The 288,358-nt window shown below is 43.3% G+C and overlaps 2 protein-coding genes and 1 long non-coding RNA gene across 5 annotated transcripts; 2 read left to right on the top strand and 1 right to left on the bottom strand.

Annotated features, from left to right (window-relative positions):
- The first annotated feature begins 54,363 nt into the window (after positions 1-54,363).
- SHC3 (SHC adaptor protein 3) lies at positions 54,364-234,169 on the top strand. 3 transcript variants are annotated; one of them, XM_043927465.1, is made up of 13 exons: positions 54,364-54,653; positions 55,749-56,557; positions 106,649-106,719; positions 154,056-154,119; positions 156,542-156,661; positions 160,173-160,226; positions 167,006-167,057; positions 180,287-180,413; positions 197,589-197,739; positions 198,721-198,820; positions 201,342-201,500; positions 204,727-205,022; positions 233,740-234,169. In XM_043927465.1, the coding sequence occupies exons 2-13, from the start codon at positions 56,102-56,104 to the stop codon at positions 233,866-233,868; spliced, it is 1,779 nt and encodes a 592-aa protein (XP_043783400.1). In that variant the 5' UTR covers positions 54,364-54,653; positions 55,749-56,101; the 3' UTR covers positions 233,869-234,169. The 3 variants fall into 3 exon arrangements, with proteins under 3 accessions (XP_043783400.1, XP_043783401.1, XP_043783399.1); XM_043927466.1 differs by lacking the exon at positions 54,364-54,653 and having other exon boundaries at positions 54,770-56,557; positions 198,721-198,808; XM_043927464.1 differs by lacking the exon at positions 54,364-54,653 and having other exon boundaries at positions 54,773-56,557.
- Positions 108,722-141,673, top strand: LOC122710015. The gene is made up of 3 exons (XR_006345804.1): positions 108,722-110,510; positions 110,857-110,936; positions 141,394-141,673. It is a non-coding gene; the product is annotated as an uncharacterized LOC122710015 (long non-coding RNA).
- An 8,978-nt stretch (positions 234,170-243,147) lies between the features above and the next one.
- On the bottom strand, positions 243,148-256,025 carry S1PR3 (sphingosine-1-phosphate receptor 3). The gene is made up of 2 exons (XM_043927468.1): positions 255,800-256,025; positions 243,148-246,826 (listed from the first exon to the last, which is right to left on the bottom strand). Exon 2 carries the CDS (start codon positions 246,681-246,683, stop codon positions 245,547-245,549), a length of 1,137 nt encoding a protein of 378 aa, XP_043783403.1. The 5' UTR covers positions 246,684-246,826; positions 255,800-256,025; the 3' UTR covers positions 243,148-245,546.
- Between the last annotated feature and the right edge of the window lie 32,333 nt (positions 256,026-288,358).

Genomic DNA, 288,358 nt, shown 5'->3' with positions numbered 1-288,358 from the left:
TGATGCAGGAGGCATGGGTTTGATACCTGATCTGGAAAGATCCCACATGCCACAGAGCAACTAAGCCCGTGAGCCACAACTACTGAACCTGTGCTCTAGAGCCTGGAAGTCACAACTACTGAGCTCGTGTGCTACAGCTGCTGAGGCCCGCACGCCCTAGAGCCCGTGCTCTGCAACAAGAGAAGCCTCCACAATAAGAAGCCCAAATACTGCGACTAGAGGCAGCCTCCAATCGGCGCAACTAGAGAAACTCCTGCACAACAGTGCAGACCCAGCACAGCCATAAATAAATAAAATTGTATACAAAAAAGAAAGGTAGGCGACTGAATTAATTGGACTCATACCCTGAGAGAAGTTCCGGGTCAGTCCAGCAGGGCAGGATACATCAAGAGGAAAAGATATATTCCATCCATTAACCGAGCCAGGATCATTAGCAGGTCTAGAGAAGGCAGACAGATCAGTAGATTTTGGAGAGAAGCAGAGGATAATGGCAGGCAAAGAGGACTCAGGGTCAATTTTCACGACCAAGGGTGTGATGAGAGTCACAGCTGGGGGTGGGCTGAGCTGAGCGGGCACCTGCTAGGTTTCAATGGCTACAGGCCCCTCCTTCATGCTCAGGGTCTTAGAATTTGAAAAACATCCAAGTAGATGAAGTAAATGGTAACAGAAGACAATGTCTTGTTCTGAGCCTTGAGAGAAGGGCTGGGAGGGAGCATTTCAGGAAGGTGATGATGTGGGAAGGCTTGGAAAGATGGGACAGAACAGGGTGCCTGGGGGCCTACAGAGGACACACCTGTTGTCTCCTCTGGTGGTGGGTGGTTTGGTGTAGAGGACGGCCTAGGGGTTTGGGGAGTGACCTTGACTTGTCTGTCTCGTGCTGTGTGGACAGAAGCAGAGGGTGGGGGCAGGGCTGGGGAGTCAGCCCACACTTTGTGTGCATGTCCCCTTGAGACACTTAGCATGGTGGAGACTGCCTTTCTCATTTAACACCACAGGAGCAGTTGGGGTAGGTCACCACACATGATCGCCCAGCTAGCCAGCAATAGGAGGAGGGCTCCTCTGGACCTGCGCCACTGTCCATCCTCTGGACAGTAGTGACCCAGGGAATAGAAAAGTAATACCCCTAAACCTCGGCGCTACTGTGTTCTATTCTGTAGAGGAAGCGCTTTGGTCTTCTGTTTTGAGCACATAGGTTCAGGATGCATAGAAGTGCAGGCTGGGTGGTTTGGGGAGTCTCAGGCTGGTGGGTTAAAAGTGAGAAAGATGGGGTGGCAGCTGGAGCTGGATCCCTAATGGTGTAAGGTGAAGGCTATGTGTGAGGGGGAGATGGGAAGCAGTAGGAATGCATGCATATGTTTTGTAAGTAATTGTAACATCAGAGAATATTTAAATTGTGTTTTCTCTACTGTTATAGAAGATAGTTTACTCTTTAAGATATTTTAGAAAGATTTGAATCATCAAAGATAAGGGATGAAATAGATGAAGCCATTATTCATTCTCCCATCATGTGGCCTTTTTTTAGTAAATGAAAAAAAAAAAGGTCCGTTTTCTCTACTGAAAATATTTTGAATCAAAAATGCACTTATAGCAAGAAGTTCCTAGGAACTTACTAAGAATGTCCAGTTAGTGTGAGAATATGGACTCTGCGCACCAAGGAGTCTATCCTAGAGAGGGCTGGAAGAGTGAAACACCCACTGTCAGTTTTTGGGAAGGCAGGTTCCCCTTTGCTATTGTGGAATCAATCTGCTTCTATTATATAGTTTGTGTAGCACTGGCCCAGCCCTGGGCAATCATGGTCCCTGCCCTCCAGCCACACTGATTGGCTCTGGGTCTGGCCATCACTCACACCAGATCAATTATCATCTTCTCTGGGAGTTTAGCTGGGAAAACTCCTCACTCATTCTGGAGGGAGATGACTGAAAGGAATCCCATGAGTCAGGAGACAAAGAAGGGAGCATCTTGCTTCTGCATGGACAGGGTTTGCCTAAAAATGAGACCAAGACAGGTAGGCTGTGAAGGGAAGCGGGGGAGAGATGATACCGTTTGAGCACCTGAATCCAGACTTGTCTGATACTAGAAACATCTTGCTTTGGATTTCCCAGCCACAGAAACTAACACATTCCTCTTTTTTTTTTTTTTTTTAAGTTTATTTGAATTGTGTTTCTCACTTATAACCGAGTGAGTCCTGTGAATCCCTTTAATGTAAAATACAGCCAATTTGCCAGAGTGTGCTGGGCTTCTCAGCTGGGATGCTCTTAAACTGATTCAATTAGCAGACTAAACACACAATAAACCTATCTGAAAGGCTAAATGCTACTCTTAATAGCAGTTTAGCTGGCTAGCTAGAGTCATAATAGCTCTGATCCTAGCCAGCAGCAAAAAGGTCACTGCCTCAATAAGGGTGTTAGTGGCTGAATTTTGTCCCCCCAAATTCATATATTGAAGTCCTAACCCCCCATGTGATGATGGTATTTGGAGAGAGTGCCTTTGGGAGGTAATTAGGTTGTGACTGTAGAGCCCCTGTGAAGGGATTAGAGCCCTTATAAGAAGAGACCAGGGCTTCCCTTGTGGCTCAGTTGGTAAAGAATCTGCCTGCAATGCAGGAGACCTGGGTTCGATTCCTGGGTTGGGAAGATCCCCTGGAGGAGGAAATGGCAACCCACTCCAGTATTCTTGCCTGGAGTATCCCATGGACAGAGGAGCCTGGCGGGCTACAGTCCATGGGGTTGCAAGAGTCAGACATGACTTAGTGACCACACCGCCACCACCAAGAAGAGACCAGAAAGCTTTCTGTCTTCCCCTCATTCTGCCATGTGAGGACACAGTGAGGAAGAGCGCCTTCACCAGAACTGACCACGCGGTTGCCCTGATCTTGGATTTCCAGTCACCAGAAGTGTGGGGAATAAGCATCTGTTGTGTAAGCCCCCATCTGTGCTATTTCGTTATAGCAGCCTAAGCTGCTGAAATAGGGCTTTGTGGAGTCCCAGGAGTGTGTACTGGCTTCTTAAACTCACAATGTGCAAACTCCTCCCCTGGGAAGTCCAGCCACCACACTTTAGAGGGGCAGCTTTGCTCAGATGCAGTTCTACTGTTTATTTACTTGTGGCTGCACTGGGTCTTAGTTGCAGCTTGCAGGACCCTCATTGCCACATATGGGATCCTTTATTGTGGCCCAAGGGCTTCTCCCTAGTTGTGGAGCTTGGGCTCAGCTGTCTTGTGGCATGTGACATCTTAGTTCCCCAATCAGGGATTGAACCTGTGTCCGCTGCATTGGAAGGTGGATTCTTAACCACTGGACCACCAGTGAAGTTCCCAGTGAGCCCTTACTTCTTAAGCTTTTCCAGCTGACCAGCCCTTTCACTCAGTCACCCTCGTGTTTTGGTTCTGTTAAGTAGTTAGAATAGGAAAAGGGAGTCCAGAATGGCGGTGGCTAAAAGACAGGGAAGGGAAAACCCCATGAAAATAGAACAAAGGAAGCTCCGAGGACCCCAGAGCGAGAACCTCAGGTAAAACAAATAGCCCTCCTGGCTGGCCCAATTTACATAGGGCAGGCTCAGGATGAGGATAAAAAAACATATAAAAAGAGGAGCCAAAATTGAGCGGGGGGCTTCTCTTCTCTTCATGTCTTTTGGGTAGGCCGGCCCTCACACCTCGAGGATGTATTTTCCTTTGCTTGCCAAATAAAACTGAGCTGTAACACGGAGCTGTAACACTGGTCCATCTATCTCTTCAAGTTTTTGTTGCAATAAGACAGAACCAAGGAAATTACCAACTCCCCCTACAGTTCTTTCAGGAGAGAGAGAGGAAAGCAGGAGTCAGCATTGTAGAGTCATAATCAGAACACTGTGGAGGGAGGGAGGGAGGGATAGTGTAGTGGGCATCAGTGACTTCCTCCAGATGATGGCCCTGATCAGAGAGGTGTGGAACAGCTTGTGTGGGAGACTTCTTCCCTTCAGCCCTGCCCCCTGGGAGCTCTGTCTTTCCACCTGCAGAAGCTGACCAATAGCACCTTGTTAATAGTATTCACTTTGGCCCCAAAATATATGGGAACAGTCAACGTCCAGAGTTTTCTTCGACTTTCCTTGTATGTCTTCATGGAGACCTCTCCTCATTAGTGATAAATAAACTGCATTTGCTTGGTATACAGCAGAGGTTGGCAAATTTTTTCTGTGAAGGGCTAGATGGTAATAAATATTTTAGTCCTCTTGGACCATTCAGACTGACTCTACCCTGACATGCAAAAGCAGTAGACAGTGTATCAACAAATGGGCATGGTTTTGTTCCAATAAAACTTTATTTATAGACAATAACATTTGGATTTCATTTAATTTTTATGTGTCATTAAATGGCATTTTTCTTTTGATTTCCCCCCACCGCCAACCACTTAAAAATGTGAAAATTATCCTGCCACGGTCAGGAGGAGCCTAAGGAGATATGATGACTAAATGTAGCTTGGATGGGATCCTGGAACAGAAAAAGAACATTAGGGAAAAACTGAGGAAACCTGAGTGAAGTGTGGGCTTTAGTTAATAAAAAAAAATCAAAATAGGCTCATTAATTGTGACACATGTACCATGCTAATATGAGATGGTAATAATAGAGGAAAGTGGGTGTGGGGTATATGGAAGCTCAGTACTGTCTTTGCAAATTTTTTTGTAAATTAAAAAGTGTTCATAAAAAGTAAAGTTCACTAAACAACAACAGCATTTTTAGCTTATGAGTGTACAAAAGCAGATGGTGATCCAGATTTGGCCTAAGAGCTATAGTTTGCCAATTCTTGGTATAAATAAAATGGGTTTCTATATCTGGCAATATGGTAGACCAGAAACTTTTCCTGACTCAGTAATAACAGCTGAAAGTAATGATTAATAATAAAAAGAAATCCTTGAATCTATCAATGATCATGAAACAAAGAGTGATAGTTAATTTCATGTCAACATGGCTAGGTTATGGTGCACAGACAACAACCATTTGTGAAGGTGCTGGATGCTGCTGTGAAGGGATTCTGTAGATAAGATTAATGTTGACAGTTGGTTGACTATAAGTAAAGGAGATTACCTTTGATAACATGGGTGGATCTCATCCAATCAGTTGAAGACCTCAAGAGTAAATTCCAAGATTTTCTGTAGAATTCTGCCTCAAGACTGTAGTGTCAGCTTTTGCTTGAGTTTCTGACTTGCCCTATGGATTTTAGATTTACCAGCCCCTACAACTGCATCAGTTCAGTTCAGTTCAGTCACTCAGTCATGTCTGACTCTTTGTGACCCATGAACCGCAGCATGCCAGCCCTCCCTGTCCATCACCAACTCCCAGAGTTCACCCAAACTCATGTCCATTGAGCCGGTGATGCCATCCAACCATCTCATCCTCTGTTGTCCCCTTATCCTCCCACCTTTAATCTTTCCCAACATCAGGGTCTTTTCAAATGAGTCAGCTCTTCGCATCAGGTGTCAAAAGTATTAGAGTTTCATCTTCAATATGAGTCCTACCAATGAACACCCAGGAGGGATCTCCTTTAGGATGGACTGGTTGGATCTCCTTGCAGTCCAAGGGACTCTCAAGAGTCTTCTCCAACACCACAGTTCAAAAGCATCAATTCTTCAGCGCTCAGCTTTCTTTATAGTCCAACTCTCACATCCATACATGACCACTGGAAAAACCAGAGCCTTGACCATATGGACCTTTGTTGGCAAAGTAATGTCTCTGCTTTTTAGTATGCTGTCTAGGTTGGTCATAACTTTCCTTCCAAGGAGCAAGCGTCCTTTAATTTCATGACTGCAATTACCATCTGCAGTGATTTTTGAGCCCAGAAAAATAAAGTCAGCCACTGTTTCCACTGTTTCCCCATCTATTTGCCATGAAGTGATTGGACCAGATGCCATGATCTTAGTTTTCTGAATGTTGAGCTTTAAGCCAACTTTTTCACTCTCCTCTTTCACCTTCATCAAGAGGCTCTTTAGTTCTTCACTTTCTGCCATAAGGGTGGTGTCATCTGCATATCTGAGGTTATTGATATTTCTCCCGGCAATCTTGATTCCAGCTTGTGCTTCCTCCAGCCCAGCATTTCTTGTGATGTACTCTGCATATAAGTGAAATAAGCAGGGTGACAATATACAGCCTTGACGTACTCCTTTTCCTATTTTCCTATTTGGAACCAGTCTGTTGTTCCATGTCCAGTTCTAACTGTTGCTTCCTGACCTGCATGTAGGTTTCTCAAGTATTCCCATCTCTTTCAGAATTGTCCACAGTTTCTTGTGATCCAGACAGTCAAAGGCTTTGGCATAGTCAACAAAGCAGAAATAGATGTTTTTCTGGAACTCTCTTGCTTTTTCGATGATCCAGCAGATGTGGGCAATTTGGTCTCTGGTTCCTCTGCCTTTTCTAAAACCAGCTTGAACATCTGCAAGTTCATGGTTCATGTATTGCTGAAGCCTGTGTCTCCAAGCCTGGCTTGGAGAATTTTGAGCATTACTTTACTAGCGTGTGAGATGAGTGCAATTGTGTGGTAGTTTGAGCATTCTTCGGCATTGCCTTTCTTTGGGACTGGAGTGAAAACTGACCTTTTCCAGTCCTGTGGCCACTGCTGAGTTTTCCAAATTTGCTGGTATAGCCATTTCCTAAAAAAAAAATCTCTTTCTCTCTCTGGATATACTATATATCTATATGTGTAATGTATATATCTTGGCTCTGCTGCTTCTTTTTTTTTTTCTGGAGAGCTCTGACACACAAAGTAAAAAATAGTAAGAAGAAAGCTGAGTGAAGGCAAGGCTAAACAGGTAATCTGGTTACTGAATCCAGCGTTCATTTTGAGGGTGTCTGCTGCCAGGTGTAGGCTCTAAGAGGAGAACTTCCTGCTTTGAGCTAGGACCCCAAAAGTGTATTCTGTCTATGCAGGAGTGTAGTACAAACAACGGAGAATACAAAGATAATTGTATGGAGAATACAAAGATAATTGCTGGCATTCACTTAGATGAGGAGAAAACGCCCTGAGCATTTTAACTACAAGCCACTGTTCTTGGGGTGATTCTAAATGCCTGTATGTTTTTTTTCTCATGGTTTCAAATTGACTGTGCTCCCAGGCAACACATGGGAATATACTCACATCTTGCAGGAACCTAAACATTATCCTAAACATTAAACGTTCTCACATTAGTTTAGCAAAAAAGGGAGTAGTTCACAGTTACAGGTCACTTACAGAAGGCAATAATGTAGCTTGAGTGAGAACCAGCAGCAACATTCCATAGAAATAGGTTCCTGAAGTCATCACGTATTGGAATTTTTAGACATAGGTTATAGAGTAACTATAATTAACATGTTTAAATAAAGTAAAATTAAGTTTGAAAATAGAATAATGAACAAGAAACTGTAAAGTATGATGAAAGGGTTATAAAAGAGAAATAATAGAACTTACAAAAATGAAAAAACCATATAATTATTGAAATTAAGTACTCGCTGGATGAGTATAGTAGCATTGGGAAAAATTGAAAGAAGAGTCAGTGATTTGGAAGATAGAAATCATGGAATTATTCATGATGTGTGAGATAGCAAAGAGATAAATAATATGAAAGAGATTTTCTAATTAGAGGCCTTAGGCTGTAGAACTGTCATTCTTAAACTTGAGCAATCATCAGAATCCCCTGGAGGACTTGTTAAAATACAGATTGCTGGGCCGACCCCCAGAGTTTCTGACATAGTAGGTCTGGGATGTGGCTAAGAATTTGCTTCCCTAACAAGTTCTCAATGAGGCTGATGCTGGTGGGGACTCAACTTTGAGAACCATTGCCATCAGTGTGGTTCAAAGCTTGCCTTTGCTGGTTTGAAAGCCCACTTGCACTTCTTGACTGTGTAACCTTGGAAATTTTTCATCACTTCTCTGTGCCTCAGTCCCTCCATCACAGGGCTGTTGTGGGGAACATGTGAATTAATGCTCACAGAACACTCAGTGCTATGGTGGGAAGGGTGAGGATTCTGAAAGTGTTAGTTATTACAATGTCTTGTACACAGGACCCCTGATGGATTCTTTCCTGAGCACCCCAGATCACAGAATTTATGAGCCCTCTGAAAGTCGTATTGAAGCTGTGCAACTCATACTGGGACTTGAACGCATAGCCTTTTAGTTGAGATCACACACCTGATCTCGGGACTTAATAAAGCTCAGGTTCTCAATGTCTTGTCACAGAAAGAATTCAGTGAGAGAGAAAGTGAGAGGTAAGAAATGGATTTATTCAGAGAGAAACTTATTCCACAGACAGAATGTGGGCCATCTTAGAAGGCAAGGGACCCTGAACTAGGGGATGGTTAGTTTTCTTGGGCTGGTTAATTTCACAGGCTAATAAGTGGGAGGATTATCCTAACTATTTTGAGGAAGGGGTGGAGATTTTTAGGAATTCGGCCACTGCCCGCTTTTTGACCTTTTGTGATTGGCCTCAAAACTGTCATGGCACCTCTGGACGTGTCATTTAGTTGCTAATGTATTACAATGAGAGTGTAATGAGGCTCAGGGTCTACTGGAAGTTAACTGCTCTCTTGGACCCTAGTTGGTTCTGTCTTGTCACAACAAAAATCTGATGCGAAGAACCAGTGTTACAGCCCTCGGATGGACAAGTGTTACAGCTCCATGTTACAGCTCGGTCTTATTTAGAAAGTAAAGGAAAATACATCCTCGAGGCATGAGGGCATGCCGACCCAAAAGACACGAGGAGAAGAGAGGCCCCCAGCCCAATTTTGGCTCCTTTTTTATATGTTTGTTTTCTTCCCCCGGGCCTGCCCTGTGTAAATTGGGCTAGGCAGGAGTGTTGTTTGTTCTACCTGAGGTCCTCATTCTGGTCCTCGGACCTTCATTTGGTCTATTTTCACAGGCTTTTCCCTTCCTTGTCTTTTAGCCACCGCCATTCTGAACTCCTTTTTCCTATTTTAACTACCTAACAGTTCCAACCAGTTTTTGTCATATCCTAAGGCTATATTGGGCTTTCCAGGTGGCACTAGTGGTAAAGAACCTGCCTGCCAATGCAGGAGACTTAAGAGATGCAGGTTCGATTCCTGGGTTGGGAAGATCCTCTGGAGCATGGCATGGCAATCCACACTAGTATTCTTGCCTGGAAAAATCCCATGGACAGAGGAGCCTGGTGGCTTATGGTCCATAGGGTCGCAGAACGTTGGCTATGACTGAGGCAACTTAGCACACACGCACGGCTATATCATTCTTATAAAGGTTGTACCCTACCCCCTTCCCTCCTGTTTCAGTATTAGGGATGTTCCAATGCTACCAATTCTCTGAAATATAAGGAAGCTTGTTGTGTTAAAGTGCTCAAAGTTGATTTAGATAAAGGCTTGCCTTGAGTGTGAGAATTTGATGATATAATATTTAAAAAGAAATTTACCAAAAAAAAAAAAATTTACCTATTTCTACATGAAAGATTGACTATGCTGAATTCACTTATGATGATGTGATTCCAAATAGTATGTTTAAATAAATAGCTGAAGCTCATTTGTAATGTCAACAAAAGTTAATCAGTCAATCTAAGAAAGAAATTAAAAATTTTATTTGAACATAATTGAGGACTACAACCAAGGAATAGACCCTCAGAAAGTTCTAAGAACTGTTCCATCCTTAGAAGTCAAAGCACAATTATATAGATTTTTTGAGACAGGCTCCAGGTTGTACTCTAGGCTGTACATTAAATAACCTATTTGGCAGTTTACATAATCCAGATCTGTAAGTACGAAGTGGTGGGTCCTTACGACCCCTTACAAGGTCAAGAAGGACTGTTATCTACAAAAAGGTATCTTGTTGATGCTAGGAGAAGGTTAATCTTTAGGGCTAAGCTGTTGGGGGAGGTTTGGTTGATGCATAATGCAGATACTCAATGTACAGTAGAAGGCAGAGAAAACCGTTTCATATATAAATTTTTCTCAGTGTGTATGCCCAGAAGTGGGATTGCTGGGTCATATGGCAGTTCTATTTCCAGTCTTTTAAGAAATCTCCACACTGTTTTCCATAGCGGCTGTACTAGTTTGCATTCCCACCAACAGTGTAAGAGGGTTCCCTTTTCTCCACACCCTCTCCAGCATTTATTGCTTGTAGACTTTTGGATAGCAGCCATCCTGACTGGCGTGTAATGGTACCTCATTGTGGTTTTGATTTGCATTTCTCTGATAATGAGTGATGTTGAGCATCTTTTCATGTGTTTGTTAGCCATCTGTATGTCTTCTTTGGAGAAATGTCTGTTTAGTTCTTTGGCCCATTTTTTGATTGGGTCATTTATTTTTCTGGAATTGAGCTGCAGGAGTTGCTTGTATAATTTTGAGATTAATCCTTTGTCTGTTTCTTCATTTGCTATTATTTTCTCCCAATCTGAGGGCTGTCTTTTCACCTTACTTATAGTTTCCTTTGTAGTGCAAAAGCTTTTAAGTTTCATTAGGTCCCATTTGTTTAGTTTTGCTTTTATTTCCAATATTCTGGGAGGTGGGTCATAGAGGATCTTGCTGTGATTTATGTCGGAGAGTGTTTTGCCTATGTTCTCCTCTAGGAGTTTTATAGTTTCTGGTCTTACATTTAGATCTTTGATCCATTTTGAGTTTATTTTTGTGTATGGTGTTAGAAAGTGTTCTAGTTTCATTCTTTTGCAAGTGGTTGACCAGTTTTCCCAGCACCACTTGTTAAAGAGGTTGTCTTTTTTCCATTGTATATCCTTGCCTCCTTTGTCAAAGATAAGGTGTCCATAGGTCCGTGGATTTATCTCTGGGCTTTCTATTCTGTTCCATTGATCTATATTTCTGTCTTTGTGCCAGTACCACACTGTCTTGATGACTGTGGCTTTGTAGTAGAGTCTGAAGTCAGGCAGGTTGATTCCTCCAGTTCCATTCTTCTTTCTCAAGATTACTTTGGCTATTCGAGGTTTTTTGTATTTCCATACAAATTGTGAAATTCTTTGGTCTAGTTCTGTGAAAAATACCGTTGGTAGCTTGATAGGGATTGCACTGAATCTATAGATTGCTTTGAGCAGAATAGCCATTTTGACAATATTGATTCTTCCAATCCATGAACACGGTATGTTTCTCCATCTGTTTGTGTCCTCTTTGATTTCTTTCATCAGTGTTTTATAGTTTTCTATGTATAGGTCTTTTGTTTCTTTAGGTAGATATACTCCTAAGTAAGAGACACGTGCACCCCAATGTTCATCGCAGCACTGTTTATAATAGCCAGGACATGGAAGCAACCTAGATGCCCATCAGCAGATGAATGGATAAGGAAGCTGTGGTACATATACACCATGGAATATTACTTAGCCGTTAAAAAGAATTCATTTGAACCAGTCCTAATGAGATGGATGAAGCTGGAGCCCATTATACAGAGTGAAGTAAGCCAGAAAGATAAAGAACATTACAGCATACTAACACATATATATGGAATTTAGAAAGGTGATAATGATAACCCTATATGCAAAACAGAAAAAGAGACACAGAAGTACAGAACAGACTTTTGAACTCTGTGGGAGAATGTGAGGGTGGGATATTTCAAAAGAACAGCATGTATACTATCTATGGTGAAACAGATCACCAGCCCAGGTGGGATGCATGAGACAAGTGCTCTGGCCTGGTGCACTGGGAAGACCCAGAGGAATCGGGTGGAGAGGGAGGTGGGAGGGGGGATCGGGATTGGGAACACATGTAAATCCATGGCTGATTCATATCAATGTATGACAAACCCACTGGAAAAAAAATAATAATAATAAAAAAAAAATAAATTTTTCTTATCTTGCCATGAAATATGAATTTTATTTCACAGTAACCAGTAGATTGAATATTTGAAAGTAAGTATTCACATGCTAAAATTCTTGGAGATCTCATTCCGTCAAAGCAGATTATCCTGGATCCACTCATACTGGCTGGTGGGAGCAAACGTACACATATTTTCCCAACTCAGCAATGTCATTTTGGTAGCCTGACCTCTGCCACGGTGTGAGTCTGAGTGTATACCATGGTGTTAGTTAGTTTTAGTCGCTCAGTCATGTCTGACTCTTTGTGACCCCATGGACTGTAGCCCGCCAGGCTCCTCTGTCCATGGGATTCTCCAGACAAGAATACTAGAGTGGGTAGCCATTCCCTTCTTCAGGGATCTTCCTGACCCTGGGATCAAACCCTGGTCTCCTGCATTGCAGGCAGATTCTTTACCATCTGAACCTCCAGGGAAGCCCACCATAGATATACCATAGAATATGGCAAATACTAGGAACCAGGGCTCTTCCTTCACGTGTATCCCAAGAACGTTTACCAGAACACCATTGGTTTAACATACGGAATATTGCCCATGCTTCCTTGCTTAGGAATACTTTCTACAAAGATACACTAAACTTCAGGGGTGTCCATCCTTATTTGAGTTCTGGTTTGTGTATACTGCTGAAATCTGCATCATTAACTTTTTAAAATTTGGGTTTTATTATAATCAGGTATGCATACACATATCTCTAAGAATCAAATAGTTCTTGTATGGACATGTGGACAAAGTCCATTTGAGTGGACAAAGCCATTGCAATCATTTGAGTTTTTTATCTCTCTGTAGGCATTCAGCCTTTTCAGCCATATCCCTATTACTGAAAACTGAATAAGCCAATTGGAATAAGTCATTCATAAGAGTCTGAGGACCAGCAGTCACCTTTTGAATTTTGCGTCTGATATCTGGAGCAGACTGGGCTATGAAATGCATAGCCAAAAGGGCCTGTCCCTTATGGGAGGAGGGATCCACATTTTGTATACTTTTTAAAAGTTTCCATTAATTTCCTTTGAGAAACTGCAGGATTTTCATCTGGCCCCTGTTGAACTTCTTTTACTTTCTCATAATTAACAGGCTTTACTGAAAGGTTTTTCATGCCTTCTATCAAACAGCTGGTCATATGTTCCCAGAATTTATCTGGTAATTCCACTGTGGATCAGCCTCAGGGATGGTGTCATTCCCCATGTGAAAGACTGCGTGTCCCTGTTGGGCTCTAGTTGCCATTTGGTCAGTGTGGGCTCTGGCTGCCAGCATTATACACTTTCCTCTGGAGTATAGCAGTGGGAGAGCTTCCTCGGTGGCTCAGTGGTAAAGAATCCACCTGTAATGCAAAAGACGTGGGTTCCATACCTGGATTGGGAAGATCGCCTGGAGGAAGAAGATGGCAACCTACTCCAGTACTCTTTCCTGGAGAATCCCATGGACAGAGGAGCCTGGCTCGCTGCAGTCCATGGGGTCTCACAGAGTCAGACATGACTGAAGTGATTTAGCATGCATGCAGGCATGCACAGCAGTGAGATAGTAAATATCCCCAGGTGAGATCAAAAGATCTCCTTAACCTGGTAAACTCCTTAGTAAAAAGTTCAGAGTCCTCAGAAAAACTTCCCAATTTCTCCTCTGCCGTACTTAGATCAAATATCAAAGAAGTCGTGTGGACTCCTACTGTTCCCTGATTTCTACCAGGAATTTCCCTCAGAGGCAGAAGTCTAGGGGCAGGTGGCTGCTAACTCATGCCGCTATGGGGGCTAGCTGGACTGAGATTGGGTCCCTTGGATAACTCAGAGTACAGAGAAGGAGTTCCAGAACATGATGGTGGCCTTTCCTCACCCTTGGGTACACTTTCCCCTGGGATTTTAACTTCAACTGGAGCAGCAGCTCTCTTCGATATGGGAGCCTCTGTTGGTTCAGTGGTTCCTCCAGGAGGATTGTTGTTGCTATTCAGTTGCTCAGTGGTGTCCAACTCTTTGAGACCCCATGGGCTGCAGCACACCAGGCTTCCTTCACCATCTCCCGGAGCTTGCTCAAACTCATGTCCGTAGAGTCGGTGAAGCCGTCCAACCATCTCATCCTCTGCCGCCCCCTTCTCCTCCTGCCCTCAATCTTTCCCAGCAGGAGTGTGGGGAATATTGCTCCCTCTGGGATGGCAGCTACTGCAGGGGCAGCAGGTTCTTCCTGCGGGAGATCTGTCTTCATGTGGCCCCGAAAATGTCCTCTGAGCCCTTCCTTAAATTAACCTTCTGGGTTACACATATTACATTTCCCAAATACAAGGTCATAAAAACTTGAACATATGGTATTTCACTCCGTTTTGATTCCCTTCTACAGTATAAAACCAACTGTAATATAGTATTATAATTTAGAGACCCACTCAGTGGCCACTTTCTTGGCTCTCTAACTAATATTGTGGCCGAACATGGTTACATAGCCTGATAAGCTTTTTCTTTTTCATATCTTGTTTATTTTTTTCTAGTTCTGGGGTATGTGTACCAGAGGGGTGTTGACTGGGATTGATTTGGTTGGAATCACCTTAGAGCCAAACTTGGGGAGATGTCTCTGATTTCCGAGCTATCCAAAAGTTTTGTTCTTGTGCAATTTGATCAAGATTTGTATTTATAATTTTAGATGATATGCATTTCCAAAGTAGTCTCCCAACTAGATGTTAGTGCCTGAGAAATTGTTGCAAAAGAATAGTTCAGAAGGTGTCCCTAGTGGTGCTGATGCCAACAATGGCCTGGAATGGATCTGGCAGCAAGTGGGAAATGAAAGGGTTAACATTTGCAAGGACTGGAGGGAAGACTGGCATCAAGGCCTGGTGACTGCTAAGTTGCTTCAGTTGTGGCTCTATGGGCTGTAGCCCACCAGGCTCTTCTGTCCATGGGATTCTCCAGCAAGAATACTGGAGTGGGTTGCTATTTCCTTCTCCTGGGGATCTTCCCAACCCAGGGCCTGATAGTTCTTCAACTGGGCACTCATAGTAATTAAGGAAAAGTACTTTAAGTCTTGTAAGCTGGTTCCCTGCCAAATAAACTGAGAGCAAAGAATGAATTGTTGTACCTTGGTGATCATACAGGTCTTCTGGAGTTAAAAGAAAAGGAACAGAAACAGATGTAGAGCTTAGAAGGAAAATCTCAGAGTGAAAGAGGAGTATAGATTGCTAAATCCTGGAATGTCGTATAATGGGTGGCTTTATTTCAGTCTTGCTACTGCATTTGAGGGAGCATTGACATTCCACTGCCTTTTTATGTAGCCAGGACTTGAACTTGATCAAAGCAACCCAGACAGTGAAATTCCTTCCTTTTTATTACCATTTCCCTTGTTTTCTGCACCAGCAATAAGATCCCTTCTGTATTTCCATACCACTTTTCTACAGCAACCCATACTGATTGTCTCCAGTTTTCTATCCTTGAACATCCATATCATCATTCCCCTGGCCTGTTCCTAGGAATCCAATCAGAGCCCCAAAGTGTTTGGAGTTGATTGGCTGGGCTGAAATGGGCTCTCAGTTGGTGGAGCATCCTCCCCAGGACTCCTGGCCTGTGGCATCACATGACCCTACTAACCCGACCCTAGACCTTCTTACCTTATCACTGTCCTGTCCATCACCAGCTGTTGTGTTGATCCAGGGCTCCAAGGAATTCTGGCACTGTAGTTCTTTATGTCTCAGTGCAGAGAAGAATTCAGTGAGAGCAAAGTGGTGGATAAAACGTGACTTACTATAATAGAATGTTTGTGAAGTTTACAAGCAGGCGGGCGAGAAATGCCACACCCTGAGAACTTAGCGGGCTACAGTTTTATAATCAAAGGAAAAGTAGGAGAGAAGAACTTCTTTGTCTTTTTTCAATAGATGTAATATTTTCATCATCAGTTCCTACCCCAGGTAGGGAAGGGAAGCTTATTTGTCCCTTACTGTATGGTCAGACCAGAACTGTCATAGCATTTGGAAAAAATATTTTTAGGTCTCAGTACAATAAGGGTTTATAATTTTGAAAGTCACCTTCCCATAAGTGATTGTTTTTTGTGTGCACAGAGCCTGTTTTGGGGGTATTTAACTTGATGACACCACTGGGCAGATTGAAGGTCTTATTTTCCACAATTGTTTTATTGTTTTGGGAGCATGGTGCAAAGAATATGTCTTAGGGTCCAAAGAATTTGTTTCGGGGGTTATTAACTGACTGAACTCACTGGGCAGGATGTGGGTCTCATGCCACCATTGTTTTATTGTTTTGGGGCATGTCTCCTGCTTCTTTTGTGTGGTTTTGTTGCTAAGCAAGCCTCCTTGATTTTGTGGTTAAGCAAAGCTGCTTTCTCAAGTAATCATTAACTTACAGGGATCTCCCATATTTTTCAATTTATAATCCCCTAGTGGGATAACTGTTTAATCATCTATTTTGTCCCTTCATTGTGTCCCTATCACTATTGATCTCAGAGAGTCAGCTCTGAGAGGTGGAGTAAAGCAAGATCTTAGTTCCCTGCCCAAGAATTGAACCTGGGCAGTCTGGATGAAAACCAGGAACTCTGACCATCAGACTAGCAAGGGCTAGAGTCTGGAAGCAAATTTTTCTTTGACTCTTGCCCCCACTGAAAAATGCATTTCTCAGGAGGTAAAAACTTTAAAAACAGGCACTTGTTTATTATGAGAGACACAGCGCAACAAGTGGGAGAGCATACAGAGAAACAAATAGAAAAAAGGCAGAGATGCACACCCAGAGGGGAAGTGTGTGGACATCCCCCTGGTGAGGAGGAGCACAGTAAAGAGGTGCTTCACTCATTTGTATAGGACAATTTTTTCGGGTCTTTGTCTTCCTTTTGGTCAACTGTTTGGTTTCTTTTTCCACACCTGACCTGCCCTAGAACCCTCCCCAACATGCGTGCACAAATTTTTTCCAAGATAGATTCCAGCCTGGAGTTCTATGGGATCACATATTAGCATCACATATTATGGGATGGTGACCTCCAAGGAGCCTTTCTGCATATGTGAAATATCTCGTTTGCCCCAAGGAGGAGGAACATATGACCTCCTGATCTTTGCTCAAACAAGGTTTAGCCCCTCTCTGTTCCTGCCATAACTGTTATCTTAAGGATCCCACAGGAAACAAATCCTGGCTATTTGCCCTGTTTCTGTTGTTGCTTCCATTTTGAAGTAGGAACAGGAGGCTGGTTGTAAATATCTAACCTGGAGCCCACCTACCTCCTGTCTCAGGAAATGCAAACAGGAGGCTAGTTGTAAATGCCTAGCCTGGAGCCCATCTATCTCCTGCCTCAGAATAAGTAGTGCCTACTGAAGGGACTTCTCTGTCCTGCAAGTTAAAATTTAACTTTCTGAAGGGGCAGCGATTTTATACTGGGAAGCAAGTTTGTCCAATGGCACGTCTTCACCTTTATTTCAGGAAAAGAAAGGAAATTTCAACAAAATAAATCTCATGTATAAGGTTTAAAGAAAAAGGAAATTCTAGATTGTGTCTTGGATAGTATTCATACTTCAAATAATTTCCTATACCATCTACTACACATATCAGAAGGATTAATGATGGCTGAATATCATTTATCACAAAGCATTTAATTACATTTTGTAACTTAAAATGTTTATGTATTAAGGCAAAGACGTGTGAAACACGTTTTAGGATTTTTCACTGGAAAGAGCTGTAAAAGTCTTCCCAGGTTTAATGCATGGCTTTGCAAAGAATCGAGCAAGGTAGTAAGATTAATGTCAGTCTGTTCAGGCTGCCTTAACAAAGGACACAGACTGGGACCCGAAGCAGGAGAAATTTAGCCTTTCACAGTCCAGGAGATTGGAAGTCTGAGATCAGGGTGTCAGCTGGGTTGGTTTCTCTTGAGGCCTCTCGCCTAGGCTTTCAGACGGCCACCTTCTCCCTGTGTCCTCATGTAGTTTTCCCTCCGTGTGCACGTCTGTGTCAGATGTCTTCTCATAAGGACACCAATCAGATACTAGGATTAGGGGCCACCCCATGACCTTATTTGACCTTAATAACCTCTGTAAAAATGCTATCTCCAAATATAGTCACATTCTGAGATACTTGGGTGAAGACTCTAACATATGAGATTTTATGGACATAGCTTAGCCCACGAGATCCCTTCTCCAGTCACACTGGATGGATTGGTGGTGATCATGCAGCAGCCATTATGTTTGCACAGGAGTTTCTGAGTTTAGACTGCATTCAACCTTGCATGGCCCGAGGTTCACTCCAGCATCGCCTTCTCACTGTGGGCGCTCAGGCTCCAAGCATAAAAACTGTTGATGACTAAGTTCATATTTTTATAACTTTAGAGCTGGAACACACTGTCACCATCATGTTTCTCATCTCACAAATGAGAACTCCAGGTCCAGAAAGGTAAATGGCTTTCCTCCTCCAGTCCACTCAGCGCCTCCCAACCCCCTCTCCAGCCCACATAGGCCTTCCCTCAAGTGTCACCACAGGAAGTGTCAAACCTCCAGACCAAGCCAACGGACTCCCTACATCCCCAGGTCTAAGGTTCATGTGATAATGGAAAACATGCTTTTGGTGTGGAGGTGAAGTTTCCTGGAACACAGGGATGAGTCACATCTGACTGGATGTACGTGCAAAAAGTGAAGCAGATGGTACACACAGGTATTTCCAATTTAAAAGGCTGTCTGGGTCATCCCCTCCTCTCCGCCCTGAAACCTCTTCCAACCTATCTTTAAATCATCCACAGAGAGGAAAAGAAAATTCATATCACTGACAAAAATGAGTATTTACACATAACCTGCCCATCCATCCACCCACCCATCCACTCATCCGTCCATTTATCCCTTCCTTCATTCTGATGTTTAAGAAGGCACTGGCTGAGCCCCTGCAGATCCAGCAGTAGGCAAGAATGAGGTCCGTTTCCTCATGCAACTTACACTGGGAGCCGTTGTTGAGATGGCTGGGACTGCATTACAGATGGCAAAAAGGGAATGATTTTCAGAAGAGGTGACAAGTAGAATACAGAGAAGCTACGAGAAGAACAAGTGATTTCAGAGAGGCAGCAGTGAGTGGAGGAATGAAGCAAGATCTTCGTTCCCCACCTAGGAACTGAAGCTACATAGCCTGGATGAAAACTAAGAATCCTAGTCACCAGACCAGCAAGGAATAGAGGCTAGAAGCTATTTTTCCCTGGCTCTTGCCCCCAGTGAAAAATGCGTTTCTCATGGAGACAAGAACTGTAAAAGCAGATACAAAGTTTATTACTGGATTCACAGCACGAGAGCAAATGGGGAGCACACGAGAGATAGTTTAGTTAAGACAGAAGCATGGCCGAGATGCACACCAGGAGGGAAGGGGTGTGGGCGTCTCCTCTAGTGAGGAGGCGCACGATAAAGAGGTGGTTAAGTCATTTATATAGGGCAGCTCTTTTGGGTTTTTGTCTTCCCTTTCGTCAATTGTCTGGTTTCTTTTTCCACACTTGACCTGCCCTAGGACTCTCCCCCGGGGGTGTGCAACTTTTTCCAAGATGGATTCCAGCACAGGGGCATAGGGGATGGCCTTGGCATCACATATTATGGGGTGATGCCCACTACGTTTTACCCCCAAGGAATGCTTTTGCACATGTGAAATGTCTGCCTTGCCCCAAGGATGGAAAATACACGACATCTTGATCTTTTACTCAAACTGCGTTTAGCCCTTCTGTTTCTCCCATGACTGTTATCTTAAAGTGTCCTCAGGAGCCAAAGCCTGGTTATTTACCCCATTTCTACTGTTACTTCTTTTTCAAAGTGCAAATAGGAGGTTGTAAACATCTAACCTGGAGCCCACCTATCTTTTGTCTCAGGAAATGCAAACAGGAGGCAAGCTGTAAATGCCTAGCCCAGAACCCATCTATCTCCTGACTCACAAGGACCTTCCAGGTGGAGGGAATGATAAGCTTACTATGGTCTGCTTTATAATTTCAAAGGACTCATTCTGGCTGCCATTTTTGGAAAGTGAAGAAGTGAAAGCAGAGAGGAGCAGTGGAGACAAAGGGATGTAGACAACCATCAGGACCCATGCTGGGATGGACGTGGAAGGTGACGGAAAGTCAGGGAGCAAGGATGCACTGGTTTTCTGCTTGCTAGTGGGTGTGATTAGTGAGATGAATGGAATGAGCTAACCTGAAGAGATGCCACTCGGGAGTGGGCAGTGAGCATCCATGATTGTTGACATCTTATTTTCGTGGGAATCTAGGTAAAATGGGAGGCGCAACCTGGCTGCTGACTGGACGGATATTCAGGTGTGTGAGTCCAGGTGTGGCATCCTGCCAGGGTGACATAGAGTGCAGAACTGCCATGGAAACAGCTGTCCAGAGGCCTGGGCCTGATGTCCTTTTGGAGCAGAGTATCCGATGGTGACAGCACCTCAAAGCAATTCTTCCTGGGAAGGGTCTTGGCTTTGCTTTGCATCCCTGGGTTTCCACCCAAGCTTGGTCCTAAAGCCCAGATACCACCATCTGCTCAAGTGATTCAGAATCACTGTGTGTACTTGGTAACCAGAGAGGCTAATTGTATTAGTTTTTTTGTGGTTGCTATAATAAATTACCTCAAGCCAGGTGGCTTAAAACAATTAAAATTTATCCTCTCATAATTCTGGAGACCAGAAGTCCGAAATCAAGGTGTCAGCAGGACCACACTCCATCAGAAGGCCCTAGGGGGAGCCCTGTACTTTGCCCCTCCCAGCTTCTGCAGGCTGCTGAGACTCTTTGACTTGTGGACACATCTCTCTGGCCTTAGCTTTCCTCTTCCCATGGCTTCTTCTTCTGTCTATGTGTCTCTCCTTTGCATGTCTCTTATAAGGACTCTTGACATTGGATTTGGAGGGCACTGGATAATCCAGGATAATCTCCTCACTTCAGGATCCTTAACTTTATACATTTTCCAAGACTCCTTTTCCAAACAAAGTCGCATTCTCAGGTTCCAGGAGTGTGACATAGACATGTCTTTTGGGGGACCACAATTCAGCTCACAGGAGTTGAACTTTGGCTCTGTTAAGTGTGAGATGCATATGGCATGTGTGAGTGAAGATGACCTAGTGAGCCAGTGGAAGTGTATGCCTGGACCAAAGAGGGAAAGATCATCATCACAGGAATGGGATTTAAAGAAATGGAGCTGGATGGGTTCACACAGAGGGAGAGTATGGATGGAGATGGGGCTTGGGGTGAAGCCTTGAGCAGCAACTGCCCATTGGGCATGATTCTCATGTTGCACTGCTGCATAACAAATCATTATAAAACTCAGTGACTTAAAACAACAGTTTATTATTATTATCTTTCTTGATTCTGAGGTTCAGGAATTTGGACAGGGCACAGAAGGTATGTTTCGTCCCCATTCCACCAGCTGGGAGCCTCAATTGGGATGACTCAAGTGCTGGGGCTTGGGGACTTCCCTGGCGGTCCAGTGGTTAAGAATCTATCTTCCAATGCAGGGGACTTAGGTTCCATCCCTGGTCGGGGAAGTAAGATCCCACATACTTCGGGGCAACTAAGGCCACACCCTATAACTATGAGAAAGCGTGCAGCAACGAAATATCCCACCTGCCACAACTAAGAGCAGATGCAGCTAAATAAATAAATAAAAGTACTGGGGCTTGACTGGGCCTCTTTCTTTTCTCTCTGTATCCACACAATGTCTCTACATGGTTAGCTCAAGCTTCCCTACAATATGGTGGCTTCCAGGTGGTCAGACCAATGGATGGAGACACAGAACACTAGAGATCAAGGCAGAAGCTTCAAGTCCAGTTGCAGAACTGGCATGGTACCATTTTCATCATACTTGATAGGTTAAAGCCAGCCCACTGTTGAGAGGAGAGGGGGGACCAAGGAGTAAAGGAAGACTTGCAGCCATCTTTATTCTGCTTTAGGCAGATTAAGAGAGTCTGAGGAAAACCCATCCTGGCCTTGTATGTGTGTGTGTGTGTGTGTGTGTGTGTGTGTGTGTGTGTGCGCATGTGTGCGTGCACTCAATCACCCAGTCATGTCTGACTCTTTGTGACCCCATGGACTGTAGTCTGCCAGGCTCCTCTGTCCATAGTATTTCCCAGGCAAGAATACTGGAGTGGGTTGCCATTTCCCAGGGGCAACCCCCTCCAGGGGATCTTTCCAACCCAGGGATCAAAGCCATATATCCAGTGTCTCCTGCATTGGCAGGCAGATTCTTTACCACTACACCACCTGGGAAGTCTTACCTCACAGCAAAATTTGGGAAGAGCCTCTACAGCTCCCTAGTAATAATCTTCCTAGGATCTGGCTCATCTGAGACTGGGTGGACTATCTGTACCATCCTGAGGGTTGTGTTGGGGCAGAACTTTCTTCTCCTGAAACTCCACCCTCTCCTTAAATATGTCTACATCTGTTCAGAGGCAGGAATCCCAGAAATCCCATTTCAGGGTATGCATGGTGTGTGTGTGTGGGGGGGGAGGTTGGTGTCTGTGCGGTATGTGTGTGTGATGCACACAGCTTTGTGACTCACTTTATGAAGTTGTTTCTAGATTTAGGCTGGGGTCCTAGGTTGTTTTTTAGGGAGGGCAGGTGAGCAGTGTGAATGTGGACTGGTTGGGTGACACTCAGTGAATGCTTGTTGTCTTTATGTTCTCTGCATATTGATGGAAATGGCCTCATGCGTCATGACCCTCTTTCTAGTCCAGGTCAGCACTCCAGAGCTTTCGGCCTTTCAAGAGCTGACATATTCATTTGGAGGTGGTCACACTGAGGGTGACTTCTGGGTTCAGGAACCTCCCTCAGAGCAAAGAGTTAAAGTCAAGGAGCCTGATTTCACATGTTGGCCTCACTCACTAGGTGCTCCACAGCTAGACTTTGAAATGGGGGTAACAACTTGAAAACATTTTCCTTTCACATGTGAAAGGGCCATTGAATTACAAGGGAAGCACATGAGGAGTCCATTCCCACTCATTTATAAAAGCGATGCTGTGTCCTGAGGCTATGCCTCAAGTGGAACAGAAGGGACAGCAGAGCTGGGAAGGGAGCTTGGCTGATGACACAGTTGACAGTTCCTCCAGGCATGCATTCACCAGCAGTAAAACTGGAGGTGTGTCCAGAAGGAACGGAGACTCACAGCAGACTGGGATGGTTGGTCACTGGAAGGGCAGATGCGCTGACAAAGTTGCTTCTCTTTTCCAAACCCTCTTTACCTATCAAATGTTGAGGGTGTTTATATGGGTTCTGCCATGGACTGAGGGTCTGTGTCCCCCAAATTAATATGTTGAAGGCCTAACCCTTAATGAGATGATGTCTGGAGGTGGGGCCTTTGGAAGGTAATTAGGTTTAGATGAAATCATGAGAGTGGGACCCTGTATGGGACTGTTGTTATTCAGTCACTAAGTTATGTCAACTCTTTGTGACCCCATGGACTGCAGCATGCTAGGCTTCCCTGTCCTTTACCATCTCCTGGAGTCTGCTCAAATTTATGTCCATTGAGTCAGTGATGCTGTCTAACCATCTCATCCTGTCACCCTCTTTCCTTCTGCCCTCAGTCTTTCCCAGCATCAGGGTCTTTTCCAATGAGATGACTCTTCACATCAGGTAGCCACAGTATTAGAGCTTCAACACCATTCCTTCCAATGAATATTCAGGATTGATTTCCTATAGGATTGACTGGTTTGATCTCCTTGCTGTCCAAGGGACTCTCAAGAGTCTTCTCCAACACCACAGTTTGAAAGCATCAGTTCTTCAGTGTTCAGTCTTCTTTATGGTCCAACTCTCACATCCATACATGACTACTGGAAAAACCATACCTTTGACTAGATGGACCTTTGTTGGCAGAGTGACATCTCTGCTTTTTAGTATGCTGTCTAGGTTTGTCATAGCTTTTCTTCCAAGGAGCAAGCATCTTTTAGTTTCATGACTGCAGTCACCGTCTGCAGTGATTTTGGAGCCCATTCATGCCCTTATAAGAAGAAGCACCACAGACCTTGCTCCCCTTTTCTATACCATGTGGGAACAGTGAGAAGATGACTGTCTGTGAGCCCAGGAGGGTTTTCCCAGATCCCCACCCATGCTGGCCTCCAGAACTCATCTTCCTCTATCATTGAGCAAGTGGCGGAGAGTAGAGGCTGAGATTCAGCATGATTGTTGCCATGTACTGAGGGCCAGGCAGCCAGGACTCCTTTCTATCTCTCCCTTTCACTCTGGGCCGGGAGCCACATCAGGTTTTCAGTCCCTGTTTTGGCCAAGGACAACCACCTCATTGCCATAAGAAACGTCCTTCTTCATGCAAAGCTCAGGAGCTAAAGAAAATGGAATCAGGAAACTTGGGCCACTTTAAGGAATTATCACTTACAACAATAAAACTTATCCCCAACAAAGAAAACATTTAATAAAAATTGGCTTGATGGAAGATGCTGGATTTCAATCAGGATTCTGATGAAATGTTACAATCTGTTTGCCAAAATATGATTTTCAAAGACATTGAAAGGGAAACTTCAAAAAATATTTTGATTGGCTTCATTTGGGGCTTTCTAAATATTTAATGTCTAAAACCTTTCAGATTATTGATTCAAAATGATGTTTATTTCCAACAACTTATGTTTAGTTTTTGCCATTTATAAACATTCAACAAAATTAGCCTCATGTGGTATTTAATATTGTTGGTAATTGCCATGAGTGTTTTTTCCTTAGAATTCTAGCATTAAGTCATAAGAAGATGATGAAAAGGAAGGCTAATGTAATTCAAAGGGCGTAAAACCTCAGAGTTGATCCTAGGAAGTTTCTATACTTCTTCCTCCCATGGGGAAGCCCTCTAACAGTTTCTACTGAATTCATTGTGAAGCTGTGGAGGGGAATGACCCTAAATTCAATCTCAGTATTCCATCCAGCCTGGCCGCTCAGGCTAACAGCATCTCAAAGTGCAGATAACATGCTGATGCTCACGGGTCCCCCTTAGCAACAGGATTACCATGGAAACACATTGTAACTCACTGAGAGGAAGCAAGCAAGAGTAGGAGGGGTTGAGGAATTTCTCATTGAAATAATTACAGTGGGCCTCAGTGTGTTTAAGAAATGAATGCACCATGACTTTTCAAAAAGAATTTCCTTTTCATAGCATGTTTGTGACAAGTCTTGTTTCCATAGAGTTTAGCTCAAATGCTTACTATGTTAAATCTAATAATACTGTATTTATGAAAAACATGTTTGGAGAGCTCTTGGTGGTAGATTATCTCTTTTAGGATACGGAGTGTCATGTGCATTTAGAAGTTTGACCAGACATGAACTTACTGTGAAGGGGACTGGTTATCTAAGTAAGAGGCAGAAAAGATGTATGTGAAATCTATTTTTTACAGAATTAAGGATTTGATAGGATTTTATATTAATTGAATATGTGCTGTTTATGCTTTTTATTCAATATTTTTTATAATGAATTATCACTTTTTTGAGTTGGATTATATCAGCACTGTAACTAGCGCTGAGCCTTCTGAATATCTGATCATTTGGGATGTTCTTGGTTTGCTATGAAAGATTTTGTTTCTGTTTAGAAAACATTACATACTTCTCTGAATCAGAACTAAAAGAAGAAGAAAATGTCATTTAATAAATTATTCCTAAAGATTCTTTGTAGTGAAGACCTGATTTTTATTTTTAAAAGTAGCCTTTTATTCTGGTGAAAAATGTATATGTGTTCTTGGTAAAACTTTTAGAAATTATATAATAGCACAAAGACAAATATGAAGATTCCCCAGAAATCTGCTGAGAGACACTCATCCTCAAGGTTAAGCACTCTTCCTTGAATTCTTTATTTTCAGGTGCATGCATTTTTTATTTTAGTAATTGTGGTCAGGACAGTATTTAGGAGAACTGCATTTAACATGCAAAGCATTCATGGGAAGTTCTTCAGCTAAGAAGAAAAACTAAATCACAAAGCATGCAGATTGTTTGACATACAGAGAGGTTAATTCTTCCCTCAAGAAAGATGGTACTCCATGGAGAAATTAATTAAAGTGCTCACTATGGAAACTCCATTTTAAAATTGATTCTGGCTGTGATGTTAACTTCTGAAGGTGATTTTCCAAGGATCCTGCCTGTGGGGAGGTGGTTGCAGGTTGGAACTGCTTAGTTGGCTGGGGCAGGTTTTCCACTCTGCTAACCCCTGTGAGCACTGAATTAGGTGCCCTGATACATCTCTATCATTGTCTATTGAGTTGTAATTTTCATCTATTTTGATGTAACAATGTCCCAAGTTTTTGAAGACCCAGGACCTTAGAACCAATACATTATATTAAGACAGTAATGAGGAAAACATCTAACAATGTAACTCTCTGAAATAATAACATTGTTTACATACTGTGAAGAAAATACAGTGAAATCTAAATCCTTCCACATCTAGGGATCCTGGGTGTGGGCTTTTTTTGTTGTTGTTGTATTAACTGTATTAACCACAGCAAGGCTTTAGTATAGCTGAGGACCATGAGAGGTGGGCATTCTGGAGGCCCCAGGGTGCCACGTCCACGGCTTCTAGGAGTTTCTATGAGCTGTCATCAGAATATAGAATACTGAGACCTCAATCTAGAAACTAAGGGCTGGGTTAGAGCCTGCAAAGCAGGTAATGATGGAATTTTCACTAGATTCATTTCTGGTTGGGTTCCTTTTTCTTTGAAGAGAATTTGGAAGCAGGTTGCATCACTATAGACATTTTATAGGAGACGAAAGTCACTCGAATATCACTACGTGCAGCAAGCAAAGTGCCTGAGGCAATTTATTCTTCCCCCGTGTTTGCCAGCAACAAGGCAAAGGAGCACTTTTTCCAGAAAACTTTTTATTGTGGTAAAATACACCTAGCACAAAGTTTGTCATTTTAACCATTTTTAAGTGTACAATGAAGTGGCAGTAAGTATATTCACAGTGTTCCCTACAGATCACCACCATCCATTTATAGAACATTTTTATCACCCAAACCTAACCTCCAACCCATTAATCATTAACTCTTTGTTCCCCACCCCCTAGGCCCTGGTGGCCACCATTCTACTCTCTGTCTCTGGGAATTCAACTACTCTCAGTACCTTATTTAAGTGAAATCATAGAATATTTGTCCTTTTTGTGACTGGTTTATTTTACTTAAAGGAGTGTCTTTAAGGTTCATCCATATTGTAGTATGTGAATTAGAATTTCTTTCCTTCTTAAGGTTGCATATTATTTCATTTTATAGATATACGGTATTTTGTTTATCCATTTATCCATTAATGCTCACATGGTTGCTTTTACCCTTTGGCTATAATGAGAAATATCAATAATCTCAGATATGCAGATGACACCATCCTTATGGCAGAAAGTGAAGAACTAAAGAGCCTCTTGATGAAAGTGAAGGAGGAGAGTGAAAAAATTGGCTTAAAGCTCAACATTCAGAAAACTAAGATTATGGCATCTGGTCCCATCATTTCATGGCAAATAGATGGGGAAACAGTGGAAACAGTGGCAGACTTTATTTTTCTGGGCTCCAAAATCACTGCAGATGGTGATTGCAGCCATGAAATTAAAAGACGCTTGCTCCTTGGAAGGAAAGTTATGACCAACCTAGACAGCATACTAAAAAGCAGAGACATTACTTTGTTAACAAAGGTCCATCATCTAGTCAAGGCTATGGTTTTTCCAGTGGTCATTATGGATGTGAGAGTTGGACTATAAAGAAAGCTGAGCGCTGAAGAATTGATGCTTTTGAACTGTGGTGTTGGAGAAGACTCTTGGGAGTCCCTTGGACTGCAAGGAGATCCAACCAGTCCATCGTAAGGGAGATCTGTCCTGGGTGTTCATTGGAAGGACTGATGTTGAAGCTGAAACTCCAATATTTTGGTCACCTGATGCAAAGAACTGCCTCATTTGAAAAGATCCTGATGTTGGGAAAGATTGAGGGCAGGAGGAGAAGGGGACGATAGAGGATGAGATGGTTGGATGGCATCATCGACTCAATGGACATGAGTTTGAGTGAACTCTGGGAGTTGGTGATGGACAGGGAGGGCTGGCGTGCTGCGGTTCATGGGGTCACAAAGAGTCAAACACGACTGAGCAACTGAAATGAACTGAACCGTCTGCAGTGTACCTAGGTGGAAACCTCCACCATCCCAGCTCCTGCCAAGATTTCCCCACTGCTGCCATTTGCTCCTATTAACCCCAAAGACCCAGGACTAATGCTTAGGGACTAACAGCAGTGGTGACTCAGTTCCTGAGTCTTTTGCCAGGACCTCAGTCAGTGTAGGCCATTTCATTTCTAATATCATAATCGTTCAAAGGAAAGAATCCCTTGGAATCTTTCCATAAAGCTATTTGTTGTCCATTTCAGATGCCACCCACTGGGTCTGTCACCACCTCCATGACTTTCTGCAAGTTCTGGGCTGCAAATCAACTGTTCTGCTTTAGAGAATGGAAATTGATCACTGTGGGAGTCATTATGGAACATCCAGGTCTTTGTTGGTCTGGGCTGAGAGGGGAAAGCTCTGACTAAAAGTGCTGTCCTGGGGTCAGCAGAATTATTATTTGACTTGATTTCAGAAATTATTCATCGTGCATAATAGACTTTGTCCCCTTTGACCAACATCTCCCCATTTTTCCTACCCCCAAGCCTCTGGAAACCATAAATCTACTCTCTATTCCTATGAGTTTAATTATATAGATCTCACAGTAATTGTCTTTTTGCTTTGACTTATTTCACTTAGCATAATGTCCTACTGGTTCACCTGTGTTGTCACAAATGGCATGGTTTTCTTCTTTATCCATTCATTTGTCAGTGGACACTAAGATTGTTTCAGTATCTTGGCTATTGTGATTATACTTCAGTGAATATGGGAGTAGAGATATTTCTTTGAGATCCTGATTTCATTTTCTTTGAGCATATACTGAGAAGAAGAATTTCTGGGCTATATGGTCGTCCAATTTTTAAAAATTCTTTTTAGAAAACATTATTTACTTATTTTTGGTTGCACTGGGTCTTCATTGCTGCACCTGGGCTTTCTCTTGTTGCAGCAAGCGGGGGCTATTCTTGGCTGTGCATAGGCTTCTCACTGCTGTGGCTTCTCTTGCTGCAAAGCGCTGGCTTTATGTATGTGGGCCCAGCAGTTGCCGTGCAAGGGCTTAGTTGCTCCATGGCCTGTGGAATCTTCCCAGACCAGAGATCGAACCCATGTTCCCTGCATTGGCAGGCAGATTCCTATCCACTGGCCCACCAGGGAAGTCCTATGGTAGTCCAATTTTCATATTCTGAGGAACCTCCATAGTATTTTTTATAGGGGCTGAACCAATTTACACTCCAACCAACAGTGGATAGCTGTTCCTTTTCTCCACATCCTCACCAACACTTGTTGTTATCTTTCTTTTTTCTGATAGCAGCCATCCTAAAAAGTCTGAGGTGATATCTCATCATGAATATGATTTGCATTTCCCTGATGGTTTGTGTTAGAAGTACAATGTTTTTCATGTATGTGTTGGTCATCCAGTCATATTCCTTAAGCCAATTGGGAGGATTTAACTTTTTCCTGAGATTGTTAATGAGATAGGATGGATTAAGGGTTAAAAGCATTAGGTTTGGAGTTGGACACGTATGCATTAGAATCAATCCAGTCACCCACTAGAGCTATGTGGCCTTAGGTACATTTTCAACCTTTTCTGAGTTTATTTCTTCATCTGTAAAATGGGGTGACAGTTCCTACAGCACTGCTCTGAGAATTCAAGGAGAACTTTGTAAACCTTTAGCTCAACCTGATAAGCTAGGAATACGTTTTTGAATGAATTTACTCGGAGCAAACAGCTATCAACTTTACCTGCCCCCAAAAGGAATCATTATTGAGTCATCCTACTGTGTTAGCCTTTGCCAACCTGGATTTCCAGCAATTGGATATTTAGGAAAATACTAAATGATGTCTTTACTTTATTGTCTTCCGTATCTACCACCTGAGGCACCTGGAGTAAGAGCTGCCTGCATGGTTTTTTCAAAAGGAGTTCTTTCCTCAGACAGTGCATTAAAGTTTTGTAGAGGAGGGTTGAGCTGGCAGACCCCAGAGGACGAGGAGCTAGAGGTGGTGGTTTTAGAAGAGCAACCTAGAGCTTGACCCTTAGTGGGGTTGGTGTCCAGGGAGGAGAGACCCCTACAGGAAGAGGTAGAAGTAGTAGTTTAGTGCTAAGTCATTCCCGTCCCTTGTGACCCCATAGACTGCAGCCCGCCAGGCTCCTCTGTCCATGGGATTCTCCAGCAAGAATACTGGAGGGGGTTGCCATTTCCTTCTCCAAGAGTGAGAGGAGGCATAAGCTTTGGGGTTTTGTGAGAGTGAGTAAGTGTGTGTGTGTGTGCTATGTGTGTGGTGTGTAGGAGTGAGAGTGTTGGAGAAGACTGTGAATGTGTCTGTGTGTGTGTAGACATCGACGGGCCCTCTGCCCCTTGGGGGCTCAGTGTGGACTGCTGATGGAAGGACCCCTGTAGACACTGGTGGTACTGCTCAGCGGCTTCAAGTGTCTGAGGAGGAGACAACAGCAATCTCCAAGGGGCTGCTCCAAGTCTGCCTGGAGCCAAGCCTGCAGCCACCCAGGGCCGCCAGAAACGGGAGCGAGGATGCAGATGAGGAGGACCAAAGGCCCACTTCACCGCATCACCAGTTACCTGGTACTCACAGGTGACAAGGAGGGCTTTTCCTACTGACTCAGGTAGCCAGGAGCTCAGTAAGAGGTTAACAGGAATAGAGAAATGTGTCATTTAAAAAATAGAAATGGAAATATAAAAAAACGAAGTGGTAAGAGTTCAAGAAATATTGCAGAGGTGTCAGGTGGCGCTAGTGGCAGAGAACCCACCTGCCAATGCAGCAGACGTAAGAGACGGGTTCGATCCTTGGGTCGGGAAGCTCCCCTGGAGGAGGGCATGGTAACCCACTCCAGTACTCCTGCCTAGAGAATCCCATGGATAGAGGAGCCTGACGGGCTACAATCCCTAGGGTTGTGAAGAGTCGGACTGAAGTGACTTAGACCACACACAGCCTCGGCCCAGCTCAGCATCTGCCTGAGAGTGGGAAAGATTCTGAATCAGGATCTGGGCAAAGCGCTTCAGGTGAGCACCTGGTCCTCAGCCAGACACGCAAGTGCTGCAGGAGTCCCATGTGGCTCTGGGTGCTGCCTCAGTCACAGGCCAACGCCAGAGAAATTCAGGGAATTGTTCAAGCCCATGAAGGTCATGAGATAACAGTGCTTTCGGGGAGGCTTCTGATCCTGGGTTGAAGTCTGTTTGGATTTGCACAACATTGCTGTGATGACAGAGTGATGTTGCAGCTGACAACATTCACAGAGGTTGCTGAGGATGGGGTCATCTGCCTTGCCAGGCTCCCTAGGGATTCATTTCTTGTTCTGGAAAATAAGAGGGTAGTTCATGGTTAAGAAATGAGAACAAGAACTTAACACTTTTGAGGGACCGCTCCCTTTGGTGGAAATAATCTGATTGGGAGCAACTCTGCACTTGTGAACAAGTAGAGATCTTACCTCTTGAGAGCAACATGGGGGTGGTCACATGGGGGCAAATTTGGTAGCCTGGTGGCCGTGGATCCCACTTCACAGAGTGGATTCAGGCTTGCCCCACCACTCTGGCCTTAAGGTCAGAGGATCTAGTTCTACTTAGTGACTTCTAGTGGGCGCTCAGCTCATGTCCCATGAAAGAACCCAGGAAATGGAAAGAGGGCTTTAGACTCTCCTGTGCTTTTTTATGAGTCTTCCCTGGTGGCTCAGACTGTAAAGAATCCACCTATAATGCAGGAGATCTGGGTTCAATCCCTGGGCCTGGAAGAACATAGCTTGCCCTGACTTTCTTCGTGAGAGAATGGGCACAAATTTGACAATCTTCAATTTAAATTTAAAACCAAGGGTATGAACACTAAAGAGAGAGAAAGAAAGAAAGGAAGGAGTTGAAATGAAATTTCTGGTACCACAAGGCATGGGAAGGCAGGGATATTCTTGCATATATTAAGGACTAGGGTATGAGGGTATAAAGAATACAGATATTTGTCCATTGTTATGTAATTTCTTTTGTGCCTGCTTAGTCGTGTCTGACTCTTTTGCAACCCCAGGCTCCTCTATCCATGGGATTCCTTGGGCAAGAATACTGGAGTGGGTTGCCATTCCCTTCTCCAAGAGGTCTTCCTGACCCAGGCATTGAACCCAGGTGTCAAGGATTGAACCCAGGTGTCTTGCATGGCAGGTGGATTTTTTACCATCTGAGCCAGCAGGGAAGCCACTTTCTCATTCATTGTTCTCACTTAGAAAAAATGACTTTTTGGGTATGAATTATGATTCCTATTTTGTGAATAGAGGACAAATAATATTTGGAATGGTGAAGAAACTGACAAACCCACCTGGGAAGGAGCAGATGGGCATCAGGATGGAGCGAAATGTTTAACAATCAGCTTTCTGGAACACAACAAACAAATCTTGATCAATGTTTGCTGATTTCTATGGTGTCAGTGCTCCACCACGGTAAATTTTAAGTTACTAAAGACTTCGCGTCAGGCTCACAAAATCAGGCCCTGGTGGTCAGATGGTAAAAAATCTGCCTGCAATGCAGGAGACCTGGGTTCGATCCCTGGGTTGGAAAGATCCCCTGGAAGTGGAAATGGCAACTCACGCCAGTATTCTTGCCTAGAAAATCCCAGGGACAGAGGAGCCTGGCAGGCTACAGTCCCTGGGGTCACAAAGAGTCCGACATGACTGAGTGACTAACTCTTTCTTTCTAACAAGCTCTTGTGAGCTGGTACCAGCTGGCTCTAGCACAGTACTGCTTGGTAAAGAAACTGAGTGCATGTGTTTTTTTTTTTAACTGATCCTGAGTACTTCCTTGCTGCCAGGGGATATTTAGGAATAATAATTTGCCTCTGCAGGAAGCAATAGGACAGGAAATTTTGCATTCAATATAATACTGCATGGATGAGTATGTCTTGAGGCTAGACACACTAGATCCTACTTCCTTCTGACATCCTAAAAAGGTCATTTCCTTGCGTTGTGTTTTTCCTGCCAATAATACTTCTACTAGCTTTTGTGGTAGACACTGGTAGTCTAACTATCTGTCTCAAATTTCTGTAAGTCCCCCTGCAGTCCTGGGAGTTGAAGGAAAATGGCTGGACCTCTTAGAGGAGCCTTTGGGCACTGAGCTGAGCTGCCGTCTGTCCCTGTTTGAGGTTTGTGGGCTGCGTGGGGAACATGTTACTAGGGAGACAGGGCCAACCTGAGGGGAGGCAGTGGGAGGCCTTTTGCAGAGCCTTGGAGCTGGAGTTGATTGCCCTTCCTGTGACTGGAAGGTCTTCTGCCCACAGTGTTGCAGTGGGGGCTGCCAGGCCACCTGATGGATGAGTGACTGCCATGATTTTGTCAACCCTGCTGCGCTGATGACATAAGACTTGCCCTGAATGCTCTGTCAGGGCACCAGTGTGGGAAATACAGTGTGGCATCTCTCAGGATTTGGCCTCCATCACTTATTTTAAAGCCATTTTCAACCCTGCTTCTGCCATTTTTATTTTACTTTTGGCTATATCACCTGGCTTGTGGGGATCTTAGTTCCTTGATCAGAGATGAAACCTGAGGCCCCTGCAGTGGAAGCCTGGAGTCTTTACAGCTGGATCGTCAGTGAAGTCCCCCATCTCTTCCATTTTAGGAAGAACATACAGGGGCTTCGTTGCTGTGCATCATTGACATTTCCAGTTAACCTACATGCAGAATTTGGCTTCCTGACTCATTACACATCAGCAGAGTTTCTTTAGAAAAAAGAAAGTGTTGTCTCAGGCTTTCTTTCTGACACCACAGAACAGGACTGAGCCCCAGAGTCAGCACTGCAGGAATGCAGTGGTCCTGAGTTTCCCCGCCCCCCTCAGTTCCCCATTCCATCATTGCTTCCGGCTTGCCTAATTTCTCTCCTTTTGTTTCTGCATCTTCCCAGGTAGCACTAGCGGTAAAGAACCAGTTTGCCAATTCAGGAGACTTAAGAGACATGGGTCTGATCCCTGGGCTGGGAAGATCCCCTAGAGAAGGGCATACACAGAGAAAAGTGCAGACAATACTTCTAATCTTGTAGGGCTTTGGAGTAAAAATTAATGAATTACTCCAAAGCAAATGTTTCTCATGGTTCCTGTCTTCTAGAAGCATTGTGTAAATGCTGGTGAAGCCTCCCAACCAAATTGCCAGTAGCTGTCAGCTTGTGTAGATGCACTGTTAAGGATCCAATCCCCACACACTCATCCTCATCTTTTGTCAAACTGATCCATCCCACATATGTCTCTCTCTCCTGCCTCTCTACCCTAGGGATCCCCGCCCAACCTTTCTGCAGTGTTTCAATTGATAAAATCCATTGTTCGTCTACATGATGATGCATTTTAAAAAACTGAAATGAAAACTTCCAGTTATAAAATAAATAAGTCGTGGGAATGCAATGTTCATCATGGTGATTATAGTTAACAAAACTATATTGTATATTTCAAAGCTGCTAAGACAGTAGATCTTCAAAGTTCTCATCCAAGAAAAAAGAATTGTGACTGTATGTGGTGACGGATGTTAACAAGACTTATTGTGATGATTATTTCGCAATGCAGACATATGTCAAATCACTACATTGTACACCTGAAACTAATGTGCTATATGTCAATCATATCTCAAAAATTAAAAAAACTCAAGTTATTTAAATTGATTTCATTTGAGAATTTGACAATTTTTGAAGCATCGTTGGAAAAACTTAGAGGCATGTCAAACTATGCAAATAAAATTGTCAGTGCAATTTGAAGAACAGTGTTACCCTGGACAAAACATAGACTAACTATATCAGAGCAATTGCTAATGCACAACTGTACTGTCATCTGAGGAATAGAAACATGAGGGGCCCATCCCTGGGACATGAAGAACCTCTCGTTGGGCTTTGGATTGAGTCTGGAAGACAATGTTTTAAGGACCAGTTGCCAGCGCAGTGGCACTGTTTTGATAAACTCACGTGGCAAGCTAGTATTCTAGGTCACCAAGAAGATTGTCGCTTGGAAGAGATAGTATTTCTAGGACAAAATTTGCTCTACTTGGCAGTATCCTGCAGCTTTGCCCAAGTAATCATCAATTATTAGAGGTATAAAACAAGTTTCAAGTGTGTCTCTGTTCTTGGCCTGGGACACAGGGAAGGGTCAGTTCATGCTGGCATATGAGCGGGGTGTGGAGACCACCAACTGCATGGGAGTAGGGAGGCATGCCTTTGCTCTTTATATGCTCACAAAAGTGGGCCTGAGGCAGGAGGTAGATGGGTTCCCCCCATCTGCCAGGGTAAAGCAATTGCAGATTCATTTCCTGTGGACCAAAACTGCAAAATATCAATAGCAGGACAATTGAGAGAGGAGGCTGGGCCCTGTCCAGAAAGAAGATAAGAGATCACATGTTCTCCTTCTTGAAGTCAGGAGACCTCCAGACTCCACCTGTGCACAAAGGTTCCATGGAGGTCAAAGGGGAGTGATGCTAACTGATGCTAAATACCCATAAGCCTTTGCAGTAGAATTCATCTAGGCTAAGAGATCCTGAGGAGGATCTCTTGGGAGATCACACACTTGGGAGGATCCTGAGGTATACTAAGTATGGACTCTGAACCAGACAGATCAAAATGATTGGCCAAAAGAAAGCCAGAAGAAATGTCCCATGAAAGTAATTCAAACTACCACAAGTCGCAACTCAGCAGTTCCCTTCCTGAGTTTGCTTGTGTATCTATCCACATGTACTGTACTTGTTTTTCCTCCTAATAAATGCTTGTTTCACTGCTTTTTATCTTTGTGGCAGTTCTTTTTCTGCAAAGCCAAAAGGCCAACGCCTTGTCACTGACCACTGGTCTACTGGCTAGGATTTCGTGCTCTCACTGCCGTGACCTGGCCTCAATCTGGCCAGAGAACGCTGGCCCTGCTTCAAACCACTGCAGGCTGAAGCTACCCGAGATCAGGCCCTAGAGAGGGGCCCAAAGACAAGCTGAGCATCCATATGGGAAAGCACAGAACTCAGGGCAGGTTCGAGGGTGTCACAGCAGGTTTTTGTGAACCTTCATTCTGAGCTCTTTATTTAGCTGGCTGGTTTCCTGACTCAGCCACTCTCCTTGGTTCAGATTTTTGAGAGAGCATCTGATTGGCGATAGGGCATTGGGTCGCCTGTGGATTGGTTCCCTCTGATCTAGTCATCTGTTGCCGGGTGGGGTGGTAGTGTGGGGAATGAGGAATGAACATCTTGCTGGTATGGCTCTGTCCTCCCAGAACTGCTCACTGCAGATACCTCAGCTGCTCTGGTTTCCCTTGAGATGAGGTCAAGCTCCTTCACCTGCTTTGCAAGGTCTTTCTAGACCTGTTCACTCCCCACTCACTGGCTTCATCACACACATTCTCCCTCCAGGGTTGGCTGCAAAATGTGTGAATCCAGATCACAGTGAAAATATGGGATCCCTTGTTAAGGAAGCAGGGAAAAATATGCTTTAAAGATATTTTGAAAGCCTTTATTTTCCTCATGCAAGTTCCTTCTTCACTTCTAATGGTGTTTTTTTCTTTTATATTTAATGATCTAAAGAAAAAGAATTAAGTTATCATGAAGTCTATTGTTCATCTTTATACTGTGCAATGTCAATTTTAAGTGCAAACAGTAGAGCATTTGACTTGCATGCAGTCACTGAAATGACACAGTTCATGTTTCCTGGCTGGTCCTGAGAGGCTTCCTCAAGTTGGCTGGCAGAGTCAGGCTCGGAGCCTTGCTCAAGAAGGGAAGGAGGGGGACAGGACCCCGGGCACATACCTCGCTCAGGGAGTGCTCCTAGCCGAGGACTGTTCACAAACACCTGGGGGCCCTGACTGTGACCTGGGGTACCCTGGCATTGGCTTGACCATGGTGCTGCTGGGTTCCCCCTTGCCAGTGTCAGAGCAGATGTGCTGTGCTCCAGGTTAGGGAAGATTCAGGGAAGCAGAGCCTCCCCCATTCTCATGGGACCATTCTGTGTGGGCTGACACCCTGTTGCCTGGATCAGGAATGGGCCGAGGCTCGCTTCAGCTAAGAGGTGACCTTCCACTGGCTATCTCCAGGTGTGCAGTGGTGCAGCCAGCCTGAAGCTGGGGGAGTTGGATGGGTCCAGGTCATCCCACCTTAGATGCTTCAGGCGTGCCCCCTTGACCCTGGGCCTCTGATGGGGAAGGAGGACAGCAGAGGTCACAGCATGGGGACAGGGAGACATGAGCCAGACCCTGGCAAACGGAAGTCAGAAGCAAGCAGCTGATAACTCATCCTGAGAGAAGGACGCAAAAATGAAGTGGGACCACGTGAGCCAGCCTCCCAGGACATGCTCCACCGTTCCACTAACTTTTACAAAATGCAAATCAAAGATAAAATCACAGTATTAAGAATTTTGAGATGGTGATGGTGGACCACAGCTTTGGTCTCTAGCAGAAGGTGAGCCCTGCCTCCTTCCTTTTAAAAAATTTTTATTGAAATATTAAGTACATATAGCTTATATCTTAAAGATAATTATTTTTTTATTTGGCTGCTCTGAGCCTTAGTTGCTGCACAAAGGATCTTCGCTCTTTGTTACAGCATGTGAAATCTTTTAATTGCAACATATGGGATCCAGTTCTCTGACCAGGGATCGAACCTGGGCCTCCTGCATTGTAATCATGGAGTCTTAGCCGCTGGACCACAAAGAAAGTCCCCCCACCTCCTTGTTGCTCCTTCTGTGGACAGGCCTCAGCTCAGCTCCCAGCTGTCATACATGCCTATGCTCTACTTGGAGAAAACCTCCTGCAGCCCCTTTGCTACCTTCTGGACTTTGCTAAAATGTCACTTTGTGTGGCAGTCTCTCCCTGCCCCACCCAGGCTGAAGCAGGGGCTCCTCAGACCTCTAGATCCCTGAGACATGGATGCTGTAATTGCTCGTTTCCCAAGCTGTGTTCAGGGTCTGTTTTTGGCTTCCTGATCACTGTGTGCCAGTAAGTCACAGGCACACATGGACACCCAATAGATACTAGGTAAATGAATAAATGAGTGAATGAATGAAGGAACTATCAGAGGATGAAATATGCCCTCTAGGTCTGCATCTCTTTTTTATTTGTTTAAAAAGTATTTTTTTTTACTGCAATGGGTCTTCGTTGCTTGTTTATGGACTTAGTAGTTGTGCTATGTGGGCTTAATTGCCTGGTGGCCTGTGGGATCTTACTTCCTGAACCAGGGATCGAACCCATGTCCCCTGCATTGGAAGGCGGAGTCTTAACCACTGGACTACCAGGGAAATCCCCTGCCCCTATGGCTGGAATGGCCTGAAAGTGGATATAGGAAAGTGAATCTGAAGAAATGGCTCACTGTCCTTGACATTCCAGGAATGTGGGGTCCATGCCCCTCTGATTGACCCATAAGCCATGGGAACAAATTATCAAAAGGTTTTCTTTTCTGCACGGGGTGATGAACTCCTTATGGTATTAGTGAATAAGGATATTGTACCTTATCTTTGGGAAACCACTGATATCTAAATACTTTAAATTATTAGGAAACATCAAGAGCTTGGACAGAGTGTATTTATGTCAAAACAGTAACAGAAAGTCCATGAAGTTGGATTCTGTGGTGTTGTTTTTGATGTTCTGTACATCCTTTAAATCTTTACTTATTAACTTTTTATTATGGAAAATTTCAAACCACAAAAACGCAGAAAGAATCATACAATGACCCCTTTGCCTTCTCAAGGCACATTCCTGCTTATCAGCATTTGGCCAGTCTTGTTTCCTGTATCCCTCAGCTTTTTTTTTTTTCCTGGAGCATTTTAAAGTAAATCTCAGATATATCTGCAAGACCGTCACTCTCTGCCCCTGCACCTGGAATACTGAGGGCCATTCTGGTGATGGCACTTTAGGGATGTCACAGAAGCACAGATGAAGCCATAAGGAGGAGGGGAGGCTGGGTTGCTAGCAGCAGCATTGAAAAGCCTCTGTTCAGTCTGAAAGAGACAAAGGCAGGAGAGAAGGGATCTTGCTCCAGGAAACAGTGAATGGCATGAAAAGGAACACCACCAGCTGCTGCCATGCCTGGGACTGGAAAAACTGCTTAAAACTTGGGGGGTGAGAGAGGACTGTGTAGCTGGCAGAGAGAAGTTCAACTTGCATGTCCTCCAGTGTGGAGTTCCCTGGCCCAACAACTCCTCTTCCTGTAGGAAAACAGCACGGCCATCCACATGGTGGGAAGAACATGATGGGTGAACTGGGCAGTGAGGGGAGCCACGTGGCCCACGGCAGAGGCTCTGGAAACAGACACATCCAGGAAGATAGCTCAGGGTCCTGGGTCTAGGGTTTCCAGATAAAATACAGGACACCAAGGTAAACTTGAGTCTCAGATAAACAACAAATGATTTAGGGGTGTAATTATGACTCAAATATTACATGGGATAAACTTATGCTAAAAAATAAAAAAATGACTTATACAAGGTTCAGATTTAAGCGGGTGTCCTAAATGTTTTTTCTTTAACTCCTGAATATGGTCCCTCTACTTTGCTGGTGTTTAGTTGCTAAGTCATGTCTGACTGTTTGGGACCCCATGAACTGTAGCCCACCAGGCTCCTCTATCTGTGGTATTTCCCAGGCAAGAAACTGGAAATGGGTGGCCATTTCCTTCTCCAGGGGATCTTCTGCTCCCAGGGATTGAACTGGTATCTCCTGCATAGGCAGGAAGATTCTTTACCACTGAGCCACCTGGGCCACTTTATACCTAACTCCTTTTTCTGTTCTTCTATAAAGGCTCCTTGTTTTAGTGGGCATATAGTTAAAAACAATTTTTTTTTAATTTTTAAAAGTTTATTTTTGGAGCAGGTTTAGGTTTATAGCAAAAAACTGAAAGAAAAGTACAGAGATTTCCCATATGCCCCTTGCCCTCACATACACATAGCCTCTCCTATTATCAATATGCCCCCTCACAGTTGTGCATTTGTAACAACTGAGGTCATAGTTTTTTTCTTTTAATATTTATTTGTTAAACACTGTGATAAAATACACATAACATAAAATTTACCCTTTTAATAATTTTTTAGTGTACATTTCGATAATGTTAGTTACATTCAAATTGTTGGACACTCACTCTCCAGAGTTTCTTTCATCTTATAAGGTCAAAACTTAATACCCATTAAACAAAAATGTCCCATTTCTCCCTCCCCTGGCCCTTGGCAACCTCTTTTCTGCTTCTATGAATCTGACTACTCTAGCTACTTCACATGAGCAAACAGTGCTTATCCTCTTGTGATTGGTTTATTTCACTTAGCAGAATGTCCTCAAGATTCATGCTGTTTTAGTACATGTTAGAATTTATTTCCTTTAATGGTGGGAAGGGAGAATTAGGGAGTTTTCGATGGATATGTACACACTGCTATATTTTAATTGGATAACTAACAAGGACCTACTATATAGCACATGGAACTTCACTTGCTGCTATGTGGCAGCCTGGATGGGAAAGTTGTTCACTACTCATTTCTCCACTCTCTCCAGGAAGACTGAATGGCATCACCATGTACAACTCAGGCATGGCCACGTGACATTCCCTGGCCAGTGAAATGTAAGCAGAGTTACGGTGTCACTTCCTGAGAGAAACTTGAAATGTGATCATCAGCAGTAGTGTTCTGTCTGCTCAGGACCGTGGGCACAAGAGGCTGCTCTGCTGGCTAAGTCCCCAAGAGAAGACAACAGGGAGCAAAGAACAGCTGACCCAGGGTTGATGTGTCGATAAAGTAATAAATGTGCCACAAGATGCTGGGTCTTTTGTTACCACAGTATAGTCGAATCTATCCTGACAGTACTGCACCAATCATGCAGATCTGTATAGTAACAGAGGCAAAATCTCCGAGTCTTCTGGAACTAAAAATATCATTTATTTTCTTGTTCTTGACCTGACTTTCTGATGGAACTGGCCTGAGATGCCTAAATACACAAACTCCTTTTATTAAGGTGTAACTATCACTCAGATGTCTAATTCAAAACATAGTGTTTTGAATTTTATGTGTTCTATGCTCCAGTCGGTTAACATTACTGTTATAGGAGGTGTGAATGCTTAGCATCAAATAATGGTTACTCTAAACTCTTATTTGGAAAATTTAAATTTGAAAAGCCATTTCCTCTTGACCACACCTCTAAGTAGGTAATTCAATAGAGAAATACAGGGAAAAGCTAACCTATAATCACAACTAAATAGTACTGAATGGCGGCTGGTAGACTCAGGGTAAGGAAATATTCACATATAGTATTATAAATTATTATACATTATTCACATGTTATTATTCATTTATAGTGGTATAGATTATATAACATTAAAGATTATTATCAGCCAGCCCTCCATTATTCTCTATCCTTGAAAGGGAGGTCTTAGGCCAGGCTAGAGGTGGTCACATTCCTTCTAAGTCCATGCTAACTCTTTAAACCTAGTATGCTTTGATGGTTTGATAAAAACTGCATATTTTACTGTATACATTGGTGAGTATCATTTCCGGTTTACATCAACAGTATCTCTAGATGGGACTCAGTATCGTCACCCTTGTGGTGGTGGTAGTTTAGCCATTCAGTTGTGTCAACTCTTGCAACCCATGGACTGTAGCCCACCAGGCTCCTCTGTCCATGGGATTTCCCAGGCAAGAATACTGGAGTGGGTTGCTAGTTCCTTCTCCAGAGGATCTTCCTGACCCAGGGGTTAAGGCTGGGTCTTCTGCATTGCAGGCAGATTCTTTACCAATTGAGCCAGCATTTAATGTTGAAAAGTGCCCTAAGAGAAGATCATCTACTTCAAAATGTAATGTCATAGGCATACAACTCTTCAGAGAAAATTCAAATATAGTACACCCCCATTTTAAAAGCTGAAAAATATTCCCTCACTTTCACTATAACTGAAGATCCTTTCTTTTGCTAGATATGTCTTTCTTCATCTCACCCCATCCTGCCCCAAGCATCTTTGCTGTTGGTGAGGTGCAGAGCAGTTGACTTCATGTAATATCATATATGAGAAATACAGGATCTGAAGGAAGGCTTAACCCATAATATCACTGGGAGAATCAGAAGGGAAATGGTTTTACACAAAATACTGTCTTAGTTTCCATTTTTTTAAAGAAGTATTTCCAAATATTTTTCTTAAACAAATTTTTTTTGCATACCATAAAATCCACCCATTCAAAAATTAATTTTTAGTAAATTATCTTTATGATTTAGTAATTTTTAGTAAATTTACAGGATTTTATAAGCATCACTTGGATAAGGAAATGGCAACCCACTCCAGTATTCATGCCTGGAGAATCCCGTGGACCAAGGAGCCTGGTAGGCTACAGTCCACGGGGTCGCAAAGAGTTGGACACAACTGAGCGAATTCACTTTCACTTTCACTACAAGCATCACTACAATGTAGTTCTAAAATGTTTCTAGCACCTTAGAAAGCTTCAAACTTCCTTGTGAGACTTCCCTGGTGAGCCAGTGGCTAAGACTCCAAGCTCCCAAAGTAGGGGGTCCAGATATGATCCCTGGTCAGGGAACTGGATCCCACATGCTGCAACTAACATTTTGCATGCTGCAACTAAAGATCTTGAATGCCACAATGAAGGTGTGAGATCCCACGTGCCACAACTAAGAACCATCACAGTCCAACAAATATATAAATGTTTTAAAAAATCATTAAAGAATGAATAAAAATATTCCTTGTGCCTGTTTGTAGTTAATTCCCAGTCCTTGCTGCTCTCTACCTCATCTTCCCCACAGCATCAACTGATCTGCTTTCTGTCTCAATAGATTTGCTTTGTCTGAATACTTCATATAAATAAGACCATGCCACCAGAGAAGACCCAAAATAGAATCGTACTGGTTCCTCCAACTAATAAAAATAAATAAATAAATAAATAAATAAAACTACATACTATAAAAAAAAAAAAAAAGAATCGTACTGGTGGTCTACTATATCTGGCTTCTTTCTCACAGCATAACAATTTTGGGTTCATCTATGCTGTAGTGTGTACCAATAGTTTGTTCCTTCAGAGTAGTGTTTCATTCACCAGTTGATGGACATCTCTGTTGTTTTCACTCTCTGGCTATGATGAACAATGATGTTATGGACGTTTATGTATAAGTCTTTTGTGGATGTATATTTTCCTTTCTCTTGGGTAGATTCTAAGGAGTAGAATTGCTGAGTGGATGAGTAAGACTATGTCTAAACTTTTAAGAATCTGTTTTCCAAAGTGGTGGCACCGTTTTGCATCCCCAATAGATTAGATTTTTATATGAGTGCACTTCATGTCCTCTTAGCAAATGGTGACACCTTGCCCTGAGGATAGATGAACCTTTGAGCCACCAGCAGGAGTGGCCCAAAGATCAGCCAAACTGTAGGTCACGTGACTGGCAGAACCACTTAGTATGAATTTCTATAAAACAAGCCATCAGTCTTGGCAGTTTCTCACCATGCAGCCTGACAACCATAAGAACCTTCCCCCAATGCATCAATTCACTTAGACATGTGGAAATACATTTTACAGCCAGTTCCTCCTGGCAAGACCACTAAGACACAAAACTGCCAAAATCAGAGGCTTAAGGGAGAACACTTTTTTTTCCTGGTTGGGTAACGGATCATAGTACTTGATCTACAAACCTTCGGTCTAAAGTTGTGTATGCACGTCATCTGCATGGTCCATCTGCTGCATAAGACGTGTCGGGAGAAATGGCAGCCCTCATCCATTCTTTTCCCAGCAGTAATGAGTTTCCATTATTTCTTGGAATCAATTGGTTCTTCAAAATTTATAAAACATTCACACCATAAATGCACTTCCCAGACCCCATTTCTCCCTGTACAAATACAGTGTATTTTGACTGGATTAACATTCAGTGTTTACATTATTTTAATCATGCAAATATTACTGAGAACTGAGCCATGTATTACATAGCAATTATTTTTCCTTTTCTGCACCAATTTCTCATATTCCTTGGAGTTGAAAGGTTGTCTTTTTAATTTGTTTCAGATTCTTTGTACTTATCATGAGCAGTACCCCAAGTCCCACCAGGAGTCTGAACTGTCTCTCTCTGTGCTCAGTTTTGCATTCATGAACCATGTTCTGTCACCTTCTGTCTGCTCTTGCAGGGCCATCTTGGAAGTCCCCTCATTATCACCCCAGAATTTCCCTTCCCCTCTGTCTGGGATTGGGTCCCATTTCCTGCAGCCTATGGCTTCTTCTTTTAAATATTTACCCTGAGGGGTGAGGGGAAGTATATCTCATAGTAGCTGCCTGAGGAAAAATGCAGATTTTTTTCGAGACTCTTTTTTTTTTTTTAATACATAGTGAAAACTTTTATATTTGGAATTAGCCAGCTGGACTCAGTTTAGATAACCCCAGTTTTGTTGGTAATGTCCGAAGCATCATAGTCAGGAGCCAGTCGTACATATGCCTTCTTCTCTCCGTTAAGCCTGATCAAGGTATTCACCTTAGCCATGTCAGAGGCATAGAGCTTCTTCACAGCCTATTTAATTTGGTGCGTTTTGGCCTTGACATCCACACTGAATAACAGTGTGTTGTTGTCTTGTATTTTCTTCATGGCTGACTCGGTGGTGAGGGGGAATTTCATGATGGCGTTACTGGTCAAGCTTGTTTCTCCTTGGAGTGCTCTTCTGAGGATATTTGGGCTGCCTCCTGAGCCACAGTGTTTTGGGCCACCAGAAAGCGGGTGACATCCAGATCTTTTTTTTTTTGTGGGTGTGGGTACCTTTCAACACTACTTTCTTGGCCTTCAAAGCCTTTGCTTTGGCTTTGGCTTTGGCTTCAGGAAGGGCAGGGGCTTTCTTCTTTGTCTTCAGTGCCATGTTCATGAAAAGGCTTTTTTGAGACTTTAAGTATCTAAAAGTGTCTTTGTTCTACCTTCACCTTTGTTGATTATTTGGCTGGGTATAAAAGTCTAATCAGACATAATTACCCCACACTATTTTGAGGGCATGGATCTAGGGAAGTCTACTTTCCAGTGTTTCTGATCCTGATTCTTTATATGTGACCTGCTTCTCTTTCTCTGTCTCTCTCTGTGTGTCTCCCACTGAGGCTTTTCAACATAGAAAGGTTTCATTGTACCCCAATCTTGGTCATATCTCAGTATTTGTGTTCAAAGAAATTTTGCTATTATTTTATTATTTCCTCCTCTCATTGTCCCTCCCTTCTATGTCTCCTTTCCTTTCTCCCTCCCTCCCCTCTATCTCCACCTCTTTCTTTTTTCTTCCTGCAACTCCTATAATTTGCTTGATGAATCTTCTGATATAGTGGTCTAATTTCTTATCTTTTCTTCTTTCCATCTTTTTGTACTTTTGTTCAGCTTTCTAGATGTCCTCAAAAATTTCTGTTGGGTTTTAATTATCAGAAAGGAATATCAGGGGCCCTTTGTAGTGGACATACTGTGGGAACATTTGCCAGCCCAGCCTCTTCCTGGCTGTGCTTACTCTTGTCTGCATGGGGTGTGTTGGGACAGATGCCTCCATCCCACCTTCTCCAAAGCAAAAACAACTTATCTTCAGCAGGGTGGGCAGGAAGCTATAGCCTGATGTGAATGGCTGGGGAAAGACCTTGGAAACTACCTCTAAACAGACTTTCAAGTAAGCCTGCTTACTTCAGCTCATACTCTTTACAGGCTAGTCTCCCGGTACCTGGTGTTGCTAACTCCTAAGGCTGTAGGTCAGTCAACAGGACCAGAGCTGCCAAAGCCAATGCCTGGCTCTAGCCTGTGACTGTGAACTATTACTTAAGCTCTCCCTGCCTCGGTTTCTCCATCTATAAAACAAAGACAATGACAGTGTATATGTAATTTGGGAATTTGCAAAAATGAAAGATCATTTAAAGTACTTAGAAAAGTATTTGGCACATCTTTTTCACTATTATTATTTTGGAGGTTCTTGGTTTAAATTTCTGGTTTCTTTGATAAGGAAGTTCTCAAGATTTCCAATGTGCAGCCAACATTGGGAACTCTGTTGCAGAGGAATTTCACATCGTGAAGTTCTCCAAGAGTTCTACCGAACTCCTTGAAGATGCTGTGTCAGGAATTTGCCAAGATTTTGTCTCATCAGGCTTCTCAAGGCTGACCACCTTGATGTCCTGAGATGTTGGCAGGTGGAGCCATTTCAGTCTCTTGGGCACTGTGGCTAGAACATATCCAGGGGGTTGGCTTTCAGTTTGGGATCACTGACCTGATGTGCACAGTTACTGTGTGGTCAATGGACATTGTTCATGTGGGAAGTAATTGGATAGCATACCTGGGAACCATCAACATCTACTAAATAGGAATGCCAGGTGGGGCCAGCCATCTTCATGGTGACACATCCACCAGGGAATCCTTGTCTGAGAACCATGACAACACAGACGGGCTGCTGGTGGCTGCAGTGGGAAAACATACAGAATTTTTATTCTCAGTCTCACTAAGTGCATCAAAGACAGTGAAGTCCTTTTTGGGTACCAGTGTCAGCATATTGATGCCTCAGCATTGTTGCTTCTGACTCCACACATGAAGAATAAATAATATGTATAATTAATACATATAGATATTGTGCTGACAAAGATTGTATAAGTAGGTTAGTATGTATGCATGCATGCTTAGTCACTCAGTTGTGTCCAACTCTTCGTGAACCCATGGATTGTAGCTTGCTAGGTACCCCTGTCCATGGGATTTTCCAGGCAAGAATATTGGAGTGGGTTTTCATTTCCTTCTCCAGGGGATCTTCCCGACCCAGGAATTGAACCTGTGACCTTTCCATTGGCAGGTGGATTCTTTATCACTGAGCTACCTGGGAAGCTCCTACGTTAGTATGTATAATTATGTGTAAATCATAAGACATAATACATCCATATGAAAGAGCAATAATGCATATAATTAATATACATAAACATGTATAAATATAGGCTATATAAGTATAGTAATATATATGGCTGTGTACTATATAAATCATAGCACATATTCATATGAAAGAGAAATAGTACTTTAATATTAATATATATCAATATTTTACCAATATAACTTATATATGTATATTAGTATACAAAATTATGTGTAAATAATAATGCATAATATATAATATGTAAACAATTATATAACAATGTAACTATATTATACATAATTATATATATAATAAAATATTTTTTGAAAAAGCTAAAAGTGATAAACATTTGACTATAGTGAGAACCCACACAGAGTCTAGAAGAAATAATCTAAATTAGAAATAGCCAAAACAATGCTGTGAGTCCAGAAAGATAAATGTGAGATTCAAAACAGGCCCCCTGCTTGATGGAAAGATGTAGGTGAGGGTCTGTATGAGTTCAACTCCACAGGTAGACTGGTTCCCCCCATCCCACTTCCCTATCCAAATCTGGGCAAATCTTGTCACTTTTGGTTTGGAGCCAACCAATCTCTGTGAAGGCAGAGTTATGGCACCCCCTCCACCAGTCAAGAGCCCAGACTCTTGAATAACCATTTTGAAAACTATTAAATAAGAAAAATCATTTGTTACTATGAAAACCACAAAAACAATGAAAACCCAAAACTGGTGAGGTTGCAGAAACACAGGTCTACTGATTGCTGTCAAAAGTGAAAACAAAGAATTTCAGGAAAGGTACTTGGCAATGGTAATCAAGAGGTATGAAAGTTTGCTTTTCCCTGTGATTTATACTGAGAGATCATCCAATGATACAAGGCAAGCTGGGTATGCAAAGTTTCTCATTATGTCAATGTTTATGGCATTGATAAATTAGAAACAACCAGTGTCCAAAAAAAAAGCCTAAAGGAATTATGTTTTCTCAATTCCATGAAACATGAAATGTATTTGTGGAGATTATATTATAAACTAAAACATCCCTGAAAATAGATTCTTTAGAGGAGAATGAGGAACATGAAATTGTTTCTACATAAAACTAAACATGAGTATGATCAAGGAATTGATGGGAATACAGAATTTACTAAATTTTTTCTAAATAAATTAATTCTTCAGTAAAAGCTATAATTTATTTTACAAAGGAATATAAGGAAAATTATGACACTGATGAAAGAAATTGAAGATGACACAGCAGATGGAAAGATACACAGTCTTTACAGATTGGCAGAATTTATATGGTTAAAATGACCACACTACCCAAGACAATCTAGACTCAGCGCAATCCCTATCAAAACACCAGTGGCATTTTTCACAGAACTAGAACAAATAATTCTAAAATTTGTATAGAAATATTAACACAAAAGGCCCCAAATAGCCAAACAATTTTGAGAAAGAAGAAAGCTGGAGGTATGAGGCTACCTGATTTCAAACTATATTGCAAATCTATAGTGGTCAAAATAATACGGTATGGCACAAAAACGGACACATAGATTAATGACACAGAATAGAGGGCCCAGAAATTAACGCACATATAGATGAACAATTAATACATATATATCTGTGTGTGTTTGTGTGTATGTGTGTGTGTGTGTGTATGTGTGTAGGACTATTACTCAGCCATGAAAACAAATAAAATTTTGCCATTTGCAACAACATGGATAGATCTGGAGGGTATTATGTTAAGTCACATAAGAAAGAGAGAAAGACAAATACTGTATGTTATCACTTATATGTGGAATCTAAAAAGTAAAACAAACCAGCAAATATAACAAAAATGAAACACTCACAGATATGCAGAACAAACTTTTGGTTCCAAGCTGGGAGAGGAAAGGGAGTGGTGGAGGAAGATAAGAACAAGAGGATTAAGAGAATCAAACTGCTATGTATAAAATATATAAGATACAAAGAGATGTTGTACAGCACAGGGAACATAAGCCAAGATTTTATAATAACTATACAGGGAGTATAATTCTAAAAATTGTGAATCACTTGTTTGTACACCTGAAACTTTTATAATATTATTAATCGGCTATACCTCAATTTAAAAAAAACTAAATTAAAAATTAAAAAAAAAAACAAAACACAAAACTGTTGGGCTTTCCTGGTGCTCTAGTGCTGAAGAATCCGCCTGCCAGTGCAGGGGACACAGGTTCAATCCCTGGTCTGGGAAGATTCCACATGCCACAGGGCAACTAAGCCCCATGCACTGCAACTCCTGAGCTTTGCACTCTAGAGCCTGTGCTTTGCAACAAGAGAAGCCACCGCAATGAGAAGTCCCCACACCTTAACGGAGAGTAGTGCTGGCTCAGTATGACTAGGGAAAGTCCTGGTGTGGCCATGAAGACCCAGAGTAGCTAAAAATGAGTAAATCTTAAAAAAAAAAAAATAGAAAAAATAAAAAGGATGTCCTTGATGCTGAACCATTGGGCACACCCAGTTTTCAGCATCCAAGTTTCTCGCACTCAAGGTGACTTGTTACAGAGGATTCTTATACCACAGACATTCCTACCTCTAGGCACCTTAGGGGTCCCTGTGGAGAAGACATCTGCCCACCTCAGTCTGGGAACCTTTCTCCATGGTCAGATCCAGGTTTGACTCACATTTCTTCTTATCTAAACATCCTGTATTTTCATTCTGTCTTCCCTAGTGCCCATCCCTTCCCACCTTGTTGTGGGAAATGAGTTTTCTTTCATTCCCCAGCCTGCCCCCAGGATGACTCCAACCTCTGGTTTTAGTGAAACTGAGTCACCCCTGACCCCTGCTTTGCCCTCCTGTGAGGCAGCTCCTATGTCTCAGGGGCACAATGAGGGACTTTCTGCTCCCTCCCACTTCCCTTGGATGTGCATCCCAAAGGATCCAAGCAGCCACCTCCCCAGTGCTTCTCCTGAATACCACTGCACTGCTTCCATAGCCACTTCCACCTCTGTGCTTCTCCCCACTGCCCATCTCCCACTCCTGCTGGCCTGCCTTCTCCTCTCCTCCCTGCTTCTACCTGCATCCTCGAATGAACCTTCTACCTAATGATATGCTACCTTCCAGCTCATATGTCAGCAGATGAGCCTTTAGAAAATCACACCTCTGCCCTCATATAGTCATGGTGGATTCATAACGCAGAACAGAGACACCTTTGCTTTTCCTCATTTGTCAGCAGCATCATCTCTTTTCCTCAGCAGGCGCTGTAAGTGCTCATCCTCACCTCAGTTTTCTTACTTAAATGGGCTACTTCAACTTTTTAAGTACAGTCTTGCTTTTTGTGTTACAGAGTTCAGGTATAACTCCACATTAGGCATCAAAGTCTTTTGGCTTCTTACCGTGAGCCCAGATAGATTTATCTGCAGACGCACTCATGGTGACCATTGTGGTCCACCTCCCCTTATTCCGCCTTGCCTGCTATGTTCCTGGGAGGCTGGCCCCTCACTCCCCACCACCAAGTTCCCTGGACCTCTGGCTTCTTGTGAGTTTGGCTAATGGAAGGCACTAACAGGAGGTCGGAGACTGGGAAGAGAGAAGCTGGGGTATTTATTCTGTTTCCTCCCCACCACTGGTTCTATTTCTCCATCAGTAACTTTATTCCTTCAAAACTACAGCTCCTCCCGGTGACCCTACCTCTAAAATTCACTCTGAAATTCCACTGGTTCTAGAAATTCAGTTGTCTTCCCATTCCTTCAGCCCTAAAGGTGAGAATGACTTTTGGCGCTTAGGAATCCCCGCTGTGTCATATTGACTGCAGAAAAATGTACAACCTAAATTTGCAAGTTAAGATTTATTTGGGAATCTTTTTGAGGACTATACTGGGCTTAGCAGGAGGTGCTAATGGTAAAGAACCCGCCTGCCAATGCAGGAAACATAAGACACACAAGTTTGATCTCTGGGTTGGGAAGATCTCCTGGAGAAGGGTATGGCAACCCACTCCAGTATTCTTGCCTGGAGAATCTCCACGGATAGAGGAGCCTGGTGGGCTACAGTCCATGGGGTCACAAAGTTGGACATGACTGAAGCAATTTAATATGCATGCACTGAGGACTATACTCAGGAGACAGCCTCTCAGGTTGCTCTGAACAAACTATTCTGAAGAAGTAAGGGAGGAGCCAGGATATATACAAGTTTCTTTTGCTGGGGGAAAAAAATATGTAGTTGAACATCATAAGATTACTGCTAATCACAAAAATCCAGACATCTCAACTTAATGATTTCAGTGCTTTTCTATGTATAAGAAGACGCAAGAATCAGTCCGTTGAAATTGTTCCTTGATATATGTGTCTTACAGGCTTCCCTGTAGCTCAGTTGGTAAAGAATCTGCCTGCAATGCAGGAGACCCTGGTTTGATTCCTAGGTCGGTAAGTTCCCCTACCCACTCCAGTATTCTTGAGCTTCCCGGGTGGCTCAGATGGTAAAGAATCCACCTGCAATACAAGAGACCTTGTTTGATCCCTGGGTGGAGAAGATCCCCTAGGGGAGGGTGTGGCAATCCATTCCAGTTCTTGCCTGGAGAATCTGCATGGACAGAGGAGCCTGGTGGGCTACAGCCCATGGGGTCACAAAGAGTGGGACATGACTGAGCAACTAAGCTTATATATATCTTACCTATTTAGGGCCAGTATCCAAAGCACAGAATATTTTCTTTTTTTTCTCCATCCCTTCAGGGTGCATTGTTGGGCAGGTACAGTGGCTAATGGCTTGATGCTAGTAGAACTGGTACATTCCTTTGTTTACAGTCACCATCCTTTGGAATTTCTTAACCTCTTCCCTGAAAACGGGTCTCCTCCTTGGAACCACCTATTTCCTACTCAACCCCAAATGATCTGCTCCCCAGTTCCTCTATCTCTCCCACTGTCCTTTCTAGGGTGATAGCTCCACCTATCCTCTTGACCCCCACCTCTTTCCTGGATCTCCATTTCTTCCATTCTGTTCTAATCTAAAGCCCTCACCTGTATTCTTTTTGTTGTTGTTGCACAAGATAGGATGTAGGATTTTAGTTCCCTGACCAGGGATCAAAACCCCAACCCCATGCATTGGGAGGCAGAGTTTTAACCACTGGACCGTTAGGGAAGTCCTGCCCTCACCTTTCTTCTAAACATACCCCCAACTCTTCTATCATCTGTTCTATACTCCCTGCTGTACCTCTAGCCATGGCCCTATATCCTCCCTTTCATGGCAATTAATCTTCTGGAAAGTATGACTGCTTTCATCCATTTCGTCATCTCTCATTCAGCTGGCATCACCCCGTGACCTCAGTGGCAGCCCCTCTGTTACACTGCAAAGGTGTTGTCTTGGGGAACCACCACCTTCACAGTTGATTCTCAGCAGGTCCTTACTCAAGCTCCCTGAAGCTGTGGTCATGAACATGGATTTGGAGTCAGACGGAACGGCCAGTTCCTAACCCTGTGTGTCCTGGGCACATCTCATAACCCCTCTGATCCTCTGTTTTTTTCTGTGCAGAATGGAGCCTCTGCTGTTTGGCTGGAGGCCGTTACTCCTGGGGCAGGTGAGGGAGTGAAGAGTGAAGGAGAAAGGAAGGCCCACCAGGCCCCAGGGGGACCCTCAGTGGGGAGCCCGCCAGGCTGGGGTATGTGTGGCTTCACAAAGCCCCACTTCTCACTCTGCCCATTCCTCTAGCCTCCTCCTGCCTCCCATGGAGTTTGGTCCTTAACAAGCATCTTGCACCCCCAAACTCCATCTCAGCTTTGCCTCCAGACAAGCCAGCCTGGCCCACTTTTTCTCACCCATCATTGTCATCCAGGTCATTTTATTGTCTCTTGTTCAGCCCACTGCTTTGGTCTTCCTTCAAGACTCCATCATTTTTCGTTTGTTCTGTCAACAACTCCGCAAGGCCACCCCCCCTCACTGTCAAGGTGCCCACATAAAATGTAGATCTGACTGTGTCACCTCTCTCAAGCCACTGCAAACCTGCTCAAGCATCTCAAGGAAGTTATTGGTTATTCCTAGATCCTCCGGGTCAGGCCATCTTAGTGGCCTGGCTTCCCAATACTATGCATCAGCCCAACCAATCTACATGGGATTCTGGAAATGATGAGCTCCCTCAAGACTTGAGCTGTTCCCTACCCAGCATTTTCCCTCGAGGTACCCTTTTTTCTCAGCCTATCTGGAAGATCCCAATAGTGCCTCAAATCTTTTCTTGGGGGGTCATCTCCCTGCTGAAGTCAACCCTGACATCCTTAGGCCACGCTCAGTATGGTACCCTATGGATAAGTTTTGTATATCACACATATTACAACATTCACATAGCATACTGCATTGTAATATTAATTTTCAATTTTCTGCCTCTTTAATTGGAATGAAATCTTCTATGGGCAAAGCCATGCTCCCCAGGGTCCTGCTTATGGCCCATTCTCAGGAGCACAGGTTCGGACAGCCTCTGGAAGCAGGAGAAGGCACAGAGAAGGCAATTCTTCTCTAGAAACCCCAGAGGAATGAGCCCTGCTCACATCTTCACTTTATCCGCTGTGAGCCATTTTGGACTTCTGATCTACAGCACTGGGAGATAAATTTGCATCGCTTTAAACCACTGATTTTGTGGTTACGGTAGCAGTAGAAAATCAATACACATTTAAATTAACAGATTTAAAAAGAAAAACAAATATTCTGGAAAGGCCCTAGGCTGCCTGGCTTTCTTGAGGCTGACTTAATAATGGTTTCATTTTTTTTTCTGTTTGTTGTTGTTGTTGTTGTTGTCTGTGTCACCAGACTATGAAAATTTCATCCATCATCCATCTTTATATTGTCACAGGCTGATAAATCTGATACTTGGGCTTCTGGGATAATGTTTAAAATAAGCAATAGCAACCCCCAGTGAGGGTCCACAGGGCTGCCCGGGGGCTTCTTGGCTGGGTTGCAGCTTCTATTTTGGTGCTGAGAAACCTTTGGGATCCTCTTTTTGCTTTTCTCCTAAGTCCCAAAATGCTGATACCATCTCCCTGATAAGAGGTTTTACTGTCCTATTGTATTCTTAAAATATTAATCTCTCTCTTAGATTATGTATCTTCTTTACGTGTGGTACATTTATATTGCTATTTACTTTTTAAAGTGGTCAATTTCCCTTTACTTGCCTCATCATAACAATAGGAACGAAAGTCTCCTGTTGGCTAAAGGGTTAACGGTGTAGCTTCGGGTTTTTTCCCCTCTCCTTGGGGACTCAGAACGTGCATGCCTGTTTTATATTCCTTTCACAAAAAGGATCAAGGGCGAGGAGCCTGGGTATTGAATGTGCATTCACTGTACATTCATAATAAATGCTGAACAGAATGGCACATTCATGATTGCTCTTGATGTAAATGAATGGTGAATGAAAGTTTTAGGGCACAGCTCACCTCCAAGAGGGCAGGCCTGTTCGCACTCATACCTGTCCAGTGGATCTTGAATTTTCTTGGAAAAACTGGTTTTTCCTCTCATCATAACAGCCGTCTCCTTCCTCCCTACATCTTTGTAATCAGGCTGGCTTTTTTTTTTTTTTTTTTCCCACACTGCCGTTGGATGAAAGATCCCGCCTTTGATTGAAATGGAATCTTCCACTATTGAGCAAGCTTTTGTTGAATGAGTCATCGGGGCGGCTGCTCATTGGCTGAGGCCGCTGGAACCAGGGGATTGCCTGGCGCCGGCTGCAAGGCCCGGCTTCATTCACAGAAACGCTGGCTCGCTCGCTAGCCCTTTCATTCACACAAACAGCATTTCATTCACATTTTGCTGTTTTTGTCTGCTTCTAATGAAGATCACGGTTTGGGAATGATAGGGAAGTTTTGCTTTAGATTTGGGGGGACTTGGATAACCATCACCACCATCTCTGGAGTGTGCATTTGCTGTTGCTATGCCAGCAAGGGGAAGAAAAAAAATGAGTGCCACGCGGCTGCTCGGCTAGGCCTGCGGCCCTGGGAGGGGAGCTGCCGCTCCTCCACGCTCCTGTGTCCCCGCAGCGGGCCTCACCTGGCCCACCTTGAGTGGCACTCGTCACACCCTGTTCCATAAAGCTTTTCAAGGCTGGGTGCCTCAAGTGTCACATGTCTAGCCGTGGGTGTGAGAAGACTAAGGCTAATCTGATAACGTGCTAGAGGTAAATTCATTTTTTGCATAGAAGTAGACGAGAAACTTGGACAGGGAGCGAAAGCGTTTCACTGTGAAGGGCGGCTTCTCTCAATAGACCGATGAAGACCTATGAAGACCGTCAAGAGCCCATGGTGACAGGGGTCAGTGGGTTTGCGTCTCCGCAGACCTTCTGGGGTGGGGTGGAGGGGCTCAATGCTCTGTTCCGCGGACAGCGAGGAGGCCTGTGCGTTTCACTTGCAGCCGGTGTCTGACTCCTGAAAACAAGGCATCCTTCGGCGGGCTTGATGTGTACAGACAGCTGCTGCATTTTTTCCCTTTCTTTCTGCAGGGTTGCAAGCAGCAACCAAAGGGATATTGAAATGTATTTGTAGCATTTCTTAGGCATTTCTCCAGAGCTTGAGCACATTCAGTTGGAATAAAGCTTCAAGCACAGCCCCCCTTTTGGAATGGATTTCTGGAGCTTGTTGCCATTCATCAAAGAAACACTCTTCTTTTTCAGAAGTAGGTTTTCAGCTTAACCCTGGCTGAGAAAGACTGCTGTAAATGATGAGAGAAGAGACCCTCAGTGGCTCTGGGCAGAAGTTCATACGCAGATTTTTTTTTTTTTTTTGGGAGGGGGAGGAACTGCATTGCCACAAAGACTCTTGTCATGGCTGCTCTGTTGACTTGAAAAAAAACCTTGGAGATTGATATTTTATGTTCACCTGGGAATGAATATTTTCTTTTTGGCTATTTAAGAATTCCTGCTGCTTTCCAAATCAAAATTCATGAGGATCCGCTGAAGATCTTATTCTTAAAAATCCTTCGTCACATTTTAACGCTGCACCGTCAGACACTTTTCCAGGCTCACAGATGGGCTGAACAGGGAAGAAAAAAACCCTAGCATAGAATAATGGGTTTCAGAAAGTTCATTTGAAGGAACAGGATTTACCTCTGGCATAGATGTTGAGGGGGGCAGGGGAAGGGGAGGTGAAAAACCAAAGGTTGGAAGGAAATGTCTGGGAAGGTAGAGAAAGGAAATTTGAGAATTGATTGGCTCTAGAGTGCTGTCAGTGGGTGTATGTGGTTTTTTTTTTTTCTTCTTCTTTTTTTTTTGCTACAGGAAGTGATTTGCAGTGCTCACCGAGCCTTTGTTGAGAAGGGTCTCCTCTCGGAGTGAGTCATGCTTTTGCTGTGAGCAGCCCCAAGCAGCTGGGCGCGCAGCAGAGGAAACTATGACTTTTGCAAAGCGAACGTACCGCCCTCAGCAGCCGAGTCCGGGGCCGGGGCTGCGCGGCCGCGGCCGTGCGGGGTGTTAGCGGTGGGAGGCCGGCGCCGCTGCTCGCGCCCCCCAGCCTGCTGTCCCGGCCGCTCCGTCCCGCCCCGGGGACCGCGGCTCGCCTGCTATGCGCGGCAGCCTGCGCCGGGGCCGGCACCTGCAGCGCCCGGGCGGATGCGGCGAGCCCACGGAGGGGCATGCTTCCACGCACCAAGTACAACCGCTTCAGGAATGACTCGGTGACATCGGTCGATGACCTTCTGCACAACCTGTCGGTGAGCGGCGGTGGCAAGGTCTCGGCGGCGCGCGCGGCCCCGGCGGCGGCCCCCTACCTGGTGTCCGGAGAAGCGCTGCGCAGGGCGCCCGACGATGGGCCGGGCAGCCTGGGCCATCTGCTCCACAAGGTGTCCCACCTGAAACTCTCCAGCTCGGGCCTCCGCGGCCTGTCGGCGGCCAGGGAGCGGGCGGGCGCGCGGCTCTCGGGCAGCTGCAGCGCGCCCAGCCTGGCCGCCCCGGACGGCAGCGCGCCCCCCGGCCCCCGCGCCCCGGCCATGCGCGCCGCCAGGAAGGGCCGACCCGGCGACGAGCCGCCGCCCCGCGCCCCGCACGCCAGCGACCAGGTGCTGGGGGCCGGAGTCACCTACGTCGTCAAGGTGGGTGCGGGCGCGGGCCACCGGGTGGGAAAGCCCGGGCGCAGAGGCGTCCGGCACAGTGGGTCGCCGTGGAGGCCAGGGGGTGCGCACTTTTTCGCAGCCAGCTCGTTTGGCAGCGGGGACCCAGCTCAGCAAACGTTCCCATTGCGCATCCAGTGGGAGAAGGTTTGAAATCGGTGACCTCACTGCCCTGGTTTCCCCTGGCTCCGCTCCTTTGGCATGCCTTTGCCACCGAGCTTTGCCCTGTGTCCGGCCAGTACCCCTCTTGGCATGGACCACTCTCCCTGGGAACTGTGCATCACGTCTGCCTGGGGTTCACACTTGGAAGAACTGGGCAGCCCCTGCGATGAGAAAGGCAGGTGGTGTCACTACTTCTCCTGTGTTTGCCCCCGGCGGCAGAGTAGGTGGTTTTATTTCTCCCTCAGCAAGGATTTCCAGCTCCTTGCAGTGCAGCCCAAGTACTGTCCTGTATACCAGATAGCAATTTCTTAGCCAGCAAGGTTTTCTTTGGTTTCTGCCTTTCCTTCCATACCTGCTTTGGTTTACAGCAGCAGAAGGAAATTTGGGACTGTTTTTCCCTGGGGACTCTGGCCTTCCCTTTAAATAGGCTAAAGGAAGCTGAGCCACAGGCTGGAAAGTAGATTTTTTTTTTTCCTCCAACACAGAGAATTATACAATCATGCCTGATGTAGTCCACAAAATTCTTCTCTTATGCAAGTATTCTATGATATTTAAAGAACAAATACTTAGCAGCCTTCCACTGGCCTGCCACATGCTTATCACATCCTTCTGGTCGTTGGGCAGCAGAGAATCACCACAGCGCTCTTCCAGCTGGGCAGACAGCCTTCAGACAGTGGAAAGGGGCCAAAATAACATTATTTCAGACTGGTCAGTCCAAGGCATGACTTTTCGTTTTAAGAGAAATGAGATGCACACTCTCTCTAAAGTGTTGTCAATTGCACTGAGAAATCTGCAGGCTCTTAGTGGATATTAATACTTACTGCCTACAGATCCAGTTTCAAAATTCTACAGACCACATCCCCTGGCAAAATATATCTTGATAATTTTGAACCAAATATTAAAGGAAACAGTTGACTTTGTGGATTATCTTTAAGTATCTCAAAAGTACCAACTGAGGAATGCGATCATCAGTATTAAAAATGGACCTGTTCTCCTTTTGGGTCTCCTTTTTAATTTAATCTTCATTCTTAGCTTCTGAGAGTGAATTAATCATATATTTTACAAAAGGGAGGAAGATCAACATAAAGTATGCACAGCTGGTTGAGTTTATTGTGAAAGAAAAAGGATATTCCTCTTGTATGCCTTCTTTAAGTTACATAACCAGGAGCCGAAAACAAAAGGGGAAAAGAAGAAACAAAACCAAACAACAAAACCCCTGACAACGTTGAGGTTAAGCAGTGATGCCAGAGTATATTACTTGTGGCATGTGTAATATAGTATAATTGCTATCTGAAGAAAAAAAAGAACCATGTTAGACAGACGTTGGCAAAGGTTTTTATACCTGTCATGTTGAACATAGAGGGTAGTTTCCAAATGGAGGGAGAATTTTCAAACTTATGTCTTTAAAGTTTTCTTTAAAAAAACAACTTGCTTTGCTTAAGGCTTTACTCTTGCTTTTTGAAGGATGAAGGCTGACATCCAGTTCTAAATATCAGTTGTGGCTAAAGAAATCTAGTCTACTGTGCTGGGCTATTAGGTTGTGACACCCTCTTCCCCCAACCCCGAAGCAAGAACAGCACTCAAATAAGTGAAAGGCTGGGTCTGCTTAGAGCCTTCTGGATTTGGGGTCATTTTGCTGTGCCAGAGGATTGTAGTGACCGGGGGGGATTATAGCATGACCTGTTAGTGCTCCTTGCTGTCTCCTGGTCCATCTTCAGTGGGGAATGGTGGCGTCACAGGAATATAAGCTCAGGCTTCCCTGGAGAAGTTTGAAATCACACAGCAAAGGAATCCAGACACTAAAGGACAATTTCTTCTGCGCACATTTGATTCACAGTATCACGTGGCCTTCTGTTGGTGCACATTTCTGAATTGCCCTTGTTGAGTTTAGAACCATGAGTTTATTTTCTTGAAAGATCACAAAACTTAAAAAAAAAAAAAAAAAGAAAGAAGAAAGAAACCTGGTATTATTGGCTGATTTGCAAATAGTTTTATTGGTGTCCTTACTTTGAAAGATCTCTGGTAGATAGAAAAAGGGCAGTCTTTATAACTGCTTGTACATCAACAGCAAAATCTAAAGGCTTAGAGTTTGGGAGAGAACTTGTTATTATTCTCTTCGATTTAAATGTATGTCTAAATTAAGGAAAACCCCAAATGTTTTCTAGTTTCCTGGAAGACTCATCTGCTGTATAATTATAGATTTCCTGTCTCACAGACATATCTACCTACAGACAATATTAGGATATTGCACACAGATTTATTCTTTAAAAATATTTCAATATAATCTACTTACATGAAAATGGACATTGTAAAATATAGAAGTCTGGTGTATCAATTAGGAAACACCAAATTGTTTGAATGGCAGGTTGTAATATTAATTAATGAAGGATTTGAAAATTTTAAAATAGTAATACCTGAGCCGCAGTAGAATTCCAAGCTCAGAGCATGTTTAATTTGTCCTTCGTGCCTTCGCTTGAATCTGATGTTAGTAACAGCATGAGATTATTCGAATGAGCAAGGGTCCAGGTTTGTGTTTGTTTACGTCAGGACACCCATTGGTGGCACCTTTGTACCTGCCTCAGTATGCCTGACACTGGGTTTTGTTTTGTGGTTTTTTCTTTTTTTTTTGGTGACACAAAAGGAACAGAACAAGAAAGTATGTCCTTGAGATAAAGGAAAATCATAACAACGAAGAGCAATGGATATTTTCATTATAATTCTATTTTAAAACTATTTACATTTGGGCTTGAAAGACCTAGAGACATACAGACAAGTACTGATGACACTGCTGCCCATTTTCAAATTCTATTGCCTAGAAATCCAAGCTGGTGGGGAGCCTGAGTGCCCATGGGGGCTGCTACTGATTTTTAGCAGGTCCCAAAGGCAATACTGGGATGCTCTACCCACAGATCTGCAGGGCGAACAGTTTAGGAAGGAAAGATAGCCAAGAACAGTTGGGGGTCAGTTCTTTAAAATAGCCACTAGCTGTTGTGGAAGAGTCATTTGAAGCAAGCTTATCTTGAGGTTCAGCCTTGACCGCCCCTGTTGGAAGGCAATACTGTGTGGGCTACCCCTGAGTTAGCTGTGGCCCTCAGTGGGAGGGTTCTCTAGAAGAAGAGTTCGCTTTACAGCACATGACACCACAGGCTCAAAACAGGATCAGGATAAGAAGTGACCACATTCAGGGCTGACCCGAGTGCCCACAGCAAGAATCAGGAGGTCCAGATGCTTGCTGATCACCAGGAACCCAGTGAGAATGTAGGTTGTACTTCATCGCTCAGTCGTGTCCGACTCTTTGCAACCCCATGGACTGTAGCCCACCAGACTGTTTTGTCCATGGGATTCTCCAGGCAAGAATACTGGAGTGGGTTGGGATGCCCTCCACCAAGGGATCTTCCCAACCCAAGGATCGAACCCAAGTCTCCTGTATTGCAAGCAGATTCTTTACCGACTGAGCCAATAGGAAAGCCACCAGAGAGAGTAAGTGATTCATCCTTAAATCCTGTGACAGCCGCCTCAGACAGCCAAGGTTTTGGTCTGCAAAGAGTGGTGCTATGTCTTTACTGACAATAGCTTCACATTATGAGCTGTTTATAGGAGATTTTAATAATCAGAGAACTACTGAGTTATTTCCTGAAGTGCTGGATTGTTTTTCTTTTGGGATGAAGCCTTGTTTTTACAAGAGCTCTTTAAAAATTATTTTGTTTCTCCCATTTGTGACTCTGATGATATTTAGGGTGTATGAATTATTCATTTTATTCATAAATGTTCTATTGCTTTTTATAGGTGGTCTTTATTAACTGCTCTTACTCTAAAATTTATTCTTAATTGGTATTTTTTTTCACTTGCCTCACTGTCTTTAAAAGTATTTTAAATTTATTCTTAGAAAAAATATCTAAAATCTTTTTTCTTTTCTTAGCACTGTATTCTTTTGATAACTATGAGCTAAGTAAGGTCATATTAAACAGTCACCAACAAAGTTATTTCATGTATAGTCATGATATATTATTGTGGTGGGATTGATTGAATTTTATTTTAATTCTAGATTAGTAAGTTGTTCCTTGATGTACAACACAATTTTAAAAGTTGATTATTTTCTTAAAATTGTTGAAGAATCTCATAAATGCATGGCTTATATGTAAACTGTCGAAATGATTTGAAAAACAGTTTAAGAAATTCTTGTGAGATTAGTAGACAAAATTATTTATTTGATCTGGAAAGCATGACACCTCTTTTTTTTTAATGTGACACAAGTATAGCAGATGTGTGAAAAGTGTGTATGTACACACATACCACATCACACATAAACACATACACACATATCCCACACCACACCACACACACACGTACACACACACAGAGTAGACAACTTGTAATGACTTTGGACAGGGTCATTAGAAAATAGTAAATGTTATATTTCCAGAAATGCCTGATTATTTCATTCATTACTTTTACATTCACATTTAAGAGAAAATAATTCTGAAAGACAAGCTTTTGATGAAACTTAAATCTTACAAAGAGTGGACTTCTTGCTCCTTTACGTTCCCACTTGGTTTTATCTTGGAATATATGTCATATTTTCATATTTGTCATATATGATAAATATCATTTGTGCAAAGTTGTGATAATGGGACACTTGGGCAACAGACATGTAAAACATGTAAGAGGCTGGCTGTCCAGCCAACTGGCTTGTTCTGAAGGGTGTGTGAAGCCTGCTGCCCCTTGCTTGGCTGGGGTATGTCCAAGCAGGAACATGGCCTGGATGTGGAGAATCTGCAGGGTGCCTGGACACCAGGACCCCAGATCCATTTGGCCACCTCAGAGTGCGGGGCTCAAGAGGTCAGCCTGTCATGGCTGGGGCAGGTCTTTGCTCCTGAACCTCATGCATCTGGAAGAAAGGGGCCTCCGGCTTGCACCGTGGTCTCGGAGTGTGCTTCCCTGGGTCACGTGCCTGCTGGGTGGCTGCGGCCAAGACCAGACCCCATGGTGCTACTGCCCAGAAAGTTGCATAGGGTTCGGAGGAAAGCACAGTGAGGATTCAGCACTTCAAATGAAAATCCCCAAGGACAAATGAAGTTACATGGAATTAATTCAGAGAAAGATAGTTTCAGATGCAATGCAAAAAATGATCAATTGGGCATATTTCCTGGATAAAGGACAAGAAAAAAATTGAATTTTAGCATAAAAAATTTACAATGTGTAGTGGATGAAGAATGTTTTTATGGTGGGAGGAATTAAGTGTAAGAATGTCCTGCTGAGTGGGTGGATGTTGACTCTGTGTGTGTGTGTGTGTGTGTGTGCGCGCGCGCGTGCACCCATGCAACTGCACAATAATCTTACAGGTTGCTTTTGGTCCTGCAAATTCATAAGCATTGATTTTCAGTTGAGGTTAAAAAAAAACCACATAAAAACCCAACAAATCATTCTGTCCCCATGTGGTTTAGCCTCTTCCCTCCCCACCACCAGAGTGGAGACAATAACCTGCTGATGTGTGTCAGTCTGGGCTTCCCACATGGCTTAGCAGTAAAGGCTCAGCAATAAAGAATCTGCCTGCCAATGCAGGAGACACAGGAGACACGGGTTCAATCCCTGGATTGGGAAGATCCCCTGGAGGAGGAGATGGCAACCCAATCCAGTATTCTTGCCGGGAAAATCCCATGGACAGAGGAGTCTGGTGGGCTCTGGTCCATGGAGTTGCAAAGAGTCAGACATGACTGAGCAACTAATCACAGACACACACACAGACACACAGGCAGACACACACATCAGTCTGTGCCTCCCAGTGCTGGAATTGGCTCTGCTTTCCTAAAACAGAAAGACACTAGTTAAACTTGGAGGGCGAGGGTCAGGAATCTCCACGAGAACCACTGAATTCCAACAAGATGCCGGGTCAAAGGCTGAGTTTCCATGGTTCACGAAGTGCTGTTCTCTTCACCTTGGTGGGGAGAAGGTGCCATGCATACCTGTGATGCACCTGGGAGGAGAGGACCAGTTGCTGCTCTCTTTGGGGAACTGGTTTCCTCTAGCATCTTTTTGACTCTGCAGTGACTCAGGCTGGGATCCGCCTCTGCCCTTGCTCCAGTAGATGATAGCAGTTCAGGGCATCCTTGGTCTTTGGCTCTCAGATTCCAGGCTCAGCCTTGCCTTGCTACTCGACAAGAGAGGTCTGGCAAGTTCCACCACCTTCCAGCTGAGATCTCCGTTTCTAGCCATGGTCTCATCTCCTACAGGAGCTGTAGGGAAACCCGGGTGCCGGAGGAGAAGCTACAGAAACGGGAGAGTCAAGGGGCAGGAGCCTCACCTTATCACTGGTGTTTGTGGTGCTCAGCAGCTTCAGAGCTACCTGAAACCCCTCCAAGCCAAGACTTTCTGAGGAACAGTGTTCAAAGAGCTTGTTGTTATGATGCTCCTTGCTTTCTATATTTATTTATTTATTTATTGGCCACACCACCTGGCATGAGGGATCTTACTTCCCTCACCAGGGACTGAACCATCGTCCCCAGCAGTGGAAGTGTAGAATCTTACTCAGGGAGGTCCCAGCTGCTTACTTTCACGCTGACTTGAAGCCATCCTCGTTTTTCTGAAAATGTTGTTTTGCTAAAGCAAAGGCCCCTCGGAAGAGCCTTTCCTCACTTCTGTCTATTGAATGGGCAGAAAAAGCAGCAAAGATTTCATTCCAAATTTTAAGAAATTTAAATTTGTACCAACTCCACACTCAGTGGGACTTGGCCTTCACCCAGCCTCTCTGCTGGGACCCTTCTGACAAACTTTATTTTATCAAATTCCATTAAACATAATTATTTGGCAGTCTAAAGGGACTCACAGACCAGGTTCAATCCCATTGCTTTTGCAAATATTCAGCATTTCTAATGCCACTTGCCCATATAAAAATCTTCTGTTTAAAAATTTTTTGAAAAACCACAGCACAGCTCTAGCTCTGTTGAGGGAAAACTAGCCCCTAACCTGGTTTTCAACAGACACACTATAAAATCAGGGTCTCTTATGCTTACCCCCAAAGAGGGAGAAACAATGTTTTTATCTCTGGTGATGAAACCATAAAAAGCTGTCTGTTTTTGAGTGTTCTTCATGGTGAAGAACCAGCCCTTTCATTGGCCCTCCTGGAGGTAGATTCAGTGTGTGTGCGCAGTTCGGTTCTGTTGGGACCGCTGTGCTGCCCGGGTCAGATCCTGAAGACCCCTTTCCCTCCTAGGACTTGGCACATACTTCTTACTTCCTTTCCCTCCGGTCCTCGGTTTGGACGCTGATTACTGAGCAGAGGCCTGTTTAAGCAGATGTCCCCACAGCCTGCTCAGCAGAGAGGACCCTTGCCCTCCCCCAACCCTGGGGAGGAGGGTGTTTGGGGGAACAGACGGTTGTCCCCTAATGCTGAATGGTTTCTATAAGTCAGGAAGGATAAGAAAGGCAGCCTCTGAGGCCTGGGACCCATTATCCGATGGGTCCCAGGGCCAGCAGAGAAACACGGTCATGGACTCCTAAGCCCAGTCACTGACGGGCCACCTTCTGTTGCTGGCAGTTCTGCCGCCTTGTGATGTCTTTCACCTGGTTCTTTTGTACACCTTTCTTTCTTTTTTTTCTAAATGTATGTATTACTGTTTGGCTGCTCCCAGGTCTTATTTGCAGCATGCAGGATCTTTAGCTGTGGCATTCGGACTTTTAGTTGTCATAAGTGGAACCTAATTTCCTGACCAGGGACTGAACCCAACCCCCCTGCATTGGGAGGGTACAGTCTTAGAAGTCCCATAAACCGTTCGTTATAAAACTTAAACATGTGCTATGGAGATTTTCAAACACACACAGAGCATACAAAGCATCAACATAAAAAAAAGAGAGGATGGTCTGATGAGCCCTTAGGTACCCAAGAGTCAGCTTCTCCAGCTGCCAGCTCATGGCCTCCCCCACTTCCTGAATCATGCAGGGCTGGGGCGCTCAGACAGAACTCTAGGTTCTGATGAATAAGTTGCAGGATTGGGTTTCATAGTGCTTCCACATCTGGCAGAGCATGTTCAGGGTCACAGGCACTGGGACACCCTTGCATTAGACGCTGTGGTCCCCAGCACGGAGATGGTAGGGCAGCCCTTGTGGTTTCTTCTTTGAAGGTGATGACGTTGGGCTCCAGGAGGCACCACTGGTGGGCATCCCCAGGGGATGGGGTGGGAGCTATACCCCACCACCCACCCTGCTCGGGCTCCTCTGGACCACCCCACCTCTGACTCTCTAGCAACCAGATGACCCTTTGAGGAACAGGTTTTCTCCCAAACTTTTTATAGCAGTGTATTAGTCCAGGGTCTCCAGAGATAGAGAACCAATAGGATGTACGTATAGGAGGAGATTTGTGACAAGGCATTGGCGCACGTGATTACTGAGAAGTCCGCAGGGTGAGTCAGCAGGCTTAAGACCCAGGAAGAGACAACATTTCAGTGTGAGTCCAAAGGCAGGAGAAAGCCATTATCCCAGCTTGAAGGCCGTCAGGTAGGAGGAATTCCCTCTTATCCCAGGGGAGTGTCAGTCTTTTGTTCTATTCAGGCCTTCAGTTGATTGGATGAGACCTGCCCACATTAGGAAAGGCAGTCTGCTTTACTCTGTCTGTCCATTTAAATGCTAAAGTTATCCGTAAACACCTTCACAGAAACGTCCAAAATCACTGTTGGTCCACATCTGGGCACCTGGTGGCCTAGCCAAGTTAACACATAAATTTACCATCACAGGCATAGCCACAAACTTTTGGAGTCTCATCTAGGATGGCCACCAGTTCTCCCAAACAGTTAGGGAGATTCATGTGCCCTGAAAGAATGGAGATGAAAGATAAGAAACGACTAAGTAAATCTCCTGGAAGAATCTCAGGTTTTCTTACCATTTCTCTGGGCACCAAATGGAGACAACTTTAAAAATTCCTCAAGCAGGACCTCAAACCAAAGCCCTGGAGTATGAGACAGATGAACTATGACCCCTGCACACCAGGAGAGCTGTGGAACAGATCTTTATGGGACCAGTGGCAAGAGTGTGTCTGTGGTTTGACACTTGCTCAGAGTGAAGGCCTGATAGATGAGGTGTCACACCTAACATTATCACCAGAGGCCAGAACAAGTTCACTGGTGGAAATACAGCCCCTTAAGTGTCTGTGTACAGGCTCTCAACCGGGGACAGAGGCTCTAGGAGGGAAACAGATGTTTCTAGATCCATGTGTTATTGTTGTTGTATAGTCACTTAAGTCATGTCCACTTCCTTTTGTGACCCCATGGTCTGTAGTCTGCCAGGCTCCTCTGTCCATTGGATTCTCCAGGCAAGACTACTGGAGTGGGTTGCCATTTCCTTCTCCAGGGGATCTTTCTGACTCAGGGATCAAACTCATGTCTCCTGCGTCTCCCACCTTGGCAGGTGGATTCTTCACCAGTGAGCCCCTTGGGAAGCCCCTCTGGGAGTCATTACTAAAATGGAAAACCGTGTATTTTTTTTTTCTGACTTGCAAATAATAATAATAATTTATAGGCTTAGTTTTCTCAATTTAAGAATTGCTCTCATAGATTTTTTTTTTCCCTCATAGATTTTTAAAAAGTGGTTTCATGTGAGCTTCTGTTTGTGGCCTTGAGCAAATTAGAGAATGAAGAGTATATATTACCGGACAGTTGAAGTAGCTAGGGCTGGTCTCTTTCAGAAACTGGACTTTGTGTGAAAGGCTGATCATCACGTGGGCAAGATGGCCTGAGTCCTGGGCCAGAGGAAGCACTGTTAGACACTCGAGACTTTCCTGAGCTCACATTCTGAGAAGCTTCTATCTTTTGTCCATGTTCTTGTAACTGATGGAAGCTGGGGCCCAGTCTAGAAATCCCGATTCTCGCATGTGTCAGCCTTGGTTGTCCCTGTCTGGTTCTGCTGGCTTCACTCCTTCAGGAGCCCCCCTTCAGACTCTCCTCCTGGTCTCTGGGCTAGAGACATTGCTTTTAAAATCTTAAATTATTATTATTATTTTGAGGGCCTCACAGTGTGGCATGCAGGATCTTTCCTGACCAGGGATAGAACCTATGCCCCAGCACTGGAAGTCCAGAGTCTTAACCACTGGACCACCAGGGGAGTCCAAACACTGCTTTTTAAAAAATTATCTTATTTATTTATTTGGCTGCAGCCAGTCATAGTTGCAGCACTCAGCATCTTGAATCTTTTTTTTTTTTTTTTTAATATTTATTTATTTATTTGGCTGTGTCAAGTCTTAGGTGAGGCATGCAGGATCTTCAGTTATGGCATATGGGATCTAGTTCCCTGACCAGGGGTCGAACCCAGGCCCCCTGTCTTGGGAGCTCGGAGCCTTAGCCACTGGACCACCAGGGAAGCCCAACATCTTGAATCTTCATACAGCATGAGAACTCTTATTTGCAACATGTGGGATCTAGTTCCCTGACCAGGGATAGAACCAGGACCCCCTGCATTGGGAACATGGAGTCTCAGGCACTGGACCACAGGGAAGTCTGCAAACACTGCTTTTTTTAAAAAGGATGGTTGTTTGTGAGGTGATTGTGGCTGCACTCTCTAAAGGACCAAGCTGTGAATTTGTTCATTGGAAGTAGCAACTCTTGTAATAAATAATAACCTTGTTTGCAGAGTGACTTAGTACTTATTCACTAACATGGGAGAAGAAAATAAAATCATCAAATGATGGCTAAGAGGAGGGGAGGTTCTGATGTTCCAGTGTGATCCACAAACTCCTGTCCTTTAATTGCATTCCCCACTTCTGTTGCGCCCTAGCCCCGCCCCACCCTCTCTCACTCATGCACTATCTGTTGATTAAGACTCCCAGGGCAGGGATTTGCTGAGAAAAGTTAACACCTGGCTTTCTGGGCAAAAACATGATTTATGTGCTGTGTATGTGTGTGTGGGCTCAGTTGTGTCCAACTTTTTGAGATCCCATGAACTGTAGCCCGCTAGGCTCCTCTGTCAATGAATTTTTCAGTTAAGAATACTGGAGCGGCTTGCCATTTCCTGCTCCGGGGGATCTTCCCAGGGTCTGCCAATTCTTGTGGTGTAAATAGTTATGGGAGGTGGGGAAAGGTGTGTAGTAACACAGCTTTGCAGAGTCTTAACTTCAAGGGTGTGGATGATACTGACATGTCACACAATACTTAGAAGTGCTGAGTTTTGAGTATTACTTTTTATAAAATATAACTGATGGTTTGGACTTCCTCCTTAGGCTGTGCCACGCTCAGTCGCTCAGTTGTATCTGACTCTTTGCGACTCCAGGGACTGTAGCTCTCGGGGCTTCTCTGTCCATGGGATTCTCCAGGCAAGAATATTGGAGTGGGTTACCATGCCCTCCTCCCTCCTTACGCTGCTTGCACCTAAAACAAATCCCCCTCCAAATATCTCTTCTTCCCTCTCTTCTCCACCTTCCTCATTTCACTTTCTTTCACCTAAGTCATGCCAACATGAGACAGTTGACTGCTGACCTGTGGACACAGTCTGGAAAAGGTTCCTTGGTGACCCCCTATTTATAAAATCGAAAACCCACTTCATCTGGTGCTGTCACCTCACAGCCTCTCTCCCAGACTCCTGGCATCTGCTGTGAAGGTTCTTCTTTGCTTTTTCTCCTCATTTCTATTCCTGCATTATTTATGAACAGTCTTACCCTCTCTGTTCCTCTTCTCATTCATTAACTCCTCCATCAATCTACTAACCAATTATTTTATTCAGTTAGTGTTTATTGAGTTCCCATCCTGGGGTAATGTGTTGGGGATAAAGAGGTGATTAAATAAGCACAATTCCTTCTCTTTTGGTGTCAGTGGTGGGGACAGAGGAGAGAAAGTACCAGGAGATCACATTGGTGGTGAGGATGTGGAAATCAAGGATGGCTTCTCAGAGGAGGTGATATGGAAGTGGAGCCCTAGATATCCAGGAAGATGGATAGAATTGGTATGCAGATGTGTTCGAGCATGAGTGAGTGTGTGTGTGTGTGTGTGTGTGTGTGTGTGTGTGTGCGCATGCATGTCCCATTCTAGGAGGAGATGGAAACTGACAGTAGCCAATGTAATTAGTGTATTGAGTCAGGGGAGGGTCCCCAGGGGCTGGCCAGCACCAGACAAGTACAGTAGGAAACCACTGAAGATTTTCTGAAAGATTATTCTATCTTCTGTGTGGAGAACAGATTGGAAGGACAGGAACAAAAATAGAGACAGTTGAGAGGTAATAAGGAGGAGTGATGGTGGCTTGGACCAGTGTCATAGGTCAAAGGCCAGTGGCATATGTTGGGCGCAGGTCTGTATTGCTCACTGTCCATGTAACTTGCCCATCCTCTCTTTCAGGGCCCCTTAAATGAAACAAATCTCAAACTGAATTCATGACCTTTCCCACCTCAGTTAATAGTGTCATTGCTTACCTACTTCTCAAATTCATGACCTCAAAGCCATCTTTGAATGCCTCCTTTTCCTAAACTCATTGTATCTGTTCAATCACTGAACTATCATTTCTACTCCACAGGGTTTCAAATCTTCTTTTGCTTTTCCTTTTGCCCTAATTCATACCTTCACCATTTCTTGCTGTGGTTATTACAGTGAACTAACCAGTCTTCGATGATTGCTTTGGGAAAGACTCTTCTTTTTTAAATTAAATAAAAAAGATGATATAGTCTTACTTAGATGTTTCAGAGTGTCCCCTCAACTGCCTTCCCTTCAAATTTTCTTCCTTTCATAGATAATCACCATCACCTGTTTGCTATTTGTATTTCCAGACACACATATGCACACTTTTTTCCCTTCTTTTCTTTTATCTTTTCTTTTCCCTTTTTGTTTCACAAAGCAAAATATTCTACATACATTGTTCTGTGACTTGCTTTTTTTAAAATTTAATATGCCTTGGAAATCTTTCAGTATTAGTATTTATAATTCTGTTTCATTCTTTTTGGCATTTGCTTAATATTCATGCACAATATACATGTATGCACGTATGTGTGCATGCGTGTGTGCTAAGTTGCTTTAGTTGTGTCTGACTCTTCGCGACCCCATGGACTGTAGCCCACCAGGCTTCTCTGTCCATGGGATACTCCAGGCAAGAGTACTGGAGTAGGTTGCCATATTCTCCTCCAGGGGATTTTCTCTACCCAGGGATTGAACCCATGTTTCTTATGTCTCATGCATTGGCAGGAAGTTCTTTACCACCAAGCCACCTGGGAAGCCCAATATTCATGTATATGGAAGTGCTAATACTTATTTAGTCAGTTCTCTATTGTTAGACATGTAGATAGTTTCCAATTTATCACAGTAAAATAATGAACATTCTTCTACACACATATTTCCGTTTGGGCAAATACTTTTGCCTGTGTGTACAGTAAGTTTTAGCTAATATTAATCTTTTCCTATGATACTTGTGGGACATAGAGAACAGTGATCAATTCTATTGATGAAGGTGACTTTTTCACTCCTGGCTACAAAGTGAGCCCTCTTACTTAACTATAAAGGGGGACATTTACTGTCATATACCCTTTTACAAGTTAAGAAACATTTCCTATAACCTTAGTTTTCAAAAACTTTCAAATCAGTTTCCAGGATCTAGTGAGTAAATATATGTTTTTTTGCATTCTGTTAATGTGGTGAATCATTTATCTTTGTAAAATGCATATCTCATCTTCTTAATTAAAATCTCTCTGTTGCTTGCCTTTGCTTATGGAATTCAATCCAAATGACACCCAGACTTTCACGATTTGGCTTCAGTTTAGCTCTTGAGCTTCAACTCTTGCCCCTCCAGTGTTCCAGCCTCATAAAACAACTTGTTTTCCCCAAACCAGTTGCAACTCTGGCCTTAGTTCAAAGCCCATTTTCCCTCTCTGGGCCTCTTCTGTCCACTCCATCTTGGCCTGGAATAACGCTGTTGTTTTTCTGTCACTCTTTCATGCCTGACTCTTTGCGACTCCATGGACTGCAACACGCCAGGCTCCTCTGTCCTCCACTGTCTCCTAGAGTTTTCTCAAAATCATGTTCCTTGAGATGGAGAGTGCACTAACTCTGTTAGCTTTCAAGAACTTGGGGCAGCTGTTCCCTCCTGTCTCTCTGGTGAGGTAGAGTTCATGTTACTCCTCAGGGTCTCCACAGCCCTGTAGGCGTGTTTTTGTGTTCATCAGTTCAATCCATGCTGAGTGAGAACCTGCCAGATACATGTTGCTAGAGTTCCTGCAAACCTAACATGAATTCAATGGTCCCTGCTTTCAAGAAATCATTCTCCAGAGAAGGGTTACTTGGCCATGCATTGTGGAAAAGGAGGTCAGCTGGCTCTCCCCAGAATGTCCCTGGGTAAAGAGCCTGTGACAAACATTTACTACGTGAAAATGGAGGCATCCAGGGGGCTGGAGGACACTGGGGTGTATGACAGAGCAAAAGAGACTGGTTAGGAGGGTGACCTGTGGGCCTGTCATATCTGGTTGGTGATTAAGAATGTGACTTCAGAGAGGCACATTTTGACCTCTGTTCTGTTTAAAAATCCCCTGATGATTGTTCTTTCTGTGAACTGGCATGTATGACATAGCCCACCCAAAGTCTTTACAGGCTGTTCCCTAGATCAGAGGCCTTATTAGCGGACCCATGAATTCTGTTTTATATTGCTTTTTCTCTAACGCTAATTGCAGAAGGATTTCAATAAGAGAATCAACTTAATGAGAGCCATGAATAATCATTATTAGGTTAAAATGTTGTATGACCAAATGTCACCAGGACATTTCCAAACAGAAAGCTAAACTGAACACTTCCACATGCTCCCACCTCTCATTAAAGCATGTGGATTTATGAAAAAGAATGAGGGAAAATGGAATGTATCAACAAGTATTTTCTGAGGACTCAATTACTTGCCTTGTCCTGTGGAAGGTATTGTGGATTGTGAAAAAGGTACATGGTGATTTTACAAAAGGAATTTGTGATCCAGTTGAGAAGGAAAAGCTGCTCCATTTTAAAAAGAAAGAAAAAAAATTCATGTTCAATAAGGCACTAATGGCATAGTGAGAGATTGGTGGTGGCTGGAATTATCAAGAAAGGCTTCACAGAAGGTGTGGGATTTTTCTCTGGGTCCTGAAAGACTGTCCAGATCTGGGTGGGTGGAAGGGTGGAAGGTGTTCAAGCAAGAAAGCCAGAGTGAGAAACACTGTGGAGGTGGGAGTGGGCATGGCATTTGACTAGGGCTTGGCCACAGTCAGAGGGATGGTGAGAGGTCAGCTGCCATTTCTAGCCTCTTAGAGTCAGGATGCTATTTAATGGAGGGACCAGTCTAAAGCTGGTCCTTGTTGGATTACACTTGATGGCTTCCCTGATCTTCATTATTAGGTTACAGAGCTTGAGGGAGCTGGAGGAATGTTTCCTTTGCTTTCTTCTCTCCAAGTTAAACATTTCTCACTCAATCAACAGTCCCAATCTCATGATATCCTGGATTCTATTTGTTTATGTATTAGTTTGTTAATTACTTTTAAGAGACATTGCTCATGTGAAAAATTTGGTGGAATTGCTTGGATTAGTGTATATTCTATTTTTAGAGTTTTGTCCTGTCCTAAGGATAATTTAGAACTGGACATTTAGAACTAGACATTTAGAACTGGAAAAGTTAGAACTAGAGATGGAACAACAGACTGGTTCCAAATCAGGAAAGGAGTACATCAAGGCTGTATATTGTCACCCTGCTTATTTAACTTATATGCAGAGTACATCATAAGAAATGCTGGACTGGATGAAGCACAAGCTGGAATCAAGATTGCCAGGAGAAATATCAATAACCTCAGATATGCAGATGACACCACCCATATGGCACAAAGTGAAGAAGAACTAAAGAGCCTCTTGATGAAAGTGAAAGAGAAGACTGAAAAAGTAGGCTTAAAACTCAACATTCAGAAAACTAAAATCATGGCATCTGGTCCCATCACTTCATAGCAAATAGATGGGGAGACCATGGAAACAGTGGCAGACTTTATTTTGGGGGCTCCAAAATCACTGCAGATGGTGACTGCAGCCATGAAATTAAAAGATGTTTGCTCCTTGGAAGAAAAGTTATGACCAACCTAGATAGCTTATAAAAGCAGAGACATTACTTTGTCAACAAAGGTCTGTGTAGTCAAGGCTATTGTTTTTCCAGTAGTCATGTATGGATGTGAGAGGTGGACTATAAAGAAAGCTGATTGCCAAAGAATGGATGCTTTTGAACTGTGGTGTTGGAGAAGACTCTTGAGAGTTCCTTGGACTGCAAGGAAATCCAACCAGTCCATCCTAAAAGAGATCAGTCCTGAATATTCATTGGAAGGACTGATGCTGAAGCTGAAAGTCGAATACTTTGGCCACCTGATGTGAAGAACTTACTCATTGGAAAAGACCCTGATGCTGGGAAAGATCGAAGGTGGGAGGATAAGGGGATGACAGAGGATGGCATCACCAGAGGCATCCAACTTGATGGACATGAGTTTGAGTAAACTCTGGGAGTTGGTGATGGACAGGGAGGCCTAGAGTGCTGCAGTCCATGGGGTCACAAAGAGTTGGACATGACTGAGTGACTAAACTGAACTGAAGGATAATTTGTTTATATGCCTCCATGACAGAGGTAAATTCACATTTGTCTAAGATACAGGTGCTCTGTTTTCCAAGAAAGGATGATGGGGCTTTCTTTGTGGATTATTCATTATAATCTACAAGCAAATGATTTTCAGAATCACAGTTCCTTTTATCAAAAGACAGTGCAGACTCATCTCTGCCCTCCTACCCTCGTACTATAGGCCATACAACTATTGTGAACTTCCAACCATCAACCCTGGTCATCAAAACTCAGAATCACAATTAAGAAGGACAGTGGAATCGTCACCCATAAAATAAAGCGAATGCCCCCCAGTAGAATGGTGGAATTAGTTGTGTTGTAGTAACACCACACAGTAACGTGCAGACATTTAAAACAGTGAGTTAGAGTTTTATCATAGTTGACTGGATTTCACAAGGCATTGTTGGATGAGAAATAGCATAGTGTAACTACATATGTATTATGAACTGATTCTTGTCACAGAAACAAGTACAGAAATGCTTGTATATACCCACAATTATAGATGGAGACTTCTACAGCCTACTCCAAGAAATGAATAGGTTACTATGCTGAAAATCAGCTGCTGCTGCTAAGTCGCTTCGTTTGTGTCTGACTCTGCGCAACCCCATAGATGGCAGCCCACCAGGCTCCGCCGTCCCTGAGATTCTCCAGGCAAGAACACTGGAGTGGGTTGCCATTTCCTTCTCCAATGCATGAAAGTGAAATGTGAAAGTGAAGTCGGTCAGTCGTGTCCGACTCTTAGCGACCCCGTGGACTGCAGTCTACCAGGCTCCTCCGTCCATGGGATTTACCAGCCAAGAGTACTGGAGTGGGTTGGCATTTCCTTCTCCAGAAAATCATCAAGGATATACAAAACTGAGCAACATAATCAACCATAGAGTCTGATAGACATCTGTAGAGTCCTCTATGAAACCACAACAGAATAAACATTCTTATCAAGTACTCATGGAATATCTACTAAGATAGACCACAGCTCAAGCCATAAAGCAAGCAAACCTAACCAAGTTTAAAATAATTGAAATCATACAAAGTATGTTCTCTGACCACAATGAATTCAAATTAGAAATCGATAAGGAAAGACAACAGGAAAATATACAAACACTTGAAAATTAAGCAAAATGCCTATAAATAATCTCTGGGACAAAGGACAAATTGCAAAGGAAATTCAAAAATACATAGAAGTGAATGCAAATGAAACTACCTCATATCACAATATGTGGGACACAGCTAGAATAGTACCCAGAGGGAAATTTATAGCAACAAATGCTTACTTTGGAAAAGAGAAAACTTTTCCAACCAGTGACCCAAGTATCTAGCTCAAGACACTAAAAAAGAACAAAATAAAGCCAAATCAAGTAGCAGGAAGGAGATAACAAAGATAAAAAAGCAGAAACTGATGTAAAGAAAAACAAAATCAATAGGAAAAAAAAATCATGAAACAAAAATCTGATTCTGTGGAAAAAATAATCAGTAAGCTGGATAAGCCTAACAAGACTGAAAAGTATCAAAAGGAAGAAGATACAAGTCACCATCCCTAGGAATGTGAAGGGGCTGTTTCAAGAGATCCGGTTGCCATGACAAGCCTTCTAAGATAGCTTGGCCAGGTTCTCGGTTGTCAGCATCCAGATGCTGGGCTGGCAGCCGCTCACGAAGAGCCAGGACAGTGAGGCAGGCTCTAGGCAAAAGGGAGAGTGGTAAGGAGTGGAAGACAAAGCCAGGCATCCAGATACAGTCTGATTCAATAATACAGAGGCCCAGTGCTGAGATTAGAGCTCAAGGCCCAGTGGGTCCACAGAAGAAGCCTGGCTGGGCTGAGAATGTGGCTGTTGGCACTAGGCCTATAAAGGTTCAACTACTCAGAAAGGAGCTAAGGAGACTTCAGGGGCCATCTTGTCCAATAATCTTTTTATTTATTTTTTTCAGGTAGGGCTGGGAAGTAAAGAAAACCAATGCTCCAGGCAAGAGAATGTATCTTCTGAGACCAAACAGCTAGTTCAGTGTCAGAGTGAATGGAGCCTTTGTAGGCTAAAGAGAGCCGGTCAGCTTCGCCTCCTTCATACATTAGCTATAACGTGGCTTTAGCTGTCATACCCATAGGTATTTTGGGAATATTTCTTCCCTCTTTTCCTTTGGCTTTGAATAGCAGATGTGGCCTATTGCGTTGCTGTGATTTTCAGATGAAATGAAGCACAGTGGTTTACTTTTAACCAAACCCCAGTCATACTTCCTCTCTCTGACTCAGCTTCCTCGTCGTAAATGAGATGGATGACACACGCCACCACCTAACATTTACAAAGACATCCTGGCTTTTTTTTTTTTTTGATGAAAGCCTATATGGCATTTGTATTAATATAATTTTCTCTGTTAGATGAAAGATTAAATGAGAATTGTCACACTAGCTAAGGAAACGTAGATGTAGGATGCCTATAGAACCAAATGGCTAATTTCTTCCTTGTGTGGGAGCTGAAAAAAATCTAATAAAGGAAACAGGGAAACTGAAAGTGGGTCGTCACCTCTCTCAACACTCAACCCTTTTATTCCCACCAGACCGTCCTGCGGCGTGCTCCTCTTCATGTGCGTTTTTTTCTTTCTTTCTTTTTTTTTTTTACTGCACCGGAAACATATTTCTGGCTTTATTCTTAACAACAGATACCCTGAGTTCCCTGGACTTAACAACAGGTTGGCTCAGATGGTGAAGAATCTGCCTGCAATGCAGGAGACCTGGGTTTAATCCCTGGGTCGGAAAGATCCCCTAAAGAAGGGAATGCAACCCATTCCAGTATTCTTGCCTAGAGATTCCATAGACAGAGAAGCCTGGTGGGCTACAGTCCATGGGGTCGCAAAGAGTCGGACACAACTGAGTGACTAAATAAACATTTTCACTTGCACTTTATTACTCCAAGCTCTCTGAATAGGTGACAACTTTACTTAACTCTTAATCGTCCATTCCCCAGGGTGATACCCACCAGGAGGAGGTGCATCGGAGCCTTAAGTCCCTTGTCTGAAGTGGGGGCGACTACAGCACTGTCTCATCGGGCTGGTCAGAAGGAGTGCAGTCAATGAACATTAGTAGGGCAATTGGCTCGGCCCCTAGCAGGTGACAGAGGCTTCCTGAAAGTTTGCTATTTGAGCCATCCATGTCCCTATTATTGAATCCGGAGCTCACCTCTCCAAAGTTTCATGAGTCAGGGATGACCTCTGTCTTCAGTCAAAGAGATTGATTATTCACTTGCTTTATTCAAGAAAGAGTATTGTCATATCACAAGACCGTGACGCCAGCTCTGTGTCAGCTCAGCTTCCTAACTCATGTCGATCTGTTCCAGGAGGCAGGTATGATGGTGCAGTGCTGTTCTAGATGCCCCTGAGGGGAGGGGAGGTTGAGATTTGATGGGATGAAAGCTGGGAAGTGATCACTTACTCTTCCTGGTCCCCATTTTGGGTTCTCAGCTTCACAACTTTCTGCAGATTTTCTTTGGGGCTACAGAATGAATGGCATGGATTTGTCATGGAGGGTGAGTAACAAGGTAGTTGCCAGCAACTGGTTTTGAAAACCAGCCAACTGGTTTTTGCTGCTGGGAAGAAGCAGTGTGGATATTGGAAACAGGTTTCATTGTGGGTGGGTGATGTCTATGCGGCCGCAGTGCCCAGCGCCAGTGTTCAAGTTGACGGGTGTTGGTACAGAGCTTGCTAACTGCCCTATAAGCCAGTGCACGGAAGCTGAGTTGTCATAGGGCTTCAGACAACATGTATCATAATGCCAAGTTATTTTGGTGGGTGGATTAGAAATGATTTTCATTTTTTAATGCTTGTCTGTATTTTCCAAGTTTTGCTACAAGGAACATACATTGTCAGAAAAAATTGAGCATTAAAAATAAAGTGATTTGAGGATTTTTTATTTTTATTTTTGAGGATTTTTTTTAAAAAAAGCAATGATCTTTCATTCTTTTTATTGACCACATAGTAGACTATGTGACCTTGAGTGTTTAGCTAAGTGAACATCATATATATATATATATATATATATATATATATATATATATATATAAACACATTACACCTACAGCACCTGACAAAGATCTAAAGGACATTCCCAGGCTTCCTGTGTCCCAGCCAGTCAGGACCCTCCCAGATGTACCCACTCTTCTGATTTCTGCCACCACTGATTAGTTTATGTCCATGACCTTTTTTTCCCAACCTTTAAACTTCTTATTTTGTATTGGGGTATAGCCGATTAACAATGTTGTGGTAGTTTAAGGTGAACAGCAAAGTGTCATAGCCATAAAAATATATCTATCCTTTCTCCCCCCAAAGTCCCCTCCCATCCAGGCTGGCGCATAATACTGAACAGAGTTCCATGTGTTATACAACAGGTCTTTGTTATCCATTTAAAATATAGCAGTGTGTACATGATCTTCCCAAAGTTCCTAGCTATCCCTTCTTCCCCAGCAGCTATAAGTTCATTTTCTAAGTCTATGTGTCTCTTTCTGTTTTGTAAGTTCCTGTATATCATTTCTTTTTAGATTCGGCATATAAAGGATGTCATGATATTTCTCCTTCTCTGTCTGAGTTCACTCAGTATAACACTCTCTAGGTCCATCCATGTTGCTGCAAATGGCATTATTTCATTCCTTTAAGGAGAAGGCAATGGCTGCCCACTCCAGTACTCTTGCCTGGAGAATCCCATGGACAGAGGAGCCTGGTAGCTTGCAGTCCATGGGGTCGCTAAGAGTCCGACCCGACTGAGCGACTTCACTTTAACGTTTCACTTTCATGCATTGGAGAAGGAAATGGCAACCCACTCCAGTGTTCTTGCCTGGAGAATCCCAGGGACGGTGGAGCCTGATGGGTTGACATCTATGGGGTTGCACAGAGTTGGACATGACTGAAATGACTTAGCAGCAGCAGCAACATTCTTTTAAATGGCGGAGTAATATTCCGTTGTGTATATGTACCACACCTTCTTTATCCATTCCTCTGTTGATGGACATTTAGGTTGCTTCCATGTTTTGACTATTGTCAACAGTGCTGCAGTGAACATTAGGGTGCATGTCTCCTTTCAGATCATGTTTTTCTCTGGTTGTATGCCCAGCAGTGAGATTGTTGGCTCATATGTAGCTCTAGTTTTAGCTTTTGAAGGAACCTCCATACTGTTTTCCACAGTGGCTGTATCAATTTACATTCCCATTAACAGTGTAGGAGGGTCCCCTGTTCTTCACACTGTCTCCAGATTTGTTCTTTGTAGAGAATTTACTCTTGAACACAAATGTTTGTGGTTGACTCGCTAAGATGGTTGGGCCACAGCTAACTTCAGCAATTCTAAAGAATTTTTCAAACCTAAAATTCCTGGAACAGACTTTTGCTTGAATTTAAAGTTGTCACACATTCTGTAAGTCAATGACAATTGAATTCTAATTGATTGTAGGTGTGTAGTGAAGTGACTCGAAGTATTAGTCACTCAGTCACATTCCACTCTTTGCAGCCCCATGGACTATAGCCCACCAGGCTCCTCCGTCCACAGAGTTCTTCAGGCAAGAATACTGGAATGGGTTTTCATGCCCTTCTCCAGGGGATCTTCCTCTCCCAGGGATTGAACCTGGGTCTCCTGCATTGCAGGCAGTTTCTTTACCATTTGAGCCACCAGGGAAGCCAGTGGGTTAGTCCTTGTCTATGCTCAGGTGCAATGGTCACCACTGTGGATTTGGATGAAAGAGATGAAAGTTCACAGCCTGCCCTGGGCCTTTGGGTTCCCACAGGTTATCGAGTGATGATTGACCAGGTCACAGATGAGAGTCAGGCAGGCGCTCGTTTATAGTATATCTTATATGCCTGACATCTTTAACTCGAATTTCCCAGAGAACACATCACAAGTGCCAGTTTCCTCTAGAACCTGAAACCCTTCAAGTCACTAGTGATCAGTACCACTAACAGCTAAAATCTTAAAAACAGAACCATTGACTATTATTGCAAATCTGAAAGTCTATACACAACCTTACCAAATATGGATACTTTTAGTTAATAATGTTATCTTTCTCTTATGAAGGCAATGAAAGCAAATTGCAGAAAAAGTAGAAACTAGAGAAAAGTGTAAAGAAGAAAATTAAAATTACCTGTAATCACAATTTTTCATAGTAATTGCTATTAAGATTTCCATGATGGTTTCAGCCCTTATTTTCACTTATGCAGAGTTGAGATAAAGTTCAATGATTCTCCAAATTATTAAATATTCTGAGAAGGCATGTTTTTTGTTTGTTTGTTTGTTTTGGCCATGCCACACAGTTTGCAGGATCTTATTTCCCTGATCAGGGATTGAACCCAGGACTTTGGCACTGGAAGGGAGCCTTAACCACTGGACTGCCATGGAATTCCCTAGAAAACATGTTTTCTTTTGGGTGTGCTGTGGGGCTTGTGGGATCTTAATTTCCTGCTCAGGGATAGAATCTGGGACCCTGCCAGTGAGAGCACCAAGTCCCAACCCCTGGGCCACCAGGGAATTCCTGAAGATATGGTTTTTAATGATTGCATAATATTCTATCTCATTAATGCATTATAACTTAAACACTTTCTTATTTGTTTAATATTTAAGCTATTTCCAAGTTTTTTTGCTATAAAAACTTGGATATTCAATCATTCATTAATTTAATCAATAAATCACACTGAGTTTACACTCAAGCCCCGTACAGGTGCAGTGGGTAGAAACTGGGAAAAACTAGAAAGAAAACTAGATGTGGTCTCCTACCTCATAGAGCTTACATTCCAGTGAGGAATCAGAAACTAATAAAATAAACAAGCTAAAAAAATAAATAAATAAATAAACAAGCTAATCAAATAGAGAATTTAAAAATTAATTAAATAATTTAAAAATGCAATCATGCTCAGAAGAGCCAAAATGATCTTGGTAGGAAAAAGAAGACTCAAAGTTTTTGATTTCAAGACAGTATGATACTGGCCTAAGTGTAGACATATACATCAATGAATATAGATCATATAGAATTGAGAGTCCATACATTTATGGCCAATTTATTTTTGATAAAGATTTAATGGGGAATTGTCTTTTCAGCAGATGGTGCTCAGACAACTGTATATCTACAGGCAAAGAATGAAGTTGGACCCCTTCCCACATCATATATCGAAATAAACTCACAATGAATCAAAGACTTAAATATAAGGGCTAAAACCATGAAGTTCATAGAAAACACACCACAGTAAATTTTTGTGACCCTGCATTAGGCAATGGTCTCTTAATTATATTACCAAAAGCACAAACAACAAAAGAAAAGTGGGTAAATTTAGCTTCATTAAAATGAAAAAAAATTGTGCTTCAAAGGACACTGTCAAAAAAGTGAAAAGACAACCACAGAATGGGAGAAAATATTTGTGAATCATGTCTGATAAGGGACTGACATCTAGAATACATAAAGAATTATTATAATTCAATGATAGAGATGAAAATAACTCAATTTAAAAAAATGAGCAAAGGATTTGAACAGACATTTCTCCAAAAAAGACATACAGATGGTCAGTAATCACATGAAGAGATGCTCAACATCTTTAGTCGTTCAGTCCAATTCAGTCACTCAGTGGTGTCTGATTCCCTGTGACCCCATGGACTGCAGCACGCCAGGCCTCCCTGTCCATCACCAACTCCCGGAATTTACTCAAACTCATGTCCATGGAGTCGGTGATGCCATCCAGCCATCTCATCCTCTGTCGTCCCCTTCTCTTGCCCCCAATCCCTCCCAGCATCAGGGTCTTTTCCAATGTGTCAACTCTTCTCATGAGGTGGCCAAAGTATTGGAGTTTCAGCTTCAGCATCAGTCCATCCAATGAACACCCAGGACGGATCTCCTTTAGGATGGACTGGTTGGATCTCCTTGCAATCCAAGGGACTCTCAAGAGTCTTCTCCAACACCACAGTTCAAAAGCATCAATTTTTCAGCACTCAGCTTTCTTCAGAGTCCAACTCTCACATCCATACATGACCACTGGAAAAACCATAGCCTTGACTAGATGGACCTTTGTTGGCAAAGTAATATCTCTGCTTTTTAATATGCTATCTAGGTTGGTCATAACTTTCCTTCCAAGGAGTAAGTGTCTTTTAATTTCATGGCTGCAGTCACCATCTGCAGTGATTTTGGAGCCCCCCAAAATAAAGTCTGACACTGTTTCCACTGTTTCCCCATCTATTTGCCATGAAGTGAGGGGACCAGATGCCATGATCTTAGTTTTCTGAATGTTGAGCTTTAAGCCAACTTTTTCACTCTCCTCCTTCACTTTCATCAAGAGGCTTTGTAGTTCTTCTTCACTTTCTGCCATAAGGGTGGTGTCATCTGCATATCTGAGGTTATTGATATTTCTCCCAGCAGTCTTGATTCCAGCTTGTGCTTCATCCAGCCCAGCGTTTCTCATGATGTACTCTGCATATAAGTTAAATAAGCAGGGTGACAATATACAGCCTTGACGTCATTAGGGAAATGCAATTCAAAAAACCACAAGAAGATATCACTTTATGCCCACTAGAATAGCTGAAATAAAAAAGACAGACAATAACAAGTGTTGTTGGTGAGGATGTGGAGGAATTGAAACTCATGTTGCTGATGGGAATGTAAAATGCTGTACCTGCTTTGGGAAAAGTTTTGGTGGTTCTTCAAAATGTTAAATATAGAGTTACCATGTGGCCCAGCAATTCCACTCCTAGGTATATGCCCAGGAGAACTGAAATCATATGTTCACGTGAAAACTTATACATGAGTGTTTGTGGCAGCTTTCTTCATAGTAGCCCCAAAGTGGAAATAACCCAAATGCCCATCAACTGCTAAGTGGATGGATTCAACTATAAAAAAGAATGAAATACTGATGCATGCTATAACTTGGAAGAGCCTTGAAAACATGCTAAGTGAAAGAAGTGAAAGTGAATTCGCTCAGTCGTGTCCGGCTCTTTGCGACCCCATGGACTGTAGCCTACCAGGATCCTCAGTCCTTGGGATTTTCTAGGCAAGAATACTGGAGTGGGTTGCCATTTCCTTCTCCAGGGGATCTTCCTGACTGAGGGATCGAACCCGGGTCTCCTGCATTGCAGGCAGACTCTTTACCGTCTGAGCTACCAGGCACAAAAGGACACATATTGTATAATTCCATTTATATGGAATGTCCAGAATTGGTATTCTATAGAAAAAAAAGTAGATTAGTGGTTGCCAGGAGGTGTGGTGGGAAGAGGGTAGAGACTGCTAATGAGTCCCTTACCCAGATTTATTTTGGGGATGATGAAAGTGTTCTGGAATTAAATAGTGGGAATGGTTGTACAATATTGTGCATATACTAAAAATGACTGAATTGTAAATATTGACAGGATGGATGACTTCATAGCAGGTGAATTTTTTTTTTTTAGATAAGGCTTCAACTTCTTTCTTTTAAAAAGTATGTATTTATTTATTTGGTTGTGCTGGGTCTTCTTTGTTGCACGAGGGCTTTCTCTAGTTGCAGTGAGTGGGGGGCTACTCTTCCTTGCAGTGCACAGGCTTCTCATTGTGGTGGCATCCCTTGTTGGGGAGCACAAACTCTAAGCCCATTGGCTTCTGGAGTTGTGGCCCTTGGGTTCAGTAGTTGCAGCTTTCTGGCTCCAGAAAGTAGACTGACACATGGACATAGTTGCCTCACAGCATGTGGGGTCTTCCTGGAGCAGGGATTGAACCCGCATCCCCTGAACTGGCAGGCAGATTCTTCACCACTGGACCACCAAGGAAGCCTAGATCTCACTTCTGAAGCAATAAAATTTATTGTAAAAATTATTTTTCAGGTAAATAACAAAATGAAGATAAATCACAGCCTGCAGACGTGGCAAAGAGGAAAGGGAAAGGTGCTCTCACATACCATGAATGGATGTATAAATTGGTAGAAGTTTTATAAAAAGCTGACTGAAATCCTTATCACAGGAGCCTGATGTGAATGAATAGTATTTTGAGTATAGTACATGTAGCTTTCACTCATTATGCACAGCTTAATTAATGCCACTCTTTTACAACCTGTGCTGTCTGGTGTATTTCTCACAGTAATTCCATTTTACAGATGAGAAAAAATAAACTCAAAAAGGCCTGCAGCAAAAAAGTTTGCTGCAGTTCACACAGCCACGAGGTGGGTCTGTAACCTAGGGTTGTGTGAGTCCAAAGTCTGCTCTTGTTTGACTATCAAGATGAATGCAGAAATATATGGAGGTTTTGCAGGGCTTTGTCATTTGCCATCCAGCAAAAGTGATATGTCGACAAAGGTTCATCTAGTCAAAGTTATGGTTTTTCCAGTAGTTGTGCATGGATGTGAGAGTTGGACCACAAAGAAAGCTGAGCGCTGAAGAATTGATACTTTTGAACTGTGATGTTGGAGAAGACTTTTGAGAGTCCTTGGACTGCAAGGAGATCAAACCAGTCCATCCTAAAGGAAATCAATCCTGAATATTCATTGGGAGGACTGATGCTGAAGCTGAAGCTCCAATGCTCTGGCCACCTGATGTGAAGAACTGACATTAGAAAAGACCCTGATGCTGGGAAAAATTGAAGGCAGGAGGAGAAGGGGATGACAGAGGATAAGATGGTTGGATGGCATCCCTGACTCTATAGACATAAGTTTTGAGCTAGCTCTGGAGTTGGTGATGGACAGGGAAGCCTGGCGTGCTGCAGTTCATGGGGTCTTAAGAGTTGGATACGACTGAATGACTGAAGTGACAGGTGGCGCTAGTGGTAAAGAACCTGTCTGCAATGCAGGAGACATAGAGATGTGGTTTGATCCCTGGGTCGGGAAGATCCCCTGGAGAAGGAAATGGCAACCCACTCTGGTATTCTTGCCTGGAGAGTCCCATGGACAGAGGAGCCTGGTGGGCTATAGTCCATGGGGTTGCAAAGAGTCAGATACGACTGAAGTGACTTAGAACAATGCATAAAAGTGATATGTGCCTTTTGTAGAACAGTCTTCTTATGCTTTTAAAAGAACAGAAGACAGAGGAGTGAAATTTCAGATCAATGATTTTTCTTGTTCATTTTTAAATTGTAGCGGTTGGCATATAGAAACATTAAATACTTGTTGAATTGTGTAATTATGGCATACTCAACATAAAAGCACGCATGCCAGTTAACATAGAGAGAAGGTAGTTGACTCATAGAATATGTACTCATTTAAAAATTATAATTAGCCATTGGGAAACTCTAAGCATGTAATTCATTTGGAAAACTATCAACTACTGACCTTTTATAAAATGCACCTGTTATACCAATTGAATGTTACCTGTATCAATTTCCAGGATACTGCTCCACATGGGGAAAAACTGGCATGGAGGTAAATTGAGGGAAAATGTTGAAATTTATAGCAATAGTGTTATAGTCTGCTTTTTCCTATTCCTGAATTTTTAAGCATCTTTTTATTTTGAAATAATTATAGAATATTGTTGCAAATATTTGTTGTGCTTTTTACTCCTCTCCTCCTTAGCTAAGGTCGGCATTCCCATCTCCTACCGTGTTTTCCTTATTGTTCTTTAACTTAAAATACACACTCTCAGACACTCACGTGGATTAATATAGCTAAGTGAAAAGGCTTGTTTAACAGTTAAATATGTAAATTCCAGAATAATTTCAGGGAAACGCAATCAGAGAATGTTCTTGTAAGTTACATATCACAAACCAGTGTAAATTGGTGCTAATAAGTGAAATAAAAAGTTAATGAAAAAATTATGATTCATGAGATTCCCACATTATCAAATGAAGTGTTACAAGCTTTCTAGTTCTGATTGCTGGAGAGATGCTGAAAGCATCTTTAACTTCATTAGCCTTTAGTGAATACATTCACCAAATGTTTACTTTGTACCCATTTCATTGAGGCATTAGGAATGCAAAGAGGAATAAAGACACAGGCTTGTGGATTCCTCCAGGTGACAAAATGTGTGAGTGGGTGCTGGAGTCTGCACTGGGTTTGGGGATGAGGGTGCAGGGCGATAACTGGATATTTTGAAGGCAAGCTGAGATGTTGGGGAATTGAGAGGGAGGGAGGGCATGGAAATGTCAGAGACTTAAAGGTTTAAATTTTCTTCATTTTGAATTTTGGCAGCATCACTTTGTTACATTCTCTGTGTAGAGCGTCATGCCATGATAAAATGGTGAAAAAGGATCATGCAAACAGGCAGAGGCCATGGCTGCAGAACACAAGGAGTGTTCTTACAAGATAAGGGATATTACCACTTGAGGAGGGAGGGGCACTTTCTGGGTGTCTGGTATTTGATGCAGATCATGAAGGACTGGAAGTCATCTGAGCAGGGCAAGTGGGGAGAGAGGAGAGGAAAGGAAAGGAGTTGCAGGGAGGAGGGTATTGCCTCTATGGACTCAAGAGGTGTGACAAGATGGGACGCATGAAGTAGTGATGAAAGATTTGGTTTGGTAGGAGTATGGGAGTGGAGGTGGTGTGTGAAGCCCAAATGGCAGGTGAAGGATAAAATCATGCCTTATTTATATTTATTACCTACTTCCCTGACCAGCATGGACCCTCAGTCTGAGCATGCTCTCATCAGTACTGTTTGCTGGTATCCTGTCATCTGTCTAGACCAGTTCTGGCACAGAGTAGGGGCTCCATCAACATTTACAGAATGAACGATGTGTTGGAAGGATCTCCTTTTCAATTACAGAGAGAAGCTATTACATGTAGTTCTAATTTTCATTGCTATCCCATCACCTTGTTTTGTGAATGTATTGCTATGTATTTATTAGTTACACCATTGATGGATATTTGGTTTTCCTTCAGTTTGGGACTACTATAAGTAGTGCTACTATGAATATTTTCATACATTTATTTTGGTGGGCAGATGGATTTATTTCTCTTGGAGTGGAATTGCTGTATCACAGGGTATGAACATATTCAGTTTCAGAAGAAAATGCCAGTTTTCCCAAGTGTTTTCTGCAATTTATATACCTACCAGCAGTGCAAGAATTCCCGTTGCTCCACCACCCACCCCCTACTCTTGATACTGTATTTTCCACTTTACCAACCAGGTGGGTGTGTAGTGTGTGCCTTGCGGTTCAATGAGCAGTTACCTGATGACTAATGAAACTGATCACCTTTCATTCATGTATTTGCCACTTGAAGTCACCTTAAAATGTAATGCACAACTTAAACTGGTATATTTCTAATACTAGCTTTACTATCTGTTAGTCAGTATTTTAGTCCAACGGAGACAAGAGCCTCACTATCTTATCTTTCATTTCCCTTCATTTCCCGTCTTTCCTCTGCTATGCTCCTTCTACCTTCCATGTCCTTGTAGAACCTTAGTTCCAGATTATTATTAAGACACAACCACAAGACATTTAGACTTAACAGTTAATTTCATTGATTATTAAATATTGTGTCTTATTTCCCATTTCTTTTTCTAGGATTTATTTTAATTCTCACTGAATAAACATCAAGTAATTCTTCCAGAGAGTTTCTATGCAGTAAACTTTCTGAATCTATGTGTATCTGCAAATGTTTTCTACCTGTTCCCTTCCACAATATAGTTTAGCTGGGTGTTGAAATGTATGTTCAAAAATTATCTTCCTTCAGAATGTTGAAGATGTTGCCCCATTATCTTTTTTGTATCTGAAGTTGCTGGTGAGAGGTTGCTATCCATATGCTTATTCTTTTATCTATGTATTTATATATGTATGTACATTAAATTGTGCTAAAATATATACAAACATAAAATTCCCCATTTCAACCATTTTAAGTATACAGTTCAGAAGGCATCAAGTACATCCACATTTTTGTGTCTAACTCTTTTTTTTCTTTTTTAAAGTAACTGAATACTCTTCTCCAACACCCAGACTTTTGAGGATTTCCTCTATCATTGGTCTGACAGTGTATCAAGACATGGGAGCTTTTGTTCATTTGTTCTTTTAATCTTTTTTTTTTTTTTTGACTACACTATGCAACTTGTGAGATCTTAATTTGCGGACCCAGGATTGAACCCATGCCCCCTGCAGTGGAAATGAGGAATCCTAATGACTGGACCACCAGAGAATTCCCTGTTCCTTTAATCTTGCTTTGCTCTTGGTGGAACATTTCAAAGGAGAAATTGGATCTTCTCTATTACCTTTCTTTATATTCTTATGCCTGCATCTTATATTTGATGGGTACTGAAATATCTGGATCTATCTTCAATGTCTTTTAAATTTTCTTTTACTCATCCCAATTCTTTGTACTTTCATGCTGTTGGTGTTTGTATGGTTGATCCCACAGTCTCCTTTTGCTCTTTTCATGTGTGTAGCAGCAGTGGGTTTTAGGAATTGTGTCCATCTCTAGGTGTGGTCTTGAATACGCTGTCAATCATTGTAATCGCATCCTCCTGCAAGCGGTTAGTTCAGGAACCAGGATGAGGCCTCAGCAAGGCATTCTCTTGGCAACATCCTCTTGATGCTGTCTGTGTTCATCAGTGCCCCAGTGTCCGTCCCCTGCTTCATGCATGATGTTTGTGACTTCCTTCTTCAGTCCTACTCTGATTGGCTTTCCTCTTTCAGGGATGCCTTAATGTGGCCGGTCCACTGATACACCCCTTCTTCTGCTTCCCATTGTAATTAGGGATTCACCTATTCTTTTTAACTCTTCTGGGGATTTAAGTGGAAGCAAGAGGCTGCAGTGTGCATGCAAACAGCCAACATCATCCAAAACCTTTATCAATTTTTAAACAGAAAGGTTTTTTCTTCATTCATAGTATGAATGCATTTCCTTTTTAATTTCCCTAGCTTCGTTAAGCCTAGTTGTATTTTGGGGTGATGCCCACTGTTAGGGAAAGGATATGTGTTGCCAGCTCTGCATGTCCATCATAAATGGAATGAGAGCTTGCCTGCCACCCTGGAGAGCTGAGTCCTGCTTGGAGCTCAGCTCAGGTTCACACCAGGAAGTCCCTGCCTCCGGCAGATGCTTTACTGAGCAAAGGGTATGTTGTGTTATTACATAACAAAGTTATGTAATTTTTAAAAATTTACCAAAGCAATGAATGCTTACCAACTTTGGAAAATGCGGAAAATACAGTTTAAGGATTTTCAGGATGAGTTGATGTTACACTTAAAAGCCCAATAAGTATATTTAAAATATATATTTAAAAAATAGTCAAAAACCAAATCCCCTTTAATCCCACCACTCAAAGAAGATAACTGGGCAGCAGGTGGTTGAGGTCAAGAGTCAGGGTCTGATTCATGAGGTGGCCTGGGTTCAAATCTTGACTCCTCCTGTGATCCTGTTAGCTCAGCATTTCACCTTTCTAAGGACTGAATGTGGCTTCTTCCAAGTGTGACTTCTGACCAGATACCCGCAACAGGCACCTTACCGACCACTGAGTCAGAAACTCTGGGGTGGAGAGGGCCTAGCACCCTGAGCTCAACAAGGCCTTCCGGTGCTTCTGATGTGTGCTCAAGTTTAAGAATCATTACTCTAAGCATGGTTTCCTTCATGTGCCCTTTAAAGTGAAAGTGAAGTTGCCCAGTCGTGTCAGACTTTTTGCAACCCCATGGACTGTAGCCTACCACTCTCCTCTGTCCACGGGATTTTCCAGGCAAGAGTACTGGAGTGGGGTGCCATTTCCTTCTCCAGAGGATCTTCCCAACCCAGGGATTGAACCTGAGTCTCCCGCATTGTAGGTAGACGCTTTACCATCTGAGCCACCAGGGAAGTCCTCATGTGCCTTTTAGCTATTAATGATTTGTAACTGTGTAAGTAATATGTGGGTACATTCTTGTTGAAAAACATAATGTCACATAGAATGAAAAAGCAGAAGTCCCTCTTCATTACCATCAGGTATCGAATTCCTCTCCAGTGGTCACTGCGGCAACCAGTTTGCTGCCTGTTCTTGTAGATTTTCTTTCCCCCCTGTGGATATACTTGCATCTTTGCAGACATATATGTCACTAGGAATAAGTAGTTTTGTGGGTTTTCTTTTTTTGCTTTTAACTTAAATGGTATCATAGTATTCATACTTTCCCAAAGTTAGCTTTATTATTATTATTTATTTGCTTGCCTTGAAAAAAATTTCAAAAACAGAGCCATGTTTTTTTTTTTTAATTACTGCTTGATCAACCATGATTAAATTTCTTTTTGATATAATCACACAGTAAAAATCTTTGCATGTACCCCCTCTTAAAATGTGTAAGAATCTCCACAAGTACTTTCTCACAGGAGAGGTTTTGGGTAAAGAGGGAAAAATGCATATATAAATTTTTGAGCCATTCTCTGAAATGCTTGTATCAGCTGTGGTTCCACCAATAGTAAATACTGTTTCATCTCATCTCCACCAACACTGATGTGGCTGAATTTTTCAGTTCTTTTTTTTCCAATTTTCAGTTTCTCATTGTGCTTTAACTACATAGGTTTCAGTGCTAATGAAATTACATAGGTTTGGTCACTGCTCATAATGGTCAGCACCATGTCACATAGTGATTGCTTAATAAATGTTAGCTTTTAACGATTAACATTTTGGTATAATCCTTCCTATTTTTTTATATGTAGCTTTTGAAAGACCTAGTTATTATCATACTATAGATACAGTTTGAAAAATTGACTGCACTGCATTCCTTTCTATTAACTTATTTATTTTTAAAAATATTTAAATATTTATTTATTTGGCTATGTCGGGTCTTATTTGCAGCACATGGGCTTCTCTCCAGTTGTGGCTTGTACGGTACAGGGTTAGTTGCCCCACAGCATGTGGGAGCTTAGTTCTCTGACCAGTGATTGAAACCATGTCCCCTGAAGATTTTAAGAAGGCAGGTTCTTAACCACTAGACCACCAGGGAAGTCCCTATTGCATTCTTTCCTCAGTATTTATATAGTCTTCATAAACATGTGATGATGACATAGCTCCTCTGACAGCGTCACCGCACTGACGCTCATCTCCTGAGGAGCACTTTGTGTCTTTGTTGTTTTTGTAACAATTAATAGTTGACAGGGCTTCCCAGGGGGCTCAGTGGGAAAGAATCCACTTGCCAATGCAGGAGACGCAGTTTCATTTTTTTTTTTAATTAAAAAAATTTTTTTTCATTTATTTTTATTAGTTGGAGGCTAATTACTTTACAATATTGTAGTGGTTTTTCCCATACATTGACATGAATCAGCCATGGATTTACATGTGTTCCCCATCCCGATCCCCCCTCCCACCTCCCTCTCCATCCCATCCCTCTGGGTCTTCCCAGTGCACAGGCCCTGAGCACTTGTCTCATGCATCCAACCTGGGCTGGTGGTCTGTTTCACCCTTGACAGTATACTTGTCTCAATGCTATTCTCTCAGAACATCCCACCCTCGCGTTCTTCCACAGAGTCCAAAAGTCTGTTCTGTACATCTGTGTCTCTTTTTCTGTTTTGCATATAGGGTTATTGTTACCATCTTTTTAAATTCCATATATATGTGTTAGTATACTGTATTGGTTTTCATCTTTTTGGCTTACTTCACTCTATATAATGGGCTCCAGTTTCATCCATCTCATTATAACTGATTCAAATGAATTCTTTTTAAAGGCTGAGTAATATTCCATGGTGTATATGTACCACAGCTTCCTTATCCATTCATCTGCTGATGGGCATCTAGGTTGCTTCCATGTCCTGGCTATTATAAACAGTGCAGCGATGAACATTGGGGTGCACATGTCTCTTTCAGATCTGGTTTCCTCGGTGTGTATGCCCAGCAGTGGGATTGCTGGGTCATATGACAGTTCTATTTCCAGTGTTTTAAGGAATCTCCACACTGTTCTCCATAGCGGCTGTACTAGTTTGCATTCCCACCAACAGTGTAAGAGGGTTCCCTTTTCTCCACACCCTCTCCAGCATTTATTGCTTATAGACTTTTGGATAGCAGCCATCCTGACTGGCGTGTAATGGTACCTCGTTGTGGTTTTGATTTGCATTTCTCTGATGATGAGTGATGTTGAGCATCTTTTCATGTGTTTGTTAGCCATCTGTATGTCTTCTTTGGAGAAATGTCTGTTTAGTTCTTTGACCCATTTTTTGATGAGGTGCAGCTTCAATCCCTGCATTGGGAAGATCTCCTGGAGGAGGAAATGGCAACCCACTCCAGTATTCTTGCCTGGAGAATCCCATGGACAGAGGAGCCTGGTGGGCTATAGTCCATGGGGTTGAAAAGTGTTGGACACAACTGAACAAGAAAACAACACAACTAAACAACAAAAGGATCTTTATGCATAATGGTTATGCATAATGGATCATTAAGATCCATTCCTTATATTAAAATTTCAGAAATGAAATTTCTGGAACAAAAGAACAGTTTTGAGCCTCTTTATATATGTAGAAAAAACATTTTCTGTGTGGTTATATAAATTAAAAATATTCTTATTACGAGTAATGCATTTATTCTTATTGCACTTATTACACACACACGTGAATATCCAAAGTCCTAATGGTGTGAAATCAAAATACGAGGGCACTTCTCTCCCTCAGCATACTCTTGGTGGCATACCAAGTATATATCTTGTTAGATATCCTTTATCTGTATAAACACACACACACAGAAATGTGGATATGTGTTTGATTAGGCAGAGAAAACTTGAGAAAAAAGAATGCTTTTCTTCAGATTATAATTATTATTTTGAATAAAAGACAATATTGCCCCCCCCCTTTTTTTTAGCTTTTGCCGATGTCTTTTATTGTGATTTACATTGGGAAGATCCCCTGGAGAAGGCAAAGGTCACCCACTCCAGTATTCTGGCCTGGAGAATTCCACTGACTGTATAGTTTATGGGGTTGCGAAGAGTCCGACATGGCTGAGCGACTTTCACATTTCACTTTCATGCTTCTATTTCTCAGGTTCATGGAATTTCAAGCTAAACTTTATCTTTCTTTAAATATGATCCATTGCAGATGGATCTTCAAGGTGAAAACTCAGATCTGGTCTGAAGAACAAGCACTAAGCGCTCAGGACACAACCTAGAGCCTGCTGAAGGCCCAAGAAGGGGCCTTTGAAAGTCTGGATGTTTCTCCATGCCCTGAGAGTGGGCACATAATTACTTTCCTCTCCCTGAAGAGAGAGGTTGGAAGAAAAGTCATGACCAACCTAGACAGCATATTAAAAAGCAGAGACATTACTTCGCCAATAAAGGTCCGTCTAGTCAAGGCTATGGTTTTTCCAGTGGTCATGTATGGATGTGAGAGCTGGACCATAAAGAAAGCTGAGCACTGAAGAATTGATTCTTTTGAACTGTGGTGTTGGAGAAGACCCTTGAGAGTCCCTTGGAGAGCAAAGAAATACAACCAGTCCATCCTAAATTAAATCGGTCCTGAATATTCATTGGAAGGACTGATGCTGAAGCTGAAATTCCAGTACTTTGGCCATCTGATGTGAAGAACAGACTCATTTGAAAAGACCCTGATGCTGGGAATAATTGAAGGTGGGAGGAGAAGGGGACAACAGAAGATGAGATGATTGGATGGCATCACCAACTCAATGGACATGAGTTTGAGTAAGCTCTGGGAGTTGGTGATGGATGGGGAAACCCCGTGTACTGCAGTCCATGGAGTCACAAAGAGTTGGACATGACTGTGCCACTGAACTGAACTAAACTGCAGAGTGAGGGGCGAGTTAGTAGCTCAAGTTTTGCTTGCCAGTTTGTGAAGCCCACTGACACTAACTAACCATGCAAGAGGCCCTATCCCTCAGGTTCTGGAGGGTCCAAGCAGCTGGCAAGAGTGAAATGGGGGGCCTGGGAGTTATTGGTTCAAGGTGGCAGGTTTCAGTGAGCACTGTAAACCTTCCCTGGCATCCCGGCCCTCCTGTGAGTCCTGAGCTCCTGGCAGTTTTTGGTTGTTCTAGGACCTGAGTCTCTCTGTCTATAAATTCCTGCATCCCATGGGGAACTTTTAAGGGCTTCCTTGATGGCTCAGATGGTAAAGAATCCACCTGCAATGCAGGAGACCCTGGGTCAGGAAGATCCCCTGGAGAATGGAATGGCTATCCACTCCAGTATTCTTGCCTGGCGAATTCCATGGATGGAGGGGCCTGGTGGGCTACAGTCCATGGGGTTGCAAAGAGTTGGGCACGACTGAGCAACTAACACACACACATTGGGGGAACTTTTACAGTTCTGGCTGCAGCAACATGTCCCTGACCCCCAGTCTCCTTCACTTCCTAAAACACCTGGTGGGGCAGGGAAAAACGCACCTACTAAGACAGTTCTGATGTCACCCTCATCCTCAGGCACTCATGGCCGGGGCTGTGTCTCCAGATAGATTTCTGAGATGGCAGTCCCAGTTCTTGGGGTGAGGCGAGAGCCATCAGAGTCGGTGGAGGGTGACAGATCTGTGGCTAATCTTTTCCCAATTTTTTTTTTTTTTTGGCATCCTGCCCTTTCTGTTCATCTGTAGCTGGTTCAGGCACACAGTTGCTGAGAAACGTCTTTATCAAGACCCTCTTTTACAAAATGATGACTTGTCTTAGTGCTATTGGCGGTTATAGCTCTTTTCTTCTGTATTGAAGGAACATTTCCCCTTATTTTCCTCCTGCTCTGGATGAATTGAGTTTTCTTTCAGACTCTTTATAAGTTGCAGTTGTTTTTCTGATGGCTCCGGATTCTTGCCTACATACCCCATTATTTCTTTGAATTCTTTAAACAATTTTTCTTTGAATTCTTGAACAAGCCGGCTCAGTTTATTCTATCAGTGACACTCACTTCTGTTACAGGAACTCTGTCTCCAACCCCAGATGTTTTTGCTTTTAACGCTTCTCATCCAGAAAGCTGATTTTATTCTGTGCCCTTGAATTATTATTTTTAATAATAGTGTTGTTTGCCTGTATTCCTCTATTTCCTGAAGAAAGTCTTCAAACACGATTGGAAATTCTTTATTTTAATATCATGAACTTGGGTTTTCACAGAGTCCGGTTACCAATGTTATGCCATCAGTTTCCCAAGATTTGGGATGTTTGGATGCCCTACCTGGGGGCTATTACCAGACTTACTGCAGAAAGCAGGAGAAGCCAAAAGCCGCAAAGTTCTTCTGAGACCCTCAAGGTTAGCTGAAATATGAAAAAAAAATAAATAAATAAAACACAGTGAAACATATGCCATTTTTAACTAAATATAAACTGTAGTTGAACCCTCAGCCACATTTATGAAGATACCCTTAGGAACCTGGCCTGAAGTGTACAGATGATAATATTACTGGTATCTTAAGCCATGCGTATGCCAGGAGTTATGTGAAATATTTTACAGGTGAGTTTTATACTCACAGCAGGTCCAGGAGACATGTTGTCACCACTGTTCTCATTTAAGGAAAGTAAGGCTCTGGGTGTGCACTTCCGTGCCTGCTCAGTCACTCAGTTGTGTCTGACTCTTTGCGACCCCATGAACTGTAGCACTCCAGGCTCCTCTGTCCATGGGATTTTCCAGGCAAGGATACTGGAGTGGGTTGCCATGCCCTCCTCCAGGGGATCTTCCTGATCCAGGGATCGAACCTGCGACTCTTATGCCTCCTGCATTGGCAGGCAGATTCTTTACTACTGTGTCACCTAGGAAGCCCATGGCTCTGGGAGAAGTAACTAAAAAGCAAACAAACTAAGGTTGCAAGTATTAAATGGAAAAACCAAGATTTGAGCTTACATAGCCTTCGTACAACGTTGATCAGATAAAGAAAGGTTGGAAGGTTAAATCAGTATTTATGCAGACAAATCTCAGACTTGAGTGGACATCAGAATCCCTGGAGAGCTTGCAGGAATTTCTAACAGGTTCTCAGATGCTGCTGCTGCCCAGGGGACCACACTTTGAGACTCACTGCCTCATATCCACAGTACATTTGAACATCGCTTCATGGGCTCTCCTTCGATTTCCCAACAATTTGTCTTTCATCCTGGTTCTGACACGTTTCTTTTGCTGCCCCATGATGTAGCTGTCAAAGAATGACCAGTAAACTGTGAGGTCTTTGAAGGCATGATGCCTGTTCAAGTTCTTTCTATGTGAGCCTCCTAACAGGTGCAGATAAGTGTTCATTAACACTTACGTGAATGGTGTAGGGTCTTTTTACACATAGTTAATAAACAATGGGCTTCCCAGATGGTGTTAGTGGTAAAGAGCCTGCCTGCCAATACAGGAGATGTAAGAGATGCAGGTTCGATCCCTGGGTCAGGAAGATCCCCTGGAGAAGGGCATAGCAATTCACTTCAGTATTCTTGCCTGGAGCGTCCCATGGACAGAGGAGCCCAGCAAGCTACAGTGCATAGGGTTGCACAGTCGGACATGACTGAAGTGACTTAGCACACATGCCGTAAACAAATGCTTATATTCAGTTCAGTTCAGTTTAGTTCAGTTTAGTCACTCAGTTGTGTCCGACTCTTTGGGACCCCATGAGCTGCAGCATGCCAGGCCTCCCTGTCCAACACCAACTCCCGGAGCCTACCCAAACTCATGTCCACTGAGTTGGTGATGCCATCCAATCATCTCATCCTCTGTTGTCCCCTTCTCCTCCTGCCCTCAATCTTTCTCAGCATCAGGGTCTTTTCTAATAAGTCAGTTGTTTACATCAGGTGGCCAAAGTATTGGCGTTTCAGCTTCAACACCAGACCTTCCAATGAACACCCAGGACTGATCTCCTTTAGGATGGACTGGTTGGATCGCCTTGCAGTCCAAGGGACTCTCAAGAGTCTTCTCCAATACCACAGTTCAAAAGCATCAATTCTTTGGCACTCAGCCTTCTTTATAGTCCAACTCTCACATCCATACACGACTACTGGAAAAACCGTAGCCTTGACTAGATGGACCTTTGTTGGCAAAGTAATATCTCTGCTTTTTAATATGCTGTCTAGGTTGGTCATAACTTTCCTTCCAAGGAGTGAGTGTCTTTTAGTTTCATGGCTGCAGTCACCATCTGCAATGATTTTGGAGCCCCCCAAAATAAAGTTTCTCACTGTTTCCACTGTTTCCCCATCTATTTGCCATGAAGTGAGGGGACCAGATGCCATGATCTTAGTTTTCTGAATGTTGAGCTTTAAGCCAACTTTTTCACTCTCTTCTTGCACTTTCATCAAGAGGCTCTTTAGTTCTTCTTCACTTTCTGCCATAAGGGTGGTGTCATCTGCATATCTGAGGTTACTGACATTTCTCCCGGCAATCTTGATTCCAGCTTGTGCTTCATCCAGCCCAGCGTTTCTCATGACGTACTCTGCATATAAGTTAAATAAGCAGGGTGACAATATACAGCCTTGATGTACTCCTTTTCCTATTTGGAACCAGTCTGTTGTTCCATGTCCAGTTCTAACTGTTAGTTCTTGACCTGCATATAGGTTTCTCAAGAGGCAGGTCAGGTGGTCTGGTATTCCCATCTCTTTAAGAATTTAAATTCTCTTTGAGAATTTTCCACAGTCTGTTGTGATCCACACAGTCAAAGGCTTTGGCGTAGTCAATGAAACAGAGGTAGATGTTTTTCTGGAACTCTCTTGCTTTTTTGATATCCAACAGATGTTGGCAGTTTGATCTCTGGTTCCTCTGCCTTTTCTAAATCCAGCTTGAACATTTGGAAATTCACGGTTCACATATTGTTGAAGCCTGGCTTGGAGAATTTTGAGCATTACTTTACTAGCATGTGAGGTGAGTGCAGTTGTGCAGTAGTTAGAGCATTCTTTGGCATTGCCTTTCTTTGGGATTGGAGTGAAAACTGACCTTTTCCAGTTCTGTGGCCACTGCTGAGTTTTCCAAATTTGCCGGCATATTGAGTGCAGCACTTGCACAGCATCATCTTTTAGGATTTGAAATAGCTCAAGTGGAATTCCATCACCTCCACTTGCTTTGTTTGTAGTGATGCTTCCTAAGGCCCACTTGACTTCACACTCCAGGGTGTCTGGCTCTAGGTGAGTGATCACACCATAGTGATTATCTGGATCATTATGATCTTTTTTGTATGGTTCTTCCGTGTGTTCTTGCCACTTCTTAATATCTTCTGCTTCTGTTAGGTTCATACCATTTCTATCCTTTATTGTGTGCATCTTTGCATGAGATGTTCCCATGGTATCTCAAATTTTCTTGAGGCGATCTCTAGTCTTTTCCACTCTATTGTTTTCCTCTATTTCTTTGCATTGATTACTGAGAAAGGCTTTTTTAAATCTCTCCTTGCTATTCTTTAGAACTCTTCATTCAAATGGGTACACATTTCCTTTTCTCCTTTGCTTTTTACTTCTCTTCTTTTCTCAGCTATTTGTAAGGCCTCCTCAGACAACCATTTTGCCTTTTAGCATTTCTTTTTCTTGGGAATCGTCTTGATCACTGCCTCCTGTACAATGTCACGAACCTTCGTCCATAGTTCTTCAGACACTCTATCAGATCTAATCCCTTGAATCTATTTGTCGCTTCCAATGTAAAACCATCCGGGATTTGATTTAGGTCATACCTGAATGGTCTAGTGGTTTTCCGTACTTTCTTCAGTTTAAGTCTGAATTTTGCAGTAAGGAGTTCATGCAACATGGATGACATTCCCCTTTAGGGGCCATGCTTGAAAATAATAAGCCTGGGCTTACCATCATTCCAAATGAAATTGGAACGAGTCCTCTAATAGGCACTGAAGCTAGAAGTCAGCAGGGTGAGTTATTCATAAATTCTTCTAACCTCTAGAAGTAAAGGTATGGGGACTGAGGAACAGTTACTATTAACTGGACAGAAGAGCCTGGTGGGCTACAGTCCACAGGGTCGCAAGAGTTGTACATGACTTAGTGACTAAACCACCACCATCACAGCTCTCAGAAGCTGCTCTGGTCCAGACCGTTCCGCCAAAACCCCCAGGACTGTGACTTGTTGGCCTGACTGGGATCACACACGCATCCTTGACCAACTCTGAGGCTGGAGTTCAAAGACACCCATCATAGAAGTAGCATACCTGAGAGGTGTGGCTGGTTTCATGGATCGCTTCACTCACTATTGCATCGTCAGAACAAGGTAGCTGTCTAAAGGATCTGGGAGGGCTGCTTAAGATCCTTTGTCATCTGAGACACCAGATGACCTTAATAACTTTTTGGTCTATCTGCATCATGGCTTGAAGATCCAGTTTTATTAAGCATGGTCTGTTTCTTTTGGTGGAAAATATTTTAAATTTTCCCTCATTTTGTAACTGTCTGAGTAATAAACGAGCATGTTCTTGCTATGTAAAATGTCTATAAATAACATAGAAGGATTCAGAGCTAATACTCCTTCTGAACCATTCCTCCTTCCCACTGCCCTTCCCAGCAGTACCTGCACCGTCTTCGTCTCCTCTCTGTGCCTGAGGTCTCCGAAGGTGGACCCAGTGAACCAAGCATCTTCATGTTCATATGCTTATGTGGTCCAGTCTCCTTTAGCAAGTTTCCCTTATCCTCCTCAACCACTTTTTTCCTCTGTCCCCTACTAGCCATATTGAGATCATTTGAGATTTTAGTTTCCTGTCAGTATAAAAGAAAAATTAGAGTTATGCATCAGTAATTGGTTAGGCATAAAGTGTACTTGTATATTTTGTTGATTCTTTTCTTATCATTGTTTCTTGCAGCCCACATCCTTCTCTTTTTTGTAGTCCTTGTTTTCCTGAAATAATTCTTTCAGAGAACGTCTGTGGGTGGTTAACTTTCTGAGTCTTTGCTTTGCCCTCCTATTTGAATGCTAGTTTGGGTGGATATAAGATTCTTGGCTTAGTACCCTTCTTCATCCTTTTCATGTTATTTATTTTCATATATTTGGTGCTGAAAGAGAACTTTCCCTCTACTTTTTTCTTTTATTTTCCTGGAATTCCTATGAGACTAATGTGGAAACTTCCGCATCTAAATTTCATGACTTTACACTGTATTTTACGTTTCAGTCTCTTTGTTGGTAGGAGGTTGTCTTCAGTTCTGGGAGGTTTTCTGGGCTCCATTGTCCAGGCTTGCACAACTCTTCAGTTTTGTACATCTCTGGAGCCCATTGATTGAATTTTCTATGTAGTAAAAACCAGGTAGACACATGATGGAGAAAATCGAACTTTCATACCCTGTGGTTACCGAAATTTATACAAAAATGCCTTCAGTTCAGTTCAGTCACTCAGTCGTGTCCGACTCTTTGGGACCCCATGAACTGCAGCACGCCAGGCCTCCCTGTCCATCACCAACTCCCGGAGTCCACCCAAACCCGTGTCCATTGAGTCGGTGATGCCATCCAACCATCTCATCGTCTGTCGTCCCCTTCTCCTCCTGCCCTCAATCTTTCTCAGCATCAGGGTCTTTTCTAATGAGTCAGCTCTTTGCATCAGGTGGCCAGAGTATTGGAATTTCAACTTCAACATCAGTCCTTCCAATGAACACCCAGGACTGATCTCCTTTAGGATGGACTGGTTGGATCTCCTTGCAGTTCAAGGGACTCTCCAATACCACAGTTCAAAAGCATCAATTCTTCTGTGCTCAGCTTTCTTTATAGTCCAACTCTCACATCCATACATGACTACTGGAAAAACCATAGCCTTGACTAGATGGACCTTTGTTGACAATGTAATGTCTCTGCTTTTTAATATGCTGTCTAGGTTGGTCATAACTTTCCTTCCAAGGAGTAAGTGTCTTTTAATTTCATGGCTGCAATCACCATCTGCAGTGATTTTGGAGCCCAAAAATGCCTTGAAATATACCAAAGAAAAGTATGAGATTTACATAATAAAGACTACAAACTCTTATTAAAGGCAATAAATAATACCTGAATTTGAGACAACTCTCATGTTTGTGGATAAAAAGCTTAATAATAAATGTAAATTCTTTTCAAGGTAGCATATGAAATTTCAATGGAATTTAAATTGTTTTTGAGGTGTGGGAGAACTTCACTAAATGATCTTAAAGTTCTTAAGGAAAAATATGCACCAGAGACTCAGAAATTGACCAATGACATATAAGAGAGTTCAGATAAAGGTCCATACAGAAATAGGACTTTAATATACCACAAAGTTGACACATTAATCCAACAAGACATGAATGAATGATTAAATCAGTGATATTCATATAAGTTCTTACTTAAGTACTTGTATAAGCTTTACAAATAGCTGAGAAGAGAAGAGAAAGGCTAAGAAGAAAGGGAAAGATATACCCAACTGAATGCAGAGTTTCAGAGAATAGCAAGAAGAGATAAGAACACATTCTTAGGTGAACAATGCAAAGAAATAGAGGAAAAAAAATAGAATGGGAAAGACTAGAGATCTCTTCAAGAAATTTGAGATACCAAGGGAACATTTCATGCAAAGATGGGCACAATAAAGGACAGAAATGGCATGGACCTATCAGAAGCAGAAGATATTAAGAAGTGGCAAGAATACACAGAAGAACTGTACGCAAAAGCTCTTAATGACCTGAGTAATCATAGTGGTGTGGTCACTAACCTAGAGCCAGACATCCTGGAGTGTGAAGTCAAGTGGACCTTAGGAAACTTTGCTACAAAAAAGCTAGTGGAGGTGATGGAATTCCTGCGGAGCTATTTTAAATTCTGAAAGATGATGCTGTTAGGATCAAGTGCTACACTCAATATGCCAGCAAATTTGGAAAACTCAGCAATGGCCACAGGACTGGAAAAGGCCAGCTTTCATTCTAATTCCCAAGAAAGGCAGTGCCGAAGAATATTCAAACTACTGCACAATTTCACTCATTTCACATTCTAGCAAGGTAATGCTCAAAATCCTTCAAGCTAGGCTTTTACAGTAAATGAACCAAGAACTTCCAGATGTACAAGCTGGATTTAGAAGAGGCAGAGGAGCTAGAGATCAAATCATCAACATCTGTTGGGTCATAGAGAAAGCAAAGGAATTCCAGAAAAACCTCTACTTCTGCTTTATTGACTATGATAAAGCCTGTGACTGTGTGAAGTGAGTGAAAGTGGAAGTGGTTCAGTCATGTCTGACTCTTTGAGACCCCACGGACTGTAGTCCATGGAATTCTCCAGGCCAGAATACTGGAGTAGTCAGCCTTTCCCTTCTCCAGGGGATCTTCCCAACCCAGGGATTGAACCCAGGTCTCCCGCATTGCAGGCGGATTCTTTACCAGCTGAGCCACCAGGGAAGCCCAAGAATACTGGAGTGAGTAGCCTGTCCCTTCTCCTGTGGATCTTTCCAACCCAGGAATTGAACTGGAGTCTCCTGCTTTGCAGGTAGATTCTTTACCAACTGAGTCATCCTGTGTGGATCACAACAAACTGTGGAAAATTATTAAAGAGATGGGAATATTAGAGCACCTTACCTGTCCCCTGAGAAACTTGTATGCAGGTCAAGAAGCAGAGTTAGAACTGGACATGGATCAACTGGCTGGTTCAAAATCGGGAAAGGTGTACATAAGGCTGTATATTGTCACCCTGCTTATTTAACTTATATGTAGGGTGAAAAGTGAGAGTTAGTCCCTCAGTTGTGTCCCAGTCTTTGCAACCCCATGGACTATAGCCTGCCAGGCTCCTCTGTCCATGGAATTCTCCAGGCAAGAATCCCAGAGTATGTAGCCATTCACTTCCCTGGGGGATCTTTCTCACCCAGAGATTGAACCTGGGTCTCCTGCATTGCAGGTGGATTCTTTACCATCTGAGTCACCAGGGAAGCCCCAGAGTCAGTTATGTGAAATGCTGGGCTGGATAGCTCACAAGCTGAAATCAAGATTGCCGGGAGAAATATCAACAATCTCAGATATGCAGATGATGCCACTCTAATGGCAAAAAGCAAAGAAGAAATCAAGAGCCTCTTGATGAGGGTGAAAGAGGAGAGTGAAAAAGCTGGCTTGAAACTCAACTTTCTACAAACTAAGATCATGGCATCTAGTCCCATCACTTCATGGCAAACAGATAGGGAAAAAGTGGGAACAGTGGAAGATTTTATTCTCTTGGGCTCCTAAATCACTGTGGATGGTGACTGCAGAGATGAAATTAAAAGATGCTTTCTCCTTGGAAGAAAAGCTATGACAAACCTAGACAGCATATTCAAAAGCAGAGACATCACTTTTCTAATCAAGGTCTGTATAGTCAAAGCTATTGTTTTTCTGGTAATCATTTATTATGGATGTGACTGTTGACCCATAAAGCAGGCTGATGGCTGAAGAATTGATGCTTTCAAACTGCGATGCTGGAGAAGACTCTTGAGAGCCCTTTGGACAGAAAGGAAATCAAACCAGTCAATCCCAAAGGAAATCAACTGTGGATAATCATTGGGAGGACTGCTGCTAAAGCTGAAGCTCCAATACTTTGGCTACCTGATGCAAAGAGCCAACTCATTGGAAAAGACCTGATGCTGGGAAAGATTGAGGGCAGGAGGAGAAGTGGACAACAGAGGATGAGATGATTGGATGCCATCACTGACTCAATGGACATGCGTTTGAGGAAAACTCTCAGAGATAGTGAAAGACAGGGCAGCCTGGCATGCTGTAGTCCATGGGTTTGCAAAGATATGGACATGACTTAGCAACTGAACAACAATAACTCATATAAGTAGTAGTCTATTTGGAGGCTTGCATTATAATTCATGCCATAGCCTATATAGACAAATAAATCCAAAATAGATTAAAAAGGTAAATGAAAACTATTAAATAAAGTGAAAGCATATATAACTAATAAATATTCTTAAAATTTGGAAGAGTATTATGAGAATCTGTGGACACAAGACCTTCTCATGCAAGATAGGGCATTCCAAAGCCACACCAGAAAGGATAGATGTGTAATCACAGTAATGATTACCATATTACTATGGTAACAAATTCTTTTAGGTAAAATGTAGAAACTGACCATCAAAAGAAAATGATTGAATGGGAGATTAACATCACATTAATCTAGAAGAAAAAGATGGAGAACCTAATAGAAAACTGGACCAAAGATATGAACAGTCAGTTAACAGAAAAAGAAGTGCAAATAGAAGAAAAAAAAAAAAGTGCAAATAGCCAATAAACAAATGAGAAAACTACACAATCTGATTAGATGACAGGGAGATTCACATGAAAACAACAACAAAAAAGAAATACTTTTGCCCACGAGAGGCAAAGTTTCAAAAGATTGATGTTGTCCAGTGTTACAAAGGGTAGAGAAGTAAACTTGCTTAGACATTGGTGGGGACAGGACAAATTGCTACAGACCCTCGGGAGGGTAATTCAACTTGTCAGTGTTGGTGGTGATGTTCACGCAGGGCTGCGAATGCGGCAGTATTGGTCATCCTATATAATTCCCTGAAGTCGGACATGGTCTTCATATAACTGTGAGAGCAGTGGAGGTACTGGCAATACCTGTGAAGGTTGTGGTGGTGGTGATAACATAACTCTGAGAAGTTAGTCTACACGTTACTCTGCACATTCGTCAAAGAATTCACATAGCTTTGCGTTAGTGTTGGTGGTGGTATTCACAAGAATCTGTGATGTTGGTTGTGGTCATATTCATATAACTCTGCAGAGTTGGTGGCTGTGGTATTCATGTGACTCTGCAAGGATCTAAGTGGTAGTGTTCATCTTACCTCTGCCGTGTTGAGCATGTTATCAATTATTCTGTGGAGTGGGTGCAGATGGTCTTCATTTAATTCTGCTGTGGTGGATATGATATTCACATATCTGCAGTGATGCTGACAGCATTGAAATGATGTTGGATGTTGTTTTTGGTGGTAACACAACCTGTGGTGTTGGTTGTGGTAATCACATAACTCAGTGGTTGTGTGAGCGATAGTCTCACCACTGGCTGTCTATTCTCATAGCTGTGATGTTGGTCATGGTATTCACACCGCCCTATCATGGTGGTGGTATTTGCATACACATAATGTGCCACGTGACAGGTGCATTCACATGACTTTATGATGTTGCTGATGTTATTTCCATGGCCCTTTGAGGTTGGCCAGGTTGGCATTTCACATATCATCATCGTCGGGGTAGAGGTAGTAGATGATCCGGCCATCCAAGATGGCTGTTTTCTTGCTCTCTGTACATCCCCTGCTTGACCAGTACCAGCTATACCTACACCCTACTGACATGACTGACCTTCCCACATCCTTGCCTCCAGCCCCAGCCAGTGATCATTCTAAGCTTTGGTTTAGAGCATCTCCACCATGATACCTCATCAAATGGGCCATTGCGGACATGCTCCCCTGCTGGTTTTCCCTGGTAGCTGATAGCCAACCTGATGTCAGTTCCCCCTATAACTGGTAACCTCCCTCTCCCCCTAGGAGCGAAGACTACTGCCCTGTTCTGCCCGCTGTCTGCTGCATATGGTGGGTTGTTGCTCCAGGACCTTGCTTCAGACATGTGAGATTCCCCCATCCATTAAGCCATTGATGTCTCTGTTGCTGACACCAGCTCTTTCTTGGGTCTTGAAGCGGGGCAAGTGTAGGGCTTGCAGGCCTGTAGGGTTCAGCCCAACAGGCGATATTCAAATAAAAGTGTGGCAGAGGTCTTGTATTCACATGACCCCGCATTGCTGGGGAAGGTTGTGTTCATAGACACTGCATTTCATCACAGTATTCATAATCCTAAGATGTTATTTTGTCATGGTGTTGGCATAAGTATGTGGCATTGATATTGTTATTCACAGATCTTGTGAGGACGGTGATGGTATAATTCAGATAACACCAGGACTTGGGCATGGAATTGACACAGCTCTACAGTGATGGCCATGCTGGCATTAACACGGCACTGTGAGGCAGTGATATTCCCATAACTGAGAGAGCATTCACAGAATTCACATTTTGCTATGGTGGTGTTGATGGTATCATATAATTCTGCAGTGTTATAAAATGGTCTTCAATAGCTCTGTGATGGTGGGCATAGTAACTAGCTGACCTGCAGTGGTCATGTCATATTCACACATCTGCAGGGGTGGGGCGTGGAGGTTTCCATAACTGCAGTGGTGGTGGTGATGGTCATCACACATCTCAGAGTTATTGACACAACTTAGCCACTTTGATTGAAGTAATTACTTCACTTTGTAATGTTGCTGGTGATGGTGTTCACATACCTCTGGGATGTGGTTGTGATGTTTACGTAACTGTGACAGTGCTGGACTTGACAATCCTGTAACTCAGCAAAGTGGGTCGTGGTCTCCACATATCTTAGTGACAGTGCTCACCATATAACCCTGCTGTGGTGATGGTGGCATCCACACAAATCTGTAATTGCGATAGTGGTAGTCATATAATCATGCACCGTTGTTCATCGTTTTCCTGTGACTTGTGACCTCATTGTAGTATACATAACTCTGCAATGTTGGTCATGGTACTCATGTACATTTGTGGTGATGGATGTGGTATTTGCCTAAGTCTTCGACTTTGATGGTGGTGGTGGTAGTTATATAACCCTGTGATGCTGGTCCTGGTATTCACGCGATTCTGTGATATTGTCCCTTTAATCACATGACTCTGCAAGGTTGGTGGTCATCTTATTCATATGTCTCTGTGACTGTTCATGGTACCCACTTAACTGATGGAGGTGGTGGTATTTAAATAACTCTGACTATGCAGTGGTTGGAGTAACAGTCACATTTGAGAGAAGTTTAAAGTTTTGCTTGAGGTTATGTAAGAAGATATGACAGAGCCAGGCTCAAATTCAGGTTTTCTGTATAATTTAAATGCAGTCTTTTCTGTACTACACCATGAGGTCCCTTCCTGCTATGTCTAAATTTAAAGTCATTAGTATAAAACATCTGTACCTTCCAACTCCCCCAAGGGCTTTGGAACACGAATATTCTATCTCTTCCATTCTAGTTGTTTGTCTGTAGCTTTAACTGTGGCCATATAGTTACATACACACATACATTCTCATGTATAAAACTGATAAACAAAGTTAGCTACAAATTTAGATATTAAGTTGAAATTCTGAAAATTTATGTTAAATAATTCAGAAGAGGTCTCTCTAGTAAACCAAAATAAAACACCTTTGGGGGTAATCTATAGTTTATTCAAAACCCAAATGTATTTACTAAATAATGAAGTGTGAGGTTGGCCAAAATGTTGGTATTATAGTGTTTTCATTCTTTCTTTAAATATTGTAAACTTCTGGAAATTTAGTAAAGGACTAGAAATGGGATATTCGGATGTTGGGTGGTGGTTACATGACAGGTACATGTTTAAATGATCATTGAGTTGTACATTTATGATTTCTGCATTTTATGACATACAAGTTATACCTCAGCAAAAGTTTCTGAAGATGTATTGCTAAAGAAAGTGAACATGCTAATGGGTTTCATGAAAGTTAAGTATAGTGCCAAATGTAAGCACTCAGGATGTTTTCTGATGGGTGAGAGTTATTACTTCTATAGAAACAGAATGAAGTGTCACCATGAATAAAAAGTCATAATGTGGTTGAAAAAATGTGTATGGCTCCCCAAATGACTTTGTTCTAGTTAGGAATCATCTCTTCATCTCAGTTCTCTGACTCATGACTTACGTTTTCTCTCCTTACAGTATCTGGGGTGCATTGAAGTTCTTCGCTCAATGAGGTCACTTGACTTTAGTACAAGGACACAAATTACCAGGTAAGTCCTCTTGAAAATGGACTCCTGTGATTTTACTTGAGAAAGGAATGATAATTCTGAGGTAAACCACTAGAAATTTCCAGAGGGAAAGTCTTTCCCTTGAGTGCTGGTGACCAGTGACAGGGAGTTAGGACCCACTGTCTCAAGTCTCCCAAGTGTTCATCTATGTTTGTAACATGTATGTTTTGACACAAGCCTCCTGAAGAACACTCCTCATTTCCAAACTCTTTTTATAATTAAGTTGCAGACAAATGGAGTGTTTAGGTTTGTTTCTTTAATAAATGAAACTCTAAGACCAGACTGATATTTTAAAATCTCTGTTATTTCTTTTTTTTAAAAAAAATCAAGATGTCAAGAGAGAATTTCCAATGGTATACACAGAGAATAAAATTGCATAGAGTTGGAAGTAGAAATGTTAATGGGAGTAATAATTTAGAAAGCAGACTGACTCTTTTAATGTATCAGTGATTTTGAGCAGGTTTATATATTTTAAACCAGATTTTAAACTTCTTGAGGGCCAATTCTGTTTTTAAGCATGTTTTTATAAAATTCATAGCCTAGTAGAGCTTGTACCTTTAGAAAAATGCCAATTTCAAGTCATCTTGAAGAAGAGAACCAGAAAGCTAAGACTAGGTCTGTGAAATAGCTACATTTCAGAAAGTGATGAGCTTATATTGCTTTGGCAGTAGTGGAATTGTTTAATTTAAACAGTGACCTCAGAAAATGCCTCAGTTTTATCTCGTTCAAATTTGTCTATTGGATATCTTTGCATTAGCAAGCCAAAAATTCCTGGCCCAGGGATTGAACCTGTGTCTCCTGTATTGGCAGGCAGATTCTTTACCATTGAGCCACCTAGGAAGCCCAGCTATATAGTACTATACTGTAAAAGATTTAAACTACTTTTCACACAAATAATATATAAAAGAGCAAACAAAAATAAATAAAACATTTTTAACCTTACAGTACAGTACCTTGAAAAGTACAGTAGTGCCCGCTACATCACTGCTGCTGTAATGCTTGCGTCCAGGCATCCTGAACTTGAAATAAAAATACTGTACCTCTATACTCTAGACAATACTGCCGTAAAGTACACAAAAGCACAGCCGCTGGGAGAGGATGCACCCATGTGACAGTGTATGCCACGTGTGTGAACTAATTTGTGTGATTTGGACATGTGAACCATGTTCACATCTTAGCAAGTTTGCAACTTGAAGGTTTGGGCTTCCCTGATGGCTCAGCAGTAGAGAATCTGCCTACAGTGCAGGAGACCTGAGTTTGATCCCTGGGTTGGGAAGATCCCCTGGAGAAGGGCATGGCAACCCACTCCAGTATTCTTGCCTGGAGAATTCCATGGACAGAGGAGCCTGGCGGGCTCCAGTCCATAGGGTCACAAAGAGTTGGACATGACTGAAGTGACTGAGCGCGCACACACGCACACAACTCGAACTATCATATGTGGGGACTTACTGTATTTATGAAAGTCTGCTCAGGGAACAGAGACGCTTGACAGATGAAGAAAAAACTTTTGCAGAAGAACTAGCTGGCGATGGACAGGGAAGCCTCTTGTGCTGCAGTCCATGGGGTTGCAAAGAGTCGGACACTACTGAGCGACTGAACTGAACCAAACTGAGAAGAACTAGCGTCCCAACAGGCCCTGGTCCCTGCAGCTGCATGGCCTTGAAGAGGGTGACTCCCTTGAGTTCCGACCCCACAATGTGACCCCTGTCAGCACGCCTTCCCACACCCTTATGACTCAGCACTATTAAGGCCAGACAGAAGCCCCACGGCCGAAGGTGGGCCACTCAAGAGCTTGAGGAAGCCGCCCTCTGTTGCTTCCCCCATCGCCAGCGCCGCCTCATGGTCTGTGAAGCCTGACACCCGCGTGGGGGACCACCTTCCTCCCTGTGTGGATTCCACTGTGCCGTGCAGCCCCGGAGGGCCGCGGGGGACGGTCTCGACTTGATGTCCCCCTGGGGAAGGCGGGGGCCTGAAGCAGGGAGGACCCAGCTCCCCAGCTGGAAGTCAATCAGAGACCTGCGCTTTCATCTGCGTTAAGCCACTGGGTCTTCACATGAGGAGACTGTGGCAGAATGCTGAGGGCCACTGCTGTGGCAACCGGCCACTCTGCCCCTGGGGACCACACCCGGTGCCTCGTTAGATGGGGTGGGGTGGCCAGGGTGCTTTTGGTCTGACTCGGCCAGCAGCCTGTCAGGCCACCCTGCAGGGTGACAGGAAGTGCCCATGTGCCATGGTCACGGGAAAAGCCAGGCCTTACTTTCTCTCCCCTTCCCATCTGCTAATTTGATTTGCCATGTTAAATTTGATTTATTATTGAATATCACCTTAAGCTGTTTTTAGAGCATGGAAGTCTATAAATATATATGCAGTTAGACCCAGAGGACTCAGCAAGCTGGTCCTTCTCCAACAGTAAGTGTGATGGTCTGACGTGTATTTTTGGTTCTAAAAGACCCCAGCTGACCTACAGTGCTTGGATTCACACAGTAACCAGCAAGTTTGCTTTCCACTCAGCCTCGCATAGACACATGAACTCTGTGCATGGTTTTGCTACACTTTCTGGCTGAGTTCCTGTAAATCTACAAAGTGTTGAGCAGAGGGCAACACCACACTTGCTTTTTTCAAACTGTAGAGAGAAAACAGTTGAATCTAGTTTAGGTTTTTCCTCTCCCTTATTTTATTAGCACCATGCTCTAACCAACTGAACTAACCGGCCACTTTCCCTTATTTTAAAGCTGTCATAGTTTCAGTGAGGCCTGAAGATGCAGGTTTAGCCCAGACCTTGACCAGCATGGCCCATGGACGAGATTGCTCCCTAGCACTCCATTTAACATCCACATGCTGGAGGATTCTGCTTCAGAGTCCAGGTGTTTTGAAAATTCCCCAGGAACATGTATGAAAACTTTTTGGTTTGAAACCAAACTCAAAATTTGTGTTAAGGACAACATCCTTCTTTGAGGAAGGCATTTCCTTTTGTTCTTTTTAAAAAATATTTATTTTATGTATTTGGCTGCACCAGGTTATAGTTGTGGTACACCAACCACCAACTCTTAGTCGTGGCATGTGGGTGGGATCTAGTTCCCTGACCAGGGATCGAACCCAGTCCCCCTGCATTGGGAACACAGAGTCTTAGCTACTGGACCACGAAGGAGGTCCCTCATTTTGTCCTGATTCAACCTATCGATGGGGGTCTCTGAAGACTTTTATCACGGATGCTAGAATGAGTTGAAGTTCAGAGTCACCTGGCCACAGCTTTCTCACACTACAGCCTGAGGGGGCAGAGTGTAATGGACACAGACTCAGCCATGAGCTGGTGAGTCAGACTGAATGTTGTGATGTTGGGATCTTTTATGTCCGATGTTTCCCTCAGGGAGTTTGGTTAGATGGCAGATGTGTGACTGTGTGGAACTGGTCTGACAGTGCTGGGCACTGTGATGGCTACAGGGCCATGATTTTGAACAAAATAACCAGCACACCCTGGTGGCCAGAGGGAGAAGGGAACCTGCAGACAAGGTGTTAAAAGATCGATCGTGGATGCTCCTGATACCGTGAGAACGGCGGCCTGGCTTGTGGGGGTCTCTTGCCAGTTAGGTGCGTGGAGGGATCCATCCTCAGCCTGAAAGAGGGCTCGCTGGACGGCCTCAGTCTGGCTTTTTCTCTCCATCCACCCTCTCTTCCCTGAGTCGACCTGGCAGCCTTGGTAACACTCGCTTGTCCAGTCACTTCTGGCTTCCAACATTCTCTCAAGGCTCTCAAAAAAAAAGAAAAAGGCCAAGGTAAAACCTTTTACCACACAATCCTTCAGCTCCATGGACTCCCCCAGCATCCTCATCTGTGTGCATCCATCCCAGCTGTGGTGTTTCTCCTCGTGTGCATGAAGGCCTCCGGCCACCGCGTGCCCTCGTTGGACTTCCCACAAGAGAGGGACCAACCAGGCTGCGGGGCTAGGCACCCTGGCCTCCGCCACCCCCACGACGTCCACCACAGCCCTTTGCCATCCCACATCAAACTTCTCTGTCACGTGGCCATTTCATCACCAGCTCATGGGGGAGTGGATCAGTGCGCAGGCTGAGGTTTGGGGAAAGGTCATATTTACTAATGAGCTATTTGTGTTGTTTGTAGAAGATTTGCCGTCCTCAGGGTGGCGTTCGGCCTGTGAGGAGCTGTGGGGAGAGGAGATGGACGCAGAGGAAGAAAGGCAGGTAAGGCGCTGGGAGAACTGCACACGGTCTGGGGATGACCTGGGGTCTGATCACACTACCCTGACCAGGAGGAAGCTGGAAGCACCCAGGCACCGAGGTGGTCTGAACATCTTCTGTTCAGCTTTGAGGTGATCCCTTCCTTTTGGACCATGGCATGGATCCCACATGCTTCAGGAAACGGGCAGGACTTTGGTTCTGCAGCTTCCTCACCTTGCAGATCCAGAGGATGAATTTGGAAGGGCCCTGGCTTCTCTGGTAGCTCAGCTGGTAAAGAATCCGCCTGCAATGCAGGAGACTCTGGTTGCATTCCTGGGTGGGGAAGATCCCCTGGAGAAGGGCTAGGCTACCCACTCCAGTTTTCTTGGGCTTCCCTGGTGGCTCAGACGGTAAAGAATCTGCTGCAATGTGGGAGACCTGGGTTCAATCACTGGGTTGGGAAGTCCCTGGAGGAGGGAATGGGCTACCCACTCCAGTATTCTGTCCTGGAGAATTCCATGGACTGAGGAGCCTGGCAGGCTACAGTTCATGAGGTTGTACACGATTGAGTGACTTTCACTCTTATTTATCTGCAAATCCATTGTATCAAAGGTGTTGAGATGTGCGCTTGATACCTGGCAGGTGACATGAAAAACAAGGCTGACTTTCGCTCAGGTGCCCTCAGGCTCCAGGATCTTATCTCGCCAGTTAGGCTCCTCCCCTATGATATCGGAGAATTCCTTTTTCACTACAAAAGAAACACGTCTAATGTCGATTTAAGTTCAACATGCCAGGAAAAGGAAGAAATCTGTAAAAATCTTTCCCGAGGCTGGCTGACTCTCAGAATTAGAAAGGGGAGCAGTGGGTGTGAACAGCCTGCCCGCCCATCCCTGTATACATCCTGCCGGCACAGGATGGCTAACTTATGATTTCAGCCTTACGGCTCGCTCTAAATTTATTTGTTCTGAACACGTTTCTCAGGCTGAGCCTTTCGAAGACTTCCACCCCCAGAGGGGCGAGGCCTGGCAGGGAGGGAGTTAGTGTTTTCTCAGTTTAGAATTCTTTTTCAAAACACCAGCTTGCCCGCGTGCAAACGCATCCGGGCTTTGGGTGCAGCGGGCTGAGTCCTTCCGCTTTTCTTCTACGTCCTTACTCAGGGCTTACCACCAACCGGTAAGCTTTGGGCTTTGCGCCTCATTCGTCACTATTTGCGTGCGAGAATGTGATAGATGGGGGTGTGTGCATCACAGGTGCCCAAAAAGCCACGACTAGGGAAAGAGGGCCAGAGTCACGAGGCAGTGGGTCAGGTGACAGCAAGCGTATAAAAATTACCACGGGAATACGGAGGAGGCTTGGATGAATCTGGGAGGACTTCCTGGGGGAGTAAGCGTTTAACACAGGGTGAATTTCCCTGACCACATGGCAGACCGGAAGAAGGCATGACATTGAGGCACCTGCTTCCACTTGGGCCCCTCAAGGTTTCTACGTGCCTGCCTCTGGGCAGTAATGTAATACCCGCCAGAGGGTGGGGCCTGAGTCGGATGCAGTGAAGGAACACAGGCGCACGCTGCATCTGTCTGAGGCCTGGGCCCAAGCCCGACTGCCTTTAGGGCAGAAAGAGAGCTCTGGGGCTGAGGGACATAGGCGTCTGCTTTCTGATAGGCGCGCTTTGGTGTTCCGTCTCTGCTTGCTGATATAAGTGGATGCATTCACCCCCTTTGTGAAGAATAAATGAGAGGTTACAACATCTGGCACACGCTGTCTACAGGTAGAGTCTCAAGGCCATTCCATTGACCAGACCCACACATGTGCCTTCATCTGTCCCCTTGTGGACCCTCAGACTTAGTGTGAGGGGCCTACTGGGGAGGGTGCTGCAGGGATCAGAGGGCGGGAATGGGCCGCTGGTGCTGGTGAAGCCCCTATCAGAGCCGAGGAGCCAGACTCTGGCCCTGGAGGGAGCATAGCCATGTTTGTGAGGATGTCCATGGAGCCCAGACTGGACTGGGGGCTGCAAAATGACAGCTCTAGCTGAAGGTTCACAGCATCACTTGGTCTCCAGGCTTGTCTCTCTGAATCCTTTCCAAATCAAAATTTTCTCTTGGGGCTCTCTGAGCAGCCATCCTGGCCTGATCTTTGGACAGCAGTCTCCTGACCCAAGCAGCAGAGCCTTATTTACAGGTGGGGTTCCTAACCTAGCAGGCGAGTAAAAGGATCCATAGGTACCAGCTCATAATTACCTCTCACCAGAGAGGAGCATCCTAGGTTCTCATCACTTCTCAGGGTTGGCTCCTCACCTGTGGAATAGGGTGGAATCCCTACAAGCAAGCTTGTTTAGAGTCTTAGACCTACAAAGTGCAGGGGCTGCACCTGGTTTGCCAGGTTACACATAGTAGGTGTTCAGCAAATCTGGATAGAGTCTTTATCATGGATTTAATTTTGCAGTTCACTCACTCTTTCCAAATTTCAGTATATGGTAATATCAACTATTGATTGACATTATTCTAATTGTCAGTATCAACCAGTTCCATTCAAGGCAGGTTTTCTAGCTGAAAAGAAACACTGGTTTGATGCAACAAACTAAAGTTACTGAAAAGGGTGAAATTTTTGATAACAGCACTGATTTTCACTTACACCAATATTATCTGGTATTTCGTTCTATCTTCTTACTTTGCTGACTGCTGCTGTTGCTGATAATAATAATGATGATAATAATAATACCAACACTATTATTGAATACTTGCTATATTGCTCTAAACTTTTCATTCATTCATTCACTCAACAAATTTTTATTGATCACATGTCGTGTTCTGTCACTGTTTAGATATTCAGAACAGGACACTAAATAAAAGCTAAACTTCTACTGCAGGGAGAGAGAATAAGCACATGGAGATATCAAAAGAAGGATGAACTTATAGTTTTCTTAGTTGAAAATAGTCAAATGTCAGCAGTTTCATGTTGCTTGGCATAATAATTTCAGATAGCGATGAGAGCATGTGGTATCTTCTCTCAGGGTCCCTGGGAGGTGAACTGTGTGCATTTTGGAGATGAGGAAACTGAGGATCAGAATGTTTATAAAACCTGTCAAAGATCACAGTGCCAGGAAGTGGCAAAGTTGAGACTGGAACCAGAGCAAGTCTGAATCTAGAGTCAGGAGTCACCCACTGCTACTTGAACAAGAGGGTTGCATCCGTAGGGAAGCCACAAATGCTGGCAAACTCCAGACATACACTGGGCAGGGGGCACCATTGGCAGATGGAAATTCCTTGTTAATTTAAAACTCCTTTCCCGACCACAGTGACATGATGGCCTTGAGCAGGCCATGGAGAAAATGAGGCACTTGCAGTGTGGTTGGGATGAATGGGGCAAATACATGTAAGGAAAAGGGTCAGCTGTGGGGCAGAGTGGGCTCTTCAAAGATTGTGCTTCTTCCCTTCTACTTGCTTTATTCATCCTGTGCTTCAGCAACTCTTCATTGAATTTTACTAAATTATAGAAGTGAATATAATACAAGTGTTTTTTTAAAAAAACTTTTCATATGAATAGTTTGTAGAAAGGATGAGAGCCTCGCCCACCTTAACTAGCCCAAAGTGAGTAGGGTAGGTTAGAATGGGGAGAAGTGGGGCGGAAAGCGGGTGATTGAGAGGTGATAGGATAGATGAGATGAAGAAGGGTGGCTAGGTGGGGGTTGTGGAATGGGAAAGGCTGTGTAGGGGTGGGGAGAGATGAGGTGGGCTGGGTAAGGTGGAGGGGCCTGGGTGTAAAGGATGAGATGCCATCTTTCTCTCCAAGAAGTTTTAGATGAGTCGTGTTTTCTCACCTTGACCATTGGGATAAACTAGAATCAAGATTTCTGGGAGAAATATCAATAACCTCAGATATGCAGATGACACCACCCTTATGGCACAAAGTGAAGAAGAACTAAAGAGCCTCTTGATGAAAGTGAAAAAGTTGGCTTAAAGATCAACACTCAGAAAACAAAGATCATGGCATCCGGTCCCATCACTTCATGGCAAATAGATGGAGAAACAGTGGAAACAGTGGCAGACTTTATTTTGGGGGGCTCCAAAATCACTGTAGATGGTGACTGCAGCCATGAAATTAAAAGACGCTCACTCCTTGGAAGAAAAGTTATGACCAACCTAGACAGCATATTAAAAAGCAGAGTCATTACTTTGTCAACAAAGGTCCATCTAGTCAAATCTATGGTTTTTCCAGTAGTCATGTATGGATGTGAGAGTTGGACTATAAAGAAAGCTGAGCACCAAAGAATGGATGCTTTTGAACTGTGGTGTTGGAGAAGACTCTTGAGAGTCCCTTGGACTGCAAGGAGACCCAACCAGTCCATCCTAAAGAAAATCAGTCCTGAATGCTCATTGGAAGGACTGATTTTGAAGCTGCAACTCCAATACTTTGTCCACCTGATGCGAAGAACTGACTCATTTGAAAAGACCCTGATGCTGGGAAAGATTGAAGGCGAGAGAAGAAGGGGATGACAGAGGATGAGATGGATGGATGGCATCACATACTTGATGGACATGAGTTTGAGTAAACTTTGGGAGTTGGTGAGGGACAGGGAGGCCTGGCGTGTTGCAGCGAATGGGGTCACAAAGACTCAGACACGACTGAGCTACTGACCTGAACTGAACTCAGTCTGATTCTTGTTTGTTTTTTTTTTTTCCCCAACTGGAAAATGCGACATTATTCTACTTCCTCATTTCTACTTTCATTTCAGACACTGATTAACACTTTGTCAGGATGACCCTATCACGGTAGTTTTCTGACAAGCTGCTTAGGAGATCAGCTTCAAGTTAAGTAGCTGTTTCTCCCAGTGAGGGCATAGTGCCCAAGGGCATGAAAACCTCCAACCATGGGACCTGTTCCTGGGAACCTGGGTGGAGAGATCTTTCTACTGAGAGTCTGCTGGGTGGGAGTGTCATTGTCAACTGGACTTGCATGGCATGGGCTTGGACAGCCAGTTGGCTTCACACATGAGCCAGGATCTCATGGGATGTGGGGCTAGGAAGGGTGAGTGACTAGAATAAGTTCAGATGTCATTGAAACACAGAGAAAGGGGCTAGACAGAGTGTCTAAGAGTTTAACGCTGAACTAGTCGAGGGCTTGGTAGAGCCTCAGGTGCAAAGCCTCAAGTTATTGGGTTTTTTTTTTTTTTGTTACTTATTTACTTCTTTAGCAACTAGCTCTGTCTCCTGGTGAAACGTTTATTTAGTAAAGACATATCACTCTTTGAAGGGAAGACAGAGAAAACAGGAAAATTGTCAATTACCATAATCTCCTCCCATGGAGAGAATTCTGTTGCAGTGGGTCGGGGCGAGGCCTGGGTGATCCCCAGGGTGGCCTGATAATATCTCTGGATGATAGCAATAGGAATGGAAGATCTTTTTCTCTTCTTTACCATATTACAACACTTGGAAAGGACTCTTCACCTAACCCAGGCTCCACTGTACTCTGGATTTCTTGGAAAATCTAGCAAGCTGGAATAAAGGGGCCACACAGATATGTTCTGACCTGGGACAGGGTCCCCAGAGATTTAATGACACATACACATATTATCTCATTTTCTAGCATAGTGGTTCTCAAACTCGAACATACATCAAAATTACCTGGAAAGTTTGTTACAACAGATGGTGGGACCTCACCCTCAGAGTTTCTGATGCAGTAGGTCTGGGGTGGGGGCTGAAAATGTGTATTTCTACCAAGTTTTCAGAGGTGGGTGCTGATGCTGCCAGCTCAGGTATCACGTTTTTGAGAAGCAGCGTTCCAGAGTTCTATGTTTCACTTCTGAACCATTTGCAACTACCATCTATGAAACCACAGCTTTGAAAATAGGTCTATTTATTTTTTTCCAGTGTTTCCACTCATCCAAAAATTTTAAAAATGGAGAGCATTCTTGAGTTCATGGTTTAGAATGGTTTAAATAGAATCCATAAGATGAATATGTGGCATTCATTCCATACTTTCCTTAAGGACCATCTGGTATAGTGTATATTTATAATCCTCATGCCAGAAGCACATTTGTGTAAGAATGATGTACCCCCCTGATTGCTCCTTTTCTGTCTCTTTCTCTGAGTTCACTTACCCCCAAATATATCATTCTATAAGGAACTTTTTGCTCTTGCAGAGAGAAGCTAGTGTTGCAGGTTCTGGAGTCACATTGTCTGGGCTTCTGTTAGGCTGAGCAACTTTCCAGCTTGTGGTCTTGTGCAAATAACTTATGTTCTCTGTGTCTCAGTTTCTCTGTCTTTAAAATGGGAATCATCATGGTGCCTCTTTCATAGGATTGAGAAGAAATTGCGTTGATATCTGGAAAGCACTTAACATCCTGTCTTGTACCTGGAAGGACTTAAGGCATGTGAATATCATACGGATATTTTCATTTTTATTATATCCCCTCTTTGTTGGTCATCTCATTGCTTTAAATAACACTTCTAGGTATATAAGTCACAAATCTGTACCTGTATCTGTACCTCTGGATCTTCTCTTCAGTACAACCCTATATTTTTAGCAACTGATGGACCTGTGTCTTCTTGCTCAGTAAGTTGCCAAGTCCTAAGCAACCTATCTCTGACTCTCTGTTCTTTTTATGTCTCTCCATTCTCACCTCTATTACCATAGTTGGGTCCAGCTCACAACTCCCTGAATGTTTGTCACAGCTACAATCCATGCATTCTCTCAAAGTAGGAACCAGGGAGTCAGTCTAATATCATCTCTCTTCTACTATCATCTCATCTTCTCATCATCATCTCTGTAACATTGGTACAGTTACCAATGCTGTGGATTCTCCTTTGGAAGCCTCCCTAGTAATTTCTCTCCTTTTTTCTAGTCTCTCTCTTCTTCAGTTTTATTTGTATTTGCTGATCCATTAATGTGCCTAAAACATATTACTTCCTGTTAAGTTTCATTGTCTTACCCACCACCTGCAGAATACAATGAAAAAAATTTTAACTTAATATTCAATGTTCTATTTGAGCTGCCCCAGCATACCTTTCCAAATATATTTCTTCTACTCCCCATTATGCTTCCTTTGCACAACCACACCAACCTACATACGGCTCCATTCTCCTGGTCCACTGTGACACCTCAGAGTCAAATATCCAGCTATAAGTATTCACTTTTACCCTGAGCTACAAGACCACTTTGTCTGAATTGCTTTGTAGGCTTTTACGTTATGCACATTGTATTAGACTTTTAAAGACACAGCCCATATTTCATCTACTCAAATATCATCTCCTGCATATAAAGCACTTCCTTTTTAAATAACTAAAAAATCACCGTCAATTAAAATATGACACAATGCTTTCACATCACTTAGATTCAATTTACACATATTGAAAACGCTATTTTGGATATTTTGCAGACACAGATTCATATCCTTGTCATACTTGTACATTTATTAGAAGGAAAATATAAGTAATAAGAAAAAGATGTTCCTAGAAGTTTCTTCTAATTCAGAGTCTGAATAAAATGAATCATTTTTTTGACTCCAAGTCTTGCTGTCTATGTTTTTCTAAATTTTATTGTCCTTTAGGTTATTTCAAGAGCATTAGAAGGCAATAAAATTAGAATCAGGAAAAGAATAGAAAACAAGTTTGAAACGGAAAAGGTAGTTTTTAAAAGGCACTAAAATTGATAAGCTGCTACTTAGATTGGTCAAGGAAAGAGAAAATTCAAATTACTAATAACAGGAAGGAAGGAGGGACCAACACTACAGATACTATAGACACTGCCACAATAGGAAGGGAATATTATGAACAATTTTATATCGACAAATTGAATAACTTAGATAAAATGGTACAACTACCAAAGTGGCTTAAGGGAAAAATAGATAAACGTAATAGGTCTGTATCTACTAAAGAAATTAAATACATGGTAAAAGCAATAAGAAAATCTTTCCATAGAGAAAACTCCAGGGACACATGATTCCGTTGGTAAATTCTACCAAACATTTATATTTAAACAATAAATATAGTTTATTGTTATCTTTTTGATACATTGTACATATATGATACATTGTACACTGGAGGGGTTATCTAAGACTTGTAAGGTTGATTCAACATTAAAAAACATCAGTGTAATTACACATTTCAGCAGACTGAAAAAAAAAAAAAAATCTCAATAGATGCAGAAAAGCCTTTGATGAAATTTAAGACACATTCATGATAAAAACTCAGCACACTACCAATAGAAGGAAACTTCCTTAATCTGATAAGACATCCACAAAACCCCTATAGCCCATACCACAATTAGTGATGAAAAATTAAATATTTTCCCTCTAATATCAGGAACAAGACAGGAATGTCTACTTTCACAACTCTTTTTTTAATGGCCTAATATTTTTATTTTTTTTCATTTATTTTTATTAGTTGGAGGCTAATTACTTTACAATATTGTAGTGGTTTTTGCCATACATTGACATGAATCAGCCATGGATTTACATGTGTTCCCCATCCCGATCCCCCCTCCTGCCTCCCTCCCCATCCAATCCCTCTGGGTCTTCCCAGTGTACCAGCCCTGAGCACTTGTCTCATGCATCCAAGCTGGGCTGGTGATCTGTTTCACCCTTGATAGTATGCTTGTTTCAATGCTGTTCTCTCTGAACATCACACCCTCACCTTCTCTCACAACTCTTATATAACATTGTACTAGAGATTTTAGTAAGATAATAAAAAGGAAAAGGAAAAGCCATACAAATTAGACAGGAAGAAACAAAGCTGCTTTTATTTGCAGATGATATAATCATTCATAGAAATTCCTGAAGACTCTATGCATAAAAGCTACTAGAACTAATAAGTGAGTTTAGCAAATTTGCCGAATACAATTTATATAAGTATCAGTTGTATCCTGTATTTTACATACTAACAAGAATTAGTTGAAAAATGAAATTTAAAAAGAACCATTTACAATAGCACAAGACATGAAATAGTGTTAAATTAACAAAATATGTGTTAGATTTATATGCAAAAACTTCTAAACATTGATGAGAAAAATTTTAAAAGATCTAAATAAGTGGAGAAATGTACTGTGTTCATGGTTTGGAAGACAGAATGGTTAAAATACCAGATCTTTATATGTAGTCCCTCGATATATATGTTTTAATACAATTCTAATCAAAATCTCAGTGAGCTTTTTGTAGAGAGTGACAAGCTGATTCTTCAGTATGTATAGGATAATCAAAGACCTGGAATAGTCAAAACAATTTTGAAAAAGTCATACAAAGAGAACTTGCACAAATTTGCAGTAACCAGTACAGCGCAATGTTAGCATTAAGGACACAAGGACAGACATGTAGAGTTCAGAAATGTATGCACACATACGGTCAATTTGTTTTTGACAAAGGTGTCACAGTAACTCAATGGAGAAAGGATAGTCTTTTCAATAATGCTGCTGAGACAACTGCATATCTACATGCAAAAACCAAGAACAACAAAAGCAACAATGACCTTCTATCACCGTTTACAACAAACTTCTTCACACATATACAAAAGTTAACTTGGAAAAATAAAAGCTGAAATGCCTTGTAGTCCTAAATCCAAAGGCTAAAACCACATAACTTCTGGAATAAAACATTTGAGATAGTCTTCGTAATCTTGGATTAGGGAAAGACTTCTTAGAACATGAGAAACACAAATCACAAAAGAAAAAAAAAAGGATAGATTTGCTTCATCAAATTAAAAACTTTCTCTTTGAAAAACATTGTTAAAAGAATGAATGACAAACCACTGACTGGGCAAAAATATTTACAAAACACGTATCTGGTAAAGATGTGTATCTGCAGCACAGGAAGAAGTTTTGCAACAGACCAGTTTTTTAAAATGAGCAGGTGATGTGACTAGCACTTCATCAGAGAAGAAATATGGAAGATAAATAAACACATGGAAAGATGTTCAACATTGTTAGTCATTGGTGGTGGTGGTTTAGTCGCTAAGTTGTGTCCCACTCCTGAGACCTGACGGACTGTGGCCTGTCAGACTTCTTTTTCCATGGGATTCTCCAGGTAAGAATACCAGAGTGGATAGTTATTTTCTTCTCCAGGGGATCTTCTCCACCCAGGAATTGAACCCAGGTCTCCTGCATTGCAGGCTGATTGTTTACCCACTGAGCTATGAGGGAATTAGGTAAATGCAACCTGGGGCTTCCCCAGTGGCTCAGCATGAACGAATCCGCCTGCAATGCAGGATCTGCCGGAGACGCGGGTTCAATGCCTGGGTCAGGAAGATCCCCTGGAGGAGGGCATGGCAGCCCACTCCAGAAATCTTGCCTGGAGAATCCTGTGGACAGAGGAGCCTGGCGGGCTATAGTCCATAGGGTCGCAAAGAGTTGGACACAACTGAAGTGACTTAACACGCACACAAATGCAAATTAGAACTGTGTTGAGCTACCACTACATACCTACTGGAATACCAAACAACTCAAAACGAAACAAAACACCCTGACAATACCAAGGGCTGGCTATGATACGGAGGAGCAGCTGTAACTTTCAAACAGGGCTGCTGGGCATGCAAAGTACTATTACTTCGGGAAAAAGTATGGCAACTTCTTATACAGTTAGTCACTTACCATATGACCCAGCAATCCCACTTCTTTTTATTTTAAAGAGAAGTGAAAGCATAGCCATACAACATACAAAACCCTGTATGAAGGTTTATAATAATTTTACTCACAATTGTCTCAAATTGGGAAAAACTCAAATATCTATCTACTGGATAATGGGCAGACCAAATTGTATGTCAACATAATGGAATGAAAGTGAAAGTCGCTCAGTCATGTCCGACTCTTTGTGACCCCACGGACTATACAGTCCATGGAATTCTCTAGGCCAGAATACTGGAGTGGGTAGCTTTTTGCTTCTCCAGGGGATCTTCCCAACCCCAGGACTGAACCCAGGTATCCCACATATTGGAATACTACTCAGCAATAAAGAGGAACAAAATCTTTAAAAATTTTTATAGTCAGCTTGCTGTACATTGTATGGCCAGAACTTAGTTACAACTAGAAGTTTGTATCATTTGACTACCTTCACCTATTTCTCCCAAACTCTTCCCTCACTTCTGGCCACCACCAATCTGTTCTCTGTTTTTATGAGTTTGATTTTTTTAGATATTACATATAAGTAATATTATAAAATATTTGTCTTTCTCTGTCTGACTTATTCAGTTAGCATGATGCCCTCAAGGTCCATTTGTATTGTCATAAATGGCAGTATTTCCTTGTTTTTTTTAATGGCTGAATAATGTTTGATTGGATACATGTACCATTTTTTTTTAATCCATTCAATTACTGATGGACATTTAGGTTGTTTCCAAGTCTTGGCTGTTGTAAATAATGCTACAGTGAATAAGGGGGTACAGATATCTCTTTGAGATACTTATTTCATTGTCTTTGGATATATACTCAAAAGTGGAATTATTGAATCACATGGTAGCTCTCACAGTCATGTCCATTGAGTCAATGATGCCATCCAATCATCTCATCACACTCTGGCAGACGGTGAAGGACAGGTAAGCCTGATGTGCTGCAGTCCACGTGGTCTCAGAGTCAGACACGACTGAGCAACTGAAGAATAACAACGTGGTAGTTCTATTTTTAATTTTTTGAGGAATCTCCACACTGGTTTCCATAGTGACTGAACTAATTTACATTTCCAGCAACAGTGCATGAGGATTCCCTTTCTCCACATTCTCAAAAACTCTTACCTTTTCTGTTTCTGATAAGAGCCACTCTAACAGGTTGGCACCTGGTATTATGGTTTTGATTTGCACTGTTCTTTTACTTTGCCAACAAAGGTCCGTCTGGTCAAGGCTATGGTTTTTCCAGTGGTCATGTATGGATGTGAGAGTTGGACTGCAAAGAAAGCTGAGCACCAAAAAATTGATGCTTCTGAACTATGGTGTTGGAGAAGACTCTTGAGAGTCCCTTGGACTGCAAGGAGATCCAACCAGTCCATCCTAAAGGAGATCAGCCCTGGGTGTTCATTGGAAGGACTGATGCTGAAGCTGAAACTCCAATACTTTGGCCACCTGATGCCAAGAGTTGACTCATTGGAAAAGACCCTGATGCTGGGAGGGATTGGGGGCAGGAGGAGAAGGGGACGACAGAGGATGAGATGGCCGGATGGCATCACCGACTCGATGGGCATGAGTTTGAGTGAACTCCGGGAGTTGGTGATGGACAGGGAGGCCTGGTGTGCTCCCTGGCGTGCTGCGATTCATGGGGTCGCAAAGAGATGGACACGACTGAGTGACTGAACTGAACTGAATGATTAGTACTCTTGATCACCTTTTTATGTCCCTATTGGCCATTTGTATGTCTTCTTTGAAAAATGTCCATTCAATTCCTCTGTCCATTTTTTAATTGCATTGAGCTTTTTCGGCTATTGAGTTGTGTGAGTGCTTTATATATTTTAGATACTAACCTTTTTTCAGATAGATGATTTGCTAATATTTTCTCCCATTCTGTCTTCTGCCTTTCCATTTCGTTGATGGTTTCTTTTGCTGTGCAGAAGTTTTTTAGTTTGAGGTAGTCCCACTTGTTTACTTTTGCTTTTGTTACCTTTTATTTTGGTGTCAAACCCAAAAAATCATCGACAAGACCTATGTCAAGGAGCTTATCCTCCCAATTCATTTCATCTTTCTTCCCCCTTTGGTATGTTGGGAAGTTTTAAATTAATGATTCTATATTACTAATGGTCTGCTCAACAAAATCTTCTTACATGCAATAATATGGATAAATCTCAGAAGCACTGTGCTGAGAGAAAGAAATCAGACACAAAAGGCGGCATGTTGTATAATTCATTTATATGACAGTCTGGAAAAGGTGAAGTTAAAGGCAGAGTTCAGCTCACTAGATGCCAAGGTCTGGAGGAGGGAGAAAAGCAATGACCACAGAAGGTGCATATGGACCCCTTTCAGGGATAATTAGAATAGTCTATCTCTTGATTTTATTGTGGTTACGTAAGTGTACATACTTTTCAAAAATTAATAGAACTGAACATCTAAAAGAATGAATTTTACATTATGTAAATTTTATTTCAAGAGACCTGTCTTTCCACTATCGTCTTAAATTTTTTTTGTCTTGAAATTGTTTTTTTCAAACTAATGATACTCATTCTGCAAATTGTGATGCATATATTCAGGAAATGGTAACTACATCATAAATGCTGCCTGGCCACAGAAGTTTGGGAAACATTAAAATATGAAAAAATGTGCTTCTTAGAGTCAATGCATTGGGATTCTTTCTCTTCCCTAGGGAAGGGAACCCTTTAAGCTTCTAAGACCCTTCATGGCATCATTGGAGACTGGCTTTTCCTTACTTCACAATCTTTGGTTAATAATTATTGAGTCATTTAATGCTTTTTACATCAGAGAGGTTTCTTAAACCTGAACTAATAGGTAGGGAATTTTGTGCCTTGGGAGACAAAGGGAATGCACCAATAATAATCAGGCAGAAGATTTTCATGAAATAACTCTATTCTGTGGATCAAAATGTATCCTTTTTTTCTGAGTATAAAAATAATACCAAAAATTAATGTATGTCTATTGGTACAACATTGGAGTGCATAGAAGCAGTATAACCTCCTACCCATAACCAACACCGTTAAATATTTTAAAACACCACATTTCAACTCTCAGATGCACTCTTTTCACATATTAACATCTCTGAAATCTGGACACATTTATACTGAGTCATATCTTAACCTCTTTCAGTTCAGTGGACTGAAGTTGTATCAGTTCAGTTAAGTCGCTCAGTTGTGTCCGACTCTTTGCAATCCCACGGACCGCAGCATGAGAAGCCTCCCTGTCCATCAGCAACTCCAGGAGTTTACTCAAATTCATGTCCATTGAGTAGGTGATGCCATCCAACCATCTCATCCTCTGTCGTTCCCTTCGCCTCCCACCTTCAATCTTTCCCAGCATCAGGGTCTTTTCTAATGAGTCTGTTCTTCGCATCAGTTGGCCAAAATATTGGAGTTTCAGCTTCAGCATCAGTCCTTCCAATGAATATTTGGGACTGATTTCCTTTAGGATGGACTGGTTGGATCTCCTTGCTGTCCAAGGGACTCTCAAGAGTCTTCTCCAACACCATAGTTCAAAAGCATCAATTCTTCAGCACTTAGCTTTCCTTATAGTCCAACTCTCACATCCATACATGACTACTGGAAAAACCATAGCCTTGACTAGATGGACCTTTCTTGGCAAAGTAATGTCTCTGCTTTTTAATATGCTATCTAGGTTGGTCATAATTTTTCTTCCAAGGAGTGAATTTTAATTTCGTGGCTGCAGTCATCATCTGCAGTAATTCTGGAGCCCAGAAAAATAAAATATGTCACTGTTTCCACTGTTTCCCCATCTATTTGCCATGAAGTGATGGGACCAGATGCCATGATCTTAGTTTTCTGAATGTTGAGTTTTAAGCCAACTTTTTCACTCTTCTCTTTCACTTTCATCAAGAGGCTCTTTAGTTCTTTTTCACATTCTGCCATAAGGGTAGTGTCATCTGCATATCTGAAATTATTGATATTTCTCCTGGCAATCTTGATTCCAGCTTGTGCTTCATCCAGTCTAGCATTTATCATCATGTACTCTGCATATAAGTTAAATAAACAGAGTGACAATGTACAGCCTTGATGTACTCCTTTTGCTATTTGGAACCAGTCAGTTGTTCCATGTCCAGTTCTAATTGTTGCCTCCTGACCTGCATACAGATTTTTCAGGAAGCAGCTCAGGTGGTCTGGTATTCCCATCTCTTGAAGAATTTTCCAAAGTTTGTTGTGATCCACACAAAGGCTTTGGCATAGTCAATGAAGCAGAAATAGATGTTTTTCTGGAACCCTCTTGCTTTACGATCTAGCAAATGTTGACAATTTGATCTCTGGTTCCTCTGCCTTTTCTAAATCCAGCTTGAACATCTGGAAGTTCATGGTTCACATATTGTTGAAGCCTGGCTTGGAGAATTTTGAGTATTACTAGCGTGTGAGATGAGTGCAGTTGTGCGGTAGATAGAACATTCTTTGGGATTGCCTTTCTTTGGGATTGGAATGAAAACTGACCTTTTCCAGTTGTGTGGCCACTGCTGAGTTTTCCAATTGTATGGCATATTGAGTGCAGCACCTTCACAGCATCATCTTTTAGGATTTGAAATAGCTCAACTGGAATTCCATCACCTCCACTAGCTTTGTTCGTAGTGATGCTTCCTAAGGTTCATTTGACTTCACATTCCAGGATGTCTGGCTCTAGGTGAGTGATACACCATTGTGGTTATTTGGGTCATGAATATCTTTTTTGTATAGTTCTTCTGTGTATTCTTGCCACCTCTTAATATTTTCTGCTTCTGTTAGGTCCGTACCATTTCTGTCCTTTATTGTGCCCATCTTTGCATAAAATGTTCCCTTGGTATCTCTAATTTTCTTGAAGAGATCTCTAGTCTTTCCCATTCTATTACTTTCCTCTATTTCTTTGCACTGATCACTGAGGAAGGCTTTTTTATCTCTCAGTGCTATTCTTTGGAACTCTGCATTCAGATGGGTATAGCTTTCCTTTTCTGCTTTGCCTTTCACGTCTCTTCTTTTCACAGCTATTTGTAGGGCCTCCTCAGGCAGCCATTTTGCTTTTTTGCATTTCTTTTTCTTGGGGATGGTCTTGATCCCTGTTTCCTGTACAATGTCACAAACCTCTGTCCATAGTTCTTCAGGCACTCTGTCTATCAGATCTAATTTCTTGAATCTATTTGTCACTTCCACTGCATAATCATAAGGGATTTAATTTAGGTCATACCTGAATGATCTAGTGGTTTTCCCTACTTTCTTCAATTTAAGTCTGAATTTGGCAATAAGGAGTTCATTATCTGAGCCACAGTCAGCTCCCAGTCTTGTTTTTGCTGACTGTATAGAGTTTCTCCATCTTTGGCTGCAAAGTTATAATCAATCTGATTTCGGTGTTGACCATCTGGTGATGTCCATGTGTGGAGTCTTCCCTTGTGTGTTGGAAGAGGGTGTTTGCTATGACCAGTGCATTCTCTTGGCACAACTCAATTAGCCTTTGCCCTGCTTCATTCTTTACTTCAAGGCCAAATTTGCCTGTTACTCCAGGTATGTCTTGACTTCCTACTTTTGCATTCCAGTCCCCTATAATGAAAAGAACATTTTTTGGGTGTTATTTTTAGAAGGTCTTGTAGGTCTTCATAGAACCATTCAACTTCAGCTTCTTCAACATTACTGATTGGGGCATAGACTTGGATTACTTTGGTATTGAATGGTTTGCCTTGGAAACCAACAGTGATCATTCTGTCGTTTTTGAGACTGCATTCAAGTACTGCATCTCAGACTCTTGTTGACTATGATGGCTACTCCATTTTTTCTAAGGGATTCTTGCCCACAGTAGTAGATATAATGGTCATCTAAGTTAAATTCATTCATTCCAGTCCATTTTAGTTCACTGATTCCTAAAATGTTGATATTCACTCTTGCAGTCCTGTCTGACCACTTCCCATTTGCCTTGATTCATGCACCGAACATTCCAGGTTCCTATGCAGTATTGCTCTTACAGCATCGGACTTTGCTCCTATCACCAGTCCCATCCACAACTGGGTGTTGTTTTTGCTTTGGCTCTGTCTTTTCATTCTTTCTGGAGCTATTTCTCCATTGATCTCCAGTAGCATATTGGGCAGCTACCAACCTGTGGAGTTCATCTTTCAGTGTCTTATCTTTTTGCCTTTTCATACTGTTCATGAGGTTCTCAAGGTAAGAATACTGAAGTGGTTTGCCATTCCCGTCTCCAGTGGGTCACATTTTGTCAGAACTTTCCACCATGACCCGTCGGTCTTGTGTGGCCCTACATGGCATGGCTCATAGTTTCATTGATTTAGACAAGGCTGTGGTCCCAGTGATCAGTTTGGTTAGTTTTCTATGATTGTGGTTTTCAGTCTGTCTGCCCTCTGATGGAGAAGGATAAAAAAGGCTTATAGAAGCTTCTTGATGAGAGAGACTGACTGAGGGGGAAACTGGGTCTTGTTCTGATGGATGGGACCATGCTCAGTAAATCTTTAACCCAGTTTTCCGTTAATGGGTGGAGCTGTGTTCACTCCCCATTATTTACCTGGGGCCAAACTCAGTGGAGGTGATGAAATTAATGGTGACCTCCTTCAAAAGGTCCCATGCACGCACTGCTACACTCAGTGACCCCAATGTTGCATCAGGCCACCACCGACCCATGCCTCCGCTGGAGACTCCTGGACACTCCCAGGCAAGTCTGGGTCAGTGTCTTATGGAGTCACTGCTCCTTTCTCCTGGTCCTGGTGCACACAAGGTTTGTTTGAGCCCTCTGAGCATCTCTGGTGGGAATGAGATTTCATTCTAAATGCAAATTCGCCCCTCCTACCATCTTGCAGGGGCTTCTTCTTTGCCCTTGCTGTCCTTGCTGAGCATGTGAACATCTGCTGATTGTTCATGTCAGCTCAATTAGACAACTTTTACCCTCAATGGTCAGTTCACCAACCATTCAAGGGAATGTGAGTCTTCAAAATGGGTCAAAATCCTTCCCTCAAGACCTTTTGGAAAGGCTAAGCATTAACTCTTGCATAATAGGCCTCAGTGGCTTGGAAGAAAATACCAAAATAGTAACAGAGCATTCATTTAAAAACTGCTGTCTCACCTACATTCTGGATGGCTCAGAGGATGATGTTGCATAGAAATGCACAGATACCAACAACTGAATCATAACGTGATTCAGAAGTATTGAAACCACAATGCCAAGAGGTTGCAGGAATATTTTAGTCCATTTATTTCACTTACCTATTTCTTTGTGCATATATAGGAGTGATATATATAAATAAAACTCTATGCATCAATAAGTCTAAAAGAGTTCTCTGAAAGTATAAAAGAAAAATTCTAAGGGATGAAGTATTGTGTCATAGTTTTTTCTTTAGTTGTGGGACATACAATGAGCATTTTTTATTTCTGGGACATACCACACGATCTCTTTTGCAGTTGGGTTCATCTTCAATTTGACTGAAGATAACATTTCCTTCATCTTTTCTGTGCATTATAAAGCATTTTTGTTTGTGATTTTAAGTAGAAAAGGTGCAAGAATAGGACAAAAGAGCCCTGCCAATCTCTAATTTTTTTTTTTCTGAACCATTCAAAGCTACATAAGAGTGTCTTTCCTCAGAACGATGACATTTCCTTACATATCTGGAGTACAGTGATCAAATCTGGAACTGTAACAGTGATAAAACACTATTACCTAATCTACAGCCCATCTCCACATTTCATCAATTGTCCCAGTAATGTCTTCCACAGTTGTTTTTGCCCAGTCTAGGATTCCATCCAGGATCTCACACTATATTTAGTCATCATGTTTCTTTGGACTCCTTTAATTTGGAACAGTTACCTAGCCTTTCTTTGTCTTTCTTGACACCGACATTTATTAAGAGTACATGCTAGTTATTTTGTAGAATTTACCACACTTTTAATTTTCCTGTTGCTTTCCCATGATTCATTTTGGGTTATATTTGGCAGTGAACAATAGAAATTATTGTTTCCTTCTCAGTGCATGACCTTAGGAGATACATGATGTAACTTTTTCCATATCGGTGACATCAACTTTGATGAATTAGTTTGATACAACTATGATGGTTTGCTTTTCTTATACCTTGTTGATACAGTAGTGTTCAGACTGTATATGAAAGGTATGTTCATCTTTCCTCCCTTAGAATCATAAACATATGTCATTATTAAGAACTCTCAGTACTTGTTATTATGCAAAAAGAACAAAGTCTAAAATGTCTGAATGCAGTCTGGGTTGAGCCAAGTTATCTTGAAAGTTGGGTTTGAGCTTAGGCCCTGAGCCAGCACATAGTAGGTGCCCAATCAATGTCTGTTGAAATCTTGTTTTCATGAAGTTATTTCATGGGAAATAACTAAAAATGAAGCATTAGGGAAAAAAGCAAGTTGCAGATAGTGGCAGCCCAGCTGAAGATGTGATTAATAAGACAAACTCTGAGTAGAAAGACTGATTTAAATTTTTTCCCTTCTTTTGACCCCAGAACCTTTTCTGTGAAAATGAGTACAGCTATATCTGCTGAGCAGAGTGGAAGTCACTTATTTTTAGAAGACCAGGCTTCCTTTGTTTGAATATAATATTGGGGGATACTGTCCTTTCTCTTCACATTTTCATTTTCTACTTATGACCTGGAAAAATGAAGAGTTGTTGGATAATTTCCAGATTAGCAGCTTATAGCTCCTTTTGAAGTAAAGCCTTTAAGCACTGAAAAGTGAATTCAATTAGCTAATCTGCTATTTCCTGTAATTTAGTTTAATGCACTTTAATACCTAAAATATCTATCAGAGGTAGACATATTGTTGAGCGGTGAGTCTGATCTTCTCTGGGGGACACGACAGGGTCTGTGGTTGGTTGTTCTTTTAAGCAAATGAGCTCCTCATACTGCTTGCTGGAACCTGGCCTGGCTGGCATCCTTACTCCGGTGCGTTCCGCTCAGCATCCAGGGTCTCTACAGCTCCCCCTCTGGTGGAACTTCTAACTCCGCTTGTCGCCTGGTCAGGGGGCACCTGCCCTAGAGGGCTCCCCCTGCAGGGCTGGGGTGGCTGGTTCCTGCTGCCTAATGGAATTTCCTCCACTCTCTTCCTGGGCCCTGGTCACTCCTTGTCATGTTGTCTTTTGTTTCAGCAAAGCAATCTTCACTTCCTCAGGCCCCGAGTTTCGCAGGACCAGCCTCACATAGGTGGCTGCTGAACTCCTTGTCCACTCCACTCTGTCCAGAGCCCAAGACCCCTCACCCTGGGGAAGGCAGCTGGCAGGCAGATCCTGGGCGTCTGGTTTTCAGACCCTTCAAGGAGCATCTGAAGCACTAGCAAACTCTGCCTGCTGCCTGTGAGCATCACAGGCCCCGGTTGTCCTCACCCTTGTTCCCTCTTGACCCGCAGGGACCCGCAGGACAGCCAGGTGACGGTGAAGATGAAGGTGTTGCCGCCTGCCCACTGAGTGACCCCTGAGTGTGCACCGGGAGGGTGGGGGCGGCCCCTTCCGTGACTTTCATACTGAGTCTACCTTCCTTGGACATCTTTCTCTCCTGTAAAAGGGGCATCCATGAACTCCTCCTGGGAGAACACACACATACACACACAAGCACAGATGGTACTGCTGGTGGCCTGGGGAGTAGAGTCCGGGGCACTGTGGTCCCTTATGGGAAACAAAAACTAGACTCCACCCCAGGGTTTCTCAGCCTTGGCATCCTTTACTTTGGGAGTCAGATCATGCTTTGTTGGGGGGACTGTTGTGTGCATTTTAGGACATTTAAAAGCCCCTCTGAGCTCTACCTACTAGACAGCCCCTCTTGCAACATCCAAAGTCTTCAGACTCTGCCCAATGTCCCCTGGATTAAAACTGCTGCTTTGCACTAACCTGCATGCATGCTAAGTAGCTTCAGTTGTGTCCGACTCTGTGCGACCCTATGGACTGTAGCCCTTAGTCTCCTCTGTCCACGGGATTCTCCAGGCAAGAATACTGGAGTGGGTTGCTGTGCCCTGCTCCAGGGAATCTTTCTGACCCAGGTATTGAACTCACATCTCTTAAGTCTCCTGCATTGGCAGGCGGATTCTTTACCACTAGCGCCACCTGCCTACCTTAAAACTAAATTAGATTTCATCATAAAAGTCACATATACATGCCCACCAGAAAAATTTTAGAAAACAAAGAAATGCACCCCAAAAAAGAAGGGGAAGTTTTCCCTTAATCTTTCACATTTGTTCAATCACACTATGCAAAGTTTTGTGCCCTTCATTTTTTGTCCAATATAACATTAAGTAACATCAGGTTCAGATTATTAATTTAATTTTATGGTATGTACATATATTATCTCCAGCTCACTCCCTCCAGTCTGTTCACTTAGTCTAGTTGGAAATTAACTCAGCCCTTCATACCTGGTGGGAGGTGAGTCTGAGTGCAAACCTCACTAGGGGTGGATGGGATCAGGTCTGCCACACAGTCTCCATCCAGCTTCTTGAAACCAGGACACAAGCAAATACTGATGTCCTGGTTCTCGGGGGATCAAGAATCATTTCATGCCCATTTACTAGCCGGTATCATTTTATGTGTTTGACAGAATTCTTGTTTTCATATGACTATGACTCTCTTATCCATCCATATTCAACATTAGTGTGTGTAGTAGAGTAGACCTTGATCCTTTGAAATGTATGTGCCTAAATATATGTTATTTATTATTTTTTAGCTGTGGTTTGTTTGTATCTGAGGCAGTGCTTTCTGACATGTGGCCAGACGCCCACAAAGCCTTTTAATAGCTTCAGAGCACAGGCTGTGCCGAAGGATGTCCCACGAGAAGCATATTATCATTTAAGTTTGAAAAGGCCTTACTTAGATCAATTATTTATAGCCTCAGGCAGGAATTCTATCATTATGGGCATAAAAATATATTGAAGAATGGTGATGTATTTGACAGGAAATGCTGAAGGTTTAATTATACCCCCAGTGAAGGACAAGGTTAAAATTGATGAATATCTGTCAGTGACCTGTGACCCAGTGGCTTAGCATGTAGGTGTGAGACACACTACACTTTTATGCCAGGCTGCTGCCATGGCCCTCATGGGGGTACATACAGCCCTTGGTGTCTGGCTCTGACAGCAGTGACTGTATTTTATTTTTATTTTTATTAAACATAAAATTCCCCATTTTAACCATTAGCCATTTTTAACTGATTAAGTGATATTAAGTATTCTCACCCTGTAGTGTAGCCATCACCACCATCCATCTGTAGGATGATTCTATCTTCCCAAATGGAATTCTGTTCCCATTAAATAATCACTTCCCATTCCTTACTCCCTTTCAGTTTAGTTCAGTTGCTCAGTCGTGTCCTACTGTTTGCGACCCCATGAATTGTAGCACGCCAGGCCTCCCTGTCCATCACCAACTCCCGGAGTTTACCCAAATTTATGTCCATCGAGTCGGTGATATCATCCAGCCATCTCATCCTCTGTTGTCACCTCCTCCTCCTGCCCCCAATCCCTCCCAGCATCAGGATCTTTTCCAATTAGTCAGCTCTTCGTATCAGGTGGCCAAAGTATTGGAGTTTCAGCTTCAGCGTCAGTCCATCCAATGAACACCCAGGACTGATCTCCTTTAGGATGGACTGGTTGGATCTCCTCACAGTCCAAGGGACTCTCGAGTCTTCTCCAACACCATAGTTCAAAAGCATCAATTCTTCAGCGCTCAGCTTTCTTCACAGTCCAACTCTCACGTCCATACATGACCACTGGAAAAACCATAGCCTTGACTAGATGGACCTTTGTTGGCAAAGTAATGTCTCTGCTTTTTAATATGCTATCTAGGTTGGTCATAACTTTCCTTCCAAGGAGCAAGCGTCTTTTAATTTCATGGCTGCAGTCACCATCTGCAGTGATTTTGGAGCCCAGAAAAATAAAGTCTGACACTGTTTCCACTGTTTCCACATCTATTTGCCATGAAGTGATGGGACCAGATGCCATGATCTTAGTTTTCTGAATGTTGAGCTTTAAGCCAACTTTTTCACTCTCCTCTTTCACTTTCATCAAGAGGCTCTTTAGTTCCTCTTCGCTTTGTGCCATAAGGGTGGTGTCATCTGCATATCTGAGGTTATTGATATTTCTCCCAGCAATCTTGATTCCAGCTTGTGCTTCTTCCAGCCCAGCATATTTCATGATGTACTCTGCATATAAGTGAAATAAGCACAGTGACAATATACAGCCTTGACGTACTCCTTTTCCTATTTTCCTATTTGGAACCAGTCTGTTGTTCCATGTCCAGTTCTAACTGTTGCTTCCTGACCTGCATATAGGTTTCTCAAGAGGCAGGTCAGGTGGTCTGGTATTCCCATCTCTTTCAGAATTTTCCAGTTTATTGTGATCCACACAGTCAAAGGCTTTGGCATAGTCAATAAAGCAGAAATAGATGTTTTTTTCTGGAACTCTCTTGCTTTTTTGATGATCCAGTGGATGTTGGCAATTTGATCTCTGGTTCCTCTGCCTTTTCTAAAACCAGCTTGAACACCCTTAGCCCCTGGCAACTTCCATCCTACTTTCTGTCTCTGTGAGTTTTACTTCTCCTCCATAAAAGATACATCATGCAGTGTTTGTCTTTTTATAACTGGCTGATTTCACTTAGCAGAATGCCCTCCAAGTTCATCCATGTTGTAGCATGTGTCAAATTCCTGCTTTTTAAAGGCCAAGTAGTATTCCACTTAAATATATTTCACATTGGTGATACTTGAGTCGTTACCACCTTTTGGCTATTATGAATAATGCTGCTATGAATATGGTTGTACAAATATGTGGATCCCTACATATGATATATATATATATATATATACATGTATTTGTACACCTGTATATATATGTATATACACCCATATATATATATAATTTATATATATAAATTATATATAATTTATACATGTATATAATGTACAAATTATATATATAGTGTGCATCTATATGTACACACATATATAAAATGTACATATATATAATGTACAAATTATATATAATTTGTGTGTATATATATATATATAAAATTTTTTGTATATATACCCAAAAATGGAATTGCTGTATCATATGGTCAGTTTTAGGCTTCCTTGGTGGCTCAGATGGTAAAGAATCTTCCTGCAATGTAGGAGACCCAGGAAAATCCCCTGGAGAAGGAAATGGCAGCCCACTCCAGCATTCTTGCCTGGAAAATCCAATGGACAGAGAAGCCTGATGGGCTAGAGTCCATGGGGTCGCAAAGAGTCAGACATGATTGAGCGATTAACATTTTCACAACACTTTCGTGGTCAGTCTATGTTTAATTTTTTGAGGAACTTTCATACCAATTCCCACAGCAGCAGCACCATTTTACTTTCTTACCAGCAATGAATAAGTGTTCCAGTTTCTCCACATCTTTGCCAACACTTAACTATTTTCAGTTTACTTAAAATTTTTTATTTTAATAATAGTCATCTTGATAGGTATGGCTTGGCATCTCATTGTAACTTCTTTATTTCTTTTTTTATTGGAGGATAATTGCTTTACAATTTGTGTTGCCCTCCGCCATACATTAACATCACTGTGGCTTTAACAGAAATGATTATTTACAGTGTTTTGCTTTTTTATCTCAAAGTCCTTTCGCATGTGAGTTCACCTTTGATCCCTTCATAGGTAATGGATGTTTTTTGTGACTCTTAATGCCAGGTGCCCCAGTCTGAACTTGTCAAATTTCTTCCCACATCCAGGGCTTATGATGCAAACTAGATCCATTACCCACTGCCACCTCCCAGTTGTGTGACCTCAGATAGGCCCCTTAACCTCTCTGGTCTTAGGTTCTCACCTATAGAATGGGAATCATAATATTAAAATATTAATATGCTCAAAATCAATAGAACAGGGCCAGCCACTGAACAAACATTCCCATAAGTATTAGTTGTGGATATTGTTATTAATTTTCCAATCTTCCTACCTTCATAATGACATTACCCTGTCACCAGACTCAGAATCAGTGTCTTCAGCCTGTGTGTGCTCTTCTTGAAAATGACTCTTATGTTCTCACTTTCCTTTCATCCCACCTCAGCTCTCCCCAGGATTCTTTAACCACAGAGACTCACTTTCACGTTTGACCCCTAAATATTTGCCCAGCAACACTTCCTCCTCCAGTTTCTCCTTTAAAAAGATCACATCCGTGTTCCAAAATTTTCATCACTTTTTTCTCTAGCTTCAAAAGCTATAGTGGGTCCTAATGACAGTGGGTTCTAATGTAGCAAAATACATTCCAGTCCTGCTGACTTGTTTGAATTTTCATTTTTGTTGGTGTTTAGCAATGAATTCCTTGAAGTATTAATATAACATACCTCCAGTAGAGTGTCCAAATATTCAGTGTATAACTCACTGGAATTTTACACATGCATACATTGAACAGCTGACACCCAGATCAAGACTTAGAACATTCCCAGACCCCAGAACTCTCTCTGTGGCTTCCCAAGCCAGTAAACCCCCACCCTGTTCTTGAACTTCTCATAAATGGAAGGATATACCCTGTCCTTGTGCCAGTCTTTTTCCTTTCCCTCATCATTTCCTCTTCAACTTTCATTCATGCTGTTGTCTGTTCTTCTCTGCTGATGAATGGTACCCCGGGACTGTGATACCACAGGCTGCTCTGCGTGGTTTTGTGCATCTCTTCCAGGGAGTGTATGCATGCATTTCTCTTGGATGTGTACCTTAGTGTACACCAAGTGTAGGCCATGTTTCTTATTTCATTACAAATTTTTGTTGCTATAAATGTTCCCCTCGGTTCATTGAGGTCCGACTTACACAGATAAAATCCACCTGTTTTAAGTGTACAGTTTGAGGAGTGTTGGCAATTGTATACAATCATTTAATTACTGCCACAAACAAGATACAGAACATTTTTGTCCCCTCTTCCAAATTCCCTATGCTTTTTGGAGTTGATAGCCATCCCCAAGTCTGCTGCAGGCAACTACAGTACTTTCTGGTCCTATAATGTTGCCTGTTCTAGAATTTCACATGGATGGAGTCATGCCAAATGAGGTTTTCTGTGTCTGCCTTCTTTCATTGCCCACAATGCAATGTGATTATGTGTCTTTGCTCTTAAGGATGCAGAATGGCACAACATTTTGGAAAGTAGCTGAACAGTTTTTTTTTCTAAAAAGTTATTTAAATGTGTTTATTTATTTATTTGGCTGTACCAAGTCTTAGTTGCAGCACGCAATATCTTTAGTTGCAGCATGTGGGATCTAATTTCCCGACCAGGGATCAAACCTGACCAGAGGCCCCCTGCATTGGGAGTGTGGAATCTTAGCCATGGACTCCTAAGGAAGTTCTTGGACAGTTTTTAAAATAAAATTGATATAAATTTACCAGATAAGCCAGCAAAACATATGTGCACAGTAGGTGGATGTTCACAGCATTATAATTCATAATAGACCCAAGCTAGAAACAGCCCAACCCATTGATCAGCCAGTAAATAAATAAACAAATTCTGGTATGTACCTGCTATAAATACCACTTAGCAATAAAAAAAGAAGAATTACTGATGTATGTGACCACATAGACTGATTTCTTATTCTATTAAACACATTTTTCTTTAAAAATTTCATTAATACAGTAGGTGCTTATTATACTGAGTTAAACAGTATAGAAGTACAGAAAGAAAAGGTAAAGTTTTTCTGCTCCAATCATAGCTATTTGAGGTGAGGTAACAGGTAATCACATTTTCTTTTTTTTGCATTCACACACTGCACACACATGCATGCACCACACATCACACACCACATATATATATAGCACACATACACACACACATAGTAACTCCCCACTCTTTTTGTTAAAAGCAAATTGATACCACACTGATTTCTACAGTTTGCCTTCTCCATGAACAAGTTAGTAGATTTGGGTCTGACTCCTTCCTTTTTTAATGGCTGCAAGTCATTATGGCTACGTGCCAATTTAGTTAGCTCCTCCCATTTCTGTTGTTTTCTGGACAAAGCCACCCTACAAGGTCACAGAGAACTCTGTCCTTGGTGCTGGAGCTTGGGTTTTCATAGGATACCTCGACATGGGGCTGTTGCAGGGTCGCCTCGCAAGTTCACACCATTTTGAGCAATTTATAAGTACAGACCCCCCCACCCACATTTTTTTTAACACATTTGAGCACCGAGTCTTAATGTTAATTTTACCAGTTTTATGGTCAAAACAATGGTGCTGTTGTCTTCCTTTGAGGTTTTTGTGTCCCAGAAAGGTGGCACCTTCTCACACATATTTGCCAACTGGTTTCCTTTCCTTTTTGATGAATCACTTTTACGTCACCTGCCTATTTTTCTGTTGGGTTCTTTTTCATTTTCTTGTCAATTTGGGGGAAATTTTTGCACACACAATTGTATTTTGCAGCACAATATTTCCCTCACTGTAAGATCACACTAATGATTATTAATATTTTCCTTTATTTTTTGCATCTGGATTTTTTATTTCACCTCTCATAAGGTACAAGTGCCCAAACAGCATCTCCAGTTGAGTTGATTTCCACCTTGTGTGTGTGAGCTTAGTCGCTCAGTTGTGTCCAACTCTTTTGAACTGTGGTGTTGGAGAAGACTCTTGAGAGTCCCTTGGACTGCAAGGAGATCCAACCAGTCCATCCTAAAGGAGATCAGTCCTGAGTGTTCATTGGAAGGACTGATGTTGAAGCTGAAATGCCAGTACTTTGGCCACCTGATGCGAAGGGTTGGCTCATTTGAAAAGACCATGATGCTGGGAAAGATTGAAGGCAAGAGGAGAAGGGGACGACAGAGGATGAGATGGTTGGATGGCATCACTGACTCGATGGACATTAGTTTGAGTAAACTCCGGGAGCTGGTGATGGACAGGGAGGCCTGGCGTGCTGTGGTCCATGGGGTCACAAAGAGTTGGACACAAATGATCGACTGAATTGAACTGAACTGTGTCCAGCTCTTTGCAACACCATAGACAGTAACCTGCCAGGTTCCTCTGTCCATGGGATTCTCCAGGCAAAAATACTGGAGTGGGTTGCCATTCCGTTCTCCAGGGGATCTTCCTGACCCAGGGATCAAACCCACATCTCCTGCACTGGCAGGCAGATTCTTTACCACTGAACCACCAGGGAAGCCCAAATTCCACTTTATCATCTACTAAAGTCCCTTATACCTTTGGCTCTGTTTCTGCGTCCTATATCAATCCACTTACGGATTTGTCTTCTGTGTACCAATAACCTACAGTTCCTGATCTTGGTGGTGGCATAGCCATGTTTCTGATCTTGTAGGGGGCATTGCCCCTCATTAGTCTTTCTTATTGTTTAAAGCCTTTTTTTCCTCAAGTTTTGAACTTTCTTATGCATTCTAACATCATACTGTTGAGTGCAAAAAGATCTCATTAGGATTACAATTATAATCAAATTAATTTATTGCACTGGAGAGAATTTGCATTTAATACTATTATGTCTTTGTATCTGGGGACATTCATTCAGACCTCGTTATGTCCTGTGATGACATTTTATGCTTGTCTTCATGCAGGCACTGCCCCACATGTTACACTCCATCCTGTCTTGTCATCCGTGTGCGTGGGGCTCCCCATCCTTCACTCCATCCACCATCACCCTTTCTATGTGCTCACTGCTATCAGAAGGAAAAGAGTCTTTCTTGTTTGTCTCTACATTACCAGACCTTCATCTTACTTCCCAATAGTTTTTCCTTACGTCTCTTCAACAACATCATTTGTCCCATGATGTTCCTAACACCAACCTTGTGGGTTACTTGCCTGTTTCTTTGGTTCCTGTCCGAGGTCTTGCTCCAGACCATCCCTCTGTGCTCAGTAGCTGCCTTCCAGGCTCCTCCTGGTCCACTTGGGCCCACCCGCCCTTCTCTCCATTTCTACATCTTTGCTTGTCCCCCCCTTTCCTGCATAGCACTTGGCACCCTTCTCAATAGAGAGCCCACCAAAATCCCTGGAGGGTCAGCCTGTGCCCAGTGGCCAAGGACTTCCCCGCTCTGACCCTGCACTTGAAGGCCCGTGGTCTTTCCTTTCTCCGAGGCCTTTGTCCTGTCACGCGGTGTGAGGTTGGATGTGGTCCTTCCTCCTCCACACTCCACGCATTTGGCCTCCCTTCTTGTATCAGCTCTGAACCCATCCCATGCAGGCTCTTCTCTGGGTCCGTCCCCACTGCCCACTGGGTCTGGTTATTCTGCACACGCTCAACCCTCAAGAGGGAAGCGCTGGCCCAGGCCCACTCCAGGGCCAGTGCTGGCCTTGTGGTCTCAGATGACCTGCTTGGTCTCCCCACACCCCAAGAGGAGAGCGAAATGAACAGGGATTTGAATGTCTGCCCCACTGCCTCTTGTGATCTAAGTGAGATGCTGGGTCTAAAGGTTCTCTTCTTACCTGACCTGGCTCATCAATGCTGAGTGCCCACCCATTGTGTGTGTTCCTGGGATTGTGTGTGGACCCGATGATGTGCTTGAGTAGCTTTTGAAGTGCAGAGATCAACTCTGTAATGCTGAGCATCCTCGCAAGAGATGAAAGCTTGGAACTCTGGGGCCATGCCCAGCATCACCCAGCAGTGCTACATAGCCAGTGGTGTTGCCTCTGGTCACTGTGGGCTGTGGCGACGGGGCAGGATCTCACACCCGAGGCTGGGGTCCCTTCTTCCCGTGTGACCGTGGATGTGCCTGCTTCCTTGCTCACAGCGGCTGATGGCAGGCAGTCCCTGGGTCACTGAGTGTATCGGATGAGTTAAGGTGGCCAGGGCCTCCCCACCATCGCCTCTAAGGAGACTCAGGGCTGTGGAGCCCCAATAATCTAATTCAGATTTTGACCCTTCTAATATAATGTGATTCTGGGAAGAATTAAGTACCTTCTCTGAACTGAATTCATTTTGAAACTGAAAATGAATGTCACTCAGTCGTGTCTGACTCTTTGAGACCCCATGGACTGTAGCCTGCCAGGCTCCTCTGTCCATGGAATTCTCCAGGCAGGAATACTGGAGTGGGTAGCTATTCCCTTCTCCAGGGCATCTTCCCAACCTAGGGATCGAACCCAGGTCTCCTGAATAGCATTCAGATTCTTTACCATCTGAGCCACAGGGAAGCCCAAGAAAACTGGAGTGGGTAGCCTATCCCTTCTCCAGTGGGTCTTCCAGACCCAGGGATCGAACTGGGGTCTCCTGCTTTGCAGGTGGATTATTTACCAGCTAAGCTCCCAGAGAATTCATTGTATCTTAGTTCATTTTTCCCAAATGGGAAAGATGGTGGCTACATCTCAGGGGTGGTATCTCAGGGAGATGAGGGGTGTGAAGACACACAGCAGAGGCCAGTTTCCTTACTCTTGGGGTGCTGGCTCCCCATGGAATGAGCATATGTGTGTGTGTGTGTGTTTGTGTGTGTGTGTTTGTATGTGTGTGTGTGTGTGTGTGTGTTTGTGTTCGTGTAAGCCCCTCTCCTACAGCTTATAGTCCTTGTTTGCAGGGAGCCTGAAGATCCACCCTCTGGGCCCCAGGCCCCTGTCCCCCTCTTGCTCTGCCCCTTAAATTGAGAATTACCTCCACACACAGGCAGCTGCCCAAGCATATTTTTTCGAAAGTTTATTCATTGGTTCCTAATGTTTCCCTCAAGCCCCATCTCCTTCCCTCTCCCTTTCTTTTCTGCAAAATCAATCGGAGGGACTTGTTTTCACACTACATAGAAACAGGCAAATACAGACAGAAAGTCAGACAAGAGGGCTAAGAAGGGAACTCTCTCCAAGTAGAACAGCCTGTGATGCACAGAGTTTGTTGAATGATCAGAGAAGGGAAATGTCGCTTGTTTAAATAAACACCCACATGATGGGTGCCTCCCATAGGAAGGGGTGAGATTAACACCATTTGTACATGAGGAAGAATCAAACCAGATTTTCTCTCTTGCTTTCCAGATGTACTGCCTCTCTGAAAGGCACTTTCTGAGGACTTGCGGAGGGGGACCTTCACACCCTCGGAGTGCCCCGGCCACCTTGGTCTAGCCAGGCGCTGTGTCCCGAGCCCCGAGTTCTGTTCTCCACAGCGAGGCTCCTGCCCTGCCCCCTCCCCTAATCCTGCACTTCCCCACCTCTCTGGGGGTCTCCGCCTCCTTACCCACAGGGCGCTGCGATCACCCTTTTGATTGACCGCCTTGTAGTTCTTGCCTGATATTAAACATCTTTTTGAGAAAAACAACCCATTGTGTCTATGTGGTCTTTATTTCTAGGAATTTGTACTTTGGCTTCCTATATTCCATGCTGCTCGTCTTCTGGAGTTTGTTTATATAAGAATCTGTTGTTCTATTAATAAAATGGTGACAGAAAGAATGTTTGGGGACCAATGAAGTAGGTCCCTGAAAGAGGCGGGAGCGTGGGGAGTCGCCTGCCTCTTCCTCCCCTCCCCTTCTCTGACCCTTGGGCTCCGCAGGGCTCCTCCTCACTCCCCCTTTGACCCCCAGTGGCTGCTCTGAAAGGGGGAGCTCACTGAGATGGCCCCCACCGGAGCAGAGAGGAGGAGGTGTCAGACTGAGACAGCCCCTGAGTTTTTGTGAGGCTGGCATGAGCTCCCCCCACCCTGATGTCAGGAGGCACAGGAGGAAGCAGGAGACAGAGGACAGAAGGGAAAAGGTTGAGGCCAGCTTAGCCAGCTAGCTCGAATAACTCCTGTGGGCTCTGAGCTATAGCAGTCGCCTGGCACCCAGTCTGGTGATGAGAGAGGCAGGGGAATGTTGCCTCTGAGGTGCAGGGGCCTGAGAGAGGAGGCCTGGCTCTGAATTTGTTCATCAGCATGTCATCAGTCTCTCCACTGGGCCCTTTGCTCTCTCTAAAGAATCAGCTAATCCCAGAGGAGTGGTCTGTCCCCAGCTAGAGAGTTTCTTTAAGATGTCAAACTGTCATGATATACAGAAAATAATGACAGAGGACGTGTCTGTGTGAGGCTCAGGACTGTTAAATAGGGCTGCATTGGAGATCCTCCTGTTGGCTAAACCTATTTTTAGCTGCTGCCTCCAAGACCTGCATCCATCCACCCACAGGATCCTAAAGGGGAAGATCTCACTGGGAAATGGCTTCTGAGTCTGCAGTGCGGTAGAGAGCACGGCCAGCCCAGCCTAGTGTCTGGCCAAAGGGACACCCACAATGTTGTAGCTGCCATTTTACAAAGGAAAGTGAATGCAGAGGATGGAGGGAAGGAAGAGCAGGTGTCTGGTCCAGGTTTAGGCAGTACAGCCAAAACTAGAGCCACAGAGAGGCTTGATGATGGAAACCTGTCCTGACTTTACCAGACGTGGTAGGGAATGTTGGACCCAGGCTTCTCCCAGGGAGTATGGGAACAGGCTCCTCCTCCTGTGGTCTCCTAGTCACGCACAGAGCACCATCACGTATAGATTGGCGTGCATTTCCTGGAATTTTTATATATGTGGAGTCAGGTGGCACTTAACTCTCTTTTGTCTGACCTCCCTCATGCATACAACTTTGTTCACACTCATTCATGTTCTGTGTGGATCCCTAGTCTGCTCTTTTTCACTCCCAGCACAGTTTTACTCAGAATATGGTGTGTTTACCCATTCCATAGGTTTTGGATATTATGGCACCTGGTTTTTTTATTCACCACCCCCATCTTGCTCACCACTCAAGGTCCCCAGTGGATTAGAAATGGTGTTGAGGACTTCCAAGGCCTTATGTAGTTCTGAGATGGTGAAGATGCTAAGATTCTGAGTCAGTTGCTGGTGACCTTGGTGAGGAACATGTGGGTGGACTCTCCTGAGGTCCAGACAGAGACGGGTTCAAAAAATGCACCATCTCTGTGGACCTCCCATGTGATCCGGTCTTGGAGCTGAGGGTTCAGTCCTGGGATTCCAAGCAGGCTCAGGAGCTTGCTGGCTGTGTGATCTCAGACACTTTGCTTCATCTCCTCAACTATAAAATCAGCATCAGTGGCCCTATCTGCCAAGGATGTGTGAGGATTAAATGAGGCCACACCTTGAAAGAGACGCGGGTTCAATCCCTGGGTCAGGAAGATCCCCTGGAGAAGGAAATGGCAACCCGCTCCAGTATTCTTGCCTGGAGAATCCCCCTGGACAGAGGAGCCTGGCAGGCTACGGTCCATAGGGTTGCAAAGAGTCAGACATGACTGAAGTGACTGAGCATGCACACATTCCTTGAAACATGTAGAACAAAGCCTGGAAAATGTCAGGTCCCCTTTTGCTTTTGGTGGTTGTTCAGTTGCTTAGTCTGATTCTTTGTGACCCTGTGGACTGCAGCACACCAGGCCTCCCTGTCCTTCACTCTCTCCCGGAGTTTGCCCAAGTTCATGTCCACTGAATCAGTGATGCCTTCCAACCATCTCATCTTCTGTCACCCTCTTCTCCTTTAGCCTTCAATCTTTCCCAGCATGGGTCTTCTCTGATGACTTAGCTATTCATGTCAGGTGGCCAAAGTACTAGAGTTTCAACTTTGGCCATAGTACTTCCAATGAATATGCAGGATTGATTTCCTTTAGAATTGACTGGTTTGCTTTTGGCATGTGTATCCAAAGGGTCAGAGACTTTGAGGTCAGGTTTGCTTGCTTCCCCTATATTTCTGCTGTGCTATAAGGAAGCAGGTTTCAGTGGCATGGGGTTCTTTAGAGCCTGTGGTATTTGATCTCAGAAGATGAATCTCTCTAAAAAGCTGGCATTAAAGATAGATATAGGCAGGGTTTCCAAGGTCTGTGGAGTCCACGCTCCTTTGGGCAGCCCCATTTAACCTCTTGGTGGCTGGCATTCAGAGGGAAGTGGGACCACCTTGCCTACAGTACCGTGTGGGTCGTGGACTCATCCTGGTTACCTGAGAACTTGGCTTTTTATAAACTTGCACCTGTCCAAAAAGAGCAATTATGAGGTGTACCTTTCTCTTTGATTGGCTTATCAGCATCTTGAAGCAGTTGAATTGGGAGCACTTTTTCTAACCCACCAGTTAGAATGTTAAAGGGGGAAAGAAAATTCAGTGGAAGTACTCATAAGAATAAATAAAGCAAGTCTCTGAACTCTCAGCGAGAGATGTCTGTGACCACCACCAGTGATCTTGACCAGACTTTAGTTATTTAAACCATTAGGGATATTAGGTTTAATATTGTCTCAGGGAGCTTTTTTCTTTGGTTCAGGCATTTTTAGCAATCTCAAGGGTTTATGTTTCATTTTGGAGATATCAAGGTGCTTAAGGAATATCTTTTCTACTTTTCTGTTGGGCTTTTATTTTAAATGAGAAATTATAGGATACTAGTTTTTGTATCTGTTTAGTAGTCAGCAACCAGTATTTATTGACACCTACTGTGTACGTGTGTCTGGGGCAAATCACAAACATTGGGAATGTTAGGATAACGATGGCAGGGTTGACTCTGTAAAACTGAGACAGTTGGGGAACTCGCTTTGGTATCTCACTGATTCTTCAAGTGGTACAGAGATTTCAAAATCCATGGCTCTGTTTCTCCTTGCAACATACCTATTGTTGGAAAACTTAAGTGCTTTTGGCCTGTTGTGGTGAAATTCCTCTTGACAAATTAAGTTGGAGGTTATTTTTGGTGACTAATATTGTGTTTAATCCTGTGTGATGCTTTAGATTGTAGGTGCTGGGATATTTCCATCCACCTGCATGGATGAAGCTAGGAAGAAGCCATCTGCTCTAAGCCCTCCTCCTGGCACTTTGAGCACCCATGTGCCCTCTAACCCTGACTGGCAGTCTCCTGGCCCCATCCTTGCTGGGTGTTGGCTCTCATGCCTTGCCTGCCTGTCTCATGGCTTCACGATGGAGATAATGGGCCGCTTTCAAGCGTCTTTGGGGGAAGTGAAGGGCCATGCTAACTGTGACAGTGAGATGTCTGTGGCCCCACCCTTAGCTCCACTCACCACTATCAGGCAGGCCTGTTGAGTTTTCTTCTCCAAATGCACCTCTTTTTCTTGTCATTTCACCGCAGAAGTCTGGGCTGGTCTCCCTGCCTGCTGTTTCTCAGTCCCCTCTGTCTGCTGCTAGGTTAATGTCCATTCAGTTTTTTTTCTATCATATCAGCCCTGTTTCTTTCTTTCTTAAATAATTTTTTTTTTTTTGGCGTACAGTTGGTTTTCAATGTCGAGTTAGTTTCTATTGTACAGGAAAATGAATCAGCTCCACATATACATATATTTCCACTTTTGGATTTTTCTTGCCATTTAGGTCACCACAGAGCATGGAGTAGAGTTACCTAAGCTGTACAATAGGTGCTCATTAGTTATCTATTTTATACATAGTATCAATAGTATATGTACCTCCGTTCCAATCTCCCAATTTATCCCACCCCTTCCTTCCTGCTTTGGTGTCCATATGTTTGTTCTTTACATCTGTGTCTTTATTTCTGTTTTTCAAATAAGATCATCTATACCATTTTTCTAGATTCCACATATACTTGTGAATATGCAATATTTGTTTTTCTCTTTCTGACTTATTCCACTCTGTACGACAGTCTCAAGGTCCACCCATGTTTCTACAAATGACCCAATTTCATTCCTATTTTATGGCTAATATTCCATTGTATATGTACCACATTTTCTTTATCCATTTCTCTGCTGATGGACTCTTAGTTTGCTTCCATGTACCCGCTGTTGTAAATAGTGCTGCAATGAACATTGGGGTGCATGTATCTTTCTGAATTGTGGTTTCTCTGGTTACATGCCCAGTAGTGGGATTTCTGGGTCTTATGGTAGCTCTCCATACTGTTCTCCATAGTGGCTATATCAATTTACATTCCCACCAAAAGTGCAAGAGGGTTCCCTTTCCTCCACACGCTCTCCAGCATTTACTGTTTGTAGATTTTTTGATAATGGCCAATATCAGCCCTATTTAAAAGGCTTCTGTTTGTCACTCCTCAGAGCACCTCTGAATACTTCTTGGGCCTGGATCTGAATTTTAAACCCATCTGTTTCTTTCTCCCAGCTCTCCGCAAATCTGACCCAGTCTGCTATTTCCCAGACGATCCATTGCTCCGTAAGGCTGCTCCTTCTATTTCCATCATGTCACGCTTCTCTGATCCCATTTCCAATCTGTATTTTCTCCTGAGATCTTCTACCACCCCTGGCCTCCAGCTCCTTTAGCATGGAGGCCTCTCTGTGGACAAAGTGTACCTGCTTTTTTGCTTCTCTGAAAGACAGAATTGCCTTCTGGTTGTTGACAGTGCACATGCTCTGGCTACTGCTTTCTCTAGAGTATTCCATGAGTCACTGGTCTCCTCCTCTGCTCTGTAGGTTTCTTGAGAACGTAGACTGTCTTGCTTCTCCACGGTGGTCAGAGCTCTGATGGATTTGGTGTGGCATGGGAGGATCAATGACAGCTCCTGGGTGTGGGGTGGGGGTAGCTCTCTGGACCATGGTCCTGTTTTCTACCGTGGGAAGACCACGGTAGAAAGAAGGAATGCTTTTAGTAGGGACAATCAAGGCTTTGTTTGAAAACAAGTCTGAGAAAACTTTAGACAATGAGTTGAGATAGCAACTGTTTATGGTAATTGTCTATAAAATCCTGGTGCCAACATCCTGGGAAAGGTTGAAGCTGGAGATGAAGACAAATGAGGTCTTTGGAGCTAGAGATAATAAGATACCTGAGGACAGAAATAGGTAGAGGTAACCACAGAGTAAAATTGGACCCTGCCTTTGTTTAGCAGAGGTCCAGGCAGGGCATGGCTCAAGCACTGCTGGAGGGCTAAGGTGTGGGATCACCACAGATGGGTGTGGAACCTTCTTTGCTGTTGTTTTCCCAATACTCACCCGGAAGGCAGAATGAATGAATGATGCTGGGAATTATGGAGAGGACTTCTCTGGCTAGAGTCTTGTGTCTTATGGTCTCTACCCTGCTAATGTGGACGGGGCCAGATGGTTTCCTCTAGCTTCAGACACAGTGATGGTCTTTGAGAAGATGACACAGACTTTGGCATGTGTCACAGGGAGCTCGGGCAGCCCAGTGGATACTCGGAATTGCAATGTCGAGACCTTAAGCAGGAGGGAATGTGTTTGGAGAGAAACTACCTATAGCTGATAGAAGCTGCTGTGCGCAGGAGGCATCCTAATGGGTCATGAGCCTTCTGAATCCATGCTAGAAAGCATTCAGCTAAAGAATGGGGCTGTGTCAGCAGCAATAGGCTGGAGCTACTCCACAGGTGTGATGCTAGGAGGGGCAGGTGTGTGCTATTTCATAGCACAGGCAACCAACTATTCCTGGGAGAGGAGGACTGAGCTATCAAAGAAGCAAGTTCAGTTCAGACCCTCAGACATGTCCAACTCTTTGTGACCCCATGGACTGCAGCAAGCCAGGCTTTCCTGTCCATCACCCTCTCTGTGAGTTTACTCAAACTCGTGTCCATTGAGTCAGTGATGCCATCCAATCACCTCATCCTCTGTCGTCCCCTTCTCCTCCCACCTTCAATCTTTCCCAGCATTGGGTTCTTTTCAAATGAGTCAGTTCTTTGCATCAGATGACCAAAGTATTGGAGTTTCAGTTTCAGCATCAGTCCTTCCAATGAATATTCAGGACTGATTTCCTTTAGGATGGACTGGTTGGATCTCCTTGCAGTCCAAGGGACTGGCAAGAGACTTCTCCAACACCACAGTTCAAAAGCATGAATTCTTTGGTGCTCAGCCTGCTTTATGGTTCAAATTTCACATCCGTACATGACTACTGAAAAAACAATAGCTTTGAGTAGATGGACCTTTGTTGGCAAGGTAATGTCTCTGCTTTTTAATATGCTGTCTAGGTTGGTCATAGCTTTTCTTCCAAGGAGCAAGTATCTTTTAATTTCATGGCTATAGTCACTATCTGCAGTGATTTTGGAGCCCCCCAAAATAAAGCCTGTCACTGTTTCCGCTGTTTCCCCATCTATTTGCCATGAGGTGATGGGACCAGATGCCATGTTCTTAGTTTTCTGAATGTTGAGTTTTAAGCCAAATTTTTCACTCTCCTCTTTCACTTTCATCAAGAGGCTCTTTAGTTCTTCTTCACTTTCTGCCATAAGGGTGGTGTCATCTGCATATCTGAGATTATTGATATTTCTCCTGGCAATCTTGATCCCAGCTTGTGCTTTATCCAGTCTAGCATTTGTCATGAGGTACTCTGCATAAGAAGCAATGAGAGTGCCTATTAGAGGAGTCTGCTGAAACCTTCAGTCCTAGCCTGAGGACCCAGACCCAGGGCTAACAGTGTCCCTCAGTGATCCCTGACTCCTTTGTATGCATCCCCAGACCCCCATCCCAGCCAAGAAATCAGAAGCTGTGGCCAGAGGATAGGAGGCACCTCCTTCCTTGGCCACCAGAAGGTTTTGGGTTCCAGGCAGTGCTAACAGAGGGAGAAGAGCTCTAACTTCAAATGATGTTCCAGGCTTTCACTATTACACTGGGACTAAACATTTTAAATCACTGGAAATAGGAAAATGGAGTCAGTTGTAAGTGATTGAGGACATTTTCTTGTCTGGAAGTGAGTTGACCAGATGTGGGGTGTGTCCAAGGGCTTCATCAGGAGCCAGGGAGGAGCTGGCTGCCTGAGTGGCTTTAGACAGAAGATGTTTGGGCAGTAAATTTGTTCTCAGATTGCACCATCTACTTGTCCAGATTATACAGAGGACAGAAAGGAGTTGGGCTGAATAGATCGCTAGGGCTTTCTATGATTTAGAGGTAGAGTCATGGAGAAGGCGAGAAACTGACCAGAAACACTCAAGAGGGTGGAGCATGTCAGAAGAGTGTGGAAGCAAGAAGTCAAGAAAAGGAAGTATGTCAAGGAAGTGAGGACAGGAGATCACCTGTCGATTTGGTGCCAGGGAGGTTGTTGGCGACTTTACAGGGACAGTTAGTGTGAACAAGAGTGACTTGGAGAAAGCTGATGAGGAAAAGGGAGGTGAGAGTGGAGAGGGCACCATCAACAACGCTATTGATAGTTCATTTAATGGCGGTACCATAATTTGTTGAACTGGTCCCATGATAGATATTCTTTCCCATCAGCATGTTAAAGACTTTGCTGCAATCAGTGGTGCTGTATATAAGTCTTCTGTCCTGTTTCTGAGCGTATTTAGAGGATGCATTCCTGAAGGTAGAACTGCTGGATGAAAGGGTCTCTGTGTCTTTTGTTTTGTCAGGGATAGGGCCAGTCTGCTCCCACAGAGGCTATACCAACTTACACATTCTCACTAATGCAGGTACTTTACCTACAAAGTCTTACCAAGCTTAAATCTTTGTCTGTGAAAGTTGATTTTTAGTATAGGCTTTAATTTGTATTCTTACTATGGTAAAGCTGAGAATCTTGTCATATTTTCAAGAGCCATTTATTTCCTGTGTGAACTCTTCATATCTTTTATCCATTTTCCATTGGGTTTTTGATGTTTTCTTTATTGACTTATGTTAGAACAGTTATCTCTTTGATTGTGAAATATTGCCATTTTTTTCTTGTGCATGAAGTTTTATGATATTGTGTCAATATTTTCTTTTATGGCTTCTGTATCATTCTAAGAGATTTAAAAAAAAATTTCCTGGTTTTCTTTTAGTACTCTTATGGTTTCATCACAAACAAATTAAATTTGTGATCCATCTAGGATCTATTTGCATACTTATATAAATATAAGATAGGAACTCAACTTACTTTTTCCTAGATGGTTACCCAGGCACTTAAATGCTCCCCACTGGGTAACTTTTCCCCTCAACTGATAAACATTACCACATTTATTCTGTAGGGGAGGAAAAAACTTTTGTGCTCTACCCTCCTATGTTCTTTGCCTGGGACCCTAAATTTAGGCTAAGAGAAGACAGATTAATGAGAGAAAGATGAACTGTTGATTAAAGCATGCAGTGCATAGCCACACAGTGAAACTCAGCATTGAGTAACTCAAAGAAGTGGTTAGAACTTGGGCTTATACCTTAATTGAAGAATAGATCTGTACAGAATTGACAAGGCACAAGGAAAAAGAGTGAGTTTCTAAGGGTGACAGATTGTGGAAAGATAAAATGCATGAGGAAACTGATGGAAGATAAGAGCTAGTAGCAAGGTTTGCTATGCAGATTCCTCTGGTGCATTTCTTAATTGATCTAGGTCTAGCATTGTCTCCAGCTTCCCTGGTGGCTCAGAGGGTAAAGAATCTGCCTGCAGTGCAGGAGACCCAGGTTTGATCCCTGAGTCAGGAAGACCCCTGGAGGAGGAAATGGCAGCCCACTCCAATATTCTTGCCTGGAGAATTCCATGGACAGGCCATCAGTTACAGTCCATTGGGTCACAAAGAGTCCAACATGACTGAATGACTAACACACACACACACAGCATTGTCTCCAGTTGTCCTTCCTGGTAGAGAGGAGAAAGCAATGCCTTTGAAAATTCATGTCCTAATTTTAGGCAAGTAGGGGAAGTACAGGGAGCTTTTCTTGTATCTGCTTCTTCTCAATTGCCTTCAGCTCAAAATGATCCTTTCACCAGAGAGGCGTATTTGAGGGTGGCAGGTTCTACTTATCTACACATTCTACATACCTCTACTTTTTGTTTTTTCATGAAATTGATCACAATTTGTGATTATATGTGTGTGTTTGTTGCACACCCAACCCACTAGAATATGAGTGATAAGTGTAGAAATAACCCAGATGTCCTGTTTTTCTTCTTTTTATTGTTTTAGTCTATAAAATGTGTGTGTGTGTGTGTGTGTGTTTGGGGAGATTGGGTGGGCAGCAATGAGATTGTGAGTAGGGAATAAGGTGATGCTGCATGATTTCAAAGGATATAGTACTGTATTCCAATGAAAAAGCTATTAAATCTCTAGGGTACTGACTCTAACGATGAAAATTTTAGACTGAAAAAGGGACGATGGTGAAATCATGAGAAAGTAAGGAGTAGCATCTGGGGCTGGCTACTGAAGCCAGTAATTGTACTCTCAGATGACTCTGGAGGTGCCAAACATTCCATTTTCATATTAACTGAACTCCAAGGTCATGGTTGACTTACCAAAATGGGATCTCACTGGACAGAATGCTAGGATGCAATTTCCATTATTAAAAACAGGGCAAAAGCACAACTGGAGGCTCAAACTAGGCTTAAATGGACTTATACAAAGGCTAAATAATGATTGCTAAATGAACCAATTGAAATAGTACTGATCACCAAGAGGCACTCTGCTAGGGAGTAAGGAGGGACATAAAAATTGTTACATTTAAATTAGACTTTGAAGTTCAAGCTAATTTCAGTCATCTAACTATTGCACTTATTAATAGTTATGTCACATTTCTATTTCAAACAGAAATGGATATCATCAACCTGACTGAAATGAGAATTCCCACTCATGAGGAATATGGTCATTAGAAACAAGTTTCTGCCAATGATGAAAGGAGAGCATTTTTCTGAAAAGCAGCTTGGTTTGCAAACCTCCTTGGGGATTCTAAAGGCTGGCCCACAAGGGGGATCCCTCGGACTTCCCTGAGTTCATGAGCTCTGAGACATTTCTAGAATGTCTTACATTTGCAAAGTTTAAGGCCAAAAGGTTGAGTCTCTGAACATGCCCTGAGATGGTTGCTTTTCTCTCTATGGGAGGGATAGAGATATGGGATTTGTTTGATAGACCATGTTTATTATTTGCAACATTTTCACCACAATCCCATTCTTAATGCTCACTGGTCATTTCCACCTCCCAAAGTGGTACATAGGTAGCAAGGCCTGCTGCCCAACCTTCATGGCTTGACTACATAGGACATTTGATGATGTGTAAGCTACATATTAAATTAGACATTTGACATTTCTTTTTTGAAGTCTGTCATCCAAGACCAGTTTTTCCCCTCTTGCGTGTTAGTGGAAGGGAAAAGAAATCTGACGCTTACTAGGGATATTTAAAAAATGACTAACTGGAAACTTTTCACCAAATAATGTCTTTCTAGCCTGCTGGGACTATCAGAGACTGAACTGCTTTGCTCAGCTAAATATATCATTTAATACAACACACACAGTGCAGACAGGCATCAAACTTTTAAAAAATTAAACATAAAATATAGTAACTTTTAAAAAAATGCATGTTTCTCTAGAGAAATGACTCGACTCTATTCAATAAGGAGTTTACCTTTAGAAAATACTTTGAATGATCATTTTGATAGAACCACTTTTAGAATAATAGTATTTTAAAATAAATGACTAAGGATGAACATAAAAAAATTTGTTTCTTTCAAATAAACTTTTTCTGCATCATGATGATTCATTGTCTATAGTTTTTATGGCATCTGAACTTTTAGAATAGTATTTCTTTCTCCTTTCTCTACAATGAGTTGAATGGCAAATGTAAAGCTTATCTTAATAGTCTCTTGCTTAATTTGACAAGGTCATATTTCTCTTAAAAGCATTCTATGGTGACAGTAATAATTTTTCTAGATGATAGAAATAATTGCAAGAAGTATTCAGCTGAAAAAGTTTGTGACATGTCACTAAGGGCCCATTATCTTCTTTATTATTCAATGTGTCTCCAAATTCCTATTTATTATTTTTTTTATGTTCTTTTACTATTTTGTCCTTTTCCATGTGGGAGTTAGAAGTTAACCCAGCTCTTTTTGGGGCTCCTGACTTTGAGGCCTCACTTGGCATATCACTCATCATTTCTCACTGAGGCTGAGTCACAAAATTGTGCTAAGCATGCTTTCAAGCACCCGCCAGAGCCATGCTCTCCCCAGCTTCCAGCATCTGGACTATAGCAGCCTCCCCCTGGTCTTACTTTTGCACCCACCCACTGCTCCTGTGGGTGCCCTGGGTGGCTCAGTGGTAAAGAATCTGGCTGCAATGCAGGAGACACAAGTTTGATCCCTGGGTCAGGAAGATCCCCTGGAGGAGGGCATGACAATCCACTCCAGTATTCCTGCCTGGAAAATCCTATGGACAGAGGAATGTGGCGGGCTACAGTCCACAGAGTTGCAAAGAATTGGACATGACTGAGCATGCACGCACTGCTTCATGCCTGCTGCCCTGGACAGGCCTGTGGGTCAGACGCTGTGCAGCTGGTCCTCCTGCCAGTCCCCTTGGTACCTAGGTTCCTTGTCTCCTTCCTCAGGACTGTGCCCAGCACACTGTTGTTCTAGAAATGTCTGCACAGAGCCTCATTTCTGGCTCATTTGTATACCCCCGGAGTTCCTCTCCTCTTTCAAAACTCTCTTGATTTTATGATATTTAGTAACTGCAGAAGCTGGGAATAACACTCAGAAGACTGAATTTCTTTTAATTACATTCTGACTCACTTCAGAAGGATCTTGATCAATAGCAGTGCTTGATTAGGATTGGGCCTTGTGCCATGACCACAGCCATGGAGAGAACATCCAGAAAAGTACACTTCAGCGCTTCACGGCAGCGATTTTCTAAAACGGAATCTTAACCAAATGTTGAAAAAGAAAAATGCAAGTGTGGCATTGATACATATCACAGCCTTAGGAAATGGCCACTGCAACAGATAGAACTATGATACTGGCAGCCAGAGGTTCTAAGATACAGTGCGTGTGGATTTTTGGTTTTGTTTTTTGTACGTGTAGACAATCTGGGTTATGTAATCCTGATGGATGTGATAAAATGGATCTCTCTTCCTGTCCTCTTAGGGAAGCCATCAGCCGGGTTTGTGAAGCTGTCCCTGGATCCAAGGGAGCCTTCAGGAAGAGAAAGGTACCATCCTCCCAGCTCTTATTTTTTCCCACTTCTGTCACCACGCAGTCTCTTTAATCACACACAATTGTTCAGTTTCTCTTTCCTATGGCCTGGCTCTTGTCATCTTTTTTTTTTTTGGCTGAGAGTGGGGAACCAAGAGGCATCCGTTGGTTTAAAGAGGGTAACTTACAGTGACAATGACTCTTGTCACTTTTAAAAACAAAAAGAGCTTAGATTCCCTCTTTGCCATATGGTTGATGAGGACAGTTAGCTATCAAGGCTAACTGATAGTGTTGCCAAAGTAAACACCCCAGGTCTACACCTAAAGCCCTGTAAACCAGGGCCAGATGCTCTTCTCAGCTTTTCCGTACGTTAATTAATTTCATTTGCGCAACTCTTTGTGGTTGATGCCCTCAGGGGTGTGCTGGTAAAAGTTGAGCAACAGGCTCTTGGGGTGGAGACTGAGAAGCACTAAATTGGTCATGTTTGCCAGTTTCTATGGGGTAAATGCTCCACTATGGCCAATTTCAAGCTCTAACCTGATATCCCTAAAGGGCAGTTGGGAAGAAGTGTGTTTTAGGTCACTGTTACACAGCATCCCTGCCGCATGTAATGGACATAATGAACAGCATGGGCATGCATATTCAGTATCTTGGTCATGTCTGACTAGTTGTGATCCCATGCACTGTAGCCTGCCAGGCTCCTCTGTCCGTGGAATTTTCCAGGCAAAAATACTGCAGTGGGGTGCCATTTCCTCCTCTAGGGGATCTTCCTGACTCAGGGGTTGAACCTGAGTCTCCTGTATCTCCTGCACTGGGAGGTGGATGCTTTCCCACCGAGTCACCAACCTGAACAGCATAGGTAATAGTTAATGTCGCAACATTTAGGAAGTGATGAGTTTTGAGTGTTCATTGCTTGTCTTTTAAATGTAATTGATTTAATTGGAAGTCTACATAAATTAATTTCAAGTAGCAGCTCCTTTTAATGACCAGTTCATTGTTGTTGGTCAGTCACTCCGTCATGTCTGACTCTTTGTGATCAGCTCATAAAACTCCTAAAAAAATCAATAATTGGCTTTTGTTAGCTAGAACAAGCCAGCTCTGGAATACCACTGGATATTCCCATTTTACAGATGATAGAAACTGAGGTTCAGGGATTGGAACTTACAATGTGAGATGGTGGAGCTGAGATCAAGCTCAGACTGCCTGGCTTCAGGGGTTGCACTTTTAATCCCTTGAGCTTTTCATCCTGGAGGTGGTTGGACCAGAAGGAAAAAAAAAACCTTGATTAAGAGAAAACATAGAAAAACTCTTTCCTTAAGTGTCTAGTATATACATAATTAAACACCCACCATCTGGACTTTGCTAAGCCTGGACTGAATGGTGGGGAGTGTGTGCATCCCTGTCTTCGAGTCTGTCCCAAGGCTGAGGTTCTGGGTCAGGTTGTGTCATTGCCTCCGCTGCTTCCAGGGCTGTGGGTCAGCTCTGCTTTCGTAGCTTGCAGACATTGGTGAACCCAGAGAGTAACTGGATTTCAGGCAGAAAAGTTTGGATGAAGGCTCAACTTGATGTGCTAGCCTGTGTTTCAATCAGCCCACAGGAGGCATAGGGGACCAGGCAGGCTCCAGAATTTTGAAAACAGGAATGCTTTTAAAGTCATATGGTACTTGACCAGCAGTTCTCAGGGTTCTCTTGACAAAAGTGGGGGAAGCAGTTTCTATTTTGAGGCTTCACTCTGGTATACTTAATCAGAATCTCCTGGGTGGGCCTCAGGCATCTCTCTTTTTAGATAGCTCTGGCAGGGGATTCAAAAATAGTGCCTGCCTGGTTAAGAACTAATGTGCATTGGCATCTTAGAAGAGGGCATGTTCTAATCTGAAAAGGAAGTATGGGGGGCAACTGGTCCCTGTGCCAAGGAGAGTTCTGGAGGACTGTTTTATGCACCAGTTGGAGCAGAACTGGGTCTGTCCATCCTTGTGCTGGCCCCAGACCCAACAGTTTTAACTGGACCTTTTGATTGTTCATCAGCCCCATGAGCTGGTCCATTTAGTCTAGTCCTGAGTAGTTTCCTGGTGGGATGAAGCCAGTTTCTGAGGCTGCAAAACTTGTGGCCTTTGATGCTTTCCTGAGGCTTATGAGTGACTGCCATGAGATGCATCCCAACATGAGCTACTTGGTGTATTGACACCTCTGACCTTCCTGCAAGGTCCTCATCTCAGTGTGTGCGTGTTAGGTGTTTTAGTTTGCAAACTGCATACTCTAGAATTAATGTGTTAGGGTCAGATGCCACCCTCCCAGCTCATTTCTGGGACATTGCCTTCACGGGCCTGATGAGAGGGGAAGGTGGAGGCTGGAGGTGTGGCGGATGGAACAGTGTGGGGGCCCTGACAGTGCGGCCTCCAGAGAATGGAAAGCTAAAATAATGCTTCTTCATTTCACAGCCTCCAAGCAAAATGTTGTCCAGCATCTTGGGCAAGAGCAACCTCCAGTTTGCAGGCATGAGCATTTCCCTGACTATTTCCACCGCCAGCCTGAACCTGCGGACGCCGGACTCCAAACAGGTCTGTAGGCGCCCATGCCCTGCCCTGCCCAGAACCCCCAAACCGTGGTTGTTTGAAAGGGCTTCCTTTTTCCAGCTTTATTGGGCCCCTGTGAAACACATTTGTATAAAGTTTTCACCAGTCTGCAAACTCTGGCCACTTTTAAAGTTCATCAAGTGAGTGATAGCTGGAATTGGGTCTTTTGAATTCTGTTATAAATTACCTTTTTTTTGTTGAGGGAAGGAAGGAAAATGCATGAAATCACTGATTTACTTAGAGTTAAAAAGAGGTGTATTTGTGTATGCAAAACTTTCCTATCAATGTCCCTTTGCCCCATTTTGTTTTCTCTTGCGTTGTATTTGTTGGTTCTACAGCCCACATTTAATTTCCACATTTATTATCTTTGAAATGGTCACATGCTGTGGTTTAATTGATAGTATTTTTAATTTCTTAGCGGGTCATTATTTTGGAGCCTCTCACAGTTGAGACTGTCATGGAGTTGATGTGACGAGGTGCATCTGTGGCACACCAGTGTGGCAGGGTCCTGGCTGACAGAGGTGGGGGTGAGGAAGCTTACTGAGGCGGACTCTGTTAAGGTAGTTGGGTTTTTCCACACTGCCTGTCATTTGAGTTTCTTTGACTGTTAGTTCCTTCAGCTGGGAAGGTGGGTGTATGAGTAGCTGTCCTGGAACCAAGAGAACTTTGGTTCTGAAGGCCAGAGGAGACAAAGGAAGTGAACATGCTCAGCTCAGCCTGGGGTTCTGCTGGCGGAGTGGAAGCTGGGATTCAGGTGTGTCTCCATGGAGGAGGCTGGGCGATCCACAGACCTCTGAGTGACGCACTTCCCCACTCCGCAGTGTGTTACCGGGAATGCCCAGGGTTACCTTCATCTTGCTAAACATAGTCATATTTATTGATTTCCACACCCTCAGGTGAGCAAGCAGCCTGCCCAGCTTCATTTAGGATGAACAGGACTCCACCTCCAACCCCAGATGCTGAAGTAAATTCTACATCTGGCATAGAAACGAGAGGCAATGCCTAGGCTGTGCTTTGGCATACTGGGTTCCACTTCTCACTCCATTCCTCTGTCCTCACTCAACTGGTGGATAATTCCTTGTCTTTTCTCATCGGCCCTTCTGAGGGATGGTAACCAGTCATCTCGTGGTAGATTAGAAAGATGCCATGGGCTCAGCCTCTCTCTGGAGCTGCCTCTAGCTGTGGAGGCTTGGGATGCAGCGTGATTGAGCGTGAAAGTTAATGAGATAGGTTTCCTCAGGGTTCCCCTCACATGCCCACTTTCATTCTTTTTTTTTTTAAACATTGAATATGGTTGATTTGCAATGTTTTGTAAATTTCTACTGTACAGCAAAGTGATTCAGTTATATATGTATTTATATGTATATATTCTTTCAAAAATTCTTTTCCATTATGATCTATCACATGATCTGAACATAGTTCCCCGTGCCATAGTGTAGGACCTTGTTGTTTATCCATTCTCTATATAAAGGTTTGTATTTGCTAATCCCCGACTCCCAGTGTTTCCCTTTTTCCTTCTCCCCGCTTGGCAACCACAGTTTGTTCTCTTCCATTTTTATTGCATGTGACTGTTGCATCTTTTGTCTCTAGGAATCCTCAGGCCATGGTCCTCAATTTTGTGAAATCATTGTAATTCCACCTTATACTTCGTGTCCTACCTCAAAAAATAAAAAGAGAGAGAGAGGCAGGCTCTCAGAGCAGAAAGGATGAGGTCACAATGGTTGGCCTTCCCCATCCTGAGGTTGGGGGCTGGTTGGGTGTGTTCTGGTCTCATGGTCCTGCCCTTGGGAGGGAGTGCTAGGCTCAAGAGTCCTGGGAGATGCCAGCGCAGATGACATGAGCACAGTCTGAGGAAGGTTTGGCAGGAGACAGAGCTCACATCCCTCAGCCTCTCCCGAGTTTAGGCCTGGCTGTAGCAAATTGAGAAGGAGCTTGAGTGGGCATGCCCTTCCCAATCCAGAGAGACAACAGAAATGCAGTCCTAGCTCTCCTCTGCAGAGCTCGCAAGGAGAAGCAAGATGAAACACCCTCAGAACAAAACACATCTTTTAGTTAATTAGCTCTCATTTTCTTACTCTCCTTTTCAATTTCTACTCTACCCAAAGGGACAGCATAAAATCACACAGTAATGGTCATGTTGACCAAATATGATGTCCATTTTATTCTGAAATCTTTGATTTCCAAACCTCAGCTTTAGGGCTGCTTTAGAATAAAAAAATTAAAAAAATTAACAAACAGAAACGAACAACTTTAGAAGTCACAGTTTGTCATCATTTGGGGACTGCTACGTCCTCACTGCTCTCCTGGGAGCCCTCTACCCCTAGACTAGAGGCAGGAAACGGAAAGCTGCAAAAGGCAACTATTAGTCTGATCCAGCTCGGTTTGAGTACAGGCTACAGAGCTAGACTCACTGTTTCTATTCATGTGTATGCTCAGGATTCTTCTAGATTCTGAGTAGTTTCGTGAGTGCCAACAACTGAAGTAGGCATTTAAAAATATCTCATTTTATCTTATAATTCAGTTATAGCTTTGCTTTGAGTTTTACTGGCGCACGATTGGAAAAATCCCTTGGATGGTAGGATTACGGCTCTGTGAATTCTGCCTGCCTGCCTGCCTGCTGGCGAGGGCCTGAGGGGGCTGTGCAGAAACAAACTTGGTTATGCTGGGCTGGAGGCAAGAGTGCTGTTCCCACCCCCGGAAATTTACTTCAGTGTCATTGCATTGTCTTTAAAAAGATAAAAATAGCAGGGAAGACTTATGTAGCTTTTTAAATTTAGGGCAGCTTCTAATTTGCTCAGTGTCTACTCAATTCCTCTGTATGCTGCAGTTGATAATGCTAATGGAAATTTCCCATTTTAAAATTAACTTGGAACATCCTTGCTGGTTTTTAAAGTGATCAATGACAAGAGTGCTGGAGAGGGCATTGATTTTGATCTTGGATATAGGCTAATTCGTGTGCTCATGCTATAAACCGGATGAAGTAGGGGACAGCCACATTCCCCTCCCCTCCAGCTATGGGGTCTTTAGACCCCATGTGCCTTTGGAAACAAACTGCACAGTTGAAGTGTTTTGGTGTGTGGATGAGACGTTTTCCTTCTCAAAGAGGCATGGTTATTAAGACCCTCTGTGTTCAGGTCCCAACTCTGCCTTTTATTAGCTATAGAGCTTTGAGCCAACTGCTTGCTTAGCCCCTGGGAGCCTCAGGCTCTTCATCTGTAAAATGGGATTGCAATAGTTCTTACCTCACAGGGCTGCTGTGAGATGTAAACGAGATAATTCTGGCAAAGTAGTTAGATGCGCAGTTAGATGCTGTGAAATTTCACTGGAGGTTATCTATTGTTACCACTTTTATAATTGTTCTTTTCATTGGGTACCAATTTTACCAGTTTTCAGGAAACCTTATTGATTTGTGTTGTCTGCCAACAAACAGTTTGTTTTCCAAGACATGGGAAGGCTAATAACAGTACATCTTTGTTTCTTGTTTTCGGCCTGGCAGATTATAGCGAATCATCACATGCAGTCCATCTCCTTTGCCTCCGGGGGAGACCCGGTAAGTACCCCTGGAGTTATTTTCGCTTGTTTTTGTCAGAGTTGCTGAGAAGGGACCCTGCTTCAAAAGCATGCCTCTTAGAACCCTGTCAGGAAATTTAACTGTGATACCAGCTACCTCGGCTTCCATTCCATAAGCTCTTCCTATCATTTTTTTTAGGGTTGACACATGGCAACGACCTACTATTAAATTTCATTTCATTAGTCAAAAGCTGTCAAAAGTCTCTGAAGCAGTGGCTTTCTTAAGGCGTAGTGGCATAGCTCCCTAGTTTCCAAAGTGGCCGGCGTGTGCGCCTGACCCTGCCAGCCTTGCTGTGTTTCTGTTTTTCTCTTGGCTCTTCCCCGGAGTTCTCCATTTTGGGATTTTAAGTTTACTCAAAGGCTGTGAATTTACTTACTCTGACTTATTCATAAATATTTGAAATTGGTATTTTTCTCTCCAAATTTAACACTGTCGTCTTTTAATGATTTGTTTTCCCAACAGGGAAGGAGTTGTGGAGAGAGAGGATAGGGAATAGGAGAATGTTCCAGTTTTCGTTGCTTCTTTTATTAAGAAGGTGGCCTAACTAGGGAATTTGCTCCCCACATATGGTCAGGAAATTTACGATACAAGGCTAGCATTCAGCTTCAGTGTCAGGAAAACCACTCCCTCCTCAGGCAGGACAGTATTTTTGTTATCCTTTTTGCTGTTTGTATTATTTTATCAAATTGTCGGTAGGCAGTATTCAGATTTTATGTAAGGCTTACTGGTCCAAGATAGTCTGAGTAATCAGTGCATTATATTAATTACTTCTTATCCCAAGGCCAGGGACCTTGTCTATTTCTAGCCAGGAAAGGGGATTTTTCCCAGACTCCATGTTTAACTCATATACCTTTCTTCCACACTCCTACCTGGGTAGCCTGATTGTAAAACTGCTGTTGGCACATTGAAAGCCAAATCAAGGGAGTGATTTCTTCTGCTGGTTCCAGTCTCACATTTTCCAAAGGACAGTGTAACCATGACATTGAGTGTATTTGCTACAGGAAAGCCTGTACTTGCCCTTCTCTCCCCCACCTGCTGCAGCCTCTGGGGAGGTATCACCCCCATCTTCCCAGCATCACTCAGGTGCTCCTGCTGGGGAGATACAGGCTGCATCTCAAGGGTCTGAGACAGGGAGATGTGTGAACCAAGGGCACTGGCAGGAGAAGGACTTGGCCACCCTGTAGATGGCTCTTTGCCCTTAAACCTCTGCTAAAGTTTCACCCTTATGGCAGAAAGCGAAGAAGAACTAAAGAGCCTCTTGATGAAAGTGAAAGAGGAGAGTGAAAAAGTTGGCTTAAAGCTCAACATTCAGAAAACCAAGATCATGGCATCTGGTCCCATCACTTCATGGCAAATAGATGGGGAAACAGTGGAAACAGTGACAGACTTTATTTTGGGGGATTCCAAAATCACTGCAGATGGTGACTGCAGCCATGAAATTAAAAGATGCTTACTCCTTGGGAGAAAAGTTATGACCAACCTAGGCTGCATATTAAAAAGCAGAGTCATTACTTTGCCAACAAAGGTCCATCTAGTGAAAGCTATGGTTTTTCCAGTAGTCACGTATGGATGTGAGAGTTGGACTATAAAGAAAGCTGAGCACCGAAGAATGGATGCTTTTGAACTGTGGTGTTGAAGAAGGCTGTTGAGAGTCCCTTGGACTGCAAGGAGATCCAACCAGTCCATCCTAAAGGAAATCAGTCCTGAATATTCATTGGAAGGACTGATGCTGAAGCTGAAACTCCAATACTTTGGCCACCTGATGTGAAGAGCACATGTCTATACTTACATCTGTAAACAGGTCTGATTATTTTGCACTGGTTGTCTACTTCTTGCCTAATGTAATGCTTGAAACCAGTTTCTCAAATTTGGAAGTTGACCCAGTTTGAAAAATAAGATGCAGAAACACTGAACACCTGCATCAACATCTCCTTTCAAGAACTTGTCTCAAACCTCATCTTCATGATGATGTTATGAGAGGAGGTGCAAAGATATGGGAACTGGAAAGTCAAATACATTGTCCTGTGTTGAAACTATTTTTTCTTATCCAGGATGCACTAAGATCTGTAAACTATTTTCAGTTTTCATCATCACCTCTTCTTAACAAAGGAAACATTTCAGTGACCCCTAAAGTAATTCATAACTATTAATGTTTTTTCTGATACAAAAATGTTATGATTCTAGGGGATAAGAAACCTAGTTACTTTTTAATTTTAAGCAATTCAAATGAATATCACCTTGTGCCTGAGTTCCCACTCCAAATTTATTTGTAACCATTTCAATTGGTAGATGTTTTAAATAAAACTAACAATTCTTATTTCTCTTCCTTGTTCTGATACTAAGTATGTGTCAATTTTTCGCTTTGTGCCTCAGTTTACTGGGTAAGAATATGGTGTTTTGAAAATTCAAATAAGACAGACTGGAATAAGACAGTATCTGTCTTATTCTTATTCATTATAATTGTTTTATTCTTATTCATTATAAGAATAAGATGAATAAGACAGACTGTTAATCCTTACAATAAATAGGCATACTACAATTATTACCTACTATTATTAGCAGTTCTAAAAGATCACTAAAAAGAATGCCAGAATAATGGTTGGGCTCAGAAAAGCTTGGGAGTGAGAAGACACATGTATAAATACAGAATAAGCCCTTGGCATCCCCATCTTTGGAACTTAGAGTGCTCACTGTGTGACTGGGTGATGTCAATAGCATTGTTTTGAATAGCAATACATTTCCCTACTGTGCCAGAAGTGCATCATTTTTGGCATCAGAAAGGCTGTGTCCTTGGCTTAACCGCTGATCAGCTGAATGACAGGGGCATATCATGTCTCTTGTCTAGCCTTCCTTCCCTAGCTTGGAGTCAGCAGAGCATTTCTCAGACTGGAGTAAGGACTGAAAAAGAATCATTTCCTTGTATATGCCAGAAGTGTGGACTCTAATTTTGTTATCAAAATATATGCAAAAATAAATTATGTATAGACTCCTTTTGTTTACATCTTTTATTGAATTGTAAATCCCAATCAAACTTGGAAGTGCAAATAAAAACAGTAAGACTCGACAACATCCAAAGTAAAATGAATTTACTGTGATGCATAAAGTTTTGCTGAAACTAAATCTCTGCTCCCAATGTGACTCTAAAACTGGACACCATGGTGCTTTTGAGGGCAGCAACCGTACTATCACAGGCGTCGGATGACTCACTCCTTCCACTAATTTCTTCTATTCAAGTAAACACTTCAGTCATACATCATTGCGTACAAAAGTGACATTAAATTGCTTCAGGTGGGGGCAAAGCCATCTAGTCTGCTGTTCTTTTCTCTCTAATTCTTTAAAAAATTTGGCACCCAGAATGTTGGAAACCCCACTGAAAATCTTGGCACTGAAACTGCATGCAGAACTTGATGACACAGTTGTTGTTCGAATGATCCCGCATTTTCTTGTATTAACTTTTAAGATTTTCATGGAAGGGAAACCATAAAAGAGATTCTGGTGATATCTCAAAAGCTGGAGACTATACCTGCCCAAACCCAGCGTCCCATGGATCTCAGATTGAGAAACACTAATGTTCTCTAAGGTCACTTCTGACATTCACATCTCTTGCATCCAGAAAGGGTGTCTATGATGACAAGCTACAATCCTTGTTTTTGCAAAATAGCTTCAGATTCTGAGCAGATCTTCCCTGATGAAACAATCGGAAGCTATGTTGACTGTTGGTCTCCCACTCCAATTCCCAGGTTAGTCTGTGAATATACCAAAGGAGAGTGGTCTGGGCAGGAAGAGGAAACAGCTTAGCCAGGCTGCATGCTGGAGAATGACCCCAGGTTAGCAGTCCAATATATCAAGAGCTGCTTGAAGCGCTCTCCTTTTTTAGTGAGTGATGCTGAGTTCTGGGGAGTGACATTTGGAAAAATACGTTGAACCATGAACTCCCTGCCATGGATGATCATACCATGGCACCACCCCACCCCTACCCTCACTCTCCCCCTTTCCCTCTCACATTGGAGGATTTTCTGGAGTGCTGTAGGGAGAGAAGGGGTTGTCTTCTCTGCCCACAGAGAATCACAATGAAGGAACTCATGACAGTCTTGCAAATGCTGGGGAAAAAAAAGCAAAAACAAATAACCTTGGAATCCTCTGAAACCATCACGTTGGGGAAATACCAGCAGCCATGGGGAGAACTTTACCAGTTGTTCCCCTGCCTTGAGAATTTCTTGAATGTTGAAAATATCAACTTTGCAGCAAAGTCTTTCTTTTGCTTTTAAGAATTCAGAGATGGGACTTCCCTGGTGGTCCAGTTCAGTTCAGTTCAGTTCGGTCATTCAGGTGTGTCCAATTCTTTGCGACCCCATCGACTTTAGCACGCCAGGCCTCCCTGTCCATCACCAACTTCTAGAGTTTACTCAAACTCATGTCCATTGAGTCAGTGATGCCATCCAACCATCTCATCCTCTGTCGTCCCCTTCTCCTCCCATCTTCAATCTTTCCCAGCATCAGGGTCTTTTCAAATAAGTCAGCTCTTTGCATCAGGTAGCCAAAGTATTGAAGTTTCAGCTTCAACATCAGTCCTTCCAATGAATATTCAGGACTGATTTTCTTTAGGATGGACTGGTTGGCTCTCCTTGCAGTCCAAGGGACTCTCAAGACTCTTCTCCAACACCACAGTTCAAAAGCATCAATTCTTTGGCGCTCAGCTTTCTTTATAGTCCAGCTCTCACATCCATACATGACTACTGGAAAAACCATAGCCTAGACGAAAAACTAGACGAACCTTTGTTGACAAAGTAACATCTCTGCTTTTTAATATGCTATCTAGGTTGGTCATAACTTTTCTCCCAAGGAGTAAGTGTCTTTCTTTTAATTTCATGGCTGCAGTCACCATCTGCAATGATTTTGGAACCCCCCAAAATAAAGTCAGCCACTGTTTCCACTGTTTCTCCATCTTGCCATGAAGTGATGGGACCAGATGCCATGATCTTAGTTTTCTGAATGTTGAGCTTTAAGCCAACTTTTTCACTTTCCTCTTTCATGTTCCTCAAGAGGCTCTTTAGTTCTTCTTTGCTTTCTGCCATAAGGGTGGTGTCATCTGCATATCTGAGATTATTGATATTTCTCCCAGCAAACTTTATTCCAGCTTGTGCTTCATCCAGCCCAGTGTTTCTCATGATGTACCCTGCATATAAGTTAAATAAGCACAGTGACAATATACAGCCTTGACGTACTCCTTTTCCTATTTGGAACCAGTCTGTGGAAAGTTCCATGTCCAGTTCTAACTGTGGCTTCCTGATCTGCATACAGGTTTCTCAAGAGGCAGGTCAAATGGTCTGGTATTCCCATCTCTTTCAGAATTTTCCACAGCTTATTGTGATCCACACAGTCAAAGGCTTTGGCACAGTCAATAAAGCAGAAATAGATGTTTTTCTGGAACTCTCTTGCTTTTTCGATGATCCAGCGGATGTTGGCAATTTGATCTCTGGTTCCTCTGCCTTTTCCAAATCCAGCTTGAACATCTGGAAGTTCACGGTTCACATATTGTTGAAGCCTGGCTTGGAGAATTTTGAGCATTACTTTACTAGAGTGTGAGATGAGTGCAATTGTGCAGTAGTTTGAGCATTCTTTGGCATTGCCTTTCTTAGGGATTGGAATGAAAACTGACCTTTTCCAGTCCTGTGGCCACTGCTGGTGGTCCAGTGGTTGCGAATTGGCCTGCCAATGCAGGGGTTGATCCCTGGTCTGGGAATTGAGCTCGCAGGCTGCAGGGCAACTAAGCCCACGTGCCCTAGAGCCTGTGCTCCACAACAAGAGAAGCTACCTTAATGAGAAGCCTGGGCACAACTAGCCAGTAGCCCTTGCTTGCAGCAACTAGAGAAAGCCCACGTGCAGCTATGAAGACCCAGCACAACCAAAAAAAAAAAAAAGCAAGAATTCAGAGAATTGTTGGTTCCTCTGTTTAGAAACTAAAACCCACGTGGCTGCCTAGGCCCACTTCTGAGATCATCAATTCCTCTGTGTGCCAAGTAGGTGAATCAGCAAGGGGACTTGTATTTCATGTGTAAGGGGGAGACTTCTCAATAGAATTCAAAGTTTGGAAACATCTCAAAAGGATTAAAATCAGTCATTAAGTCATCATATCTCACCCACCCATTAGGGGTATTTGTAACCAGTCTTTGAACATCCACTTCTGATTTTCTCAGTATGGTCCCCAGATCAGCAGCAACAGCAGCAGCTGCTGCCTGGATGCTTGTCAGAAATGTACATTTTGGGCCCTCAGCTCAGACCTGCCCAGTTGGAGACCATGGGGTGGGGCCCAGCAATCTGCACTGTAACAAGCCTTGTCGGGGACTCTTGACACCAGCTCAGATTTGAGCACCGTTGTTGGAGAGCGGATGGCAGTATTTCTCAGCCTTCGTCCATAATAGAATTATCTGTGGAGCTTTTAAAAATTCTGATGTCCGGGGCCCACATCCAATCTGGTTAAATCAGATTATCTGGGAGCTGGGACTCAGTGATCAGTGTTTTTACAACTCCTTGGGTGATCCAACATGTTGAGTACCTGGGCCTTCTAGGTCTTTGCTGCTCACAGTGTGAGTATGCGAGAGCTGTCTGCCGATCTCCGGTGATCTCTGCCCTCCGTTACAGTTCGAGACATGTCCTTTAGCTGGTCTGTCGTTTGGGCTGGTCTTGGTGTCTGAGCTGCTGTGTACACGATGCTTCACCCGTGGTTAGTGATGTGACATCTCCTTTTTCTTTCACAGGACACAACAGACTACGTTGCGTACGTTGCTAAGGACCCTGTTAATCGCAGAGGTAAGCCATGTGTGACCTCTGTCATTTCTTATTCACGTGCAGCTGGGCTTAACACTGGATACAAGTTGGTCTTCATGGTCTCAGCCCTCTTCACCTGCACGAACAAGTGCTCTCTCATATTGTCAGCGACAATTGAGCTTTACAGGCAGTGAAGTGTGGCGGCACGCCTGGCTGGGTTAGGAGACGCTGGGTATCTGAGAGCCTGAACCACACACCTGGCTGGGTTAGGAGACGCTGGGCACCTGAGAGTCTGAACCACACACCTGTATAGGAGACGCTGGGTATCTGAGAGTCTGAACCACACACCTGGCTGGGTTAGGAGACGCTGGGCATCTGAGAGTCTGAACCACACACCTGTATAGGAGACGCTGGGTATCTGAGAGTCTGAACCACACACCTGTATAGGAGACGCTGGGCATCTGAGAGTCTGAACCACACACCTGGCTGGGTTAGGAGACGCTGGGCATCTGAGAGTCTGAACCACACACCTGTATAGGAGACTCTGGGTATCTGAGAGTCTGAACCACACACCTGTATAGGAGACGCTGGGTATCTGAGAGTCTGAACCACACACCTGTATAGGAGACGCTGGGTATCTGAGAGTCTGAACCACACACCTGGCTGGGTTAGGAGACTCTGGGTATCTGAGAGTCTGAACCACACACCTGTATAGGAGACGCTGGGTATCTGAGAGTCTGAACCACACACCTGTATAGGAGACGCTGGGTATCTGAGAGTCTGAACCACACACCTGTACAGGAGACGCTGGATATCTGAGAGTCTGAATCACACACCTGTATAGGAGACGCTGGGTATCTGAGAGTCTGAACCACACACCTGTATAGGAGACGCTGGGCATCTGAGAGTCTGAACCACACACCTGTATAGGAGACGCTGGGTATCTGAGAGTCTGAACCACACACCTGGCTGGGTTAGGAGATGCTGGGTATCTGAGAGTCTGAACCACACCTGTATCCAGACGGCCAGCACTTGGTACACCTGACCTGTGCAAGGCAGCTCCCACTTAGACTCTGAAGGTGGACTCAGTTACACCTGAAGCCTGTACAAACCGCTAGCCTCCTGCCCGACACCATCTCCTCATTTGTCCACTGCCAGCCGTCCTACACTGCTCTGCACAGCCCTGGAGGCCAGTGTTCAAGCTTGGGGCTCTCCTGTTAAACCCCGCAAAAAATGCTAGACACAGGCCTCAGACACAGGCTAGGTAGGGGATTTGAAGGATCAAGTACTTCCTATCCTCATGGACCGTTTTTTCCTAGACCTTCCCTTCGTACCCACCACCCCATCAGTTACAAACAGTGCCCCCACCCCGCCAGTGTGAACAGGCTTGGGCCGGTGGGCTGAGTAGGGAGGGTGCTACTCTTGAATTCCAGGCAGCCACCAGGTGGCGCACGACTCCAATTGAGAACTCATCGATGACGCTCACCAATGGGGCTTGTAACAACACAAAATGGCCCTTCCCTTCACCACCATTGGTTCCCCTCCTCCCCCACCCTCTACCCCAGAAACCAATTAATATTGCCTAGTTGGCTTTGCAGAACTTTTGTCTGAACACACACACACACACACACTCTTCTTTTAAAATTTCAACACAGATATGATTTTGAAATTCTGCTTTCCAACTAACCTTCGGGGAGGGGGAGGTGGCAGACTGCACCACATTCCAGAGTTAAACTGGTTGAAGTTCTTCTTTTATTTTTGTTTGTTCCAAGTTAACCTGCAGTAATCCTAGACTTTCTTTTGATACCTTTAAGGGTTCCTAGGTCAGTGGTTCTCAGAATGAGCTATATTTTAAATCACTTAGGGAATTTAAAAAATCCCAGTGCTCAGGTTTCAGAGCAGTGGTGCCCATGTTCAGCCAAGGCTGAGAAATCAGGCTCTAGGGACAGACCCTGAAGGAATATAACCCCATGCAATTTGCCTTAGGGCCATAGAAGCATACAAGCTATTGTCTTGTTTCACAGGCAGAAATCAGCAGTGCCTTCTGCCCACAGTGCCTTTTCAAAAAGTCAGGAAATCAGGATATATTTCACATGCATGTTGGTTTCTAGACCAGCTGCTCCCTGGGACCCGTGTGCAGTGCTAGTGTGAAGACAGATGCCAGACCCCTGTGCTATGCTGCTGGTGCTTTGATGGTACCATCAGCAAAGGGGTCCTTTGAGACGCTTTGTGGGAGATGTTCACTCCTTCCTTCCAGTTATCTGTTGCCTGTGACACAGCTTTGTGGCTTAACGACCATCATTTTAAAAGTATTTTTTGATACATTGTGTCATGAGGCCAGGCAGGGCTCAGTTGGCCAATTTTTTTTGCTCTATGTGGCATCAGCGGAGTCTTGGGTGGTCTTTGGCTGGTAGCTGGTCTTGTCTAGAAGGGCCAGATAAATTCACTTCCATGCCTCATATCTTGGCAGGAAGGACTAGAAGTCTAAGCCAGCAGGGTCCTTCTCCGTCTGTATGGAGTCTCAGGGTCCCTCCAGGTAGTTCCTCCATCAAAGGAGTAGAACGTCCCAAGTAGCAGCTCCATGATGCCAATGTGGACATGTCCAGTGGAAGGCCAGGCACGGCTCCACCTCTGTCATAGTTTACCAATCAAAGCAGTCCTAGTCATCTCAGATTCAGGGGATGAGGGAACCAGACCTGCCCTCCAACAGGAATTTGTAACCTTCTTTATCCATCACATTTCTGTCCCCACCCCTGCCACCCCCGCAAACACACACATACAGGGAGCTCCAGCTTCTGCAAGGCAGTAGGTGAAGGGAGGCGGGTTGCATGAGTCCAACTATGAACAGTGTCTCAGAGTTGGCTTTGCCTTCATCCCCTGTATCCACCCCTTCCCTACCTCCTTCCATAAGATGCTGGTGGAGGGCTCCCCCGGTTGCTCTGTTCTTCTTCCTCCTCCTGGAATTAAACCTCCAGGCAGAGAGTTTAATTTAGTAAGAATGGCCTCTGACATGCAGGAGTCATGTTAGCAAGATATTCTGGGAGTAAGTGTTCTTATTTGGACTCTTAGATAGTCAACTCCCCACACAGTGGCCCCAGTTAGTACGCTGGGGTAAGCCTTATAGCACTGTGGTTCCCTGGCTGCCAGCAGAGCTCCTCAGACTGGACAGATACCTGGTTCCACATCTGGAACCCAGAAAGTCTTCTGTCAAAATCCTACAGAGATGCGTCAGAGTCCCTCACCATTATCATTCATCTTTTCCACGTTGATTCCTGCTTATACATTCCTGTGTGTGTTTTGGTTAATCTAGAAGTATTTACAGCAAGCATCTATATTTTCCTCTCAAAGATCAAGAATCCATGGCTTATCTAATTAATCTGGTGGAAGAGCAAAGAATCTCTGACCCAAGTCATTAAGTTCTTCGGTAACCACCACCACTATCTCGAGGAGATAAGTGTTGCAAATGAGCAAGTTTCATGAAATTGGCAACTTATCATTGAAAGGCAAAGCCACCCATGAAGGAGGCCTGGAAGGTAACTCCTGATATATGTAGGATAAAACACAACAAAGCAGGCTTTGCAGGATCCTAATATATCATTTTCTTTTCATAATGAAATTTGGATTATGACCCAATTCTTCCCCTGCAACCAAATGTCTGTTGGTTCAGGATGGACTGTTCGGGTCATAAAAGTAGCTAAAAGATATTGTTCTGCTTAGACATATGGCTCCCTGCAAGTGGCTTGTATTCCTATAACCTATAAGCACAGTAGCATCCCTGTTCAGGCACCCACTGGACCTCCTGAACTTGCTGTAGAAAAGCATGTCCTGTGGTGATGACCTGATGGCAGAGAGCCCTCTGTTCAGCTTGCATAGCTTCTAACCCTAGAGTTAGAAGCTGCTTTCCCTCCAGGGTTTCCTGAATAAGGGGAAATGTGGTGAATGGGCTTGAGAGGGAAGTCCCCGTGGCCTGCTGCTCACACGACCACACTTCCTTCTTCAGGCTGCTCTACTGACTCACGGTCATTTCAGCCCTGAATTCAGGGTTCCTCTGGCTTTGGACCAGAGGCCCCAGAAGGTAACTTTGTAGGTTACCTTAACTTTGTAGGTCCCAGAAGGTAACTTTCTACTAGAACCTTACAGAGCATGAACTCCTTAAATAATAGAGCACTTACTTCAACTTTTCCTTTCCCTAGAAGCAAAACCTCATCACCTCATTATAGATGAAAGCAACGATTTGTTTTTTCAAGCCAGGAGGTTAAACTTCATCAAATAACTTTGTGGTGGGAGGTTACTTTTCCTGTGGGCGAATGATTAGGTTGTTCTTTCCTTTATCTGGCTATTGTCAAGTGTTTTTTTTTTTGTTTTTGTTTTTTTTTTTTAACAAACAAGCCAACCTCTGGGTTTTAAACAGGTTATGCAGAAGACCCTGAATATTTCTGCCTAGCCCAGAAAGTCAAACTTTCAGACTCTGGTTGAGAGTCAGACTTGTACCAGCCTGTTGCACATCTCTGCTCACAAGTCTCCTAGGCCCCTCACTGTGATAAGCCATGAACTAAGTCTTTCCTCCCCCCACAGAGCTTGTCTCACTCATCACGATGTGAGCTGATTCCTGGTCTATCTGCTGTCTTGTTTCCTATGATATTCTCCCACCTCCACTCCAGCTCCACTACTTTCTGGCTCATCCTTGAACATGTCAAGCAAGCACCTGCCTCAGGGCCTTTGCACCTGTTTAACCCCATGCCTGTGACATTCTTATACTAGACTTTCCCATGGTTCACTCCCTGACTTCCTCCAGGCTTTTTCTGTGACATCATCTCCTAGGTCACCTTCCCTGGTCATCCTGTATTTTATCCTATACCGTTGTCCTTAATTTACATTTACATTATTGTCTTTATGGTTGTATTGGTTTTCTGTGACTGTGCTGTGCTTAGTCGCTCGGTCGTGTCCCACTCTTTGCAGCCCCATGGATTGTAGCCCACTGCATGGACTGTAGCCTGCCAGGCTCCTCCATCCATGGGATTCACCAGGCAAGAATACTGGAGTGGATTGCCATTTCCTTCTCCAGAGGATCTTCCCAACCCAGGGATCAAACCCAGGTCTCCTGCATTGTGGATAGATTCTTTACCATCTGTGCCACCAGGGAAGCCCAGAAATACTGGAGTGGGTAGCCTGTCCCTTCTCCAGGGGATCTTCCTGACCCAGGAACTGAACTGGGGTCTCCTGCATTGCAGGTGGATTCTTTACCAGCTGAGCTACCAGGGGAGCCCTGTGACCACAAATAACCGTAAACTTTGTGACTTAAGACAACAAAAGTTGCCCTCTCATAGTTCTGGAGGCTCAGGGTCTAAAATCAGGATGTGGGTAGGGCTGTGCTTCCTCCAAAGGTTCCGGGGAGGAGCCTTCCTGCCTTTTCCAGTGTCTGGTGGCTCCAAGAGCCCTTGGCTTGTGGTTGCATCACTCTAGTCTTGGCATCTGTCTTCACATCGTCTCCTCCTCCTCTGTGTCTGTGTCGTCTCCTCTTCTATCCTTTATAATAAGAAACTTGCCATTGGATTTAGGGCCCATCCTGATCCAGAATGATCTCATCTTGAGGTTCTTAACTTAAGGACATCTGCAAAGACCCTTTAAACAGGTTCAAGAGGTCAGGATGCAGATAGGGCTTTGTGCAGGGGCACCATTCAATCCATGCAAACGGTGTATTTTTCCTTTCTTATTTTCAGTGTCTACCCTCTAGACTGTCAGCTTCGTGAGAGTAGGACTCTGTTTTGTTTCTTGCTGTATCTGTAGATTATAGGATAGGGCATGGTACATAGGTTATGCTCAACAAGTGTCTACTGATTGAAGTCTCCTGCAGATATTTTGTACATGTGCCTTGTGCACATGTGCAAGAATGTTCTTAGGGTTTAATACCTCCGGGACAAGTCACTGTGTTTTGGGACATCTTCAACTTGTAAAAAAATGGTTATTTCACTTTGCAATTCCACAGGTGGCACAGGAGGGCTCCTTGGCTTCTTCAACACTTGGCATTTTCAGGTTTTTAGATTCCTGCCAGTCTGATGGGTGGAAAATGATCTCCTTATAATTTTAGTTTGCCGCTCTAGGGCTAGAACACATATTAAACTCAGGTTTTAAATTTTTATGATTTTTTATTGGAATACAGTTGCCTTAGAATGTTACATTTCTTTCTGTTGTACAGCAGTGGATGAGCTGAGCGTATACATATATCCCCTCTTTTTTTGGATTTCCACCCCATTTAGGTCATCACAGCACATTGAGTAGAGTTCCCTGTGCTATATGTTAGGGTCTCATTAGTTATCTATTTTGTAACAGTAGCATACATATGCTACTTCTGTTGATGGACATTTAGATTGCTTCCATGTCCTGACTGTTGTAAATAGTGCTGCAGTGAACATTAGGGTGCATGTATCTTTTTGTTTTATTTGTTTATTTATTACTGGGGTGTAGTTGCTTTATAATAGCGTGTTAGTGTCTGTTGCACGATGAAGTGAATCAGCTATATGTGCACAGATAGCCCCTCCGTCTAGAGTCTCTCTCCCCATCCCCCACATCATTGCAGAGCAGTGAGCTGCGCTATATAGCAGCTTCCCACCAGCTATCTATTTTACACATGGTCGTGCAGATGTATCAGTCCTAGTCTCCCATTTCATTTCACCCTCCTTTTCCACCCTCTGTCCACATGTCTGTTCTCTATGTTTAACTCTCCATTCCTACCCTGGAAATAGGTTCATTTGTACCATTTTTCTAGATTCCACCTATATGTGTTAATATGAATTATGGTCTTCTCAGAGTATACGCCCACGAGTGGGATTTCTGGGTCATATGGTAGTTCTATTTTAGTATTTTTAAGGAAACTCCATACTGTTCTTCACAGTGGCTGTATCAATTTACATTTCCACCAATAATGTAAAAGAATTCCCCTTTCTCCACACCCTCTCCGGCATTTATTGTTTGTAGATTTTTTGATGATGGCCAGTCTGACTGGTGTGAGGTGATACCTCATTGTGGTTTTAGTTTGCATTTCTCTAATAATTAGTGACGTTGAAAACAGCTCTTAATTAAGAGCATGGGAGATGAATCTTGAAGTTCTTAACTGTCTTGGATTAAGAAATCTGAAACAATGAAGAGCATGTGGATATATTAAGTGAACAAACTAGAGTTGACTGAAAACTATGCTTGAGTTTGTAGCCTCCAGCTCTCTGCTAAGAATTCATTGGTGTTCAGTGTTTGTTTTAAGGGGTGAGAGTTATCAGCCCACTAGGAGAAAGAGAGAGCAGTCATTGTTTGGTAGGGTCTTTTTCTGATTGGGCAATGATTCCAGGTGTCTCTGAGATTCCCTGTGTCAGTCACCAGTTGGTAGAGAATGTGGCTCTGAACTTGAACTCTTGGAGAGTCTGTGAGTCTAGATATGAGGACAGTAAGAGAGTCCAAGATGGAACCACCGCAAGGGCTGGACTGCCTTGGGGAGGCTGGATGGCTGTGAAGTGTGAGTTGGGAGTGGTGTGGGTGTGGTTGTGGGTGGAAGGGGTCTTGACTTCCTGAAAGGGCAGCACAGACCCTGAGAGGTTTTCTGCCTGTACTTGCAGAGTTCCCCCCATGGAACTAGGGCCCACCAAGGTGGAGTGGCCCATCCCACAGGGTATGGAAGTGGCCACTATGGTGGGAGACACATACTGGAGCCTCTGTTTATAGTCGCCGCTGATCTGAGATAGAGGGGGTGTTACTTTGTAATCAAACATAAAAGGTGCAATGAACCAGTGACATCCTTTCTGTGTATCAGTGGCTCCAGGACCACAGAGAGGGTATGGGAAGTTGGGTTTTACTTTCACAAAATTAAAAAAGAAAAAAAAAAACCACCACACAATAATCAGATAAAGAATCAACCCCTCCAAACTCTAAATGATTAAGAAAAGTATTCCAGAGATGGAAAGATAAATTCTTATCCATTATTGTTAGTGATGAACCTCACTCAAAATATTTATCTCGCTTTGAGATAATAACTGACAGTGTGATGCTTTCAGGGTCAACCGACATCTTGAACTTTTGTTTATCTTTGTTGCGTCATTTTTGAAAGGTAAAAAGGAAGTGTTAGTCATGTCCGACTCTTTGCCACCCCATAGACTGTGGCCTGCAAGTCTCCTCTGTCCATGGGATTCTCCAGGCAAGAATACTAGAGTGGGTTGTCATTCCCTTCTTCAAGGGCTCTTCCCTACCCAGGGATCAAACCAGTGTCTCCTGTATTGCAGACGGATTCTTTACTGTCTCAGCCACCAGGGAAACCCTACATATTTTAAAAGATATTTTTATAATATACATACCATTATATTGGACTTCCCAAGAGGCACTAGTGGTAAAGAATTTACCTGTCCATGCAGCAGACACAAGAGATGCAGGTTTGATTCCTGGATCTAGAAGAATCCTGGAGTAGGAAATGGCAACTCGTTCCAGTATTCTTGCCTGGAAAATTCCATTGACAGAGGAGCCTGGCAGGCTACAGTCCATGGGGTCGCAAAGAGTCGGACTCAACTGAGCACAAGGAAAGAAAGAACTATTATATGATGTTCATAATTTATAAATAAGTTAACGTCTATTGGGGACATATGCTCAGTATAGTGAAGCGTTCTTTACTGGTAAGCGTGAACACACCTTGACAACTTCTGTAAATAAGCCATCTGGGTGTTTGGTGCACGTGATAAGCATTGCTAGTGCTCACTTATGTCCTGACCTCCTTCCTCCCCAACTCCCAGGGGCCTGTAGTGCAGCCTCTCCCGGGTGGAGGAAGAGTCACGCGACGGTTCTGCGTGAGAGCAGAATGCATGAGTGCTGGTGCAAGGCCTGCTGTCTCTTTCTTCCCTGGCTCGTGGAGGAGGCCTTGTACTGAAATTCAGGATTAAAAGACGCAAGCAGCCTGGCTCATGGTGGCACCACCTGGCTGAGGAGAGTTGAGGTGATTGAGGAGGGCTGCCCAGGAACGAGCAGACAAGAATGGAGCTGACTTGTCACTGAGATGCTGGCGCTGTTTCTTACTGTGGCATCCCTTGTTTGTGCTGACTGACAGAGCAGCTGTCCCAAGCAGGGCTCAGAGAGCACGCTCAGATGAATGGAGGCCCCAGGTGGCCTGCAGTCCGTTCATCAGTTAGATGGCCGGGGCGGCCTTGAACACCAATGGACAGGTGCCGCCACTGGCCTCTGGACTTATTTGCAACCATGGGGAAACTGAACCGGCCTCTTACCTAGTAATTTCTGCCCTGCCAGGGTCTACTATGCGTGGAAGACGTGTGGTTGCCATGTAGGTAAAGACGCCATATCTCAGTTCTATCTGATGTGATTACGAGGACCTCAGCATGTGCTGCTCCCAAGTGGCTCATCCCAGGTTGGGAGAGGCCTTTGTGGCGAAGCCCGATGAGGCCCCTTGCTAGTGTCAGGGCGGAGGTGGCTGCTGTGTGCTCTGAGTGAGCTCCTGGAGAGTGACGTCAGCCTTGCTTTTGGTCAAGAAAAGAGACCAGCTGGGTAAGCAAGCACCTCTGGTCCTCACCCCCCCACCTGTATACTACCGTTGACCCCCCAGTGGTACACTACTGTACCGCTACGAAACAGCCAGCTTCCTCCAAGAGGGACAGATTGAGGAATGACCTCATTTTGTTGCTCCTGTGTTTGTTCGGGGGCCACATTTTAGGTTTTACAACGTCATTTTGAGTTCTTGACTCTGGGTCCCACCACTCTGTATGTACTTTTTATCTAGTGCTTCTCCTTCTCACTCATGAATGACAGACACCTCCAGCTCCCTGTTTTCATTGTGGGATGTAAAACAAGCAGCCCCGGTGGTCACCTTTGGGGAGACCCTCGTAATCCTCCCACAAGTGAGGCTAGATGATAGTGGCTTTTAAACTAAAAACCATTGCAACACCGAGAGAAAATCCCAGGCCCAGAGAGACTGTCAGCCCAGGTTGGTTTTAGATTTGGAGTGAGTTTCTGGAGCATGGAGAAGTCATTCTACAGAAGGATCCTCAGACCCAACTACTAGATGATACTTACTCAGTCCATTGAGGACTGAGCCCGGCCCCAGAGCCTGGAGTCATAATTTAATTCTGCATCTGCAGGTTCTGTCACCCTCTTGTATCCAAATACTAGGGCTCCACTGTCACCAAACGAGGGTGCTTCCACCCAGAGCCCTGTATCTTCCAAAGGTCCCAGGAACTGACTTAAAGAAGGCCTGGACTTCAGGCCTGGACTTCTCTGGTGTGTAGAAGGTGAGAGGGCTGTGTGGACCTCTGCAGAAACCTTATTCTTCATTCACTGTGTTAAAGCCTAGGGCGCTGCTTTTCTCCTTAGAAGAAAAACAAGCTTCACTTTCTTGACTCATCCCCAGTCGTTATTCTGGTTCTCCAAAGTACCAGCCAGCTGGCTCCCTCGGCTGCTGCTGCTGCTGGGTTGAGGGGACAGGTGTGGCTGGAAACGGGGCAGACGGGGGAGCCAGTTGTCTTTCCCTCAATCCATCCTAGACTCCTATTTCCTTCCTGGCTGGAAAGACACCTCCAATCCTGTCCGTTAATGAATAACCACGTGACTACAACAGCTGCTTAATATGGGCTAGCTTTATGCTTACCTGGGTTAATAATAAATACCAATACCAATACTAACATAAAACAATATCATTATTGGATAACAGAAATACAGCTGGGGCATCTGTCTCCTGGGACAAATCCCTTGGCCATATCTGTGCTCGGGCTAGGGTATCCAAGGGATGGGGCTTCCCTGGTGGCTCAGTGGTAAAGGATCCACCCGCCAATGTAGGAGATGAGGAGACATGGGTTTGATTCCTGGGTTGGGAAGACCCCCTGGAGAAGGAAATGGCAGCTCACTCCAGTATACTTGCCTGGGAAAGCCTATGGACAGAGAGGCCTGGTGGGCTACAGTTCATGGGGTCACAAGAGTTGGACATGACTAAGCAGCTGAGCGTGGGCACGAGGCCCAAGGGGACTGCATTGCAGCCTGAAGCAGTGATCCAGTTACACTTGGTCTTCCCAGAAAATTCTTGCTTCTGTGTCCTCAGAGGCATGCTCCTTCCTTGAGCCTGTGAGGAGAAGAAACCGCAGGCTCCCCAGCCCAGCAGCCACCATCAGGGTGGGCTGTGCGGTGCCTGGCTGGCGTTGTGCATGGAGAAGGCGGCATCGTGATGGAAGAGCAGCCAAACTGTGGAGGTGGTGATGTCTCTGCTCCTTCCCTCGCAGTTTCCCATCTTAATGAGTCCTCTCTTTGCTGACTTCTCCTGCAGCGGCAATGCTTCTGCATCCCCCTAATCACTGCCCCAGGGAACAGCTCACTGCTGCAGCAATGCCTCTCCTCACTGCTGGGCATCCACTGCGCTCCTGGAGGCACCTACTTGAAACACAGTTGTGTCCTAACTGGTGGCAAGAGAAAGACGGAGTGTGACACACACATCTGTCATTTTCTCCAGGGAGAATGCCTTTATTTCATTAGTAGCAGAACATGTTCCACTGGTCAGGGTGCCACGTGGAGGGGCTGAGATGCTTCTGTGGGATGCCATGGGCATGTGTCTGGGGAGGAGACAGTTCTACTTGTAGAGCAGAGGGGGCCTTCTCTGGCACCTTCCTCCATTTGACCCTTTTTTCTCTGAAGGTCCCACATGGATTATGCCACAGCCTGGCCACCAGGAAGGCAGGCACCCCAATGGGTTAAGGGTTGCTCCAGGCCCCTGAGGGGCCCTCATCTGACTGCCAGCACCCCTTTTATGAGAACCAGCATGAATATCCAGCCTTGTCTGGTGTACATGCAGATGGCATGTGGTGGGTTGGTCATACTGGTTAATTAGTATCTCTTTAAATGCATCTTAAAAGTTAAGATGCTTTGAGTTGAGTCTTACTGCTCTGAGTTGCCACATTTGGTGATGACACTTTACTCCCCCTAGAAAATAAACAAACAACTTGCTCCAAAGGCCACAGGATACCTCAGGACTCATTCAGTAAGAGTCTGTTTAACTACAATGAGGTATCATCTCACACTGTTCAAAATGGCCATCATCAAAAAAAATCTACAAACAGTAAATACTGGAGAAAAGGGAACCTTCTTGCATGATTGGTGGGAATGTAAATTGATACAGTCCACTATGGAGAACAGATTTCTTGAAAAAATCTAGGAATAAAACTACCATATGAGCCAGCAATCCCACTATTAGTCATATACCCTGAGGAAAACCATGATTCTAAAAGACACATGTACCCCAATATTCATTGTAGCACTATTTACAGTAGCCGGGACATGGAAACAGCCTAGATGTCCTTCGACAGATGAATGGATAAAGAAGTTGTTGTACAAATATACAATGGAATAATACTCTGTCATAAAAGGAATGAATTTGAGTCAGTTCTGGTGAGGTGGATGAAACTAGAACCTGTTATACAGAGTAGAGTAAGTCAGAAAGAAAAAACAAATACCATATATTAACACATATACATGAAATCTAGAAAAAGGGTACTGATGAACCTATTTGCAGGGCAGTAGTAGAGATGCAGACATAGAGACCAGAGTTGTGGACCCAGCAAGGGAGGGGACAGGGTGGGGTGAATTGAGAGAGAAGCATTGAAACATATACATTACCACATGTAAAACAGATAGCCAGTGGGACTATGACACAGGCAGCTCAACTCACAGCTCTCTGACAACCTAGATGGGGTGGGAGGGAGTGAGAGGCGGGGAGGGAGGTTCAGGAGGGAGGGGACATATGTATACCTAAGGCTGATTCATGCTGGTGTATGGCAGAAACCAACATAATATTGTGAAGCAGTTATCCTCCAATTAAAAATAAATACATTTTAAAAAGAGTCAGTTTAAGTCCATTTTTAATGCTCATAGGGTCTTAGAGGGATTCCTTTGTCACATTAAGATTTCCCTCCAAACTCTATTTCCCAGTTGAGTTCAAAGTTGATATTTTATAGACTCTCAAGCAATTGAAAAGCCATCAAGTTGAATTTTAAAAATTCAAAATGGACTTACAGATAGAACCTTTACTTTTACAGAGAATAAGCTATTAAGAAATGGATCCCTGTGGTGAAGCTGTGTGTCTAGGGGCTCCTGGGAATTAAGCTGCAGGCAGAGCTGCCAGGACATGTTATGAAAGCCACCTCCTTGGCCCCCTCTTCTTCCCTGGGCTGCGGGGTTTCACCCTCAGGAAGAAGGGGCCTGGGCAGCTCCAGTGTCTGCCTCTAATGGGCCTGTCTCCCTTGCACCCACAGCTTGTCACATTCTGGAGTGTTGTGATGGGCTGGCCCAGGATGTCATTGGCTCCATCGGACAAGCCTTTGAGCTCCGGTTTAAGCAGTATTTGCAATGTCCTTCCAAGATCGCTGCTCTTCATGACCGGTGAGTAGTGCTGTGACACCATTTGCATGGCCTCTCTGCATTTTCTGACCTTTCCTCTTAAAATCACTTAAAAGGAGAAAAACCACAAAACCAGCTCCCTGAGGGGTGCTCTGAGCGGACAGTTAATCACGGCATCCTGGGCCTGGAGACACCTGGCCGGTGCTGGGCTGGGGCTCAGAAAACTGACAGATGGAAGCTGACATATGGGTGATGCTCCCAATGTTTAGAAAAACATTTTCTTGAAACTATAGTGACAGTAGCTAAGGTTACCAAAAAAACACTGTAATATGTTTTTATTCTGTTTCCCCTGCAAGCATGTGATGTTTCCATATGTTGTCTTCTTGGATCGCCGTCACCCCGGGTTCTACCTGTCCTGTTGTCCTCATCATCAGGGTTAGCCAGAATCCTGATTCAGAGGCTCCTGTCATGAGGCGCTATGCTTCGGATGATCAGCATTGGTTCTGCTTTATTGGACTTTGTAGCTTTCAGGCTCGATGGCTGTAGGCCCTGATCTTTGTCTCACCAGTTTTTTTCTGTAGGGAGAAGACTCTTGAGAGTCCCTAGGACTGCAAGGAGATCAAACCAGTCAATACTAAAGGAAATCAACCCTGAATATTCATTGGAAGGATTGATGCTGAAGCTGGAGCTCCAATCCTTTGGCCATATGATGCTAAGAGCTGATTCATTGGAAAAGACCCTGAAGCTTGGAAAGATTGAGAGCAAGAGGAGAAGAAGTGGGTGACAGGATGAGATGGTGGGATGGCATCACCAGCTCAGTGGACATGAGTTTGAGCCAACTCCAGGAGACAGTGAAGGACAGGGAAGCATGGCGAGCTGCAGTGCATGGGCATCGCAAAGAGTTGGACACAACTTACTGACTGAACAACAAGTTTTCTCTGTAAAATAGGAATAATAGTAGCCTGCAGTATTTTAAACATTAAGTTCGGTTCAGTTGCTCAGTCATATCTGACCCTTTGTGACCTTACAGACTGCAGCATGCCAGGCTTCCCAGTCCATCACCAACTCCTGGAGCTTGCTCAAACCTAGGTCCATTGAGTTGGTGATGCCATCCAATCATCTCATCCTCTGTCATCCCCTTCTCCTCCCACCTTCAATCTTTCCCAGCATCAGGGTGTTTTCCAATGAGTCATTTCTGCACATCAGGTGGTCAAAGTATTGGAGTTTCAGCTTCAGCATCAGTCCTTCCAATGAATATTCAGGACTGATTTCCTTTAGGATGGACTGGTTGGACCTCCTTGCAGTCCAAGGGACTCTCAAGAGTCTTCTCGAACACCACAGTTCAAAAGCATCAGTTCTTTGGTGCTCAGCTTTCTTTATAGTCCAACTCTCACATTCATACATGACTACTGAAAAAAACATAGCTTTGACTATATGAACCTTTATTGGCAAAGTAATATCTCTGCTTTTTAACATGCTGCCTAGGTTGGTCATAGCTTTTCTTCCAAGGAGCAAGTTCCTTTTAATTTCGTGGCTGCAGTCACCATCTGCAGTGATTTTGGAGCCCAAGAAAATAAAGTCTGTCACTGTTTCCATTGTTTCCCCATCTATTTGCCATGAAGTGATGGGACTGGATGCCATGATCTTAGTGTTTTGAATGTTGAGTTTTAAGCCAGCTTTTTCACTCTCTTTCACCTTCATCAAGAGGCTCTTTAGTTCTTCTTCACTTTCTGCCATAAGGATGGTGTTGTCTGCATATCTGAGGTTATTGATATTTCTCCTGGCAATCTTGATTCCAGCTTGTGCTTCATCCAGCCTGGCATTTTGCATGATATACTCTACATGTAAGATAAATTAGCAAGGTGACAATATACAGACTTGATGTACTCCTTTCCCAATTTGGAACCAGTCTGTTGTTCCATGTCCAGTTCTAACTGTTGCTTCCTGACCTGCATACAGATTTCTCAGGAGACAGGTAAGGTCGTCTGGTATTCCCATCTCTTTAAGAATTTTCCAGTTTGTTATGATTCACACAGTGAAAGGCTTTAGCATAACCAATGAAATAAAAGTAGATGTTTTTCTGGAACTCTCTTGCTTTTTTGATGATCCAGCAGATGTTGGCAATTTGATCTCTGGTTCCTCTGCCTTTTCTAAATCCAGCTTGAACATCTGGAGGTTCTCAGTTCACGTGCTGTTAAAGCCTAGCTTGGAGAATTTTGAGTATTACTTTGCTAGCCTGTGAGATGAGTACAATTGTGCAGTAGTTTGAGCATTCTTTGGCATTCCCTTTCTTGGATTGGGATTTGGAATTGGGATTGGAATGAAAACTGACCTTTTCCAGTCGTGTGGCTACTACTGAGTTTTCCAAATTTGTTGGCATTTTGAGTGCAGCACTTTCACAGCATCATCTTTTAGGATTTGAAATCACTCAGCTGGAATTCCATCACCTTCATTCGTTTTGTTCATAGTGATGCTTCCTAAGGCCCACTTGACTTCTCACTCCAGGATGTCTGGCTCTAGGTGAGTGATCACACCATCATGGTTATCTGGGTCATGAAGATATTTTTTGTACAGTTCTTCTGTGTATTCTTGCCACCTCTTCTTAATATCTTCTTCTTCTATTAGGTCCATACCATTTCTGTCTTTTATTGTGCTCATCTTTGCATGAAGTGTTCCCTTGGTATCTCTAATTTTCTTGAAGAGATCTCTAGTCTTTCCCATTCTATTGTTTTCCTCTATTTCTTTGCATTGATCACTTAGGAAGGCTTTCTTAGTTCTCCTGGCTATTCTTTGGAACTCTGCATTCAGATGGATATATCTTTTCTTTTCTCCTTTGCCTTTCGCTTCTCCTCTTTCCTCAGCTATTTGTAAGGCCTCCTCAGCCAACCATTTTGCCTTTTTGCATTTCTTCTTCATCGGGATGGTTTTGGTCATTGCCTCCTGTACAATGTTACAAACTTCCAACCATAGTTCTTCAGGCACTCTATCTATCAGATCTAATCCCTTGAATCTATTTGTCACTTTCACTATATAACTGTAAGGGATTTATTTGATTTAGGTCATACCTGAATGGTCTAGTGTTTTTTCCCTACTTTCTTAAATTTAAGTCTGCATTTGGCAATAAGGAGTTCATGATCTGAGCCACAGTCAACTCCTGGTTTTGTTTTTGCTGACTGTATAGAGCTTCTCCATCTTCGGCTGCAAAGAATATAATCAATCTGGTTTTGGATTGAACACCTGGTGATGTCCATGTGTAGAGTTGTCTCTTGTTGGAAGATGGCGTTTGCTATGACCAGTATGTTCTCTTGGCAAAACTCTCTTAGCCTTTTCCCTGCTTCATTTTGTACTCCAAGGCCAAACTTGCCTGTTACTCCAGGTATCTCTTGACTTCCTACTTTTGCATTCCAGTCCCCTATGATGAAAAGAAACTCTTTTTTTGGTGTTAGTTCTAGAAGGTCTAGAACTGAGTTTAAATGTTTCATTTAAACACTAAATGAAATAGTAAATGTAAACAGGAATTGTGAGATGTTTAGTTTATTATAAAAAATGTTCGGCGTCTACTCTTGAGTTTTCTTGGGAGATAAGAATATTCCATGCAGCACTAAGAAGAAAGTAATGAGGCATTTGGTCATTCAGTCACTTCTCCTACTGAAAGCTTATTACAATGGTGTGTTCACTGTCAATAAAAGTTAATTTCTCCTGAATTTACTTTTCTTCCAACTTCTATGGCCATATTCTGGACTTATTTGTGAAGGCATTATACTCCTCTGTCTTCATTATCTCTCTGAAGTCTTCAACTTTCTTGAAAGAGATTTTTAATTTTTTTTTCATCCACTGGAAAATTTTTTTTAAGGTATTCATTCTGGGGGTGCCTATGAAGGCCCCATTTTTCCTGGTTGACAAGGACTTCTGCAAACTTATTAAAGCTGAGTGAAAAAAGAGAAAGTAGTGGGGACCGTATAGCCCTTGGCAGGACAGTGGGTGAACAAAGTTCTAAATTTTGTATTATAATGGAATATAGTCATTAAACAGAATTCATCAGTTTATGTGTATTATCAAAATGAATCTCAAACATTTTAAATGATGTAAAAAAGGATATGAACCATTTATGGAAAATTTAAAAACACATAAATGATTGTACATGTAGCTTATGAATAAATGCATGTGTATAAAGAGTATAAAAACATGCAAGAATATTACACACCAACTCTAGGACATTTGAGGATGGCAGGCACATGTATGCATGCATGTTCAGTCATGTCCAACTCTGCAACCCCATGGGCTGTAGCCCACCAGGCTCCTCTGTCCATGGAGTTTCCCAGGGAAGAATATTGGAGTGATTTGCCATTTCCTACTCCAGGTGATATTTCTGACTCACAGATTGAACCCATGTCTCTTGCATCTCCTGTATTAGCAGGCAGATTATCTACCACTGTGTCACCTGGGAAGCCCAAATTTTTGTACACAGAAGCTAGGTGCATGCATGCATGCTAAGTCGTGTCCGATTCTTTGTGACCCCATAGACTGTAGACTGCCAGGCTGCTCTGTCCATGGGATTCTCCAGGCCAGAAGACTGAAGTGGGTTGCCATTTCCTCCTTCAGGGGATCTTCCCGACTCAGGGACTGAACTCGCGTCACCTATGTATCCTATATTGACAGGCAGATTATTTACTACTGAGCCACCTGAGAAACCTACAGGGGCTTGGGGTGGGCTATAACTGGTTTTGTTAAGTGTATCTCTTCCCTAACATTTTATAAGGACAGTGTTCCAGTATGTAAAAAGAATTTTGCAGTAAACACCTGTATAACCAACCATCTAGATTCTGCTATTAACATTTTACTGTTAACATCACATATTTATTCATCCAGTGTGAGTCTGACAAATTTTATTTCTTTAAAAAGAAAGGAATCAAATATAGCAAACTGTTCACACTTGTTTAATCTCGGTGGTGGATGTGTAGGTGTCTTTTATATTAATTTAGCTTTTCTGTACTTTCAAAATATTACATAAAAGTCAAATAAATACTATTAAATTAGTATGTACAAAAATGAGTGGGGAGAGTTAATTGAACTACATGCTTCTCTGGGCATATACTTAAGGTGTGAAGTCCTTACATGTTTCTATATAATAAAGTTTGAAGAAGTTTGGGGGAAAGAAAATGAAGTAGAGAGATCTTATCTATTGAGAAAACATTGAATCCAATATGCAAGTAATGGTAAAAAATTTCTAAAGCAGAGTATCAGCCAGGGGTCCTGTGTTCCCTGACATCATTCCCATCTGGCCTGACAAACTGCTTGTGTCCATTGAGCAGGTCTGAGACCCATCAGGTGGGAAAGTGCTGCCTTCTGGCCCTGCTGGGGCCATGAGAGAGCACATCTTGCCTCCAGCTGCCACACTCTTTTTCCCTTCCCCACCCTTTTCCAGAGACCCTGGACTGCAGAAGTCACTGGCCCATTTTCCTTCTAGATTTCCCAGAGGCCAGCAAGACAGGAGGTTCTGTTTGTGAGCAGTTCTCCTTGGGTTTGCTTCTCGCTTGCTCAGGCCATTTCTCTTCAAATTGGGAATGAGCTGGAAGTGTGAGAATTTGGTATAATCAGCTTCTTTGTCCACATTCCTCCAAGCAGAGTTGGGGACAGATGAGTGTGGAGTGAGTGTGGTGGCATTAGGGCCCAGGAAGCTGCCCTAGCATCTCAAAGTTTCAGGCTGGTGCACATGGCTTCCTCTCTCTTCTCTTGCTGCTGGTGGTTGGATGACTTTACTTATTATTCGTGAATTACTTTTTGCTCATTGTATTAATTATTGGGGGACAGATTCTGTATCTGGAATCATCACCCATCTCCAACTGGAAATCAAAAATAGTACTTTTAAATGAATGGAAATTTTGGTATGGTCTGATTTTCCTTAGAAGATTTTTCCTCGTCAAAATCCAGGGTCATTTTCAACACAAAATCAGAGAAGACAATGAAAAAGAATTCAAATGTAGTCAAATCTCTTTTGATTATTAAAAAATTTTTTGATATGTAATTTATGATGAAAATACCCTTTTGGAATATATAGTTCTGTAGTATTTAGTACTGTCAGAGACTGTATAACTATCATTCCTATATAATTCCAGAACATTTTCATCACCCCAGCAAGAAACTCCATACTTATTAGCAGTTAATTCCCCAACTTGCAATCTTCTCTCCTGAGATAATCATTGTTCTACTTTCTGTCTTCATTGATTTGCCAGTTCTGGATATTTTATATGCATGGAATCATAGAATATGTGCTTGACTACTTTCACTTATTGGATTGTTTTCAAGGTTAAGCTATGTTGTAGCATGTATCAGTATGGCATTTTTAGGATGGAATAACATTCTTTTGCATACATTTGTTACCTTTTGTTTATTCTTTCCTTGGTTTATGGATATTAAGGTTGTTTTCACCTTTTAGTTCTCATGAATTGTGCTGCTGTGAAGATGTGTACAAGTTCTTGTGTGAACAGATGTTTCAATACTCTTGGGTATATAACTAGGAATAGAATTGCCTAGTCATATGGTAACTCTGTGCTGAAGTTTTAGAAACTGCCAAACTGATTTCCAAAGTGGTTGTACCATTTTATATTTTCACCAGAATGTATGAGTTTCAATTTCACTGATATTTGTTATTGTCCATCATTTTGATTTTAGCTATCCTCATGAGTACAAAGTGGTCTCTAATTGTGATTTTTGATTTGCATTTTCTTGATAACTATTGATGTCAAGCATCTTTTCATGTGCTCATTGGCTATTTGTATATCTTATTTGGAGAGATGTCTGCTCAAATCCGTGGCCCATTTTAAAAATTATAGTTGATTTACAGTGCTGTGTTACTTTCTGCTATACAACAATGTGAATCAGTTACATATATATATACACATATATAAATATGTATATATCTCCACTTCTTTTTAGATTTCTTTTCCCATATAGATCATTACAGAGTACTGAATAGAGTTCCCTGAGCTATACAGTAGGTTCTTATTAGTTATCTATTTCATATATAGTAGTGTGTATATGTCAGTTCCAATCTTGCAGTTTATTCCTCCCTCCCTTCTCCCCCCCTCTGGTAACCATAAGTACATTTTCTGCATCTGTGACAATTTCTGTTTCATAAATAAGTTCATGTGTACCATTTATTTGTTAGATTCCATGTATAAACGACATCATGTGATATTTATCTTCTGTGTCTGACTTGCTTTACTCCATGCTGGGTAATATTCCATTGCATGTATGTGCTGCATCTTACTTATCCATTCTTCTGTCGATGGACACTCAGGTTGATTCCATGTCCTGGCTATTGTAAATAGTGCTGTAATGAACATTGGGGTGTGTGTATAATTTCAAATTATGATTTTCTCCAGACATATGCGTATCAGTGAGATTGCTGGACCACATGGTAACTCTCTTTTTAGTTTTCTAAGGAATCTCCATAGTGTTCTCCATTGTGGCTTACCAGTTTACATTCCCACCAATGGTGGAGGAGAGTTCCCTTTTCTGCACACCCTCTCCAGCATTTATTGTTTGCAGACTTTTTGATGATGGCCATTTTGACTAGTGTGAGGTGATACCTCATTGTAGTTTTGATTTGTATTTCTCTAGCAATTAGTGATACTGAGCATCTTTTTTGTGTGCTTCTTGACCATCTGGATGTCTTCTTTGGAGAAATGTCTTTCTAGATCTTCCACCCATTTTTGACTGGGTTGTTTGTTCTTTATAATGAGCTGCATGAGCTGTTTATATATTTTAGATTATCTCTTGTTGGTTGCTGTGTTTGAAAATATTTTCTCCCATTCTGTGGGTTTACTTTTCATTTTGTTGATAATTTCCTTTGCTATGCAAAAACTTCTAAGTTTATTTAGGTCCCATTTGTTTATTTTTATTTTTGTTAATCTCAGAGATTAACCAAAAAATATCCTGCTGTGATTTATGTCAGAAAGTGTTCTGCCAATGTTTTCCTGTAAGCATTTTATAGTGTCTGGTCTTTCATGTAGGCCTTTAACCCATTTTGAATTTATATTTGTGTATGATGTTAGAGAATGTTCTAATTTCATTCTTTTAGATGTAGTTGTCCAGTTTTCTTAGTTCACTTATTGAGGACGCTGTCTTTTCTTCATTGTATATTCTTCCCTCCTTTGTCATAGATTAGGTGACCATAGGTGAGTAAGTTTATCTCTGGATTTTCTTTCCTGTTACACTGATTTATATTTCTGTTTTTGTGCCAGTACCACATTGTTTTGATTACTGTAGCTTGGTAGTATAGCCTGAAGTCAGAAAGACTCATTTTTCTTTCTCAAGATTGTCTTGGCTCTTCAGTGTCTTTTGTGTTTCCATACAAATTGTGAAGTTTTTCTTGCTGTAATTCTGTGAAAAAATGTTATCGGTAATTTGATAGAAGTTTCATTGAATCTGCTGATTGCTTTGGATAGTATAGTCATTTTGACAATGCTGATTCTTCCAATCTAAGAACGTGGTATATTTCTCCATCTGTTTATGTTATCTTTGATTTCTTTCATCAGTATCTTATAGTTTTCTGAATATAGGTCTTTTGCTTCCTTAAAGCAAGGTTTATTCCTAGGTATTTTATTCTTTCTGATGCAGTGATAAATGGGTTTGTTTCCTTAGTTTCTCTTAGTTTCTCTGATCTTCTGTTGTTAGTGTATTGGAATGCAAGAGATTTTTGTATATTAATTTTGTTTCCTGCAACTTTACCAAATTCTATTCTGGTAGTTTTCTGGTAACATCTTTAGGACTTTCTGTGTATAGTATCATGTCATTTGCAAACAGTGACAAATTTACTTCTTGTTTTCCAATTTGAATTCCTTTAATTTCTCTTTTTTTTTCTGATTGCTGTGGCTAGGCCTCACAAAACTATGTTGAATGAAAGTGGCAAGACTGCACATCCTTGTCTTATTCCTGATCTTAGAGAAAATCCTTTCAAATTTTTCACTGTTGAGAATGATCGTTGCTGTGAGTTTGTCATATATGGCCTTTATTATGTTATATTATTTCTCTGCTTACTTTCTGGAGAGTTTTTCTCATAAATAGTGTTGAATTTTGTCAAAAGCTTACTCTGCCTCTGGTAAGATGATCATATAGTTGTTATTCTTTAGTTCATTAGTATGGTGTATTATATTGATTGATTTACATATGTTGAAGAATCCTTGCATCCCCAGGATAAATACCACTTAATCATGTGTATGATCCTTTTAATGTATTGTTGAATTCAGTTTGTAAATATTTTGTTGAGGATTTTTGTGTCTTTGTTCATCAGTGATATTGGCCTGTAATTTTCTTTTTTTGTGTGATATCTTTATTGAGTTTTGGTATCAGGGAGATAGTGGCCTTGTAGAATGAGCTTCAGAGTATTCCCTCCTCTATAATTTTTTGAAATAGTTTGAGAAGGATAGGTTTTAACTCTTTTCTAGATGTTTGACAGAATTCATCTGTGAAGCCATCTGGTTCTGGACTTTTGTTTGTTGGAAGTTTTTAAACCACAGTTTCAATTTCAGTGACTCATGTGTTCATATTCTCTATTTCTACCTGTTTCAGTCTTTGAAGGTTGCACCTTTTGAAGAATTTGTCCATTTCTCTCTGATTGTCCATTTTACTGACACAAAGTTGCTTGCAGTAGTCTCTTATGGTCCTTTGTGTTTCTGTGGTGTCTGTTGTAACTTCTCCTTTTTTCGTTTCTAATTTTATTGATTTGAGTCCTCTCCCTTTTTTTCTTGATGGGTCTAGCTAAAGGTTTATCAACATTATCTTCTCAAAGAACCAGCTTTTAGTTTCATTGATCTTTGCTATTGTTTTCTTTTGTCTCTATATCATTTATCCCTGCTCTGATCTTTATGACTTCTCTCCTTCTTGAGGATTGTTGAGATTTTGTTTGTTCTTCTCTCTCTAGTTGCTTTATGTGTAAATTTAGGTTGTTTACTTGAGATTTTTCTCATTTCTTGAGGTAGGATTGTATTGCTATAAAGGTCCCTCTTAGAACTGCTTTTGCTGCATCTCACAGATTTTGGACTGTCATTTTTTTGGTGCCATTTGTCTCTAGATGTTTTTTGATTTCCTCTTTGATTTCTTCAGTGATCCATTGATTGTTTAGTAACATATTGTTTAATCTCCATGTGTTGGTTTTTTTTTTGACAATTTTTTTTTAAACTGTAGTTGATTTCTAATCTCATAGCATTGTGGTCAGAAAAGATGATTAATATGATTCAAATTTTCTTGAATTTACCAAGTCTTGATTTGTGGTCCAAAATGTTATCTATCCTGGAGAATGTTCCATGTGCACTTGAGAAGAAAGTGTTTTCTGCTGCTTTTGGATGGAATTTCTCATAGATATCAATTAAGTCTATCTGGTCTAATGTATCACTTAAGTCTTGTGTTTCTTTATTACTTTTGTCTCTGCATGATCTGTCCATTGGTGTAAGCAGGTGTTAAAGTTCCCCAGTATTATTGTGGTACTGTTGATTTCCCCTTTCATGTCTGTTAGCATTTGCTTTATATACTGAGGTGCTCCTATGTTGGGTGCATATACATTTATAATTGTTATATCTTCTCGGATTGATCCATTGATCATTATGTAATGACCTTCTTTGTCTTTTGTAACAGTCTTTATTTTAATGTCTATTTTGACTGATAAAGGTATTTCTACTCCAGCTTTCTTTTGATTTCCATTTACAAGGAATGCCTTTTCCCATCCCCTCAGTTTCAACCTGTATGTGTTTCTAGGTCTGAAGTGAGTCTCTTGTAGACAGCATATATATGGGTCTTGCTTTTGTATCCATTCAGCCAGTCTGTGTCTTTTGGTTGGAGCATTTGATCCATTTACATTTAATGTAATTATTGATATGTATGTTCCTAAAGCCATTTTCTTAACTGTTTTGGGTTTGTTTTTGTAGTTCTTTTTTCCTCACATCTTCTTTTGTTCTTTTCTCTTGTGGTTTGGTGACCATCTTTAGTGTTGTGTTTGAGTTGGTTTTTCTTTTTTGTATGTGTATCTATTGTAGTTTTTCTTTGCTGTCACCAGTTCTGATCTGCTGCTGCTGCTGCTAAGTCACTTTAGTTGTGTCCAACTCTGTGCGACCCCATAGATGGCAGCGCATCAGGCTCCCCCACCCATGGGATTTTCTAGGCAAGAGTACCAGAGTGGGTTGCCATTGCCTTCTCCGCAGTTCTGATCTAGGAGTCTACATATGTACAAAGTCTATATATGTACAAAGTCTCATGTTTTAGGTTGCTGATCTCATTCTACTTAGAGAAGTTTGTTAGCATTTGTTGTAAAGCTGGTTTAGTGGTGCTGAATTTTCTTAGCTTTTGTTTGTCTGTAAAGCTTTTGGTTTCTCCACCAAATCTAAATGATATCCTTTCTAGATAGAGTATTCTTGGTTGTTGGTTTTTCCCTTTCATCACTTGAAATACATCTTGCCACTCCCTTCTGGTGTAAAGTTTCTGCTGAAAAATCAGCTGATAACCTTATGCGGGTTCTCTGTATATTACTTGTTGTTTTTCCCTTGTTACTTTTCATATTTTTTCTTTGTCTTTAATTTTTGTCAGTTTAGTTAATATGTGTCTTGGTTTATTCCTCCATGGTTTCATCCTGTATGGGATTCTCTGCACTTCCTGAACTTGAGTGAGTGTTTCCTTTCTCATGTTAGGGAAGTTTTTGACTATAATGTCTTCGATTATTTTCTCCAGCCCTTTCTCTTTCTTTTCTCTGTCTGGGACCCCTATAGCATGAGTGTTGGTGCATTTAATACTATCCCAGAAGTCTCTGAGAGTACCTTCATTTCTTTTCACTCTTTATTCTTTATTCTGCTCTGTGACAGTGATTTCCATCACTCTGTCTCCCAGCTCACTTACTTGTTCTTCTGCCTCAGTTATTCTGCTATTGATTCTGTCTAGTCTATTTTTCATTTCAGTTGTTGTATTATTCACTTCTGTTCATTTGTTCTTTAAGTCTTCTAGCTCTTTATTGAACATTTTATGTATACTCTTCATCTGTACCTCCACTCTTTTTCAGAGATTTTGGATCACCTTTACTATCATTACTATGAATTCTTTTTCAGGTAGATTGCCTATCTCCTCTTCATTTAGTTGTTCTTGTGGGTTTCTATCCTGTTCCTTTGTTTGCAACATATTTCTCTGTCATCTCATTTTGTATAACTTACCGTGTTTGTGGTCTCCTTTCCACAGGCTTCAGTATTATATTTCCTCTTGCTTCTGGCATCTTCCCATTAGTGGATGAGATTTGTCTAAGGGCTTGTGTAGGCTTCGTGGTAGAAGGGACTGGTGCTTGCCCTTTCGTGGGTGGAGCTGGTCTTGAACCTCTAATGGGCAGGGTCCTTAGTCCAGTTTTAAGATTGCATTATTTGTCTTTTTATTGTTGACTTGCATAAATTCTTTATATATTCTGGATACAAGTCTCCTTCCAGATATATGATTAGCAAATATTTTTTCTTATTCTTTGTGTTGTCTTGCATTTTCTTAATAATGTCCTTTGAAGGACCATCCTTTTTAACTTTGATGAGGTCCAAGTAATTTACTTATTTTCTCTTTGGTTGCTTTTGCTTTTGGTGTCTTGTGTAAGAAACCATTGCCTAATCCAAGATCATGGGGATTTACATCTATGTTTTCTTCTAAGTTTTAATTCTTACATTTAGGTCTTTAATCCATTTGAGTTAATTTTTGTATACGGTGTGATTTAAGGGTCCAACTTTCACAAATGATTATCCAGTCATCACAGCACCATTTTTTGAAAAGACTATTCTTTTACGTAGTGAATTGTTCATCTTTGTTGAAATCTATTGACTATAAATGTATGGGTTTGTTTATGGACTCTTAATTTTGTTCCATTGATTTATATGTCTATCCTTATGCCAATACCATATAGTCTTGACTAGTATAGCTTTATAGTTAGTTTGAAGTGAGGTAGTATGTGTCCTCCAGCTACATTCTTCTTTATTAATGTTTGACCCTGATCACTATTTTGGGCCTCTTGCAATTTCAAATGAATTTTAGCATAGCTTGTTTATTTTTACCAAAGAAGACAATTGTGATTTTGATAGAAATTATCTTGAATCTATAGACCTATTTGGGGAGTACTTCCATCTTAACAGTATTACACCTTTCAATTCATGAATACAGGATGTCTTCCCACCTGTTTAGAATTCCTTAATTTCTTTCAACAATGTTTTATAATTTTCAGTTATGAGTCTTGCACTTGCTTTGGTAGTTATTACTACCAAAAGGATAAATCTTTTATTCTTTTTGATACTATAAGTGACATTGCTTGTTAATTTGGTTTTTATTGTTAATATATAAAAATACAATTGATTTTATACACTGATTATGTATTGTGGAAACTTGCTGAATTCATTTATTTTTTATTATTCACTTAGCTCTAATCATTTGTGTGTGTATGTGTATTCCTTAGTATTTTTTATGTACAAGATTGTGTCCTGTGCAAGTAAATATAGTTTTATTCTGACTTACTAATCTGAATGCCTTTTATTTCTTTTTATTATATAATTGTCCTGGCTAGAATCTCTAGTACAATGATTAGAGGTGGAAAGTTGGGACAAACTTATTATGTTCCTGATCTTAGGAGGGAAATATCCAGAATTTTCCCATTAATTGTATTCTTAGCTGTGGACTTTTCATAGATTATCTTTTTGGGGTTGAGAAAAAGGCCTTTCTATTCCAAGATTTTTGATGGTTTTTTTATCATGGAAAACTGTCAGATTTTGTCAAATGATTTTTCTGTGTCTAGATATGAGTATTTGGCATTTGTTTTTATTCTATTGCTATGACATATTACATTAGTTGATTTTGAATGTTTAAAAACGTTGCATTACCAGGGAAATATCACTTAGTCATGGTCTATGATTTTTTTTGTATTTTGCTGGAGAATTTTTGTCTTGCTAGTATTTTGTTGAGAATTTTTCCACTCATATTCATAAAAGATATTGGTCTGCAGTTTTTTTTTTCCTTGCAGTGTCTTTGGTTTTGGCAGCTGGATAATATTGGCATCATAGAGTTAGTTTGAAAACTTCCCTCCTCTTCTGTTTTTTGGAGGAATTATGAAGAATTGCTATTAATTCGCCTTTAGATATTAGATAGAATTCACCAGGAAGCCATATGATTCTGGGCTTTTCTTGGGAAGCAAGATTTTGATTACTAATTTAGTCTCATTGTTAGAGTTATCTTCAGGTTTTCTATTTCTTCTTGAGTTATTTTTGATAGATTGAGTCTTCATAGGAATTTTTCCATTTCATCTAGATTATCTAATTTGTTGGTATATAATTTTTAATAGTTTCTCTTATAATCCTTTTAATTCATGTATGATTCGTAGCAATTTTTCATCTTTTCTTCCTAATTTTGGTAATTTGAGTCTTCTCTGTTCTTTCTTGGTCAGTCTAGCTATAGATTTGTTAATACTGTTGATCTTTCTAATAACCAACTTGGTTTCATTGCTTTTCTATATTGATTTTCTGCTATTTTTATTTCTACCTTAATCTTTATTGTTTTTCCTTCTGCTTGCTTTGGGTTTAACTCTTATTTTCTAGTTTATTAAGGTAGAAATTCAGGTTGTTGATTTGATATTGTCTATTATCATACAGGCATTTATAGCTCATAAAGTTCTGTTAAACACAGACTTTCCCTGTAAGTCTTAAACCCCTCAAAGTCATCCACGAGGGTTGAAACTAACTTCTTCCAAACTCCTATTAATGTTGAAGATTTTACCTCTTTCCATGAATCATGAGAGTTTTTGATAGCATCTAGAATGATCAGTCCTTTCTAGAAGTCTTTCAATTGACTTTGCTCAGGTCGATCAGAGGAATCACTACTTATGGCAGCTATTGCCTTATGAAATGTATTTCTTAAGTAATAAGACTTGAAAACTGAAATTACTCTTTGATTCAGGGGCTGCAGGATGAATGTTGTATTAGAAAGCTTAAAAACAACATCAATCTCAATTAGAACTCTTGGGTGACCAAGTGCATTGTCAATAAGTAGTAATATTTTGAAAGGAATTATTTCTTTCCAAGCAATAGGTCTCAACAGTGGACTTAAAATATTCAGTAAACCATGCTATAAACAGATATGTTGTTGTCCAGACTTTGCTGATCCATTTATAGAGCATAGGCAGAGTAGATTTAGCATAATTCCTCAGGGCCCTAGTTTTCAGAATGGTAAATGAGCCCTGGCTTCAACTTAAAGTCACCGACTGCATTAGCCCCTAGCAAGAGTCAGTTTGTCCTTTGAAGCTTTGAAGCCAGGCATTGACTTCTCTCTAGCTCTGAAATTCCTAGATGGTGTCTTCTTCCAAAATGAAGCTATTTTGTTTACATGGAAAATCTATTGTTTAGTGTATCCACCTTCGTTATCTTAGTGAGATACTCCAAATAACTTGCAATTGTTTCTATCAATATACCAGCATTTGCTGCTTTGCCTTGCACTTTGATGTTATGGAAATATCTTCTTTCCTTAAATCTCACGAACCAACTTCTGCTAGATTCAAGCTTTTCTTCTGCAGCTTCCTCATCTCTTATAAATTGAAAAGAATTGGGATTCACTTGCTCTGGATTAGGCTTTGGCTTAAGGTAACATTGAGGCTGGTTTTATCCTCTATCCAGATCTTTCATGCATTGGAGAAGGAAATGGCAACCCACTCCAGTGTTCTTGCCTGGAGAATCCCAGGGACCCGGGAGCCTGGTGGGCTGCCGTCTATGGGGTCGCAGAGTCGGACACGACTGAAGCGACTTAGCAGGAGATCTCTCAAAAGGTCTCCATATAAACAATAGGACTGTTTTACTTTCTTATTACTCATGTTCACTGGAGTAGCTGCTGTTGCTGTTTGTTGTGGTTGTTTGTTTTAATGATTTTCCTAAACCAACGTAGTAAAGTCTATATTTTGTTACATATGACCACTGACAACTCTGTTCAGGTCACTTATTAGACAGCTAATGATCAAAGAGAGATTTAAATGTCTGAAATCACTAAGTCCTCCAGCTTTTGCTGAGTTACTCTGTGTGAATCTTGGGGAACTCCTTCAACACTTAGCTGGGCAGTTGGCAACTCTGCTTTAGCTTTCACTTTCTGCTTGTGCAAAACTTCAAGGTCAGTGCAGATGAGAACTGATGCCTTCTTACATCTTTTCTGAGCAGGCACACAACCCGGATGTGAAAACAGTTCTATGCATACATGTAGATGCCTAGATTCCTAGAAATATGTCAAAGTTTATCATTTCCCAGCTTTTTCTTTTAAGCTTTTTGACTAGCTTACTCTTTAGCCCAAATGTTATCTATTGTTTCAGGGAGTTATAGTGTTAAATAATTGCCTCTAATTGTTTTTGACAAATGACCTTATGGAAGAAGCTGTTTTCCATAGACAAGCTCTGAATCAGGCCAAATAAAGACAGTTCTGGGAGTGGAGTCTTATAGAGAATGATCAGAAAGGTCATAATGACTGTTTTCTGGGAATAGGGCTTTACAGGAACCTAAAAGCTCTTTTGCCTCCTCCCTTGTCTAGTTATTTAGGCTGATGGTTTTCACAGTGACTATTGGATTTTGGCTTTTAAGGCTACCCTGGAGATGGCACCAGAGCAAGTTAAAATGCAACAAAACTCTTGTCCTGCCAGCTATTTGTGTCTTTTTTTGTTTGTTTAATAAACACTCTCTAGATTGGTACAAACTTCTGATTAATTTCCAGAGTTCTAAAAATGTTGATCATGAAAACGTTTTTTGCTAGCTTTCTTGTTGTCATTACAGAGGAGAGAATAATTCAGAGGTCCTTACTCTGCCATTTTCCTTGATGTCACTAAATCTCCATTAAAGTTAATTTTGTTTTGGGTAAATTTCATGATATACAAAAATATGTGTCTATACCTCAAGAAGCTGATTATCATTACATATAAACTATGTCTTTCCTTATTAAAATGTAGTTTTAATAAAGGAGTTCTTTTGTGTTTCAAATAAGACTGGAATGTTCTAAAGGGTAGCACTGTGAACAAGGCAGGGATATTTGGCTGAACCACTCATCTGCTTTTCACATGTGCCTGAGACCTAGATCGTTGAAGGGGGAGTGACTGAACTCTGCTATCTGGGACTATCGTTACTAACATTAGATTTTTTTTGTTTGGACAGTAAGTTCAACTTTTGGCTAAAGTTCTTGAAAACCCTCTTTTAACAGAATGCAGAGTCTAGATGAGCCGTGGACTGAAGAGGAGAGTGTTGGCTCAGATCACCCGTATTACAACAGCGTTCCAAGCAAGACGCCTCCTCCAGGGGGGTTTGCCGATGCTCGCCTGAAAGCCAGACCCCTCGGTCCTGACACGGCCCAGGTGAGTCTTATATCTGTCCTTGAATGGGAGCTAACTGAACTTCATTTCCTATTGCTTTCTTCCACTCTATTTTCAGGCTGATGTTCTATCCAGACGGAAAAACTCACAAACTTCCTCCCCTTGAATTTCATAAAGCAGACAGTAGTGGAAGCTTTTGCTTTAACATCACAAGGTTCCAAATGCCTTGGAATGCCATTGTGATTCCTGAGATAAACAAGTCTGCAAGTTCCCTCTTCATCCCAGGACAAATCCCATTGTATTGTGAACTTAATGAGGAAAAGAGAGAGTTCAAGACTTTTAAAAGCCTGGGGTACTTTGAGTTCTCTGGAAAGAGAAAGAATGTAAGCCTTTAACATAGGATTTTTTTTTTTTGAGGTTTTCTATTTTACTTATCTCCCTGATTTTCCCCCTAATTCAAAATTCTAGTGAGACATTCTCTTTCTAGAGTTTTGGTAGCTCTATGATATCTCATTGTTATAGGGAATTTTTTGATGTCGCTTACCTTATGTGGATGACAATAAAAGTGGTAAATAACACTGAAGCCAAGGGTCAAAGCTCTATAAGAAGGAATCGACAAGGTGGATTTGCCCAGGAATGAATGGTTATAGGTGTATATGCTGGGTGGAAACTATGTTCTGACACATAAATAGTCTCTAACTGAAATCCATTTTAAGGCATGTTCTGTGATGTGGCTGTATGTAGAGAGTTCAGTTTATGGTCACACTTAGGGAAGGGAGGTGGGGGGGAACTGAAAACAGGGAGCATCTGTAGTTTTGATGAGATGTAGCCTCTTTTTTCACACCCACACAGACTTACTTCCCAAACCTTCATGTCAACTGTGAGGCATGAAGGGAAAACTGAGTGCAACAGGAATGCAATCCACTGGCCACTGAAGTCCCTTCTACTGTACTATGGTCTTTAAAGGTGGAGATGCAAGAAGAAGAGGACTTTTTCTTGCTTTGTATTTACATATATCTATAGTTTGCAGGAAAAGAGCAAACTTACTACCAGGGGAGACACTTAGGAGACCCGTTTGGTGAAGACTGGCAGCCTACACCTGTCAGGCAAGGTGAGAGGCAAGGTAAGGTGGACAAGAAACATAAAAAATGCTTTTCAAAAGTGATGTGCTCCCTAGTGGCTGGTTCCTGTCCTGTGGAGTGGCAGAGTGGCTGACTGGAAATAACTGCTGTGGGTGGAGATGCAGTTTCCCAACCGGATCACAGAAACAGAAATAACGGCTGTCAGGGATACCAAATCAAAGAAATAGAAATAATGGCTGTCAGGGATGTCGGAGGGCATGCATCAGATAATCCCTCCCTGGGCATCAGGACCAGCTCACTCTTCACCCCTCCCAGTTCTTCCTGTTCTCCTGCATGCTGAGACTATGCCCCTAAGGCCCTTCTCAGGCAGGAGGGCTTGCCCACCCAGGGGCTGAGGAATTCACCTCCCCAGGGCCAACTCCACACCTAGTTCAAATGAGGCTAAGGTGGGAGACTCTGGAGTCAATATTGAATCCTGGTAGCTTCTAACAGCAGCTTGTAGTTTTCCCTTCCTTTCCTCTGCCCCACCTCCCTCTTCTACAGTCACCTTTAGGAAGAACGGAGTGACACCAGCCCTGGCAGAGATGGCACCTGGAATACAAGTCTGTCACAGGGTCCTTTTAGAGGACATTTCACTTCTTATCAAACCTATAAGCATGCACCTACATCCTGCATTAAAAATAGTATGACTAATTAAGTACTACTTAGTTTAATTGCTAACATCAGTCTCTATTCTCTAGACAGTTATTTTTAGATAAGCATACACATGTATATATCTATGAGTACATTTTAAAGGTTTCTTTTAATTTTAAACATTTTACCTCCTCAAACATTTCGAGAACTTTTGACAGTTCCAGGGTCCTGGCTACAGGGTCTAAAGGAAATGGATTGATAAATGAATTAAGATCTGATGTATACTTCTATGTATATATTTTAACCATTTGTTGGTTTAACATTAAGGTTTTCACCTTCATTATTGCCATTTGTGCTAGTGGGTAAATGACAATATATTTTTTAAATGTTCCTCTCGTGAAATAATTTTATGTCATGCCTGCCCCAGCTGAACAATGACCCATTTGTGCTTCCCAGTTAATAATCCATAAAAGAACCAACAAACTACATGACTCTACCTCAGAATTGGATAGAAATAGCAAATTAAAGTTATAACTTTGCCAGAGGCACTTTTTTACATTTTCAAGTTTGTTCTGTATACATTTAAAAAATTTTAGACAACAATCATGTACTTAGACATAGAATAACTATTAAAGACTAAGGGAGACACATTACTTACATTAGATATTGACTCTATTGAAAAATTTGTTAGATTTATTTGAAAATGAGGTCCTTTTTTATATCCAAGTTATTCCAGCCAGATCAGGAACAGACAATGTAAGAAATTCACCAGAGAAAAAATGAGCCTTATATAAGTTCTTGGCCTGGAACTTGAGACTCATAACTCTTAATGAATTTCAAGTTCTTATTGGAAAGCAATAAATACCTTGTCCATAGAACAAATAAACCTCTATTAATCGGCTAGCAGCCATTTCCCATAAATGAAACTGAACTCTGGGTACCATCACCAGGGAGTGTATGTCTCCCTGGCCTGTACTCAACACTCGCGGACATCTGAAGCTGATGACTTTCTCAGGACACTTGCGTTCTCAGGCTTATAGGCCAGAGACAGTGGTGCTGCCAAAAGTCCTTCAGTGGGCTCTTGGGAAAGCTTCTTAAAGGGTCCTGGACCCACTCTCGCCGGTTGGATTGAGCTGACTTTCATGCCCCACCACCAGGAGAGGTGACCACTCTCTAGGCCCAAGGTGATCTTGAGAGTGTCTGTGGAAGTTTGTTAGAAACAGTGATCCTGTACAAAGAATCAGATGGTGACCCAGGCAGGGCCACACCCTTCGTTCACCTCGGGTGACAATAGCAGTGACCGCCCCCCCCCCCCCCTCCAGTCCAACCTCAACAGTCTTGGTCCAGTTGGGAAGTCTCATGATGGCACAAGCCTGATTCTGTTTTATAAAAGAAAGAGCCTCAATTCATTAGCAAATGGGGTAAATATTGCTTTATTTCTAAAAATGGGGCCAGAGCATTGGAAATGCATTGCGTTTCTATTGGAGTTAATGTATGACGCATTCACCTACACTTAAAAAAAGAGCAGTGAAAATAAGGCTCATTGTTCTGCTCAGTTATTTTGATCTCAGTCCTTCGCAGAGGGAATGAGGAGGCTGAGGGAGCTTCTGTGGCCCTGTGGTTCCCCTGCTCCTCCCGCGCCCCACCCCGGCCTGAGTCAGATGGGCCTAGGGTCTTGACAAGGCTCCTAACCTTCATGTTGTCCACCATCCTGGGCTGGCAGGGCCCGTTTTGACAGGAAGGAGTGGAGGATATCCTAGCCGAAGCACAGCAGAGTAAGAGGGTCAGAGAAGAGATTTAATAGATGGGCATCTGAAAGAAGGATTTTCTCATGAATGGACTAAAGGAACTTCTCTGTGAAACATTGGGTGGCTTAACATAAATAGCATTACGATCAGAAGAGAAAAGAGGTCTATTTTTTTGTTGCAGGATCCTTGGACATCTACAGCATGCCTGAAGGGAAATCACACGTGGCTCCTACGGGAGAAGCCCCCACCTATGTCAATACCCAGCGTATCCCCCAGCAGACGGGGCCGGCCACGGGCAGCAGTGCAGAGAGCAGCCCGCGGAAAGACCTCTTTGACATGAGTGCGTTTCCATTTGCTATTGTTTTTTTCTCTTTTAAGGCTGTTTTTTTTTTTTTTTTTTTTAACTTTGTATTTTGTTTGAAATCTGTGCAATTACTGTTTTTTCTTCCAGTGTGGTTTTGATTAAGAATGCTGATTAGCTGGTTTTTTTTTTTTTTTTCTGGGTTATGATTGAGTTTTCCAAGGCTTTGAACGTTTTTGCTTTCTTGTTACAACCTTCTCTGCAGTTCTCTGCAGGAGACAAAGCAACTTCCCCCTCTTTTTATAATTAACTTTGTCCTTGACAATCATATTGAGACAAATGATATACATAAATGAATGCATTCATTTATTTCTTCACTTAGGTATTAATTGGATATTGTGTGCCTAAAATACTGTATCAGTTTTAAGGATGCCAAGCTGAAATGGCTTGGCCCCTCTTAATCTGCTGAATAAAACTAACATGTAAGCAAGAAATTGTAATACACCCACGTGTTTGCCTACACACACCCACTTTCCCTCTCCCCTTCTTCCTCTCCACTGAACACCTACCAGGTGTCAAATACTATTCTATTTACTGGGGATATACAGGAAAACAAAATAGACAAAGTCCCTACTCTCATGGAGTTTAAATAACCACCATGTGTTACAGGTAGTGACAAATGCTCTGATGAAAATCAAATGGGATGAGAAGAGGGACCCCAAATTACTGTTGTTTGCACTCTAGTGTGACAGGTGTCAGGGACCTCTGTTTGTCATATAGATTGCGAAAAATAAGTCATCTGTGAACTGGTTAATGAAAGTGTAAATTGTTGTTAAAGAATTTTGAAAGAGCTTTCTAAGCTCACAGATAGCTTTACATTCCCAGATTTCTTTTTCAACTTCATTGAGAACTTCACAGGCTGAAAAGGGAGGGAGAGGAGACTAGTATTTAGTCAGTTTCTACCGCGTGGCAAGGTGCATATTATTTAATTTTTCCAGTAGTCTTATGGGTAGATATTATTATTATCATTATTATTACTCGTTTGCAGAGGAGGAAATAGAGACGCCCAGAAGTTTGGTAAATTCACTGCTGGTTCAATACTTGGTATTGTATGTGGGTGAGGATAGGATTGAGTGCTTTTATGAATAGGCTTCACCATGACAACAATAGTCTATTTCTCCCAGGATGACAGACAAAAATTCACCAGAGCCAGAAGAACTGCAGAATCATCTAATCCAATCTAATCCAATCTCTTCATTTAAAAAAAAAAAAAATGTGGAAATAGCCTAGGAGGTATGAAGCGACTTTGCAAAATTTAGCACCAACTCTTAGCTCCTTGACCCTCTGCTCCAGTTTAACAATGTCTCCCAACTTCATTTTAGTAGTTGAATTTATGGCAGACCATTTTCACTGCCTAATTTAGTCAAGTTGCCGGTGAATTCTGGCCCCAGAGCCTGAGGAGAGTTAGATTCGGCTGGGGTTTGAGATGGGAAAAATGAAAGCCCAAGCCACCCTTTGCTCATCCCTCAATTTCCACTCCTACTCCCAAAACTAGAGAAGGGGAGAGAGAAAGCAGACAGAGCCCTGGAAAAGCTAGTATCTGCTGAATAGTGTTGGAGAAGTAGACCTAGTGCCCTGTTTATCTTGAACACCAAGGCCAAGTGTTCGTCACTCAGTTGTGTCCAACTCTTTGTGACCCCATGGACTGTATAGCCCTCCAGGCTCCTCTGTCCATGGGATTTCCCAGGCAAGAATACTGGAGAGGGTTGCCATTCCCTTCTCCAGGGGATCTTCCTGACCCAGGGATCGAACCCAGGTCTCCCACATTGCAGGCAGATTCTTTACCGTCTGAGGCACCAGGGAAACAGTATCTTGAACCACTATAGCTAAATAACAATGGTGATGGTGGTGCTGATTGTTCTGGTAACGGTACCGACGGTGGTGGTGATGATAATGATGGTAAGGAAGGTGACGACGATGATGAGATGGTGATTGTGGTGTAGGTGATGATGATGTTGACGGTGATGCTGGTGCTAGTGGGTCTGAGATGATGGTGATGATGATGGTGATGGTGTAGAAACAGAATACAGATTTTCAACTACTCCGGGTAATCAGGGAAAAAAGTAGAATGAAGAAAGAAAATACACAAACAATTTTAGCCCATAGTTTTAACCTATTCTTTTTTGGGGGGAGTGGGGTGCAAATCTGTAAATAATTTAACAAGTTGTCAAAACGTCTTAGTTTTGGTTTCATTTATTCACTTCACTTCTGCCCATTCTCTGCTAACATTTAACAAACTGGTCTGATTTTACAGCACTCCCTGAGTGTTTATAGGGTACAAAGTATGACCCATGAGCAGTGTTGGCTTCTGGGGATATAGCTATGCCCAGGAGAGAAACTTTCCTGGTCTCGTGGTGTACCATGCCAGCATTGTACCATGTCGGCAGCGTGGTCCTCAATGAACATCACAACACCTTACTCCTGTGTAGCACTGTGTGCATTTTTCAGAGTGCTGTTATACATATTGCTTTGTTTGAAAATCGAACATTGAGATTTAATTAGATGTGCCTGTCGACTTCTCTCACTGCTGATATCTGTTGCTGTTTAAGAGCAATGCCCCGCAGTGAGAAGTGTGTTCTGAAGGGCATAGAGTCAAGCTCAATCTCAAACATTCATACAAGAGCCTTTTTCTGCAGGGAAACAAGTGAATGTCCAAGGGAGGTAGAGCTCCTAGCCTGGGGCAAGTCACACAAAGGGCCGCTAATAAATGTTGGTTTTCTTCTCTTTTAAAAATGCACCTAACACAAAGATTTTGAAAGAAACATTTGTTGGGCTGGGTTTCGGTTTTGCACGAAACCTTGCAATTTGTCTTTTCCTCTGTGTATTTTCTTTGGTATTGACAGATTTTTATTCAGAAGAGAGCACATTTGTTGAAGAGGCTAGCCAATGTTCCAGAGAAAGTAGATGGCATGTAGTATGCCTGGCCTCTTGGAGCATGCAAAAATGAAGTCATTCTAACTAGTGAGACAAAGGGTGTGCTTGAATCTTTGTCTTGGGAAAGCAGACTCATCAGAAAGAGTCATGCCAAGTTTTGGGCTGTGTTTTCAAATGCCATGATGATGAATCTTGTTATCTTACCAGCCAGTCAGTTTTCTCTACTTTTTTTTTCTGGTCGAAGTTGCCTTTGCATTGCCAGCCCTCACATTGTGTTGTTTATTTCTGCTCTCCTTGGAATTGACGTGTTGCTGGCACATGTTGTTGGCAGAGCCTTTTGAAGATGCCCTCAAGATTCAGTCCTTGGGGCCTGTGTTGAGCAAGGCAGCCTCCATGGAGTGCATCAGCCCCGTCTCACCCAGAGCGCCAGATGCCAAGATGCTGGAAGAACTGAAAGCAGAGCCTTGGTACCAAGGGGAGATGAGCAGGAAGGAGGCAGAAGGGCTGCTAAAGAGAGATGGAGACTTCTTGGTCAGGAAGAGTACCACCAACCCGGGCTCCTTCGTCCTCACTGGCATGCACAACGGCCAGGCCAAACACTTGCTGCTCGTGGACCCAGAAGGCACGGTGAGGCCACCCTCCCTCCAACAGTCTCCCCTCGGTCACTGCACTGGGGACCACTTCCCTTCTCTACCCACATATGCCTGCCGAGTCCTGACAGTCACTCCTCTGGGACCCTGGAGACCAGGCCCAGAGGACTTACTTTCAGGCCAGAGTCAGATTACTGGAGCCCATGGTTAGAGCCCCATGCAACTGATAAGACTTGAAAACGCACCAGAGCCCAGGTGGAAAGCCTTAATTCTCATATTCTTTAAAGTGAATATAAAAACTGCGGGAGTTTCCCTTTCAAACACATTCATAGTGAATCTTTGATCACAAGTGCAGGGTTCCTGGGCTTTTGATACTCACCTCAAATTTCTCTACAAGTTGAACCACAAGATTTTATTTGCAGGTTGTAAAATGTGACGGAGCAGTAGGTAAGCCTCCTATGAATTGTCTCTTGCTTTCCCACCCAGAGAAGTAATGGCTCATGACAGTGAGTTTGGCTTTTTGGCTCTTCCTAGCAGAACAATTGTGTCTGAATAATTCTGTAGGGTTGACTGAATACCCCATCTTCCAGTAAGTAAACAAGTTTGACTTCACCCTGGCATAGTCTGAGAATTACTAAGTTTAATAAATGTAGTTACACTAACCTAACTATTGAGTAAATTCCAGGATTGTTGTTTAAAATCTTTTATCCAGTGAGAACAATGCAGCAGGTAGAGTTATCTCTATAGTAAAGGATGTTGTTTTAAAAATTTTATTGAAGTATAGTTGATTTATAAGGTGTTAATTTTTGCTGTACAGAAAAGTGGCTCAGTTATACTTACAGACATATATATATGTGTGTGTGTACATATATATATTCTTTTCCATTGTGGTTAATCACAGGACATTGAATATAGTTCCCTGTGCTATATAGTAGAACCTTGTTGTTTATCCTACCTCTGTATAATAGTTTGCATCTGCTAATCCCAAACTCCCAGTCCTTCCCTCCCCCATCCCCTCCCTCCCCTGGCAACCACAAGTCTGTTCTGTATGACAGATATTGCATTTTTTGATTGACAGGTAGGGATGAAGACAGTCCTCAGTTGAATTTGGACATAACTGAACTGTGTGTGTTAGAGGTGATGTTTTGCCTCAGGTGTCTGGACTTAGCTGCTTGCCTACCTTGGCTCCCTAGACCTCTGCATCTCCTCTTTCCCTTCCACCTGGTCAACCACACTCCATAAATATAATTTATAGTCTTCCAATCCACTTTCTTTAGTTGTGTGGATTTTTTCTCACATATATATACATACCAGGGAAAATACATATTTTGTGCTTCTGTGTTTTAGAAATTCACAAACATGATATTGTTCCACAAATCATTTCTTTCTTTTCCCCTTCGGTACATGTTTTTGAGATCTGCCAGTGGTGCCTCTGCATGATGAAGTGTTACTTGGGTGAGCCATCTGGGGCTACTGGATACACAGTCTACACATCACTTCCTGAGCTCTTTTGGGAAGGATTAAAAACCTGAAGTCGCTGCAAACCTTATTCTTGCTCCCCCCTGTACCTGGTACAGTCTTTCTTGGGCGTATCCCAAGAGTGGACTTTTTGATCACAGAATGTATATACATTTAATGTCACTGTGGGGTTGCATTTACTTCCAGAATGGCTAGGGTTATCGACATGCACAATGGCAGAGGATGAAGGGCCCTCATCGGCCTCTTCTCTCTCCAATTATGCTAATATGATGGGGGTGGGGAGTGAAGAGATGTCTTATAGTTTGCCATGCAATTCTTTGATTGCACTTTAACAGATTTCTTCGTAAATTTTATATTCCTATCTTTCCCCCATATTTCCCCTTTAATTTTCTTAATGGGCTTTCTTGAGTTTTCTCCAGTCATAGAATGTCCATATGTAATCTCCCACGTCTTCACCTGTCAGATAATTTTGTCTGTGACCTTCTTCATCAAATAAAAGTCTTTTATTTCTGGAAATATAGCTAAATCCATCAATTTTCCCCTTTATGGTTTATAGTTTTAAAAAGATTTCTCACCTACCAATCACAGGTATACTGCATCTTCCTTTGGTATTTTCTCCCTATTAGCTTCATGGTTTTATCTTTCACCTTTACTTTTCAAGCCCAACTGAAGTTACTTTAGAAGATGATGTGAGAGAAGGGCCCGACGTTTAAAAAATCGCCATGAAGTGAGTCCGTTTTCTCATCACTATTTAGCGAAGAATTCATCTTTTCTCCGTGGTGGTGATGCTCCTTCTAACACACACTAAGTTCTCTGTGTCATGGGTCTATTTCTGGACTCTCAGTTCTGTTCTTTGGTTTGACGCTCTCTTCCTTCTGCATGTTCCATAACTGCTTTAGTCATCACGCTTTAAACTATCCTAATATCTGGTGGCGTGAGTCCTTCCTCTTGAGTCTCCTTTTCATAAGTTGTCTTAGCTATTTTCAGACCTTTGTTCTTTGTTCTGAGTTTAGATTCAGTTTACCAAGTCACCAAAAATACATGCTGTGGTTTTGAGAGGACTTGCGCTGAATTTGCGGATTAATTTGAGGAGAGCTGACATTTTTTTAGCAGTAAATCATCACCTCCATGAACGTGGCATGTCTCCACTTATTTAGTTTTAAGATACCTTTTGGTAGAATTTTAAAATTCTCTCCAGAAAGTTCTTCTGTTTCCTTTATTAGGTTACTTCCTTGAGTGCTTACTTTTAGCGCCTGTTTTAAGTGATATGTTATTTTTTATTACTTTTTCTCAATAGCTATTGCTGCAGGAAGAGGAAAGTAGTGTGATCTTGATTCTGGAAATTTTTCTGACTGTCGTAGTTTTACTGGACCAGCGGTAATGCCATTGCAAACACGGACTGTTTCTCTTGTCTTCCAAATCCCAGACCTCACAGGGTACTGCTGAGCTGACCAGGGCATCTTTGAGCATTGGCCAGGAGAGGGCGCCCTTCTGCAGTTTCCAACCTGAAAAGGAATGGCCTCTAAATTTTCATTCGGGCTTTTGTGGTGGCTCAGACAGTAAAGAATCTGCCTGCAATGCAGAAGACCCAGGTTTAATCCCTGGGTTGGGAATACCCCCTGGAGAAGGGAACAGCTTCCCACTCCAGTGTTCTTGCCTGGAGAATTTCATGGACAGAGGAGCCTGGTGTACTACAGTCCAAGGGGTCGCAAAGAATCAGACAAGACTGAGTGACTTTCACTTTCTCCCTTAAGGATGATGAAAGCTTTTGTAGATGTTCTAATCAGCCTAAATAAAGGACTTCATTCATTCATCCTTCACTCAACAAATGTGTACTGAAGGACTACTAATCCAGACACTGATTTTGGCACCTGGTATATATCCATGACCAGTGGGAAGGATAATCTCTGCTCTCATTAACATATATATTAATTACCCAATTACTTTTATCGTGTATAGGTATTGAACTTTATCAAATGTTTCTTCAACAGGTTTTGCGATAATACCATGATTTGTTTCCCCTAAAGTCCATTTGTCTGGGGAATTAGGTAGATTTTTCTGATGTTTCATCCTGGCATAAACTCTGCTCGGTCTATGACATAGTAAATCATGGATTTGGATTTGGAGTGTGAATATTTCCTTTAGAATTTTTTCAGGTGCTGTTCATAAGAGAAATCTGTCTTCATCGTCTTTGCTTCCTTTGGTTGTGTGTTCATCAAGGGAATGTCAAGATTATGGCATTATACTCACCTCTTACAATGATCTAGGTTTACTCCAAATCAGAGAAGCCTCCTCCCCCCACCATTTTATCTCATAGAGAATACTTTGTATAACTGCTACTTCTTTACCCTGATTTATTCTTACCCTTAAGTACTTATCACAAACAAGCACTCTTTTATTTGCTAATTTATTATTTAGCTCCCCCAACCAAACAATAGGGCTTCCCTAATGGCTCAGTAGTAAAGAATCTGCCTGCCAATGCAGCAGACGTGGGTTCATTCCCTGGGTTGGGAAGAGCCCCTGGAGAAGGAAATGGCAACCCACTCCAGTATTCTTGCCTTGGAAATCCCATGAGCAGAGGAGCCTGGCTGGCTACAGTTCCCAGGGTCACAAAATAGTTGGACACGACTTAGAGACTAAACAACAACAACAACTAGACTATAATCCCCATGAGGGTAGCAATCTTGTTCAGTGTAGTTATTTCCCACCATCTAGAATAGGGCCTGGCACATAAATGGTGTTCAGTAATCATTGGATAACTGAATACATAAATCAACCTCAGACTTTTGCAGGTTAGGAACTAACTGAGGACCCAAGAAGGCAACTGGGTTCACAAATAAGTTTTCTACACAGACTCAGTCCAGAGTTCTTTCCGTCTGCATTGACTGCCTATGAAATTTGTTGTAGTTATCTCTAAGTAAATAGGAGAGAAAATATCTAAGCAATTCTATGAGAATATACATATTTTGGTTGAAAATTTTAGGTATTTTTTTAAATTAAAATTTAGCTAAATTATACCCTCTTGTAGATCAAAAATGATTAGTATTTTTTTTGGTCACTCAGTCCTTATAGACAAAAGGATGATTTATGAAAAGGTATGTACTACTAATATATTATACATTCACAAGACAGTATAGAGATAATGTAGAAGGTAAGAAGGAGATGAAGTTAGAGCAGATGTCTGAGCGAGCCCTGAACACCCCGCACTGTGTTGTCTCTACAACTTTAATTTTGGAGCAGAAATTTGCAGTATGGTTGGGAAAATGTGTGAATCACACCTACTAATAACTGTTCTTTTGGGGGGCTTTTCATTGGATCTGATTATCTAGCTTAATTGATCCTATGGAGGACAGCTTTAGCTGAAAGGGAAAATGGAAATGAAAGACTTAATTAAAAATATAATGTTGCTTGCTTGCTGTGAGGACACGAAAATAGACGATGAACACATTCTCTTCAATATTTATTCATCTGATTTTCATGGTAATTGGTTGGTCCCAGACTATAAAGGGGGAAGCTTGGCAGAACAGATTACTCAGAAAAATAAGGATGCAAAACAGTTCTGCATCTAAATTTACCCCCGAGTATATCAACCTATGTGCCTTCCCACTGTGCACTGATTGTTCAAGACTCCTGGGGGCGCTGATAACTGGGGTGACCGGGATGGTTGTGGCTGGGCTTCTGAGCTCCCGGGGAGTTGCTGAAGCTACCGACCCTTGAAAATACCAGCTGGAAATAGGCCCGTGAGTTGGTCTGTAGGAACAGCCTCAGAGATGGCATCTGGTGCACTTTTTTTTTTTATCTTTTCAACATCTTTCAGAAACATTTAGTCAGCCCTCTGTGTCTAAAATTATTCCCTGAGTCATTTATCACTGATTCATCACTTTGGCCTTGAAGGGCCAGCAAAGTGTGGTGGGCAGCATGCTTGCATTTGAACAAGCTGCTGTCACACATGGCTGGGTGTTCCGTGGGCTTCATTAATGTGGTCTCAGGTTGTTTATTAACGTGGTCTCAGGTTGTGGCAGGTATGAGAGTACCTCCAGGGGCTTTTGCTTTCGTAAAATCACCAAACCACAACAGCCATCCAACATTCACATTTATTAGGTTGTTACTTTCTTCTTAGTGTAATTAAGAAAACCTTCCCCCAATCCCTCCACTTAATAGAGCCATGTTATTATCTTTAAATTCCTTTTTTACCGGTCAGTCTAGACTGTGCTGCCTCAACAAATAAAAGGTGAATTCTGGTTAAAAGTGATTTAATCTAGCAGAGCTTCTGTTCCCACTCATGCCAAGCTGGTGTTTGTGGCTCCCTAGTCTCTCCGGTCCTTGCTTGGGTGGCTCAGGGATGCAGGCTTGTTCATCTCCTGGGCCTGCCTTGTCACCATGGAGAAGAGAGGAATGGAGGAAGATCAGTGGCCTCACTGGGGAAGCGACACATGTCACTCACTTCATGGTCCATTAGTCCCCACCTGACCCCAAGAGAGGCGGAGAAATGTAAGGAAGCATGAAAAGTGCTTGACTGACAAGGTCATCTCAGCAATTTGTCTTTTAACTTTCTGTCGATGTTGTGTCCCCAGATATAAACAAAAAAGACAGAAAGGATTTAATGAAGACTAATAGGCCCCCTCCCTCCTCCTTACCCTATTTCCGATTCCGAGAGAGACAGGCTTTGCCAATGTATTCTCTTTAAAGTTCTCTGAAAAGTGCTTGATTCATTAATTTAAAATTTCAAGACATTGTTTCTTGATGTTCCCTGTGAACACTCTTTAGTTTACCTCATTTTTGCTACCTCTTTAATTTCTTGACAAGTATTTTAGTTTTTCTAGTGCTTAATTTTGTGCCTTCACCGAGGCTGTCTCCGATTCCATCAGTGTGAGGACCAGTGTTTCACAATTTCGTCCCCTGCCCCAGGCAGAGTGGGTACCCTGCGGGTCCTTTCTTTCCTCCCTCTTCTTCCTCCATCTGTCTTCTGTCAACACTGGCTTTATATGTTTCTTTAATGCACCAGAGCAAAGAAAGTGGTCTAATGAATTCCCAAGTACTGATCATTGGCTGCAACAATGGCCAATATTGTTCTAATCTCATTTCACCTGTATCTCACCCCATTAATTTTTTTTAGAGTATTGTTTGGAGGCACAGTATACAAAAACTTTCTTCTCTGGAATCATGTGAGAGTCAATTGCTCAGATATTCCATCACCCCCGAGAGTACTCGTGTGTGAATTCCTGCTAACAATTCTCCTGCCTAATCATGGTACAGACACCCGCATGAATCAGACCTTTATCCTGCTGCATCACCACCACCTCATCCTCCAGAGCCTTTTGTTGTCCCAAGAGTGTCCTTTGTCCTGAAAGGATCCAGTTCAGAATCATGTGCTGCATTCAGTGGTGATGTCTATTTAGTCTTCTTCAAATTAGTCCCCACCTGAGAACTGAACAGTTCTCAGTTCAGGTTCCTCTGATGTTTCCTCATTATTGGAGTCAGCTTATGCATCTTGGCTGAACCATCATAGGAACCCTACTCACTGTATCACTGCATCCTTCTGGGGAGATGCTGACTGCCGGTGAGTGTTCACCTGGACGGCTTCACCGAGGAGGGGTTGGCATGCCTCTCCATAGCAGGACCCCCTCCTTTCCCTTGAGTTAACATTTGGGGGAGGTACTTTTAAAACTACATAACTATCCTCTTCACGATCAAACTTTCAATATAATCACTTATTTATTTTTGCTGTTGTGGATTTCTAGTTTCCTGTTTTATTCAGTGGGCTGTTTCTTGTTGCTCAGTCACTCAGTCGTGTGGGACTCTTTGCAGCCCCAGGGACAGCAGCACGCCAGGCTTCCCTGTCCTTACCATCTCCCGGAGCTTGCTCAGACTCACGTCCATTGACTTGGTGATGCCATCCAATGGGCTATACTTAGTTATTGTATTCATTTTGATGCTCCTTCAAACTGGCTTCCATGTCCTTCTGACATGTCTTTATCTTTCAGCATCTCCTTTCTTCTGATACAAAATGATAAAACAGCAAAATGATAAAACTCGGCCACCTGGCCGAGTCCTGCAGTTACCCATTTCTCCAAATGAACTCTGGTCTGGTTCCTTCAGAGACCAAGATCTGGGCACTGCTCATTGCTGGTGGGGTGTTGCTGCTACCAGACCCTCTAAATGGACAGACACTGTACACACACACACACTTTTTCCATATCTATTTCTATATCTATCTGTGAAAGTGAAGCGTTAGTCAGTCAATTGTGTCTGACTCTTTGCGACCATGTGGACTTTAGCCACGTGGCTCCTCTGTCCACGGGATTCTCCAGGAGAGAACACTTGAGTGGGTAGCCGTTCCCTTCTCCAGGGGATCTTCTCCACCCCGGGGCTGAACCCAGGTCTCCTGCATTGCAGGCAGATTCTTTACCATCTGAGCCACCAGACAATTGGAAACCAGGCGTTCACAAAAATTCTTCTAATTTCAAGCTACAGTCACAGGGTTCATTTTTACTTTTTTCCTTTTCTCTGTCTACAACTCCCTTCTCCAACAATAAGAAACCTGACTCCCATTACTCTTAACAATCTAACCGATTTGATGAACTCCTTTGTATGTGACACATCACCCATCACGGCTGCTGCCCCTACTGTGTGCGGAAACCTTCCTCCCCCAGCCCTGACTTGGACTTCCTGGCCCAACCGCTCTGCACGTGAGTCCCTCCTCACCTTGTTCACGCTCCGATGCCTGTGCCGCTCTAGCCTCCTACACACACACACCCTCCCCCTCCAGGGCTCTGACCACCAGACTGCACTGCCCAACCTTCTCCCTGGCAGGGATGTCTCTGACACCCTGCGCCAGTCCATCCATCCATCCCATGGGCATTTCCACTCTGCTCGCACACCAGGATGCCCTGTGGGGCCATTGTGGCTACATGACCCTCGTGGCACCGAGACCTATCTTCTTGGCTTTTGGACTGATTGTTCCTTTAGGAAGGAAAAGGAGAAGAAAGGAAGGGGAAGGAGAAATTTTCAAAGTCTTTCCTAGCAGATTCTGGGCCTCCTATCATCTCTCCTGTAACTTCTGCAGGAATCTCTACCAATAAGGACATTGCAACAATAACATATCATTGTTATACCAACAAAACCAAAAATAATTATGGAACATATTGAAATTTTCGTGATTATCTTAAAGATATTCTTTTTATAGTGAGTTTGTTGGAATCAGAATTGATAGATGATCCGCATCATGCATTTCGTTATGTTTCTTCTGGCTCTCACTCTGTTGCAACTTTCTTTCTGCCTCCTTCTACACCTTGATTTATTTGAGGAATTAGACATTTGTCTGTAAAATATCCTGCATTATGATTTGGGTCCGTGTCCTTGTGGCATTACTTAACTTGTTTCTTGCCTCCTGTGTTTTCTGTGAACTGGTAGACATAGAGATCTTTAAAAACAGCTTTATTGGCATATAATTTACATAATACCCATGTAAAGTGTATGATTCAGCAGTTTTTAGTATATTCACAGATATGCGCATCCATCATCACACTCCATTTTGTAATTTCATGCTGTACCATTTAGCTATCACCCTTGTCGTCTCCCATTCTCCAGCATTAGGTACCACTCAGCAGTTTTCTGTCTCTGTAGATTATCCCATTCTGGACTTTCATATGAACAGAATCATATAACATGTGCACTTTCCTGACTAATTTTTTTCACTTAGCATAGTGTTTTAAAGGCTTATCTATGCTATAACATATGTTAGCACTTCCTTTTTATGGATGAATAATACTCCATTTATGGACAAACCACATTTTATTTATGATTAATCTGTTGATGCTGCTAAGTCGCTTCAGTCATGTCTGACTCTGTGAGACCCCATAGATGGCAGCCCACCAGGCTCCCCTGTCCCTGGAATTCTCCAGGCAAGAACACTGGAGTGGGTTGCCATTTCCTTCTCCAATGCATGAAAGTGAGAAGTGAAAGTGAAGTCGCTCAGTCGTGCCTGACTCTTAGCAACCCCATGGACTGCAGCCTACCAGGCGTCTCCATCCATGGGATTTTCCAGGCAAGAGTACTGGAGTGGGGTGCCATTGCCTTCTCTGAATCTTTTGATGGGCAGTTGGCAATTGTGAATAATGCCACTGTAAACATTATGTAGAAGTTTCTGAATGGACATATATTTCATTTACCTTGGATATATACCTAGGAGTTGAATTAGTATGTCAAATGGTAACTTTATAATTAGTCACTTGAAATGCCAATTTTCCAAAGCAACTGCATCATTAAGCAGTATAAGGGTTCTAATTTCTCTGTGTCATCACCAACACTTGTTATTATCTGGCTTTTAAATTCTAGAATACTAGGGGATGTAAAGTGGTATACCATTGTGGTTTTGATTTGCATTTTCCTTGATGACTCTTGATGTTGAGCACCCTTTCATGTGCTTATTGGTCATTTGGGTATCTTTGGAGAAATGTCTGTTCAGATCTTTTGCTCATTTTTTTCCTTCTTTTTCTTTTTTTCCCTTCTTTTTTTTTATTGTGGTTAAATATATATATATAGTATAAAATTTACCATCTTAACCATTTTTGAGTGTACAGAGATATTAAGTATGTTCATATAGATATGCAACAATCACCACCATCTATCTCCAGAACTCTTTTTGTCTTGCAACACTGAAACTTTATACTTGTTAAGCAATAACTCCTGCCTGCAATGCAGGAGACCTGGGTTTGATCCCTGGGTTGGGAAGATCCCCTGGAGAAGGGAAAGGCTACTCACTCCAGTATTCTGGCCTGGAGAATTCCGTGGACTGTATAGTCCATGGGGTTGCAAAGAGTCAGACGCGACTGAGCGACTTTCACTCACTCATTCCCATCTCACAGCCCCTGGCCTTCACCAGTTTACTTTCTCTGTCTATGATTTTGACTACTCCAGGTACCTCATGGGCTTCTCCAGTGACTCAGTGGTAAAGAATTCATCTGCAATGCAGGAGATGTGGCAGGAACTTTGGGTTTAATTTCTGGGTCAGGAAGATCCCCTGGAGAAGGAATGGTAAACCAATCCAGTATTCTTGTCTGGAAAATCCCATGGACAGTCCATGGGGTTTTAAAAGAGTTGGGTATGACTTAGCAACTAAACAACAAGTAGCTCATATACGTGGATTCATACAGTATTTGTCTTTATTTATTTATTTTTTTTAGTATTTGTCTTTAAATATTTGGTTTCTTTCATTTAATATAATGCCCTCAAGTTTTATTCACACTGTAGCATGTGTACTAATTCCCTTCCTTTTTAAAGCTAACTAATATTCCACTGTATGTATGAGTTCCAGTTTCTACACATCTTTGCCAACGTTTCTTATTTTCTGTTTTTTTTTTTTTTAAATAATAGCCATCACAATGGCTATGAGATGTATTTCATTATACTTTGGTCTTAGATCCATTTTCAGTTAGTTTTTGTATGTTGTGTTGTCTAAGGGTACAGCTTTATTTTTTTGCATGTGGATATCCAGTTTTCCCAGAGACATTTGTTGAAAAAACTGTCCTTTCTCTAGTCAAAGTCCTTGGCTTCCCAGTCAAAAAAATTTGCCCACGTATGTGGGGGTTTTGTTTTCTGGGCTCTCTATTCTATTCCCTTGATCTATATGCTTATCTTTAAACCAATATCTTATTATTTTGATTACTGTAACTTTGTAGTGAGTTTTGAAATCAGGAAGTGTGAGTCTTCTAACTTAGTTCTTTTTTTTTTTTTCCAAGATTGCTTTGGTTATTCACGTCCCTTGATGTTCTATATGAATTTTAGAATGCCAATGCAGGCAATGTAAGAGATGCAGGTTCGATCCCTAGGTTGGGAAGATCCCGTGGAGGAGGGCATGGCAGCCCACTCCAATATTCTTGCCTGGAGAATCCTATGGACAGAGGAGCCTCGCAGGCTACAGTCCACAGGGTTGCAAAGAGTAGGACACGACCAAAGTGACTTAGTGTGCACGCGTGCACACACACACACACACACACACACACACACACACACACATTTAACCTGAAGTTTGCTTTATGTCAGTTCAGATCAGTCGCTCAGTCATGTCTGACTCTTTGTGACCCCATGGATTGCAGCACGCCAGGCCTCCCTGTCCATCACCAACTCCCGGAGTTTACTCAAATTCATCTCCATTGAGTTGGTGATGCCATCCAACCATCTCATCCTCTGTTGTCCTCTTCTCCTCCTGCCCTCAATCTTTCCCAGCATCAGGGTCTTTTCAAATGAGTCAGCTCTTCGCATCAGGTGGCCAAAGGATTGGAGTTTCAGCTTCAACATCAGTCCTTCCAATGAAAACTCAGGACTAATCTCCTTTAGGATGGACTGCTTTATGTAGTATTGACATATTAATAATATTAAATCTTCCAGTTCATGAGCATGAATGTCTTTCCATTTTTTAAAAATATTTTCTTTAATTTCTTTCAAAATGTTTTGTAGACTTCATTGTACAAGGCTTTTTCCTCTTTGGCTAAGTTAATTTCTAAGTATCTCATTCTGTTTTTTTTGGTGTAATTATATATGGAATTGCATTCTTATTTTCATTTTCAAATTGTTTATTGTTAGTATATAAATGCTACTGATTTTTGTGTGTTGACTTTATACCTTGTTACTTTGTTGAATTCATTTATTGGCTCTAACACATTTTTTTTCATGTGTGTAGAGTCTTTAGGTTTCTCCATGTAAGATCATATCATTTGCAAACAGAGAATTTTACTTTTTGTTTCAAATTAGTTGGCTTTTATTTTTCTTTTTGACTAATTACCCTGGCTAGAACTCCTATGTTCAACGGAACTGCTGTATTGAAGAAGAGGTAAAAGCAGGCATCCTTGCCTTTTTCCTGATCTTAGAGGCAAAGCTTTCAGTTTTTTACCATTGGATATGATATTGGCTATGGGTTTTTCATATATTATTTGTGTTATTTTGAAGTAGTTTCCTTCTATGGAAGGGTGTTAAATTTTGTCAAATGTTTTATGTATCAGTTGAGATTATCGTGCTTTTTTATCCCCTTGATTCTGTTAATGTGATGTGTTTTCAAACATTGAGCCATTCTTGCATTTCTGGAATAAGTCTCACTTGGTCATTAGTCATTTTAATATTATGTTGAATTTGATTTTCTGATATTCTGTTGAGGACTTTTACATTGATGTTCATGAGGGATGTTGTTCTGTAGTTTTTGTTTTTTTCTTGTAGCATCCTTGTCTGGCTTTGGTATCAGGATAATGCTGGTCTCACAGAATGAGTTAAGAAGTTTCCTCTTCTTTTTGGGAGAAATTTGAGGATTGGTATGAACTCTTTTAAATGTTTGGTAAAAGTCACCAGTGAAGTCATCAAGTCAGGCTTTTCTTTGTCAGGAGATTTTTGATTACTGATTCAATCTCCATACTAGTTATCTCTATTCATGTTTTCTATTTCTTTGTGATTTAGCCTAACCGATAAGGCTATTTGTCTGTTTCATCTGGGCTATCCAGTTTGCATACTGTTATTCATAGTATGCTTATAATCCTTTTTTTATTTCTGTAGAATCAGTAATACTGTTGCCATTTCATTTCTGATTTTAGTAATTTAGACACTTTTTTCCCCTTAGCTAACTAAATGTTTGTCAATTTTGCTGAACTTTTTTGAAGAAACAACTTTTGGTTTCAGTGATTTTTTTCTGTTGTTTTTCTATTCTCAGCCTCACTTAGATCTGCTCTAATCTTTATTATTTTCTTCCTTCTGCTTGCTTTGAGTGTAGTTTGTTCCTTGTTTCTTAAGTTGTAAATCTAAGTTGTTTGATCTTTCTTGTTTTATAATCTAAATGTGTAAATCTATATGTTGTCTCTTATTGATACCTGCTTCATCCTGTTGTGGTCAGAGAAGATACTTTGTATGACCCAAGCACAGCCATAAATAAATAAAAATTTTTTTTAATTAAAAAAATCTATTGAAACAATTTGTAGCCTAACATATGGTCTATCTTGGAAAGTACCCTGTGTACATGTGAGAAGAATGTATGTTCTATTGTTAGAGAGTTATGTATAGTGTTGAGTCTTGTGTTGTTCAAGTCCTCTATTTCTTTACTTATCATTATTGAAGGTGGGGTATTGAAGTCTTCAAATACTGTTGGAAAGCTGTCCGTCTCTCGCTTCCATTCTGTCAATTTTTGCTTCATATAGTTTGATGGTCTGTTATTAGATGTGTAAATATGTATAAGTGTTATATCTTCTTGCTATATTGAAACTTTTATTAGTATGTAGTGTCCTTCTTTGTCTCTTCATTTAAAGTCTATTTTGTCTGATATTGGTATTGCTACTGTCACTAACTTTTGTTTATTATTTGTATAGAACAAATATTTCCATCCTTTGGATCTAAAATGAGTGTCTTGTTTATGGCACTGAGTTGGTTTTTTTTAAATTATCTATTTTTACCATGTCTTTTGACTGTAGAGTTCAGTCCATTTACATTGAATGTAATTACTGAGCAAAGTAATGCTCAAAATTCTCCAAGCCAGGCTTCAACAGTATGTGAACCATGAACTTCCAGTTGTTCAAGCTGGATTTAGAAAAGGCAGAGGAACCAGAGATCAAACTGCTAACATTCACCCGTACATCGAAAAAGCAAGAGAGTCCCAGAAAAACATTTACTTTTGCTTTATTGACTACACCAAAGACTTTGACTGTGTGGATCACAACAAACTGGAAAATTCTTAAAGAGATGGGAATACCAGACACCTGACCTGCCTCCTGAGAAATCTGTGTGCAGGTCAGGAAACAACAGTTAGAGATTTACATGGAACAAAAGACTGGTTGCAAATTGGGAAAGGAGTGTGTCAGGGCTGTATATTGTCAGCCTGCTTATTTAACTTATTTGCAGAGTACATCATGTGAAATGCCAGGCCGGATGAAGCACAAGCTGGAATCAAGATTGCCAGGAGAACTAGCAATAACCTCAGATACGCAGATGACACCACCCTTACGGCAGAAAGCGAAGAACTAAAGAGCCTCTTGATGAAAGTTAAAGAGGAGAGTGAAAAAGTTGGCTTAAAACTCAACATTCAGAAAACTAAGATCATGGCATCTGGTCCCATTACTTCATGGCAAATAGATAGAGAAACAATGGAAACAGTGACAGACTTTATTTTGAGGGGCTCCAAAATCACTGCAAATGGTGGCTGCACCCATGAAAATAAAAGATGCTTGCTCCTTGGAACAAAAGCTATGACCAACTTAGACAGCATATTAAAAAGCAGAGACATTACTTTACTAACAAAGGTCCATCTAGTCCAAGCTATGGTGTTTTTAGTAGTCATGTATGGATGTGAGACTTGGACTGTAAAGAAAGCTGAGCACTGAAGAATTGATGCTTTTGAACTGTGGTGTTGGAGAGACTCTTGAGGGTCCCTTGGACTGCAAGGAGATCTAACCAGTCAATCTTAAAGGAAATCAGTTCTGAATATTCATTGGAAGGACTGATGCTGAAGCTGAAAGTCTGGTACCTTGGCCACCTGATGGGAAGAACTGAATCATTGGAAAAGACCCTGATGCTGGAAAGATTGAAGGTGGGAGGAGAAGGGCATGACAGAGGATGAGATGGTTGGATGGCATCACTGACTCGATGGACATGTGTTTGAGTAGGCTCCAGGAGTTGGTGATGGACAGGGAAGCCTGACGTGCTGCAGTCCATAGCGTCGTAAAGAGTCAGACACAACTGAGTGACTGAACCAAACTGATAAGAAAGGACTCATTTCCATAATTTTGCTATTTCTGTTCTAATACCCTATAACTTTTTTTTCTGTCATTTCTTACATTACTGTCTTTGTGTTTAGTTGATTTTTTATCCATGTGTAAAATGACTTAATTCCCTTCTTATTTCCTTTAGTATTTATTCTATCTCTACTTTCTTAGTAGTTATCGTGAGGCTTATATTTAACATCTTAAAGTTATAACTTTCTAATTTGAATTTGTAGCATCTTAACTTCACTAGCATACAGCATACAAAATCTCTGCTACTTTATAGCTCTGTACCAATTCCATGACTGAGCGACTGAACTGAACTGAACCCACTCCTTTCATTTGTTGATATTCCAAAATTATATGTTTATACATTGTGTGTCCAAAAACATAAACTAACATTTTTAATGCAATAGTCTCAAATTATGTAGAAAACAAAATGTGAAGTTACAAACCAAAGTTACAAAAATGCTACCTTTTATAATTGCCCATGGGCTTTACCTCTACTGCGATCTTTGTTTCTTCATATAGCTTTGAGTTATTATCTAGTATCTTTCATTTCAACCTGCAGGACTCCTTTTAGCATTTCTTCCTGGGCCCGGCCTAGTGGAAATGAACTCTCTCAGCTTTATTTTATCTGTGAATGTCTTAATTTCTCCTTCACTTTTGAAGGACAGTTTTGTTGGAAATAAGATTCTTAACTGACAGTTGTTTTTTTTTTTTTCTTTTAGCTTTTAAATATATCAACCCACTGTCTTCTGGTCTTCAACATTTAAGATGAGAAATTTTACTGAAGATCTCTTGTATGTGACAAGGCACTTCTTTCTTGCTGCCTTCAAGACTCTCTCTTTGACTTTGGCTTTGACAGGTTGATGATAATGTGTCTTGGTGTAGGTCTCTGTTTTTGTCCTTCTTAGAGTTTATTGAGCTTCTTGGATGTTTCAGTCAGTTAAGTTCAGTTGCTCTGTTGTGTCCAACTCTTTGCAACCCCATGGACTGCAGCGCGCCAGGCTTCCCTGTCCCTCATTAACTCCCAGAGCTTGCTCAAACTCATGTCCCTTGAGTTGGTGATGCCATCCAACCATCTCATCCTCGGTTGTCCTCTTCTCCTCCTGCCTTCAATCTTGCCCAGCATCAGGGTATTTTCAAATGAGTCAGTTCTTCCCATCAGGTGGCCAAAGTACTGAAGCTTCAGCTTTAGCATCAGTCCTTCCAATGAATATTCAGAATTGATTTCCTTTACGATTGACTGGTTGGATCTCCTTGCAGTCCAAGGGACCCTCAAGAGTCTTTCCCAACACCACAGTTCAAAAGCATCAATTCTTCAGTGCTCAGCTTTCTTTATAGTCCAACTCTCACATCCATATATGACTTCTAGAAAAACCATCGTTTTGACTAAATGGACCTTTGTTGGCAAAGTAATGTCTCTGCTTTTAAATATGCTGTCTAGGTTTGTCATAGCTTTTCTTCCAAGGAGCAAGTGTCTTTTAATTTCATGGCTGCAGCCACCATCTGCAGTGATTTTGGAGCCCAAGAAAATAAAGTCTGTCACTGATTCCATTGTTTCTCCATCTATTTGCCATGAAGTGATGGGACTGGATGCCATGATCTTAGTTTTTTGAATGTTGAGTTTTAAGCCAACTTTTCACTCTCCTCTTTTACTTTCATCAGAAGGCTCTTTAGTTCCTCTTTCTTTTCTGGTCCACAACATATCTGTGCTTCTCTGGCATAACTCTGAAGAGATCTTGACTGAATTTCCCTTTTGGTCACTGTGGTTAGCCTTCCACCTTTTTTCTTTTCTACTATCAAAAACAGACTTTGCTGACTTTTGGGCAAACTTTGGGGATGATTGAGACTCATCAGTACCTTGGAACTGGAAAAAGAAGGGAAGTTAGACCAGGAACCAGAGGCAGAGAGTCCAAATTGTCCCCCTCACCCTAGATGTGGCTGATCAGGGAAACCACATCCCTGGAGGGGGAGACTGGAAGGTGTCCAGGACTCCACCTGTGCAGGGATTCACAGTCCAGCTTACAATTTGCGTAGAAAATGGGTGTTCATGTGAATCAAGGCATCTATTGGGAAATGAAAGCAATTGGTGTGCAAAATTGCAGGTGTAACCCTTCGAAATACAGTCCCAGGGCCTCACGTGGAGCTGGCACTGTGGCCATTGGATTTAGGAAGGGCCCCGACTGCACTTTCATTTCAAATCTGGAAGAGGCCAGGCAGCATGGCCAGGGTGGATCCACATCCCACCTGGGTTAGGTTGCATTCAGGCATGAACCTTTGGGGGTGGGAGGGTCTCCCAGTGGACCCAACCAAGGCTGAGACAGTAGACAGAGGGCTACAGGTCTGTGTATGCACCTCTTCCTGTGGAACCAGAATTTCCATAGGAGATATCTTCAACTGACACCTTTGCCCGCTCTAGCGCCACCGTATGGACTGAACTGAATGTAATCACTTTGCCATCAATTGAGTGTACTTGTTAAGGCACAATCTTTTTTTAAATGGCTGCTCCCCCACCCGGCTTCACTGCCAGCAGGGGGCTCCACAAATATCATTCCCTGCTCTATTAATACATCTCTTCAGGATGCCTGTTGCCTTCAGGGTAGGTTTAAACTGCTCCGTATGGTATGAAAAATAGGAACAGTGAACATTTACCAAGCACATTCTAGGGGCCCTGTACTGTGTGAAATTCTTCATCCACATGAATCATTTGCTTCTGATGAGAATCCTATGAAGTAGGAGTATTACAATAACCATTTTACATAGAAATGAAGGCTCAGAGATGTCAGTAACTTGCCCTAAATGGCACCATTAGGAGGTGGCAGGCGGGGATTTGAACCCAGGTGCCCAGAACTGTTTTCTTGCTACTACACCTGACGATCCTCACACGGGCCAGGGGCAGGTGCAGTGGTGCTTGGCAAAGCACACAGGATCTGCTTGGCACCCAGCTAGGTGAGGAGGGAAAGGGCCGGGGTCTGGCTCGGGAACCCCAAGCCAGTTTTTATGTCAGTGGAGCATATTTAGAAGGCCCCCATAACTTCTGTTTTGATACTGAGGGGTGAATGAACATGGCAGGTACTGTCACCTTCCTGTCAACGATGCAATTAGACCAACAGCTCCCAGCTGTACCTTCTCACTTGGTGATTCTCAGCACGGGGCCCCCTGTCTGGCAGCTGCAGCATTACCTGGAACCTGCTATAAATGCAAATTCTAAGGTTCTACCTGCTGAGTCAGAGCAGGTGAAGGGGAGGGGTCAGACAGTCTGTGCTTCCAGAAGACCCCAAAAGCTTTTGATGCCGCTCAAGTTGACAACCACAGCCTAGTGACAACCACGCATCCTCCCCAGCCTGAACATGTTGAGGCCTCTGCCTGGGGCTTTGCATCATAGGGTTGCTCCATGGCTAGGAAGACAATGTCTGGGGAGGGCAACACCAGGTAATAATGAAGGAACCTTCCAGCTCTCAGTTCAATTTCTTCGCCATTGTGATCTGCCGGCCACTAGAGGGAGCAGAAGGCACATTGCTTCCAGCCTGGGAAAGGGGTGGCTGAGCCTCACCTGGAGAGGATGCAGGTGAGTGTCCATCCTCAGCCCAGCAGCCCAGTCAGCCTTGCAGGAGAGTCTGCTCTGCATGCTAGCCCATGCCTTTTCTCTTTCTAGTTCTATCTGTGTTCAGTCTTTTACAGAGTTATCAGGTTAGCTTTGTGTGATGGCTTTGCCATCCCTGGGTTCTCAACCTGGGACCAGGGTCTTCCCCTGCTGTAAGTGTATTTGGCATGGCTTCTGATGGCAGAATGATTGAAGGCAAAAGGAGAAGAGGGCGGCAGAGGACGAGATGGTTGGATGGCATCACTGATTCAATGGACATGAACTTGGGCAAACTCCAGGAGACAGTGAGGGACAGGAAAGCCTGGCATGAGGTTGCAAAGAGTTGGACATGACTGAGCAACTGAACAGCAACAACAACCGGTGGTGGAGGGTGCTACTGGGTCAGACAGCTTGAGGGGGTGTTGGGGATCCCAGATTTCCTCCTTTAAGCTGGACTTAGGACTTTTTTAGTGCTGTCTTGAACAGTGCCTTATCAACTGGTGTCTCGGCGGGTTCATAGAGGTGAGCACTTAGAGCTCATAGGGCTCTCGGGGATCTCCCAGGGATAAAATTGCTGCATTTGGAGAGACTACAATTCTATCCATCTATGGAGATCCTAAAAGATCATTTTAAAGATAGAATTAGCAGTGCCAGTTGATGCTAATAGCAAGGGATTATTACATTTTCTGAACAGTTTGAACAAAACTTCACAAACCCAATAACTGCTGGGGAGTTCCAAAGGGCTGATCCAGCAGCCCCATACCATCGAGGGCATGGAGGCTCACCTGTGATGTAATCGGCACTCGTGTCCAACTCTTTGCAACCACTGCCGTCTTCCACTGCTCATCAAGGTGAAGAGCCCAGGCTGCAGAGCAAAACTTAGGCGCAGGATGTCGTTTCCAACAGATGTCACACCTGGCTTAGTCAAGCTTGGTGGAGGAAAGGTTTAGGATCAGTGACGAGGGTGAGCAAAGAGCTCAGTCTTCACTCAGCCTTCTCCTGTGCCCTGAGTTACCAGACTTGGGTATTTTACTCCAAAAATTAACTTCCTGAGGTTGATCCGCCACCTTCACCCTCACCATTGTACATACTGCTAGGACAGTGGCGTGGAATTGCTGGATCATATGGTAATTCTATCTTTCATTTTTTGAGGAATCTCCATATTGTTTTTTTCCACAGAGGCTGCATCAGTTTATATTCGCACCAACAGTGTAGGAGGGTTCCATTTTCTCCACATCCTGGCCAACACTTGTCATTTCTTGTCTTTTTGATAATAGCCGTTCTGGCAGGTGTGGTTTTCATTGTGGTTTTGACTTGTATTCCTTTGATGACTAGTGATGTTGAGTATTTTTCCATATGCTTGTTGGCCACGTATATGTCTTCTTTGGAAAAATGTCTCTTAAAGTCCTGTGCCCACTTTTAATTGGGTTATATTTAGTTTTTTTTTTTTTTTTTTAATGTTGAGTTGTGTGACTTCTTTGTATATTTTGGATATTAACCCCTTATTGGGTATATTATTTGCAAATATCTTCTCTAGTTCTGTAGGTGGCCTTTTCATTTTGCCGATAGTTGCCTTCACTGTACAAAGGCTTTTTCATTTGAAATAGTCCCGTTTGCTTATTTTTTGCCTTTGTTTCCCTTGCCTGAGGAGACATATCCAAAATAATATTGCCAAAACAGATATCAAAGACTGTACTGACTATGTCTTCTTCTAGAAGTTTTATGATTTCAGCTTTACACTTAAGTCTTTAATCCATTTTGAGTTTATTTCTGTATATGGTGTGAGAAAGTATTCCAGTTTTATTTTTTCATATGTAGCTGTTCAGTTTTCCCAACACCATTTATTGAAGAAGCTGTTTTTTTCCATTATATATTCTTTCTTGGCCCATTTGAAAATCTGACTGTTTGTTTTCTTACTGTTGGTTTTACAAGTTCTTTGCCTATTTTAGATAATTGTCCAAAGTTTTTTTTTTATTATTATTTATTATATGTATCTCTTGCAAATATTTTCTTTCCATCTGTGGCATACCTTCTCATACCTTCTCATTCTATTGATAGTGTCATTTGAAGAGCAGGGTTTTTAAGTTTAATAAAGTCCAACTTCTTATTTCCTTCTTTCATGGATCATGATTTTGGTGTCATAAATAAAAAGTAATCAACAAACTCACAGTCATCTAGGTTTTCTCCTATGTTATCTTGTACGAGTTTTATAGTTTTGAGTTTTATCATCCATTTTGAGTCAACTTTTACGGAGGGTGTAAGGTTTGTGTCCTGTTTAATTTTTTGTATGTGAATGTCCAGTTGTTCCAGCACCATGTGTTGAAAAAAAAATCTTTACTTCATTGTACTGCTTTTGCTTCTTTGTCAAGCATCAGTTGTTTCTATTTGTTTGGTTCAGGGTCTGGGCTATCTTATTCTGTTCCATTGCTCTATTTGTCTATTCTTTCATCAATACCACACTTTATTTATTACTATAGCTTTATAGTAAATTTTGAAGTTGAGTATTATCAGTTTTCCATCTTTATTCTTCTCCTTTGATATTGTGTTGGCTATATTTTATTTTTTGCCTTTCCATATAGACTTTAGAATAAGTTTGTCAATATACACAAAATATCTTGCTGGGATTTTGATTGGGATGGCATTGAATCTGTAGATCAAAGTGGAAAGAACTTACATCTTGACAATATTGAGTCTTCTTACCCATGAATATGGAATATATTCCACTTTTTAGTTTTAAAAAATTTCTTCCATTATAATTTTGTAGTTTTCCTCCTAGAATTGTGTATATATTTTGTTAGTTATATATCTAAGTCTTTCATTTTGGGAATGCTAATATAAATAGTGTTGTTTTAAATTTCAAATTCAGCTTGTTCATTGCTTACATATAGAAAAGCAATTCACTTTTGTATATTAACCTCTTATCATGAAACCTTGATGTAATCACTTATTCATTCCAGGACAGTTTTTTTTTTTTTTTGGTTGTTGTTGCTGTTGATTATTTTGAGTTTTATTAATAGATAATCATATCATCTGTGAGCAAACAGTTTTATTTTTTCCTTCTCAAGTATTTCCTTTCTTGACTTATTGTATTAGCTAGGACTTCCATTTTGGTGTTGAGAAAGAGTAATGTAATGGGACATCCTTGCCTTGTTCCTAGTTATAGTGGGAAAACATCATTACATATAATATTCCTTTATTATCCTTTTAATGTTCATGAGATCTGTAGTGATGACCCTTCTTTCTTTCTGATATGAGTAATTTGTGTCTTCTTTCTTTTTCTCTTAGATAGCCTGGTTAGAGGCTTACTGATTTTATCTTTTAAGAGAAGTAGCTTTTGGACTCATTGATTTTCTGTGCTGATTTCCTATTTCAATTTCATTGATTTCTGCTCTAATTTTTATTATTTCTCTCTCTTACTTTGAACTTAAATTGCTCTTGCTTTTCTAGTTTCCTATGGTGGAAGTTTAGATGATTGATTTCAGATGTTTCTTCTTTTACAGTACATGCATATTTTAGTCTATCCTCCTTGTTGTTCAGCCACTAAGTCATGTCCAGCTCTTTGCCACCCCATGGACTGCAGCAGGCCAGCTTCCCTGTCCTTCATTATCTCCTGCAGTTTGCTCAAACTCATGCTCATGGTGATGCTGTCCAACTGTCTTATCCTCTGCCACACATAGTTTTCTAGGGTTAACATTCCTTGTGTCATTTTTGTAGCAAAATCCTTTATGCATCTGGAGGAGTTTGTCCTAAGTTTATCTGGGTTGCTGGGCTTTTAAAATCAGCCTTTGACATTTCCAACACATGGCAGGTGAGCCCCACAGACAGCTCTGTGGGCTGCAGGTTCTCTGGGCAGAATCCAGATGGGCTTTCAGCATGTATTTATGGGAGTGAAGTAGACTATTTCTTTATATTTCTTACTCCTTCTGTGTGCCTTTGTTTCCATGTGTGCATGTTTATACTGGCCATCCTATGCACTACAAAAACATTGACAAGTGGTCCTCAGCTTGGGCAGCATGTTGCAGTCATGGAGGGAATATGAAACAGGCTAGTGGCCAGGCCTCACCCCGAGCTCCTGGCGGAGCTGGCCTGGGCATGGAGTTCTGGAAAGCAACTCAGGTGATGCCAACATAAGCCCAGGTTTAGACCACTGTCCCAGACACTTCCCCATCATAAATCCTGCATCTGCCCTATTGCCTTAGAACAGAAATGAATGTTAATCATTAAGAAGTGGGAATAAGGAATCAATGTAAAGGCTAACACCCTGACAGTACTAGGCTCAAGCTGACCTCCTGGATGCCTTCATCCTCCTAAAAGGGGCCTGTTATGTTACTCAGGGGTCTTTCTGGGTGGGAAATTCTATGGAGCTCCAGGAGGATTAAATAACCTTGATGCAAAATGCCAGAAAGTCTTGGTAAGGTGTTTTTTTTTCCTGAATGTGCCCATCAGATTACATCCTTACTGAGGCTTAATGCCCAAGAGTCAGGGGACCTGACTGGGAAGTTTCTTCCCCTTAAATACTTACAGAGGTGGGTGGAGAGGGGCCTCATAGCAGAGTTGGATCCCAGGAGAGGAAAGCATCCTCATTTAGAAAAGTTTAAAACCCGAAGCAGATGGCTTCTGATATCCACATCTGGAGCATAGAGTTAGCGGGGGAGTGGGATATGGGACTGAAGGCCCAGAGATACAGGACTAAAAGGCATCCCATGTCTTTGAGGTTGATGGAGAGGAGAGATAAGAGTGACCACATTATGGCAGGGGAGTGAGATTAAGAACCTGGGGAAAGGTGAATGGACCTAGAGACTGTCACCTTGAGTGAAGTATCAGACAAAGAAAGAGAAATATCATATGATATCACTTATATGTGCTTATTAAAAAAATGGTTCAAGTGAACTTATTTACAAAACAGAAATAGAGTCACAGATGTAGAAAACCAACTTGTGGTTACCAGGGAGGAAGGTGGGGAGGGATAAATTGGCAGATTGAAGTTGACATATACACACTACTATATATAACATAATGAAGAAGAACATACTGAATAGCACAGGAAACTCTACTCCATACTCTGTAATGACCTACATGGGGAAACACTCTAAAAAAGAGTGGATATATGTATATGTTGGACAAGGAAATGGCAACCCATTTCAGTGTCCTTGTCTGGACGATCCCATGGACAGAGGAGCCTGGTGGGCTACAGTCCATGGGATCACAAAGAGTTGGACATGACCGAGTGACTAATACATACACACATGTATATGTATGGGATTCTAGATGGCACTAGTGGTAAAGAACCCGCCTGCCAGTGCAGGAGACATAAGAGACACAGGTTTGATCTTTGGATAGGGAAGATCCCCTGGAGGAGGGCATGACAACCCACTCCAGTGTTCTTGCCTGGAGTATTCTTGTACTTGCCTCCGGTATTCTTGCCTCCATGGACAGAGAAGCCTGGAAGACTACATGGAGGCAAGATATCTTTTTCTCCTTTGCCTTTAGCAAAGATAAACCTATTTGAATGCAGAGTTCAGTTCAGTTCAGTCGCTCAGTTGTGGCTGACTCTTTGTGACCCCATAGACGGCAGTACACCAGGCCTCCCTGTCCATCATCAACTCTGACAGTTTACTCAAACTCATGTCCATTGGGTCGATGATGCCATCCAACCATCTCATCCTCTGTCATCCTCTTCTCCTCCCACCTTCAATCTTTCCAAGCATCAGGGTCTTTTTAAATGAGTCAGTGTTTTGTATCAGGTGGCCAGAGTATTGGAGTTTCAGCTTCAGCATTAGTCCTTCCAATGAATATTCAGAACTGATTTCATGATGGACTGGTTTGATCTCCTTGCTGCCCAAGGGACTCTCAAGAGGCTCCTCCAAGACCACAGTTCAAAAGTATCAATTCCTTGGTGCTCAGCTTTCTTTATAGTCCAACTCTCACATCCATATATGACTACTAAAAAAACCATAGCTTTGACAAAGTAATGTCTCTGCTTTTTAATATGCTGTCTAGGTTGGCCATAGCTTTTCTTCCAAGAAGCAAGCGTCTTTTAATTTCATGGCTGTAGTCACCATCTGCAGTGATTTTGGAGCCCAGAAAAACAAAGTCTGTCACTGTTTCCACTGTTTCCCCATCTATTTGCCATGAAGTGAGGGGACCAGATGCCATGATCTTAGTTTTCTGAATGTTGAGTTTTAAGCCAACTTTTTCACTCTCCTCTTTCACTTTCATCAAGAGGCTCTTTAGTTCTTTGCTTTCTGCCATAAAGATGGTGTCATCTGCATATCTGAGGTTATTGATATTTCTCCCAGCAATCTTGATTCCAGATTGTGATTCATCCAGTCCAGCATTTCTCATGATGTACTTGGGATATAAGTTAAATAAGCAGAGTGACAATGTACAGCCTTGACGTACTCCTTTCCCGATTTGGAAGCAGTCTGTTGTTCCATGTCCAGTTCCAACTGTTGCTTTCTGACCTGCATACAGGTTTCTCAGGAGGCAGGTCAGGTGTCTGGTATTCCCATCTCTTTCAGAATTTTTCACAGTTTGTTGTGATCCACACAGTCAAAGGCTTAGGTATAGTCAATAAAGAAGAAGTAGATGTCTTTCTGGAACTCTCCTGCTTTTCTGATGATCCAACAGATGTTGGCAATTTGATCTCTGGTTCCTCTGCCTTTTCTAAATCCAGCTTGAACATCTGGAAGTTCACAGTTCGTGTACTGTTGAAGCCTGGCTTGGAGAATTTTCAGCATAACTTTACTAGCATAAGATGAGTGCAATTGTGTAGTAGTTTGAACATTCTTTGGCATTGCCTTTCTTTGGGATTGGAATGAAAACTGACCTTCTCCAGTCCTGTGGCCACTGCTGAGTTTTTCAAATTTGCTGGCATATTGAGTGCAGCACTTTCACAGCATCATCTTTTAGGATTTGAAATAGCTCAGCTGGAATTCCATCACCTCCACTAGCTTTGTTCGTAGTGATGCTTCCTAAGGCCCACTTGATTTTGCATTCCAGGATGTCTGGCTCTAGGTGAGTTATCATACCATCGTGATTATCTGGGTCATGATCTTTTTTGTACAGTTCTTCTGTGTATCTTTGCCACCTCTTCTTAATATCTTCTGCTTCTGTTAGGTGCATACCATTTCTGTCCTTTATTGTGCCTATCTTTGCATGAAATGTTCCCTTGGTATCTCCAATTTTCTTGAAGAGATCTCTAGTCTTTCCCATTCTATTGTTTTCCTTATTTCTTTGCACTGATCACTGAGGAAGGCTTTCTTATCTCTCCTTGCTATTCTTTGGAACTCTGCATTCAAATAGGTTTATCTTTCTTTTTCTCCTTTGCCTTTAGCTTCTCTTCTTTTCACAGCTATTTGTAAGGCCTCCTCAGACAACCATTTTGCCTTTTTGCATTTGTTTTTCTTGGGGATGGTCTTGATCCCTGCCTCCTGTACAATGTCATGAATCTCCATCCATAGTTCTTCAGGTACTCTGTCTATCATATCTAATCCCTTAAATATATTTCTCACTTCCACTGTATAATCCTAAGGGATTTGATCTAGGTAGGTCGTACCTGAATGGTCTAGTGGTTTTTCCTACTTTCTTCAATTTAAGTCTGAATTTGGCCATAAGGAGTTCATGATCTGAGCCACAGCCAGCTGCTGGTATTGTGTTTGCTGACTGTATAGAGCTTCTCCATCTTTGGCTGCAAAGAATATAATCAATCTGGTTTCCATATTGAACACCTGGCAATGTCCATGTGTAGAGTTGTCTCTTGTGTTGCTGCAAGAAGGTGTTTGCTATGACTAGTGTGTTCTGGCAAAACTCTCTTAGCCTTTGCCCTGCTTCATTCTGTACTCCAAGGCCAAATTTGCCTGTTACTCAAGGTATTTCTTGACTTCCTACTTATGCATTCCAGTCCCCTATAATGAAATGGACATCTTTTTAGGGTGTTAGTTCTAGAAGATCTTGTAGGTCTTCATAGAACCATTCAACTTCAGCTTCTTCAGCATAACTAGTCGGGACATAGACTTGGATTACCGTGATATTGAATGGTTTGCCTTGGAAATGAACAGAGATCACTCTGTCGTTTTTGAAATTGGAGCCAAGTACTGCATCTCAGACTTTTGTTGACTATGATGGCTACTCCATTTCTTCTAAGGGATTCTTGCCCATAGTAGTAGATATAGTGGTCATCTAAGTTAAATTCACCCATTCTAGTTCATTTTAATTCTCTGATTCCTAAAATGTTGATGTTCACTCTTGCCATCTCCTGTTTGATGACTTCCAATTTCCCTTGATTCATGGACCTAACATTCCAGGACCTAACATTCCATGGACCTAATATTCCTATGCAATATTGCTCTTTACAGCATCAGACCTTGCTTCCATCACCAGTCACATCCACAACTGGGTGTTGGTTTTGCTTTGGCTCTGTCTCTTCATTCTTTCTGGAGTTATTTCTCCACTGATCTCCAGTAGCATATTAATAGGGCACCTACTGACCTTGGGGAGTTCATCTTTCAGTGTCCTATCATTTTGTCTTTTCATACTGTTCATGCGGTTCTCAAGGCAGGAATACTGAAGTGGTTTGCCATTCCCTTCTCCAGTGGACCACGTTTTGTCAGAACTCTCCACCATGACCTGTCCATTTTGGGTGGCCCTACATGGCATGGCTCATAGTTTCATTGAGTTAGATAAGACTACAGTCTATATAGGCTTGCAAAGCATCAACACAACTGAAGTGACTTAGCACACGATGCATGAATGTATATGTAACTGACACACTTTGCTGTAGCAGAAACTAACACAATACTTTAAATCAACTATTTGTATTGATACCACAACTATTTATATTGGAATATATTTTACTCCAATAAAACAAAATAAAAAAGAACCTGGGGAAAGAATATTGGGACAATTAAGGAGAATGGATGTGTCTGCAGGTCCCCAAGGTAGGAATGGGAGAGATCTGGTTGCTCCGGGAGGGATAGGTTCTGAGCAGTGAGGCTGGAGAGAGAGAGTGGAGTACCCAGGCATCCCAGATCCATTGTGAGGGCCAACTCCGGGCTTGGAGCATCCGTGGATGTAGCGAGGTGCCTGCTCCCTGCCCCACCTCCCCTCCAAGGAGCAGGCCCCCGGGGCTGCATCCAAAGCAAGAGAGACTGCTCCTGGCCAGACCTCACACTGCCTCTTTCAAGTGTGGCCTCTACTATAAGTGTACTGACTCAGGGTGGTGGGGGGGACTGGTGGCCTCCAGGGACCAGAGCACAGGCCCAGTGAGCAGAGCAAAGAGACAGAGCTCCTCCTGGCACCCTCACCCCATCTCAGGCCCTCATCTGTTCAGGAGGAGTTCATGGACAGGCACCATGCCCAGCTCCAGGACTGAGTGACCAGGAATTGCAGCACTGCCCCTCCATCGCAGTTAGGGTCACCCTCCAGTAAAAACTTGGAGCCCCTCCTCACAGCCATGGACTCCTTCCTGGCAGGCAGGCAGGATGCTGGTGGGCGGCCTGGGGAGAGTTGGTGAGGAAGGAAGGGACCTGAGAGTGCTGAGCTGGAGGCTGAGTTGGGTTTCCAGGTGGAAGAAGCACAGTCTGGGCCAGGGACCACTGTCCAAAGCCCCAAAGGTGGCAGGGGCTCTGGAGCCTGTAGACACCACTGGATGGTGTGGGACAGAGGTTTCTGGGTCCCAGGAGGGCAGGAGGGGAGCAGGAGAGAGGAGGCTGGCACCAGTCCCTGGTTGCTAAAGGTGGAGGAGGGCATGGTTCAGTCCCAGAGGGGTGGACAAATGAGCTAACTGAATTGACTGGCTGGTGACAGTGACCAGGGGCTTGGCAGACACCATCTCTGGAAGGGTGATCCCGGGTGCCTAAGGAGCCTGCCCTTCCAGTTTTGACTCCCAGTGAAAAGGGATGTTCTCTGTCTTCTGACTGTGGGTGGTGCTAACCTTCCTTGTGCATCCTTCCCAGATCCGGACAAAGGACAGGATCTTTGACAGTATCAGTCACCTCATCAACCACCACCTGGAAAACAGCCTGCCCATCGTCTCCGCCGGGAGCGAGCTCTGCCTGCAGCAGCCAGTGGAGAGGAACCCGTGACCTGCCAGCTGCCCTGTCCGACACCGCACCTGTGGTCAGGAGGGCTTGGTTCTTCCCAGTAGATGGATATCGGGCCCTGGGAATGTGGGCAGCTGTCCATTGGCTCAGAGCTTTGTGCAGAAGCCCCAGGAGGAAGGCTTCCCTAAGATGCAAGTTTCATAAACTTGTTCAGAATTCTCATTAGCATATTAAAGGTGTACATACCTATACATCCTGTACAAATTATCCCTCTATATTTATATTTTTTAAGACTAAGAAAGATGTAAGACTAATGTTCTGTGCTGTATGTTTTTAATGAAAACTAAGTTTGACTGTAGTTGTCCAGGCAAAATGTTAATTCAGCTGACCCATTCCACTGGGAAAGTGTTACCTATTAAGCACAACACAGGGAATAGAAGCAGCAGGAGGGTCAGTACTAAACACTTGGATGTAACAGAGTAAGACAAGATGCTGCCTGTGCTCTGCATGCAAAGCGCTGTGAAGTGCTGGTCCTTAGGGCCGTCCCTTCTCATGGGCGACGCCTTCCAGGCTGCCTGCACCACACCCATGTTCATGGGGTTTCCAGCACCAGAGTTTGGGGAGCTGTGCTAAAAGCATACGTCACTCCAGCTGTTTCAGGTAGTGCTGACCACAGGCATGCTTCTCCCATGACCCTGGTTGCCCAGGGGTTCTTGGGGTTTCACTTCACTGCCAAATAGGGCACAAAATAAGCCTCACGGATCAAGATCTTGACAGGTAAATGCTTCCTTTGTTTTTATCAGTATAATGGCAAAATGAGGGTGTGTGCAGGGATATTGGGTAGCTGGGGATGTGTACATCCTCTCAGCCAACAGGCTGCTGCCGTACCTGCTACTGAAATCCTGTCCCCTTTATGTTTGGTAGAGGAGGAAGCATGCGTTCGACCTGCGCAGAATATGGGTGCAAACACGTGTGCTCAGATACGTTCCTTCGGTCGTGGATGATTAAGGTTTACCTAAACCTAGGGACCAGGCTCAGGAGCTTTGGGAATCAGTTTGAAGTCCTGCTTCTGGACAGATGGGTGGGTCTAGTGTCTGGTTTGTTTCCACAACAGGTTTCCCAAGTGCTCCATGAAGAGGGTACCTGCCCCAGACAGCACTTTGTCCCAGCTCCTTCCTTCAGGATCAAACGCTCTGATCTCCTGCTGGGTCTTCTGGTTTTAGGAAATTGACAATGTTTATAAATGTCTGGCTTGAGATTTCCATGGGATTTAACAGGTGTTGACTTTTAAAAAATAGAAAGATTCATTCATTCACTGGCACCTTCCCACTGGTGCCACAACATTGGCTCTTGTCTAGTTGAAATCCCCTTTTGGGCAGCACCCCCTTCATCAGTGCAACAGAAAGACCCTCCACACACACTTAGCCTTTAATAGTAATAAATTTGATGCTTCCAGAATGAAGAGCAAAAAGTAGATTTTTGAAAACGCTGATGAGTGCTAATTGTACAAAGTTCTAATGCTCAGTGTGTGAACCCCATTTCTACTTCGAGGGGGTGTGCTTGGCCAGGATGGGAGAATGGGGCAGAGCTGACAGTTGAGGATGGGTTGGGGAAGGTCCAAAGCTTCATATTAGCATTCTGTGGAATTTTACCTCATGAATCCAAGCTGACAGTGGTTTCAATCTTCTAGAATGTTCTGCTGTGAATGGGAACTCTGTGGGGAGTCTGACACTAATCTAGAACCCCCACCCCCACCCCCCACCCCTGCTTCTTCCTGGACTGGTTTTGCTTTCAGGTGCAGTTGGGATACCTGTTCCAGCTTATCCAGAGGCAGCAGGGGCTGAGTGGGGATGGGCTGAGCAGCTGGGTTGGGCTCTTCCCCTGTGACAATGTAGATTTGGGGTGGCTGTGAGAATTGCCCCGCATTCTTTATGTATATCTGCATCCTGGAGATGTCCATAAAGGTCTGACCTCTGTGTGGAGGCACGATCCTTCTCTGTATGTGAGTGTACACACATATTCATGGACCAAACGACTTCTTTCAACAGTCTTGCACTCCCCGCTGTGTAAGGCCAAAACATTTCATGTTTAGGGCAAAGCAGAGAAGGAAACAAGAGCAAACCCCTGAGAGCCCCTGAACACTTGATCTGTGTCTTTTTTTCTCTCCAGTGTGCAAGAAATGCTAATCTGCAGTTTTAGTAGCTCTCTGCTCTGAAGTTAGTGTTTATCTCAGTGGTGATAAGCAATATATGGTTTTTTTTTTTTTTTTGCATGAGAATCAATTTAGAAAATTTAAAGTATGGGGGGTATCGAATATCGTTTCAGTGTTAATTAAAATATGTATTTTTAAGTTCAGATTATACCTTGCCTCCCATGGGGCAGTGGGACAAACCGGCACTCTTGTAGCCACTGGAGCAGATTCGAGACACAGCAAATGGCAGTGATTTTCTAGTCTTTGCTGTCTCCTGTTTGTAAAGCATGTAAGAGCTCACCAGGCCATCTCATCTCTTCCTTCAAGCGCCATGTGCCGGGTATCACGAAGCCTCACACACGGCTAGCGAAACTGAGGCTCGGGTGGTGCCCACTTGCTCAAGTCCACGCGGTCAGCGGCAGCTGTTTCCCGCTCCTCTAGGCTCTTCCTGAGCTCCGCTGCGCTGGGAGCTCCGGTTTCGGTTTCGGAGGCAAACTCCTCCATGCGCTCCAGGACCTCCGACTCCCAGGGCGAGCTCACTGCGCGCTGTGCGGGCCATCCTGGGCTCCCGGAGTGTACTAGGACCCGCTGCCCCTCTCGTGGGCACCCCCTGCCACTTTACCCAGGCCCCTGTGTCTGCTGGGAGGGCCTGGCGAGTCCTAAAACGGCCCCTCTTGCTAAGTGGCCCTGGAGACGGCTCCTCCCTCCCCCATCATCTTGTGGGAATTAGCGGTGCCTTCTAGCGATTCCCACCTGCTGAGCGTCTGCAGGGCTTCCTGTGGGGCTGCTGGCCCCTGGTTTCAGCCAGCCTTGAGGCCTGACTATTAAGGATACTCTGAGAGGCTCACAGTAGAAGCAGGGGGAGAATTCCCTAGGGGGTTCATGTGTGACAGGAGAGGCCTAGTTTCAGGCAGGGAGGGTGGATGGAGCGGCACTTTGTGAGGCCCCTTCCCCACAAAGAGCCCTGCGTTCCAGCACAGCGTCAGCCTCTGGGTCCATGTCCAGCCCAGTGTCCTGAGCGCCCCCTTCCTGTAGTGGAGCTCTCCTTTCCGATAGCATTGAAGCATTACGGAAGTAATGCTTACATAAGGAAACGAACGTCCTGGTCCTTAATTCCGTGAATCGCTCAGCCCGTGAAGGCCAGTCACAGGATCCCAGGATCCCCGGGCAGCCCGCCTCAGCTCCTGCATGCAGAGCCACGTGGCTTTGAGCCGGCTGCTGGGTTTCCCTGAGTCTGAGAGGGTGTGGGGGTTGATGATTGTGTGTGAGCACCAAGAACTGTTGTTTTCTGGGATGTTTCACTCTCAAAGTGTACATCTGTGCTCTACTGCTGTCCGTGGACATATGGACGGCCGCCGTAAACACTTTTCTGTGAATGGTGGTGTGCATGCGTGCTAAGTCGCTTCAGTCCTGTCTGACTCTGTGGGACCCCATGGACTGTATAGCCTGCCAGGTTCCTCTGTCCATGGAATCCTATGGACAAGAATACTGGAATGGGTTGCCATGCCCTCCTCTGGGGGATCTTCCTGGCCCAAGGATTGAACCTGCATTTCTTACGTCTTCTGCATTGGCAGGCAGATTCTTTACCACTAGCACCACCCGTGAATGGTGGAAGCCTAGTGGAAAATGGGAAGGAGACTGTGGGAAGATTACCAACAGGTAACCACAGGACACAGACAAATCTTGGCCTTGGTGTGTGTAAGTCATTCAGTCGTGTCCTACTCTTTGCGACCCCATGGATGTAGCCTGCCTGGCTCCTCTGTCCGTGGGATTTTCCAGGCAAGAATACTGGAGTGGGTTGCCATGCCCTCCTCCAGGGGATCGTCCCAACCCAGGTGCTGAGCCCACTCTTTTATGTCTCCTGCATTGGCAGGTGGGTTCTTTACCACTAGTGCCACCTGGGAACTGCAGGACACAGACAAATCTTGACCTTGGGTTTCAGAAAAATACTCTCGGGTTCTGTACTGAAACTTTAAGTTGGTCTTAATAAAGAGAAGTGGAAAAATGACTTTACTGGCACATGTCATAAACCTGGAACTGGCCCTGCTCCTCGGAGGACAGCAAATGAGGAAGCGTCTTCAGATAGCATAGATGGAAGGATCCATTTTTCAGTGAGGAAATTAGAGCTGATTGACTTTCTAGAAGGTAGTGATAGTCAGTGGCTGAATCTAGGACAGAATGAAGAACTTATTAGGGTCCTTCAGGGCTTCTACATAAAGTTCAGCCCTTGATGGAAAATGGCAAGTAGTACTTCCCTCCTTGACTTTATCTTTATGCTCTTTTTTTCCCAAAAAAATGCTTAAAAGCATGAGCCATTCACATGGTCAAGGAAGTGTTTCTATTCCTTTGTTTAGTCTGTGTGTCCTACTCTTTGTGATCCTATGGACTGTAGCTGGGCCCCTCTGTCCTTGTGATTCTTCAGGCAAGAATACTGGAGTGGGTTGCCATTTCTTTCTCCAGGGGATCTTCCTGACCCAGGAATTGAACCCATGTCTCCTGCAGTGGCAGGAAAGTTCTTTACCACTAGCACCAACTGGGAAGCCCCAAATTTTCATTTTTTATATGGGAGTATAGTTGATTTCCCAATATTTTTGCCTGGGAAATCCCATGGACAGAGGATCCTGGTGGGCTACAGTTCATAGGGTTGCAAAAATCAGACATGACTTAGCAACCAAACAGTAACATAGTTGATTAACAATGATGTGTCAGTTATAGATGTATGGCAAAGTGATTCAGTTATGCCCATAGCATGAATATTAGAGTGGGTTGCCATGCCCTTCTCCAGGGGATCTTCCTGATCCAGGTGTCAAACCTGCCTCTCTTATGTGTCCTTTGGCAGGCAGGTTCTTTACCACTCGTGCCACCTGGGAAGCCCCAGTTTAGTTTGGGTGTCACAGAAGCAGACCCTGAGAAAGGCTCTGGGTGTATGTAGACTCAGGGTTGGGGAAGGAAGCTGATGAGGAAGGCATGATCAAACAAGTCACCAAGATGTAGATAACTAATTGCACTGGGGACTGAGATAGGCAGGGCTGGACAGACCTAAGAGCTACCCCACCAGGGCAGGGATCGAGCCAGACATTTACCCAAACAGCCCAGCACTGGTGGAAGGCTGTTTCTGGCCACAGTGTCCTGGCTGGTCCTTCACACACCAAACCGAGGAGTACTTGGGTGGAGAGACAGCCCTTCATAAGCAGACTTGGGGTGAAAGGCAGGCATCAGAGCCATCGGGGACCATCCCCAGAGTTCCTGACTCTGCAGTTCTGTACGGAGCCAGAGAATTTGCATTTTTAGTAAATTGAAGTTGGTGCTGGTAGGCAGTCTTGACTTTCAGAACCATCATTAGGTATGAATTGCTAGCCCTTACCTGTCTCACTGACTGTTTTTCCCCTCTAACGTATGGTTATGTTTTCATGCCACTTCATGTTATAGATCCCAGAGTCCAAGCTGTGAGTTCACAAGTGGAGGATTAATAAGCATTTATAACTCCATGCAATCACTACTGGCAGATAAAATGCCATCTGCCAGACACAATTTATTTATAATGGGGTTTATACATATTTATAAGTTTGCAAGCAACAAATGCACAGTTTTAAAACTGGCATATTTTATAGCAGCCAGAAAAATTGCAACTTTATACCAGGACTTGTGAATATCAACTGCATATGTGTATATATATATATATATATATATAAACACACACACATACGTATACCTACTAATTACGACAGATGTTTGTCTCTGTCTGTCTGTACATACGTATATACACATGCATATACCTACATTGATTATGACAGACACACATCTCTGTCTGTCTGTGTGCACATACAGGTTGGTACCTTGGGACTCCTCCCTGGATTTTGGTATTTTAATGAACATGGACAACTAGAAAGTTACACACATGTTGAGAGTCTGGGGACTGGTACGTCCTGGTATCTGCACATGGTCCTGGATGCTGGTCTTGGGAGGATGGTCTTGGATGCTGCAGGAACAAGCTAAGAGGGCCATGTGGGGGCCACTGTGGGAAGTGACAAAGGGACATAGGGAAGAGAAGCCAGTGGGGGAAGACAGGAGAGGAGAGGCTGGGAGAACAGAGGAGGAAAAAGGAAAAAGGCAGGGGGCAGCCAGTCCAGACCTACATCCTGTGATCGTCCAGCAGTGTGTAAAGATAAGCAGGGGCGGGTGTTGGGGAGGCTGCCCAGAGAGTGCCTAGGGGCTGATCGTTGCCTTCCGGGTGCAGCTACACTGCTTGTTGACTTTTTAACCAGCCTCCTCTTGGCCTTGTCTTATGTTAGTTCACGTGAGGCAAGCACTGTGTTGCGCTTCTATGATCATGCGAAGGTTCTGCCTGTCTGCAGTCACAATTCAGTAGAAAATACACACACAGAGAGTATGGGGGCGTGACAAGCCTGATGGGTGGCCCACTTCACTAGGACCCTGGAGGGTGGGGCTCCTGGGTAGGTCTGGGGAGTCTGAAGGCTTTGCAGACGGGCTGCAGGCAGGATGGGGAAGGTTAGAACAGGCAGACACAGTGTGGATGGCCCAGGAGGAGGCAGAGACACCCTCATGCATGAACAGTGGTCAGGGTTGGGAGGGATGTTGGAGGCATCCCTGGGGTGCTCCTGCCTCGTTCTTGCCTCCTTCTCATGACCACAGATGGCCAGAATAATGTCCCCCTTAGGCCCAAACACACGGGGCTCCCTCCTGAGGGCTGAGGTATGGAAGAGGCATTCTCATTGAAGAAGGCACGAGAAATGAAATCCCGTACAATTTCCAGTTTCTATTTTGTTGTTTCACCTTGAAATGCTGTAGGCAGAAATACACACACATGGGGACACGTGCTGTGGCCCTGGGTGACTGAAGTCATGAATTCACACTCATCTGGGATGTTTTTACCACAACCAAAGTTTCTAACCACTGAATCAAGGGATGATTAAAGCAGAAATCAATAGACAAATCCATTTTTTAACACTGAATAAACGTTTTTATAACAATTATATGTTGGTTGCAAGTGGAATGTTCTCTGTTCCTTTGACTTTTGAATATAACTTGTTCCAGAGTAAATCTTGTAAAATTAAGGACATGAATGTTTCTTTGTATCCAGCACTAAATAATTAAAATTTGATGCTTAAATCCAAGGATTAGGAGAGAACTCCGTCCCGTGTACATCTAACGTGTAATAATGAGATATTTATTACTTTTAAAAAAGCATTTGGATGGGAAATTATACCTATTGGTAAATATTTGAAAATTTCATGTTTATTTTCCATTAACTTTTGTGAAACAAAAAAGAATTCCTGTGAAGATCTCTGGTTTATTGCCAATTTACCACTTTCTATGTTGCTACTGGATAAGAATTGGTGTTGGAGATCTCTGAGGAGTGGAAACACAAGATCAACTTCAAGTTTTCTAATCTCTGTTCTTTGAAAGATAATGAAACTGAAATTATTTGGCCAACCTCTGGGAGATTTGACAACACAATGGGTGAAGAGAATTGGCTTAAATTCCCTCCTCACGTTCAGTGATTCCACGTCGCTCCTTCAGTAAATGATGTGGTTTCCTGTTGTGAGCTCTGTCGCCAGGCCGGGCACATCCCTGAGCTTCCAGGGCAGCCAGGTGGAGGTGCCACGTGGCATTTCTGTGCGTCACCACCATGGCCCAGGAGCAGAGGTTGTCACTCCCACTTAGGCACGACGGCACTCCTTGTCACTGGTTATTGGAAAATGTGCCTTCATTTTCAGAATAGTGGTGTGTGCGTTTCTGATTAAGTAGCAAACCCTTTGATATTTGACTTAGATACTAAAAACATTTGAGTGTGGAGGTTTTGCACTCGTAGCTACATTTAAAAGCATGGACTTGGTAATTTAACTACAAGTTTTCTATAATGTACACCTCGTTAATAATACATTTCTGTGAAAGGCTCTTTTCCAGTGTAGAAGAACCATGGGTCAAGGGTGGAGAGAAACAACTGTTCTCTAAATAGTCTGATGTTAACTGACTGTCAATGTGAGTCTGTGGGCAATAAAGAATATTGTGAAAAGTCTCTCATTTGGATGGTGGATCTTGTATTGCCTCATGAAGGAGAGGAGGGGAGTTGGAAACATTTCCACAGAAAGCAGATATTCTCAATTATTCCCTAGGAGACCTCTTAAAATACAATCACAGCAGAGTCCTGTTAGGGACACCAAAGTGTGGGATGAAAATGGCAGTTTGATAGAAGCATTCCTGATGGGATTTAGGTAAACTTCTGCCCACTTGGCCTTGGGCAGTATCAAAGGTGGCAGTAGGTTGCGGTCTTTGTTACATAATGGTACCACACACTGCAGCTTGTGCATGTATCAATGGCAGACATTTGAAGTCCAAGTGCTCTGTAACACAGAAATGATGAATATACACCCACAGGTACTTCTGGGGGCAGATTTCTTCAGGAATGTCACTACCAACTAGTGATGCCAAACACTGGCTTCTTTCTATGTAAGAATGCAGGGTGGAGAGGTGAAAACTTACCATCTGTGATGGAAAAAGCTAGAGAAAGGGCTCGTTTATCAAGTCTCTCCTGTTGCCTGCATTGTACCAAATGGAGCAGAACCCACCGTCCTATCTCTTTTGTCTGTACTTTGGTTGCCAGGACTCTTACAATTTTCTCCCTATTGAAAGGGTAGTCTATTGACCTCCTTCCCTATTGACCTACCAAAACTGGTGGAAAGTGAACGTGCTAGCTGCTCAGTCATATCTGACTCTTTGCAACCCCATGGACTGTAGCCCGCCAGGCTCCCCTGTCCATGGAATTCTTCAGCAAGAATCCTAGAGCGGGTTGCCATTCTCTTCTCCAGGGAATCTTCCTGACCCAGGGATTGAACCTGGGTTTCCCGCATTGCAGGTGGATTCTTTACCATCTGAGCCACTTCCCACGAGCAGAGCTGGTATTTTAGGAAACTTGGGTGTACTGGGTGCTATTCCACCAAAACACCAGTTCTGCTATTGGGAAGTACACGGAAAATGCTAGCGTTCTCAGAGTGATTTAACTCCTGGAGAGACAACTAGCAGCAGGTGGGAGTTCCTGCTGTCACTCTGCATCTCGCCAGGGGCGGCCTTAGTGTACACAGCTCCCCACGTGGACTCCCGACACCCAGTTTATACAAAGGCTTTCATTTTATTTTTTTTTAACAACCATACATGGGATTCGATGAAGGTTACTGACTGAATGAGCACTAACACACAGGTTCTCTGTGACTTTGACACACCCAACTTCTAAATGATCAGCTAGCTAGTTAGGATTGTACAGTTGGTACTTTTTGTTGTTCAGTCACTCGGTCGTGTAAGCTCTTTGCCACTTCATGGACTGTAGCCCACAAGGATCTTCTGTCCATGGAATTTCCTAGGCAGGATTACGCTAGTGGGTTGCCATCTCCTTCTCTGACACTTGTTACTAAATTTGATTATTATTATTATTATTTTTGCATATCTCAAACAGACACAATGACTGTTTTGGAGTATTTTTCATTCAGATTGATTGAAAGTGTTATGCTACCTCAAAAAAAAGTTGAGGTTATGGTGCAGTGTTATATTACTTTTAGTGCCAGAGAGCTGAAGCCCCCAAGCAACTCAGAACTAATATATAAAGTTCTTAAGTCATTTCACCACTGAAGACAAAATGCAATACTCAATATTTTGGCTCTCTGAGTCAATTTTGTTGTTATTTTCTTAACCCAGGATCTTAATGGTTAACTTTTCTATAAATGCTCTGGGTTTTCTCAGGCTGTTTGACAAGAGAATAAGCTCCTTTTCAGTGATGCAATGAAAACAATTAAAATGCCACTGATGAGCATGTCCTTGCAAATAGGATTTATCTCCATCAGCAACAAAAATTAAGAAAGATGTTGGGTGGTACATGGTCACCCAGGACCCACGAAAATGTTCCTTAATTAAGAGGAACTGGCATGAGATTACAAAGAGGAGTCACTTTTTCTCTGAAAAGTTATTCATGTGTTAAGACTACTTTTTTAGTCTTTACTCAGGCAAAATTCCCACTGAACCTAAAAACTTCAGGGGTTCTGAAGTGAGGCTTACCTTTTGAAGGTTCCTTCTTATCTTTTTAAAAAACAAAAGACTCAGTACATCAACTATATACTTATGACAGTTCTGCAAATTTGTATATCTTTCATCCATTTGTACTTCATGAAGAATCCTTGGGGATGACTGTGTACAAAAACGCCTTCTAAGTAATTCCTTCTAAAGGTAAAGAGTGATACAGGGTCAGCCTGTGTTAAAAGGAAAGATTACAGTATTGCTACATCTCTTTGAAGAAAACACAAACTGCCAGATCACAATTAAACTGCTCTAATGGTCATGGTCAGGGTCAGCTTTCAGGAATCCATGAGGCTGTGGACAGCCCCAGCTGCTCAGCTGTAACAGCACAGGGGGGTTAACTAACTTGGTACTTTTCTGATACAGATTCAAACTCAACACAGGATCACAGTGCTGTCCTGTAAGCATCTTCAAATTCAACAGAAACTCCCCATTATGTTGGAAAGGTGAAATGGGCCAGGGGTCTGTCCTCTGCTTCTCCCTCTTGGATTCTTTTCTTGATTGGTGTGGGGCACAGGCTCCTGAAATACCTTGGCTGTCTTTTCTAGGATTCGGAGAAACCCCAAACAGTTGGGTAATTTGGCTAATTTGACTTTTGGATGAGCTTAAGACTCCTCAGGGAGAAATGACGAAAAGACAAGCAGGGGTCCCCTTGGGGGACGTACGTCCACAGAACTCACTCGTTCCCTCCTGGATCCTCCAGACGCTGTCAAGGGCATCTCAGGACAGTTGGAGGTCAGATGCTTACATCTGAGACCAGCCTCGGACAAGCCCTTTTAGAGGGGCTGTGCTTTCAAGACCTGCTTAACATGACACTTTGTGTCAGTCTGAAGAGACTGCGACTGGCCTGTTCAACTAGTTCCCGGTCACATCCTCATACTTGGTGGTTCAGCCAGAACTTACTTGTACTCCCTGTTACAGAACAACACCATGTACCTCAGCTTACACATGTGCCAGGGGCAGACATTTGAAACGCAAGTGCTCTGTAACACAGGAACGATGACTATACAGCATCCATCTGTGCACAGTCAATGTAGTGTACAGTCATCGAACATCATCCTGGGATGACGATGTTCCTGGGAAACACACTGCACAGTGTGTGTGGTCCAACACCTTCCCTCTCCAGACAGAGGCCAGCGGGGAGGGAGGATTCAGGGGAAGGCGGCTGATGACATCAGCAGCTTGGTACATTTGGAAGACCCTAGAGCCTAAATGGACAAGGCACGATGTCTGCAATGAAATGCATCAGCAGTTCCTTGGGTGCCCTCCTTAAGAGACATCCACACCAGCCAGGCCAGCTGTTGGCAGAACAGCTTTCTCGAGTCCCAGCTCTGGAAATACCCCCATGGGTGAGGCATGCAATCCAGAAGAACGTGGCTGCAGGGTTGGTTGCCACTGTTCCTGTGGCAATGCAAGGACCCCAGGTTCCTTGAGGCCCGCACCCTCACTTGTAGATGACTCCGTTCTGCAGGGTTTTGTTTCTGTCGGTGATGCAGGGCGAGGCAGCCGTTTGGGGGAGGTTTTCCTTGCTTTTGGGGGAGGGGCTGCTGTTGTTGCTGCCGCTGGATTTGCTTCTGCTTGGGTCGAGAGCGGGCTGGATGGGTGAGGAGTGGGCGCCCCGGCCCCTGACCAGGCAGGTGCAGACAAGTCTGAAGAAGGCCCGCCGCATCTCCTTGCTGGCCAGCGTGTAGATGACGGGGTTCATGGCGGAGTTGAGCACGGCCAGCATGATGAACCACTGGGCCTTGAATAGGATGGGGCACTCCTTCACCTTGCAGGCCACGTCCACAAGGAAAAGGATGAAGAGTGGGGACCAGCAGGCAATGAACACACTCACCACGATCACCACGGTCCGCAGCAGGGCCATGGACCGCTCTGAGTTGTGCGGGCTGGCCACCCTGCGGCTGCTGGACTTCACCAGGAAGTAGATGCGTGCGTACAGGATCACGATGGTCACCAGGATGGCCATGAAGATGCTGATGCAGAACGCGATGTACTTCTTGGAGTAGAGGGGCAGGATGGTGGAGCAGTCGGGGAGGTTGTGCAGGCAGTTCCAGCCCAGGATGGGTAAGGCGCCCAGCGAGAAGGCGATGAGCCAGCACATCCCGATCAGAAGAAAGACACGGTGCTTCTTGTTGGCATCGTACGGCCTCATTTTGATCATGGTCAAGTGTCTCTCAATAGCAATGGCCAGCAGGCTACAGGTGGACGCCCCAAGGGCCACAAACATGCTGCCTTCCCGTAGGAACCAGACCGTCAGGGAGAGGCTCAGCGTCCTCTTGCCCGACATCAGAATGTTGACCTTGTAGGCTATGCCGGCCAGCAGGTCGCAGAGGGCCAGGTTACCAATGAAAAAGTACATGCGGTTGTGGAATTTATTGTTTTTCCAGATGGCAATCAAGACCATCAGGTTCTCCAAGACAATGAAGCTGCAGATGATCAAGAACAGGGCGGTGGTGAGCGTGCCGCCCTCAGAAGCGCCCTTCAGCCTCTCCTCCAGCTTGCCCACGTAGCTGTAATGTTCGCGCAGGGTCTCGTTGGAGGGGTAAGGTCTGGGGTGTGGCGTGAGAATCATCGCCATCACTTGGAACTCACAATCAGTTAGCTCCTGAATCCACCAGAGGGCGCGCTGAGAACGTCCATCTCCAGGGAAAACAAAGCTTTCCGCTTAGGCTGCAACAGGGATCCAGGCCAGACACCGGCTAGGGTGTTGAGAATAGGCTTCTAGGAAAAGATAAAAGGAGAGAGAGCCCAGTGATAAAGTAACAGCACCTACAAGCAACAGCAGCAACAGAGTTGGAGAAAGGCACTAAAAATGCTGAAGCATTTGGATGGCTGGTCCATAAGGGCCCAAAGAGGGCCTTTAACCCAGGCAAACTTCCTATGTGACTATGCAGACCAGAAGAAGGAATTCTGTTGTCTGCAGTCGCCAAGGAGAGAAATCCTGTGATCGAGCACTGTCATCATTCAATCATGTAATCCAAACACACGGATTTAAACCCAAAGAACACTTCCACCTGGAGATCTCAAGGCACTTAGGCACGCTAACCAGTCCATACTCATCTACTGTGCATGCATGCATGCTAAGTTGCTTCAGTCCTGTCCAACTCTGTGGCCCTATGGACTATAGCCCGCCAGGCCCCTCTGTCCATGGGATTCTCCAGGCAAGAATACTGGAGTGGGTTGCCCTCCTCCAGGGAATCTTCCCAACCCAGGAATCAAACCCACATCTCTAGTGTCTCCTGCACGGGTGAGTGGATTCTTTACCACTAGCATCACCTGGGGAGCCCCATCTCCTGCACAGGAGCTGGGAAACCCTTATTCCCAGTTACTGAGAAACAGAGATTATGTCAGGTCCAAAAAATAGGATGGAATTCAGAATGATTCCTGAAACCTCCTTGGTGGGTTTTGAAACAATGTTGTAGGAAGTAGTCACACTTCCCTGGAATCCCTGGGACCAGGGCCAAGACCAGAAATCAAATCTAGATGGCCCCCAGGTCTGCCCCACAGAGAGCTCAGAGACAAACCATCTGGTCCAGCACAGCCCACACAGGGCCCACAGGGCCACTCCCTGAGAGAGCAGCTAATCGTGGAGCCAGGGGGAGAAAGAATATAAACCTGTAAAAGTGGAATCAACCGCTACTGAGGCTAAAGGAAGAAGAGCGAGGACAAACAAGTGGATTTTTTAGTTTGGCTTAAAATTCAGAGTTTAGATACAACTGTCTAAAGTGCCAAAACGAAATCGGTGTGTGTGAATGGAAAGAAACAACCAATCTGGAGCACCAGTGACAGTGGAGCAGGGAGCCCAAGAGCCAGGCTTCTGATGGCCCTTCCCCCTCTGGGCCTCTACGCACCCCCCACCCCCATGCGGCTTTATCCAAAGGCTTCTGGTGGTGTCCAAGGCAGAGCAGCCCCGACTACCAAGGGAGACATGGTTTTCGCTAAATGCACTGATTAAAACTATTTGAATATTTAAATATATAACTAAACTCAAACAAGGTCAGTTTACATCAGCCTACTGTGTGGATCTGGTGAAGTTTTTTTAACTTTTATAAGTTTAAGTCACAGCCCTCAGTTTGGCTTGGTGGCACATGGACCACTCTCCATAGAAATAGGGTTGTGCATTTTGGGGTGCAGTGGAATCTGAAGGCCTGGTACCACTGCTGAGCTCATTCCAGAGAAGGCCCCAGGGGCAGGAGGACCCTGGGCTCAGCCTGGGTAGCTGCTCTGTGAGTGAGAATCAGAGGAGGCTCCAGACAGAGCTCCCTGACCATCGGCTTTCCTGCCACTCGGGCACTGGCTCCAGGGCCCTGAGGATGTTGTCAAGCCTCCACTCCCTTAATTTGGGGGAGCCTGGTTTTCTGACATGGGGCAAAGATGGTCCCCACTGCTTCTTTGCAGAGATGTCTTCTAATGTCCTGGAGTTTCGTGTGTGGCTTATTGTGGAAACCACATGAGCCCCTGGTGTCTCAGTGCAGTTTGAGGTCATGGAGGGCTGGGAGTCAGCTTTACCACCAAATGTTGGGGCCTGCCAAGGTCTCCCACATTGCTGATGAGCCTTGGAGGCAGCACCCGACCTTGGGGCTGCCTCCCCTCACCCAGGGGCACTGTGAGGCCTCATGCAGGAGGCAGGCTCCCTACCCAGCCCTGGTCCCCCCTGCTTGGTCTGTGATAAGGGGCCTGGCCTTCCAGAGACAGAAGCAGGGGTGGTGGGGGGTCAGCTCGTGGGCCACTCACCCCCACCAGCTTACCTCTTTTCCATTTTTATTTAAATCGTGCCCATCCTTAAGGCTCCAGATCAACTTCTACCAGCTCTATAGCATTTTCTGGAATCATCCTGCCCCAGCACACCACTTTTTAGAACAAACTTTTTTAAGGATAGAGATAAGAGCAGCCACTGAAACTCTCAGAGCACTTTCCTGGAGCCCCTTATTTCACCCTCTCCATCTCTCCTCTCAGAACCACGTACATTAATGGTGCCCAGTAAACGCGTGTGCCCTTCATTACTGCTCATCTAAGTGTTCTCATCTGTGGGCACCGAATGCAGTCTCTGTGCTCCCACTTTGCTGACCCTTTCTGGCTGTTGTAGGAGACCAGGCACAGGAGAACCTAGTTGCCTGGTTATCTTTCCAGCACCTCCCACCCCGGAGCACAACCCGGAGAGAGCGCTTGGCATTCCAGCATGGATGCCCTGTCATGGCACCACGTATGTCCTTGTTCACAGAAGAGGCATGACCCAAAGGTAGGGAAGAGGAACACACGTGCTGCTCCAAAGAGAGTCACAAAGCAGCGGCATCCTGAAAGGGGCGGATTTTCTCTGACGGCAGTGGGGTCATATAGATGGCCTGAGGGCCCTCCAACACCCCCTCTCCCCACCTCCGCCCCTGCCCCCGCCACTCCAGGCCACTGGCTGCCATGTCCAGGTGGCCGCCCCTCTATCCCAGGACCTGATACCGGTGAGCATAACAAGAGGAGTTATGATGGTGACTTAGCACCAGAACAGCCTGAATGATAAAAATATGCAAACATTACATAAAAGGAGAGCAATGTGAATTGTACCGTAATTCCCACTCACACTGGGGCAAAACAGCTCCAGGAAACTGCATCTGAAAGCCTTTTGAAAAGAGTATGTCCGAAGTTTCTCTCCTGTGCCTTAGTTTCCCTGTGATGGCCTTAAATACCTCATGGCCCCCTCTAGACAGTCTCTGCCCCTCCGACTGGGCTATACAGTAGAGAGAGCAGGGCTGCGAGTCCCTTTAAAATTGCTGGATGTGGACTTCTCTTGGAAACAAAGGGCAGAGGAAGTACACCGCAGGCTCCACAGACTCACATTCATTTTTTTCCCCCTCCATATGTAGAGTTTTGATAAATTTGAGTAGAAGGTATGAAAGGAAACAATAAAAACTAATACCCAGCAAGAAAATAAGCAAAATGACAATAGTTTAAGATGTGTCAGAAACCCATCAAAACCATGAATCCTGAGGGTAAACACATTTTCCCATTAATGCTCAATTTATAATTTCCCTTAAATATGTATCACTCAAGGAGCATATTTTCTCAGAAACTTTTTTGTTATAAAATACCACACTGTGGGTAACTGGAAGATACCCATCTCTCTTTGGAATCCAAAAGCTTATTTTCTTTGGGTTATCAACATTAAAAAGCTGATCCCATCTGAGAGTTTTGTGCCGGGCCAAAGATCAGATTGATTTTGGACAAATCTGAATGCCACTATGCATGGTCAAAACCATCTCATGGGCTAGTTCCTGCCTCCATCCGGAGGGATGGAACATAGACTCTGAGTCTGCGGAGAGAACGCTCTGCCCCTTCCCTGGTCCCCGAATCTTTGAGAGTCAGCTGGCTCTGCTCATGGAGAGGTGGGCATCGGCCCTCCGTGTGTCACCCATCCTGCTGCTCCCAGCCACTGCAGGAGTGCTGGGCATTTGTGGGCACTAGGGGTCCTGGGAGACCCAAACTTTCCTATCCCTCATGGACTCTTCTAGTCACTAACCACCAGAATGGCACCACTCTCTGGACTTCTTATCCCTTACAGTAATTTAGCCTGTGTCTGACCCTCACATAAATGGAGTCATGAAGCTGTGCCTGGCATCTTCTTCTCAATGGGATGTTCCTGTGAGCTTCCTGCTCAATGTGAGTCATGCGGAGAGATGTGGGTAACTCCTTCCCATTGCTCCCGCTGTGTGGACGGATACATTCTGGGTTGTGGACGTGGAGTGGTTTCCCTGTGCTGTTGTCCTCAGCAGCCCTGCTAGGACAAGTTGAGGATGTCCCCCACGGTGAGCATGTGCCTGTGTGCTGAGGGGGTACCAGGGACTTCCTACTGCTGATGTCTAGGCTAGGTTTTTATGGAGGGTGCCCACAGAGGCTTACGGGTCTCAGCCAGTGGTCCTGAGAACTGTTTTTGTGGGTAGCTGGAGAAGTCCCCATAGAGAGTAAGAGTTACATGTTACAAATGCTCACATTTTATTTTAAAAGATAAGTGTCTGGGGCTGGTAGTGACCAGACCAGTATCTGCCTTTCCATTGTAAAAATTGGATCACTGCTTAATTTCCACCTGAATACTGAAAAATACAGCCTGATGCTGAAAAGTGTGGCTGGGCGCCAGCTAGTCATGTACACATTCAGAAAACCTGGCCAGTTATAGAAGACATGTGGGTGCTTCTGCTCACATGCAGAAGTCTTCCAACAAACCCAGATTCCGACACAGCTGTGCCTGAGAGCAGGCCTTACTTATATCCATAAGCAGAGCTCTCCCTCCCAAACTGTGCTCAGGTCATCCAGACCCCCACAGACTTCTCCCCCACTCTTAGTGAAGATTTGACTGCCTGCATCTCACTGTGAAGGTAAAGGCAGTATATTGCCCACTCCTGGGCTTGCCTTCCATCTATTCAACAGAGATCTGCTACCTAAGAGTTTTCACTCCATCCTCATTCAGGTGGGGTCTTTGAGTCTACCTCAAGGCATTCCAACACCAAGGCTTTTCTTTCTGCAGAGGAGGAATATGATGGCTTCTGGAAGGTGGTTCATAGGGGTGTCACCCCATCCCCCTCCCTCCATTCCAAGGAAGAGCATCTGTGGGGGGGAGGGGGAGGGGGCCAGGCAGGGCCTGATGGATTCCAGATGTGTTTTCCATGCTGGAGAATCACTTTCTCTACTCATGTCACTTTGAAAAATAAACAAACTATAAAAAGAAGGAAAAGGGGAAAAAAAAAAAAAACAAAGGAAAAATGTTTCACCAGTCTGGGGTCTGTCTCTTTCTCTTTGTAATGGCCAAAAAAAAAAAAAAAATCACAATAAGATAGTGAGACATTGATTTCTCCCGGTAAGATGCAAGGCATTATATTTTTAAAGTGCTATATTCTCCCAATTCATCCCACAAACTGAATTAAAACACAAAGCATTTGTTCACAAGTAAAATTTCTTGGAAAGCAAGGTTTTTTGTGTCTTTTTTCCCCCACTTAAAAGAATTTAGAAAGGAAATAATGAGTTGGCCGTTTCATGGCCCCAACAAAATTCCTTTGCTAATGAGTATTTCCCTTCACTCAGGGGTTTCTTAGGTGACCTCACTCTGCTTTCAGAGATGGTTCATGACAAGAGGTGTCACATACTCAGCCTTGCACGCCTGAATGTTGCTCTGGACCCATTAGTGGAGCTCCTGGTGAGAAAGGCTGTTATAGATGAACCACATCAGGATTCCACATCTTCCCCTTTCTTCTCCAGATTGCGGAAGTGAGTTTGTCCCTGGTCAGGTTGCCTGCTTTTCTGCAGCTTCTCCAAAGGTTATTCTCTGAGCAAACAAGGCTCAGATGCCAACACAGATCTGACGGCAGTCCAGGGAGCCCCATGTATGCAGGTTGTGCCCGTAACCAAGTCCAGCTTGAACATCTGCCTCTCTGCATGTTCTCCTGGGCATCCAGGCTCATCAATCTGAGGGCAAATGCTTCTGATGCAAGAGGTCTTTACCTTCATTGCTTTTCTTTCTCAAACTTTCTCTTCTCTGCTTGTTCTAAGGAAGGGTACAGGACTGAATACCTACCAAGACTGTCACAGCACGAATCAAAGTGGGTGGAAACGAGTTCCTCCAGGCATACGAAAATGAGCGGTGTTCTGCCCAGAAGTGGTGACTGTGGGGCTCCTTTCATCCCTTCCCACAGCGGCACTCTCACTCGGTGACCTGGCACGTGCTCTGCACACTGCATCTTGCAGGTACCACATCTGAGCCCCCCACAGCATCTGCTTCCAAACGGACACAGGAGGAAACCGAGCCTGGGGCACCGCTTGGAAGAGGCTGCGCTGGGCTGGATGCCCATGGCATCGGATTCCAGGGCACCACATTAGGGATAAGCTCTTCCAGACGCTGTCACCTTCCCATGTGTTCCTCACCTATCTAGCGACACGGGTGTCACCAGCATACTTGGAACCGAACTACTTCTTGCTACTATGCTAGCAAAATGCTGGAATGCTGAATCGGGGGGCTTGACTGAAATATATGGAAAACTCTGACCCCAAGAAAATGGAGCAGCATCTTCAAGGCCAAAGAGCCTAGTCAAATGACTCAGGATTCTCACTCCAGCTCACGGTTCCAACCAGAAGTTAGAACCACCCGATGGGTTCCACACCCTCCTCTGAACAACCTTATCACTGATTTCCCTGACTGGCCTATTCCCTGGCCTCTCACAGATGCTGCTGTGATTCCTCAAAATCAGAATAAAAACAAAACAAAAGAAACTTTATGCCTAGTAACTGTAGCAGCAACTTAAAAAGTATTATTAACTAAAGCTAGACAAGATTCCACTAAGTCTAGCATATCATCTCCAAAAGCTCATGGAATCTCTCTTTTTCATTTATTTATTTTTTAATTGGAGGATAATTGCTTTACAATATTGTGCTGGTTTCTGCCATACATCAACACGAATCAGCCGTAGGTGTACATATGTGCCCTCCCTCTTGAAGCTCCCTCCCACCTCCCACTCCATTCCACCCCTCTAGGTTGTCACCGAACAGCTGATTTGAGTTCCCTGCTTCAAACAGCAAATCTTCACTGGTTATTTCATTTTCCATATGGTAATGTGTATATTTCAATGTTCTTAAGGTAATTAACCAATTTTACAGAAAACATATGGCAAGGGAATAATACCAAATGGCTCCAAAACTGATAAGAAAGGAACCATGAAACCAAATGTGAGGAAACAGAAAGCCTTGTAGAGCCCGGGGCCACTCAGTCTCGGCTAACTGGCCAACATAGTAGATTGCCCAAGGCTGCCACGCCAGCTGGATCAGCCCAGAGTCACAGTCCCAAGTCCTAGCAGAGAAAAGGGTTTCTCCAGTTGGGCAACAACAAATGTTTCAAGATTATTTTATGCTCAAATTCCCATGTCTTTGTAACAAAAATATATGCATACACAGTAGGTCTTGAAACATTTTTAGGGGGTCAAAGAGATACCGTGGAATCAAATTAGTGTCATAATTTCCAGGTAAAGGAAAATCAGTCCCTAAATTTTGAGACATAAAGTCATTAGGCCAATTCATAAGGTAGGCCTTGTATAGGAAATGGTAGCTTCACTATCCACATATGGTAGAAAATTAGAAGAGTCATGCATTTAATGGAATTCACAAATATAAAGAGGAAAGCAGCATTTTCAGAGATGAATACTAGTTGAGGAATCATTGCATCTGTATCTTAAGGGCTGATTTTGTGTTTCGGATCCCTGGTGTCAGGAGACTAGGGCGCCTGGACTAGCAGGCCCAAAGTGAAAGTTTGCTGACTGAGAAAACTCAATGTGTGGTTCACCTATGGTAACAAAAGTATTCAAACTGTCACTGAGCTCTGCATCAGTGAGTCCACAACTCTTTGAGTACCACACACACACATCACATCATACACACACACACACACCCCAGAACCACCACTTACACAAGCAACAAGCTTGACCATCCTCATTAGTCATATACCCACAGATCATAATCCTGCCCTTGTACTTTCTAGGAATTAAGTTTTTCTTAATCATGCCTGTAAGATTTTCATCAATGAAGAAAGGAATGTTGTAGAGATAAATCATGAAGATATAATTCTTTGGGGCTTCCCTGATGGCTCAGATGGAAAAGAATCTGCCTGCAATGGGGGTTTGGACCCCGGAGAAGGGGATGGCTACCCACTCCAGTATTTTTGCCTGGAGGGTTCTAAGGACAGAGAAGCCTGGTGGGCTACAGCCCATGGGGTTGTGAAGAATCAGACAGGACTGAGCGACTAACACTTTACTATCAGGATTCTGTACAATGTCTGCAACTTTTAACTCCAGACTTTAAAAAGATGCCTAATTCTGGAAGTACCCAGAGCTCTGAAAGAGCCAGACTTGATTCATGCTCTTCATCTTCAAAGTAAAGCATGTTCCCTTTAAAAATCCAACATGAAGTCCCTCTCTTACATCTAAATATAAATACACCACAAAGAAATACGTCCTTGGCAGTGTCCAACGTCAGGAAGAGAGAAAGTAAGGAGAAGAAGAACAATTTGGAGACTATGGTGGGGGCAGGGGGTTAAAACTGGCAAAGTTAGCACTTTCCTCCCATCGGGTAGAAGAAGGACCAGTCCTGTCGCTTCCCCGGATTTATCTCAGTTATGAGTATAACTTACTGATCTTCCCTGGGAACATCATTACCGCAACGTAGGAACTTTTGTCTTCCAGACTCCTCTTCCCGCTCCCCCAACCCCACCCCCCGCCTGGTTCCGACAGCCCCGAATACCTTGTTTGAGAAATAGAAGGAAAACTGGAACTTTGTGGCGAAGAAAATAAAATAGAACGATGTTCCCAAGAGAACAAGAGCACATACTTCCAGAGCACCCAGGTCCGCATTCTACGCGGTATAAACGTAATTATCCCAGGAAAATGACCCATGGCGCGTCTCTGTGAAGAATCACTTCTCTTTTATTCGGAGTTTAAATGCTCTAACTGTAGTTAAAAAAGGAACCATCCCCACTTCCCCTGCCCGGGTTCAGTCACCAGAATGGATGACCTGGTGGGAGTGGGCGATGCTGATGTGGTGTGCTCGCCCGCCCAGGTCCACGTCGCGATGGGCTGGATGGCCTGGAAGACGGGCTGGAAATCCGTGAGAAAAGCGGACCCGGCTGCCCCCACCCAGCCTGGGGGCCCCGGGCCTTAGGTCCCGCCGGCTCACCTCCATCCGAGAAGGGCGCTCGGACCCCAGGCATCTTGGCACCCCTTCCTCCCCTCCCGGTGCAGGGGCGCCGGGATAGACTTGGCGCTCGGGGCTGGGAGCACTGCCCGGGCCGCAGAGTCTCGCTCGGGTTCCTGCGGCCACCGCGCTGGGCGCCGGGTTCTGGTCGCGTGTCTCCCAGACCGGCTTCCTCAGCCTCTGCCCCCGCCGGCCCGGGCGCAAACTTTTCCAGCTAACCTCGGGGGCCGGGCCCGCGCCCCGCCTCCCCGCCTCCCCGCCTCCCCGCCCGGCCGTCCCGCCCTCACCTCCCCGCTTCCCAGCCCCTTACTCCCCCCCCACCCCCCGCAAGACCCCTCCTACCCGGACCTCCTTCCCCACCTCCCGGCGCCCCGCCCCATCTCCCGGCCCCGCTGCATCTCCCCGGCTCCCTGCGGCGCTCCCACCCGCATCTTCCCCCCTCCCCGGCCCCTTAAGTCCCCACCTTGCCGCTTCCCACCCCACACCGTCCTTGGCCCCTCCGCCGTCTCCCCGCCCTCCGCCCTCACCTCCTCACTCCTCGGTCCCCACCACCTTTGTACTTCTTCCCTCAGCGTTGAGCCCCTATATCCCCATCCCTCCTCCCCTCCCCCCCCCAGCCCCTGCACCCCACTTTCTCTCCCGGCTCCCGCCCTCGCCCCCCAAGCCCTTTATCCTTCTCCCCGACTGCCACCCCCGGAGTGTCCCCGCCTTTCGTGTCTGCCCCCGCAGTCGAGCCTCTGGCGGGCCCCGGACATTCTCCTGTCGCCCCCGCCTCCCTCGACAGTCCCCCTGAGTCTGGCTCGCCCCTCCGCCTCTCTCCCAGAACTGCCCTCAGATCCTCCGCCCCTCCAGGGACCTCAAGGCTGCCGACCCCTGCCCAGCACCCAGCGGGGAAGGTCCAACCGGATAGGGGACTAGGCTTGGACCGGTGCATTGAGGGCGAGGGTCTGGCAGATTATTGCTGTTAGTTTCATCACCATCATCTTTGTCGCGATCACGATCGTTTTTGGTCGAAATTGACCGCCAACTTGAGGGGAGACATCCGGCCACATTTTGATCTGAACCTTGCGTCTACCACCTCCCTTCTGCTCTGAGCCTCTAGCGCCGGGGCTGTTCCCCGGAGGGTACACACGCTCTGAATCCCCGGATCCAACCCGGGCACAAGAGCTCGTGGGCCTGCGGGGGCAGATCTCAGCGATTCGCCCCTCTTGTGTGTATGAATGAGATAGTCTATGTGAAAGCTTCCTAAAGAAGAATCCCCAGGGAGGGGACGACCAACTCTATTGGACAGGGAAAGTGAAGGTCACGAGTAAGTGAACACAGAACCAACCCTCCAAGCTTCTAGGGGGAGGGAGAAAGAAAGAGGTGGGCAGTTGGGGGCGGGGGCGGGGGAAGGGTTAGGAGGAAAAGGAGAGAGGCAGGAAGAAGGAACCAGAAGGTCTGCTATCATAGAAAGGCTGTGCATTCCTGCGAGGTGGGGACTGGGACCATAGGGGTCCCAGCAAGTTGGGGAGTTGCTCAGTTACCTGTCTGTGGTTTGCTCTCTTGCTTCTAGAGGAGGAGCCCCGAGCATCATCCTTCCCCTTGAGCTGGGAGCAAATGCCCATTAGGGGTGGGACTGAGCAAGTTTCCAGCACTTCTGCCTGCCTTTTGAGTTGGTCCCTGTTGAGAAACCCCAGCCCTGGAGAAAAAGGGGTGTTTGGTATGGGTTTGCAGATCGCTGTTGGTCTTTGGGCTCAGTGGAGGGCTGGTGCTGCCCGCTCCTTGTTTCCACTTAATCTACTCTGAGTTCCCTCTGGTCGCCTTCCAAACTGGCTCAGAGTATCCTGTGTAAGCTCTGAGAAGCCATTTCTGCTCCAAATTATAAGGGGAACCAAGTGTGCTTTCATCTTTCCACTTCTACAACAGCAAGTCAGGAAAAGGAGAGGACAGATCACACATTTTCAGCCAATCACTATGACCAGGGTAAAAAGACAAGAGTACTGGCCATGGTGCCTACAACTGACCAAAACAATCAGTTGGTTCATCAACAAGTCTGTTCAATTAGTTGCTTCGTGTTGTGAAAAATGCACTATGAGGTTTGTTTTGATTGGTGTCCATGTCTTCATTCACTGGACAATGTCTGAAATCTTGACATCACCAAGGGCAACCTTGAGGCCTAGTGATGCCTCCAAAGCCAGCGTCAGGACCTGGACTCCAGAAGCCTGAAAACTTGTGGGATTCAACTGCAGGTGTCCAAGGGAGATGAGAGGATTTGACATATAGGCATATCTGAAACTCCTTTTCCGCAAAGATTTCCCATCCTGAGCAGCCCTATCCATACACGATCCTCTCACTGGCCCAGTGCCCAACCCTGCTTACTCCTCCTTCCCTTAAAGCTCAGACAATGGACCTTGACTCGGGGGGGGGGGGGGGGGGGCCTCTGTACCCCCACACAACTCTTAAGAGACCACATTCTCTCATGACTTTCTGGAGAGAACCAGTTCTCCCTAAGAGACTGTGGGATAAAAGTCTTCCCCTCTGCAGGGACAGCTGTTTCCAGAGGAATGATGTTTCATAAATGCAGAAGTAATGGAAGAACTGGGCTTCCCTGGTGGCTCAGTGGTATAGAATCTACCTGCAGTGCAGGAGATGTGGGTTTTGCCACAGGGTTGGGAAGATCCCCTGGAGAAGGAAATGGCAACCCACTTCGGTATTCTTGCCTGGGAAATCCCACGGACAGAGGAGCCTGGCGGGTTATGGTCCATGGGGTGGCAAAGGAGTTGGACACGACTTAACGACTACACAACAACAGTGGGATAATTAGGGAGTTCCCAGTGTGCAGTGGTCAATGAAATAATTAAGTTAGAGAAGGTGATTTTATTCAGGGCCCTATGAAGGTGTGGAGAATTGGTGAAGCACAGAGATAACTGGAAAAGGAAGAACATTCTCCATTTTCAGTCGACACATCTGGCTGTCAGGGCCTTCAGGAGGGATCAAACTTAGCGTCTCTCATACCGAATCAACCTGATGTTATAGGATGCAGAATCCAGCACACAGCATCACCAATGCTGTGTTCTTGGTTGAAAACACTTAAGTTAAATCAAAATTCAAGCCTGCAGCCTTTCTGGTTTATAAGAAGGGTTTGAACAGCAAAGTAAATGATTCCAGGGAGAAAAGATCAGATAGGTGCAGAGAGCAGCACATTCTGTATCAATTTTTCTGGTCTCTTGAAAAATGTCAGTGTCAGAAAAAGAGTGGGAATGTTCCAGTACAAAATCAGCTAAAAAGGAGCAATATTCATAACAAACATGGATCAACTCCTAAATCAACTAACCAGTGTGAAACAGTTTGGAGGAAGTTTCAACATGATGATGTATTGAATGATATTGTAGAATTATTGTTCACATTGTTAGGTGTAATAATAGCACACTGCTCGCTAGAATGACTTTATTTTTAGGAGATGCCTGCCTAATTATTGAAGGGTCTTGATACCTGAAACTTGATTTTAAATGATTCAGCAAAAACAGTGAAGTGAAGTGAAGACGCTTAGTCGTGTCCGACTCTTTGCGACCCCATGGACTGTAGCCTACCAGGCTCCTCCTTCCTTGAAATTTTCCAGGCAAAAATACTGGAGTGGGTTGCCATTTCCTTCTCCAGGGGATCTTCCCAACCCAGGGATCAAACCTAGGTCTCCTGCATTGCAGGTGGATTCTTTACCATCTGAGCCACCACAGTATGTACAGGTAAAGCTGATATAACAAAATGTTAGCAGTAATTGGATCTCCAGGGTGGGTGAGGAGACTTGTGTTATGTGCTCCCTTTCTCTAAGAGCTTGAAATTTTTCCATGATAAAAATTTAGAGAAAAATAAAATGTCAGGTACTAAGTAATTAAAAAATTCTCCATCTCTGTGCTCAAACTATCAAATCAAATCTAGGCTTATGGGAATAAAATTAAAAGATACAATCATTTATGTCTGTATACTTTTGAAAACCACGTGATCCCAGACATGAATGTAATTTGAGCAAATATGTATTATCATGTGGACTTCCCAGGTGGCGCTAGTGGTAAAGTGCAGGTAGACTGAAGAGACTTGATCCCTCGGTTGGGAAGATCCCCTGGAGGAGGGCATGAGAACCCACTCCAATATTCTTGCCTGGAAAATGCCATGGACAGAGCAGCCTGGTGAGCTACGGTCCATTGGGTCACAAAGAATAGGACTCAACTGAACATACAAACACACACACACACACACTATATTCTTATGTGTACTTTCTAGAAAGGAAATACACTATTTTTACAGCACATTAGTGCCTGAAACATGTCCTGCAGGTGCCACATGGTGAAAAGACATCCAGTTTTGACTCTAACCCACAGGGAAGCCTTCCCCAGCAGAATTGAGATGCTGTAGAAGCAGTTGTAGGAACCGAGAAGTTGCTAAAGCTAGACACTTGTGCCTATAAATGCACCTTATTTCCTCCCTCTTTGCCTCTGCCTCTTGGATCTCTGTCTTGCTCTTATGCTGAGTGAGTGTACATGCTACTTTTTTGTGGTTTCAGGGGTCGATCCTTAAAGATGCAATGTGGTGTGAGTTCACACGTGTGGACCAGTGGTGGGAGCTCTGGGCAGGGGGTTGAGTAGGGTAGGTTGGCCACAGGGAAGGATACCCAGTAGAAAAGAGCCCCTGGGGTGCCCTGGTCTTGTGGTTTCCAGCAGGTCACCACAATGAAGTTATTTACATAGTGCTGGAGAGAAATGAAGTGAAAGTGACTCAGTCATATCTGACTCTTTGCCACCCCATGGACTATACAGTCCATGGAATTCTCCAGGCCAGAATACTGGAGTGGGTAGCCTTTCGCTTCTCCAGGGGATCTTCCAAACCCAGGGATTGAACCCAGGTCTCCTGCATTGCAGGTGGATTCTTTACCAGCTGAGCCACAAGGGAAGCCCAAGATCCTGGAGTGGGTAGCCAATCCCTTCTCCAGTGGATCTTTCCGGCCCAGGAATTGAACCGGGGTCTCCTACGTTGCAGGCGGATTCTTTACCAACTGAGCTATCAGGGAGAGAAATAGCTCTACAACATTGATCTGGATTGGATCTGCAACATGGAACTTGGCCTTTTGTACCTAATAACCCTGGCTGGGGCCAAGTGAAGCCTCTGCCTCACTGCCAGAACTCTTTCCCAGTGAGTTTTCTTTCCTTGACAGAGATTCCTATCAAAGCTGGCCCTCACAACTTTGTGACTTTCATAGTTATTGCGTCTCCTGTCCCCATCTTTATGCCTCATCCATCCCTTTCTCCACTCTTGCTCAGTGGAGAACCAACAGATTCCAGAAATTGGTCTTTTCACATTTTATATTTTGTAAGGCTGTTTCTAATATTCAGACACCTAATTAGTGTGTGTGTGTTTATATAAGTGTGTAACTGTGTATATGTATATGCATTGTGTGTGGGTGTATGAGTGTATGTGTGTATGTATGTGTATACATGTATGTGTGTGCCTGCATGCATAAGTGTGTGCACATGTGTGTGTGTGTGTGTGTGCTGCAGAGGTAACTCCTGTGAGGGAGGTAATAGGTTTGACCCTCCGTGGAAGATAAGCCCATGGACCATGTAGTATAGTACAAAATAAATATTTGGTCTTTGCTCCTGATTCTTGGGGCTTCCCTGGTGTCTCAGACAGTAAAGAATCTGCCTGCCAATGCAGGAGATGGGAGAGATGCAGGAGACGCAGGTTCAGTCTCTGGGTGAGGAAGATCCCCTAGAGGAGGAAATGGCAGCCCACTCCAGTATCCTTGCCTGGGAAATCCCATGGACAGAGGAGCCTGGCAAGCTAAAGTCTAGGGGGTCGCAAAGAGTTGGATGCCACTGACAGAACTCCTAAAATCCTCGAATCTATTGTCTTTTGCCAGCTGATGAGATGGCTGGTGGTTGGGGCCCTGGACAGCTTCAGGATGGGGGCTGCTTGAGAGGAACCAGCCATGTGATTACAGAGTTGGAACTTTCAGCCCCATTCTGGGGAGGAGGGTGGCTGGAAATGATCACCAAAGGCCAGTGATTTAATCAATGAAGCCGACATAGTGAAACCTCCGTGGAAGCCCCTACACAACTGAGCTTCTGGGTTGGTGAACGTATCTATATGCTAGGCACATGATAGACCCAGAGAGGGCATGGACTTTCCAAGGTCTTTCCCCATACTTTGCTCTGTGCATTTCTTCTATTTGGCTATCCCTAAGCTGTATCACTTATAATAAACCCTTAACATAAGTAAATTTGTGGTCTGCTGGGCAGAAGTTTCAGTGGGAGCAGATAAACAGAGAAATGTAAGCTCAGCCTGGGCTGGTGGTGAAGGTCTAGTATGTTGGTGTATTTGCCCTTGTGGCGTGTTTTCAGTTAGAATCCTGTGTGCTCTGAAAGCAGGAGGAGACAGGGTAGGCTGGAAGGTGCTCCAAAGGGTGGAGGCACTCCTGAGTCTCTCCATTGTGTTGTTGAGGAGACCTGTCTGAGGCTTGTGGCGATGCCTGCCCTGAACCCCACAAACTGGGTAGCTCAGCCTTCGGCAGCCTGAAACTTTGAGTTGTTTGTCCCTAAAAGTGCTTTCCTTGCTGGATATTGCTTCTGGGAAATTGTGGTGGGGGCTGACTTGCTGGAGAAGAGCTTTCCATTTATGGAGGACTGTTGATATATATAGTCTGGGCTGTAATTCAGCAAAAATGCCTGGGTTGTGTTTATCCTATCATTCACATAACCCTCAGTGAATGGGGTGGTTTTGCGCAAACCTGTCTGCATTCTGCTTAGACCGGTTCCATGTATTCCTCCCCTGCCCCTGGCTTTTTGAACAAGTGTCTGCAACGTTATTGAATGACTTGGCTTTTCCTTGACTGTGGAAGGGTTGTTTGGAGATGAAGGTGGAGAGAGAGGGTGATGAGATGAGCACAGAAGTAATTGCCAAATTCCTCACTCCTGTACCATCAGAGACTGAATCTTAAGTGGAAAGGGCTGAAGGAATTTGGATGGGGGCAGTCAGAGAAAATATCAGTGCTCATTTGGTGCCTACTCCTGTCAGACCTTGTTCAAAGAACTTCACACAAAGTAACTCCTTAATCCTCAGAACAACCCTAGGAGATGGACACCAATATCATTCCATTTCTCAGAAGAAGAAAGTGAATTGCAGAGCTGACCGTACATTTATCCAAAGTCACACAGTTGGCAAGTAGTAGAGTTGGCATACCCTGTCTGTTTGGAGTTTGTTGATTTATTTTAGCACTTGGGAAGTTGCAACCCTCCTGAAAGACGTAGGCTGGGCTTTATACATGGATGTCCAATATCCAGGTGCCTGCAAAGAGGCCCAGGGCCTGGCTCCTTTGACCTGACTTGACTGGAGCCTGAGGGCAAGAAGAGGAAGGTAGATGCCATCCACTGACCCTCACTCTTGCCAGTCCCCACCTCTACTCTGGGCTGTAGACTGTACATGGCTGGTTTTGGGGAGACTGGGTGGAACCTGCCCATAGCCCTTATGGATAGCCTCTGCTCCATTCTCTGTGAGAATGGCTAGCACAGGTGTAATGCTGTAGGGGGGAGAAGGGTGGGCAGTGTCGCTTCTACCATCATTGTTAATTAATAAAGAAACTGCCAAACATTTGAGTGTCAGGGTCCACATCTAGAAAATGGCACATTGTACCCCATTTAATGCGTACAATGTTAACTATCTGTACATTTAAATGGATCATAGAAATTCTACAACTTTTCATAAAAAGAAAAAGGTTTTCCTTCTATATTCATTGAATCAAAACCATGGACAAACTCTTCTAGATTAAAACATTTTTTTTTTTTTTTTTGTGCACAGTTCTTGTTTTTTCCAACCATCTTTTCCATCAAAATCAGCAGTTACCTTTTTTGGTGATATATTGATTTTAATTCATTTTATTTTTTAATTTATTTTTTTAAATCGGAGGATAATTGCCTTACAATACTGTGTCTGTTTCTGCCATACAACAACGTGAATCAGTCATAACTAATATGTATATATCCCCTTCTCGTGAGCCTCCCTCCCCCCATCGAAACTCCTACAGAACTCCTACGGAACACTGGCAGAAGACCTCAGACTTCATGAGATTAGAAAATAAAATGGAACTGAAATCAATAGTCCAAGCTCTCATCTCAGGAAACAGGAAAAAGAAGGCAAAGCAAATCTAAAGCAAGCAGAAAGAAGGAAGCAAGAAAGATAAGAGCAGAAATTAGTTAAATGAAAACAGAAAAATAATCAATGAAATAAATGGTGGTTGTTTTGAAGGTCAATAAATAGACAAACCTCTAGCAGGGTTAACAAAAAATATGGGAAGACAGACATTAGCAGTATTAGAATGAAACAGGTAATGACTACACTCCCTGCAGACATCAGAAACATATAAAAGGAAAACTAGAAACAATTCTACACACATACATTTGACAACTTAGATGGAAAGAACCAATTCTTTGAAAAGCACAGTCTACCACAACTCTCCCAGTATGAAATAAGACATTTCAAATTTGAATTGCCCTATAGCTATCAAAGAAAAGGAATTCATAATTTTTAAATTCTCAAAAAATAAATCTTCAGGCCAGATGGTTTTGCTGAAAATTCTACCAAAGTGTGAAAAGAAGAATTAACTAATGCCAATTTTGCACAATTCTTTCAGAAAATAAAAGTGAGAACATCAACTCATTTTGTAAAGCAAGTATTATCCTGAAAGCAAAAGCAAACCAAGAAAGTACAAAAATAGACTGCAGGCCAATATTCATCAATATAGACACATACATTCTTAAGAAAATGTTAACATAGAGTTCAGTGATATATAAAATAATTATCATGAGCAAGTTGGGTTTATTCTAAGGATGAAATGCTGGTTTAATATTCATGAATCAAGCAATATAATCCATGATACTTACAAGCTAAAGAAGAAAAATCATATGATCCTATCAGGTGATGCAGAAAAATCATTTGACAAAATTCAACATTATTTATGATAAAACTCTCAGATAGCTAGGAATAGAGTGAACCTTCCTCAACTTGGTAAAGAGCATCTGCAAAATCCCTACTGCCAACATTATATGTGATGGTGAAAGATTTGAATGTTTTCCCCTAAGATCAGGCACAAGGCAAAGATACTGAACCACTTCTCTTCAGCATGATACTGTAAGTCCTAGACAGCAAAATAGAAAAAAGAAAGGAATAAAAGGTATACAGTTCAGAAAGAAAGAAAGAAAACTGCCCCCATTTGCAGATGGCATGAGGGTCTTCATAAAAACCCTAAGGAGTCTACAGAAGACAAACAAGCAAAAAACAAACATAAAAATACCTGGAACTAAGAAACAAGTTTTCAGGCTACAAGATCAATGTGCAAACATTAATTGTATTTCTACATACTGGCGATAAATATATGAAAACTGAAATTTAAAATATAATATGACTTACAATCACTAAGCAAAAAGAAATTCTGAGGTGTAAATCTAACAAAATATGCACAGGTATGCTAAAAACTACAGAGTGCTGAAGAGAGAAGTAAAAGATATAGATAAATGAAGAAATACACTGTGTTCATAAATTGGAAAACGTAAAGGAGTCGATTCTCCAAAATTGATATAAAGTGAAAGTGAAAGTGAAGTCATGTCCGACTCTTTGCGACCCATCCATGGGATTTTCCAGGCAAGGATACTGGAGTGGGTTGCCATTTCCTTCTCCAGGAGACCTTCCCTTATCCAGGGATTGAACCCAGGTCTCCCACATTGTAGGCAGACGCTTTACCATCTGAGCCAGCAGGGAAGTCACCAAAATTGATATAAGGTTTAACACAATTCCTAAAAGCTTCCAGAGAAAGGGAAGATAAACCAGGCCACATGCCAGAAAATGGTCATCATAACAAGCACCAGATTTCTCAACAGTAGCTTTGACAGACAGTGGAGCCTGGAATCCTACACTCAGCCAACTTATCAGTCAAGTCTGAAGGCGTTATAAAGATATTTTCAGACAAAGCAAGGATTGAAACAGTTCTCCTTCTATGTCCCTTTCTTAGGAAGTTACTTGAGGATGAGGTTCAACAAAATAAGAGTAAGCTAAGAAAGAGAACAGTCTGCGGCCTGAACATAAGAAACCTAAACTAGAAAGAGAAAGCAGATCTCCTGATGCCTGAGAAGGAAAGTTTCTAGATGATGGCTCTACAGGAAATTCATCCGTGATTATCTCTACCCTTCTCCCCACTTCTCTAATACCAATGGGCAGTTTAAAAGGGTCAGACCTGGAGAGTAATCTCCCTTCAGTTTTCTTTGTGGCTATTTCTACTTTGTCTTTAATGCCTCTGTTTATGAACCACATTAAACATCGCTGTCCCTGGAGAATGGGAAATCTTGCAATTAGTTAAGATGGGAACATTTGGGATAAGCAGAGGTTTACTGGGTAAGCATGACCAGATAAAGAAAGAGAGAAAAGACATCGCTATATTTTTGGTAGAAGGAAGAGGCTGGCTACCAAAGAAATGTTTTAGAATGAACCACGTGAAATTACCACACTTGACCACTGGTAACCACTAATATGGTAATTTTATACAGTGCACGCTAATAAGAGTAATGCTAAGAAACACAGAAGTGTTCTCTATAAATGCTCTCAGACTTCTATAAACCAAGCATACAAACACACCCTGTCCTCCTTCAACGACTCTCTTGCTCCCTTCTCTATTCGAAACAACAGGGAAGAAATAAAGTGATCTCTCTAGTCCCTCAGTACAGGAATCTGTGAAGTCCCTTGCTTCAGGGCTGCAATCTCTAAGTAGCAAAGCTAACCAAAGGACCCCAGACTCATAGTTCTATGGGCTGTAGGACCTTGCAAAGTCAGATAAAAGCAGAGGCAAATCATAAACCAGAAATAAATCCTGCCTGCAAGGCTGACCTGCTGCCTGAAGCCTCCAAGTAATTGAGAGTCCTCACCAATCATCTGAAAACAGATACCATTACACTGGAAGGAACTGATTTTGATTCATAAAGAGTAGAGTGAATTCCATTCAATAAAAGCCACAGGAACTGTTCCAGGACTACATTGGCTACAATGCTCACACAGGCACTTAAAGATAAATAAAGAGGACAAGAAGGAGAAAAAAACAATCACCACCTTTGGAGCATTATGCTTTTAAATGCAGAGGCTCGGAGAGAGCCAGTGGAGAGTGGTGGGTAAGCCCAGGAGAAACAAAGGTCCCAGCAGGGGACTGTGTGGTTATCGAAGAGGCAATGAGTCAGAGGCAATGAACCACTTGAGAACCCAAAGGAGGCAGCACTAGGTTTTGTGCCTGGAAGGAGGAAATGGCCAGAAGCCCTGATTCTGAGCGCTTCTCCAGGTACCCAGAAAGCTCGCAGTGCCATGGCCTTCCTCCAGCTTCCCCAGTCACTGTGAGATCCCAGGACTTGCTGGCTCAAGGCTTTTCCGTTCCATGCACTCCATTGCACTGTCCAGAAAGGAGGCACCTCAGGAAAAAAAAAGCCCACTCCACATTGAGACCACCAGCGCTGGAGCAGCAGGTCCATGGGATATCTACATGGAGTCTTTCTGTCCCCCTCCCATTCTTCCTAACAGAGAGGTATTCAGTTCTGTCCCACTGGGGGTCTTCACCCCGGTTGTTGTACATATCATGAGAACATACCTTTCAGTTTTCCCACTGGAACAAGGACATCATGTGTTAAATTTTTCACAAGAAAATATAAGGACTTTCTGATTTTTTACTTATTTAAAATTTTAACTTTTTGAAAGTGAAAGTGTTAGTCGTTCAGTCGTGTCTGACCCTTTGTGACCCCATGGCCCACCAGGAATTCTCCAGGCAAGAATACTGGAGTGGGTAGCTATTTCCTTCTCTAGGGCATCTTCCTGACCCAGGAATCGACCCCAGGTCTCTTGCTTTGCAGGCAGATTCTTTACTGCCTGAGCCACCAGGAAAGTCAAAATGTTAACTTTTTATTCTAAAATAATTATAGATGCATAGGATTCTACAAGTTACCCTGCCATGGAGAGTGTGTGTATGTGGTTCGGTGCCATTTAATCACTTGTGTAGGTTCTTATAACCACCTCCTGGGTGTGCCCTGAGAGCAGATGGGATGCGGACATGGGCTCCCAGTTGGATTCTCTTGTTTCTCCAGACTGAAGGCTTCCTGGAGTTCTTGTCAGCACCCCTCCCAGCTAGCCTTCCTAAGGCAGTTCCCACCCCTTCATCCAGGTGTTCTCTTCCCAAGTTTCCCCGAGTGTCTCTTTCCCTGATGTCCCTATTCCATTTCTCTTTATCCTTTGTGCATTTATTGCAATTCTGGTGGGGTTTCAGGAAGGAGAGGAGGTTAGGTGTTTGGTTAATGTAATATGGGCTTCCCAGGTGGCCCTAGTGGTAAAGAACCCTCCTACCAAGGAGGAATTGTAAGAGACACAGGTTCGATCCCTGCGTGGGGAAGATTCCCTGGAGAAGGTCAAGGCAACCCACTCTAGTATTCTTGTCTGGAAAATCCCATGGGCAGAGGAGCCTGGAGGTCTAAAGTCCATGGGGTGGCAAAGAGTCAGACACGACTAAAGTGACTTAGCATGCATGCACAATGTAATATATTCAGTCAGACAGCCTACGACAGGTTTTTAAACATTCTCATTCTAAACAATGCTAACAACAACAGAACAAGTTCCTCCTTTGATGCTTTCCCCTTCCCCACGGCTATCATCTTTCCTCTCCTTCCTAGAAAGTTTCTATTTTCTCCCTTTCTGCTTCTCTCTTCAGTTCAGTCCCATTTAGCTTGTATCCATCGCTCCAACCGTAATATCTCTTGCTAAGGTCACAAGGATCCAAATGCTGCTCAGCGCAGTATGCTTTTTCTTACCCTGTGGTGTCCTGTTGACACACCTTTTGGGCAGTCCTTCTTTTCTTGGCCGTCTATTTATCCTCCTCTCTGATGATCCCTTACTCTCCTTTGTGGATAACTCTGGCTTCACTCGAGGTTAACCTTCGATTTACCTCAGGGTGGGATCTAGGTCCTCTCATCTTCAATTTCCACAGTGGTCATGCACAAACACAGCTGAACTCACCCTAATTCTCCCTTCCCACTGCCACCTAAAGGATCTTTTCAAAATGCACAGTGATTACCTCTCTCACCTCTAGCCCCTCCCAGCTCCTAGGATAGAGTCCCCATTATTTCACGGCCTGATGTCCTGCATGTCCTTTCTCCAGCCCACCTCCTGCCTTGTTCTCCTGTCCACCTGTGGAAGCCTCTTCCTTGCCACACTGCTTCACACCCTCCTCATCTCAGTAGATCCTAGTCACACTCTGACTTTCAGATGAAGAGGCTCTTCCTGCAGGAAGTCCTGCTTGATGCATCTAATTGTCTCTCTGTTCCCTCCTGGCCACTAAAGAGATAAATGCTCCTCTAATTCTTCCTCCCCTCACCTTTCATCTGTATTCCGCATCTGTCTCCAGACCTAAAGTCTTTTATCAGGAGAGCTGGGGTCTCTATTATCTCTGGAAAGCAACACTTTCCAGAGGGTTTTGCATCATTTCAGCCAGTCTCAATGCAGAGTGGTGGGCATTCTGTTTTCCCATGTTGCAGAAACACAATTTACATTTACTCTGCTGGTTTGCTTAGAAGTATGCACAGTTCCTCATCCTTTTTTAATGTGAAGTGAACTTTTTATTTTTTGAATTCACATAATTAAAATATGCATGTAACATAGGTTGACCCTGCAGGATGTGGGGAGTATTTTTGTTCTCACACTGACATGCCGCAGCCGCCCCATGCTGGGACCTGGCTCGCTGCAGCCCCAGGAAGCACCTGGGGACCCCGACCCCCTGCAGCCAGGTGGCTGCTTACCTGGGGGTAAAACCCCCAAGGTGGCCAGGTGTGCAGAGGAGGTTTCATTTAATTTACGGCCTTCCAGGGTCAAGGGGTTTTCATTCACTAAATTAAAATGTTTGACAGTTGATTGCTTAATATAAGTGGGCAGGAGGGAAATCTACACTTGGGACCAGGGCTCGGGAAAACAGACAGCCCCTTTGGACATATTCCAAACCCAGAGACTAGAGAAATGTTGGCTCAGCAACTCTGTGGTCTAGAGCCCAGTGTGACTCTGGGAAAAGTGTGGAGTGTACGTGTGTATACGTGAGTGTCTGCATGTATGTACGTGTATGTCTGCATGTGTGTACGTGTGCATCTGGGCACTTGTGGAGCAGAGATCTCAGGCCCACACGGCACTTCTCTTCAGGCTGACTTTGGAGTGGCCACCCTATCGTCCCACTAGCTCCTTACTTAGTAGTTGTCCTGCAGGGCTGGTGGCTCTGACAATGACTTATGAATTTCATGTCAATTACCACTTTGGTGTGTAGTATTCTTACCCCGTCTTCTGTTGACTACAATGAAAGACAAAATTATTCTTATTTCTCTGTTATTTTCTTCCCCACACTCAACCTTATTTGATTTGGATTACAATGAGGCAAAGCATTACCTGTGTTCACCTTGAATTTTAAATATTCATGCTGGTCCTTATAGCACGTTCACCTGAATGTGCTGGATAGTAACCATGCTGTGAGTTTCCACCCAGCTGAAGATTAGATCCACTCATTACTTAATCAGTGACTATTTACACTCAGTTCACCTTGAATTGACTCTTCTAAAGATGGTGCACTAGTTACATTCACTGGGCACTCTTGATCACGCACGGTACCACCCATGGAGTGTAAGTTCCGAGGCCTTAAAAAGAAATAGGAAACAGGGTTTGGAGAGCTAAATGCTTTCCTCCTTCCTGCCATCTCTCCTTCCCTCTCATCTCTCATTCATTTTTTTTTAAATTTATCAACTAACAGGGCTTGCCAGGTGGTTGAGATGATAAAGAATCTGCCTACAATGGAGGAGACCCAGGTTCGATCCCTGGGTTGGGAAGATCCCCTGGAGAAGGGAATGGCTACCCAAACAACTAACACTTGTGAAGCCAGGCCCAGAGGGGGCATTGGATCCTGTCCTTAAACCTCCTCTAATCCAGTAGAGTGGGAAAGACCAGAAGGTGGAGGCGATGATAGAGCTGCTTTTAAGGAGGGTGGGGGCCCCAGCCCAGCCTAGGGAGGTGGGTAAAGCTTCCTGCAGGAGGGGCTTGCCCTCCATCTTACATCTTACAGATACAAAGCATGCAGGGTCCAGCAGTGAAGGGCTGGGTGGCAGGTGCCAAGCCTGCAGAGCATGTGCCTCCTGGGCCTTGCATCATGTTAGATGTGACTTAAGATCTGTGTGTCTTGGGGTGGGAGTGGGAAGTCATGGCAAGTAAGGTCATGGGAAGGGTCTGACCTCTCAGTCATCACACCAAGGATTTCCAACTGTCTTTTCAGACTAAGGGCTTTTGCTGGCTTTGAAGCAATGGTGTCCTGATCCAATGGTCCTGTGAAGACACACCTCAGCCTCACTTTCTACCCACACACCTTGGTGTGCACACGGTGAGGAAGTCCTCCCTGTGTAGCCTTGAAGGAGAGGGAAGGCAGAAGCCTGGGGAGGCCTGGCTGGGCAGACTGCTGGGGGCCACAAGAGCCTTCATGCTCTGAATCACTAGAGACTAGAGTTCCGGGGCAGGCAAGAGCTTGGTGGGTATGGACGACACTGTCATCACTTACTGAGAATGTCTTAGGTGACATGTGCTCCTGGTTAGTTGTTCTGTGAATGCATATGTTATTTGTTAACATCCAGGGCACTGCAAACCTGTCGATCCTAGAGGAAATCAACCCTGAATATTCATTGGAAGGACTGAGGCTGAAGCTGAAGCTCCAATACTTTGGCCACCTGATGCGAAGAGCCAACTCACTGGAAAAGACCCTGACACTGGGAAAGATTGGAGGCAGGAGGAGAAGAGACAAACAGAGGATGAGATAATGGAATGACATCACTGACTCAATGGGCATGAGTTTGAGCAAGCTCCTGGAGATGGTGAAGGACAGGGAAGCATGATGTGTTGCAGTCCGTGTGGTCAGAAAGAGTCAGACACGACTTAACACCTGAACATCGAGGGCACTTTGAGATGAGTTCTTGCTTGCTGGTGTAAGCAATTGGACAGAAGAAAACCTTGTTAAAGGGCCCACTCTCTTTGTGGAAGCGTGATGTTGGGTTTGGTGTTGCCCGGGAACTCATCAGAAATGCAGGCACTGAGGCCCACTGTTCATTCTGCATCAGAATATGCATTTTAACAGAACTGCAGGCGTTTTCTGAGGCACTGAGGTGTGAGGAACTCTGAGCAACAGCAGCAATTCTGTCTGCCTGTGACAGAGGAGTCTGGGGAACTAAAGTCCAGGGGGTCGCAAAGAGCTGGACGTGACTAAGTCACACACACACACACACACACACACACATACTGCACATTAGCATCACCAGAGATCTCACACTCCCCAGATCCAGCCACACGCCAGGCCAGTTGGGCCAGCTGCTGGTATGCAGATGATGCTCTGCAACAGCCAGGGCTGAGAAGCTGCTCCACCTGCTGGATCTGGCTCACCTGAGCCCGCATCTCAATCTCCCCGATGTAGAGCTGATCCTTGTTCCTTTCCTGGCGTGGTGTCCTGGCTTGGTCTGAGTCTGGGACCTTCTAGTCAGGCCTCTACAGTCCTATATTCCTGGTATTCTCACCGTCTCTCCAAGGGCTCCCCTCACTCTCCTGCACATCCTGCGGGATTGCTGCATTCATCTTCCACATGTCTTTACCCTTCTTCCCCCAGGTAGGTGTTCACTGTCCATTACTACCATTGCTCCTCGGTCAAATCCCCAACAACTCCCACACTTGCCACTACCAGTTGAGTCCCTGCCGAAACTTTATTTACTCAAAGCTGAATTTGAATCACAGCAAGATGACAGGGCGAGCCGAAGGCAAACATGACAGATGGACATTTGAAAATTGTCTTTTACTCTAAGAAATAAAGTGTGAGCAGTAGATGAAAAGACAGGCTTTGAGAGTGACCACAGGGCAAGGACTGGGTGGTCGTGAACAATGCAGTAGGAAGAGAGGAGCTGTGGCTTTGGGCATACCTGGCATTTAGGGAGGTTAGGGGAGTTAGGGGAGACTGGGAGTGCCAGTAGCCTGCCATGCCCTGGAGTCCTGAGAGTCTTAGCTGAATATGGCCAAGGCCAGGGTCTAATCAGTGCTCCTGTGACATGGAGGCAAGTTACTTGTATAGCTTCTTCTTTAATTAAATATCCAAGGAAGTTTTCACTCTAACAATAGCTCCAAAATGATAGCTGGTGGCAAGAAGCCCATGGACTGTGACAAAGCCCCCATACAGGTTTCTGAGCAACTGAGGGCCTTGGGATCCAGACAGGGCAAAGGGCAAGCGTGGAGCACTGCAGAGTGTGGCGGGAACGGGGACTGGGGTGATGCGCAGAGGTCAGCTTGCTGTGGGATGTGGGCTGGGTGCCTAGAACAGTACTGTGAGTGACTCCAGAGCCCCCACAAGCCTGGCAGCAATGTGATGAGCCAGAGCTCAGATGGCCTCATTGGGGTAAAAACTCTGGCTCTGAGATGGCTTATAGGCAAGTACATCACAGGGAACCGTAGGTCCCAAGTGCAGAGGAAGGGCTTGGCCAGGTGACAAGTGGAGACACCCATCACAGATCAGGCTCAGGTATGCAGAATCTGGTGACAGGACCCTGGTGGCTCCCAGGAAGGGGCACGGGGTCTCCAGGTCCTCATCAACGGACCCCCTTGGGGCAGAGAAAAGGAGACTGTCTCCCTACTCAGATTCAACTGGCTGCCAGGAACTGAGATCAAAGCTTCCTAGAATGGCCTGAGTCAGGGCAGGATGTGGCCAGCTGTGGTGAGCAGGGTGTGTGGGAGTCAGGGCCACTGCCTCCTGCCGTGTCAGTCTTGCAGTGGCTCACAGACCCATCAGGAGTTTCCGAAACAGGCCCGTGGGAGGGAGGTGGGTGAAGCCCTAGGTTGTTGATCTGGGGGAAATCCACTCTTCATAATAATGATTTTTGCTTTTGTTTTTGTTACTTTGGTAACAAGAGTGGCCTCTTTTATGTGACGTGCTGTTTTTTTTTTATTTTTTATTTTTTGTATTTTTTATTTTTGTCATACATTGATATGAATCAGCCATAGATTTACACGTATTCCCCATCCCGATCCCCCCTCCCACCTCCCTCTCCACCCGATTCCTCTGGGTCTTCCCAGTGCACCAGGCCCGAGCACTTGTCTCATGCATCCCACCTGGGCTGGTGATCTGTTTCACCATAGATAGTATACATGCTGTTCTTTTGAAATATCCCACCCTCACATTCTCCCACAGAGTTCAAAAGTCTGTTCTGTATTTCTGTGTCTCTTTTTCCGTTTTGCATATAGGGTTATCGTTACCATCTTTCTAAATTCCATATATATGTGTTAGTATGTTGTAATGTTCTTTATCTTTCTGGCTTACTTCAGACGTGCTGTTTTGAGATTCATTTTATGTTGTTCCACACATCAGTAGCTTGTCCTTTTTTAAAAAATTGAGCTATAGTTGCAGTTGTGTTAGTTTCAGGTGTAGAGCAAAGTGCTTCAGTTATATATGCATCTTTTTTTTTTTCAGATGTTTTCCATTAAACATAATGATGATTTGAACATGGATTCCTTTACTGACCATGACTTTTTTCCTTTCTTGTATCCCTTCTTTCCCTCCTTCCTGCCTTTCTTCCTCCCTCCCATTATATCAGTTTCAGGTACACAGACTTATAATATGCCACCTGTGTACACTATAGGGTTGTCATAGCCACAAGTCTAGCTGCCATCCATCACCATAAGGTGGACCCCCTTCAACAATTTCACCCTCCCCTCAACCCCCTTCCCCTCTGATAACCATTCGTCTTTTCTCTGTACCTATGAGTTTGTTTTGTTTAATTTTTTTTATAGCTTTTATATGTGAGTGATGTTTTTCTCCATCTGATTGATTTCACTCAGCATAATACCCTCTAGGTCAATCCATGTTGTTGGAAATGACAAAATTTCATTTCATATTTTATGGCTGAGTAGTACTACACACACACACACACACACACACACACACACACACACACACACACACACACACACAGGCTTTCCAAGTGACTCAATGATAAAGAATCTACCTGCCAATGCAGGAGATGCAGGAGATGTGGGTTTGATCCCTGGGTCGGGAAGTTCTTAGAGGAGAACATGGCAACACACTCCAGTACTCTTGCCTGGAAAATCCCACAGACAGAGGAGCCTGATAGGCTACAGTCCATGGGGTCAGAAAGAGTTGGACATGACTGAGTGAGCACATGCAACATGCACACATATATATGCCACATCTTCTTTATCAGTTCATCCATTGATGAGTACTTGGGTTGCTTCCATGTTGCCATCTCTTGGCAGTTGTAAATAATGATGCAATGAACATAGATATCTTTTCAAATTAGTGTTCTCATGTTTTTTGGATAAATACCCAATAGTGGACTATCTGGATAATATGGTAGTTGCAGTCTTAATTTTTTGAGGAACCTCCATTCTGTTCTCCATTGTGGCCGTATCAATTTATATTCCCACCACCTGTGTGCAAGAGTCCCTTTTTCTTCACATCCTCTTCAACATTTGTTGTTTCTTGTCTTTTCCATAATAGTCATTTTAACAAGTATGAGGTAGTATCTCATTGTGTTTTGATTTGCATTTCTCCAATTATTGGTAATGTTGCAAATCTTTTCATGTGCCTGCTGGCCATCTGTATGTGTTCTTTGGAAAAATGCCTATTCAAACACTTCCTTTTTAAGTGGGTTGTTTATTTTTTGTTGTTGAGTAGTATGAGGTTTATAAATATATTTTAGATATCAGACATATGATTTGCAAGTATCTTACTAGATACATGATGTGCAAGCATCTCCTCCCATTGGAGGGGTTGCCTTTTCAGTTTGATGATTATTTCCTTCACTGAGCAGAAGCCTTGTAGTTTGATATAGTTCAATTTGCTTATTTTTGCTTTTGTTTCCCTTGCCTTTGGAATCAGACCACAAAAAAAAAATCACTGAAGTTACTGCCTATGTTTTCTTTTAGGAATTTTATGTTTTCAGGTCTAACATTGTAAGATAGTGGTCTAGTTTTGTTTTGTTTTGTTTTTTGTTTTTTTTTGCCTGTGAAGGTCCAGTTTTATCAACACTGTTTATTGAAGAATGGTGTTGAGAATCCTTTTTTCATTGTATGTTCTCTCCTTTGCCATAATTTTTCCATTTATGTGTGAGTTTATTTCTAGGCTCTCAATCTGTTCTGCTATTCTGTATGGTTTTTTTTTTTTTTTTTTTTTTTTTTTGCCAGTATCATACTGTTCTGGAGGAGGAAATGGCAACCCACTCCAATTCTTGCCTGGAAAGTCCCATGGACAGAGGGGCCTGGCAGGCTACAGTCCATGGGGTCACAAAAGAGTCGAACATAACTGCGACTGAACACATCATACTGTTCAGATTACCGTAGTTACTCTATGTACTATTGAAATAAGTTAGCATACTCTGAAATCAGGATGTATGGTACCTCCAACTCTGTTCTTCCTTAAAACTGTCTTGGATATTTATGATCTTTTGTGGTTCCATAAAATTTTTAGAGTATTTGTTCTAGTTTTGTGAAATATGCCATTGGGATTTTGATAAGAATTGCATTGAATCTTCAAATCGTTGTAGGTATTATGGACATTTAAACAATATTAATACTTCTAATCCATGAACATGGAATATCTTTCCATTTATTTATGTCTTCATCGGTTTCTTTCATAAGTGTCTTAGTTTTCAGTTGCATAGGCTTTTCACCTTCTTGGTTAAATTTATTCCCAAGTAATTTATTCTTTTTGATGCTATTGTAAATGGGATTTTTAAAATTTCTTTTTCTGATAATTTATCATTAGTCTGTACAAATGCCACAGATTTCTGTTTATTGATTTTATATTTTGAAATTTTACTGAATTCATTTATTCTAAGTTTTTTAATGGAATCTTTAGAGTTTTCTATATATTACATCTAAAAATAGTGACATTTTATTTCTTCCTTTTAAGTTTGGTTGCCTTTTATTTATTTTTGTTGTTTATTTCTGTGTATTAGCTACATGGGAAAAATCAATGGCAGAAGGAGAAGAGGGCATCAGAGGATGAGAATGCTGGATGGCATCACTGATGCAATGAACATGAACTTGGACAAACTCCAGGAGATGGTGAGGGACAGGGAGGCCTGGCCTGCTGCCGTCCATGGGATGGCAAAGAGTTGCACATGACTAGACAATTGAAACAACAACAGCAGCAGCAGAAACATTAGGTATATTGTCTATCTCTCACAGTCTTGGAGGAGTGACTCAGCCCCTACGAAGTCTTGCAACTTATTCCTTCCTCTCCAGCAGATGCTTCAAGATTAGTAAGTAGGTCTCCTTCACCTATGGCACATATGCTTTTTTTTTTTTTTTTCCAGTGGGTTTTGTCATACATTGATATGAATCAGCCATGGATTTACATGTATTCCCAATCCCTATCCCCCCTCCCACCTCCCTCTCCACCCGATTCCTCTGGGTCTTCCCAGTGCACCAGGCCGGAGCACTTGTCTCATGCATCCCACCTGGGCTGGTGATCTGTTTCACCATAGATAGTATACATGCTGTTCTTTTGAAATATCCCACCCTCACATTCTCCCACAAAGTTCAAAAGTCTGTTCTGTATTTCTGTGTCTCTTTTTCTGTTTTGCATATAGGGTTATCATTATCACCTTTCTAAATTCCATATATATGTGTTAGTATGCTGTAATGTTCTTTATCTTTCTGGCTTACTTCACTCTGTATAATGGGCTCCAGCTTCATCCATCTCATTAGGACTGGTTCAAATGAATTCTTTTTAATGGCTGAGTAATATTCCATGGTGTATATGTACCACAGCTTCCTTATCCATTCATCTGCTGATGGGCATCTAGGTTGCTTCCATGTCCTGGCTATTATAAACAGTGCTGCAATGAACATTGGGGTGCACGTGTCTCTTTCAGATCTGGTTTCCTCAGTGTGTATGCCCAGAAGTGGGATTGCTGGGTCATATGGCAGTTCTATTTCCAGGTTTTTAAGAAATCTCCACACTGTTTTCCATAGTGGCTGTACTAGTTTGCATTCCCACCAACAGTGTAAGAGGGTTCCCTTTTCTCCACACCCTCTCCAGCATTTATTGCTTGTAGACTTTTGGATAGCAGCCATCCTGACTGGTGTGTAATGGTACCTCATTGTGGTTTTGATTTGCATTTCTCTAATAATGAGTGATGTTGAGCATCTTTTCATGTGTTTGTTAGCCATCTGTATGTCTTCTTTGGAGAAATGTCTGTTTAGTTCTTTGGCCCATTTTTTGATTGGGTCATTTATTTTTCTGGAATTGAGCTGCAGGAGTTGCTTGTATATTTTTGAGATTAATCCTTTGTCTGTTGCTTCATTTGCTATTATTTTCTCCCAATCTGAGGGCTGTCTTTTCACCTTACTTATAGTTTCCTTTGTAGTGCAAAAGCTTTTAAGTTTCATTAGGTCCCATTTGTTTAGTTTTGCTTTTATTTCCAATATTCTGGGAGGTGGGTCATAGAGGATCTTGCTGTGATTTATGTCGGAGAGTGTTTTGCCTATGTTCTCCTCTAGGAGTTTTATAGTTTCTGGTCTTACATTTAGATCTTTAATCCATTTTGAGTTTATTTTTGTGTATGGTGTTAGAAAGTGTTCTAGTTTCATTCTTTTACAAGTGGTTGACCAGTTTTCCCAGCACCACTTGTTAAAGAGGTTGTCTTTTTTCCATTGTATATCCTTGCCTCCTTTGTCAAAGATAAGGTGTCCATAGGTTCGTGGATTTATCTCTGGGCTTTCTATTCTGTTCCATTGATCTATATTTCTGTCTTTGTGCCAGTATCATACTGTCTTGATGACTGTGGCTTTGTAGTAGAGTCTGAAGTCAGGCAGGTTGATTCCTCCAGTTCCATTCTTCTTTCTCAAGATTATTTTGGCTATTCGAGGTTTTTTGTATTTCCATACAAATTGTGAAATTCTTTGGTCTAGTTCTGTGAAAAATACCGTTGGTAGCTTGATAGGGATTGCATTGAATCTATAGGCTGCTTTGGGAAAAATTGAAGGCATTTCCCCTGAAATCAGGAACAAGACAAGGGTGCCCACTCTCACCACTACTATTCAACATAGTGTTGGAAGTTCTGGCCACAGCAATCAGAGCAGAAAAAGAAGTAAAAGGAATCCAGATAGGAAAAGAAGAAGTAAAACTCTCACTGTTTGCAGATGACATGATCCTCTATATAGAAAACCCTAAAGACTCTACCAGAAAATTACTAGAGCTAATCAACGAATATAGTAAAGTTGCAGGATATAAAATTAACACACAGAAATCCCTTGCATTCCTATATACTAACAATGAAAAAACAGAAAGAGAAATTAAGGAAACAATACCATTCACCATTGCAACAAAAAGAATAAAATACTTAGGAGTATATCTACCTAAAGAAACAAAGGACCTATACATAGAAAACTATAAAACACTGATGAAAGAAATCAAAGAGGACACAAACAGATGGAGGCACATATGCTTTTAAATCCGGTGTTTCTGAGCTAGTTTTGGGATTGAGTGAGTTTTGCACATGATCCTTTTAAGAGTGGGTTCTCCGTTACCTATAGTTCTATAGTTCTCCTGGGCATATTCCTTGTTGGTTTTCAAAGCCAGGTGTTTTAGGGGCTCATCTCTCCTGCCCAGGATCTAGAAGTTGGAGTATCAGATGTGAAGCTCAGATCCCTCAGTCTTCAGGGAAACGACCCATACCTTTGTGATCTCTCCCAACTGTGGATCACTGTAGCTGGGATCTGGGTTCTTCCTTGGCAAGCCTGTATCTCTGCCTCTTTCACCCATTTAGATGCTGTCCTTTTACCCTTTACTGTGGAGGCTCTGGATTTTAGGTCTCTTTCTGAGGAAATTATTTCTTATGTATTTATAGGTTTTTGTGACCACAGTAGGAAGTGAGATCAGGATCTTCCTACACTCGCCAGCGTGAAGCCTCTCTGGCTGTAACTGCAGTGCAGGAGGACTGGTTAAAGACGGTAATTGGGAGAAATGCTTTGACAATGTTAAAAATGATAACTATGAAATGCCTAAGACTGTTTTCCGACACTATGAATACAGCTACTTTTCTTTACTTTTTCTTCAAGTTTTCAGGCACTTTGAAATGGTGGATAAGAACAAGGCCATCAGCAGAAATGAAGAACAGGAACATAAATTACAACAGGAGGTCAGGATTTCCCATTCTGGATACTTTTCAAGGATGATCTTCAAAGCAAGGACATTTTCAATGCTTGGGTTTGTTAAATGAAAAGCTAATGTTCGACTTAACCTGTGTGTTTGTTCATGTGGTTATTCTCCTTCCTCGAGGCAGCTTTCTTTGTCTCTGAAAAATGCAAGCATGTCCTGCATCAGGAGAATTTCTGAGTAGTCTTTTCTTTCTAACTCCTTTGCAGAAGGTGGACTACAAAGGATGCTTGTCTCTTCCTGAAAAGACAGTTCCTAGTGACAGGCTGTATAGATCTGAGCTCGGAGCTCAAGAACAGAGACCTGGAAATAGAATGAAAGGAGAGACTGTGATATGTCAGGAGGGCTTCAGGAGATGTTGACCTCTGAGAACAAGGGGGTCACCTGGATGCAGACTGCCTGTTCCACTCAGTACTCCAAAGGAGAGTGGACCCAGATGCCTCAGAGGGCCTGAGTCTGAACTCACAGGGGGCCCATCTGGTGGATTCAGACAGAAGAAAATAACATCCCGAGTCACCTTGCAGGATATCTGTATTTCCACTGAGAGATGTGGTCCTTAATTCCACCTGCAACCTTTGCCATGTCAGGTAACATACTCATAGGTTCCAGGGCTTAAGATATGATTAGGCTGCCTCTGAGGGGCCAGTCATTACCAACCAGGCAAGGAATTTGCATTTTTATCCTGTGTGTGGCAGGAGCCTTTGGAGGAATTCACATAGGGAAGTATTCTGATTAAGAGCCACTCCCCCAACAGGGTGTCACAGGGTTACAGAGACCCTCAGGGTATACAGGGCTTCCCTTGTAGCTCAAGTGGTAAAGAATCTTCCTACAATGCAGGAGATCCAGTTTTGATCCCTGGGATGGGAAGATGCCCTGGAGAAGGGCATGGATACCCACTCTAGTATTCTTGCCTGGAGAACTCCATAGACAGAGGAGCCTGACGGGCTACAGTCCATGAGAATCACCAGAGTTGGACATGACTGAGTGTCTAACACACACAAGGTGTTTCTGGGCTTCCCAGGTGGTGCTAGTGGTAAACAGCCCGCCTGCCAACGTAGGAGACATAAGAGACATGGGTTCCATTTCTGAGTCGGGAAGATCCTCTGGGTTGCATGGTAACCCATTCCAGTGTTCTTGCCAGGGCAATCCCATGGACAGAGGAGCCTGGCAGGCTATGGTCCATGGTGTCTCAAAGAGCTGGACGTGAATAAAGTGACCTAGCATGCACGTAGGATGTTTCCAGCACCCGTCATAGCCCCATTCTCAGAGAAACAGTCTGCTGGGTGCCAGGCCCTCCCTGGGGCCCACGGGAGCCTAGCTGCCCACTGTGTGTGTCCAGTGCAGAGGGGAAAGGGAGCTGGAGAGGAATCCGGTCCACCATCTGGCGTCTTCCGGCCAGAGCCTCTTCCTTGATTCAGCCCTCACTGCATTCCAGAGTTCTCCAAGCTATGTGTTCAAGAAGAGATTGAAATGATAAAATGTCCACTGATCAGTGTCTTTTAAAGAAGAAGAGAACCCCAAATACCTTTGAATCTGTTATGGGTCTGGCCCTCTTCATATTGAGAGTCCCATTTTTATTTTTGATAACTCTGTGTCACGTCTACTTTTCCATTCAACTGAAGAGGCATCTTCAAGACAATCCCTAAATTATTTAATCGTCCATGCTAAGTATTGGGTTGGTCAAAAAGTTCCTTCGGTTTTAAGTACTGTAATGTATTTACTGTGATCAATATTCTTGTATAATGAATGAGGCTTGTCCTATTTAAGTGTCTATATAAGCTAGTTATATGAAGTGCCAGGAAATGACTATTATCATAGTAAGTTGTTTTTGTAAATTTGCACAAGATTTTGAAACTCATTGGTAAAACACAATAATTTTGGTTTAAGGATAATCTTCACTGAAGCCTGGAAATTCACTCTAACAGCTTGCACCTGGGTTACATTTACTCTGTCCTGTGCTGTAGAGGTTGTTACAATATTTGATGACCATCTAGTAGAATGAGAGGAAGACAGTCCCTAGAGAAGGTTCTTTCCAAGAAGGCCAGGTGCAGGGGATGGAGATGTGACCTGAGTTAATATCTCTTCACTCTTTGGGGAGTGGAATATACGCATGATGGGTTTTAGTGCACCTGGAAGCATTAACTGTCTATTTCTTGAGCGTTGCAGTATATTTGTCTCCTGGGAGGCTGATAAGAACAAATTTGTGCTGACCATATGTGAAGCAATGGGGCAAGTGTGGATTTGGGCTTGGCTTCCTCTGATACCAGTAGTTGTGGAAATCAAGGAGATGCTCACATTCTCAAGATAGGAGAGCGAACTTTTCAGGTTGTGATTCTGGATTCTCACCTCTTCCTGCAGCAGTCATCATCATTAGCCATCCTTCAGTCTTTCTTTTTTGTCATCGCAACCAAAACAAACGCAAATTGCTCTGTCAAACTCCTAGCTGCCGTAATAATGAATAACAAAACATGTTCAGCCTTGTGCCTGGTTCTTGCTATGCATGCAGTGCTTATAGTTAACATGTGATTTCTGTGTTCTGCTTTTTCATATTTTTGATAGTTTGTTGCTTTCGTTTTTCTGGTTTTTAATCAGTTTCTCTCAATTTTTATTTATTTCTCTGTCTACATTTGTTACTTTCAAAATAGTTTTCTTTTCAAACCTACTGTTTTCAAATAGGCTTGTGGCCTATTTGTTCTTTCCTATTTCCTTTTCTGCTTAATATTTCTTCTGTTGTGTCTTAGTCATTTCTTTCCATTCTCAAACCTTTGATTATGTCAACAATTGCTAACAATCCATAAGCTTCCTTAAATGACTAAGGGCTCAGAAATGCCTGTAACTGTGATGTAATCTTATTCATCTTATTGAGTTCCATGATATATGCTGAATAATACCTATGGAAACGGGAAGTTAAATTTCCAAAATATTAAGCAATAAATTTCCAGCAACTAAAGCCCACACTCATAATTTTCAGCATGATTTTCTTGGGCACCATCTCCTAATGGTCAGAACCACAGACAGCAGGCTCTGCTGAGGAGACCATTGCACCAAAAGACCCATCAGCCTGCATAGGTCTAGCCCTTTCTCTTAAGTCCCAAAATGACGTTCTGCTATGACTAAATCATCTACGATGTACTCACTGACGTTACCAACTCCCAGGATGTTGAAAGTAGAAATGAGAATTGTGGCTTGGCCACAGTTGTAAACAATCTATAACTTTAAATCTCTTACTATCTGGCTACAGGGAAGCCTTCTCATAAATGGTTTGCTTTCTTCAATCTGAACTCTTTTTGCATATTTGTTTTGCTTGTTACGTCTATCCTCTTGTCTTCTCTGGAGAAATGCAACATGAAGCTACAACCTGTTAACTTGGTCGTGGATCTGAAAGGTAGAAGGTAGGGATGGATGGGTGGCTGGAGGGTAGACAGGTGGAGAGATGGATGGATGTGTGATAAAGCTGCTGCTGCTACTGCTGCTAAGTCACTTCAGTCATATCTGACTCTGTGCGACCCCATAGACGGCAGCCCACCAGGCTCCCCCGTCCCTGGGATTCTCCAGGCAAGAATACTGGAGTGGGTTGCCATTTCCTTCTCCAGTGCATGAAAGTGAAAAGTGAAAGTGAAAGTGAAGTCGCGTCTGACTCTTCATGATCCCATGGACTGAAGTCTACCAGGCTCCTCTGTCCATGCGATTTCCCAGGCAAAAGTACTGGAGTGGGGTGCCATTGCCTTCTCTGGTGTGATAAAGCAAGTCGGGTTAAATGGGCATGGTAGGATCTAGATGGCATGCATATTGGCTTTGACTGCAATATTCTTTTGATTTTTCAGTTTATTTGAAACATTTCACAACAAAATGTTGGAGGAAAAAGGTGGAGATGGTGGGATGATGGTTCAAAATCTGATAAATCCCCATGACTTTGATTTTCTCCTCTAGTTAGTTATGCGCAGCTTACCTCTGGCCAAGTTCAGGCAGGTGCACCTACAGAACGCATTCACCAGAGCGGCTGCTATTCAGTCCAGTAGCTGTGGGCATGAGTCTTCTCAACTAGATACTGATCTCCTTTGGCAGTGATCAAGTTATACCCAGTTTTCTCTTTCTGTCTGTGGATCAATACTGAGCAGAGTGAATTTTCAAATACTACAATTTTACCAAGGTGGATTGGAAAGTTGGCTCTCGCAGTGTATTTCTTATTATGTTAACAAACCAGACAGGGTCAGTGGAAACGAAGTAACTGATCCCTTCATCAGCCACTTGGTATTCAGTTCCTTCCTTCTTATATCAGTTATCTCTTGAGGGTACCAGGCCTCCAGTTCTGGTAACCCAAACCTGGAAGACAGGATCACGGCTGCTCAGGAGTTTATGGGGAAATGGAGATGGTCACGGTGTGATGTTCATGTTTGCTGGGGGAGGTCAGCGGGATTAGCAGAAGTGAGAGCCTTGCCCTTGGCCCTTGCCCACTCCAGAGGCCGCCTGCCCCGCTTGCAGACCACCCCCAAGCAGGCCCAGGCTCCAACATCAGGAAAGGCTGGAAAACCAATGCCCAAGGTCACCCCTCACCAAAGAGGAGCCTGGACTGAGGATCTCTGTCTTTCTTGCTTCATGGGGGCAATTGCACATCTCTGGAGTGTTCCCAGCAGGACTGAGCTTCAGGTGCCCACAGAACCTCCATGGCACACACTTCATCAATCCTCCTCCCTTCTCCCTGAGTAAGTGCTTCCTGCAGCTGTCTCCAAATGAACTAATGTAACGAAACTTTGTCTCCCTTTGGGAAAGACTCAAACTAGGACACAAACACAAATAACCTGCAGCCAGGTGGGATCAGCACAGGTCTAGGGCTCCATCCATCAGCCAAGGTAGGGTGGGATGAGGAGGTGGGTGGGGGTGGGGAACACACACAACCCTTAGAGACATAAGGCTATAAGTAGGAGATCTATTTAACTGAATCACTAAAAACCAAATTACAGTCTTAAAAAAGCATTTAGAGCAGGATTTCTTGTTTTCTGTATTAATTTTTAAAAATCTTTTTATTTTATATTGGGGTATAGCCAATTAACAGATGCTATGAGAGTTTCAGGTGAACAGCATAGAGACTCAGCCATACATAACATGGATCCATTCTCTCCCAAACTCCCCTCCTATCCAGGCTGTCACATAGCCACCTTTGGCATTTGGGGCCAGAAAATTCTTTCCTGTGGAGACTGTTCTGTGCACTGCAGGAAGTTGGGCCTCTACCCATTAGACGCCAATAGCACTTCTTCCTCCCGGTTGTGACAATGAAAAATATCTTCCAGGCACAGCCAAATGTTCCCTGGGGTGGGGGGTGCAAAATCACATTCAGCTGAGAACCACTGACGGAGTATCTGGAGTTTCAAAGTGGCATCCTGATTCCAGAACATCCCTAAACATACAGGTGCCCCTGTGATGCTGCTGCCAGGGCCATCATGGGGGTGGTCCAGAAGCCCACCTCACTGATGGGGCAGCTCTGTGCTCTGCCGGAAAGCCTCCTGCCCCCTGGTCGCACGCTGACCTGGGGGCACAGTGCTGTGAATTTGTGGGGGTCCCTTGGAAGAGTCGAGTAGGGGAGAGCTGAGCTGAGCTGAGCTGCCTGATGCCAATCCTAAAGCAGCCCCATTCCCTCCTCTCCCACCTCTGCGACCAGTTTTAGGAGTCCCAGGCTTGGCCTATCCTTGGCTACAGAACTTTGGGCAGCCTTGAAGTCACGCTAGTGAGTTTTCCCCTGAGGACTGGGCTGGGATGTGCCAGGCACATGCGGAGGGAGATACTATGTGGGACCCGATGGGTTTAGGCTGCCTCCCAGGAGAACCCCTGGACAGGCCCAGAGAGGTTCTGAAATCAAAACGCACTACAGAGCCTCCTGCTCTAGTTCCCAAACCAGCTCAGAGTCCCAGGACCCAGCCCACCCTGGAAGCCCTGGGGGCAGTTAAGTGTTCTCGCATACAGGGTGGCAATCTTTGCTTAGCAGGCCTCCCCAGAGTCTCCCTTGTAGCTCAGTCTGGAACGAATCTGCCTGCAATGCAGGAGACCCGGGTTAGATTCCCTGGTCAGAAAGATCCCCTGGAGAAGGAAATGGCAACCCACTCCAATATTCTTGCCTGGAGAATTCCATGGACAGAGGAACCTGGCGAGCCCCAGTCCATGGGGTCATAGGAGTCAGACGTGACCTAGGACTAGATGACCACCGCTGCCAAGGGGTCTGTCGGTGTTCACGGAGGGCTCGTGCATACACACAGGTGAGAAGTCTGTAGAGAACTCTGTTCTCTCTGGGAGTTTTCAAATTCAGTCTGGAGGATGAGGCAAGCACGTCACAGTGGAGAAAATTATCAGTGCCCTGCAGGACCACGCGTTCTATGGGAAGAGGATCACTTCTGACCCCCGAGGGGCTAAGGCTATAGTATCACTTGGGCGAACACGCCGCTGTCCCAACTGCCTGGGGAGCTGGCTCTTCTTAGTGGCCCCGCTACTTGGTCTGTGGTTGAGATTGCCTGGGAGCTTTTCTGCCTCCCCACTCCCCACCTTCTCTGCGATGGTCTCAGAAACCCACTCTTGGAGTAGCAGTGAATGTGTTGGCTGAAGGGTGAAGACAGCCTAGTACAGAGAGGTGGGCAAGGCAGAGAGGACGCCTCCCTGCTCTGAAGCCTGTCTGGTCCCTAAAGACAAGGCAATTTCTTAAACTTCAGCTTGCCTAAGGGACCAGAGTTTCTCTTAAATGCAGGTGATGAGGCTCTGGCCCCCAAAATTTGGATTTGATGGCCTCAGGAAGCAGATTTTCACTTTCATTTTATTTATTTATTTTTAAAATGTTTTATTTTATATTGGAGTATAGCCAATTGGCTATACTTTGTTAATTAACAATGTTGTGTGTTTCAGGTGGACAGGGAAGGGACTCAGCCATGCATATACATGTATCCATTCTCCCCCAAACTCCCCTCCCCTCCAGGCAGCCACATTACACTGAACAAAGTTCCCTACTCTGTACAGTAGGTCCTTGTTGGTTATCCACTTTAAATACAGCAGTGTGTACCTGTCCATCCCAAACTCCTAGCTATCCTTTCCCCCTGTCCTTCCCTCTGGTAATTGTAAGTTTGTTCTCTAAGTCTGTGAATCTATTTCTGTTTTGTAAATAAGTTCATTTATGTCATTTGTTTTTAGTTTCTGCATATAAGGGATGTCACATGATATTTCTCCTTTACTTGACTTATTTCAGTCAGTATGACAATCTCTAGGTCTATCCATGTTGCTGCAAATGGCATTATTTCTTTCTTTTAAATGAGTAATAATCCATTGTATGTTTGTGAGCGCTTAGTTGCTTCAATCATGTCTGACTCTTTGCAATTCTATGGACCATAACCCTCCAGGCTCCTCTGTCCATGAGATTTTCCAAGCAAGAATACTGGAGTGGATTGCCTCGCTCTCCTCCAGGGGATCTTCCGACCCAGTGATCGAACCCTCATCTCCTGCATCGCAGGCAGATTCTTTACCACTGAGCCACTGGGAAAGCCTAACCCACCATATACATGTACCCATTTTAATTTTAAATAATTGTCCCCAAGTAGTCAACGGACAATGCTCTGCTCTGAGAAGCAAGGGCGTCTTGCATTCTTCTGTGGGAACAGGGAAATGGTGTTTAATTGCGGGATTTCACCCACAAGCTGGAGGAAAGGCAAGCTGATTGACGGATAGCCCACCACCACTCTGGTCTGGGAGAACATGAGGTCATAACAGAGGGCCGATCTAGGCAGCCAGAGGCAGAGGGACCCTTATGTTGACACTGAGACAGACTGAACAGAGCCGGTCTCTCAACATGCCATCTCCCCACTGCAACAGCTTCCAGAAAAAGCCAGATCCAGTTACAAGGTAACAGAAAGGTGGTAATGACTGAGATGAGAACCATTCATCCTTCATTCCTCAGCATCCTGCTGGCCACACCTACAGGAACAGAATTTTCCAGGGACTGTTGGATTGAAAAAGTTGAACATCATCCTGAGAGAAGGGCAGAAATTGAGTTTGAGTCCACTTTCCAACCCAGATTCCTTTCCTGAGTAACCCAGGAATCTGGGTGGGTGAGGTTGTGAAGAAGGTGGGGGAGAAGGGGCTCACCTGTGACCTCCTGCTCCTCCAGTGAAAGGCTGGCCCTAAAGCACCTCACTGGGGGAGAATGGATACATCTGTATGTGTGGCTGAGTCCTTTTGCTGAAACTATCACAACATTGTCAATTTGTAATGGTGGTTTAGTCACTAAATTGTGTCTGACT

This window comes from Cervus elaphus, chromosome 16 (assembly GCF_910594005.1).
Source record: "Cervus elaphus chromosome 16, mCerEla1.1, whole genome shotgun sequence".
In the NCBI taxonomy this organism is placed as follows: domain Eukaryota; kingdom Metazoa; phylum Chordata; class Mammalia; order Artiodactyla; family Cervidae; genus Cervus; species Cervus elaphus.
Note: the sequence above shows the minus strand (reverse complement) of the source record. Positions and strands in the feature narration are given on the sequence as shown.

Coding starts and splice junctions, on each gene's coding strand:
- SHC3 (XM_043927465.1), top strand. CDS start 56,102: ATGCTTCCACGCACCAAGTACAACCGCTTCAGGAATGACTCGGTGACA. Junction 106,720..154,055: donor ACAAGGACACAAATTACCAG/GTAAGTCCTCTT, acceptor CTGTCCTCTTAG/GGAAGCCATCAGCCGGGTTT. Junction 167,058..180,286: donor GGACCCTGTTAATCGCAGAG/GTAAGCCATGTG, acceptor TTGCACCCACAG/CTTGTCACATTCTGGAGTGT.
- S1PR3 (XM_043927468.1), bottom strand. CDS start 246,683: ATGGCGATGATTCTCACGCCACACCCCAGACCTTACCCCTCCAACGAG.